Source organism: Indicator indicator, chromosome 19 (genome assembly GCF_027791375.1).
Source record: "Indicator indicator isolate 239-I01 chromosome 19, UM_Iind_1.1, whole genome shotgun sequence".
NCBI classification, from domain to species: Eukaryota; Metazoa; Chordata; class Aves; order Piciformes; family Indicatoridae; genus Indicator; species Indicator indicator.
The window spans coordinates 20,624,812-20,897,795 of record NC_072028.1 but is presented as its reverse complement, the minus strand read 5'-3'; the positions used below and the strand labels follow the sequence as shown (position 1 = coordinate 20,897,795).

General features: G+C 57.8%; 8 protein-coding genes across 9 annotated transcripts; 4 read left to right on the top strand and 4 right to left on the bottom strand.

Moving 5' to 3' along the window:
- Positions 1 to 5,475: 5,475 nt before the first annotated feature.
- FHOD1 (formin homology 2 domain containing 1) lies at positions 5,476 to 38,051 on the bottom strand. Its single transcript, XM_054389883.1, is given in 25 exon segments — positions 5,476 to 5,886; positions 6,977 to 7,153; positions 7,244 to 7,397; positions 9,808 to 10,000; positions 12,106 to 12,296; positions 12,401 to 12,562; positions 12,747 to 12,866; positions 13,086 to 13,268; positions 14,076 to 14,228; positions 16,109 to 16,452; positions 16,537 to 17,052; positions 17,250 to 17,416; positions 17,841 to 17,894; positions 18,400 to 18,423; positions 18,729 to 18,857; positions 19,338 to 19,534; positions 19,631 to 19,774; positions 19,859 to 19,953; positions 22,586 to 22,697; positions 23,091 to 23,185; positions 23,427 to 23,532; positions 23,641 to 23,708; positions 26,875 to 26,939; positions 27,081 to 27,187; positions 37,881 to 38,051. Coding segments are annotated over 25 exon segments (3,810 nt in total). The 3' UTR covers positions 5,476 to 5,803.
- A 3,859-nt stretch (positions 38,052 to 41,910) lies between these two features.
- SLC9A5 (solute carrier family 9 member A5) lies at positions 41,911 to 63,262 on the top strand. The gene is made up of 16 exons (XM_054389603.1): positions 41,911 to 42,043; positions 50,215 to 50,517; positions 53,328 to 53,491; positions 53,767 to 53,845; positions 54,130 to 54,307; positions 55,057 to 55,284; positions 55,439 to 55,652; positions 56,150 to 56,239; positions 56,356 to 56,426; positions 58,929 to 59,058; positions 59,225 to 59,313; positions 60,427 to 60,553; positions 60,664 to 60,834; positions 61,860 to 61,929; positions 62,100 to 62,231; positions 62,796 to 63,262. The coding sequence occupies exons 1-16, from the start codon at positions 41,911 to 41,913 to the stop codon at positions 63,260 to 63,262; spliced, it is 2,646 nt and encodes an 881-aa protein (XP_054245578.1).
- Positions 63,263 to 87,495: 24,233 nt separating this feature from the next.
- Positions 87,496 to 196,425, top strand: PLEKHG4 (pleckstrin homology and RhoGEF domain containing G4). The gene is made up of 23 exons (XM_054389666.1): positions 87,496 to 87,519; positions 105,065 to 105,262; positions 110,231 to 111,152; positions 120,345 to 120,560; positions 125,651 to 125,774; positions 127,839 to 127,932; positions 132,324 to 132,410; positions 134,634 to 134,750; positions 139,773 to 139,871; positions 141,992 to 142,140; positions 148,520 to 148,658; positions 152,295 to 152,417; positions 153,928 to 154,119; positions 181,903 to 182,768; positions 185,710 to 185,959; positions 187,032 to 187,121; positions 187,667 to 187,891; positions 189,042 to 189,212; positions 192,973 to 193,150; positions 194,191 to 194,307; positions 194,396 to 194,665; positions 195,642 to 195,838; positions 196,384 to 196,425. The coding sequence occupies exons 1-23, from the start codon at positions 87,517 to 87,519 to the stop codon at positions 196,423 to 196,425; spliced, it is 4,869 nt and encodes a 1,622-aa protein (XP_054245641.1). The 5' UTR covers positions 87,496 to 87,516.
- Positions 196,426 to 200,571: 4,146 nt separating this feature from the next.
- On the bottom strand, positions 200,572 to 213,637 carry CIAPIN1 (cytokine induced apoptosis inhibitor 1). The gene is made up of 9 exons (XM_054389622.1): positions 213,606 to 213,637; positions 210,351 to 210,526; positions 209,323 to 209,475; positions 207,592 to 207,668; positions 205,512 to 205,680; positions 204,139 to 204,212; positions 203,218 to 203,333; positions 202,562 to 202,631; positions 200,572 to 201,679 (listed from the first exon to the last, which is right to left on the bottom strand). The coding sequence occupies exons 2-9, from the start codon at positions 210,505 to 210,507 to the stop codon at positions 201,569 to 201,571; spliced, it is 927 nt and encodes a 308-aa protein (XP_054245597.1). The 5' UTR covers positions 210,508 to 210,526; positions 213,606 to 213,637; the 3' UTR covers positions 200,572 to 201,568.
- Positions 213,638 to 213,709: 72 nt separating this feature from the next.
- On the top strand, positions 213,710 to 227,663 carry COQ9 (coenzyme Q9). The gene is made up of 9 exons (XM_054389697.1): positions 213,710 to 213,767; positions 215,153 to 215,318; positions 215,895 to 216,030; positions 216,472 to 216,614; positions 217,236 to 217,320; positions 219,845 to 219,949; positions 223,652 to 223,807; positions 225,389 to 225,442; positions 227,559 to 227,663. The coding sequence occupies exons 1-9, from the start codon at positions 213,710 to 213,712 to the stop codon at positions 227,592 to 227,594; spliced, it is 939 nt and encodes a 312-aa protein (XP_054245672.1). The 3' UTR covers positions 227,595 to 227,663.
- Positions 227,664 to 227,982: 319 nt separating this feature from the next.
- POLR2C (RNA polymerase II subunit C) lies at positions 227,983 to 238,395 on the top strand. 2 transcript variants are annotated; one of them, XM_054389652.1, is made up of 10 exons: positions 227,983 to 228,092; positions 228,327 to 228,376; positions 229,179 to 229,247; positions 229,994 to 230,046; positions 230,933 to 231,061; positions 232,344 to 232,395; positions 233,958 to 234,126; positions 235,448 to 235,522; positions 236,251 to 236,422; positions 238,369 to 238,395. In XM_054389652.1, exons 1-9 carry the CDS (start codon positions 228,007 to 228,009, stop codon positions 236,393 to 236,395), a joined length of 828 nt encoding a protein of 275 aa, XP_054245627.1. In that variant the 5' UTR covers positions 227,983 to 228,006; the 3' UTR covers positions 236,396 to 236,422; positions 238,369 to 238,395. The 2 variants fall into 2 exon arrangements, with proteins under 2 accessions (XP_054245627.1, XP_054245626.1); XM_054389651.1 differs by lacking the exon at positions 238,369 to 238,395 and having other exon boundaries at positions 236,251 to 236,673.
- Positions 238,396 to 240,780: 2,385 nt separating this feature from the next.
- Positions 240,781 to 248,158, bottom strand: DOK4 (docking protein 4). The gene is made up of 8 exons (XM_054389549.1): positions 248,093 to 248,158; positions 246,846 to 246,953; positions 245,828 to 245,942; positions 245,588 to 245,707; positions 243,901 to 244,090; positions 241,983 to 242,121; positions 241,764 to 241,887; positions 240,781 to 240,905 (listed from the first exon to the last, which is right to left on the bottom strand). The coding sequence occupies exons 1-8, from the start codon at positions 248,156 to 248,158 to the stop codon at positions 240,781 to 240,783; spliced, it is 987 nt and encodes a 328-aa protein (XP_054245524.1).
- A 3,693-nt stretch (positions 248,159 to 251,851) lies between these two features.
- On the bottom strand, positions 251,852 to 259,927 carry CCDC102A (coiled-coil domain containing 102A). Its single transcript, XM_054389548.1, has 8 exons — positions 259,385 to 259,927; positions 256,901 to 257,103; positions 256,659 to 256,767; positions 256,008 to 256,124; positions 255,704 to 255,913; positions 254,802 to 254,972; positions 253,987 to 254,090; positions 251,852 to 251,981 (listed from the first exon to the last, which is right to left on the bottom strand). The coding sequence occupies exons 1-8, from the start codon at positions 259,925 to 259,927 to the stop codon at positions 251,852 to 251,854; spliced, it is 1,587 nt and encodes a 528-aa protein (XP_054245523.1).
- Positions 259,928 to 272,984: the final 13,057 nt, after the last annotated feature.

The window sequence follows — 272,984 nt, the reverse complement described above, 5'->3', positions numbered from 1 at the left end:
TTCCCCATGTACAAGGAGTTTCCACCTACCTTGGCCCCGTGGTGGGCACAACCCAAACTTCTCTCCAGCTTCTGGAAGGACTTTTTGGCTCCTGAGCCACTTCTCCCCAGGAAACCATTGCTGGCAGCATGCAGCTGAGTGCTGACCCTGGGTCTGGCTTGTTGCAGGTCCCCTTGGCTTGGCAAAATCCGTGTCCCTGACATGTCCTCCTTGGGGGCTGTGCAGGACCTCCAGGTGTTTACCAAACACAGCTCTGCTTCCAGCTGTGGTCATGGCTTCAGGAGACATTTCACCTGCTGGGAAGCTGCTCCCCAGCTTGCCCTCAAGGTTTTCCAGCCTGCTGAGGACCCCATGGCACTGTGCCCACTCACCCACCAGGCTTTCTTCACCACAGTTCTCCAAGTAGGTTGGTTTGGAGATGCAGGGAGTCCCTTGGTGTGGCTGGGAAGTGTTGGTGACACTCCAAAGTGCTCCACCAGTGCCTGGCACTCTGCATCCCTCATCTCCCAGGGCATGCATGGCACCTGTGCCAGGCTTGTTTGGCCAGCCCAGCATCACCCTCCCATCTCCTGGCTCTCCTGAGCTCATCCCAGGACATCCAACCTTGATATGATGGTCATGGGGACAGAGAAAAGGTGGCTTCCTCTTGGCCATGAGACAGATCCCAGAGGAATCCAGCTGGGTCACACTCCAAGTGACATCCTGCTGCCTCTGCCCCCAGGGAAGAGGGCAGTAGGTCACAGCAGCTGTGACCTGGTTCCCATCCCACGCCTCTGTCCTGCTGGGGAAGGCAGAGTGGAGAATGTTGCCAGCCCCATGTTGCTCAAGAGGGTTGTGGCTGGAAGGTAGTGGAGGAACTGGGGGGATGGGGGAGATGGTTGTGATGCTTGTGGAAGGTGGCCAAGGCACACTGGGGCTTGCAAGAAGCACCCTGGATGCCTCCCACCTGAGAACAAAAGTGAGGTTGTGCTCTCCCTGGTGGGGCTGGTGCTTCTTGGGTGGGCTAGAGGGGCTTTGTGGCAACCAGAAGCAGCCCAGGACTGTGACTAGTTCCACCCCTGAGCTTGGGGACAGTGGTGGGGACGTGTCTGTGCGGCACGGGGTTGGAGCCGACGCCAGAGTGTGGCATCAAAGAGGACCCTCTGCTGGGACGGAGCCGCGGGGGAAGGCTGGAGACTGAGATGCAGCAGGCAGCATGCAGGGCTGGCAGGGGACCTCCACCGCCAGGCTGCTGCAGAAGACGCTGGGTGTGACAACGAGCGGAGCCGGGCTCGTCCCTGCGGCTCTCCCTGTCTGGCGAGGGGTGGCCCTCGGGGGCAGGGAGCTGGCAGCCTGTCCCCCATGGCCGGCACCAAGGACACGGCTGGCACCCCACCAGAGACACGGCAGCAGGGGGACAGCTCGCTCGGGAGGTGGGGGTGCATCCTCGCCGGGGGTCCTAGGAAAGGGAGAAGAAGCGAAGGGAAGGCGGCAGGACAGGAGGTGCCGTCGCGGGTGGCCTCGCCGTGCGTGTGCCCACCGTGCCCCCTGGTGGCAGCAGGACACGGCTGGTGGCCCCGCGGGCAGGAGCCAGGCCGGTGCAGGCAGGGCTGGAAGTGCCAAGTGCTGTGGGGTGCCCTGGCACGGTCACCTCATCCCAGCCTCAGCATCACAGCCGCAGAGCCTGGGCTGCAGCAGGAGAAGTGTGGCCAGCAGGGCCAGGGAGGGGATTCTGCCCCTCTGCTCCACTCTGCTCAGACCACACCTGGAGCTCTGGGTCCAGTGCTGGAGCCTCTGTTACAAGAGGGATATGGACATGCTGGAAGGGCCACAGGGATGAGCAGAGGGTTGGAGCTGCTCTGCTCTGAGGACAGCCTGAGAGAGTTGGGGTTGTGCAGGCTGGAGAAGAGAAGGTTTCCAGGAGACCTTCTGGTGGCCTTGCAGGATCTGAAGGGGGCTCCAAGAAAGCTGGGGAGGGACTTTTGAGGGTGTCAGGGACTGATAGGACTGGGGGGGATGGAGCAAAAGTAGAAGTGGGGAGATTAAGATTGGATGTGAGGAAGAAATTCTTCCCCAGGAGGGTGGTGAGAGCCTGGCAGAGGTTGCCCAGGGAGGTGGTGGAAGCCTCCTGCCTGGAGGTTTTTGCAGCCAGGCTGGAGGTGGCTGTGAGCAACCTGCTGTGGTGTGAGGTGTCCCTGCCCATGGCAGGGGGTTGGAGCTGGCTGAGCTTTGAGCTCCCTTCCAACCCTGACAATTCCATGATCCTCCTGGGGCCGCAGCTCCCCAGCCCCAGCTCCGTGGCTACTGTGTCCCACCCAGGTCCCCACTAACCTCCCCTAGGCTGCCCACCGACCTGCCTCTGCTCCCAGAGGAGCCTCCAGCATCCCATGACCCCTTCTTCCTCCCGGGAAGGAGGGTCAGGGGGAGGGGAGTGGGATCTGCCTTCCTGTCTCTGCTTTGGCACCAGCCCTTGTACGGCAGCCAAGCCAAACGCTCCAAGCGCTGCTCAAGGGCAGCGGTGCCTGGGAGCCCCCGAGATAGCCCCAAGGCTGCAAAAACCCAGCTGGAGAAAAACAAACAGGGCTGGGCAGAGGCCTTCGGTGAGGACACGGCCACCAGACTGCTTGGGGTGGGCAGGGGCACTCCCTGGCACCTTGCCTCAGCTTTCCCCCCTGTGAGCCCCTGGGAGTGGCAGTCCTAGCGGTGTCGCTTTGGGTGCCTGGGGTGGGTGCAGAGGGGCAGGAAGATAATTTCTTTCTTTTTTTTCCTTTCTTTCTTTCCTTCTTTCTTTATCTTTCTTTTTCTTTCTTTTCTTTCTTTCTTTTTCTTTCTTTCTCTTTCTTTTTCCTTTTTCTTTTTCCTTTTTCTTTCTTTCATCTTTCTTTTTCTTTTTCCTTTTTCTTTTTCTTTCTGCTTTTTCTTTCTATTTTTCTTTTTCTTTTTCCTTTTTCTTTTTCTTTCTTTCTTTCTTTCTTTCTTTCTTTCTTTCTTTCTTTCTTTCTTTCTTTCTTTCTTTCTTTCTTTCTTTCTTTCTTTCTTTCTTTCTTTCTTTCTTTTTCTTTCTTTCTTTCTTTTTCTTCCATTTTCTCCTTCCTACCTTCCTTCCCTCCCTCCCTTCCTTCCCTCCCTCCCTTCCTTCCCTTCCCTTCCCCTTCCCTTCCCCTTCCTCCTTCCTGTTGTGCAGCTGACTGGTACAGTGTCACCTGGCATGGCCTCTTTGCCGTCTCTGTGGGACCCCAAGTCAAGCACTCAGAAGGGAGGAGAGCCAGGCCACATCTCAGGGCACCACTGAGACATCTGCAGCTCTTGGTGTGCCATTTGGTGTGAGCTGTCCCTGCCCATGGCAGAGGGATGGGACTAGATGATCCTGGAGGTCCCTTCCAACCCTGGCAAGTCTATGATTCTATGACCCCACTGTCCACAAAGCCACCTGGGATCCTCTCAGGCCTGTAGCAAGGTGGAGCAGGCTGGCACTGCCTGGCTCCTCTGAGGCCAGCAGCCTTGTGGCAGAGGGGCAGCCCTGGGTAGAGGTTAAGAGGGAAGCAGCAGCTGCCCTGCCCAGTGGAGTTTTTCTTCATTCCTTGGAAGCCTCAGAGACCTGCAGCACAGGATCCAGGGCTGCAGGCAGTGCTGGGGCAGCACTGAGGGGGAGCTGCCCTGATGGATGATGTGACACCACCCCCAAATGCCTTTACCATGGGTGGGGGTGCCCAAAGGGCTGCAGCTGGCATTAGGGGGATGCTCAGAAATGGTGCCCACCCACCATGGAATGGCATGGAGTGACAGGGCAAGGGGTGAGGGCTTCAAGCTGGCAGAAGCTGGATTGAGGTGAGGCATGAGGTGGAACTTCTTGCCCAGGAGGGTGGGAAGGCAATGGACCAGGCTGCCCAGAGAAGTTGTGGTGGCTCCAAGCCTGGAAGTCTTCAAGGCTAGGTTGGATGGGGCCTTGAACAAGCTGCTCCCAAGGCAGGGGGTTGGAACCAGGTGAGCTTTGAGGTCCTTCCCAACTCAAACCATTCTATGAAAACCCCAGGGTGTGGCCTTCCAGTGTCTGAAGGGGGCTGCAAGAAACCTGGGGAGGGACTTTGGAGGGTGTCAGGGAGTGATAGGGGGGTGGGGAAAAAATAGAAGTGGGGAGATTCAGATTAGATGTTAGGAAGAAGTTTTACACCAGGAGGGTGGTGAGAGCCTGGCAGAGGTTGCCCAGGGAGGTGGTGGAAGCCTCCTGCCTGGAGGTTTTTGCAGCCAGGCTGGAGGTGGCTGTGAGCAACCTGCTGTGGTGTGAGGTGTCCCTGCCCATGGCAGGGGGTTGGAGCTGGCTGAGCCTTGAGCTCCCTTCCAACCCTGACAATTCTGTGCGTCTATGAGGAGCTGATCAGGGACCTGATAGTGAGCCAGACCTGTGCACTGCCCATCCCCATTCCCCACCCCCCCCCTCTTCTCCATCCTCCTCTGCATCCCCAACCCCTCCCCATCCCCCTCCTCCTAACCCCAACCCCTCCCTCTCCCCATCCCATCCCGGCTCTGGGTGCCATCTAGCACGCAGGAGGAGCATCACAGCCAGTACCCAGCCTGGGTTTTAATCCGTGCCTGGGACCACCTGAGCAGTGCTGGATCACGAGGTGGCACCTTGCTGCCTGGGCATCTCCCACTGGTGGGCACAGGCAGACACTGCCCTGGCAGCGTTTACACCACGATGCAGCCCAGCTGCCAAGCACAGGAGGCTTTTGAGGCTTCCAGCTTGGCCAGGGGTGGCTGCTGTGCCCCAGACTCACCCTGGGAGAGGAACAACTTCCCTTGGACTCAGGTCATGGTCCCCTCAGGAGAGGTTTGGAAGGAGGGGGGAGGTGAGGTTTGGGCTGGGACACACACTTTGATCTCACTGCAGCATGCACAGCCTTGTGCTGGAGCCACTGCTCCTGCCCTTGAGTGTGCAGCCTTCAGACTGGCCATCAGTCATGGCTCCCCCTGGCAGGGTCCCCTCGGCTGGCAGAGTACAGAGAGGGACAGGGGTGCCCATGAGCCACAGGGCTTGGCTGCTGTGGGCTGTGAGCTTGCCCCAAGCTGGGGATGGAGCAGAGAGGACCACATCAGCCCAGCCTCTTGGGGCTCTGCAGGAGATGGGAACACCAGGCTCACCAGGACAGCTCTGCCACCACCCAAGTCCTGCTCAGCACCATGGTGAAAGCCTCCCCAGAGATCCAGGGAGCATCATCCCTTCCCTCCTGCCACCACCCAAGTCCTGCTCAGCACCATGGTGAAAGCTTCCCCAGAGATCCAGGGAGCATCATCCCTTCCCTCCTGCCACCACCCAAGTCCTGCTCAGCACCATGGTGAAAGCCTCCCCAGAGATCCAGGGAGCATCATCCCTTCCCTCCTGCCAGCATCCTTGGAACTGCCTGCTCCAGTTCATGGCATCAAGACCCTCCAGCAGCCCAGCCCAGCAGCAGGGTGACCTGGCACATGGGACAAGGGACACTGGCATCGTGTCAGCTCATTTTATTGCCACAGGCCAGACCCAGCTCCCAGAGGGGGTCTGGATCCAGCCCCTTGACCCCCTCTAATACTGTTGAGAAGATGAACCCTGAGCCTCCACAGCCACCCATGGGTGCTGGGCATCCTCCCTCCCAGCCACCAATGGAGCAGCTCTGGGGCATCGCTGCCATCCTGCTGCCCATAACCTCCAGGAGCTGGAGGCCAGCAGGGAAAAGCAAAGGGAGACCAAAGGTGCAGAGTGTGCCAGTCCTGGAGCAGCAGAAGCTGCCCCCAGGTCCTGCCCTGCTTGGGCTGGTGGTGGGGAGCAGCATGAGGCCCCTTGGCTCCCTCAAACCTCCATGCCAGGAGCCCGGCCCAGGCCCAGTGCCTGCACCAGGTCATCACTGAGGCCACTCTTCAGTGTCCGTCTCACTGCAGGGAGAGGAGAGCAGAGGAGAGGGTGGCACTGGCACCACCAGCAAGTGCTACCTGCCAGGCTGCCCAGGCACTGGGTTGCCTGCCCAGATGTGGTGGCCATGGCATTTTGGGGGTGCAGTGGCATGGTCTGGTCTCAGAAACCTCCTGCTGTGGCCTCAGCACAGGAGGTGAGGGATGGGCAGTGGGGAAGGAGCAAGGAGGGACATGGGGACAAGAGAAAGAGATGGGACAAGGACGGGGACAGGGGACACAGGAACAGAGGTACAGATGGGATAGGACATAGAGACAGGGACAGGAAAGAGCACCTGGGCAGGGAGACAGCACAGTGGACAGGGCCACAGAGGTGGGACAGGACACGGGGACCAGGGACACTCAGATGGGACAGGACATGGGGACAAGGGACAGAGATGGGACACAAAGATAGGATAAAGCATCAGGGCAGGGCCACAGGGCAGTCCAGGACCACAGAGCTGGGACAGGGACACTGACATCGAACAGTACAGGGACTGGGCAGGGCATGGGGACAGGGACACAAAGATGTGGGCAGGGGCAGAGGATGGGGACAGAGATGTGACAGAGGATGGGGACAGAGAGGTAGCAGGGGATGGGGTCAGAGCTGTGGTAGGGCATGGGGACAGAGGAAGAAGGGGACAGAGATATGACAGAGGATGGGGACAGAGGAGGGTGGGGACAGAGCTGTGGCAGGGCATGGAGCAGGAGGATGATGGGGACAGAGATGTGGCAGGGAGTGGGGACAGAGAATGATAGAGACAGAGATGTGGCAGGGAATGGGGACAGAAGAGGATGGGGACAGAGATGTGGCAGGGAATGGGGACAGAGAATGATAGAGACAGAGATGTGGCAGGGAATGGGGACAGAAGAGGATGGGGACAGAGATGTGGCAGGGAATGGGGACAGAGGAGGATGGGGACAGAGCTGTGGCAGGGAATGGGGACAGAGGAGGCTGGGGACAGAGCTGTGGCAGGGAATGGGGACAGAGGATGGGGCCAGAGCTGTGGCAGGGCATGGTGCCAGAGGATGGGGCCAGAGCCGTGGCAGGGCACGGGGCAGGGCTGGCACTCACAGGACTTCCTGTTGCCGCGGGCTCTCCGGCGCTCCTTGGCGGCGCAGGGCCGGGGCAGGGGGTTGTGGGTGACAGATTTCACCAGCCTGTCCATCATCTCATCCGAGGCATCGTCCGGGGAGCTGGGGACGTCCTCCTGGGCGGGAGAGCCCTGCCTGGGGGGGGTGGGTCCTGCCCCTGCGGGGGGAGGAGAAGGAGGACGCTGGCATCGGCCGTGCCCAGCTGAGCCCGGTGTGCCCAGAGCGCCCGCTGCCAGCCTGCCCCTACCCCGGCTGGCTCGGCTGCGGCGGGCAGGAGGCTCTGTGGGGGAGGTCAGCAGGAGCTTCATGCTCTCGTGGCCAGCTTCCATCTGCTCCTCAGGGCTGCTGGACACCACGGCAGGCGCCGCAGCCACCTCAGGGATTCCGGAGAACTTCTCCGTCTGCAGGAGGGGAAGAGGGCAACAGGGACACAGAAACACAGAATCAGAGAATTATAGGGGAATAGAATTATGGAATCATGGAATCATAGAATTATGGAATCATAGAATTATGGAATCATGGAATTATGGAATCATGGAATTACGGAATCATGGAATTCTGGAATCATGGAATCATAGAATCATAGAATTATGGAATCACAGAATTACAGAATCATAGAATTATAGAATCATAGAATCACGGAATAATGGAATCACAATTATGTAATCACAGAATTATGGATTCACAGAATCATGGAATCACAGAATTAGGAAATCATAGAATCATGGAATCATAGAATCATGGAATCACCGAATCATGGAATCATAGAATCTTAGAATCATGGGATTTTGGAATCATGGAATCATAGAATCACGGAATAATGGAATCACAATTATGGATTCACAGAATTACGGATTCACAGAATCATGGAATCACAGAATCATGGATTCACAGAATTAGGAAATCATAGAATCATGGAATCATAGAATCATGGAATCACTGAATCATGGAATCATAGAATCTTAGAATCATGGAATCTTGGAATCATGGAATCATAGAATCATGGAATCACAGAATTATGGAATCAGAATTATGGAATCATAGAATCATAGAATTATAGAATCATAGAATTATGGAATCATAGAATCACAGAATTATGGAATCACAGAATTATGGAATTATAGAATTATAGAATCATGGAATCACAGAATTATGGAATCACAGAATTATGGAATCATAGAATTATAAAATCATAGAATTATGGAATCATAGAATTATGGAATCATAGAATTATAGAATCATAGAATTACAAAATCATAGAATCCTAGAATCATAGAGTTATAGAATTATAAAATCATAGAATTATAGAATCACAGAATCATAGAATTACAAAATCATGGAATTATAGAATCATAGAGTCACAGAATAATAGAATTATAGAATCATAGATTCATTAATGTATAGAATCATAGAATCATAAAATCATAGAATCACAGAATCATAGAATCAGAATCACAGAATCATAGAATGATAAAATCATAGAATGATGTCAGGGGTTGGAAGGGACCTCTGGAGACCATCAAGTCCAACCCCCCCTGCCAGAGCAGGGTCACCCAGGGCAGGTCACATAGGAACATATCCAGGCGGGTCTTTGAAAGTGTCTGGAGAAGACTCCACAACCTCTCTGGGCAGCCTGCTCCAGACCTCCAGCACCCTCACACCAAACAACTTTCTCCTCCTGCTCAGATGGAGCCTCCTGGGTCCCAGCTTATCCCCACTGCTCCTTGTCCTATCACTGTGCACCACCCCAGAGAGTCTGGCACCTTCCTCCGGACCCCCACCCCTCAGATATTCATGGACATCTCTCAGATCCCCTCTCAGCCTTCTCTTCACCAGATTCAACACCCCTAGGGCTCTCAGCCTTTCTCTGCAGGAGAGATGTTCAGGTTCCCCAGCCACCCTTGTGGTAGCCTGGCCTGCATCAGGAATAGTGTGGCCAGCAGGAGCAGGGAAGTCATCCTGCCCTGTGCTCAGCACAGATTTGGCCACACCTTGTATTCTGTGTCCAGTGCTGAACTCCTCAGTTCAAGAAAGATGTTGAGATGCTGGAATGTGTCCAGAGAAGGGCAACAAGGCTGGGGAGGGGTCTGGAGCACAAGGCTGGGGAGGGGTCTGGAGCACAGCCCTGTGAGGAGAGGCTGAGGGAGCTGGGGGTGTTCAGCCTGGAGAAGAGGAGGCTCAGGGCAGACCTCATTGCTCTCTACAACTCCCTGAAGGGAGGCTGTAGCCAGGTGGGGGTTGGGCTCTTCTCCCAGGCAAGCAGTGACAGAAGGAGAGGACACAGTCTCAGGCTGTGCCAGGGGAAGTTTAGGCTCAAGTTGAGGAGAAAGTTCTTCCCAGAAAGAGTAATTGGCCATGGGATGTGCTGCCCAGGGAGGTGGTGGAGTCACCATCCCTGGAGGTGTTCATAAAAAGCTTGGCTGTGGCACTGGGAGCCAGGGTTTGGTTGTCAGGAGGGGTTGGGTATTAGGTGATAGGTTGGCTGGAGCGCAAGGCTGGGGAGGGAGCTGCAGCACAAGGCTGGGGAGGGAGCTGCAGCGCAAGGCTGGGGAGGGAGCTGCAGCGCAAGGCTGGGGAGGGAGCTGCAGCGCAAGGCTGGGGAGGGAGCTGCAGCGCAAGGCTGGGGAGGGAGCTGCAGCGCAAGGCTGGGGAGGGAGCTGCAGCACAAGGCTGGGGAGGGAGCTGCAGCGCAAGGCTGGGGAGGGAGCTGCAGCGCAAGGCTGGGGAGGGAGCTGCAGCACAGAGCTGGGGTTTCCTTGGCCACCTGACGGCGCTGCTGGCTCAGGTACAGCTGCCTGGGGAGGGCTGTACCTCGGTGATGAGCCGGCCGCGGGTCTTGCTGCGCTGGCGGTGGGCAGCTCGCTTCTGCTGCTGCTGCAGGACGCGCTCCCGGCAGGTGCGGTACTCCAGGGCGAACTCCCGCAGCAGCTTGCAGATGGGGGTCACCTTCACCTCCCTGGCCACGCTGGCAGGGTACCCCAGGTACAGCAGGAAGGAGTGGAACCTGCAAGCAGAGCAGTGTTGAGCTTAGGGATCCCCCCGCCCCCTCAAAAAAAAAACAAACAAAAACACAAAGTTTTTTTTGGGGGGAGTAGTTTTAGGGCTGTGCCTTTGCATTTTTCCCCCCCAAAATCTGTAGCAGAAAACCAGGTCAAATGGAAACGAATCACTGCTGGGTGTGAAAAGGAGAAGAATTGATTGTTCTGAGCAATTCCCTTAGAGAGAGATTTTTTTTTTCCCCAGAAGATTTGCTTCCCAAAACAATTTCTCTCTTCTCTTCTTGCTTGGTTGCTCTGGGAGAGACTCTAATTTGGTTCTGCTTGACCTTGGCTACATCACTTTGATTTTGGCTAAGTGTTTGAGACACTTGAGAGTGCCCAGAGAAAGGCAACCAGGCTGGGGAGAGCCTGGTCTGGAGCACAGCCCTGTGAAGAGAGACTGAGGGAGCTGGGGGTGTTCAGCCTGGAGAAGAGGAGGCTCAGGGCAGACCTCATTGCTCTCCACAACTCCCTGCAGGGAGGCTGCAGCCAGGTGGGGGTTGGGCTCTGCTCCCAGGCAAGCAGCACCAGAAGGAGAGGACACAGTCTCAAGATGCCCCAGGGGATGTTTAGGCTGGAGGTGAGGAGAAAGTTCTTCCCAGCAAGAGTAATTGGCCATGGGATGTGCTGCCCAGGGAGGTGGTGTAGTCACCATCCCTGGAGGGGTTCAAAAAAAGCTTGGCTGTGGCACTTGAAGCCAGGGTTCAGTTAGACCTGAGGTGCTGGGTGATAGGTTGGACTTGATGATCTCTGAGGTCTTTTCCAACCTTGTTTGATTCTATGATTCTAATATCTCTGCTTCTCTCTCTCTCCCCTTTTGTACAGGGGGGCAAGGGGGAGGCAGGGAAGGGAGAAGCTGTTGCAGCTCCCATGGTCTTTTGGCTGGGGAGGGGAGGGGTCCTTGTGCTGTTTGTTAATTGTAAATCCCTGTAAATCTTTTAAATGCTGTATATTTTGTACCTATTCCTTGCACTCCATTGTAGATTGTAGTCTTGCTTGTAACTACAGCTTCCATTTGCTTCCACTGAGCTGCTCTGGCAAAGTTAATGTTAGGGGAGGGGGGGGGAATTTTCAACCCACCACAACCTGGAAGCTCACCCAGGTTGCCAACCAGCTCCTGGACTCTGCCCAGCCCTCAGCACTGCAGCTCTGAGGCTCTGAAACCCCTCCAGGGATGGGTGTTCAGCCACCTCCCTGGGCAGCCTGGGGCAGGGAAGCCTTTCAGGGAAGAAGTTACTTTTGATGTCCAACCTGAACTTCTCCTGGTGCAACTTGAAGCCACCTCTTCTCACCCTGTAACTTGTTCCCTGGGAGCAGAGCCCAACCCCCACCTGGCTGCAGCCTCCTCTCAGGAGCTGTAGAGAGCAATGAGATCTCCCCTCAGCCTCCTCTTCTCCACACTCAACACCCCCAGCTCCCTCAGCTGCTCTTCCCCAGCCCTCTTCTCCAGACCCTTCCTCACATTTGTTGCCCTTCTCTGCACCTGCTCCAGCTCCTCAGTGTCCTTCTGGGAGTGAGGAGCCCAAAACCAAACCCAGGATTCAAGGCACGGCCTCACCAGTGCCCAGTCCAGGGGGACCCTGGTCCTGCTGGCCACACCATTCATGATCCAGACAGGGCAAAGTGGACCAACCACACAGCATTGCATCCCCACCACCCAGAGATGCCCCTTGCTGGTGAAAGCAGAGCCACCAGAGGGGCTGAGCTGTGCCAGCCCAGCAGCTCCTGGCTGTGCCAGGGGTGGGCATCACTCATGCTTCCTCCCTGGTGGGAGCCAGGCTGGGCTCATGCACCACCAGCTGAAGCTGCCCTTGCTGATGCAGTCCAAGATGCTGGTGGCTTCCTTGGCCACCTGAGGACACTGCTGGCTCATCTTCAGCTGCTTTCCATCAATCCCCTGCCCAGGGCTTTGCAGGGCAGTTCCCAGCCCCTCTACCTTGGGCTTGGGTTGCTCGCGGGGGGGTTGTGGTGACCTAAGCGCAGGGCTTAGCACTTGCCCTGGTCCATACCAGCCATGGCTGAGCCAGCAGTGGGGCTCCCCCTGTGCCCCCAGGGCTTTTGTGGCACTGACCTGTTGAGGACACGCCTGTGCACCACCTTCAGGACCACGATGCGCTGGGTGCTGTCCTTCAGGAAGTCTGTCAGCTTGCTCTTCAGCACAGGCTTGGCCTCGTGCTTGGCAATCACCTTCAGGTTGTCCCAGGAGGCTCTGCACCTCCGCTCCAGCTGCACCAGGCTGTTGGCCAGCTCGTCAAAGTCCACCTGGAAGGGCAGGACCAGGTCAGGCCTGGGCCAGGCTGGTGGAGAGGGGCAGAGGTGGAAGCCTGCCCCTTGCCCTCGGCTGGGTGTCCCCTGGCTGGCCTCACCTTGGCCGAGCGGGTGATGGAGGCGATCTCCGAGTAGAGGTCAGTGCTGTCTGGGAACTTCTCCACCACCATCTGGCAGAGATGGTGGAGCAGGGACTGCCTGTGCACCGTGTCCTTCACCTCTGAGACCTTCTCCAGGTAGCCCAACTCGAAGCCTCTGCTCTGAAACCCCAACAGACTCAGCAAAGCTTCTCCATCCCTCCTCCGGCAGACCTCCGGCTTGCAGACCCCCCCCAGGTACCATCCCAGGCTTCCCATGGTGCCTCTTGGGTACCCAGGCACCGTGGATGGTCCTGTGCACACAGCACTCAAGACAGGCCAGGTCCCTCCAGGCCCTGCTCCTCACCTGGGAGCCGTTCAGGAAGTTGCCCATGGCCAGCAGCGTGGCCAGGATGCACTTGAAGGTGTGATTTCTGGCCAGCTGCTCCATGCCCACCTTCAGATCAAAGAGTGGCTCTGCAATCTCCTGGGTGAGCAGAGGGACAGAGGTGAGACCCCCCCCCTTGGCCACCCTCTCCTCTGGGAGCTTGCCCACGAGGGCAACCACCTCATGGTCAACCCAAGCCCACGCCTTGGGGACCTGCAGCCTGTCCTCAGCCAGGAGAGCATCTGGTGCCCACCAGCAGCAGGCTTGACTCAGCACTGCTGGGAGGCTGGAGGGCAGGGGGGGTGCAGGGCTCTGTACCTGCTCCAGGCTCTCATAGTCCAGCTTGAAGGCCCAGAGCTGGAGCCTGGCTGTGAGGTCGCTGATGGAAGACAGGGCAAGCAGGAACTGCTCTGCAGAGCCCAGGGGCACATCAGGGTTGGCCAGCTGGGCCTCTTGGATCTTCTGCTTCTCCTCCTCAGTGGGGACCATGGTCAGGATTTTCTAGAGCAGGCAAAGAGGGAGGTGTCAGGCTCCACCTGGGGGTGCTGATGGAGGAGAAGCTCAACAGGAGCCAGCAGTCAGCACTTGCAGCCCAGAGAGCCAAGCAGAGCCTGGGCTGCAGCAGCAGAAGTGTGGCCAGCAGGGCCAGGGAGGGGATTCTGCCCCTCTGCTCCACTCTGCTCAGACCACACCTGGAGCTCTGGGTCCAGTGCTGGAGCCTCTATTACAAGAGGGATCTGGAGGTGCTGGAAGGTGTCCAGAGAAGGGCCAGGAGGAGGAGCAGAGGGCTGGAGCTGCTCTGCTCTGAGGACAGCCTGAGAGAGTTGGGGTTGTGCAGGCTGGAGAGGAGAAGGCTCCCAGGAGACCTTCTGGTGGCCTTGCAGGATCTGAAGGGGGCTCCAAGAAAGCTGGGGAGGGACTTTTTAGGCTATCAGGGAGTGATAGGACTGGGGGTGGGGGGGATGGAATAAAGCTGGAAGTGGGGAGATTCAGGCTGGAAGTGAGGAAGAATTTCTTCCCCATGAGAGTGGTGAGAGCCTGGAATGGGCTGTCCAGGGAGGTGGTTGAGGCTCCATCCCTGGAGGTGTTTAAGGCCAGGCTGGATGAGGCTCTGGTCAGCCTGATCCAGTGTGAGGTGTCCCTGCCCATAGCAGGGGGGTTGGAACTGGCTGAGCCTTGAGCTCCCTTCCAACCCTGGATTCTATGATTCCAGACATGTTGCTGTGGGACACATTCTGGAGGCCTCCTGAGCAGGGGAAGGGAACCTGCAGGAGGACCTCCAAGGGGCTGAGTTTCCCTTGTGCTCACCTCAATCCCTTCCTTGTTGACTGCAAACTCATCAAAGTTGAGCACAGCTGTCTTGATAATGTGCACAGGGGGCAGCACTGTCAGCCCAATGTTGATGGCATTGCTCCTCTTGGGATCCAGCACCACCACCACCTTCTTCCCATCGATGGCCTTCTGCAGAGAGGGAGAGGAGGGATGGATAGATGGAGGCAGCCCAAGCAAAGGCTGCCTGAAAACACCTTCGGAGGTGGCACAATGCCAACCTCACCAAGGGCAAGGTCAGAGCACCTGGGCCAGGGCAATCCCAAGCACAAAGGCAGAATCACAGAGTGTTAGGGGCTGGAAGGGACCTCCAAAGCTCATCCAGTCCAACCACCCCTGCCCAAGCAGGAGCACCCAGAGTAGGGCACACAGGAGCACAGCCAGGTGGGGTTTGAGTATCTCCACAGAGGGAGACTCCATAACCCCCCTGGGCAGCCTGTGCCAGGCCTCTGTCAGCCTCACAGGGAAATAATTCTTCCTCCTGTTCCCATGGAACTTCCTCTGCCTCAGCTTCCCCCACTGCCCCTTGTGCTGGCATTGGGCATCACCCAGCAGAGCCTGGCTCCAGCCTCTGGGCACTCCCCCTGCACATCTTTATCACCAGCAATGAGGTCACCCCCAGGCTCCTCCTCTCCAAGCTCCAGAGCCCTCAGCTCCCTCAGGCTCTCCTCCTGAGGAAGATCTTCCACTGCCTTCAGCATCTCTGTGAACTCTTTCAAGCAGTTCCCTGAGATCCCTCTTGAACTGAGCGGCCCAGAACTGGACACAATATTCCAGATGTGGCCTCACCAGGGCTGGGTGGAAAATGGATGGAGAGCAGTGCTGAGGAAGAGGACCTGGGGGTGAAGGTTGATGGGAAGCTCAACGTGAGCTGGCACTGAGTGCTGCCAGTCCAGCCCCAGCCATGCCCTGTGCTGATCCCCAGCAGTGTGGGCAGCAGGGGCAGGGAGGGGATTCTGCCCCTCTGCTGTGCTCTGCTGAGACCTCCCCTGCAGTGCTGGGGCAGCTCTGGAGCCCTCAGCACAGACAGGGACCTGGTGGAGCAGGGCCAGGGGAGGACACAGCAGTGCTGGCAGGGCTGGAAGGGCTCTGCTGTGAGGCCAGGATGAGAGAGTTGGGCTTGGGCAGCCTGGAGAAGAGAAGGCTCCAGGGAGACCTTCTGGTGGCCTTTCAGTGCTGAAAAGAGACTCCAGGAAACCTGGGGAGGGACTTCTGTCAAAGGCATGGAGTGACAGGGCAAGGGGTGAGGGCTTCAAGCTGGCAGAAGCTGGATTGAGGTGAGGCATGAGGTGGAACTTCTTGCCCAGGAGGGTGGGAAGGCAATGGACCAGGCTGCCCAGAGAAGTTGTGGTGGCTCCAAGCCTGGAAGTCTTCAAGGCTAGGTTGGATGGGGCCTTGAACAAGCTGCTCCCAAGGCAGGGGGTTGGAACCAGGTGAGCTTTGAGGTCCTTCCCAACTCAAACCATTCTATGAAAACCCCAGGGTGTGGCCTTCCAGTGTCTGAAGGGGGCTCCAGGAAAGCTGGGGAGGGACTTTGGAGGGTGTCAGGGAGTCATAGGACTGGGGGGAATGGAGCAAAAGTAGAAGTGGGGAGATTGAGATTGGATGTGAGGAAGAAGTTTTACACCAGGAGGGTGGTGAGAGCCTGGCAGAGGTTGCCCAGGGAGGTGGTGGAAGCCTCCTGCCTGGAGGTTTTTGCAGCCAGGCTGGAGGTGGCTGTGAGCAACCTGCTGTGGTGTGAGGTGTCCCTGCCCATGGCAGGGGGTTGGAGCTGGCTGAGCCTTGAGCTCCCTTCCAGCTCTGACAGTTCTGTGATTCTATGAGGAGCTGATCAGGGACCTGGCAGTGAGCCAGTCCTGTGCACTGCCCATCCCCATCCCGGCTCTGGGTGCCCACCCTCAGCACAGGGGAGGGGGTAAGAGTGCATGCCAAGAAGGGTCCCCATAGGGACTCCCAGCCTTCCTCCCACCCCCTCAAGCCCCCCTGGCTGATGGGTGCCAGCCTGCTGGTACCTTTGAAGTTGGTGCTTCCTTTGACCGTGACTCAAAGAGATGCTCCAGTTTGGCAGTATTGATCTCGACATTCTGCAGGGATGCCCACAGCGTGCCCTGCCCAAACCTGCTTGGCCCCACAGTGCCATCCAGCTGCTTCAGCTCCTTCCAGAAGAGTTTCACTGTCCTCTTCTTCTTGGCCTCAGAGGGGCCATCTGTTGCTGAGTGGCCTGGCAGCCCTGGGGGAGGTGGTGGGCAGCCAGGGATTGCAGGAGGTGGAGGGGGAGGTGGTGGGCAGCCAGGGATTGCAGGAGGTGGAGGGGGAGGTGGTGGGCAGCCAGGGATTGCAGGAGGTGGAGGGGGAGGTGGTGGGCAGCCAGGGATTGCAGGAGGTGGAGGGGGAGGTGGTGGGCAGCCAGGGATTGCAGGAGGTGGAGGGGGAGGGGGAACCATAAGAGCTCCAATGTTCGATGCTTTGATGCCAGGAGGACAAAAGGAGCCATTGGCCATGGGCCCTGAGTCCAGGATGTCAAAGTCTTCCTCTTCCCCCAGATCAGTGAAGTCCAGGTCCTTGATCCTCAGCTGCACAGGGCTGGCCTCCAGGCGCTCCCAGGTCAGCTCCATGTCCTTCTTGATGGGCATCATCCCAGTGTTCTCCAGCTTCTGCGTGTGGGTCTCGGCATCGATGCTGGACATGGCACGCACCAGCTTGGCATGGGCACTGGCCACTGGCCCGGCTGGAGCCCTGCCACGGTGACAGGCCCCCTCCTGTGCCTGGTTGCCAGCTCCCTTGGTGTCCATCTCTGCCTCACCCTGGTCTGGGGGTGGTGATGGGCCCTCCAGGAGGACCTGCTCCCTCCCTGGCTCCGAGGAGCCCTTGGCATAGAGCATGTCCAGCATGAACTTGGTGTCGCAGGAGATGGTGCTGCAGGAGTCGGTGATGTCTGGCTGAGCCACACCAGACCCTGCAAGGAGAAGGAGGAGAGGCTGGGGCAGAGCCTCCTGGGCAAGGTGTGCTTGGATGCCAGTGTTTGGAGGGAGATGGGCAGGCACCACCCAGCTTCTCCAGGGCTTTGGGCTGGGGAAAGAAGGGCCACAACCACCCAGCCCAGAGCCCTCGAGGAGCCCAGAGCTGAGAAGATCCACCCCTGGCAGAACCTACTGGTGCTGGGTGGCTCCATCCCGGGCTCAGGGGTGCTGCTGTCCTTGTCCCAGGTGAAGGCAGCAGGGTGCTCCAGCACAGCATCACTGAGGACATCCAGCCGGCCCTTGGCCATGGAAGAGAGCTTCTCCTTCTGGGCTGCAGCCAGGTTCTCCAGGAAGCGAGCTCTGGGAGGAGGAGGAGGAGGTGGGGATGGTGCTCAGGAGCAAGGCAGGATGGGCACCCCACTCCATGCCACACTGCACACACCAGAGCTGCCCACACACAAAGACCTGGAGGACTCCACCTCCTCCAAGCCCTGCAGGAGAGCTCAGCGATGCCACCACGGCTTGGGGGCAGGAATGCCACAGCCCCACGGGAGCTGAAGGCTTGTGCCATCATGGTGCCACCATCACACCTGGCTCCCAACAGACCTGGTGGTTCGCTAAGACCCTCACCCAAAAGCTGCCAAAGCTGGGAGGGTGCCCAGGTGAGAGAGCCCTGGGACCCTCCTGCCCCTCCGTGCCCAGCGTGGCTGCAGCTCAGACGCCTCTGGCTGGGCATCGGCCCGAGGAAGCACATGGCCTGAGACACACACATGCCTCTACTTACTCAAACCTCCTCAAAATGGGCTTGGCCCCACGCAGGGAGGGGGCATCCTCCCGCCTGAGGGAAAACAGGGGTCAGCCCCCACTGCTGGCAGCCCCCTGGGGCTCATGCTGCCAGCACGTGCCCGCCTGGCACCCCTCCAAACGTGGGGTCCTCATCCCGCCATCACCCCATGCCCCTGGGGGAGCTGGGAGAGCCCCAGCCAGTCCCCATCCTGCCCAGGCACCACATGGCATCAGGTGCTGTTAAGATGGGACACTGTCTCCCCCCCCCATCATCACCACAGCCTCCCAGTTTGCCACCAGCATGGAGACGACAGCCCTGGGGTGGGCTGTGCCACTCTGAGCAGGGGCATCTCACACCAGAACAGGGAAGGTCAAGGGGTGCCATCACCCCGTGGGGTGTGTGTGTGGGTGGGGCCTGCAGGCAGGGCTCAGAGGGGAGAGGCAAAGGATGGGGGCAGCAAGGTAGGTGCCAGGGGGGCAGGCAGCAAGTGGGGCAGGGCAGGGCAGTGCCCGCTCCTGCCAAGAGCGTCACGCACATGCAGAGCCTGGGCACTTACCAGCCAGGGGCAGTTTGGTGCAGCCTGCAAAAGGAAAGATAGAAAAAGTGGGCAGAGGAGAGGGCAAGCGTGGGCAGAGGAGAGGGCAAACAATGGGCAGAGAGAAGAGTGAGGAGGAGCTGGAGCAGAGCTGTGTGTGCCCAAAGGATGCCCTGGAGCCGCTGGCTTGGACCCTCTCGGATGCCCCCTGCCCCATCACTGCTGCTCTCTGGCCTGGAGGCCCACCCAGACCTCGTTTGCCCCTGGGGTGGGTGCAGACTGTGCTCTAGGGAGCCACCCTGGGGGCCACCCCCTGCTCCCCCTGCCCCAGAGCCCTGCTGGCTCCTCACTTGTAGACGCTGCGCTCGCCCAGGGCCGGGGACTGCTCCTTCTCCGCCTGGGGGGAGCCCAGGGCCAGCCGCAGGGCACTGCTGTAGGTGCTGGGACAGGAGCTGGGGGAGAGAGCAGAGCTCACAGGGCTGCCCTCCACCCTCCAGCTGGGGGCACACCTGGGCACTGCTTGTGCCACACCTCAGCATCACCAACACCCAACAGCATCCCCACCATCCAAGAACATTCCCACCATCCCAACAGCATCCCCACCATCCCAACAGCATTCCCACCATCCCAACAGCATCCCCACCATCCAACAGCATCCCCACCATCCCAACAGCATCCCCACCATCCAACAGCATCCCCACCATCCAACAGCATCCCCACCATCCCAACAGCATCCCCACCATCCAACAGCATCCCCACCATCCAACAGCATCCCCACGATCCAACAGCATCCCCACCATCCCAAGAGCATTCCAACCACCCCAGGAGCATCCCTGCCACTCCAAAAGCATTCCCACCATCCCAGGAGCATCCCTACCACTCCAAGAGCATTCCTCCCTGACCCCAGCAGCTTCCCCACCATCCCTGGCACACCCTGATCAGGGCCCACCCCCAGCCACACTCACTCTGCCAGGCTGCCCTCCATGGGGGGGTCCTTGGGGGTGCCAGGGGAGCCCAGCAGGGGCTGTGGCTCGGGGCTGGGCTCGGAGCAGCCCCCCTGGGCTCGCCACCCACGCCGGCCCTCCTCTGTCCTCCTCCGCTCCTTGCGTCCTCCCGCCGGAGGCTCCTCCACTCCATCCTCCAGCTTGAGGGCACTCTGCAGAGAGGCCAGGGGGGAGATGGCACCTGGGCACAGCACCCCCTGCTATCCCCCACGCTCTCCTCATGCCCCCCCCCTCCACCCTCTGCTGACCTCATAAAGTGTGAACTGCTGCTTCAGGTCGAGGTCGGTGCCCTTGCTGCCCAGGTACTCCTGCACCACCCGCTCCATGCCCTGCTGCTCCAGGCAGTCTGTCACATCATAGAAGCTGTCCTGGTCTGGGAGGGCTGCCAGTGTCTAAGCAGGACCAGAGGGACACTGGCTGGAACCAGTGTGACTCACACGGAGTGTGTCCCCCCGACCACTCCAAGACCCCCAGACCTTGTTGATCAGCGTCATGGTGAACACCAGCAGCTCCGTGTCACTGCCGTGGCGTTGCTCCAGGATGGCCATCAGGTTGGACCACGGGCATGCACCTGGGGAAAGGGCCACGTGGAGGTGATGGAGGGGGGAAGGTGATGGAGGCCAGGGACAAGTGGAGAACCTCAAGGATTAGTCCCAGGACCAGTCTGGTTCAAGATCTTGGTTGGTGACATGGAGAGTGGCATTGAGTGCACCCTCAGCAGGTTTGCTGATGACACCAAGCTGTGTGGTGCAGCAGACAGGCTGGAGGGAAGGGATCCATCCAGAGGGACCTGCGCAGGCTGGAGGGAAGGGATCCATCCAGAGGGACCTGCACAGGCTGGAGGGAAGGGATCCATCCAGAGGGACCTGCACAGGCTGGAGGGAAGGGATCCATCCAGAGGGACCTGCACAGGCTGGAGGGAAGGGATCCATCCAGAGGGACCTGCACAGGCTGGAGGGAAGGGATCCATCCAGAGGGACCTGCACAGGCTGGAGGGAAGGGATCCATCCAGAGGGACCTGCGCAGGCTGGAGGGAAGGGATCCATCCAGAGGGACCTGCACAGGCTGGAGGGAAGGGATCCATCCAGAGGGACCTGTGCAGGCTGGAGGGAAGGGATCCATCCAGAGGGACCTGCACAGGCTGGAGGGAAGGGATCCATCCAGAGGGACCTGCACAGGCTGCAGAGCTGGGGCCATGACAACCTCATGAGGTTCAACAAGGCCAAGGGCAAGGTCCTGCAGCTGGGTCCAGGGCAATCCCAAGCACTGCCAGGAGGTTTAGGCTGGAGGTGAGGAGAAAGTTCTTCACAGAGAGAGTGGTTGGCCATTGGAATGTGCTGCCCAGGGAGGTGGGGGAGTCACCATCCCTGGAGGTGTTCAAGAGGGGATTGGAGTGGCACTTGGTGCCATGGTTTAGATAGGCATGAGGTGTAGGGTGACAGGTTGGACTCGATGATCTTTGAGGTCTCTTCCAACCTTCTTGATTCTATGATTCTATGATTCTATAGGCTGGGCAGGGACTGGCTGGAGAGCAGCCCTGAAGGAAAGGCCTTGGGGGTGCTGGGGGAGGAGAAGCTCAGCAGGAGCCAGCAGTCAGCACTTGCAGCCCAGAGAGCCAAGCAGAGCCTGGGCTGCAGCAGCAGAAGTGTGGCCAGCAGGGCCAGGGAGGGGATTCTGCCCCTCTGCTCCACTCTGCTCAGACCACACCTGGAGCTCTGGGTCCAGTGCTGGAGCCTCTGTTCCAGGAAGGCTCTGGAGGGGCTGGAAGGTGTCCAGAGAAGGGCCAGGAGGAGGAGCAGAGGGCTGGAGCTGCTCTGCTCTGAGGACAGCCTGAGAGAGTTGGGGTTGTGCAGGCTGGAGAGGAGGAGGCTCCCAGGAGACCTTCTGGTGGCCTTGCAGGATCTGAAGGGGGCTCCAAGAAAGCTGGGGAGGGACTTTGGAGGGTGTCAGGGAGTGATAGGACTGGGGGGGATGGATCCAAGCTAGAGGAGGGGAGATTTAGATTACATATTAGGAAGTAATTCTTGGCCAGGAGGGTGGTGAGAGCCTGGCAGAGGTTGCCCAGGGAGGTGGTGGAAGCCTCCTGCCTGGAGGTTTTTGCAGCCAGGCTGGAGGTGGCTGTGAGCAACCTGCTGTGGTGTGAGGTGTCCCTGCCCATGGCAGGGGGGTTGGAGCTGGCTGAGCCTTGAGCTCCCTTCCAACCCTGACAGTTCTATGATTCTATGACACCATCCTCCAGCAGGGACCTTGCCAGGCTGGATAGATGGGTAGAGACCAACAGAATGAGATTTAACACAGCTAAGTGCCAGGTCCTACACTTTGGCCACAAAAACCCCATCCAAAGCTACAGGCTGGAGCCAGAGTGGCTGGAGAGCAGCCAGGCAGAGAGGGACCTGGGGGTGGTGGCTAACAGCAGCTGAACAGGAGCCAGCAGTGTGCCCAGGTGGCCAAGAAGGCCAATGGCATCCTGGCCTGTGTCAGGAAGAGTGTGGCCAGCAGGAGCAGGGAAGTCATCCTGCCCTGTGCTCAGCACTGGTTAGGCCACACCTGGAGTGCTGTGTCCAGTTCTGGAGCCCTCATTTCAAGAAAGATGTTGAGATGCTGGAAGGTGTCCAGAGAAGGGCAGGAAGGCTGGGGAGGGGTCTGGGGCACAAGGCTGGGGAGGGGTCTGGAGAACAAGGCTGGGGAGGGGGCTGGGGCACAAGGCTGGGGAGGGGTCTGGGGCACAAGGCTGGGGAGGGGGCTGGGGCACAAGGCTGGGGAGGGGGCTGGAGCACAGCCCTGTGAGGAGAGACTGAGGGAGCTGGGGGTGTTCAGCCTGGAGAAGAGGAGGCTCAGGGCAGACCTCATTGCTCTCCACAACTCCCTGCAGGGAGGCTGTAGCCAGGTGGGGGTTGGGCTCTGCTCCCAGGCAAGCAGTGACAGAAGGAGAGGACACAGTCTCAAGCTGCGCCAGGGGAGGTTTGGGCTGGATGAGAGGAAGAAATTCTTCCCAGACAGAGAGATTGGCCATGGGATGTGCTGCCCAGGGAGGTGGTGGAGTCACCATCCCTGGAAGTGTTCAAAACCAGCCTGGATGAGGCACTCAGTGCCAGGGTTGAGTTGATTGGATGGTGCTGGGTGAGAGGTTGGGCTGGATGATCTCAAAGGTCTGTTCCAAGCTGGGTGATTGAGTCTGTGCCTATCTGAGGGGTGGCACCAACCTCTGGCCCGGTCCACGGCGTTGACGGCGCGGATGAGGAGCAGGGCGTTGGGCTCTGCGTACTCCACGAACACCAACAGCAGCTTCAGAGCCATCTTCACCACCAAACGAAACTGGGACGAGGGCACAGCGGTTGGCACAGTGGCAGGGGGCTGCCAGGGCACTGGGGGATGGCTGTGCCTGCACCCTAGGGCTGGGGGCTTTGCTGTGGGGATGGCCAGGGACCAACCTCCAGCTGTGACACCGATGGCCAGAGGGTGCCAGGAAGGGACCTGGAGTGGGGCCCTCTGACACTCTGTGCCCAGGAGCATGGTCACACCAGGAAAAGGGAGCTCTGGGCACCCTGAATGACTGCCAGCTTGGAGGCAGCAGGAGCCAACACACCCAAAGGTAGTAGGACACCAAGCTCAGGGGCAGAAGGTAGGGTAAAGCCCCCAGGGGGTCAGTGCCAGGGCATGGCCACAGGCAGGGAAGGAGGCTGCAAGGTGGGGTCAGGGGGGGCTCACCAGGCTTCCTGACAGTGTGTAGAGCCACTGGATGGTCTCGTTGTGGTTGATGACTCCTTGCATCCCATCCACAAAGAGCATGATCTGGCTCAGGGCTGCAGGGCACAGAGAGGGCACCGTCAGGGCACAGAGCGGGCACTGGCAGGGCGCGGCAGGCAGGGGCAGGGTGCAGCAGGCAGGGGCAGGGCTTTCCCAGCCCTTCCAGCAGCACCACACCAAGGGCAAGGGACAGGCTTTGGGAAGGTCCAGCTAGCCCAGGCCAACTGGCTGGCTGTGCCCACCCTGAGTGCCAGCCTTTCTCCCTGGTGATGAGGTGCCCTGTGCCCAGATACCAACCCCGCAGGATGTAATTCTGGTAGTTCTGGTCAGCCTCTGCCCCCACTTTGATCAGGCAGCTCAGCCCGTCCAGGTTCACAAACTCAGGCACCAGGTCCTTGTCCTCCTGTGAGGGGAAGGCCAGGACCCACCAGGGTGTTACCCAGGCTGGGCTGGGCAGGCAGCCCTGGGGGGAACCCCCCAAAACCCCCTGACCAGGCTGCCACCACCGTACCTGAAAGAGCTGCTTGAGGGAGAAGAGGGAACGCCTCAGCTCCGGCCCCTGGCAGTTGTACAGCTTCTCTGGAAGGACAGAGAGACAAGGGAGTGAGGGGGGACCCTCAGGGGCCCACTGCCACCCCACAGCTCCAAAAGGCTCCTGGGGAACCCCTGCCTCCCACCTCAACCCCCTTCACCTTGGTACTGCCTGGCTGGGGGACATGCTGGGTGGAAGCAGCTGCAGCTCCACAGCAATTCATTCAGGCCCCACAACTCTTCATTCCAACTCCACAACTCTTCATTCCAACTCCACAGCTCTTTATTCCAGCCCCACAACTCTTCATTCCAACTCCACAACTCTTCATTCCAGCCCCACAACTCTTCATTCCAACTCCACAACTTTTATTCCAGCTCCACAACTCTTCATTCCAACTCCACAACTCTTCATTCCAGCCCCACAACTCTTCATTCCAACTCCACAACTCTTCATTCCAGCCCCACAACTTTTATTCCAGCCCCACAACTCTTTATTCCAGCCCCACAACTCTTCATTCCAGCCCCACAACTCTTCATTCCAACTCCACAACTCTTCATTCAGGCCCCACAACTCTTCATTCCAACTCCACAACTCTTTATTCCAGCCCCACAACTCTATTCCAGCTCCACAACTCTTCATTCAGGCCCCACAACTCTATTCCAGCTCCACAACTCTATTCCAGCCCCACAACTCTATTCCAGCTCCACAACTCTTCATTCCAGCCCCACTACTCTATTCCAGCTCCACAACTCTTTATTCCAGATCCACAACTCTTTATTCCAGCCCCACCACCTTCCCATATCCTTCTTCTGCCTCTTTTCTCTGCCCACCCATGACTCAAATATCCCTTCTGGTTTCCTGTGCAGCCCCAAAACAGGAACAGTGGCAGGAGGCTGAGCTCCTTTTAGCCATCCCTCCCCTGGGCACAGCCCTGGCATGCTCCCACATGCCCCCTGCCACCCCATGGCTTTGGGAAGAGCTGCAGGATGGGGATGGGAAGGATGCCAGTGTGTGGCTGGCTGCTTGGGGTCACCAGGCTGAAAGCTGGCTGGAGACTACCTGCTCCCAGGGATGGAACCTGCAGGCAGGATATCTGCTCCCAGGGATGGATCCTTACAGGCAGGATACCTGCTCCCAGGGATGGAACCTGCAGGCAGGATATCTGCTCCAAGGATGGATCCTTACAGGCAGGATATCTGCTCCCAGGGATGGATCCTTACAGGCAGGATATCTGCTCCCAGGGATGGAACCTGCAGGCAGGATATCTGCTCCCAGGGATGGATCCTTACAGGCAGGATACCTGCTCCCAGGGATGGAACCTGCAGGCAGGATATCTGCTCCCAGGGATCGATCCTTACAGGCAGGATATCTGCTCCCAGGGATGGATCCTTACAGGCAGGATATCTGCTCCCAAGGATGGATCCTTACAGGCAGGATATCTGCTCCCAGGGATGGAACCTGCAGGCAGGATATCTGCTCCCAGGGATGGATCCTTACAGGCAGGATATCTGCTCCCAAGGATGGATCCTTACAGGCAGGATATCTGCTCCAAGGATGGATCCTTACAGGCAGGATACCTGCTCCCAGGGATGGAACCTGCAGGCAGGATAGCTGCTCCCAGGGATGGATCCTTACAGGCAGGATATCTGCTCCAAGGATGGATCCTTACAGGCAGGAGCCAGCTGGGGCAATGGGAAGCTGGGAAAGCTCTGCTCCAAAAGGCAGCACCCAAAGGCATCAGCAGCCAGCACTTCCTGCATCCCAAACTCCACTCCTCCCAGCATCCCAAGTTTTCTGGGTCAGGCTTGGGGCCGTCAAAAGGGCTGAGCAGGGAAGTCCTCCTGACATGCCAACAAGGGCTCTGCAAACACCAGGCCCCAAGCAGCCTCTTCCACTCACTTAGCAGCTTCTCAAAGGGGAAAGAAACGCCAAGAGAGCAGCCTGGGGCTGAGCTGGAGCCTGGGAACCACCAGCAAAGAGCAGGACCCTGACCCCAGCCTTCCTGCACCGCTCGGCCACAGCCCTGCGTGGCCCAGCTGATGCCTGGCTGCTTCAGGGCTTGTTTTGCCCCTTCTTAAGGACAAATTTAGGCTTGAGGCTCCCAGATATTTCTCAGGAGCTTTGAGCAGGCTGCCACAAAGCCACAGCAGCACCTTCAGCAGCCCTCCAGCTGGTTGTTTGCATCTTGCTGTATTTAGAGCTCTCCCAAAGGGGATGACCTGGGATCTCTGCAGTGGGTGGTAGGCTCCTAAACCCAAGAGGCAAAGAAGTCCTGGTCACAGAGGATGGAGGGGAGATTACTCAGCAAGCCCCCACCAACCTCCTGGGGACCATGTCCCCTGCACCCTGGGAGGGGTTATGGGGGGCAGGAGAAGCCCTGTAGGTATCACTGCCCCTCTCCATCACCAAGACCAAATCCCCACCATCCATGTTCCAGCCACTGGGAGCAGAGCAGTGTGGAGTAGGGAGCAGGGCAGTGTGGAGCAGGGAGCAGCCCTGCACGGTGGAGTAGGGGGCAGAGCAGTGTGGAGCAGGAAGCAGCCCTGCAGGGGCAGAGCAGTGTGGAGCAGGGAGCAGCCCTGCAGGGGCAGAGCAGTGTGGAGCAGGGAGCAGCCCTGCAGGGTGGAGCAGGGAGAGAGCAGTGTGGAGCAGGGAAGGAGCAGTATGGAGCAGGGAAGGAGCAGTGTGGAGCAGGGAGCAGAGCAGTGTGGAGCAGGGAAGGAGCAGTGTGGAGCAGGGAGCAGTGTGGGGCAGGGAGAGAGCAGTGTGGAGCAGGGAGCAGAGCAGTGTGGAGCAGGGAGCAGCCCTGCAGGGGCAGAGCAGGGGCAGAGCAGTGTGGAGCAGGGAGCAGCCCTGCAGGGGCAGAGCAGGGGCAGAGCAGTGTGGAGCAGGGAGCAGCCCTGCAGTGTGGAGCAGGGAGAGAGCAGTGTGGGACAGGGAGCAGAGCAGTGTGGAGCAGAGAGCAGTGTGGAGCAGGGAGCAGTGTGGAGCAGGGAGCAGCCCTGCAGGGGCAGAGCAGGGGCAGAGCAGTGTGGAGCAGGGAGCAGCCCTGCAGTGTGGGGCAGGGAGCAGAGCAGTGTGGAGCAGGGAGAGAGCAGTGTGGGGCAGGGAGCAGAGCAGTGTGGAGCAGAGAGCAGTGTGGAGCAGGGAGCAGTGTGGAGCAGGGAGCAGCCCTGCAGGGTGGAGCCGGGAGCAGCCCTGCCCCTGACTCACCGATGATGGCGTGGACCCGGACAGAGAGCTGCGTGCGCAGGATCAGGGTCGGTCGTCTCCCCTTCCTAGAGGGGGGTGGGAACACCACATCAGCACCGGCAGCAGGACCACCCCAGCCCCTTTGCCCGTGCCCCCTGGCCCTGACACGCAGACAGGGTCCTCCTGTTCCATCCCTGGGGGTCTCAGGCACCCCCTGCATGCCTCACCTGACCTCCTCGTAGAAACCCTCCAGGTCATCTTTCTGCTCTAGCAGGGACAAGTCGAGGTCCAGGTAGTGTCCAGAGGGTGAGACCTGCAGTGTGCAGTCTTCCAGCTGGGGAAACACAGAGCTGGGCTGAGCCCCAGTGCTCAGCACCACTGTCCCAGCTCCCCCGAGGACACAGCATTCCTGCACCACCCTTCCAGCCGCTGCGAACCCATCGGGCAGCTGCATCCCAGAGCAGGGGGACAGGGCTCACCCTGCCCCCCTAAGGAGCTGCCCTGGCATCCTCCAGCCCAGCCCAGGGGCAGACTGGGCAGAAACATGGAGCCCCAGGCTGGGGAAAGGCAGAGCAGGGGCGGCCCCAGTGCCCGAAGGCTGCTCAGCAACCCCTTGGATGAGTGCCATGGCAAGAGGCTGATCCACTCCCTGGGGCTCCCCTTAGTCAGCCAGGGTGGAACCAGGGCAGGATCCATCTCCTCCCAGGGCTGCTGCCTTGGCTGGGCAGATGAATCCTCCCCATTCACAGGGACTGGGGCTGTGGGATCTGCCAAGGCATCCAGGCATGCCCCAATCCAGGGTGAATCACAATGGAATGTCACCTGGCTGACAGCCTGCAGCCACCTAGCACCTTCCAGTTGGACTGGGACAAGCACAGCCCAAGGCAAGACTGGGGTGACAGCATCTCCCCCCCTAAAATCCATGCACAGCACCCACAGAACACCCTAGCCAGCAGGCATGGCACCCAGGGGTGCTCTAGGCACTGCCCCCACAAAGCCTCTCAGTCACCTGGGACCCAGCAGCACCCTTGCAGCACCCAGGCAGCTTCTCTGGAGCAGATGGAGCAGGGCAATGACTGAGAGAGTTGGGACTGTTCAGTCTGGAGAAGAGAAGGCTGCCAGGAGACCACCTTGTGGCCTTCCAGGATCTGAAAGGGGCTGCAAGGAAGCTGGGGAGGGACTTTTTAGGGTGTCAGGGAGGGATAGGACTGGGGGGGATGGAAAAAACCTAGAAGTGGGGAGATTGAGATTGGATGTGAGGAAGAAATTCTTGCCCAGGAGGGTGGTGAGAGACTGGCAGAGGTTGCCCAGGGAGGTGGTGGAAGCCTCCTGCCTGGAGGTTTTTGCAGCCAGGCTGGAGGTGGCTGTGAGCAACCTGCTGTGGTGTGAGGTGTCCCTGCCCACGGCAGGGGGGTTGGAGCTGGCTGAGCCTTGAGCTCCCTTCCAGCCCTGACAGTTCTGTGGTTCTATGATTCTATGTGTGGGTAGGGGCAGAGGGAGGGCAATGCCTGCCTGCTTGTGCCAGCACCACAGCACCTCTGCCCCTACTCCTAAAGCATTTCCACCACCCCTCTCTGAGGAGCTGATGCTCCTTGCCCAAACCTGCACTGGGGAGCTAAGGACCAGGACCAAAGCCCTGGGATTGGGCTTTCTATAAAACTCTGCCCTGGGCACCCAGAGGGCAGGTTGGTGACCCACACAGCAATGTTGGCTGCAGCTCCTGCAGCTCCCTGGGGTGGCTTTCCATCAAAGCTCCATCTCCTTGAGACACAAAAAATCTTGGGGAGCCTGCCCAAGTGGCATCCCCAGGAGCCAGAGGGCAGAAGCCCCTGCCACGTGCCCCGTGGTGATTAACAACCCTGAGTAAGCCTCAACCATAAGGAGCAATTTGGCAGGGCTGCTGCTGCTGGGCTGGAGGCACTTATTGTGTTGTTTGTGTCCTGCCCCACCTCCCCTGCTGCCTGGCCACGCTAGCCAGCCATGGCAACAGTGCTGCTGGCACCAGGCAAGCGCTCCTTGGCTGCCAGCCCTGCCCCTGGCACAGGCGTTGTGAGCGCTGATGCCAGGCAGGGTTTGCTTGCTGGTGAAAGCTTTGATTGTTCTCCAGGGACAGGCTCTCCTAGGCATCCCTCTGGCCCAAATGGACATCCCTGCATCCTCCTGGGCATGGCAGACCCTTTTTGCATCCTCTGTGCATCCCTTCAAGTACCACTGCATCTGCTTGGGCACACCTCCTGAGTCTCACTGCACTCACCCAGGCACCTCCCTGGGCATTCCTGCCTGGGCATCTCCTCAGGCAACCCTGCATCTATAACCAGGCATCCCTTCAGGTATCCTCCTGGGTATCCCTGCATTCCCCTGGGCATCCCCTCAGGCATCCTTGCATTCATATCCTGTCAGGCATCCCCACATCTGCCTGCACCTCACTGCATTCCCTCCCCCACCTCCCCCCAACCCCAGGCCTCCTCTCAGGCATCCTTACATTCTCCCAGACATTCCTGCACCCTCCCAAGCATCCCCTCAGGGCATCCCAACACCCTGCCGGCCACTCAGACACAGCAATTTGCCACTCACAGCCCCAGCTTTGCCTTCTCTGGGCTGCCAGAGCCCCAGCAAGCCAGAGTCAGCCCCCCCTCCCCCCTCCCCAGTGACATGTCCCAGCTGTGACATGTCCCAGCTGGCGTGGAGGCCAAGCCCTGGGACTCAGCCCAGAGCATTTCCCGTGTGAGCCTGGCAGCATTCCCCACGAGGGATGCTCTGAGTGCTGGGCCTGGCTTTGCTTGTGACCCCCCCCCAGCAAGTACCCCTCCTGCCCCCCCAGAATGGAACTTGCACTGTCCCAGGCTCACCCTGCCCAGCCAAACCCCTTCCAAGGCAGGGAGCAGAGCCTGCCCCAGGTCAGGCTGGTTGTGGGGATGGAGGGGTCACACCCTGAGAGGAAATGGTCTGAAACTGTGCCAGGGGAGGCTTAGGGTGGAGAGGAGGAATAACTTCTCTGGTGCAAGAGTGGTGAGGGATTGGCAGAGGCTGCCCAGGGAGGTGGTGGAGTCCCCATGCCTGGAGGTGTTCAGGAAATGTGTGGCCATGGCACTTGTGGCCATGGTTTGATGGCCAGGGTGGGGTTGGGGTTGCTGCTTGGATGACCTTAGAGGTCTCCTCCAACCCAAACAATTCTGGGATTCCATGATTCTGTGTGGGAGCAGAGCTGGGACCTCAGGCCATGCTGCTAGGGACAGCAGTCTGGGGTCACAGGGTGCAGCTCCTGGTGCAGGGCAGCTCTGATCCCTTCCACAGAACCATGTTCACATGAGCTCAGCTTCCAGGCTCAGAGGGACTGGCAGGCAAAGCAGAGCTGGGGGAGGAGAGCATCCCACGCTCACACCTCTGGCTCCTGGGAGCTCCAGCTACCCCCACAGCATCACTGGTGTCCTTCAGCCAGCACACAGGGAGGAGCTGGGGTCTTGCTGAGGACATGAAGGTGGTGCCAGGACCAGTGGGACAAGGACAAGGACTCCATGGCCTGGAAAGGGTTTCCCTGGCTCCATTTAAAAAAACAACATTACCTACCCTGAAGCCTCAAGCCTGAGACATGGGAAGGTGGAAACACAGAGATCTCACTGAGGGATGGACCATTCAGTGGATGAAGAACTGGCTTCACAGCCCCACCCAAAGAGTGGCTGTCAATGAGTCCATGTCCCAGTGGAGGCCAGGGACAAGTGGAGTTCCTCGGGGATCAGTCCTGGGACCACTCTGGTTCAAAAATCTTTGTTGGTGGCATGGAGAGTGGCATTGAGTGCACCCTCAGCAAGTGTGCTGATGACACCAAGCTGTGTGGTGCAGCAGACAGGCTGGAGGGAAGGGATCCATCCAGAGGGACCTGTGCAGGCTGGAGGGAAGGGATCCATCCAGAGGGACCTGCACAGGCTGGAGGGAAGGGATCCATCCAGAGGGACCTGCAGAGGCTGGAGGGAAGGGATCCATCCAGAGGGACCTGCAGAGGCTGGAGGGAAGGGATCCATCCAGAGGGACCTGCACAGGCTGGAGGGAAGGGATCCATCCAGAGGGACCTGCACAGGCTGGAGGGAAGGGATCCATCCAGAGGGACCTGCACAGGCTGCAGAGCTGGGGCCATGACAACCTCCTGAGGTTCACCAAGGCCAAGGGCAAGGTCCTGCAGCTGGGGCAGGGCAATCCCAAGCACTGCTATAGGCTGGGCAGGGACTGGCTGGAGAGCAGCCCTGAAGGAAAGGCCTTGGGGGTGCTGGGGGAGGAGAAGCTCAGCAGGAGCCAGCAGTCAGCACTTGCAGCCCAGAGAGCCAAGCAGAGCCTGGGCTGCAGCAGCAGAAGTGTGGCCAGCAGGGCCAGGGAGGGGATTCTGCCCCTCTGCTCCACTCTGCTCAGACCACACCTGGAGCTCTGGGTCCAGTGCTGGAGCCTCTGTTCCAGGAAGGCTCTGGAGGGGCTGGAAGGTGTCCAGAGAAGGGCCAGGAGGAGGAGCAGAGGGCTGGAGCTGCTCTGCTCTGAGGACAGCCTGAGAGAGTTGGGGTTGTGCAGGCTGGAGAGGAGAAGGCTCCCAGGAGACCTTCTGGTGGCCTTGCAGGATCTGAAGGGGGCTCCAAGAAAGCTGGGGAGGGACTTTGGAGGGTGTCAGGGAGTGATAGGACTGGGGGGGATGGAGCAAAAGTAGAAGTGGGGAGATTGAGATTGGATGTGAGGAAGAAATTCTTGCCCAGGAGGGTGGTGAGAGCCTGGCAGAGGTTGCCCAGGGAGGTGGTGGAAGCCTCCTGCCTGGAGGTTTTTGCAGCCAGGCTGGAGGTGGCTGTGAGCAACCTGCTGTGGTGTGAGGTGTCCCTGCCCATGGCAGGGGGTTGGAGCTGGCTGAGCCCTGAGCTCCCTTCCAACCCTGACAATTCTGCCACCAAGTTGGAGGCAACCTCCATCCACAGCCAAGCTGCCACCAGCTAGCACAGTGCCACAGCTTCCTGCTCGCCCCTATCCAGCCATGCCCATGCAGGAGGGTGCCCCCAAAGCTGGGTAAGGAACACTCTCTCTATCTGCCAGCAGAGGAAACACTTTCCCTCCTCTCTGACCACTTTGTTTTTGCAGCAACCACAATTTCCCAGCCTTGCTGAGGCTCTTCTGGGAAGGCCATGGGTAAATTACAGGAAAATAAAATGAAATAAAATAAAGTAAAGTAAAATAAAATAAAATAAAATAAAATAAAAACTAAAATTAAATTAAGTAAAAATATAATAAAAATAATAAAGTAAAATAAAAGTAATAAAACTAAAATAAAATAAAATAAATAAAATAAAAGTAAAATAAAATAAAAATAATAAAATAAAGTAAAAATAAAATAAAATAAAGTAAAATAAAATAAAAGTAAAACTAAACTAAAATAAAGTAAAATAAAATAAAATGAATAAAATAAAATAGTAAAATAAAATAGAATAAAATAAAAAACATAAAATAAAATGTTAAAAAAAATTAAATGATAATAAAAATAAACAACGTAAAATAAAACAAAACAAATAAAATAAACCCCATAAAATAAAATAATAAAAATGAAATAAAATAAATTAAAAAAACCCATAAAATACAGCAAATGAAAACAAAATACCTTAAAAGAAAATAATAAAAAGTAAATAAAATAATAAAAAGTAAATAAAATAAAATAAAATAAAATAAAATAACATACAATAAAATACAATAAAATAAGAAAAAATAAAATGAAGTTAAATTAAATTAAAATAAAAATCCCATTTGCTGCGGCTTGGGTCAGAGTTAAACACAAGGGTCACAACCATCCAACATCACAAACCTCTGCCCACCCTCCTCACACACCTGGGGATTGATGCTTCAGGAGCAGCCTCTTGCCTGCAGCCTTCCCCAGTGCTTCAGTTTCAGGGCTAAGAGAGGTGCTTATTGTCCAGGGACTTGATCACTGCCTCCTGCCCGATGGATGGCAGCAAGTGGATGATGGGAGCAGTGCCACTGCCTTATCATGGGGTGGGGGAGAACAAAACAAAACCCCCCAAAACCCCAAGCCAGGCCAGGAGGGGTCCCTGGAGGACACCCGGAGCTGGCCCAGAACTGTTCTCCCTTGCGTGCGTCCCTCTCACTCAGAGCTCCTCGCTGTTAATTAACAGCTCCCTCGTTTGTCAGAGCAGCAGAGAGGACCCTGGGCCTGGCAAGCAGCTGGTGGCCTGGCACAGCCATGGCATGGATGCGTGACCACAGCCCCTGCCCCATGACCCAAGCAAGGACCATGCCAAGAGCCGGAGAGCAGCAGAGGCTGCTGAGCACCACCCACGCTAGAATCTGAGTGCTCAGCAAAGCAGCACTTCCAGGCTGGTTCCTCTGGGAGGCTGGCAGCACAGCCAGCAGCTCCATCTCACCACTTTCATACCTGCCAGAGGTTAAGTGGGGTGAAGACCTGTGGTGAATCATAGGATGTTAGGGGTTGGAAGGGACCTTCCAAGATCAGCAAGTCCAACCCCACCCCCTGTGCAGAGCAGGACCATAGAATCCAGCACAGGTGGCACAGGAACACATCCAGATGGGGCTTGAAAGGCTCCAGAAGAGGAGACTCCACAACGTCTCTGGGCAGCCCGTTCCAGTGTTCTGGGATCCTCACAGTGCAGAAGTTCCTCCTCATGGTGAGGTGGAACCTCCTGTGCTGGAGTTTCCAGCCATTGCCCCTTGTCCTATCCCAGGGTGCAACTGAGCAGAGGCTGTCCCCTCCCTCTTGACCTCCAGCCCTCAGATATTTATAAACATTTATTAAATCCCCTCTCAGTCTTCTCTTCTCCAGATGAAACAGCCCTAGGGCTCTCAGCCTCTGCCCAGAGGGCAGTGCTGCAGTCCCTTCAGCATCCTGCTAGCTCTCTGTTGGACTCCCTCCAGCAGATCCCTGTCCCTCCTGAACTGGGGAGCCCAAGCCTGGATGCAATATTCCAGAGGTGGCCTCACCAGGGCAGAGCAGAGGGGGAGAAGAACCTCCCTGGCCCTGCTGGCCACACTCTGCTGAATGCCCTCCAGGACCCCCTTGGCCTTCTTGGCCCTCAGGGCACATTGCTGTGCCATGCAGAACTTGCTGCCCAGCAGCACTGCCAGCTCCTTCTCCTTGGGGCTGCTCTCCAGCAGATCCCCTCCCAACCTGTCCTGCTGCAGTTTCTTCTTCCTCACTCAAGTCAGGTACCCCCCAAGCAGGGCTGGTGGGATGGGGCTCACACACTCTGAGGTTGCGCCAGCAGCTCTGCTCCACCAAGCCATAGCTCGTCTGCTCTGAGGACAGACTGAGAGAGTTGGGGTTGTGCAGGCTGGAGAAGGCTCTGAGGAGGCCTTCTTGTGGCCTTCCAGGATCTGAAGGAGGCTCCAAGAAAGCTGGGGAGGGACTTTTTAGAGTGTTAGGTAATGACAGGACTAGGGGGGAGGGAGCAAAACTAGAAATGGGGAGATTCAGGTTGGATGTTAGGAAGAAATTCTTCCCCAGAGGGTGGTGAGAGACTGGCAGAGGTTGCCCAGGGAGGTTGTGGAAGCCTCATGCCTGGAGGTTTTTGCAGCCAGGCTGGAGGTGGCTGTGAGCAAGCTGCTGTGGTGTGAGGTGTCCCTGCCCATGGCAGGGGGGTTGGCACTGGCTGAGCCTTGAGCTCCCTTCCAGCCCTGACAGTTCTCTGGTTCTATGATTCTATGTGTGGGTAGGGGCAGAGGGAGGGCAATGCCTGCCTGCTTGTGCCAGCACCACAGCACCTCTGCCCCTACTCCTAAAGCATTTCCACCACCCCTCTCTGAGGAGCTGATGCTCCTTGCCCAAACCTGCACTGGGGAGCTAAGGACCAGGACCAAAGCCCTGGGATTGGGCTTTCTATAAAACTCTGCCCTGGGCACCCAGAGGGCAGGTTGGTGACCCACACAGCAATGTTGGCTGCAGCTCCTGCAGCTCCCTGGGGTGGCTTTCCATCAAAGCTCCATCTCCTTGAGACACATCCCTGGAGGTTTTTGCAGCCAGGCTGGAGGTGGCTGTGAGCAACCTGCTGTGGTGTGAGGTGTCCCTGCCCATGGCAGGGGGGTTGGGACTGGCTGAGCCTTGAGCTCCCTTCCAGCCCTGACAATTCTGTGATTCTGAGCCTGAGAGCTAGCACTGAGCTGTTTGCTCCTCCCTAGGCTTCCAGGGCAGGAAGGGGAAAGTGAAGCTCCAGCCACTGGGTTTTGCAATCATTTGGAAGAATCCCCAGATTCCCAGGTGAGATAGCAGCAGGGGCAAGGCAGTGCAGTGGCCTTTGGGGACCACAGGGATAGCCAAACAAAAAACCCGACAAAAAATCTGCCCTGTCAAAGAATTTGCCTGTGGAGGGGTCAGCAATGCCCCACACCCAGTGCAAGCATCACCCAAGGGGAGCAGAAAATTTCTGGGAAGCAGGAGAAGATGGTATCAGCCTCCTGGAGCTGGACAATGCAGCAGCAAACAAAGCAGGAAGGTATTTGCAAGCACAATCAGACCTTCCGGAGAGCATGAAAAATCCATCAGCAGCCACTTGTGCGCGGGGTGAGGATGTTACAGGCCAGGACAGGCTGTTCAAGGCATGAGAAACCTTCCCTTCATCACCTCCAGACTTAGCCCAGCTCAGGAGCAGCTTTGCTGTGCTCAGGGAGGGTCCCCCCAGGCTGCAGCTCATCCCCTGGGTGCTGCAGTTCCAGTGAGGGTGAGGAGACACTGGCACAGGTTGCCCAGGGAGGTTGTGGCTGCCCCCTCCCTGGAGGTGTTCCAGGCCAGGCTGGATCAGGCCTTGAGCAACCTGGGCTGGTGGGAGGTGCCCCTGGAATTGGGTGATCTTTAAGGTGCCTTCCAACCCAAACCAGTCTAAAAACCAGGCCAGTTGGTCCTGCACCCTCACCCACACTGTGAGCAAGCAGGCCAGGGGTCCTGCTGCACAAATCCATCCTCTTGATCAGCAACCACGAGGGTTCTTTACCATGAGGGTAGTGAAACACTGCAACAGATTGCCCAGGGTGATGGTTGAGGCTCCATCCCTGGAGATATTCAAGGTGAGGCTGGACAGGGCTCGGGGCAACCTGATCTAGTCGGGGATGTCCCTGCTGAGTGCAGAGGGGGTTGGACTGGATGAGCTTTGGAGGTCCCTTCCAACCCAGACCACTCTGTGATTCTGTAAACATGGAGACACCCCCCAGGCCAGCTGCCTCCTGCCTGAGGCACCTTCCTCTCAGTGCTCTGTGGCTGCAGACACGCTGCCCAGCGAGACAAACCTGGCACCAGGCAGCCCCAGCTGACGATCTTTTTACAGCCAATTCCTTGGGAAAAATCCGACCTGTTCACTTCCTAATTTTAGGAGGGTGACTAATGGAGCTGAGCTCTACCTGGCACAGAGGGCACCAAGGGAGGGGTCAGCTGCTTGTGCCAGGGTAACGAAGTCTGCGTGGCTCAAGGATGCCAGCTCCAAACCTTGACTGAACCAGGTGGTGGAGGAGACCAAGCTCACTCCCCCAAGGTGTAAACCCCACTGCAGGAGGCTCACACAAATCCCAGCCAACATCCCAGGTCATGGGTGGAGCCTCAGGATGCTCCATGTGGTTTGCAAGCCGTTTAACTTAACCAAAACCCTGCCTTCTAAACCCAGAGCAGCAGCCCTGCCACTCACCCACAGCTTTACCAAGGGTCGTGCAGGGAAACATCAGACAAAAAAACCCACCCGGAGCTGGGCTGGGGCAGAAGAGAGCTCGAAATCCTAGGATCCACATGCCTCCGCCAGGCACAGGACCTCCTTGCAGTGCTCCTGCCCTCAGGAACGCTGTGTCCAGCCCCGGAGGAGCACCCGAGGCGATCGCGTTACAGCCAGCTCCTGCCCGGGGAGGAGAGCACACGCCTGAAACCCGAGGTTGCTCCATTCGTCATGGCCCGGGGCTGTTTGTTCCCAAACAAACTCCCTTTAGTCACCGCCTAAACATCCCATGACAGCCGCGACGACGCGGGACGCTGTTGCCTTGCTCCAAGAAAAACCAAAAAGGGGATAAAAAAGGAGAAGTTTTCTGGTCCAAGCAAAGGTTTCACGGCTATCTCACCTCCCCTGACGGGGCAGTGAGCTCAGCACCAGGCACATTGGCTGGTTTCCCTCTCCTGAGCTCAGGACCAGGCACACTGGGCTGGTTTTACCCCTCCTGAGCCCATCACCAGGCACACTGGGCTGATTTTACCCCTCCTGAGCTCAGGACCAGGCACACTGCGCTGGTTTCCCCCTCCTGCTGCCCCCAGCTCTCCCGCTGCTCTTCCCGGCACTCCTGTGGTGCTTCAGGACCAGAAGATGCTCAACCACTGCCAAAGCTCTGCTGGGTCTTGCATTCACACGGAGGACAACAGCCTCTGCCTACGCTATAAAGGATGCACTGAGAGCACCATGCCAACAGAAGACCCCCCCAGAAGAGAGAGTTCCCCATTCCCTCGCTCCGCAGGACACACAGAGGCAGGACGCGGTGCCTTGCTCCATGCTCCAGCCTCCCGCCTTCCTCCCGGCCGCAGGAAATGGCTCAGAAGGAGTTTCCGTGCCGATTTCCAAGGACGAGGGGCTGGTGCCCCCGGGCTCCATGTCATCCCCCTAGGGCTGCAGCCAGCGGGGACATCGGAGGCCGGTCCCCGCTGTGCTCCCGGCGAGCTCCCCGCAGCCGGCGCGGAAGGGGGATGCTGGGGTGGGCACATCGCTGCCTGCCTCAGAGGCGCGGGCACGGACGGACGGACGGACGGACGGACGGACAGACGGACAGACGTCTGGCTGCCTTCCTCCTCACTCCCCCTGCCCGGGTTCCTCCCGCCCCGGGCGATCACATCCTCTTCCTCTCGCCGACTCATCCGAGGCCGCCAGGGACCCGCCATCGCCCGGGTTCCGCCCTCACTCGTCCCGGGAAGCGCTGCCCGGGCTCCGGCGGGTTCCCGCCGTCCCGCTCCTTCCAGACGCATACTCCCCTCCCACACCCAGGCATTCTTGGTGCCCCCCTCCCGTCCCGATCGCTCTCACCGGCAGCGGCGCTCCGAGCAGGCGGTGCAGGGCGGGCAGCTGCAGCCCCAGCGGCAGCGCCTCTTCCACGGCGTACACCGGGGCTCGCCGCGGCTCCGGGAAGCTGCCGCAGCCGAAGGGGTCCGAGTCCTCCAGGTACTGCACCCGGCAAGGCACCGCCGCCTCCGCCATGGCAGCGCCACCGCTCCCGCCGCTACCGGGGCGGGGACGGAGAGGACACGGCCCTCGGACGGCCAGCCCCGGACCCGCCCCGGACCCGGCTGAGGCCCCCTCCGTGCTCGGCAGCGCCCTCCCGCGGACATCCCGGGATGGACGTTCCACCGGGATGCTCCACGAGGATGCTCCGGCCTCAGGGATGCTGCAGGCCATGGGGATGTCCCGGCGTCAGCAATGCTCCACCAGGATGTTCCATTGGGATGCTCTGCCAGGATGCTCCATTGGGATGCTTTGGCATCAGGGAGGCTCCACCAGGATGCTCCATTGGGATGCTCTGGCATCAGCGATGCTTCAGTGGGATTCTCCACCGGGATGCTCCATTGAGATTCTCCACCAGGATGCTCCAGTGTCAGGGGTACTTCATGCCTAGGGAATGATCCAGGCTGGCCCAGGGTACTCCAGGTGATCAGGAGCAGGAGTGGGCAGCTGGGCAGAACCTCCCCATGCTGGGGCAGAAGGGAAATCAAAGGAGTGCTCTGTCCTGGACATCCTGAGCCAGGGGTGCCACAGGTACCACCCCAGCAGCCTGTGAGCTGTCACATGTCACAGGATCACAGAATTGTTGAGGCTAGAAAAGACCTTTGAGACTGACAAGTCCAACCCTTAACTCAGCACTGGCAGGTCACCACTGACCCACATCCCTCAGCATCACATCTACACAGCTTTGAAATCCCTCCAGGGATGGGGACTCCCCCACTGCCCTGAGCAGCCTATTTCAGGGCTTGGCAATTCTTTCAGGGAAGAAATTGTTCCTCATATCCAACCTAAACCTGCCCTGGTGCAGCTTGAGGCTGTTTCCTCTTGTCCTGTCACTTAGGAGAAGAGACCAACCCTCACCTGGCTACAACCTCCTTTCACAGAGTTGTAGAGAGCCAGAAGATCTCCCCTGGATCTGGGTGTTGATGCACATGAAGGCGTCCCTGATGCCACATTGCCACCATGGCTGTGGCAGGCTTGGAAAGCAGCACACAGAGGAAGATCCAGAGGGGACCACGGCTGCACTGGGGATGGAGACTTCCCCTAGCTTCCAGCTCCAGACTGGGCTCCCAGCAGAAGCAAGGCAGGGGCAGTCTGGGGGGTGCTCAGCAGGAATCCCCAGGCAGCAGCATCCGAGTGCCAGGTTCTGCACTTTGGCCACACCAACCCCATGCAGTACTACAGGCTGGGGACAGAGTGGCTGGAGGGCAGCCAGGCAGAATGGAACCTGGGGGTGCTGGTTGATAGCAGCTGAACATGAGCCAGCAGTATGCCCAGGTGGCCAAGAAGGCCAAGGGCATCCTGGCCTGCATCAGGAAGAGTGTGGCCAGCAGGAGCAGGGAAGTCATCCTGCCCTGTGCTCAGCACTGGTCAGGCCACACCTGGAGTGCTGTGTCCAGCTCTGGGCTCCTCATCTAAGAAGGACATTGAGAGGCTGGAAGGTGTCCAGAGAAGGGGAACGAGGCTGGGGAGGAGTCTGGAGCACAAGGCTGGGGAGGGGGCTGGAGCACAAGGCTGGGGAGGGGGCTGGAGCACAAGGCTGGGGAGGGGGCTGGAGCACAGCCCTGTGAGGAGAGACTGAGGGAGCTGGGGGTGTTTAGCTTGGAGAAGAGGAGGCTCAGGGCAGACCTCATTGCTCTCTACAACTCCCTGAAGGGAGGCTGTAGCCAGGTGGGGCTGCAAGCAGTGGCAGAAGAAGAGGACACAGTCTCAAGCTGCCCCAGGGGAGGTTTGGGCTGGACGTGAGGAAGAAATTCTTCCCATGAAGAGGGCTTGGCCATTGGGATGTGCTGCCCAGGGAGGTGGTGGAGTCACCATCCCTGGAGTGTTCATAAAAAGCTTGGCTGTGGCACTGGGAGCCATGGTTTGGTTGTCAGGAGGTGTTAGGTATTAGGTAATAGGTTGGACTTGATGATCTTTTCCTACTTGGTTCATTTTGTTATTCTGTGGGCCAGCTCCATGGGGCAGCGGCGGCAGGGCACGGCCAGCCTGGGGAAGGTAAATGACGCCTGTAGGAAAGGGGAGCAGGAGGCAGCAGCTCCTCAAGCGGCAGCCCTGGGGGTGCCTTCTCCTCGCTGCCACTCCTGGCAGGTGGTGGCAGCAGCAGCAGCCTGCTTTCCCCGGGCGCTGTCTTCCGCTGCCAAACACTTGTGCCGGGTCGCAGCGCTGGGAAGACGCTGACACCACCGAGCTGTCCTGCAGCCCCTTGCCCCCTGGCCAGCAGGTCCCAAAGTGCCATCTGCAGTACCAGCCAGAGGGCACGGGATGGCCACGATGTCCTTCAGTCCTGGTTCCTTGGACATAAGGACACACAGTGGAGCTGGCTCTCCATGGAGCATTCTCTCAGTGGCCCTTCTTGTCCTCTGCCAGGTGGCATCCCTGATCCCGGAGCTGCCTGGGCATCTCTCACTGCCCACCCAGGATCTGGGAGCGGCAGGGACACGATGGGATGTGGGAGATGGGGCACCTCCTGGAGCAAGGAGGAGGTGGCCCAGGGTCAGTGGGCGAGTGGAAGTTTTTAGGGGTGTCTGAAAGGGGCTGGGGAGTGAGGAGGACCCAGGAAACACACAGACTACCTGGGGTGCTCCCAGGCTGTGTCTGGGGCAGGGCTGGGTGCCCCTAGTTGGCAGCAGAGGGGCTAGGAGGAGGATTGGGGGGGGGGGGAGGGGGGCGGAGATTTGGAATCTGGTGGGTGCAGGAGGACTGAGCCAGAGTAAAGGGACATGGGCAAAGCAGGGACACCAGGGGCCAGAGCAGGGGCCACAGGGCAGGAGCCAGGGGATTGGTATGGGGTGGGGTAGGGGGTGTGGGGCAGGTGCAAGGGGGTGGGGAAAGGGAGCAGGGGCAGGGTAGAGGCAGAGCAGCTGTTATGGGGCAAGGGCCACTGGAGCAGGAGCACTGGTGTGGGTCAAGGGGCAGAGGGGCAGGTGCAGGGACATCAGGGGGACACAGGGTTCTGGGGCAAGTGCAGGGAGGACTGGGACAGGGTTACTGGTGTGGGGCAGGGGGGACCAAGGCAGGTGCAAGAGCACCAGAGTGATGCAGGGGAGACCGAGCAAGTGCTAGAGGACTGGCATAGGGTAGGGGCAACCTGAACAGGGGCAAGGGGACAGCTGTTGGGCAAGGGCTCAGCTTGGGCAGTTGCCTCCTGGCACCAGGGCAGGGGGATGAAGGGGGATGCCAGTGGGTCAAGGTGCATAAGGGCACCAGAGTGACGCAAGGGGCACTGGGGCAGCTGCAGGGAGGACTGGGACAGGGGCAGGGGCACCAGAGTGAGGCAGAGGAGACTGGGGTGGCTGCAGGAGTCTGTTATAGGGCAGAAGGGACCAGGGCAGGGTCAGGGGGATTGCCACCGAGCAAGGGGCACTGGGGCCAACGTGTGGGGACCACGGTGGGGCAAGGGAGCCTGGGAGGGAACAGATGCCACCCCAGGTGGAAGGGGATGCAGCGGGTGAGCAGAGCAACGCAGGGCGACTGGGTAGGTGTGGGGACCCCGGGGCTGTGGCCGGGCGGTACCGGGAGGGGCCGGGACAGCACCGGGGCTGTCCAAGGGCAGTACTGGGAGGGGCCGGGGCAGCACCGGCATGGCAGGAGCAGTACCAGATGCTCCGGAGCAGTACCGGAGGCGGTGGGGTGGCACAGTACTGGCAGCCCTAGGGCAGCACCGGAGGCGGGAGAGGGTGAGGGGCGGGGGGAACCGGGGCGAGGCCGGGAGCGGCAGGCGGAGCCGGTGGCGTTGCCGGGGGTGGGTAGGGGCCGTCCCGGCGTTGCCCCACGTGTGTGTGACGCGGGCGGGGTCCGGGATCGCGGCACAGGAGCGGCCGGGAGCGGCGGGGCCATGCAGCCCCCGGCGGCCTCCCCCGGCCCCGCCGCCCCGGCGGGTACCGAGCTGCTGCGGTGGCAGTGGCGGGAGGTGCAGGGTCCCTGCTTGGTGGCCGCCTGGATTCTAGTGGCCAGCCTGGCCAAGATCGGTGAGTGTCACCATCCCCTCCATTCCCATCCCCGGCGCCCCCGGGCTCCGGGAGCGGTTGGAGCCCCCTCGGGGCTGGCAGCGCAGTCTGCGGCATCCCCCGGTGGGCGTTATCCCGGGCCAGGGGCGTCACCGCGCAGCGGGACACGGGGCATGGGGACAAACGGCCAGAGCTTGGCGGCTCACCGTCCTCAGCTGAGCTGTGGTGCTCATCGGTCCCCTTCTGTGGGCAGGTGACCAGCGACAAGGGGAAGGCGCAGCCCAAGGGACAAGGAGTGGGGCCGGAGCCCGTTTTCCGGGCCAGGGCTGGACGGGAGGGAGGGTTTGGGAGGAGAAGAGGAGATGCGCAGGGATGTCCAAAAGGATGCTCCGTGCCCCAAAAGCTGGCACAGCACCATGCCATCAGCTGGGGCTCGATCCCCTCCAGCTCCAGAAAGGGCTCTGCGGTGCCAGTGTCGGGCAAGATCTGACCCCAGCAGGGGGACCCTGTGGTCCCCTCTGATGGGTCACTAAAGATCCTCATGACCTCGAGCTGTAGTGCTCCTCAGCTCAGCACCAGGCAGATGGGGGAGGCTCTGCTGTGCGCAGCTGCGTGGGAAGGATGCGTGCGAGCTGCTGCAGGGCTGTGCCTGCCTCCCGCACCCTGGCTTCTGGGGAGGGGACACCCCTGCATGGGTGCTGAGCAGGGTTCCCACACAGAGGGCTGGCCCCCCTTGCCGTTCCCATACCTGTTGTGCTGGGCCCAGGGGACAATACTGTGACCTTGAGACAGGCTTCCTCCTGTGGGCACAGCTTTGGGGGGGAGGGCAGGAGGTGGGGAGAGGGCAGCACGGGCATCCTCTTAGTTTGGAGCTGGTTAAAGGAGTGTGGGTTTGGAGTTAGGCAGGGGAGTCTCCAAGCAGCCAGGAACCGGCAGCAGCTCTGGGTACACAGGGGACAGGGAGAGCTGTGACCACCAGCTGGGCTTGGTCTGTCTGAAACATCATCATAACCACATCCATGGACCTCCTCTCCTCTCCTCTCCTCTCCTCTCCTCTCCTCTCCTCTCCTCTCCTCTCCTCTCCTCTCCTCTCCTCTCCTCTCCTCTCCTCTCCTCTCCTCTCCTCTCCTCTCCTCTCCTCTCCTCTCCTCCTCTCCTCTCCTCTCCTCTCCTCTCCTCTCCCTCTCCTCTCCCTCTCCTCTCCCTCTCCTCTCCTCTCCTCTCCCTCTCCTCTCCTCTCCCTCTCCTCTCCCTCTCCTCTCCCTCTCCTCTCCCTCTCCTCTCCCTCTCCTCTCCCTCTCATCTCCCTCTCCTCTCCCTCTCCTCTCCCTCTCCTCTCTCCTCCCTTCTCACAAGGGAGCCCTAAAGCATCGCGAGGAGTAGATGAAAAGGTGCCATGAGCAGAAAACTCCAACCCTCTGCCAGCAGCTGTGCCACCTCCAGCTGCTGAGCACATCCCACCCACAAGAGAGCAGAGAGACTTTTCCTTTCCTGCCTCTTATTTCCTTCTCTCCCCAGAGCTGCTCTCTGGTTCCTCTGTGATGTGCTCCCCTCACCACTTTTGCCTTTGCCCTGGCAGTGCTGGTGGGTGTGGGGGGACCTGAGCTGAGGCCATCCCCAAGCCCCCAGCCCCACCATGCTCTTCCAGGCCTCAGGTGAGCTGATGGCCACTGCCCACCTGGGAGACACAACCTGGGTAGCTGCCTGGCTCAGCACATTTGATGTCTCCAAGTCAAGCTCAGAGCCGGGAGTGACACCCAGACCCGGAGACAGGCCAGCAGGCATCACCTGGGCACAGGGTGTCCTCTAGAGGTGGCACGTAGCTGGGTGGTCGCCCAGAGGAGATAGAGCCGCGGGGGGTGGAGGATGTCGGGGAGCAGAGGGGATGCTGGGTGTCGGCTGGTGTGGAGGAGCTGTTGAGGCGCGGGGCTGCCAGCTCACAGCCCTGTGACTGCAGGGGAGGAAGTGGCCCCACGCTGGGGCGCTGGGGAAGTGACACTGTGGGCTCTGTTCTCAGCGGCGGTCACGATGCCCGGTGCCCCGGGCCAGCAAACACATACCCGGGGCGGGGCGGGGCGGGACAGGGCTGCCCGGGGGGGTCGCCTTCCTGCACAGCCAAGCACCGGCTTTGCTGCCTATCCCATCCTAGCCCAGAGCGTGGAGCTGCTCGGGTGGGATGTGGGGGGAAAGGGAAGCGCTGAGCATGGCCCCAACGTGCTCCTCACCCCTGGCTGCCCCCTGGGCAGGGGTTTGCCCACAAAGGGATGTTTGCCCAGGCAGCAGGGTTGCAACACTCTCTCCTTGCACCACCAGCTCTGACCCCAGCTCCTTGTGTCTTGTTTTGGGTTCTTTGGCCATTTTCCAAGTGCTGGAGGAGCAGAGCAGCTCTTGGCCTTGAGAGCTCCCAGTCCAGGCAAAATCCTGTCATGGATGCTGGAATGTGGCTCTTGAAGTTAATTCACATGTGGCTGAGTTACTGTTGCTGTGGGAACCTTTCTTGCTGCAATCCTTGACTAGAGTCTGTAAAATTAGAGCTGGTTCCACCCGTCCCTGTTGGCTGCTCCTCATGGCACAGAGAAGGTGGCAGCAGCTCCCCTCAGCCAGGGCATTTTGGGACAAGCAGGGTCTTTTCCATCAATGCTGCTCCTTTCTTTGGCCAAGTTTTTGCCCCTGGGGAAAGAGTTGTAGAATCCTGGCATGGTGAGGGTTGGAAGGAACCTCTGGAGATCACCCAGCCCAACCCCCAGCTCCAGCAGGGCACCCACAGCAGCTTGCCCAGGGACACAATGGCCAGGGTGGGGTTGGAATCTCTCCAGAGAAGGAGACTCCACAATCTCTCTGGGCAGCCTGCTCCAGGCCTCCAGCACCCTCACGCCAAACAAATTTCTCTTCCTGTTCAGATGGAACCTCCTGGGTGCCAGTTTGTGCCCCTTGCCCCTTGTCCTGTCCCTGGGCACCACTGAGCAGAGTCTGGCCCCAGCCTCTTGCCCCCCACAGCTCCTTTAGCTCTTGCTGAGCATTGCTCAGCTCCCTTCTGGTGCTGCTCTTCTGCAGGCTCTCAGCCCCAGGGCTCTCAGCCTTTGCTCCTCACAGAACCTCCCCTGGACTCTCTCCAGCAGTTTCCTCTCTCTCTTGAACTGGGGCGCCCAGAACTGGACCCAGTCCTCCGTCTGTAGCTTCACCAGGGCAGAGGAAAGGGAGAGAAGAACCTCCCTTGCCCTGCTGACCACACTCTTCCTCATGTCCCACAGGAACCCACTGGCCTTCCTGGCCACAAGGGCACACTGCTGGCTGATGGACAGCTTGTTGTCCACCAGCACTGCCAGCTCCTTCTGCTCAGAGCTGCTTTCCAGCAGCCAGGGAGTGCTGACAGCCAGGAGCCATTTCCCCATGTCCCCACAGCATCTCCGTGTGCTCTCCAACCATCCAAGGCTTATCTCCACAGTACAGGGAGTGCAAGTGGGTTGCTGGAGCAGGAAGTGGGGCTCTTGGCAATGCTTCCACTGGACTCCTTGTTCCCTCCTTGCAAACTTCAGAGCTGTGTTCCCGTGGGCGGGCAGTGGCTTCGCAGCCTCCCGCAGGCACTGAGCAAGAGCTGCTCGCCCACTGGTGCTGCTTCTGCTGGGCCCTGGGCTGCTGTGGGGTGAGCAGGGCTGTGCTGCAGCTTCTGCCATCCTTCAGCAGCACCTGGGGCTCAGCCAGACCTTCTCCTGGCCAGGGCTTTGCCTGGTGGCCTGTACCCCTCCTGATCGCTCCTACCTTCGTGGCTTGATCCTAGAATCCTAGAACTGTTTTGGTTGGAAAAGACTTCTAAGATATTGGCAATGGATTGAAGCTCGAGGAGGGGAGACTGAGACTGGAGATGAGGAAGAAATCCTCACTCCTCCCCCCACCCTCCAACACCCAGCCCAGGGGTGGAGTGAGCATCCTCATGGCAAAGCACAGCACAGCTCCCTGGGGCATCTCTTTATCCCCAGCTGGCTGCAGCTGCTTGAAGAAATTGTTGGCAGTGAGGGTGGGGAGACACTGGCACAGGTTGCCCAGGGAGGCTGTGGCTGCTCCCTGCCTGGAGGTGTTCCAGGCCAGGCTGGATGAGGCCCTGAGCAAGTTGTGCTGGTGGGAGGTGTCCCTGCCCATGGCAGGGGAGTTGGAACTGGCTGATCTTGAAGGTCCCTTCCAACCCAACCTATTCTATGAATCTATGAATCCTCAGGTCCCACCATCAACCTAAGACCACCATGGCCACCCTAAGGCCCCAACAGCGAGCAGGGGTGGAGGTGGATGCTCTGGGCTCTCTAGCTGGGGCTTCTGGCTGCAGAGGCTTGGCCTTGGGTCATCTGTGGCTCTTTCCTTCTGAGCTGGTTGGTGGTGGAGCTACAGTTCAGCCCCCCTTCCCCCACCCTGCTTCTGGCCATTTTGCCTTTGCCAGCTGTGGCAGTGGTCCTGGTGGGGAGGAGACCAGTGCCAAGGCTCACCAGGATGGCACAGCCAGGGCTTACAGTGCCATGGGGCAGCATAGATTGCTGTGAAGGTCTCAGCAAGAGGGGAAGCCGCCCTTAGCCTTCAGGTTTGGTGGTGGGCTCAAAGAGGTGGCCTCTGGTTAGGAACCAGATCTTTGATGTTATCTCCTCTAATCCAGTGCTCTGCTGTGGCAAAGGAACCTGAATTGACTAAGAGGTGTCAGAAAGGAGAAAGGAAGAAGTTCAGTAAGCCATGACCTCAGTTCCAAAGTTGTCTGCAGCTCAGGGACGCTGGGATTCATGCCAGAAAGGATAGAGCAGGACTAGGACTACTCCAGAGGAGAAAGAGAAGGGCATAGAGCCATGGAAACCTACTGCTGAAGCACTGCTTGTTCCTTGGCTCCCCTCCAGGTCTATGCCCCTGGAGACAGGGCCCTGGGCTAGGCAGACATTATGATCTGTCCACGGGGGGGGTTCCTAATGAGGGAAGAAGCCAAGTGACAGCACAGCTGTCTTCAGGTGGGATGACTTGGCACAAGCAATGGACACCTTTAACTCAGCTTAAAGGACTTCAGGGATTGGAGTTTGGGTTGGCAGCAGGACTGGGCTGGCAGCCAGGTTGGATGGCTCAGAGGTTGCTGTGCTGTCCCTTTTCCCTGCTGGGTGCTCAAGGGCAGAAGGCTGGCTCTGGAAGTGCCTGGTGGAACCCACTGCCCAGGAGAAGGTTTCTTCATCTGGTGGCCAAGACATGGTGCAGAGCTGGGCTGGATGTCACCAGCCAGGGCAGAACTCAGTGATGGAGGCAAAATCTGCTGTGACCTCGGCAGCCATTCCCCAAGCCCTTTGGAAGGAGTAAAATAGCAGCAGCCTGTGCTAGGGAGGAGGAATCTGCAGGGAGGGGGGTGGTAGGGAAGCTGGAACGCTGTGGGATTCCACAGGGCTCTGGGGGCAGGGCTGTCTGGAAGAGCAAGTCCCCTGCGATGTCTTGGTGTGAGGTCCCTCTGAGCTGTTGCCTGACCTGCAGGTTCGCTGCCCTGGAGCTGCTGGAGGACTCCCAAGGTCTAGGCTGCTTGCTTTAGAAACGCATCCAGCTCCAGCACGGCTGGGGGAGAGCTGCTCCGACCCTGGCAGGGAATAAAAAGTGCTTTTATTCCGAGCATGCCCACCTCAGCAGCCGCCCGTGCCCGGCGCTGGCGTGCAGGCAGCTTCAGCCGTGGTGCCCGAAGGAGGTGGTGCCGAGCAGTGAGAAGCTGCAGGCTGCGCGCTGCTGCTGCAGTGCTTCGCATGCTGCTCCCTCCGAGCCTGCAAACAAGGTCACCTCCTACCGGGGCTCAGCCTCCCTCCGCCCGGAGTGGGGCAAAGCGTGCCGCGGAACCAGAGCGCTGCCCCCAGCGCTGCTGTGCCACTCCCGACCTGCAGGCACTGCCCCCTGCGCTGCTGTGCCACTGCCGACCTGCAGGCACTGCCCCCAGCGCTGCTGTGCCACTGCCGAACTGCCGGCACTGCCACCAACACTGCTGTGCCACTGCTGACCTGCAGGCACTGGCACCAGCACTGCTGTGGCACTGCTGACCTGCAGGCACTGCCCCCAGCGCTGCTGTGCCACTGCCGAACTGCAGGCACTGCCACCAACACTGCTGTGCCACTGCTGACCTGCAGGCACTGGCACCAGCACTGCTGTGGCACTGCTGACCTGCAGGCACTGCCCCCAGCGCTGCTTTGCCACTGCCGAACTGCCGGCACTGCCACCAACACTGCTGTGCCACTGCTGACCTGCAGGCACTGGCACCAGCACTGCTGTGGCACTGCTGACCTGCAGGCACTGCCCCCAGCGCTGCTGTGCCACTGCCGAACTGCAGGCACTGCCACCAACACTGCTGTGCCACTGCTGACCTGCAGGCACTGGCACCAGCACTGCTGTGGCACTGCTGACCTGCAGGCACTGCCCCCAGCGCTGCTGTGCCACTGCTGACCTGCAGGCACTGCCACCAACACTGCTGTGCCACTGCTGACCTGCAGGCACTGCCCCCAGCACTGCTGTGGCACTGCTGACCTGCAGGCACTGCCCCCAGCACTGCTGTGGCACTGCTGACCTGCAGGCTCTGCCACCAGCGCTGCTGTGCCACTGCTGACCTGCAGGCACTGCCACCAACACTGCTGTGGCACTGCTGACCTGCAGGCACTGCCCCCAGCACTGCTGTGGCACTGCTGACCTGCAGGCTCTGCCACCAGCGCTGCTGTGGCACTGCTGACCTGCAGGCACTGCCCCCAGCACTGCTGTGGCACTGCCAACCTGCAGGCACTGCCCCCAGCGCTGCTGTGCCACTGCTGACCTGCAGGCACTGACACCAGCACTGCTGTGGCACTGCCAACCTGCAGGCACTGCCCCCAGCGCTGCTGTGCCACTGCCAACCTGCAGGCACTGCCCCCAGCGCTGCTGTGCCACTGCTGACCTGCAGGCACTGCCACCAACACTGCTGTGCCACTGCTGACCTGCAGGCACTGCCCCCAGCGCTGCTGTGCCACTGCCGAACTGCCGGCACTGCCCCCAGCGCTGCTGTGCCACTGCTGACCTGCAGGCACTGCCACCAACACTGCTGTGCCACTGCTGACCTGCAGGCACTGCCCCCAGCGCTGCTGTGCCACTGCCGAACTGCCGGCACTGCCCCCAGCGCTGCTGTGCCACTGCTGACCTGCAGGCACTGACACCAGCACTGCTGTGGCACCGCCAACCTGCAGGCTCTGCCACCAGCGCTGCTGTGCCACTGCCAACCTGCAGGCTCTGCCACCAGCGCTGCTGTGGCACTGCTGTGGCACTGCCATCCTGGGGGCTGGCTGCTTTCAGCCTTTAGCAGCAGCCCCAGGAAAGCAAATTGCTTGGCTGCTTGGCTTAGGCAGTAGCTGAGGAGCAGAGGAGATCCCAAAGAATCAGGGACCTGAAATCCTGACCTGGGAGCTCTGTGGAAGGTCTTCTGAACACACACGGCCATGGAGCACCCTTAGGTGCTCCCTTGTGCTTCTTGGAGTACATCATGCATCAGCCGAGCTTCCTGTGGATCTTGTGGAGCTGGGATGCTCTGTCCATGTGCCTGGCTGGGTGATGTTCTCATCCTCATTGTGCCAGTAGAAGTGTGGCCAGCAGGACCAGGGCAGGGATTGTCCTCCAGTACCCTTGAGGCTGCACCTTGAATGCTGGGTTCAGTTTTGGGCTTCTCACTCCAAGAAGGACACTGAGGTGGGTGGAGTGGGTCCAGAGAAGGGCAACAAAGCTGAGGAAGGGTCTGGAGAACAGGGCTGGGAAGGAGCAGCTGAGGGACTTGGGGGTGTTTAGTGTGGAGAAAGAGAGGCTGAGGGGAGACCTCATTGCTCTCTACAGCTCTCTGAGAGGAGGTTGAAGCAAAGTGGGGGTTGAGCTCTTCTCCCAAGGAACAACTGATGGCAAAAGAGGAAATGGCCTTAAGTTGCACCAGCTTCAGGTTGGACATGAAGAACGATTTCTTCCCCAAAAGGGTTGTCAAGTCCTGGGCCAGGCTGCCCAGGCCAGTGGTGGAGTCCCCATCCCTGGAGGGGTTTTCAAAGCTGTGTAGATGTGGTGCTGAGAGCCATGGTTTGGTGGTGACCTGGCAGTGCTGGGTTTGAGGTCAGACTGGATCACCTTATAGATCTTTTCCAACCCAAATAATCCTGATTCTATGATTTTTTTTTCTTTTTTTTCCTTGCCTCCCCTTTCAGTTTTCCACCTCTCAAGGAAGGTGACATCCATCGTCCCGGAGAGCTGCCTGCTCATCCTGCTGGGCCTCGGTCTGGGTGGCATCGTGTTGGCTGTGGCGAAGAAAGCTGAGTACCAGCTGGAGCCCAACATGTTCTTCCTCTTCCTTCTGCCCCCCATCGTCCTGGACTCAGGCTACTTCATGCCCAGCCGGCTGTTCTTCAACAACATCGGTGCCATCCTCACCTACGCCGTCGTGGGCACCCTCTGGAACTCCTTCACCACCGGCACTGCGCTCTGGGGGCTGCACCGGGCTGGCCTCATGGGTGGGTGGCACAGAGCTGCCCAGCTCGGGCCACACGTCCCCAAAAGATGGCTTAGAGGTGCAAAGCACCCCCCAGGCTCTGAGCCCACTGAGGTGGATTCCCAGGAGATAAGAAAAGAAGGCTCCCAGGAGACCTTCTTGTAGCCTCCCACTCTGCTGAGACCACACCTGGAGCTCTGGGTCCAGTTCTGGAGCCTCTGTTCCAGGAAGGCTCTGGAGGGGCTGGAAGGTGTCCAGAGAAGGGCCAGGAGGAGGAGCAGAGGGCTGGAGCTGCTCTGCTCTGAGGACAGCCTGAGAGAGTTGGGGTTGTGCAGGCTGGAGAGGAGAAGGCTCCCAGGAGACCTTCTGGTGGCCTTGCAGGATCTGAAGGGGGCTCCAAGAAAGCTGGGGAGGGACTTTTTAGAGTGTTAGGTAATGACAGGACTAGGGGGGTAGAGAAAAGTAGAAGTGGGGAGATTGAGATTGGATGTGAGGGAGAAATTCTTGCCCAGGAGGGTGGTGAGAGCCTGGCAGAGGTTGCCCAGGGAGGTGGTGGAAGCCTCATCCCTGGAGGTTTTTGCAGCCAGGCTGGAGGTGGCTGTGAGCAAGCTGCTGTGGTGTGAGGTGTCCCTGCCCATGGCAGGGGGGTTGGGACTGGCTGAGCCTTGAGCTCTCTTCCAACCCTGACAGCTCTGTGATTCTATGATTCTATGAAATGTAGCAGGAGCAGGGTGCTGGCATCCTGGGAATGATGTTCTGGCAGGACCGTGGAGCGTGCAGGACGAGTGAGCACTTCCCAGTGCTGGGCTGACTCATGGCTTTGCTATTTCTGTCCAGACCTTGGCTAGCTTTGCTGGCTGCCTGCTATGTCCCCTGTCCTTGGCTGCAGCTGCTGGCCCTGGCTGGCCAAATCCATGTCAATGGATCAATGGATCCATGGCCAGCGTTCCCAGGATGAGCTTCAACAAGGCCAAGTGCCAGGTCCTGCACTTGGGTCACAGCAACCCCAAGCAATGCTCCAGGCTTGGGGCAGTGTGGCTGGAAAGCTGCTGGCAGCAAGGGACCTGGGGGTGCTGATGGCCAAGCAGCTGAACAGGAGCCAGCAGTGTGCCCAGGTGGCACAGAGAGCCAAAGGCCTCCTGGCTGGGAGCAGCAATGCTGTGCCCAGCAGGAGCAGGGAGGGGATTGTCCCCTGGCACTCAGCTCTGGGGAGGCCACACCTGGAGTGCTGTGTCCAGTTTGGGGCACTCAGCACAAGAGAGATGTGGAGGTGCTGGAGCCAGGGCAGAGGAGGGCAAGGAAGCTGGGAAGGGCCTGGAGAAGAAATCTGATGGAGAGAGACTGAAGGAGCTGGGGATGGGGAGTGTGAAACAGAGGAGGCTGAGGGGAGACCTCAGTGCTGGCTGCAGCTGCCTGAAAGGAGGTTGTGGAGAGGTTGGTGCTGGTCTCTGCTCCCAGGTGATGAGTGACAGAACAAGAGGGAATGGCCTCAAGCTGCCCCTGGGGAGGTTCAGACTGGACAGCAGGAAAGATTTTTTCCCAGCAAGAGAGGTCAGGGATTGGAAGGAGCTGCCCAGGGAGGTGGTGGAGTCATCAACCCTGGAGGTAGTGGAGTCCACAGCCCTGGCTGTGTTTGCAGGTGGTTTGGCTGTGGTGCTTGGGGCTATGGTTTAGGGGTGAGCCTTGTGGAGCAGGGTTCTGGGTTGGACTTGGTGATCCTGAGGCTCTTTTCCAACCTGAATGCTTCTGTGATTCTGTGATTCTGTGGTTCTATGTTTTGAGCTCTGGTGAGCCCTGAGGAACCACTCAATGCCTGCTCCTGAGGTGGGGCTGCTGAGTTTCATTTGATGCATTCTTGCTGGAAGGGCAGCAATGCACCTGGATGCAAAGGGGGCACATCCAAGCCCTGCTCACCTCATGTTGCAGCATGAGCCCAGCTTTGCCAGGGGGACTCTGGAACTCTGGGAGCATTGCTGGGCTCAGGTCACTGCTCTCCAGGATGGGATGCTGCAGCCAAGTCACTGAGAGCAAATAAGGGGCAGGCTTCTTTCTGCCTGGTGAAAGAGGGCTCTAGCAGCTGAGGGAGCTTAGCCTGGAGAAGAGGAGGCTCAGGGAAGACCTCATTGCTCTCTACAACTACCTGAAGGGAGGTTGTAGCCAGGTGGGGGTTGGGCTCTTCTCCCAGGCAACCAGCAACAGAATCATAGAATCATAGAATCAGTCAGGGTTGGAAGAGACCACAAGGCTCAGCCAGTTCCAACCCCCCTGCCATGGGCAGGGACACCTCACACTACATCAGGCTGGCCAGAGCCTCATCCAGCCTGGCCTTAAACACCTCCAGGGATGGAGCCTCAACCACCTCCCTGGGCAACCCATTCCAGGCTCTCACCACTTGCATGGTGAAGAACTTCTTCCTCGTGTCCAGCCTGAATCTCCCCACTTCCAGCTTTATTCCATTCCCCCCAGTCCTGTCACTACCTGATAGCCTAAAAAGTCCCTCCCCAGCTTTCTTGTAGGCCCCCTTCAGACACTGAAGAGGGGAACAAGAGGACACAGTCTCAAGCTGTGCAGGAGGAAGCTTAGGCTTGAAGTTCTTCCCAGAAAGAGAGATTTGCCATTGGGATAGGCTGCCCAGGGAGGTGGTGGGGTCGACATCCCTGGAGGTGTTTAAGAAAAGCCTGGATGAGGCACTTCGTGCCATGGTCTGGTTGATTAACTAGGGTTGGGTGATCAGTTGGCCTTGATGACCTTGGAGGTCTCTTCCAACCTGGTTGATTCTGTGCTTTTGTGATGATTCTGTGTCCCTGAGCTTGGTCCTTCTTGTCCTAGCAGATCCAGGCGTGGAAGCTGGGCTGATGGATTTCCTGCTCTTCGGCAGCCTCATCTCAGCCGTGGACCCAGTGGCAGTGCTGGCCGTCTTCGAAGAGGTCCACGTCAATGAGACCCTCTTCATCATCGTCTTTGGCGAGTCTCTCCTGAATGATGCTGTCACTGTGGTGAGCTGGGCCTTGGGGGGCTGGGAGAGGGCTTTAACGTGGAGCCCAGTGTGGGGCAGGGGGCTGGTGTCCCTCAGGATGGGCAGCAGTGGCACCCCCAAGCTGGAGGCAGACCCATGCCATACCCTCACGGTCTTTCTCCTGGCGCCGGGGGGACTTTGCCCACTGAGGTGACCTCTGCCACCTGGGGGCCAATCCTGCCTGTGAATGCTGCCCCTCTCAAAGCAGGCCAGTATCCTGCCCAGGGGATCCCAAGGGATTTGCCTTGCCTGCAGGTGCTGTACAAGGTCTTCAACTCCTTTGTGGAGCTGGGCCCAGCACACATTCGTGCCACGGACTACGTGAAGGGGGTAGGTGAGTATGTGCCCCACCAGCTCCTCCTCCTCCTCCTCTTCTGCCAGCATGGTTATCAGTTGGATTTGGTGATCCTGAGGGTCTTTTCCAACCTCAATGTTTCTGTGATGGTGTCAAGAGTCAGGGGCAAGCAGGGGTGGCTGCCACAGCGTGGGCTTGGGCACCAACAGCTCCGTCCCCTCCATCCTACTGCCAGTCACCGTGCAATGCTTTTGGCTGGGAGCATGGGGGCTCGGCCAGGCCACCTTCTGGTGCAAAGGAGTCTTCTCCTCCTGCCCCCCCAGCCTCCTTCTTCCTGGTGAGCCTTGGTGGCACGGCCGTGGGGCTGCTCTTCGCCTTCCTGCTGGCGCTGATCACGCGGTTCACCAAGCGGGTGCGCATCATCGAGCCGCTCTTCGTCTTCCTCCTGGCCTACGTTGCCTACCTGGCTGCTGAGATGGTCTCCCTCTCCTCCATCCTGGCGTGAGTCTTGGGCTGTCCCCCGTTGGAAGGGGTCCAGGAGAGCAGCTCCAGGGAGTCCTGGTGGACAGCAAGTTCCCCATGGGACAGCAATGTGTGACCTCAGGGACGAGAGGGTGAATGGGACCTTGGGGTGCAGCGAGGAAAGTGCGGCCAGCAGGGCCAGGGAGGTTCTTCTCCCACTCTGCTCTGCCCCTGCTGAGACCACACCTGGAATGCTGTGTCCAGTTTTGGGGCTCCCCAGTTCAAGAGGGACAGGGAAGTGCTGGAGATAGTGCAAGGGAGAGTCATGAGGATGATTAAGCATCTCCTCTGTAGAGAGAGACTGAGAGCCCTGGGGCTGTTTAGTCTGGAGAAGAGAAGGCTGAGAGGGGATCTGATCAATGTCTATCAATATCTGAGGGGTGGGGGGCAAGTGGAGAGGGCCAGGCTCTTTTGGATGGTGCACAGCAATAAGACAAGGACCTATGGACACAAACTTGAACACAGTAGGTTCCACCTCAACATGAGGAGAAACTTCTTTGCAGTGAGGCTGCTGGAGCCTTGGGGCAGGCTGCCCAGAGAGTCTCCTTCTCTGGATGCATTCCTGTGCAGACTACCCTGGGTGATCCTGCTCGGGCAGGGGGGGGTTGGGCTGGATGATCTCTGCAGGTCCCTTCCAACCTCTCAGATTCTGTGAGAGCAGGGGTGATGAGCAGAGCCACTCCTCATCCTGCTGTAGGGTCACACCAGCTCCTTCCGCCCCTCTGCAGGGTCACCTTCTGTGGGATCTGCTGCAAGAAGTATGTGGAAGCCAACATCTCCCAGAAGTCTCGCACCACCGTCAAGTACACCATGAAGACACTGGCCAGCAGCTCAGAGACCATCATCTTCATGTTTCTGGGCATCTCAGCTGTGGACACCTCCAAGTGGGCATGGGACACAGCACTGGTGCTGGGCACCTTGTTCTTCATCCTGCTCTTCAGAGCCGTGGGTCAGCATCCTGCCATGCTCCTGGCCAGCAGCACCCCTAGAAAGGCTGAGGGGTGACCACCAGCCACAGCTCCTGGCTGGGGTTTTGCCCAGCTTCCAGGAGCAGGCAGAGCTCTGCTGGCATCCCCAACCCCCCACCCCACCCCAGGCTCCCCTTCTCCTTCTGCCCCTAGGTGTTGTCCTCCAGACCTGCGTGCTCAACCGCTTCCGCCTCATCCCCCTCGACAGGATTGACCAGGTGGTCATGTCCTATGGTGGCCTCCGTGGGGCTGTGGCCTTTGCCCTGGTCATCCTGCTGGACAGGGCCAAAGTGAAAGCCAAGGACTACTTTGTGGCCACCACCATCGTGGTGGTGTTCTTCACTGTCATCGTGCAGGTGAGGACAGGCGCTCTGCCCTCCCCCCCAGTGCCTCCTTCGTGCCCCAGAGCTCACCTGGTGGGGCCAAGGTGTGCTTGGGGCCAGCATCTCTCCTTTCAAGTCAGCTTTGGACCTCTTGGCATCACCAAGGTGGATTTGACACAGGCTGCTGGGGCAGCCTGGCATGATGGTGAGGCCAATGGTCCACGTTGTTGTCCTGCCCACCTCCTGCCCTGGGACTGGCTGTAGGAGCAGCAACAAGTCCCTGTGCCCCCAGGAAGGGGAGGCAGGTGCTGAGTGGCACGGGGAGGGGATGCCCTGGTCTCTGCCTGCCAGGACACAGCACCACAGCCCAGGTGCTGGGAGCAGGGGGTTGGGTTGGTAGGAGCAACACTGTGTGACTGGCACGGCTGCAGTCCCTGGTCACTTGGCCCTGCTTCTGCTCCCCCCTGTGCCCCAGCTGTGCACCCTCCTGCCCTCCCAGTCTTTCCCCTTGCCTTCTCCTGCCGTTCCAGGGCCTCACCATCAAGCCCCTGGTGAAGTGGCTGAAGGTGAAGCGCAGTGACTACCACAAACCCACCCTGAACCAGGAGCTCCATGAGCATGTAGGTGCTGGTGCTCCCCACACCACTGGGGCTGGGCATGGGGGATGCATGGCCTGGCACCCCCGGGCACCCCCAAGCCTTGCCACTGCTCTCACCCTCTTCTCCCCTCACTCCAGGCTTTTGACCACATCCTGGCAGCAGTGGAAGACATCGTGGGGCATCATGGCTACCATTACTGGAGGGACAAGTGAGTCTTAGCCAGGATCCTCTGTGGCACATCAGGTGGGCAGGGGATGGGTGCCAGCCACAGGCATGAAGCTGGAGGACCCCTTAGGGCAGCAGGACCAGGAAGACCATCTGGCTGCTGTTGTGCAGATGACTGAGGTGCCAAAAGCACCCCAGAGAGGAGCTGCTGCCAGAGGTTGGCATCCCCACAGACTGGAAAAGGGGAAACATAACTCCCATTTTCAAAAAGGGTAAGAAGGAAGAACCAGAGAACTCCAGGCCAGGCAGTGTCACCTCTGTGCCTGGTAAGATCATGGAGCAGATTCTCCTGGAGGCACTGCTGAGACAGAAGAATAGTGAAGAGGTGATTGGGTACAGTCAGCATGGGTTCACCATGGGCAAATCCTGCCTGACAAACCTGGTGGCCTTCTAGGAACAGGTGACAACATTAATAGATGAGGGGAGAGCAACTGATGGCATTGACCTGGAGCTGAGCAAAGCCTTCAGCACTGTCCTACACCACAGCCTGCTCTCCAAACTGGTGACACGTGGGTTTGATGGGTGGGCCACGAGGTGGATACAGAACTGGCTTGATGGCCACACCCAAAGAGTGGCTGTCAATGGCTCCATGTCCCAGTGGAGGCCAGGGACAAGTGGAGTCCCTCAGGGGTCACTCCTGGGACCAGTCTTGTTCAACATCTTTGTTGGTGACATGGACAGAGGCATTGAGTGCACCCTCAGCAGGTTTGCTGATGACACCAAGCTGTGTGGTGCAGCAGACAGGCTGGAGGGAAGGGATCCATCCAGAGGGACCTGCACAGGCTGGAGGGAAGGGATCCATCCAGAGGGACCTGCAGAGGCTGGAGGGAAGGGATCCATCCAGAGGGACCTGCACAGGCTGGAGGGAAGGGATCCATCCAGAGGGACCTGCACAGGCTGGAGGGAAGGGATCCATCCAGAGGGACCTGCACAGGCTGGAGGGAAGGGATCCATCCAGAGGGACCTGCACAGGCTGGAGGGAAGGGATCCATCCAGAGGGACCTGCACAGGCTGGAGGGAAGGGATCCATCCAGAGGGACCTGCACAGGCTGGAGGGAAGGGATCCATCCAGAGGGACCTGCACAGGCTGCAGAGCTGGGGCCATGACAACCTCCTGAGGTTCACCAAGGCCAAGGGCAAGGTCCTGCAGCTGGGGCAGGGCAATCCCAAGCACTGCTATAGGCTGGGCAGGGACTGGCTGGAGAGCAGCCCTGAAGGAAAGGCCTTGGGGGTGCTGGGGGAGGAGAAGCTCAGCAGGAGCCAGCAGTCAGCACTTGCAGCCCAGAGAGCCAAGCAGAGCCTGGGCTGCAGCAGCAGAAGTGTGGCCAGCAGGGCCAGGGAGGGGATTCTGCCCCTCTGCTCCACTCTGCTCAGACCACACCTGGAGCTCTGGGTCCAGTTCTGGAGCCTCTGTTCCAGGAAGGCTCTGGAGGGGCTGGAAGGTGTCCAGAGAAGGGCCAGGAGGAGGAGCAGAGGGCTGGAGCTGCTCTGCTCTGAGGACAGCCTGAGAGAGTTGGGGTTGTGCAGGCTGGAGAGGAGAAGGCTCCCAGGAGACCTTCTGGTGGCCTTGCAGGATCTGAAGGGGGCTCCAAGAAAGCTGGGGAGGGACTTTGGAGGGTGTGAGGGAGTGATAGGACTGGGGGGGGATGGACCAAAGCTGGAAGTGGGGAGGTTCAGACTGGATGTGAGGGAGAAATTCTTCCCCATGCGAGTGGTGAGAGCCTGGAATGGGTTGTCCAGGGAGGTGGTTGAGGCCCCATCCCTGGAGGTGTTTAAGGCCAGGCTGGATGAGGCTCTGGCCAGCCTGATCCAGTGTGAGGTGTCCCTGCCCATGGCAGGGGGGTTGGCACTGGCTGAGCCTTGTGGTCCCTTCCAACCCTGACTGATTCTCTGATTCTGATCCTTTGCCCATGCTGCTGGGGGCTGGGTGGTGGTTGTGGCTCAGTTCCTCCTCACAGATGGAGCTGCCCTGGGCACTGGGGAGGGGACAGCCCTGTGGGAGCCTGGGCAGTGTTTATCTGCAGCACAGTGACAGGAAAGGATGGGGAAGTCTGCTTCCTGGAGGGGAAATTCTCCAGCAGGGTGGCCACCCCCGCCCCAGTCCCCATCCCATCACCTGCCACAGATCTGCTGGGCTCTGGGACAAAGGCTCAGGCTGTCCCCTCCCCTCCTGCTCTCCCTGGCAGCGTGCCCCTGGGCACAACCAGGTCCTGCATGCCCAGCCTGCTTTGGCCATGCTTTAGCCACAGAATTACAGAATATATCTGGTTGGAAGAGACCTCCAAGCTCATCCAGCCCAGCCCTTGATGCAGCACTTGAAGGCTCAACACCAAACCAGGAACCTAAGCACCAGCTCCACAGGCTGCTGGAACAACCCTCCCCCCCAGGGTTGGTGACTCCAGCACTGCCCTGGGCAGACCATGCCAGGTCCCTGGCTGTGGTAGCCCATGGGAGCTAAGCCATCTGTGTCTCCTTCTCCTGGCAGGTGGGAGCAGTTTGACAAGAAGTACCTGAGCCAGCTCCTGATGAGGAAATCTGCCTACAGGCTGCGGGATGAGATCTGGGATGTTTACTACAAGCTGAACATCCGGGATGCCATCAGCTTTGCTGACCAGGTAGGAGGCATGTGGGGGGCACCAGGCAGTGGCATAGCCCCAACAGGAGCTGGCAGGCCTGAGGTGGTGGTTTCCCCCATGTATGGCCAAGGAGTGGGCCCCCATCCCTGCCAGCCCAGCAGGGTCCTTGCTGCCCTGATGCCAGCCTTGCCCTCCCACCTGCCAGGGTGGCCATGTGCTTTCAGCTGCCAAGCTGGCTCTGCCCTCCATGCCCAGCCGCACGTCCATGTCAGAGTCGTCAGTCACAAACCTCCTGTGAGTATGAGAACCCCCCTGAGCCCCTGGGCAGACTTGCTGGATGCCTGCAGCTGCCTTCTTCCCTGGGCATGGGTTGTGCCAGGGCTGGCAGGGGGCTGGCAGGGTGTGGGCACGGAGCCCAGCCCTGCCATCCCCACCTGAATCTCCATCTGCATTTCCATCTTCCTCCATCTCCATCTCTCCCCATCTCCCTCTCTCTATCCCTCTCCCTCTTCTTCATCTCCACCCCACCTCCACCTCCACCTCCATCTCCATCTCCATCTCCATCTCCATCTCCATCTCCATCTCCATCTCCATCTCCATCTCCATCTCTATTGTCTTCTTCCCTCTCCTTTCCTCTCCCTCTCCCTCTCCTTCTCCCTCTCCTTCTCCCTCTTCTTCATCTCCACCTCCATCTCCACCTCTATCTCCATCTCCATCATCATCTCCATCTCCACCTCCACTTCCATCTCCATCTCCATCTCCACCTCCATCTCCATCTCCACCTCCATCTCCATCATCATCTCCATCTCCACCTCCACCTCCATCTCCATCTCCATCTCCATCTCCATCTTCGTCTCCATCATCTCCATCTCTATTGTCTTATTCCCTCTCCTTTCCTCTCCCTCTCTCCCTCTCCCTCTCCCTCTTCTTCTCCCTCTCCTTCTCCCTTTTCTTCATCTCCACCTCTATCTCCATCTCAATCTCCATCTCCACCTCTATCTCCATCTCCACTTCCATCTCCATCTCCACCTCTATCTCCATCTCAATCTCCATCTCAATCTCCATCTCCACCTCTATCTCCATCTCCACTTCCATCTCCATCTCCACCTCTATCTCCATCTCCACCTCCATCTCCACTTCCATCTCCACCTCCACCTCCATCTCCATCTCCATCTCCACCTCCACCTCCATCTCCACCTCCATCTCCATCTCCACCTCCATCTCCATCTCCATCTTCATCTTCATCTCCATCTTCGTCTCCATCATCTCCATCTCTATTGTCTTCTTCCATCTCCTTTCCTCTCTCCCTCTCCCTCTCCCTCTCCCTCATCTCCCCCTCCCCTGCTCCCTTTCCCCTTCCCCCTTCCCCCGCCCCTGCCGCTGCCGCTGCCGCTGCCGGCGCCGCAGGAGGGAGAGCGGGAGCGGGGCGTGCCTGGACCTGCAGGTGATCGATACGGTGCGGAGCCGCCGGGACAAGGAGGACGCCGCCATGCACCACGTGCTGCGGGGGAGCCTCTACAAGCCCCGCCGGCGGGTGAGCTCTCCTTGGCCCCCACCAGCAGAGGAGCAGGGCTGGGAGGGAGGAAGGACGCTGCGTGGGGGCAGCCGCTCACCCTTGTGTCTCTTTGCCTCTCCCTCGGCCAGTACAAGGCCAGCTACAGCCGTCACTTCATCTCTCCAGATAAACAAGAGCGCCAAGACAAAGAGATCTTCCGGCAGAACATGAAGAGGCGGCTGGAGACCTTCAAGTCCACCAAGCATAACGTCTGCTCCTCCAAGAGCAAGGCCAGGCTGAAGGAAAAGGGCAGGAAAAAGGCAAGCGGCCCCACGGCCTTCTCTGCCCTTCAGAGATTGGCAGAATGGGGTTGGGTCGGGAGGGACCCCGAAGACCATCCAGCTCCAACCCCCCTGCCAAGGGCAGGGACACCTCCCACCAGCCCGGGTTGCTCATCCTTCCACACCTCCACAGCCTCCCTGGGCAACCTATTCCAGTGTCTCCCCACCCTCACTTCCAAGAATTTCTTCTTCATCTCCAGTCTAGTATCTTAGCTCTCTCAGACTGCAAACAGTGAGGTCCTTCAGGCTGTAGGTGAGGTTTTACAGGGTATCAGCAGTGGCAGAGCTAGCAGAGAAAGTTCCTCTCCTCTCCTCTCCTCTCCTCTCCTCTCCTCTCCTCTCCTCTCCTCTCCTCTCCTCTCCTCTCCTCTCCTCTCCTCTCCTCTCCTCTCCTCTCCTCTCCTCTCCTCTCCTCTCCTCTCCTCTCCTCTCCTCTCCTCTCCTCTCCTCTCCTCTCCTCTCCTCTCCTCTCCTCTCCTCTCCTCTCCTCTCCTCTCCTCTCCTCTCCTCTCCTCTCCTCTCCTCTCCTCTCCTCTCCTCTCCTCTCCTCTCCTCTCCTCTCCTCTCCTCTCCTCTCCTCTTCTCCACTGCTGTGGGTTGGCTCATCCCTGTACAAAGCAGTGCCAAGCCCTGGAGAGCTCCACATTTGTTCTTCCAAGAGTATCTTGAATGTTGATGCAGACCCAGGCTCTGAGTGTGGCCCTGAGCCTTAGGCTGAGCCTTAGGCTGAGCCTTATTTGTCCTTCTCTCATGGGGAGGCTTTTGAAGCTGTAGAATCACAGAATGGGTTGGGTTGGAAGGGACCTCCAAAGGTCATTGCTGAGGTGTTTGTTGTAGGGCCATGAAAATCCAACACCCAAGGACCACAAAGCACTGAGTGCCAGATGCCATCTAGCCAGGGTGGGAATCTGTCTCCCTGGTGTCACCTTGGCTTGCAGGGCCACCTGGATGGGGGTTAAGGGTTTGCATGGGGCAGGTTCCAGCTGGTATCTCTTCCTTGGCAGAAGAACATCTCTCTGGGCAGCGAGGCATCCAATGGGAAGACCCACAGGAATGTGCCCTGGCAGGAGGCAGGTAAGGCCTGGGGAGGGGACCTGGTGGGGTGGGAGCAGCTTGCTGTGCCTCCGCCTGCTGCCAGCTGGGTGGCAGGAGGGCAACCTGGGATTGTCCCAGCACCAAGTCCTTCTCCCATGAGTGCAGTCCTTGCCCCATCCTCCCAAGCAACTCCCTCCATCTGGCTGCAGCCCCTGTCCTGGTGATGGTCAGCTCTGAGGAGGAGGAGAGCGACAGCTCGGAGACGGAGAAGGAGGATGATGAAGGAATTGTCTTCGTCGCTCGAGCCACGGATGAGGTCCTGCAGGGAAAGTCAACTGCTGGTAGGCACCCACGCTCCCATGCCCAGGCAGCTGCTCTTGGGCACTCTGTGCTTCCTTCACCTGAGGGGCAAAGTTGCCTTGGCCTGGCCTTTCTTCATCCCAGTGGGATGTGCTGCCCAGGGCGGTGGTGGAGTCACCATCCCTGGAGGGGTTCAAAAACAGCTTGGCTGTGGCACTTGGAGCCATGGTTTAGTCATCAGGAGGTGTTAGGTATTAGGTGACAGGTTGGACTTGATGATCTCTGAGGTCTCTTCCAAGCTGGTTGATGGATTCTGTGATCCTGTGCAAACCCCAGGCAGCAGAGGATGACCAGGAGCTTCCCTCTGGCTCTGGCTCTGGAGGCACAGCAGAGCCACGCTGGTGGCTCCTGCACCCCTGGGCCAGCTGCTGGGTTCTGCCATGTTTGTAGGGTACAGGGAGAGAGAAAGAACTGTGCAAAGGTCCCCTTCAGCCTCCTTCCTTCTGCAGCCCTTGGCCAGCTGCTGGGTTCTGCCATGTTTGTAGGGTCCAGGCAGAGAGAAAGAACTGTGCCAAGGTCCTCCTTCACTCCTTCTGCATCCCCAGGCAGCCTGGACGTCTGCCCCAGCCCCTGCATCATCCCCCCGTCGCCCACCCTGGCAGAGAAGGAGCTGCCATGGAAAGGGGACCAGGCTGACCTGGCTGTTTACATCTCCTCGGAGACCACCAAAATCGTGCCAGTGGACATGCAGAAGGCATGGAACCAAAGCATCTCCTCCCTGGAGAGCATCGCTTCCCCCCCAGGCATCGAGAGTGGACCTCAGCACAGGAGGTTGGCCTGCCCTGTGCTGGGGGAGCAGCCCCAGTCTGCCAGCCAGGTGACAGTGGAGCAGAGCTCCTGCTTCCAGTTCCCCAGCCACGTCCCCAGGAGCAGCAGGGCGCAGAGTGACAGCAGCCCAGAGGGTGCTGAGCAGCAGGAGCTGCAGCCTCTGATGGCCACTGAAGAGCAGGGCAAGGTGCTGCCTACCACGGAGTCCAGGTGGCTGATGTTCAACAGAGCAAGCCACCTCTGAGGCAGCCCAGGGAAGGGGGTAGGGGCTGGGGACTACAGACCCCTGACCCTCTGAACACTGCTGCCATGAGTTGTAAAGCTTGTGTGTGTCTCTGTGAACTCCAGGAGCAGCAGGAGAGCCTAGTACTCCTCCTGGAGCTGCACTCCAGGCCATGGCTTGTGTGTGTCTCCATGAAGTCCAGGAGCAGCAGGAGAGCCTGGTGTACTGCTTCTGGAGCTGCACTCCAAGCCATGGTTTGTGTGTGTCTCCATGAACTCCAAGAGCAGTAGAAGAGCCTGGTGTACTCCTCCTGGAGCTGCCCTCTCAGTTGGGCTCTGCCTAGGCACCTCCTGATTCAAAACTTGTCAATAATTGGGTGTCATGCTGCAGCAGCAGGCAGCAACTCATCCACCCAGGGAGGCATTGACCCCAAACCTCTTCCTTTTCTTCTGGTCCTGGTGGTGGGAGGCTGGAGATGCTCCTCCCAGAGCTGAGACTGCAGCTGGACTCCTTCCCATCATGGCTGTGCCACCTCGAAGTGCAGAGGTGCTGGCTTATGGGCCAAGGCTGCTCTTGGGTGTGGAAGCATGAGCTGATCTTCAGCCCCTGGCTGTGAGAAGAAGACCTCTGGAAAGAAGGCTGGGAGCATGATCACCCATCCACAGCCAGCACCCAAGCTGTTGGCTTCAAGGTGGCTCGAGCGCTGCTGGCCTCACAGCACAGCTGGTGGAGCTCAGGACAGAGGCCACAGGTGGGCTCCTTGCCACGGCAGCTCTGTGGTCCTCGAGTCACAGAGGCAAGGCCACGACCTTCTCAGGACTGGGAGCACTTCTCCTGGGGTTTGGCTGCCCCAGGAGCTGGACTCATGAACCTATACGCACAGGGACTCCTCCAGTGGCCATCCTGCGGTGCCAGCCTCGCGCCTCTTGCCTGGATGTGCTCCCGGCTTTGCCAGGAGGCAGCTGCCCTGCACACAGCATCCTTGGCATTGCCCCTGCCCACATCCCAGTCCCTCCAGTTGCCTGGGGCCAGTCAGCTGGGAGGGCTGGGGATGGTGCCAGGCAGCGAGGCGAGCGGCAGGTCTGAATGTACAGCAGGAACAGGGCTGGCAGCTGAGAGCTGCTCCCAGGGTCTGTCCCCACCACCTGCCTCTCAGCCACCCCTGCTCCCTCCTGAGGGGGTGCTGGGATCTGGTGGCAACAGCCCAGGCAGTGAATGATTCTTGGTGTGACCCCACATAAAGGGCAAGAACTGCTCCTCCAGGACTGCTCAGCACACAAAAGCTCAGCCTGCCAGCTGGGCTCTGGCAACCAGGGAGCTTCAGGCTCTGCGTGCCCCAAAGCACGTGGGCACAGTGGGGCAGCAGGTGCCAAGGGGACAGTGGGTGAGTGAGCCCAGGGAGGGGCTGGTGGGAGCATCAGCAAAGGCTGCAGTGCTCTGGAGCTGTCCCAGCAGGCAGGATGTGGTTTTTAACAGGTTTTTATATCCTTTTGCATTTCGGGTATGCCTTACTCTGGCTTTGGGTTCTGATCTTGGGCCATACTAAAGCTCCAGCTGGGGCAGGGTTTTCTGTAGCCATGGGCACCCCCAAGGACTCCAGCCTGGCTACCTTTTCTTTTGCAAGAGTGTAGTTTTGATGTGAAAATGGAGGTGAGGATTTTGTAACCTTCAATAAACAGGAGTTGGAGCCATCTGGTCTCTGCTGTCTGGGAACCTCTGCAGGTCATCATCACAGAGTCATCACAGAATGGCTCAGGTTGGAAGGGACCTCAGAGATCATCTGCTCCAACCCCCCTGCCAGGGGCAGAGACACTTCTCAACTAGACTTCATCCAGCCTGGCCTTGAACACTTCCAGGCAGGAGGCAGCCACAGCCTCCCTGGGCAGCCTGTGCCAGAGTCTCACCACCCTCACACTGAACAACTTCTTCCTCAGCTCCACTCTGCTCTGCCTCAGCTCCAAACCATTCCCCCTTGGCCTGGCTCTAGACACCCTCAGCAAAAGTTCCTCTGCAGCCTTCCTGCAGGATCCCTTCAGGTCCTGGCAGGCAGCTCTGAGGTCCCCCTGGAGCCTTCTCCTCTGCAGGCTGCACACCCCCAGCTCCCTCAGCCTGGCCTCACAGCAGAGCTGCTCCAGCCCTTGGAGCATCTTTGTGGCCTCCTCTGGCCTCACTCCACAGCTCTGTGTCCTTCTGCTGGGGACAGCAGAGCTGGAGGCAGGATTGGAGGTGAGGTGTGAGCAGAGCAGAGCCCAGGGGCAGAATCCCCTCTCCTGCCCTGCTGCCCACACTCCTCTGGCTGCAGCCAGCACACAGCTGCCTGCAGGGCTGCAGGAGGGCACTGCTGGCTCCTGGGGAGCTGCTCAGCACCCAACACCCCCAAGGCTTTTTTTTCCAGGGCTGCTCTCAACCCACTCTGCACCTGGGGTTAACCTGACCCAGCTGCAGGACCTGGGCACTTGGACTCATCCAAGTCCTGGTGCTCCTGCTTGGGCTCTCCCTCCCAAGCACAGCATCCCTGTGCCTCTCTGCTCCTCTCCATCCAAGCTCCCCCTCTGAGTGGATTTCCTTTTTGTTGTTGTTGTTTTTTTTTGGTGGGAAATGTGCCATTTTTTCCAAGGAGGAGCATTGCTGCAGCCATCAGGAGGCTGTGCTGCAGGGAGCAGCCAGCCAGAGGCCCCTGCCGTCCAGTGCTGTGGCTGCCTGCACAGCCCCAGAGCTGCTGGGAGCCCACAGCTTCCCATGGCTGTGCTCCCTCTATCTCTCTGCCAAAAAGATGGCTCAGAGGGGTTGGGTTCAAGCTATTCTGGCTCCCAGGAACCTCCCCTGCATTGGCCTGTGGTGGCTGTGCTCTGCCCTTGATCTGCTGGCTCCTAGCAGAGAGTAAATGTGGTTTGCTTGATCCACAAGATGTATTAGAATTATAGAATCATAGAACCATAGGGTCATGGAATCATGGAATCATGGAATCATAGAATTATAGAACCACGGAATCTTGGAATCATGGAATCATGGAAACATGAAAACATGGAATCATAGAGTCATGGAATCATAGAATTATAGAATCATGGAATCTTGGAATCATGGAATCATAGAATCAGGAATCATGGAGTCATAGTGTCATAGAAACAGAATCATGGAATCAAAGAATCATGGAATCATTGAATCTTGGAATCATAGAATCATGGAATTATGGAATCATGAAATCATAGAATCTTGGAATCATGGAATCATAGAATCAGAAATCATGGAATCATGGGGTCATAGAGTCATAGAATCATAGAATCATGGATCCATGGAATCACAGAATGGTCCAGGCTGGAAGGGACCTCCAAAGCTCATCCAGTCCAACCCCCCTGCAGTCAGCAAGGACATCCCCAACTGGATCAGGTTGCCCAGAGCCCTGTCCAGCCTCACCTTGAATATCTCCAGGGATGGAGCCTAGCAAGCAGCAGTGCTGCCCAAGCTGTGCCCTGCACTCTGGACCTCAGTGCCAACGTCACCACTTTGGCAGTGCACCAGGTTGTTCTCTTGGAAGCAGTGGGGCTGAAGCCTTCAGGTCCTCAGAAGAGGAAAAGCAGAGGGGTTGGCTTCAGGAAACACTGAGGCTGGTGGCTGCTGTCTCACAGGGTTAGCTGAGCCTAGCAGTCTGTGTGTGCAGGGTCTCCATGCCACCAGCCAGCAGCTGGTGGTCTTGGAGCTTCCTCTTCTCACCCTCAACCCCAGCTATGGTGTGACCAAGGATGGTAGCTCCCTACTCTACCCTTCCCCACAGGGTTTCATCAATGTTGATTCTCACAACTCCTGTATTTCACTTTACAGGGAGGGAGAGAGGGAGGGAGAGAGGGAGGGAGGGCAGGCAGCATCCTGCCAGGACAGGACGGCTCCAACCCTTCCCACACAGCACTGAGCCAGCCTGGAGTGCTGCAGTGGAAAAAACACTGCAGAGCCAGGCCAAACCACCAACACATGTGCCCAAACCTCTGCTTCTGCAGGACTGAGCTGCTTGTCAGGCTGTAGCCCACAACACCCAACCCTCAGACTATTCCCATAAGCAACCCCAGCCCTGCAGACCTCTCCTTCTGCAGGCAGGCTTCTGCTCGGAGCCTGCCATTAAAATCTGCACAAGTATTCCACTGCCTCCCCATGCTCAGTTTCTCAGTGCTACCAGAAGTGGTGAAGTCAGCAGAAGACATAAGGCAGCTCTGGTAACAAAGGCAGCAAGCAGCTGGATGGAAAATTCAAGTTGTGGCTGAGGGATTGGTGCTGGCCACATTCCAAGACAGCTAAGGAGCAGCACTGGGCAGTCGTCTTAGACCTTCACCTCCCCACTGCACAACCTGTGGCAGGTAGGTTTTAGGCTGGAAGGGGTTTGGGTGGTCTGTGAGCCAACCCTAGCTCCATGCAGGGCTGGTGGCAAAGCTTCACTGTCCAGATGGGCTTGGAAAATCCCTAAGGATGTGGGCAGCAGGGACAGAGAGGGGATCCTGCCCCTCTGTGTGCTCTGCTGAGACCTCCCCCACTTCCACTGCAGTGCTGGGGCAGCTCTGGAGTCCTCAGCACAGACAGGGACCTGGTGGAGCAGGGGCAGAGGAGTTCACAGCAATGCTGGCAGGGCTGGAAGGGCTCTGCTGTGAGGCCAGGCTGAGAGAGTTGGGCTTGGTCAGCCTGGAGAAAGCTCCAGGGAGACCTTCTGGTGGCTTTTCAGTGCTTAAAGGGGGCTCCAGGAAAGCTGGGGAGGGCCTTTTGACAAAGGAGTGTGGTGACAGGATGAGGGGTTAGAGTTTCAAATGGAAAGAGGACAGGTTTAGATTAGACATTAGGAAGAAATTCTTCACTGTGAGGGTGATGAAGCACTGGCACAGGTTGCCCAGCAAAGCTGTGGATGCCAGGCTGGACGTGGCTTTGGGCAACCTGATCTAGTTGAAGGTGTCCCTGCCCATGGCAGGGGAGTTGGAACCAGATGATCTCTAAGGTCCCTTTGAACCCAAACCATTCCATGATTCTGTGATGGAGAGGTCACCCTGTCCCAGAGCTACACCACACCAGAGGATTTTATCCTCATGCCCAGCAAGAATTTCCCCTGGTGCAGCTTGTCCCCGTGGGCTCTTGTCCCTCCAGGTGAATCTTTGAGAAGAGTTGGACTCTTGGTTCTCTGTGCCCACTCCCCAGTATGCAGCTCCCCCTTTTCCTTGTCTTCCTACATCTGGGTCTCTCTGCTGTGCCTACAGTGTTCTGGGGAGCCCCAGGCTGGAGCTGGTACCCAGCTGTGTCTCACAGGTCCCAAGGCAGGAGGAACAATCATCTCCTTAAACCCACCAGCTTCACCTTCTCCATTGCAGCAAGGATGCTGCTGGCTCCCAGGCAGCCCTGCGAGATGTCTCATCCTGCTCTATTTCTGGAGCACTCCTGACACCCTTGAGTGATGCTTTCCCAATGGCCTGTGCAGGCACAAGCAGTGGGAAGGCAGTGAACAGGAACCCAGCTTCCCACCTCCCACCTGGCCCCAAGCAAGCACAGAGCAGGGCAGAGGCTTTGGCCACAATCCTGCTTCCCTGGAGGACAGCAGGGAGGTGAAGGCAGCAGAATCCAGGAGTTCAGGCTGACTGTCTCTGCTACACACAGCTTGGAGACACCCCAAGGGCTCTCAGCCTCTCCTCCCCAGGCAGTGCTGCAGTCCCTTCAGCAGCCTTGGAGCCCTCCCTTGGACTCTCTCCAGCAGATCCCTGTCCCTCTGAAACTGGGGGGCCCAGGACTGGATGCAACATTCCAGGTGTGGTCTCATAGAATGTTAGGGGTTGGAAGGGACCTCTAAAAATCATCCAGTCCAACCCCCACTGCCAAAGCAGGATCACTTAGGGCAGGTCACACAGGAACACATCCAGATGGTTTTTGGAACACTGTCCTCTGAGGAGAGGCTGAGAGCCCTGGGTCTGGAGAAGAGAAGACTGAGAGGGGATTTAATAAATGTTTATAAATATCTGAGGGCTGAGTGGCAAGAGGGAGAGGACAGGCTCTGCTCAGCTGCACCCTGGGATAGGACAAGGGGCAATGGATATAAACTGCAGCACAGGAGGTTCCACATCAGAAGAGGAGGAACTTCTTCCTGGGAGGGTCCCAGAGCCCTGGAGCAGGCTGCCCAGAGAGGTTGTGGAGTCTCCTTCTCTGGAGCCTTTCCAGCCCTGTCTGGATGTGTTCCTGTGTGACCTGTGCTGGATTCTATGGTCCTCCTCTGGCAGGGGGCTTGGACTGGAGGATCTCCAGAGGTCCCTTCCTACCCCTAACACCCTGTGAGCCTATGATCCTATGAACCCCTCCAGAGAAGGAGACTCCACAACCTCTCTTGGGAGCCTGTGGAGAAAGTTGGTAAAAGCTCTGCAAAACTAACCCAGAAAGACCAAAGGGGGAAAAGAAAAAGGGGGGGCAAACAAATGAAAAACAACTCTGAAGGCTGAGAATTATTGTGATGTCTTGTCATGGTGTGGGGCTGGCTGCTGGCAGCCTGCAGGGGAAGCAGCAGGAGCTGGAGTTTGTCAGGCTGCAGAAGAGCAGCAGGTTGGATAGATAATTGGGTGACCCCTGCTAGGATCGTCCTGATCTTTGTTCTCTCCTCCTAGGGAACAGACGGAATTGTTATAAATGTTTATTTTATTTATTCTTAGCGAAAAATAGCTCTGGAAGCCAACAGGAAATTACAGAGCCTAGAGAGTGCAATAAAAAGCAGGTCCAGAGAAGGGCAAGGAAGCTGGGGAAGAGTCTGGAGAACAGGGCTGGGGAGGAGCAGCTAAGGGAGCTGAGGGTGATTAGTCTGGAGGGAAGAGGAGGCTGAGGGAGACCTCATTGCTTTCTACAGCTCCCTGAAAGGAGGTTGGAGCCAGGTGGGGGGGTCAGTCCCTTCCCTCAAGGCGAAAGAGTGAAACTAAATGGCCTCAGGGAAAGTTTGGGTTGGACATGAGAAGAAACTTCTTCACTGGAAGGGCTCTCAAACACTGGCAGGGACTGCCCAGGGAGGTGGTTGAATCCCCATCCCTGGAGGTGTTTAAAAGCCTCAGAGATGTGGTGCTGCAAGCCATGGTTTGGCAGCAGCCTTGGCAGAGTTAGGCAATGGTTGGGACTCGACCATCTTAAAAGGTCTTCTCCAACCCAAAGGATCCTGTGATTCTATTCTGCAATGAAAGCCTAGCAGCTGCCTCAGGGTGCTTGGATCTGCCATGAAATCCAGTGTCACCTGAGGTGGACAAGGCAAACCAAAGGCCATCAAAGGTTGTCCACAGGTGACCAAACTGCACCCAAAATGCTCCAAGAGGGCAGACCTGTGCCACGCTCAGCCCTGGGGAGCCAGAAGCCTTTTGATCTGTTGGAGGGTAGGAGGGTGCCCTGCAGAGGGACCTGGACAGGCTGGATGGGTGGGCAGAGGCCAATGGGATGAAATTTAACAAGGCTAAGTGCAGGGTTCTACACTTTGGCCACAACAACCCCATGCAGAGCTACAGGCCGGGGACAGAGTGGCTGAGAGCAGCCAGAGAGGGACCTGGGGGTGCTGGTTGATAGTAGAATCATAGAATCATAGAATCAGTCAGGGTTGGAAGGGACCACAAGGATCATCCAGTGCCAAACCCCTGCCATGGGCAGGGACACCTCACACCAGATCAGGCTGGCCAGAGCCTCATCCAGCCTGGCTGCAAACACCTCCAGGAATGGAGCCTCAACCACCTCCCTGGACAACCCATTCCAGGCTCTCACCACTCTCATGGGGAAGAACTTCTTCCTCATGTCCAGCCTGAATCTCCCCACTTCCAGCTTTATTCCAGTAGGCTGAACATGAGCCAGCAGTGTGCCCAGGTGGCCAGGAGAGCCAATGGCATCCTGGCCTGGATCAGGAATAGTGTGGCCAGCAGGACAAGGGAGGTTATTCTGCCCTGTGCTCAGCACTGGTCAGGCCACACCTGGAGTGCTGTGTCCAGTTCTGGGCTCCTCAGTTCATGAGAGGTGTTGAGAGGCTGGAAGGTGTCCAGAGAAGGCCAACAAGGCTGGGAGGGGTCTGGAGCACAAGGCTGGGGAGGGGGCTGGGGCACAAGGCTGGGGAGGGGGCTGGGGCACAAGGCTGGGGAGGGGGCTGGAGCACAGCCCTGTGAGGAGAGGCTGAGGGAGCTGGGGGTGTTCAGCCTGGAGAAGAGGAGGCTCAGGGCAGACCTCATTGCTCTCCACAACTCCCTGCAGGGAGGCTGTAGCCAGGTGGGGGTTGGGCTCTGCTCCCAGGCAACCAGCAGCAGAACAAGAGGACACAGTCTCAAGCTGCCCCAGGGGAGGTCTAGGCTGGGTGTTAGGAGGAAGTTCTTCACCGAGGCTGACTGCCCCTTGGGATGTGCTGCCCAGGGAGGTGGTGAAGTCACCATCCCTGCAGATGTTCAAGAGGAGCCTGGATGAGGCACTTGGTGCCATGGTCTGGTTGATTGCTTAGGGCTGGGGGATAGGTTGGACTCGATGAGCTTGGAGGTCTATTCCAACCTGCTTGATTCTATCATTCTATGATTCTACGCCTGAGGAGATAAGGGTGTGAAGGGAACTTCCTATCTAATGGGTGCTTAATGGGGGGCGGGAGAGATGTGCCGGGGACCGCCAGACCCTGCCGGGAGGTGCCGGCGGAAACCCCGCGGCGTGCCCTGGGCGGGGCCTGCCGCCGGCTCTGCCGGCAGGCGGCGGAGGCGAGGCCGCTGCGCAGCGCGGCCGCAAGGTGTCGCCCTGCGGCAGGTCTCGCCCCAGCCAAGATGGCGGCCGCAAGGTGTCGCCCTGCGGCAGGTCTCACCCCAGCCAAGATGGCGACCGCGCTCCCATAGGGGTCCCTCAGGAGCGTCCGGCGCCTTGGGGCGTGCTGAGCCCAGCGGGTTCAGCCCGGAGGTAGGCTGGAGGGAGAAGGATTGGGTAGCTTTGGGTCTCTTTCGGTTTGTGAGCGGGGGCAGCCTGCTGTGATGTGCAGCTCCCTGCCTCTGGAACTGGCCTCCAGGTCATCTCAGCTGCTCCTCAGGCGTCCTCATCCCAGGGGAGACCTCGTTGCTCTCTACAGCTCCCTGGAAGGAGGTTGGACCCAGGTGTCTCTTCTGCCAAGGAACAAGAGGACATAGCCTCAAGTTGCCCCGGGGCAGGTTTAGTTTGGCCATGAGGAACAATTTCTTCCCCCCCAAAGTGTTGTCCAGGCCTGGCCCAGGCTGCCCAGGGCAGTGGTGGAGCCTCCATCCCTGGAGGGGTTTCAGAGCCCTGCAGATGTGGTGCTGAGGGCCCTGGGTCAGTGGTGAGCTGGCAGTGCTGGGTAAAAAGGTTGGACTGGATGATCTTAAAGGTCTCTTCCAACCCAAAGTGTTCTATGGCAGGGCAAATTGCAACCCAACCCCCAAACCTGTTGTTAAACAAACAAGCAAAACAGCCCCAAAAAACCCAAACAAAACAACCAAAAAACCCCAAATACACACACACACACACACACACAAAAACAAACAAACAAAACACCACAACACCAAAAACCAGTCAGCAAACAACATGAAACGTGGACCTGACCTGTATGGACCCAACAGTGGTAAGGAAGCTGCTGGCTGGACTGAGAGAACCAAAGAGCGCTGGCTCCAAGCTGGGATGCTGAACCCCTTCTGCTTCCAGGAGTATCTGGAAGAGGGTATTGAGAGAGGATCATGGAATCAGACTGCTTTGGGTTGGGAAGGACCTTTCAAGGACATCCAGTCAAACCCCCCTGCACTCAGCAGGGACGTCTGCAGCCAGAGCAGGTTGCTCACAGCCACAAACAACCTCAGCTGCAATGGTTCCAGCCAGGGGGCAGCTCCCACCTCTCTGGGCAGCCTGGGCCAGGCTCTCCCCACACTCAGGGTCAAACATTTCCCCCTTCTCTCCACTCTCCATCCCCCTCTTTCAGTTCCAACCATCACCCCTTGGCCTGGTACAAGTGGCCCTGCTCCAAACTCTATTCCCAGCTTTCTTAGAGCCTCTTCCAGCACTGCAAGGCCACCAGAAGGTGTCCCTGGAGCCTTCTCCAGGCTGCCCAAGCCCAACTCTCTCAGCCTGGCCTCACAGCAGAGCCCTTCCAGCCCTGCCAGCATTGCTGTGGCCTCCTTTGGCTCTGCTCCACCAGGTCCCTGTCTGTGCTGAGGACTCCAGAGCTGCCCCAGCACTGTAGGGGGGTCTCATATTCTTCATATTTGGGCTATTCTAGGGACAGGCAGCACATCAGTCCCACAGATCTTCACCTGTTCCTCCCACTTACTGCTAAGCTCCTCTGGAGACACTTGGTCCCAGTCTAGCAAGAGGTCCTGGGTGGACACTAGAGAGGTCTAAGCCTCCTGGTCCTTTCCCATGGTTGCTCCATAGCTGGCCTTACCCTGCCTTGATCTGAGAGCAGAGATCCCTCTACAAAGAAGGAGAGAACAGCCATGGTAACAGAGGAAGGGTGAGAGGAAAGCAAGAGGGACCAGATGCCAGGAGGCACAAGCCCTTTCCTTTTGCCTGTCTGAAGAGGAAGCTACTCATCTTCTTCAGGGGACACTTTGTTATTGCTGCTGCTGGGATGAGCTCACCCTGCTTCCTGCTGCTGCTGCTCTCCAGCCCTGCTGCCATGGAGAGGAGGTGCCCACCCCAGCTGCATTCCTCCTGCCCACTGCACTGTCCTCTCCCTCCAACCCACACTGGGAAGGAAGAGTCCCTGGTGTAGGACCCTTGGTGCCCATCACCCCACCTCCTCCAGGAACCTGCTCTGTTCCATGTCCCATCTGCTTTGCCTTCCTGCCTGGCATCCTTGCTGCAGGCATTCCCCAAGGTTCACTCCTCTAATTGCCAGCTATGGATGCCTCATGGCACAGTGCTCCTCTCCACATCCAACCAGCCCTTCCCAGTGCCATCTCAGGAGCCTTCCCATCACCTCTGGAACTGCAGTCAGCAGAGCTGACTCCAGTCTTCCCTGGGGAGAAGACCCTGCCCCCAAACTGCTATTTGCCCTCAGCAGAGTGACTCAGAGCTCAGCCTGGAGCCTTGCAGAGCAGCTCTGTTGAGACTGAGATGGAGGAAACAGATCTTTCCCCTTTGGTACCAGCTGGGCAAGGCTGGAGGGGAGCAAAGCAGGTCTCTCCTGTACCAGGGCAGGCCATCACTTAGCTCTGAGCAGGTTGCCATTCCCTTGCTGGAAATACCAGCAGGGTTGGCAGTACTTTGGGAAGCAACCAAAGGACCCACAGTGGGCCTGAGTTCAGTGGGCAACAGCCCAGCTGTTACAGGCACTGGGAGGGCTGGTCCCAGGGCTTGCCCTTGGCACTCTGCAAGGCCCTGCCTGCATGCCCACAGCTTGGGCTGCACCTTGGGGCTCTTGCTCTGCCCCAGTCAGTGCTGAGCGAACCCAGCTGCTTCCCTCCCTGCTTGCTCTGGAGAAGCAAACTGCAGGCAGGTGAGAGCTTTCCTTCTCTCTGGAGAGGCTCTGCCATGGGAGAGTGGTTGGCAGGATCTGCTGGGATCTGCTGGGAGCAGGCTCTGCGAGTGCTGGCTGTAAGTGTGGGGTCTGCAAGGGGCTGGGGCAGGGGGGAGTGGGTGCCACATGGGGGGTTGGCAGAGCATGCACCCCAGGGAACAGCAGTCCTGGGGGGCAGGGCTCCTGGGGCAGAGTGAAGGAGGTGCTGTGGTCCCTGGCTGACACCCAGCCAGGCTCTGGGTGTTGGCCCTCACTCTGCAAAGTGGGACAGAGCTGCAGCCAGTGGTCAGAGGAGGGGTTCCCTGCACCCCTGGAGTGGGTGGTCAGAGCTGGCAGCCCTCCTAGCAGGGCATAGTTGGATTTAGGTTGCTTTGGGGATGAGAAGGGAAGGGTCTCCAGCCCTTGCCTGGTAGTGGTTGGTGCTCAGTACCCATGAGGTGTGCTCTGAGGGCTGTACCTGCTTCTCTTGGCACGGGTTGGGGAGGTGTCTAGGTGCTGGTTGCTGAGGTGTGAGCTGGGCACAGAGCAGGGACACAAGTGAGGGGCTGCTAATGGTGCAGTGGCATGGAGGGAAGTGTCTGTCTGTCCTGACAAGCCCTGCACTCTCAGGCAGACCTGGAAAGCAGAGCAGGCCCTGGCAGCTGCCATGGCATTAGCAGGAGCTGTGAGGGCCTGTGCTGCACATCTCCTGTGTCTGTGGGAGAGAGGCTGGGCAGGAAGGGTGGAGGTGCCTGCTGGCATGTCTAGCTGGGAGGTGAGCTTGTAGCCAGGAGCACAGCAAACACTCAGCAGCCTGGACAGCCCTGCCAGGGGGAAGGTAAACAGATGACTGTCCTGAGTTATTGAAGATGTGGGATCTGCAGAGACATGGCTCAGGTTTAGAATCATGACAGAATGGCTCAGGCTGGAAGGGACCTCAGAGGGCATCCACTCCAACCCCCCTGCTGTGGACAAGGACACCTCTCAACTAGATTTGGTTGCTCCAGGCCTCATCCAGCCTGGCCTTGAACACCTCCAGGCAGGAGGCAGCCACAGCCTCCCTGGGCAGCCTGTGCCAGAGTCTCACCTCCCTCCTACTGAAGAACTTCTTCCTCAGCTCCACTCTAACCCTGCTCTGCCTCAGCTCCAAACCATTCCCCCTGGGCCTGGCTCTAGACCCCCTCAGCAAAAGTTCCTCTGCAGCCTTCCTGCAGGATCGATGATCTTTGAGGTCTCTTCTTGATTCTATGATTCTATGATTCTATGATCCCTTCAGCTATTGGCAGGCAGCTCTAAGCTTCCCCCTGGAGTCTTCTCTTCTCCAGGCTGAACACCCCCAGCTCCCTCAACCTATCCTCATAGCAGAGGTGCTCCAGTGCCAGGTTTAGGCTGCTCTTCAGAGAAAGCCTAAATCTGTTCATTCTTCTGCTCAGAGGTGGTGCTGAGGTTGGAAGCAGCAGCCCTGAAACCACAGCTGGATGTCTAAGCCAAGAGCATTCTGTTCTCAGTGCCTGAGCTCCTCCTAGCTGGGTCTTGCATCCACAGAAGCCTGTCCCTGCCTGGCTCAGTGTCTGTCCTACAGCTTCTCAGGGAGTTTGGGGGTTTCCTCTCCAGGATGGGCACATCCTGCCAACCAGTGCAGCTGCCTACAGCTCAGAGACCCAGCCCCTAGTCAGGGGAGACCACCCCAGTGGGGAGACACCCAGGGGGGCTGTTCTGTCGAGCAAATGTGTGTGTGGGGAAGGTGCCTGACCAGGGCAGGAGGCCTGGGGTCAATCCAAGCCCAGTTCCTACCCCACACTGCATTCCTGGTGTCACGTGGGGAGAAGTCTCTGGAGGACACTGCTGTAGAGGTGTTGACTCAGGTGTCAAGGCCTGCAGCCCTCCCCCCCAACAAGAGCTGCCCAAGTTAAAGAAGTCCAAAACTGCTCAACCCGAGGCAGGTGTCTTGGGCAGGTGCACAAAGGTCCTGTGGGCTCTGGCACTGATCAGTGGTGGTGCTGAGCTGGTGCTGAGCCAAGACCCTGGGCACTTGGGGGTGCCTGGAGCATGCCTTACCTCAGCAAGTGTGGAGTCCAACAGGCTCATCTGGGGTGGCAGTGTGTGTCTTCAGGGTGTGCCTCCCCAGCTGCCCAGAGAGGCTGCAGGCCTGGCATTCCCAGGATCCCAGAATTAACCAGGTTGGAAAAGACCTTTGAGATCATCAAGTCCAACTTATCACCCAGCACCATCTAATCAACTCAACCTTCCAGAAGCAGGGGGTACCTCCCTTGGTGCAAGGCAGCAGCTGGCCTGGGCTGTGCTGGCAAGACTTTGCTTGCTCAGGCTTGCCAAGGAGCTGGGACCTGTGGGCAGCTGGCACACAGCTGGGCAAGCCTGCCCTGAGCACACAGCCAGGAAGCAGCTCTGCTGGGCAGGTGTTGCCCCCAGTCCCTGGTGCTGAACCCTGAGGCACAGCTAAAAGTGAGGAATCCCAGAAGCCCAGAATTAACCAGGTTGGAAAAGACCTTTGAGATCAAGTCCACCCAACACCATCTGATCAACTAACCCATGGCACTGAGTGCCTCACTGCCCCCTTGGATTGCTTCACAGAACTCTGGCATGGTTGGGGTTGGAAGGGAGCTCTGGAGCTCACCCAGTCCAACCCCCCTGCTCCAGCAGGGCACCCACAGCAGCTTGCCCAGGAGCACAACATCCAGCAGGGTTTTGGAAGCTCCCCAGAGAAGGAGACTCCACAACCTCTCTGGGCAGCCTGCTCCAGGCCTCCAGCACCCTCACACCAAACAACTTTCTCCTCCTGCTCAGATGGAACCTCCTGGCTGCCAGTCTGTGCCCTCTGCCCCTTGACCTGTCCCTGGGCACCACTGAGCAGAGCCTGGCCCCAGCCTCTTGCCCACCACAGGGCCTTTAGCTACTGAGCAGCATTGAGAAGATCCTCCTCAGGCTGCTCTTCTCCAGCCCCCAGGTCTCTCAGCCTATCTGAAGTCAGAAAGGTGCTGCAGTCCCCTCACCTTCACAGCCTCTGCTGGATTCTCTCCAGTACTTCCCTGCCTCCCTTGAACTGGAGAGCCCAGAGCTGGACACAGTTTCCTTGTGGGACTGCACACTCTGTGCTTCCTCCAAGTCCTGCTTTGTGTTCTCTGGCACACACATGAGTACCTGAGAGGCCAAAGTGGACCCTCCCTGACTTCTGCACTTACAGAACATCTCCTGGAAAGGCTCCTGCTTGCATGTGGCACTGAACAACAGCTTGAAGTGTGGCTGCAGCCCCAGCAGTTGAGTTGCTGCTGCTCCTTGCAGGAGGTGAGAGCATGACCAGCTGTTTGTTGTTGTGCAGTCTCTCCTCCAGCCCTTCTGGGAACTCACACCACGATTATATTTCTGGCTTAAGACATTTTTTTTTCCTCCCTTTACCCTTCCCCCCTCCCCCCCCAAATCAGGCAGGGCCTCACAAAAGAGGTTGCCACTTAGTGCTAATTACTTGCTTTAGAAGCTGAAATGTCTCCAGAGGACTGCAAATAGGGGATTATCAAATTAATTAGTTAAACCAAGATGTGCTTTTGTGAAACCAGGGCCTCTTTTCATTGTCATCTGCAATGAAGCTTTCAATGTTTTTAACCTGCCCACAGCCTGCTCTGGTCTGCCCCATGGGGAGGGAGCTGCTGCTTGCTGCTGCTTCTTGTTGGTACAAAGGGCTGCTTGAAGCTCTGCTTGGGGCTTTTCTTTGCCCAATCTATTTCAAGCAAACATCTACTGCTGGCCTTTAAGGCCCCCTGCTTGTGCTGAGAGGGGTCTCATGCTGCTTCTTGGTGAGGCTTGTCACGTTTTGTACATAGGGCATGGGTGGCTTGGTACCTTTCTTGAGCCTGAAAAGGGCACAGCTGAATCCATGGGGCATCTGCATAGCCATGCAGGAGGTGCTGGTGATGAGGAGAGGCCTGGAAGTGGATTCAGAGGCATCCACAGATGAGTGGGTAGGCAGGAGCCATAGGTCCTGCAGTGCTGCTCTGCCACAGCCTGCTCCTGGCAGTACTGATGTACCCACTCACTGCCTGGCTGCCAAGTGCTGGGCTGGGGCTGCTGCTGTTCTGGATGGCCCAGCTCAGAACTGGGTCCAGTTCTGGGCTACTGGGTCCAGTTCTGGGCTCCTCAATTCAAGAGGGACATTGAGATACTTGAATGTGTCCAGAGAAGGGCAACGAGGCTGGGGAGGGGGCTGGGGAGGGGTCTGGAGCACAAGGCTGGGGAGGGGTCTGGGGCACAGCCCTGTGAGGAGAGGCTGAGGGAGCTGGGGGTGTTCAGCCTGGAGAAGAGGAGGCTCAGGGCAGACCTCATTGCTCTCCACAACTCCCTGAAGGGAGGCTGTAGCCAGGTGGGGGTTGGGCTCTGCTCCCAGGCAAGCAGTGACAGAAGGAGAGGACACAGTCTCAAGATGCCCCAGGGGAAGTTTAGGCTCAAGGTGAAGAGAAAATTCTTCCCAGAAAGAGTAATTGGCCATGGGATGTGCTGCCCAGGGAGGTGGTGGAGTCACCATCCCTGGAGGGGTTCATAAAAAGCTTGGCTGTGGCACTGGGAGCCAGGGTTTGGTTGTCAGGAGGTGTTGGGTATTAGGTGATAGGTTGGACTTGATGAGCTCTGAGGTCTTTTCCAAGCTGGGTGATTCTGTGAAGAGTACTACATTCATGTGGCACTCAAGAAATACATTTGGATGCCATTGGATTGTTCATTTGCAGCGTGGTGAGAGACACAGCAGGATAGGTGGGGAGTCAATATTTAGCTGGTTAATTTCTGTGGACTGAGGATGACAACAGCTCAGTGGCCATGGTTTTTGTACTCAGAGGGTTGGCAAGGAAATCACCAAATACAAAAACACAAGGGAGCAAACTGAGTGCTGTTGCAGAGCTCTGCTTTTAATACTGTAGAGCTCAGTGACAGCTGCTTTTTTGTCTGGAGCAAAACTAGAAGTGGGGAGATTCAGATTGGATGTTAGGAAGAAGTTGTTCCCCATGAGGGTGGTGAGAGCCTGGCAGAGGTTGCCCAGGGAGGTGGTGGAAGCCTCCTGCCTGGAGGTTTTTGCAGCCAGGCTGGAGGTGGCTGTGAGCAACCTGCTGTGGTGTGAGGTGTCCCTGCCCATGGCAGGGGGGTTGGAGCTGGCTGAGCCTTGAGCTCCCTTCCAACCCTGACAATTCCATGATTCTATGGCTTCCCACTGATGTGGTCCTCAGCACTGGGAAGTCAGTAGGGACTTCTGACTTCATGCTGAGCTAGCCTGGAGGGCATGAGGATGTTTTCCCAAGAGCTGTTGGCTGCTGTAGTGCAGTCATCTAGCTGAGAGTGTGCATTGCACAACTTCCCTTAGGTCAGAAGATGTCCTTATCTGGCACCTCAAACATCTGCCCTGTGTCTCTTCCAGCACAGCTGAGTCCTGTTGTTGGGAAAAGCACTGAGCTTTTTCCTGATTTGCACAACTGAAGTCAAAGCACAGCTCTGCCAGTGTGCTGACTTTTGGGCAGAGGTCCTTTGCAGGCTCCTGCCTCTGCCTCTCCTCTTTGTCCCAGCTTTTAGAGGCTCTGAGTTGTGCTGCCACTTAAAGAGGCACTTGAGGAATTCTGCAGCTCCAGATACCACACTCAGTGAAGGGGGTGTGAGTGGGAAGAAAGATGAGGCTGAGGTTACAGCCCTGGAGTTTCAGAGCAGTTGGTGTACTGACCACACTCCCACTCCCTCCTCTTTCAGCCCTGGGGAGGTCCCACAGCCTTCAGGCTTTGGCCTCTCATCCTTCCTGATGCCTTTTGCCATGTATCACAGAATTACAGATTGCACTGGGTTGGAAGGGACCCTCTAAGGGCATCCTGTCCAACCCCCCTGCAGGCAGCCCAGGGACACCTCCAGCAAGCCTGACCTTGAATGTTTCCAGGGATGAGGCCTCCACCACCTCCCTGGGTAACCTCTTCCAGTGTCTCCTCACCCTCGTTGTGAAGAACTTTCTCCTAACAGCCAAAAATCTCCCCTCCTGCAGTTTCAAACCATTGCCCCTCCTCCTATCCCCACAGCCCCTTCTGAACAGTCTCCCCCCAGCCTGCCTGTAGGTCCCCTTCAGGTACTGGAAGGCTGTTCTAAGGTCTCCCTGCAGCCTTCTCTTCTCCCTCCAGGCTGTTCTAAGGTCTCCCTGCAGTGTTCTCTTCTCCCTCCAGGCTGTTCTAAGGTCTCCCTGCAGCATTCTCTTCTCCTCCAGGCTGTTCTAAGGTCTCCTGCAGCCTTCTCTCCCTCCAGGCTGTTCTAAGGTCTCCCTGCAGCCTTCTCTTCTCCCTCCAGGCTGTTCTAAGGTCTCCCTGCAGCCTTCTCTTCTCCCTCCAGGCTGTTCTAAGGTCTCCCTGCAGCCTTCTCTTCTCCCTCCAGGCTGTTCTAAGGTCTCCCTGCAGTGTTCTCTTCTGCCTCCAGGCTGTTCTAAGGTCTCCCTGCAGTGTTCTCTTCTCCCTCCAGGCTGTTCTAAGGTCTCCCTGCAGCCTTCTCTTCTCCCTCCAGGCTGTTCTAAGGTCTCCCTGCAGTGTTCTCTTCTGCCTCCAGGCTGTTCTAAGGTCTCCCTGCAGTGTTCTCTTCTCCCTCCAGGCTGTTCTAAGGTCTCCCTGCAGCCTTCTCTTCTCCCTCCAGGCTGTTCTAAGGTCTCTCTGCAGCCTTCTCTTCTCCCTCCAGGCTGTTCTAAGGTCTCCCTGCAGTGTTCTCTTCTGCCTCCAGGCTGTTCTAAGGTCTCCCTGCAGTGTTCTCTTCTCCCTCCAGGCTGTTCTAAGGTCTCTCTGCAGCCTTCTCTTCTCCCTCCAGGCTGTTCTAAGGTCTCCCTGCAGTGTTCTCTTCTGCCTCCAGGCTGTTCTAAGGTCTCCCTCCAGCATTCTCTTCTCCAGGCTGTTCTAAGGTCTCCCTGCAGTGTTCTCTTCTCCCTCCAGGCTGTTCTAAGGTCTCTCTGCAGCCTTCTCTTCTCCCTCCAGGCTGTTCTAAGGTCTCCCTGCAGTGTTCTCTTCTCCCTCCAGGCTGTTCTAAGGTCTCCCTCCAGCCTTCTCTTCTCCAGGCTGTTCTAAGGTCTCCCTGCAGTGTTCTCTTCTCCCTCCAGGCTGTTCTAAGGTCTCCCTGCAGTGTTCTCTTCTCCCTCCAGGCTGTTCTAAGGTCTCCCTTCAGCCTTCTCTTCTCCCTCCAGGCTGTTCTAAGGTCTCCCTGCAGTGTTCTCTTCTGCCTCCAGGCTGTTCTAAGGTCTCCCTGCAGTGTTCTCTTCTCCCTCCAGGCTGTTCTAAGGTCTCTCTGCAGCCTTCTCTTCTCCCTCCAGGCTGTTCTAAGGTCTCCCTGCAGTGTTCTCTTCTGCCTCCAGGCTGTTCTAAGGTCTCCCTCCAGCATTCTCTTCTCCAGGCTGTTCTAAGGTCTCCCTGCAGTGTTCTCTTCTCCCTCCAGGCTGTTCTAAGGTCTCTCTGCAGCCTTCTCTTCTCCCTCCAGGCTGTTCTAAGGTCTCCCTGCAGTGTTCTCTTCTCCCTCCAGGCTGTTCTAAGGTCTCCCTCCAGCCTTCTCTTCTCCAGGCTGTTCTAAGGTCTCCCTGCAGTGTTCTCTTCTCCCTCCAGGCTGTTCTAAGGTCTCCCTGCAGTGTTCTCTTCTCCCTCCAGGCTGTTCTAAGGTCTCCCTCCAGCCTTCTCTTCTCCAGGCTGTTCTAAGGTCTCCCTGCAGCCTTCTCTTCTCCCTCCAGGCTGTTCTAAGGTCTCCCTGCAGCCTTCTCTTCTCCATCCTGTACAGCCCCAACTCCTTCACCAAGCTGTGCTTAGCAGCCCCCAGCTGCTACCACCGCCAGGTACCAAGGTGCTTCCCCAGGGGTAGAACTGCCCATGGGACAGTAGCAAAGCAGCTGGGTCTGCTGGATGGGAAGCTGGAGCACCCAGAGGCCTGGTGGCAGAGCTGGATGGCAGAGCTGGGTGGCAGCAGCCTTCTGCTGTGGCTTCAGCAAGGAAACCAACCCAGAGGACAGCGCAGGCCTGGCGCAAAGAGCGAGGAGCTGCTCCTGCCAGGAGACAGTGAGGGCCTGTGTGGGGGAACAAGGAGGGCATTGTTGTCAGCCCCACTCAAGAGAGGCTTTCTAACACCCACTGAAGGGCTGCCTACAGCTGTCTCCCGTGTGCTGGGGCAGGAAATGGATCCAGGAAAGGGGCACTTTGCACTGAGCCAACCCCAGAAAGCTATGCTGGGATAGAGCCAGGAGTGAGCACTTGATGTTCCTCAGTGAGATATTCCTCAGCATGCAATGTGATGTTCCTTAGCAATCAGTGGGATGTTCCTCAGCACACAGTGTGATGTTCCTCTGATGTTCCTTTGCAATCAGTGAGATGTCCCTCAGCATGCAGTGTGATGCTAGAATCAGAGAATTGTCAAGGTTGGAAGGGAGCTCAAGGCTCAGCCAGCTCCAACCGCCCTGCCGTGGGCAGGGACACCTCACACCACAGCAGGTTGCTCACAGCCACCTCCAGCCTGGCTGCAAAAACCTCCAGGCAGGAGGCTTCCACCACCTCCCTGGGCAACCTCTGCCAGGCTCTCACCACCCTCCTGGGCAAGAATTTCTTCCTAACATCCAATCTCAATCTCCCTACTTCTAGTTTTATTCCATCCCCCCCCGAGTCCTATCACTCCCTGACACCCTCCAAAGTCCCTCCCCAGCTTTCTTGGAGCCCCCTTCAGATCCTGCAAGGCCACCAGAAGGTCTCCTGGGAGCCTTCTCCTCTCCAGCCTGCACAACCCCAACTCTCTCAGGCTGTCCTCAGAGCAGAGCAGCTCCAGCCCTCTGCTCCTCCTCCTGGCCCTTCTCTGGACACCTTCCAGCACCTCCAGAGCCTTCCTGGAACAGAGGCTCCAGAACTGGACCCAGAGCTCCAGGTGTGGTCTGAGCAGAGTGGAGCAGAGGGGCAGAATCCCCTCCCTGGCCCTGCTGGCCAAATTTTTCCTTATGCAGCCCAGCACTCAGTGTGAGTGTCAGTGTGCTGGAAGGTGTCCAGAGGAGGGCCACCAGGATGAGCAGAGGGCTGGAGCACCTCTGCTCTGAGGAGAGACTGAGAGAGTTGGGGCTGTTCAGTCTGGAGAAGAGAAGGCTCCGAGGAGACCTTCTTGTGGCCTTTCAATATCTGAAGGGGGCTCCAAGAAAGCTGGGGAGGGACTTTTTAGGCTATCAGGTAGTGATAGGACTGGGGGGAATGGAATAAAGCTGGAAGTGGGGAGGTTCAGGCTGGACATGAGGAAGAAGTTCTTCCCCATGAGAGTGGTGAGAGCTTGGAATGGGTTGTCCAGGGAGGTGGTTGAGGCTCCATCCCTGGAGGTGTTTAAGGCCAGGCTGGATGAGGCTCTGGCCAGCCTGATCCAGTGTGAGGTGTCCCTGCCCATGGCAGGGGAGTTGGAACTGGCTTGTGGTCCCTTCCAACCCTGACTGACTCTATGACTCTATGAGGTTCCTCAGCACTCAGTGTGATGTTCCTGTGATGTTCCTCAGCAAGCAGTGCCATGGCTTGGGAAACTGCATCACTGCCTCCAGCTGGCATGGGAGGTAGCTGAGCTCAGGCTCTGCAGCCTGCAAATCCTTGGTGGAGGGAGTGCTCCTGAGCTGTGTATGGAAAAGAGGGAAGGTGTGAGGCTGGGCCCTGAGCTGCTCAGAGCTCAAGCAGCTCATCCCCCCCCTGTATCCATAAGTGTATAGACCAGGTTGGGTAGGAAGGGACCATCCAAGGTCATCCAGTCCAACCCTGCAGCAGTCAGAAGGGACATGTGCAGCTAGTGCAGGTTGCTCAGAGCTCCAAACAACCTCACCTGGAATGGTTCCAGCCATGGGGCAGCTCCCACCTCTCTGGGCAGCCTGGGCCAGGCTCTCCCCACCCTCAGAGTCAAACATTTCTCCATTCTCTCCACTCTCAATCTCCCTCTTTCAGTTCAAACCATCCCCCCTTGGCCTGGTACAGCAGGCCCTGCTCCAAACTCTGTCCCCAGCTTTCTGAGAGGTCCTTCCAGCACTGCAAGGCCACCAGAAAGTGTCCTTGGAGCCTTCTGTTCTCCAGGCTGAACAACCTCAACTCTCTCAGCTTGGCCATTACAGCTTCATTGCTGTAATCTTTCAGTGCCAAGTTGCCCAGAGAGGTGGGAGATGCTCCATCCCTGGAACCATTCCAGGTGAGGTTGTTTGGGGCTCAGAGCAACCTGCTCTAATTGCAGACATCCCATCTGACTGCAGGGGTTGGGCTGGATGACCTTGAAAGGTCCCTTCCAACCCAAAGGGTTCTGTGGCATGTTTTGAGCCCCACCCCAGCAGGCAGGGCTCCCAGCAGTCCCAAAGCCAAGCACTCAACACTTCCAGCTGTGGTGTGCTGCTGCCATTGCTGGGGGCAGTGAGGGTGGCTGGACAGTCCTTGCAGGCTTGCAGTTTGCTCTCCTTCAGAGATGTGATCCTAAAAGGGGATGGGACACCAGCAGTGCACCAGAGCTCACTGGTCAGTGCTTGCCTTTCAGTCATTGCTTGCCAAGCCTTCCCCATCAACTCTGACAGCTCATCACTTTCTCCCCACAGCAGCACCACAGCTGTGAGGACCTCCAGCCCATGTCAGGTGAGGGCAGTGGATAATCCCAAGCAGGATGAAGGACAAGCCTCCCTACCAATGCACAGCCCCACACAGAAGCCTGGAGAAGAGGAGGCTCAGGGGAGACCTTATTGCTGTCTACAACTACCTGAAGGGAGGTTGTAGCCAGGTGGGGGTTGGGCTCTTCTCCTGGGCAACCAGCAACAGAACAAGAGGACACAGTCTCTAGCTGTGCCAGGGGGAGTTTAGGCTTGATCTTAGAAAAAAGTTCTTCACAGACAGAGAGATTGCCCTTTGGGATGGGCTGCCCAGGGAGGTGTGTGTGGGGATTGATGTCCCTGGTGGTGTTTAAGAAAATCCTGGATGAGGCACTTAGTGCATGGTCTGGTTGATTAGATAGTGTTGGGTGATCAGTTGAACTTGATGATCTTGGAGGTCTCTTCCAACCTGGGTGATTCTGTGATTCTACCTAGCTGTTATCCATGACAACTGAAGAGATTAGGGATCTTGAGCTTTTCTTTCCCCCATATTTAACAGCAGCAGGAGAAGGAACCCAGCAGGCTTCCCCCCTCAGAGTTCACCATCTGAGAATGAGCTGCTGGAGCTTATCCAGAGAAGGGCAACCCAGCTGGGGAAGGGTCTGGAGAACAGGGCTGGGGAGAAGCAGCTGAGGGAACTGGGGGTGTTTAGTGTGGAGGAGGCTGAGGGGAGACCTCATTGCTCTCTACAGCTCCCTATAAGGAGGCTGCAGTGAGGTTGGGGTTGGTCTCTTCTCCCTAGTCTCAAGTGGTAGAACGAGAGGAAATGGCCTGGAATTGTGCCAGGGGAGGCTTAGGTTGGAGATGAGGCAAAATTTCTTTGCTACAAGAGAGTGGTGAGGGATTTGCACAGGCTGCCCAGGGAGGTGGTAGAGTCCCCATGCCTGGAGGTGCTCAAGAAACCTGGGGCCATGGTTTGATGGCCATGGTGGGGTTGGAATGTGCTGCCCAGGGAGGTGGCCGAGTTGCTAACCCTGGATGTGTTTAAAGGTGGTTTGGATGTGGTTCTTGGGATGTGGTTTAAGTAGAGTAGGGTTGTTGGCCAGACTTGGTGATCCTGAGGGTCTTTTCCAGCCTGATGGTTAGACTCGATCAGATCTTAGAGGACTTTTCCAACCCAAAGCATTCTACGATTCTCTGTCAGTTCCCACTGAGGCTGAGAGGGGCAGCTCCTGCTCCCACGCACCTCATGCTCAGGGCTGGGAGGCTTCCCCCGTGTGTCACTTCCCACCCTGCTTCCCGTCGCACAAACCCTTTGTGTGTCCGCCGAGCCCGGGCTGGCTGCCCCCCGGCACCTGCCTGCCTCCCAGCGCCGCGGCTCAGCCCTTTCCCGTTGATCGCTCCCGTGCGCTGCCGCCTGCCTGCTCGGTGACCTCCCCCAGCGCTCGGGCAGCACTTTGGCCCCTGGCCACTGCAAACAATTAATGGTGGGGTGGAGAAGCTCGGCCCATGGCAAATTGCTTCCTCCTTGGGGAGGGGGTGAGGTCTCGTCCCGCCTGACCGCCGTGCAGTTTGTGGCCGCCGCCTGAAGCGGTCACTGCTTCCCTCTCCCTCTCTCCCTCTCCCTCTGTTTTCCTCCCAGAAGTTGGGAAAAACAATCTTCGAGCGCGCTCTTTTCCTCTTGTTTTGTGCGTATTTCGCAGCTTTTTGCTTAACCTCGGCATCTCAGGGCGTGGAGAAACTTCTCTGGACTTAAAAAAGCTCAGTCGAGAGGAGGCAAAGCGGGGAGGGGAGGGAGGAAGGAGAGGAGAGGGGGGGGAAAGATTTTGTTGGAAAACCTCTTTGGGAAGCTGGAAACCTTCTCGGGATGCCTGCCGTGGGTTTGTTCTCCTTTAGCAGCGCTTCAGCTCTCCTCAGGCCGAGGCAGTGTCGGCGCTGAAGGCTGCGGCGGGGCCGTGCCGAGCGCCTCGGGCTCGGCTCTGCGGCTGTCAGGTGCCGGCGGGGGCCGGGGGAAAGGCAGCGTCCTGCTATGCCCCCCGTGGAAGTTGGCTGTCAGAGAAACCTTGGAGGTCCCCTGCTCAGCCCCGGGTAGTGTCATGAGTTAGATTAGTTGGAAGCTGCGCTGGGGGCGGTGAGGCTTGGATTACAGACCGGGGCTCCAAAGTGCTGCGCGGGGAGAGCAGAGCAGAGGAGCCGCCCGCCCGGCCTGGCTGCACGCATGGAGGAGAAGGAGAAAAAGCGCTGCCCCTGGAAGTGAGGCCGGATAAGGAGTCCGGGAACATGGTAAGGAGACCTCTGCCGGGGCTTCTGGCGCTGGGGCGCGGGCTGGGCTGTGTGGATGGAGTTGCTCCCACTGCCTGCCTCTGTTCGGGTGGCAACGCTGCGCCCCTGGGTGCCAGCCCTGAGCGGCGACTGCAGGGACGCGGGGCTCCGGTTGGCACCGTGGGTGCAGCCCCGCGCTGAGGAGCTGGGATGGGGCAGGTCAGGCAGGGCCCGGTCCGTTGGGCTGCCTGGATGCTGAGCTCTTCTCCTGCCCTCGCTCTTTGCCGGCCTGGCGCTGGGGCTGTGGGCACTGTCCCCTCACAGGAGCCTGGGGAAGGCGACAGCGTCGGCTTTTCCCTTCCTTTTTTTTTTCAGGGTGGGCATCCAGGAGTTTGGAGAAAGCCCTGGAGCCCTGCAGGGATACTTCCCTCTCTGTGTTGAGCTCTGCACCTGGGAGCCCATGTTTGGGGAGGGAAGAGACTGGAGCAGAGACCCCATCTCACTGGGAGTGGCTGCAGTGCAGTGCCTTGCCCAGCCACACTGGCACTGCCCTGTAAACAGAGGTGGCAGAGTCTGGAGGGCATCACTAGCCCTGTGGTGAGAGCCCAGTGGGCACCAGTCTTGGCTTCTGATGGTTTGTGCCTGGGCTCAGGCTGGGATCTGTGTGCCCAGCAGCCCTAAATCTCCTGGATGTGTCCTGCTGTGTCCTGGGCTGCTTCTCCAGAGCATAAGGAACAAAGTCCAGGATAGGACAAGCAGCTTGTGTGGCTGCTGTGCCTTGGCAGGGACTTGGTAGTGCTTAAAGGTTCAGCTTCTGGGCTTGGAGAAGTTTGGCTTTGGTGAGGGATGAGTTGCTCAACTTCTGGCTTCTGCAGCCTGAGCCAGGCTCCTGGACCTGTGTCTCTTCTCCCTGCCACCTTCCATCTCCTCTGCCATGGAGCCCATGGCTCTCTGTACCCTCACATGGCTACGTCAGAGCCATGCTGTGCTCTGCTCTCCCATCCTGCTGTGGAGGCCTGCAGGCCTCTCACTTCCACTTCTCCACCCCAGGCAGGAGACCTCTTTCCCTCACTCTGTGTCTGGTGTGTTCCTGGCAGGTTTTGGTCCATGCTGGTTATGGTGGGAAGCTCAAAGCAGAGAGCACTGTGTGGGGCTGTGCAGGCTGGGGGCCATCCCTTCCAGGTCCATGGATTGCATTTTGCCACCTGTGAAGCTCTGCTGCAGGAGACCTGAGGCAGAGACTTGCTGCTGCTGCTCCTTTGCTCCTGCAAGCTGGAGCTGAATTGCTGATTCCCAAACGCTTCATCTTCAGCACCTTGTGCTAGTGTGTGATGTAAAAGCTGTCTGAAGCAGGGGCCTTTGTGTGGAGCAGTGCCATGGCCAGTGCAGGTGCCAGGGTGGCTTGTGGGTGTTCAGGGACCAGGCTGCTGAGGGCAGATGTGCCCTTTGGGTGCTGAGTTGGGAATTGGAAGCTGCAAGGAGAGGGAAGCTGCAGGAGCAGCCAAGCTGCTACAGACCCAGCAGTAGGTTCTGGCCACATCATGGACATCTGCAGTCTGTGGCAGGTGTCCTCAGCACTGTGGGGAACACTTTGGGAGGTGTGATCTGTGAGCAGCCCAGTTGTGACTGTAGCTCCAGGACGCTGTGTTGTTTGAGTTTGGTTTTTGGTGTCCCTGCAGGCAAGAGATTTGGACCTAAGTGGATGGAGGTCAGTGTGAGGCTTCCCTGTGGCCTCTGGAAGCCTGCAGGCCTCTTGTAGACTTGGCTTCTGCTGGAGGTCTGGCATGGGGAGAGTGCTGCCTGCCCTGTTCTGCATGAGGCAGGTGGTTCCTCTTCAGGCTGTGGTGGGGATGTGGTGGTGTGGGTGTGGGTGCAGCTGGGAGATGTCTAAACCACCAAGTGTGTTAGATGCCTTAGGGCAAAGTTCTGACTTCCATCAGAACTGACTTCTGCAGCTCTGCACACCCCACGGTGGGAGCAAGGCAGGAGCTCGCCTGGGCTGTGTCTACCCAACTTCCCATGCTGTGGCCCTCCTGGCTGGGAATCTGGTAGGGATTTCTCCTCCATGGGAGTGGGCTTCACCTTGCCTGGTGCCTGCTGCTGGATGGGGCTCAGGGGATAGTCAGGATGGCCAGGCCACACTGTGCCCAGCTTGAGGAACAGCTTCCACCCCAGCAGATGCTCTTGGGTGGGTTGGGTGGAGGCCAAGCAAGGAGCAGGCTCACTGCATGGTGCAGGAGTCTGATTGCCAGCCTCTTGTTCCCACATCCTGAGGGACAGCTTCCTCTCTAGGAAGTCACTCAAGCTGAGGTAGCTGAGCAGGGATCCCAGGGCTGCTCTTTCACCCTCTTTAGGGTGATTGCTTCTGACCTTCAGTGGTAGCTGCAGGTGAATTCAGTGAGTGCACCCCATAGACTTCCCTGGGCTTCTCCTCTCCTGGTGCCTTGTGTCACAAGATGTGTGACATCTTGTGTCTAGCACAAGATGTGCCAATGCTGGTGTCTTCCTGCAGAGTTTAGGTGGCACCTCAGTGCTGGTAGGGTGAGGTTCAGCAAGGGGAGAAAAAAAAAATGCAGCCTTACTTTTATCTTCTGCTTGGGTCTTCTCCCGGGGTGGGAAGGAAATGAGTCTGGGAATCACAAAGAGCTTTAAGCATTGGGGATCTTCTGTCTTTATTTCTGTGCCAAAGCCATGAGCAAGATGTTGGAACAGTGACAAAGCCCAGAGATGTAATCCTGAGCACATGGAAGTGGTTTGAGAGCATCTTCTCTAGGGGACAAGGATGAGAGCTGGTGCATACTGCCCAGCTGCTGGCCAGAAGCTCTGGCCAGGTGAGCATGCTGCCCACAGGGGCTAAATGCAGGGAGAGGCCAGCTCCATCCATGCACCTCCATCCAGCAATCCCTAAATGTGTCCTAGGACCAGGTGGGAATTCAGGACAGTCACATCTGGAATATTATGTCCAGTCCTGGGCCTCTCATCCAAGAAGGACCTCAGGGAACTGCTTGAAAGAGTCCAGCACAGAGCCCCAGAGCTGCTGCAGGCAGTGGAACATCTCCTGTGAGGCCAGGCTGAGGGTGCTGGGGCTTGGAGCTGGGAGCATGAGGGCTGCCTTCATGGCTGGGGATAAAGATGTGCAGGGCTGGAGCCAGGCTCTGCTCAGGGCTGGCCAAGGACAGCACAAGGGGCACTGGGGGCAAGCTGGAGCAGAGGAGGTGCCAGGGGAACAGGAGGCAAAACTTTGTGAGGGTGCTGGAGGCTTGGAGCAGGCTGCCCAGAGAGGTTGTGGAGTCTCCTGCTCTGGAGACTTTCCAAACCCACCTGGATGTGTTCTGTGTGACCTCCTCTAGGTAGTTGGGCTGGATGATCTCCAGAGGCCCCTTCCAACCCCTGTCACTCTTTGGATGTTCATGGTCAGATGCTGCAGCTGTCCCTGGAGGGCTGTGTGCTGACTGGAGCTGCTCATTTCTTAGTGTGGGGAGACTCTGGCACAGGTTGCCTGGGGAGGCTGTGGCTGCTCCCTCCCTGGAGGTGTTGAAGGCCAGGCTGGATGAGGCCCTGAGCAAGCTGTGCTGGTGGGAGGTGTCCCTGCCCATTGCTGGGTGCTCTGATATTGAGTGTGCTCAGGAGGGTTAAGTTTGAAGCTTCTACACCTTGACTGTTTTAACAGAGACTCTTCAGCACTTTGGTACTAAAGTGGGGTTACAGCTTGGGGTTGTTCAGCCTGGAGAGGAGAAGGCTGCAGGGACATCTTCTGGTGGCCTTGCAGTGCTGGAAGAGGCTCTAAGAAAGCTGGAGACAGAGTTTGGAGCAGGGCCACTTGTGCCAGGCCAAGGGGTGATGGTTGGAACTGAAAGAGGGAGATTGAGAGTGGAGAGAAGGGAGAAATGTTTGACCCTGAGTGTGGGGAGAGCCTGGCCCAGGCTGCCCAGAGAGGTGGGAGCTGCCCCCTGGCTGGAACCATTGCAGGTGAGGTTGTTTGTGGCTGTGAGCAACCTGCACTAGCTGCACATGTCCCTGCTGAGGGCAGGGGGTTGGACTGGATGACTTTCAAAAGGCACTTCCAGCCCAAACCATTCCATGATCCTACAGGGGCTGCAGCTCCTGTGTCTGTGAGTGCCAGGCACACCCAGCAGTGGTGCTGAGGCTCAGGCTCTGCTCACAGCTGTGGGGTGGTTCTGTTTTGCAGAGGGTTAGGTGTGAGTTGAAGCCAGAGAGCCCAGGCTGCAGGGGCTGAGCAGCCTTGCCTGTGCTCAGGCACTCAGCAGCAGGCTCCCTGGCTGCTCTGCTCAAGGGACCAGCAGCAAGACACACACAGTCCTGGAAAGGGTTGGGTTGGAAGGGACCTTGAAGATCAGGGAAGATCAGTTCCAGTGTCTCCCCACCCTCACTGCCAACAATTTCTTCCTCCTCTCCACTCTCACTCTCCCCTCTCCCAGCTCCAAGCCATTGTCCCTCATCCTGGCACAGCCAGCCCTTGGCCCAAGTCCCTCCCCAGCTCTCCTGGAGCCCCTTCAGGTCCTGGAAGGCTGCTCTGAGGTCTCCCTGGAGCCTTCTGCAGGCTGCACAGCCCCAGCTCTCCCAGTGGGTCCCCACAGGGGAGGTTATGAGTGTGGGACACCTTGCTGTGGCTGGCTGGTGGTGAGAAGAGCTGCAGGAGCTCAGCTGGTCTGAGCTAGGTGGCCACCTTGAGCTTTGCAGCCTGCCTTGGGTGTGGTTGCATTGGCAGGGGATGGAGTTGCCAAGCTTCCTGAGCAGGTTCCATCAGGAGGATTCCTTCCCTGAGGCTGCTTCTTGAACCTCCTTGGTTCCCAAGGAAATCCTCGAGCTGAGGAGCTTCCACCAGTGGTTCAAGGCTGTGGATTGTTTGCTGTCTGTTGTCATCTTTCTGAATACATTTACCTTTGGAACAAGGTCCTTCTCATGGGCTTGGGAGGCTGGTATGCAGCCCCATTAATGGATCAAGGGGAAAAATGCCTCTGGATGTGTTCTCCTTTGTGTCTGGGCTTACCACCACCCACGGGTTGGCATCCATCCCTTCCCTGCACAAAGATGTCTTTTAGCAATGGCTGGTGGAGTCCCCACCCTCCTTTGATATGTATGGAAATAATGGGACACGTGAGGCTCTTTGCTGGGGGAAGAGGAAAAGGAGCTCTGAAGGCAGCAGCTTTGGAAGCCCAGGATTGCTCCTTCCCAGTTTAGCCAAAGCCATGCCCTGGCTTCATGCCTGAGGTGCCCGGCTCTCCAGGACCCACGTGTTAGAGCTGCCTCTGAAGGCAGGGCAGCAGCAGCAGGAGTGTGACCAGCAGGAGGGAGGTGATTGTCTCCCTCTGCTCTGCTCTGGAGAGACCACACCTGCAGCACTGCCTCCAGTTCTGCTGCCCCCAGCACAAGAAGGACCTGGAGCTGCTGGAGAGGGGCCAGAGGAGGCCAGGAAGATGATCAGAGGGTTTTAGAACTTCCCCTGTGGGGACAGGCTGGTGGGGGAGTTGGGGCTGTTGAGCCTGGAGAAGAGAAGGCTCCAGGGAGACCTTAGAGCAGGCTCCCAGCACCTGAAGAGGCTCCAGGAGACCTGGGGAAAGACTTTGGACAAGGGCTGGGAGTGCCAGGATGAGGGACAATGGCTTGGAGCTGGGAGAGGGGAGAGTGAGAGTGGAGATGAGGAAGAAATTGTTGTCAGTGAGGGTGGGGAGCCACTGGCACAGGTTGCCCAGGGAGGCTGTGGCTGCCCCCTGCCTGGAGGTGTTCCAGGCCAGGCTGGATGAGGCCCTGAGCACCCTGTGCTGGTGGGAGGTGTCCCTGCCCATGGCAGGGGAGTTGGCACTGGCTGAGCTTTCAGGTCCCTTCCAACCCAACCCATTCTGTCAGTGAATGAATATGAAATGTTTTCATCCAACTCAAAGTTCCAGGCTTGGCTGCTTGGGGCCAGGGGAGCTACAGGCTCAGCTGTGTGGCTGCTGCTCAGGAGCTGGAGCTGAGCTGTGTGGCTGCTCCTCAGGGAGCTCCTTGTCTGGGAGCACACTTGGGTCTCCCTGACCAGGCTGCCCAGGGCAGTGGTGGATTCTCCATCCCTGGAGGCCTTTCAAAGCCATAGAGATGTGGTGCTGAGGGCCACGGTTTGGTGGTGACCTGGCAGTGCTGGGTTAAGGGTTGCGGTGGATGATCTGAAAGGTCCTTTCCAACCAGAATGAGTCTGTGGTGAGAGGAGCTGTGGCTGGGCTGTTACGGGCAACTGGGACCACAGAGTGATACCAGCTCCCAGCTGAGTCTAGGAGCTCTCCAACTGGAACAGGATCTTTTTTCAGTGCTGTCTACCCTCACTTAGGGAGGTTGCCTTGGGAGTGAACTCACCAGTCCCCATGGGAGTCTGTCCAGCAGGTCCTGCCCCTTGCAGAGGAAGGAGTGGGCTCTGAAGGTGGTCCAGTCCCAGCCTCAAGCTCTGGAGCTGGCCTGTCAGTAACAATCTTAAGTGCCCATCCTGTGCAGATCACTTCTGGCCCCTGTCAGCTGTCCTTTTGCAGGATTATCATCATCTGCTGCCCATCTGTTGGAAGATGCCCCCAGATGGGTGTCTGAACACAAGGTGTTGACTGTGGCCTCTTGCCTCTGACCCAAGTGTGCTAAAATGAGCTGAGCTGTTCGGCCATGAGCTAACCCAGGCTGCTTTCTAACTGGCATAAAGATATTGTTATCTGCCTGGAGCACCATGGTACTGGGGAGGTGTTGGGGCAAATGGTCAAGGGGACAAGGTCCTACTGCTCTGGTTGGTTTGTCAGATGGGTGCCAAGGCCTGAAGTTGAGAGTGGAGCAAATACTGTAGCTAGTAAAGAGCTCAAGCAGTTCTCTTGGGTAGCAGAGAGAAAGGATTTGGGGCATTTCCTAGCAAAGCCCTGTAAAGACAGGGAGTCTGCTGTCATGGCCCAGGATGGGGAGACCTTAGAGCAGCCTTCCAGCACTTGAAGGGGGCTGGGGAGGGACTTTGGACAAGGGCTGGCAGTGCCAGGATGAGGGACAATGGCTTGGAGCTGGGAGAGGGGAGAGTGAGAGTGGAGAGGAGGAAGAAATTGTTGTCAGTGAGGGTGGGGAGACACTGGCACAGGTTGCCCAGGGAGGCTGTGGCTGCCCCCTCCCTGGAGGTGTTCCAGGCCAGGCTGGATGAGGCCCTGAGCAAGCTGTGCTGGTGGGAGGTGTCCCTGCCCATGGCAGGGGGTTGGACATGGCTGAGCTTTAAGGTCCCTTCCAACACAAATCATTCTATGAATCTGTGACTTGTGTTGAAGTGTGCTGGGTGATTTTTTGACTCTCTCTGTGCTTCATAGAATGGTTTGGGTTGGCAGGGACCTGGGAGATCGTCTAGGTCCAACCCCCCTGTCGAAGCCTTCTGTAGGAACATGATGTATGGAAGGTGGAGAGCCTTGGCTGGACTGTGGCTTGTGGTGCCAGGATGAGGGACAATGGCTTTGAGCTAGCAGAGGGCAGATTGAGACTGGAGATGAGGCAGAAATTGTTGGCAGTGAGGGTGGGGAGACAGTGGAACAGGTTGCCCTGGGAAGTTGTGGCTGTCCCCTCTCTGGAGGTGTTCAAGGCCAGGCTGGATGAGGCCTTGAGCAGCCTGGGCTGGTGGGAGGTGTAGTGGAAGAGTAAGAGGGTTGAGGCTCTAGTGGAAGAGTGAGAGGGCTGCAGCTCTAGGGAGGTCTCCCAGGGGGCACAGCTCTGTCCCAGAGCATCTTGAGGAGGTGTTTACAGCTAACAGTGGGTGATGGAACCACAGCCACCACGTGCTGAAGCTCTCCCATCGCCAGGCTGTTTGAAATGCACCCAAAGCTTTGAGTGGCTGAGCAGAGCTTGGTTAATTAATTGCATGGTTAGAGCTGTCCCAGTGATGAGTAAAAACCAGCTCTGTGCTGAGACACTTCTTCCAGATTAAGAGGCTTAATCCCTTGATTAAAGCAGAGTAAGCTGCTCTCCAGCTGTAGGCTTGGTGTCTTCTCCTCCCTTCCCAGGCTCTCCTCTCAGCTGGAAGATGGCTGTTTAAGGACAGGCTTTGGGCTGCTCCCTCAGGTGCCCTCTCAGCACCTCTCTCATCTGGCAGATCTGTTGCTGGTAGAAAGTATAACAGGCCCTTGGGAGCAGGAGCTCTGGGTGAGATCTACCTTCTGCTCAGGTCACTGAGAGCTTGGCTGTGAGTAGGACATGGTCCTGCAAGGAGAGGCTTATCTCCATCTCCCACTTCTGTTCTTCTCTGCCTCTAAGACAATATCCTTGGGTTGTGGGTCAGTGTTTCATCCCCAGTTTGGCTTCTTTAAATCTGCTCAGCAGTTGGCAGTAGATTTTCTGATGTGTTCTGCTTCAGAGAACCTGGAGGATGAAAGGGTAGAGAGGAATAAGGTGTTTCTGGCAGGGATGAGTGTTGGGGTAGGCTGAGAGCAGGTTGGCTTCTTGTGTTGCTGTGTCAGACCTGGGTAACATCCAGGTGTTGGGGGCTGGAAGCCCTCAGCTGTGAGGCCAAGCTGAGAAAGTTAGGCTTGTTCAGCCTGGAGAAGGCTCCAGGGAGACCTTCTGGTGGCCTTTCAGTGCTGGAAGGAGCCCCTCAGAAAGCTGGAGCCAGAGTTTGGAGCAGGGCCTGCTGTACCAGGCCAAGGAGTGATGGTTTGAACAGAAATAGGGAGATTGAGAGTGGAGAGAAGGGAGAAATGTTTGAGGGTGGGGAGAGCCTGCCCTGGGTTGCTCAAAGAGGTGGGAGATGTCCCATGGCTGGAACCATTCCAGATGAGGCTTCTGTGAGCAACCTGCTGTAGCTGCAGATGTCCCTGCTGAGTGCAGGAGGGTTGGACTGGCTGAGCTTTAAAGGTCCCTTCCCACCCTAACCAGTCTGGGATTCTGTGACTATCTGCGTGCTAGCTCCAGAGCTGAGGCTTGCAGGAGGTCAAACTTCACCTTGAGAGCAGTCTGGGATGTTCCTCTCGAGTGAAAGGAGACCAACCCTGGGGGGATCCCCCAGCTTTGGGGCTGCCTGTCACTGGCTGAGCACCCCCAGCCCTACAGCCTGCGCGGAAGCAGGACCTCAGAGCTGGAAAGCAAGGCCCATTTTTTTCCCTTTGTTTAATTAAAGGAGAGATCATGAGTTAATCACTTCCAAGCTCTTGTTTTCCTGCAGAGCCTGGAATGATAATCCCAGCCGCTGCCCAGCAGGAGCTGCCTCGGCTGCTGCAGCTGCATCCAGCCAGGGAAGGGCTGGAGAAGAGAGGGAGGCATCTGGAAATGATTCTGGGAGCTCCTTCTGTGGAGCAACCACTCCCTGCAAGGCTGCAGGAGCTGCTTTGGCCCCAGGCTGGAGGCAGCTTGCTTCTGGGGGTGCAGCCCCTGAGGGATGCTGCAAACACTTTCACCAAGGCATAGAGTGCCAGGGTGGAAGGGACCCCAAGGACCATCTGGTCCAAGCTTTCTAGGTGATGGTGGAGTTGAGCTGGCCCAGGACCTTGGCAAGCTGAGCTTTAGAGCTGTCTGATGTAGGGGAATCCACTGCCTCTTGACACACTGGAACTGGTGAGACACTGGCACAGATTGCCCAGAGAGCTCATGGCTGTCTCCTCCCTGGAGGTGTTTCAGGCCAGGCTGGATGAGGCCTTGAGCAAGCTGTGCTGGTGGGAGGTGTCCCTGCCCATGGCAGGGGGTTGGACATGGATGATCTTGAAGGTTCCTTCCAACCCAACCCATTCCATGAATCTATGATTCCAGTGTCTGACTGTGCTCATTGGGAAACATTTTCTTCTGGAGTCCAGTGGGAATCTCCCCAGCAGTAACTTGGGGCTGCTCTCCAGCCAGGAGATCCCAGTCTGAGCTGCACTCCTGGGCTATGTGTTGCCTGCCAGATCCAAGAGCCTGCACTTGTCCCTGTTGAATTTCATAAGGTTCACAGTTTGCATTGGGTTAGAAGGGACCCTCCCAGGGCATCCTGTCCAACCCTCCAACCCCCTGCAGGCAGCAGGGACACCTCCAGCTGGAGCAGGCTGCCCAGGGACACAGCCAGGCTGAGCTTGAATGGCTCCAGGGATGGAGCCTCCAGCACCTCCCTGGGCAACCTGTGCCAGTGTCTGCCCAGCCTCCCTGGGCACAACTTCCTCCTGAGCTCCAACCTAACTCTGCCCTGCTCCACTTCCAAACCATTGCCCCTGGGCCTATCCCCACAGCCCCTTCTGAACAGTCCCTCCCCAGCCTGCCTGCAGCTCCCCTGCAGAGCTTCAGCTGCAGCTCTCAGCTCTCCCTGCAGCCTTCTCTTCTGCAGGCTGAAAGGTTCTTGCCAGCCCACTCCTTCAGCCTGTCCAGGTGGAGGGTGGTTCTCCCTTCAGCCTCCCCACTCATTTTGGTGTCACCTGCAAACTTCCTCAGGGTGCAGATTTCCTCTCAAGAGGAGCTGGCTGCTGTGCTTTTGACCCTGAAAGGCCTAAAGCAAGAGCTCAGAGAGCAGGTAGAGCCCTCCCTGCAGCAAGGGGAATGCCTCCCTCTGTAGCTGCTCCACTTCAGGCTTTGCTATTTGAGCAACACCTTCCAGAGGCAGGCAGGGTGCCGAGGGCAGGCTCCCTCCCTCTGAGCTCCCAGTTAGCAGCAGACAAGGGGGGGGGGAGCTGGCACTTGCTCTGGGAAGATTTTTCTCTCTTGAACTCATTGCTGTTGTGATTAGAACTGCTCAGGAAATGGGGCTGGGAGGGTTCTGCTCCCTGCAGAAACAGAGTGGGAAATCTCACATTGAAGCAGAAAAAAAAAAACAACAAACCTCCAAGGCTCCTTCTTAGCCAAAGACTTTGGGGTTTGGTTTTATTATTTTTATTTATTTTTTTTAATTGAATGGAGAAATGTCTGGGGTTTAAAGGCAAAGCAGCCTGGTTTTCAGCTTTGTGTCAGAAAGTGGAAAGCCCAGAGGGCTGTTTTTACTGGAAATGAGGTTTTTCACGTCAGCTGTGAGCCCAGCAGCCCCAGCCAGGCAGCAGAGCACAGCAGAGCAGAGCACACAGAGCCTGCTGCTGGTGCAGGGAGCAGCTAACCCCTGCTCAGCTCCCAGCTTGCTTCCCCCCCTGGCCCAACGCTGGCTGGGGGCCAGCACCAGGCACTGGGCTGTGATGCTTGGAGCTCTGCCTCTCCCCCCAGTCTCCCCTGTAATTCTGCTTTCCAGTCTGGGCCGTAGGAGAGCTGGGTTCTCTCTTCCCCTCACCTCTGCACTCTGATGGCTTCTGTCCTGCCTTGGCACTGCCTGTCAGGTGGGCAAAGAGGGGAGAAGGTGGGTGCCTGGAGGATGTGGCCAGGCTGTGGGCAGCCAGCAGATAGAGGGGCACGGGTTTGGGAGCTTCTGGCAAAGCCTCCCTGCTGAGCAGGAGCTGAGGTGCTGGGTGGTGACTCAGAGCTGGGTGTGCCGTGGGCACTGCTGGCTTCTCCTGGCAGCCTCTCTGGCTCTGCTCCACTGCCCAGCTCTGCTGCCAAGCCACAGCTAGCACTAGGTTGGACTGGGGCACTCTGGGGTGTGTAGTTTCATTCTTTGGCTGCTGAGATTCACAGTTTGCATCAGGTTGGAAGGGACCCTCCAAAGGCATCCTGCCCAACCCCTGCAGGCAGCAGGGACACCTCCAGCTGGAGCAGGCTGCCCAGGGACACAGCCAGGCTGAGCTTGAATGGCTCCAGGGATGGAGCCTCCAGCACCTCCCTGGGCAACCTGTGCCAGTGTCTGCCCAGCCTCCCTGGGCACAACTTCCTCCTGAGCTCCAACCTAACTCTGCCCTGCTCCACTTCCAAACCATTGCCCCTGGGCCTATCCCCACAGCCCCTCCTGAACAGTCCCTCCCCAGCCTGCCTGCAGCTCCCCTGCAGAGCTTCAACTGCAGCTCTCAGCTCTCCCTGGAGCATTCTCTTCTCCAGCCCCAATTCCTCCAGCTTGTCTTTGTAGGAGAGGTGCTCCAGCTGAGATACTTCAGCTAAATTCCTGCTGCAAGATGAATCCTCAGTGTGCTACAACATAGAATCATGGAATGGGTTGGGTTGGCAGAGACCTTCTAAAAGTCATCTAGTTCAACCTCCTTGCCATGGGACAGGTTGCTCAAAACCCTGTCCAGCCTGGCTTTGAACACTTCCAGGGATGGGGCATCTACAGCCTCTCTGGACAGCCTGTGTCTCACCACCCTCACAGTGAAGAACTTCTTCCTTCTACCTACTCTAAGTCTCTCTCAGCTTGAAGCCATTACCTTTTGTTCTATCACTACCCTCCCTGATGAAGAATCCTCAACTTTCCTGTAGGCCCCCTTGAAGGTCTCACTTCTTTGGGCTAGTCCAGCCAGCTAGGAAGGAAAGCTGTCTACTACAAGCCATGGGTTAGTCCAACACTCTGATCTCACCATATCAGGTCTTTAGGAGTCTTCAGACAGCATCTGGGTTGTCAGCAGGGAAGACTCTGCCTCTTCATGTTCTCCTTGACCAGGATTCACTCTTTTGTAGACCGTGGAGACAGATTGAGAGAGTTGATGCTGTTCAGTCTGGAGAGGAGAAGGCTCCCAGGAGACCTTTTTGTGGCCTTCCAGTACCTGAAGGGGGCTACAAGAAAGCTGGGGAGGACCTTTTAGGGTGTCAGGGAGTGATAGCACTGGGGGCGAATGGAAAAAAAACTAGAAATGGGAGATTCAGATTGGATGTTATGTAGAAATTCTTCCCCAGGAGGGTGGTGAGAGCCTGGCAGAGGTTGCCCAGGGAGGTGGTGGAAGCCTCCTGCCTGGAGGTTTTTGCAGCCAGGCTGGAGGTGGCTGTGAGCAACCTGCTGTGGTGTGAGGTGTCCCTGCCCATGGCAGGGGGGTTGGAGCTGGCTGAGCCTTGAGCTCCCTTCCAGCCCTGACAATTCTCTGATTCTATGATTTTAGGTTGTTCCCATCCCACCTCTCTGCCCAGGGAGCCTATTTTGTCCCCCTGTGCTGCTTTTCCTCTTCCCTTGCTGTGTCCAACCCCTGCTCTGGCAGCCAGCTCCCAGCTGAGGAGCGCTGCAAGCCGGCGTGGCCGGACGTGACCTTAACCTGGGCTTTATTTAGTGCCTTGGTTTCCAGAGGAGTTATTTTAAACGCCTGTTTCTGCCCTGGGAGGTGTGGTGAGAGTGTGGTGGAGTGGTGGCAGCAAGCTGGAGTTCATAGGTCCTGCTGTGCTTTGTGACAAAGAGGCATTTGAGTATGGAGCCATAGCTTGCGTGGGGAGATGCTCCCTGGCTTGGCTGGAAAGGGCTCCTGTTTGTGCTAGGGGCTGGAAAGGAGCAAGGGTCCAGGAGTTTTCCTGGGATAGGGATGTGGCAGTGCTCTTGGGAGCAAGGAAGTCTGAGATTTCCAGTCCCTGGAGGAGGAGGAGGAGGAGGAGGAGGTTGCTTTCTCCAGGAGGATCCTGTGCTGGGCTCTGCCAGCTCCTGGGGGCTGCTTTGGGCTGGCTGAAGTGGAACTGTTCCCAGCTTCACAGATTGCTTTGGGTTGGAAGGGACCCTCCAAGGGCACTTTGTCCAACCTCCCTGAAGGCAGCAGGGACACCTCCAACTAGAGCAGGCTGCCCAGGGACACATCAAATCTGATCTTGAATGTCTCCAGGGATGGGGTCTCAACCACAGAGGTGCCCCTGATAATTTTCATGGCCTCCTCTGGACCTGCTCCTTCGGGTCCATGTCTTCCTGTGATGAGGGCACCAGAGCTGGAATCAGTTCCTCACTGCTGGGCTCTGCTAGGGCTACAGGCTGTGGTTCTTCTGCCTTTACTGGAGGAAGGAGGCTTGGGGTTATTTTAACCATGTAAAGGATTTTTGACTGGGTGCCAAGGTTAATAATTGTCCTGTGAAGGCTGTGCTCAGGCAGCAGGAATGGTGTGAGAACCTCCTGCAGATGTTTTGATGTTGTTTTGTTTGCACTCCTGAACGTCACCAGGTTCATTGGGGGAGGGATGGGAGACCTGAAGTAATTCTGCTCAAGCATGGGAAGAGGTGCAGGGGTAGAAGACAGCACAGAACCCTCCCTGCTGGTTTGGACTGAGATTTTTGGCCCTGTGAAGGGTCAGAGAGAAGTGGTTGTGAAGTGGTGCCAGCAGAGATAGTATCCATGCTCTTGGCTGGGCTTCCTGCAGTGGCTGCTGCTGGGGTGGGAGAGCTCCTGTGTCAAGGCCAGGTTTGTCTGGCAAGGCCACAGACACTTGGTGGGACAGGATGGGGTCACCAGAGCTCACTGCAGCTGTGCTTGGCCTTGCTGTTGCTTCACAAGAGCACAGGAGTGATGTAAATGTTCAGTGTGCTGAGGGACCTGGGGTTGTTCAGCCTGGAGAAAAGGAGGCTGAAGGGAGACCTTCTGGCTCCCTACCTGAAAGGAGGTTGGAGTGAGGTGGAGGTTGGCATCTTCTCCCAAGGGACAAGTGATAGGATAAGAGGAAATGGCCTCAAATTGGATCATTAGGAGATCATTAGGAGAAACTTCTTCACTGAAAGGGTTCTTGACCCCTGGAACAGGACCCCCAGGGAGGTGGTTGAATCCCCATCCCTGGAGGTGTTTCAAAGGTGCAGAGGTGTGGTGCTGAGGGTCATGGTTTAGCACCAGACTTGGTAGTGATGGGTTAATGGTTGGACTTGATGGTCTTCAGAGCCTTTTCCAACCAAAACAATTCTCTGATTAACTCTGTGTCAATGTGTAGCAATATTTGGAACAGGTTGCTCAGGGAGGTTGTGGCTGGCCCGTTCCTGGAGGTGCTCAGGGCCAGGCTGGATGAGGCCTTGAGCAAGCTGGGCTGGTGGGAGGTGTCCCTGCTCATAGCAGGGGGTTGGAGATGGATGATCTTCAAGGACCCTTCTATCAAACCATTCTATCAATTCTATCAAACCATTCTATCATCTTCAAACCATTCTATCAATCTCTGACTATTAGGTGGGTGTCTAATTGTGAGAGGCTTCATGCTGGGCTTGGGACATACTTCCTTGCCCTACAGCCCCTCCATGCCTTTTTTAGCAGCTCCAGAGTGTAAAGGGAACATTTCCTACTGGAATTGTCAGGTACTCATCCCACAGTTCCCATGGGTCTGCTTTCTCCTCTTCTGGTTTCTGAACTCTGCTGTGTTCTCCCCTGGTACCCTGCATGGGGATGGGCTTGACCAGAGCTGTGCAGAGAGCTGCAGGCTGTCAGCCCTTGGCAGTTGTCTCTTGAGCTCAGTGGTCTCTAGAAGATGTTTCTTTGAAGAGCTATTCCTGCAGAGAAGGAACTTCCAGGCTCTTCGTTGCAGTTCATGGAGTGAAAATAGGGAACTGTCTCTGAGTGGAAGGAAGCTTGTTCCAGTCAGCCTTCTCCTCCTGTCTGGGACTGGGGTGTGCCCCTCTACTTGGCACTGCTGAGGCCACACCTCCCCTGAAGCCTTCATGGGGTTGTTGTGCCCCAAGAGCAGGACCCAGCCCTTGGCCTTGTTGAATCTCCTACATCTGGCCTAAGCCCAGCCAGCCAGCCTGGGCAGGTCCCTCTGCAGAGCCTTCCTATCCTTCAAGGCTTGTGTGAGGAGCATCATCTCTGCTCTGGCTGCTGGACAGTTCAGGCTTGCTCTGAACCTTGGTGTCTCAAGGCACTGGAGGTATCTGGAGCAATGCTCCCTTGGAGGGCAAGAAGCAAAACAGTTTCCTTTCTCCTGATGCCTTTACCCTGCTGTTCCCTGGTGAGGGCACAAGCTAGCTGCTGTGGCACTGCTTTGTTTAGTTTTCTCTCCCAGCCTTGCTGTGGCACTGAGCTATGTCTTCAGGCATGTCCATCTGGCCCTTCCTGTTCTGCAGGAGGCTGTAGGGCTACTGGGCCAGCCACTGAAATGCTTTTCTGGTCTTCAGTGAAGGTGGATTTCGATCAGGTGAGGACCTGGCCAGACACCTGAGTAAACTTTCACTTGGGTTTGTAGCAAAACTGCCTCCCACAGCTTGAAGGCTGGCCAGAGGGGTCCATTCTAAAGCAGAGTGATCCTGATCCTCTTTTTGATGGGTTGTTCTGATGATGATGATTGTTTGGTAAGGGCTTCTGATTTACATCTATGCAAACAAAGCAGAGTTTGGCCTCTAGCACTGGAGTTGCTTTTGACCCCCACAGGCAGACTATGGCTGACAAATGAAGGTGGAAATAGGGAAGCCTCTGATCCCAGGGCAGGAAATTTGGCATCCTCTGTATCAATGGCCATGCTCAGGCACCAAAGCCCACACAGGCTGGTTGTGGGGCAGAAAATCCCTGGCTCCCAAAGTCAGAAGCAACCAGCTTTGGCTAATGAGGAACTAGAGTGAGGAGCAGCTTCCTCCACTGCCAACCAGCTCCAGCAGCTAAATCTGTGCAGGGAGTGAGGTGCAGCTTTCCCCACTGCCAACCAGCTCCAGCAGCTAAATCTGTGCAGGGAGTGAGGAGCAGCTTCCTCCACTGCCAACCAGCTCCAGCAGCTAACCCTGTGCAGGGAGTGAGGAGCAGCTTCCTCACTGCCAACCAGCTCCAGCAGCTAAATCTGTGCAGGGGATGAAGAGCAGCTTCCTCCACTGCCAACCAGCTCCAGCAGCTAAATCTGTGCAGGGAGTGAGGAGCAGCTTTCCTCACTGCCAACCAGCTCCAGCAGCTAAATCTGTGCAGGGAGTGAGGAGCAGCTTCCTCCACTGCCAACCAGCTCCAGCAGCTAATCCTGTCCAGGGACAAGAGTTGAGCTGGAGCTTCTCAGCCATGTGGAGCTGCAGTGAGGAGCAGCTTTCCTCACTGCCAACCAGCTCCAGCAGCTAAATCTGTGCAGGAGATGAGGAGAAGCTTTCTCCACTGCCAACCAGCTCCAGCAGCTAATCCTGTCCAGGGACAAGAGTTGAGCTGGAGCTTCTCAGCCATGAGGAGCTGCAGTGAGGAGCAGCTTTCCTCACTGCCAACCAGCTCCAGCAGCTAACCCTGTGCAGGGGGTGAGGAGCAGCTTTCTCCACTGCCAACCAGCTCCAGCAGCTAATCCTGTGCAGGGGCAAGAGTTGAGCTGGAGCTCCTCAGCGTGCTGTAGCACGCTGAGGAGCTCCAGCTCAACTCTTGCCCCTGCAACTCCCCATAGCCCACTGAGGAGCTCAACACTGTCCGCTTTCCCGGCACCAAGTCCTAGGTGGCATCTCCAGCTCCAGGTAGCCCAAACCATGCCAGTCCCCATGGCACTGTGGCTGGCTTGCACGCACTCACGTGCTGTGGTAATGGTTTAACAGCAGCCCCACCCAGCACAGCCCAGGAGCAGGACTTGCTGCGTAAGCAAAAGCTGGAGAATCTCTGTACAAGAGCTCTGCCCTGCTTCGCCGCCGGTGCTCTGCGAGAGGGTTGGTTTGTTTGGTTTGGAGTCTGTTTGGGTTTTGTTTTTTGTTTTGGGGAGGGGGTGGGGTGTGTGTGCTTTTTGGGGGGGCTTCACCTGGAAGCCACCAAGCCCAAGAAGGACTTGGAAAGGACAGCAGCACGCTGCTTTTTGATCTCCCCTCCTTTCTGGCGGGCGCAGGGCTGGTCGGGGCAGCGGCGTGGGCAGCGGCGTTGGCAGCGCCTGACGCCTTCTCTCCTTGGCAGGACTCGGAGTCGCTGGACGGCTGCATTCAGAGCACGTTATCAGCTCTCTACCCTCCGTTTGAGGCCACGGCAGCCACTGTCCTGTGCCAAGTTTTTGATGTGGTGGAGAAGACGTACCGTGGGGATGGACTGCGCTACCTCATCGACTTCCTGATTCCAGCCAAGCACATCCTGCAGTGCATTCAGCAGGATGCCTGCGTGAGTACATGAGGCTCTCCTTAAGGCCCGCCAAAGGTTGGCTCCCAGGGTCGTTGCTTTCTCTTCTCGGCTTGTGCAAATGGCTGGCCAAAAAGTGCTTGCAAGTGCAGGGCTGCCTGAGCTGGGAGGGCAGGCAGGGAGGCAGGCAACTAGGAAACGGTTGGGAAGTTGTTATCGGAGCTTAACGGAGCGGGGCTCGGCTGCGGAGCGAGCGGTGCCTTCGCCTCCTGTAAGCAGGACCACCAAAGGCTTAAGGGGTTCAGAGGAAGAGGTCCTGCCGGAGGATTTGGATATGGCTGCCTCGGGTGGCTCCTGACCCCTGTGGCCGACGTGGGGCTCCTGCTGGTGGCAGGAGGATGCGTGGGGCTGAAGGCTGCCAGTCGGTGTTTTTCCCAGAACTCCGGCTCCCCTTTGATGGTTGCTGGAACACAGCGGCAAGGCTCAGTAGCCTGGAGGAGTCACGTTACACTTACTGCCAGAACCAGCCCGAGATTAACGTCTGCTTTGCTGCTCAGGAGTCGAAACGATGACTCAAATGCCTCCATCACAAACTTGCCTCAGAGTTTGCAAGATGGAAACAAGAGGGAAAAAAAAAAAACAAACCCAAACCAAATCCCAAAACTCAGCCAACCCCAGCAACGTAAATCTAGGGTTGCTTCTTGCCTTTTTCTCTCTGAACCTAGAGGGTGTGTGCAGCCAGGCTTTTGACAGATGTCCTCTTGGGGGAAGACAAGGGACTTCTAGAAGGAAAAATATTAAATAGGAGCTGAAATAGTCTGGTCCTCCTTTGTCTCGAGGAGGTGAAATGCTGGGGGGAAGCATCCATCACAAAGGATGGATCCATGGAACAACCCTTGGGAGCTGGTGACGTTGCTTTGGTGCAGCTTTTGTCCTACCAGGTTGTAGCCAGCTCCCAGCTTGGTGCCAGCTATGTGTTTGTGAGTCCTGGAAGACCCAAGGCTGTTCATGAGGATTCTGGGGAGCTGCTTTCTCTCTCTCTCTCACCCCAAAGGCATGAGTAAGGGATATGCCATTGGTGTTTACCATTGCTGCACTTTGATGGTGCACAGCTTGTTTCTTCTCTTTGAAGACACAAAAGGCTTTTTAGAGTTTGTGTCAGCTGGTGATTACGGCAAGAAGTTTCAGAGCTCTCCCCAAAACCACCTCCTTCACCCAGGCAGGGGAGGGAGAAACTTCCCTGCTCCCCCAGGCCTCGGCAGCTCCAGCAGCACCTGGGCAGATGAGGCGGTAGAGGGCGGGGAGGGAAGGAAAGCAGCCCAGCAAGGCAGCTGAGCAGCCTCTGCCTGCCATGGCTCAGTGGGAGCTGGGCCCACAGTGGTGGTGGCAGGGCACCAACAAGGGCTCTGTCGCCTGCCCGGGTGGCCAAGCAGGGGCCAGAGCCCAGGCACACACCGCAGGCCATGACTGCCCTAGGGCAGAGCCCCTGTGGCACAGGCCTGTGGCAGCAGGGAGGGCCCTGTGCTGCCCGGCAGCCAATGGGGGCACACCTGAGGCTGCGGCAGCCAATAGGAGCGCGAGTCTGCCTTGATGGGCATGGCGGCCTCGGCTGAGCTGAGGGCTGTGGGAGCAGGAGGTGCTGAGGCGGTGGGACCGAGGTGGGAGAGGGACAGGGTGGGGGGCTCTGAGTGGGAGAGGTGTGAGGGTGGTGGGTCTTGGGGGTCCCTGAGGTGAGAGAGGTATGAGGATGGTGGGTGTGGGGGTCCCTGAGGTGAAAGTTGTGTGAAGGTGATGGATCCTGGGGTCTCTGAGGTGAAAGTTGTGTGAGGGTGATGGATCCTGGGGTCTCTGAGGTGAAAGTTGTGTGGGGGTGGTGGGTCCTGGAGGTCCCTGAGGTGAGAGAGGTATGAGGATGGTGGGTCTGGGGGCCCCTGAAGTGAGAGAAGTGTGAGGGTGGTGAGTCCTGGGGGTCCCTGAGGTGGGAGAGGTGTGAGGGTGTTGGGTCCTGGGGTCACTGAGGTGGGAGAGGTGTGAGGGTGGTGGGTCCTGGGGTCCCTGAGGTGAGAGAGGTGTGAGGGTGGTGGGTCCTGGGGTTCCCTGAGGTGGGAGAGGTGTGAGGGTGGTGGGTCCTGGGGGTTCCCTGAGGTGGGAGAGGTGTGAGGGTGTTGGGTCTGGGGTTCCCTGAGGTGAGAGAGGTGTGAGGGTGGTGGGTCCTGGGGTTCCCTGAGGTGGGAGAGGTGTGAGGGTGTTGGGTCCTGGGGTTCCCTGAGGTGGGAGAGGTGTGAGGGTGGTGGGTCCTGGGGTCCCTGAGGTGAGAGAGGTGTGAGGGTGGTGGGTCCTGGGGTCCCTGAGGTGGGAGAGGTATGAGGGTGTTGGGTCCTGGGGTCCCTGAGGTGGGAGAGGTGTGAGGGTGGTGGGTCTTGGGGTCCCTGAGGTGGGAGAGGTGTGAGGGTGGTGGGTCCTGGGGTCCCTGAGGTGGGAGAGGTGTGAGGGTGGTGGGTCCTGGGGTCCCTGAGGTGAGAGAGGTGTGAGGGTGGTGGGTCTGGGGGTCCCTGAGGTGAGATAAGTGTGAGGGTGGTAAGTCCTGGGGTTCCCTGAGGTGAGAGAGGTGTGAGGGTGGTGGGTCCTGGGGTTCCCTGAGGTGAGAGAGGTGTGAGGGTGGTGGGTCTGGGGGTCCCTGAGGTGAGATAGGTGTGAGGGTGGTAGGTCCTGGGGTTCCCTGAGGTGGGAGAGGTGTGAGGGTGGTGGGTCCTGGGGGTTCTGAAGTGAGAGAGGTGTGAGGTTGATGTGCACTGGAGGAGCTCAGGGTGCTGGCATGAGCTTAGGTGACATGGAGGCAAGGGTGCTGGTGGTGGCCCAAGTGTCCCTTTGGAGAGGGTAACCAGCATGGTGGGTGTTACAGTAGTATGTTTCTTCCACTGCTTCCCAGTTATACTTATGTCAACCTCTGTCTTAAACAACTCTTGAGATCCATCAATGATTGTAATTCTGGTACTGGATGTTGTGCCAGCTGTACATGTGGATGTTATCCCCACAATTAGGGGTGCCCTGCCTTCTGCCAGGGGGAGGTAAGGGATAATGGAGATAACAGAATCTATTGGGATGCGTACATCCAGTGGCCTGGCACTTCAAAATTTCAGAAGTACAGGGCCTTGGCTGACACAGGAGCTTGGTGCACCATAATACCATCTTCGAGCTTGTTGGGAACAAGAAGGATGCCCATGAGCCAGCAATGTGCCCCTGGGATGAATTAGAAGAAGTGTGGTTAGTAGGTCGAGGGCAATTCTCCTTCCCCTCTACTCTGCCCTGAGACCGCATTTGGAATATTGTGTCCAGGTCTGGACCTCAGGGAGCTGCTTGAGAGAGTCCAGCACAGCTCCACAGAGCTGCTGCAGGCAGTGGAACATCTCCCTTTGAGGCCAGGCTGAGAGAGCTGGGGCTGAGGAGCCTGAGGGGGTGCCCTCATTGCTGGTGATAAAGCTGTGCAGGGCTGGAGCCAGGCTCTGCTCAGGGATGTCGTGGACAGGACAAGGGGCACTGGGGGCAAGCTGGAGCAGAGGAGGTGCCAGGGGAACAGAAGGGAAAACTTTGTCACTGTGAGGGTGCTTTGTCACTGGGAGGTCTGGAGCAGGCTGCCCAGAGAGGTTGTGGAGTTTCCTTCTCTGGAGACTTTCCAAACCCCACCTGGATGTGTTCCTGTGTGCCCTGCCCTGGGTGACCCTGCTCTGGCAGGGGGATTGGACTGGATGATCTCTGGGAGGTCCCTTCCAACCCCTACCATTCTGTGATTAGAATGGGGATGGAATAAGGTCTGGTGAGGAAAAGAGCCTGGCTGCTCTCCATCCCAGAACGTGGGAGAAGTTGCCATGGAATGCCAGAGCTCTGCTAAAAAGGATTTTTATTGAATCTGTTAAGTCAGGGCTAGCAACAAAGCAGAGAGAACAAGCTGAGTGCACAACAACCCACAGTGAGCAAGGCCTGAATTAACTGAGCCAGTGAAAAGGGGCTCACCCTTCCTCATGTGGTTTGCTCCACCACAGGTAGAGGCTTTTTCAGCTCTTTTTGCTGTCTAATCTCTCCCACAAAGGATTTGCTAGGGAGTCATATGGAAAAATGAATTACTGCATCAAAAGGCTGGAGGTTTGTGTGAGCACTGCAAGGTGGGTGACAAGCTCTGGTGGCAGGGGGTTTGAGCTGCACTGAGTTGGATGCAGGAATCACAGCTTCACAGCTTGCATGAGGATGAGCAGAGGGCTGGAGCACCTCTCCTGTGAGGACAGACTGAAAGAGTTGGAGCTTTTCAGTCTGGAGAGGAGAAGGCTCCCAGGAGACCTTCTTGTGGCCTTCCAGCATCTGAAGGGGGTTCCAAGAAAGCTGGGGAGGGACTTTTGAGGGTGTCAGGGAGTGATAGGGCTGGGGGGGATGGAGCAAGACTAGAAGTGGGGAGATTCAGATTGGATGTTAGGAAGAAATTCTTGCCCAGGAGGGTGGTGAGAGACTGGCAGAGGTTGCCCAGGGAGGTGGTGGAAGCCTCCTGCCTGGAGGTTTTTGCAGCCAGGCTGGAGGTGGCTGTGAGCAACCTGCTGTGGTGTGAGGTGTCCCTGCCCATGGCAGGGGGGTTGGAGCTGGCTGAGCCTTGAGCTCCCTTCCAACCCTGACAGTTCTGTGAGTGTGTGATTGGGTTGGAAGGGACCCTCAAAGGTTGTCTTCTCCACTGACCCTGCAGGAAGCAGGGACATCTCCAGTTAGAGCAGACTGCTTCATAGATTCATAGATGGTTTGGGTTGGAAGAGACCTTGAAGTTCACCTAGTTCCAAAGCCCCCTGCCATGAGCAGGGACACCTCCCACTAGCCCAGGTTGCTCAAGGCCTCATCCAAACTGGCCTTGAACACCTTGCCCAAACAGAGTCATGTTCAAAGCAGTGATTTTTCTTTTTTTTTTCCTTTTAAACCTACAAGCTGGAGCTGAGCTCAGTTCCTGGTGCTGAAGCCACTCTCTTGTCTCCACAGGTGCAGTACTGTGGCTTGCTGTTTCGCCACGAGGGCTGGCCCCTCTGCGTCCACGAGAAGGTCGTAGTCCAGCTGGCTTCCATTGACTGGCGGATCCTCAAGCCTGGTGACTTCTACCTGCAGGTTGTCCCCTACCTGAAGAAGTCTCCACGGATTGTCTTGAAATGCTTGGCCAAAGATGAGCATAACGTGGAGGAAGTGGTGATTCCAGAAGTTTCCTATACCTCCATTTTCACTCTGGAATGGTTGAGCGCTTTCAATGGCGAGCGGATGGGTATAGCACTGGAAAACTGTTTACTGACCACTGATGAGAAGATCTTTCGTGTCCCCTGGGACAGAGTGATTCACCCTGAGTTCATAAATAAGCCCAAAGTCGTTGCAGACAGCATCATCTCCCCACAAGCGACAGAGGAAGGCTCCCATTTGTGCCTCCCCATGGACCATGCTGAGTGCGGCTCACCAGATTTAGGATCTGGGGGGCTGCTGGAGGAAAGTCCAAGTGGAGGCAACCTGACCCTCAGCAGCACAGCCCCGCAGTTCAGCCAAGCTCTTGTCAATGGTGTCTCTCCAAGTTCTGCGCCTCAAGAGGACTTGAAAAGTGACCTTGAAGGGGAGTACGTTGAGCTGACAGAAGTTTTGCTGCCTAGGTTTGGGCCACAAGCAGGCTCCTTAACCCAGTCGCTGGCTTTAAGTTACCTAACCCAGCCACGAGCACGAGTGGATGTGTCTCCAGGCAAGCACAGCTTCCTTGTCACTCAAGACAGCACCAGCTCCAAGAACCTGACTCAGTCAGCACAGATGCAGAAGGAGCACTGTCAGGTGAACGCTCTCAGGCCTTCTTCCCCAGGAGTTCTCCAGAATGCAGTTCTGTTGGAAAGCAGCAAAATGATGGCACGTGGAGAGCCAGCTCAGCTGGTGCCAGGTGCTCCTGGAGACATGAGCAGTAGCTTTGCTGTGGGTAGATCTCCTGCCTGCAGGGCAGAAGGTCCATTTGCAGAGCAGGAGAGCTGCAGTGAACACTCCAGCAACTGGCAGTATGCTCTGTGCAGCTACGGTGATGGCTGTGCTGGAGATGCCATCAGCTGCAAAGCACAAGTACCTGGAGCTCCTGGAAAGGTGGGAGGAGAAAGTGATGGTCCTAGTTCAAGTCTTGGTGATGAAACAGCAGAGCAGAGCTCAGAAGCAATTCTGGAAGACGCTGCTGCTAGAGAGGAGGTGATGCTGGAAGGGTGTGGAGAACCACTGCCCAAGGGGCAAATCGAGGAGACACAGAGGGATGTCTCTCCTGTGTCTGTCCTTGGGCCTTTGGGACCACATTCCACACTGAAGGAAGGTTCTGGTGTTTCTTGCCAGAGTGCCAGTGATAATGTCACACCAGTCCAGGCCTCTGTGCCACTTACCTCTCCTGAGAGCTCAGGTGGAGATGTGGAGGAAAGGTCTCCTTCAAGGAACATGGCGCCTGTGGGAGCAGCCAGTGCTCACTGCAGTGATCAGGAAGCAAATCTTAGTTCTCCCTTAATTCCTCCAGAACAGAACGCAGGTGAAGTAGATGAGGTGGTGTTGGAAAGAAGGGACAGCGCAGAGGAAGAAAAAGAGATTGAACAAATACTGAGTTTAAATGAGAGGCAGGCTGGTCACAGTCACTGTTGTGCCAAAGCACCTGCGTATGGATTTGTGTCAGAAGGTGAAGAGCAAGAGGTCTCTGCCTGCCAGCATAAACCAGCTGAAGAAGCCCTACTGGTCCCAACTGCTCCATCAGTAGAGGGTGATCAGGCAGCAGAGCAACTGAACAGCAGTGGCTCTTTGGGCCCTGATGCACAAGCAGAAGGCTCCAGTCCATCTGGAGATCAGAGTTCTGGAGAGAGGTGTGAGGAACCACAAAGACAGGTGGAAAACCAGAGCTGTAAAAGTGAAGAAAACTCTCTGCTGAGCCCTGTTGCAGTACAGGCATTGCAGGGAGGGGAGGAGAACCAAGGAAGCTTTTCTTACTGGGAAAAGTCAAAGCCTGTAGCCTTAAAAACACTGGAATCCATTGAAGAGGAACTGGAGGTTGGCCAACTGGCCTCAGGACCTGCTGAGAGGCACACGGAGCCCACTGCTCTGCACCCCCACCAAGAGGCAGCTTCTGGGGCTTCAGCTTCTAAAGGTACAGTAGTGGGGTGTAGGTGTTCATCTGTTTGAGAGCCTGGGTCAAAAGCAAAGTCCTCTAGTACCTGCCAAGAACCTCTGCTGGGAGGCTCTGGGGTGGTAGCACAAATCACAGGAGAGTTGAGCCAGTTGCCATCATTTTGGTGGCTTCAAATCAGCTGTGGCCAGGCTGCTGGGCCTGGGGAGCTGGTGTTGGCTGTGGCCAGGCTGCTGAGCCTGGGGAGCTGGGGCTGGCTGTGGCCAGGCTGCTGAGCCTGGGGAGCTGGGGCTGGCTGTGGCCAGGCTGCTGAGCCTGGGGAGCTGGGGCTGGCTGTGGCCAGGCTGCTGAGGCTGGGGAGCTGGGGCTGGCTGTGGCCAGGCTGCTGAGCTGGGGAGCTGGGCTGGCTGTGGCCAGGCTGCTGAGGCTGGGGAGCTGGGGCTGGCTGTGGCCAGGCTGCTGAGGCTGGGGAGCTGGGGCTGGCTGTGGCCAGGCTGCTGAGGCTGGGGAGCTGGGGCTGGCTGTGGCCAGGCTGCTGAGGCTGGGGAGCTGGGGCTGGCTGTGGCCAGGCTGCTGAGGCTGGGGAGCTGGGGCTGGCAGTGGCCAGGCTGCTGAGGCTGGGGAGCTGGGGCTGGCAGTGGCCAGGCTGCTGAGCCTGGGGAGCTGGTGCTGGCTGTGCTGGGGCTGCTGAGGCTGGGGAGCTGGTGCTGGCAGTGGCCAGGCTGCTGAGGCTGGGGAGCTGGTGCTGGCTGTGCTGGGGCTGCTGAGGCTGGGGAGCTGATGCTGGCTGTGCTGGGGCTGCTGAGGCTGGGGAGCTGATGCTGGCTGTGCTGGGGCTGCTGAGGCTGGGGAGCTGATGCTGGCTGTGCTGGGGCTGCTGAGGCTGGGGAGCTGATGCTGGCTGTGCTGGGGCTGCTGAGGCTGGGGAGCTGGTGCTGGCTGTGCTGGGGCTGCTGAGGCTGGGGAGCTGATGCTGGCTGTGCTGGGGCTGCTGAGGCTGGGGAGCTGGTGCTGGCTGTGCTGGGGCTGCTGAGGCTGGGGAGCTGATGCTGGCTGTGCTGGGGCTGCTGAGGCTGGGGAGCTGATGCTGGCTGTGCTGGGGCTGCTGAGGCTGGGGAGCTGATGCTGGCTGTGCTGGGGCTGCTGAGGCTGGGGAGCTGGTGCTGGCTGTGCTGGGGCTGCTGAGGCTGGGGAGCTGATGCTGGCTGTGCTGGGGCTGCTGAGGCTGGGGAGCTGATGCTGGCTGTGCTGGGGCTGCTGAGCCTGGGGAGCTGCAGCTGGCTGTGCAGGTGGCACCGCGGGGCAGGCGTGCAGCGGGGGCGGCTGGAACGTGCCATTCCAGTTTAGCAGCTCCCATTCCCTGAGACCCCTGGCTAGGAAAACTACCTGGATTGGAACATCAGAGCAAGGGCTCCTGAGAGAGTGGGAGGTACAGAGCCACATTGCTAGGGCATGTTTGACCCTGTGGAGGAGCAGATCATGAGCTGGGATCCTTGGGACGGTGCAGTGCTTGCACAGGTCCTAAGTCAGCTAGGTAAGAGCTTGGGTCACTGCTGCAGCACTGCCCTGATGGGCTGCAGGTACAGCTACTGTCTGAAGTGTGCTTGGCAGTGAGGGTGGGGAGACATTGGAACAGGTTGCCCAGGGAGGTTGTGGCTGCCCCCTCCCTGGAGGTGTTCAGGGCCATGCTGGATGAGGCCCTGAGCACCCTGGGCTGGTGGGAGGTGTCCCTGCTCATGGCAGGGGGTTGGAACTGGATGATCTCTGAGATCCCTTCCAACCCAACCCATTCTGTGAATCTATGAGATGGTAACTGGGATGTTCTCACTTCTCTGCAGGACTGGTCTATGATGGACTCCTCTCGGGTTTGTGTGGAGTTTTTCTGAGGAAAGACAATTTAAATGGTTTTGGGGATTTGACTGAAATGTGTGATGCAGGCTGAGGGAGCTGGGGTTGTTCAGCCCGGAGAAGAGAAGGCTTCAGGGATACCTTAGAGCAGCCTGCCAGTACCTGAGGGGGGCTACAAGAAGGCTGCAGAGGGACTGTTTCCAAAGGCCTGCAGTGACAGGACCGGGGGCAATGGTTTGAAATGAGAGCAGAGCAGATTGAGATTGGATGTGAGGAAGTTCTGCACCATGGGGGTGCTGGAACACTGCAACAGGTTGCCCAAGGAGGTGGTTGAGGCCTCATCCCTGGAGATACTCAAGGTGAGTCTTGACAAGGCTCTGGGCAACCTGATCCCTGTGGAGGATCCCTGCTCAGTGCAGGGGGCTTGGACTGCATGACCTTTAGAGGTCACTTCCAATCCAACCCATTCTCTGATTCTGTGCTCCCCACCCAATTCTGATGATAAACTTCAGGCATTGCAGTTAAAACCCCCCAAACCATTATATGAGAGTTTGCAAAGCAGAAGAAAGATCCTGGAATCATCAGGAAAAACCTCCAAACCCACCATCCAACCTCCTAAGCCACAGGACAGCTCAAGTTTGTAAGTGCCAGGAGTATTTCTTAAACAGTGGAGCTGGGGCTGTAATGAGCTTCAGCCATTCAACTAGGTTTGATTGCTTTGAGCTCCAAACCAAGCCATCCCCTTGTCTGGCCTCATAAAGCCACACAGATACCATAAAAAGCTCATTCCCAGCTGAAATGACAACAAATACCTTGCACTCAGGCCTACAAATGGACCCTTCTCCTCCAGCCCATCATATAATGCCAGAATGGTTTAGATTGGAAATGACCTTAAAGATCATCCAGTTCCAACCTCCTTGCTATGGGCAGGGACACCTCCCACTAGGTCAGGCTTCTCAAGACCCCATCCAACCTTTTGTCCCCTTAACAGCAGGGTTGGACTGTATGACCTTGAAAGGTCCCTTCCAACCCAAATTACAGAGTCATACAATCCTAGAATGGGTTGGGTTGAAAGGGACCTTAAAGATCATCCAGTTCCAAACCCCTGTCATGGGCAGGGACACCTCCCACCAGCCCAGGTTGCTCAAAGCCTCATCCAACCTGACCTTGAACACCTCCAGAGAGGAGGCATTCAGAGCCTCAGTCCCCATGTGCAGTAAATTCTCTGTCCCTGGCTGTGGTTGGGATAATTCTGCTCCCTTGGGTGTTTTGTGCCTCAGTAACAGCAAAGTCTAATCTTCGCTGGGTCAGTTCAGCTCACACCTCAGCAGCAGTGGGTGAGCTGAAGGAGCTTGCTTGGTATGCAGGCACAAGATGATGTCAAAATAGACCTTCAGAACTGGGCCATCTCAGTTGGCTCTCTCTCTGGATTTTAACTTGCCCCTCAGCTCTCTCCCCTTCCTCCCATTCCCACTGAGCTTATTTTCTGCACAACTCTGATCTAACTGGGAAAGATTCTGAATAGAATCTGAGTTGGTTTTAGTTGATTGCTTAAAATTTAGAATCCTAGGTCAGAAAGTTGGAAAGGACCTCCAAGATCAAGTCCAACCCTTAACTCAGCACTGCCAGGACACCACTAAGCCATGGCCCTTGGCACCACATTTCCATGGCTTTGAAACCCCTCCAGGGATGGGGACTCCATCACTGCCCTGGGCAGCTTGGGCCAGGCCTTCGCAACCCTTTTTGGGAAGAAATTATTCTTCATGTCCAATCTAAACCTCCCCTAGAGCAACTTGGGATCGTTTCCTCTTATCCCACCCCTTGTTACTAGGGAGAAGAGACCAAACCCAACCTGGCTCCAACCTCCTTTCAGGGAGCTGTAGAGAGCAATGAGGTCTCCCCTCAGCCTCCTCTTCTCCACACCAAACACCCCCAGCTCCCTCAGCTGCTCCTCCCCAGCCCTCTTCTCCAGACCTTTCCCCAGCTTTGTCCCTTCTCTGGACCTGCTCCAGCTCCTCAATGTCCTTCTTGGAGTGAGGGGCCCAAAACTGATCCCAGGATTCAAGGTGTGGTCTCAGCAGTGCCCAGTACAGAGGCATCATCACTTCCCTACTCCTGCTGGCCACACCATTACTGATCCAGGCTAGGATGCTGGTGGCCTTCTTGGCCACCTGGGCACACTGCTAGCTTATCTTCAGCTGCTGTCAAGCAGCACCCCCAGCACCTTTTCCACTGGGCAGTTTCCAGCCACTCTGCCTCAAGCCTGGGCTATTCCTGGGGTGGTTGTGTCCCAAGTGCAGGACCCAGCGCTTAGCCTTGTTGAACCTCATCCTTCTGTCCTCATCACATTAATCCAGCCTGTCCAGATCCCTCTGTAGATCCTCCCTACCTTCCAGCAGATCCAAGACTTCCCTCCAACCTGGTGTTGTCTACACACTTCTTGAGGGTTCCCCTCACTCAGATCTTTGACAAAGATCTTAAAGAGAACTGTTCCCAGCACAGAGCCTGGGGGAAGCCCACTTGTCCCACTGCTTCCATTCCCAGCTCAGGGGACTGCTGCTTTTCCTCAAGAACTGTTTTAAGTGAGAGTCCATCTGGAACTTTTGCAGCTCTGGAAAGGATTTGTGTATTTTGGGGCGGGAAGATAACCTCAGTGGTGAAGCACTGGGCCCCACTGGGGCACATTCAGCAGCACCTGCCAGGGCGTTGCGTTCCCGCTGCCCGTTCCTGGGTGATGTTAGCATGGCTCATAGTGGTGCTGGGACAGGGAAAATGCTAATGCCTCTTTGAACTGCACACAAGCAAATCCTCCTCCACCACTTCCTTTGCCTGGGGGAAAGGTGGAACCTGCCAACACGGCAGATTCAGCTGGCCCGGCTCTCTAGTTGCTTTTTGATGTAACCCTCCCCATCTGCAGTCTCTGCTGGAGGAAGTGCCTCGGCCCCAAGACTGCAAGCAACAAACAGTGTGCTTGGGCCTGCCTGGGGAGAGGTGGGGCTGGCAGGTCTGAAGCTAGCCCCAGAGAATGTTTAGGCAAGGTGCACGTAGTCTGGAAGCTGTAAGACTCCAGGGAGGTTCCCAGTGCAAGGAATATTGTGTCCTTTTCTGGGCCCCTCATCCAAGAAGAACCTCAGGGAACTGCTTGAAAGGGTCCAGTGCAGAGCCACAGAGCTGCTGCAGGCAGTGGAACATCTCCCTGTGAGGCCAGGCAGAGGGAGCTGGGGCTTGGAGCTTGGAGCAGAGGAGCCTGAGGGTTGCCCTCATTGCTGGGGATAAAATGCACAGGGCTGAAGCCAGGCTTTGCTCAGGGAAGTCCAGTGACAGGAGAAGGAGCAGTGGGGGCAAGCTGGAGCAGAGGAGGTTCCACGGAAACAGAAGGAGAAACTTTTTTTCCTGTGCGGGTGCTGGAGGCCTGGAGCAGGCTGCCCAGAGATGTTGTGGAGTCTCCTTCTCTGGAGACTTTCCAAACCCACCTGGATGTGTCCTGTGTGGCCTGACCCCAAGGGGGTTGGACTGGGTGATCTCCAGAGGCCCCTTCTAGTCCCCACCATTCTGTGACTCTATCTTCCAACTTCTTCCAGCCTCTCTTCCAACTTCTGGGAGCTCATTCGTAAGAAAGATCTGAGGCAGGGCTACCATGGACACTTATCTCCTGCCCTCCTATGTTCCTTTTCTTGCCATCATTACATTGCACCTGTTGGTCCTCTTTGCAGGCTTTCTTCACTTAATTCTTCATACAAGGAAGAATTTTTTTTTTTTTAATGAGAGAGGTGAGACCCTGGCCCAGGTTGTTCAGGGAGGTGAGAGATGCCTCATCCCTGAAACCATTCTAGATAAGGTTGTTTGGGGAACTGAGCAACCTCTCTAGCTGTAGATTTCCCTACTGACTGCAGCAGGGTTGGACTGGATGACCTTGAAAGGTCACTTCCAACCCAAAATACAGATTCTTAGAATCCTAGAATGGGTTGGGTTGGAAGGAACATCAAAGACCATCCAGTTCCAACCCCCTGCCATGGGCAGAGACACCTCCCACCAGCACAGCTTGCTCAAGGCCTCATTCAGCCTGGCCCTGAACACCTCCAGGCAGGGGGCAGCCACAACCTCCCTGGGCAACCTGTGCCAGTGTCTCCTCACCCTCACTGCCAACAATTTCTTCCTCATCTCCAGTCTCAATCTCCCCTCTCTCCCAGCTCAAAGCCATTGTCCCTTGTCCTGTCACTCCCAGCCCTTGTCACAAGTCCCTCCCCAGCTCTCCTGGAGCCCCTTCAGGCCCTGGAAGGCTACTCTAAGGTCTCCCTGGAGCCTTCTGCAGGCTGAAGAGCCCCAACTCTCCCAGCCTGTCTGCATAGGAGAGGTTCTTCAGCCCTCTGATCATCATCTTGGCCTCCTCTGGCCCCGCTCCAGCAATTCTGTGTCCTTCTGGCAGCACTTTGGGCTGAGCCTCAACTAATAAATCTCTTTTGCTGCTGAAACCTTGTGTTGAGAAGCCACTTCAAGGAGGGCTTTGTTCCTGCTCCTGCTCTTTAATGAAGTATTGGAAGCTGTTGGTAAATAAACTGAGTCAGGTGGCAGCGTTGCTGGTGCCAGCAGGAGGGCAGGATGCTGGGAGTCAATTTGAAGCAGCAATTACAAGGTCTGACTTGACAGTGAGCAAACAAACCCTCTGCTTTTCTGTTTACCTGGAGAAAGGTGGTGGTTGGTGGTAGGTGTTGAAGTATCAGGATTCTGCTCTGCCCTGGGGAGACCACACCTGCAACACTGTGTCCAGTTTTGGGCTTCCCAGTTCAGGAGAGACGGAATTGCTGCAGAGAGTCCAACAGAGCTGGATGATGAAGGGCCTGGAACATCTCTGCCATGGAGAAAGGCTGAGAGCCCTGGGGATGTTTAGTCTGGAGAGGAGAAGACTGAGAGGGGATCTGATCAATGTCTGTAAATATCTGAGTGGTAGGCATCAGGATGAGGGTGCCAGGCTGCTTTTGGTGGTGCCCAGTGACAGGACAAGGAGCATTGGGTACAAACTGGAACCCAGGAGGTTCCACCTCAAGATGAGGAGAAACTTCTTCGGTGTGAAGATGCTGGAGCCCGGGAGCAGGCTGCCCAGAGGGATTGTGGAGTCTCCTTCTCTGGAGGCTTTCAAAACCCACCTGGATGCACCCCTGTGTGACCTGCCCTAAGTGACATTGCTCTGGCAGGAGGGTTGGGCTGGATGACCTCCAGAGGTCCCTTCCAATCTCTGACATTCTGTGATTCTGTGTTTTTCAGCCAAGCAGAACCTCTTCTGGAGTATATTTTTCTGTCATGCAGTGGGATAGCCTGGCTGTGTGCTCAGGATGCTGAAGTAGTGTGGCTGAAGACAGATTGTTGGCCTCTAACTCTTGAAACATTGGGAAGTGGGAAGTAAGACTTGTCCCCAGGGCTGGACCTTGATGGAAGCAGCTTTGGTGTGTGTGTAGCAGCTGAGATGCTTAATTGTAGACCTCCCTGGTAACTCCCATTGCAGAGCTGAGGAGCCAGGGAAAAGAAGCCTTTTTTCCAGTTCTCCAGCAGAGCTGCTTGGTGTCATCATCCTCTTCTTCAGGGGTTTACAATAAGCTTCTGCCTTTCCCATGAAGTGGTAATTAAAAAAGCCTGGACCATCAGAACAAGGTCCCTTTGGCTAATTTCCAGCTGATTTCTCAGCCTTCAGCTGACTTCATCTTTTTCAGGACCTAATCTGAAAGTAGTGTCGGGGGAGGAATTGTGCTCTGGTGGAGCAGTTCTCTTTGTCAGGAGCTGCTTTATCACTTCACACTGGAGCTGTTGGGAGCTTGGCCAGGGACCTGAGCCATGCCAGGCTTGAGGCTGTGAGCAGAGATGGGCTGCTTGGTGGCTTACCTTGAGAAATGACTCTGCCTGCAGCAGTCCTGACCCCAGCCAGGGGTTGGTGTTGGTACCTTGTGACCATCACAATAAAGGGGTTGGTTTGGTTAGTGACAGGAGTATGGATCCTATAACCAGTGTGGGAACCTTGCATGCTGCTGGCACAAGAACCAGAGGAGCTGCAGAGTGCTGGGGCCATGTCCCCTCCCCAGCCTGGTACTTAGCTTGGGCCTTTTTTGGGTGGAGCTCTGCTCCAGCTCCTGACTGCTGCTTGTCTTACAGGGATGGTGTCAGAAGGGGCAGAGGCGCTAGAAGAAGCAAGTGGCCCAGAGGTGTTGAAACCAGTGAGCAAAGGCAGTGCCCTGGAGGAAACCTCACCAGCTGCTTCTCCCCCAGCGTCCCCAGTGCCTGGCTTTGCCTGGGGTGGTCGCTGTGCCCCTGCCATTGGCAGGGATGTCAACCCCGAAGTGCTCCGCAGCGGCGTCGCCTGCCTGCCCGGTGAGTACCTCAGCCAGCACCTGGCTGGCAGCCTGCCTGGGAGGAGGGCAAGGGAGTTGAGCCTCACTGTGAAGCTGCCAGCTCAGTTTCTTTCACCCCAGACTTCTCCAGTAGTGAGGGTCAGGGCTGGAGCACGAGCAGCCCTGGAGGTGAGTGCCAGAGGCTCTGCACTAAAGGGAGCAGGGGAGAGAGACTGCTGGGGTGGGAGAGAAACTGAGCCAGCTGGCATGGAAATAAGAACAGTAACACGAAATAGAGACAGAGAGACACAAACCAATATGGAACCCAACCCCTGATGGTGGTGGTGGCACCACTGATGCAGTGGCAGGCACTGGGAGGGTCCCAGCCTGGACAGGAACCAGATTCAGGAGCTGGGTTGTGGAGCTGGATCCAGGAACACATGGATCAGGATGGAAGGCAGAACAGGCAGAGTCCTCCTGGGACACCAGCCAGTGGAGAAGAGGCTTGACCTTGGTGCTCCCTCAGCTTGCTGCAATCCCTTGGTGGGCAGTTGAGGGTTCCGTGTCTGCTCCTCCCCACAAGTGCCCCCTAAGGTGGGGCACAAGATGTGGTAGTGTCTTTGGTCTGCAGAGGAGCAAGTCTCAGGCAAAGCCTTTCTGCAGCCCAGCCCTTGGCAGGAGCTGTTCCCATCAGCTTCTCCCTGCTAGCAGCAGCCTCTGGCTGTGCAAAGCTGCCCTGAGCTGCAGAAAATGCCTCAATGAGCAGAGCCTGAGCTGGGAACAGGCAGCACTGACCAGAACTAGTTCTGGTCTAGCCAGGACATTCAGAAGCAACACCTCTTGAATCCTCTGAAGCTTCTGGCTGGGAAGGACAGGAAGCAGAACTTCCCTCTCATGAAAGCCACATTAACTCCCCTCCCAGGAGTCTCAAAACGTTAACCAAGCACCTGTGAGTCAGACATGCCAACTCTGTGGGCTCATACCTGGAGTTCAAAAAGAGGAGAGTGAGGGTGCAGCTAATGATGGGCTGGTGGGTCTGCCATCAGACCTGGGCCAAACAGTAGGAACTGGATTCACTTGGTAGCTAATTAAAGGACAGGGGTGTAGGAGATGCTGCTGGACAGCCCTCTGTGAAACCAGTTTGGTTCTTGGCTGATTAACTGTGGATGCCTCCATAGAAGAGATTTCTGGAAACCTGTAGTTCAGGGCAGGTTTGTCAGGGACCTGGACACAGGGATTGAGGCACCCTCAGCAAGTCTGCAGGTGACACCAAGCTGTGTGGTGTGGTTGACACACTGGAGGGAAGGATCCATTCAGAGGGGCCTGGGCAAGCTGCAGAGCTGGGGCCAAGCCAACCTTATGAAGTTCAACAAGGCCAAGGGCAAGGTCCTGCAGATGGGTTGGGGCAATCCCAAGCACAGATCCAGGCTGGGTGAGGAGTGGCTGAGAGCAGCCTGCAGGAGAAGGCCTTGGGGGGTCAGGGGGTGACAAAGTGCCCAGGAGCCAGCAGTGGTCCCTGGCAGCCCAGCAGGCAGCTGTGTGCTGAGCTGCATCCAGAGCAGGGAGAGCAGCAGCACAGGGAGGGGATTCTGCCCTCTGCTCTGCTCTGCTCAGAGCCCACCTGCAGCACTGCCTCCAGCTCTGGGGCCCCCAGCACAAGAAGGACCTGGAGCTGCTGGAGAGGCTCCAGAGGAGGCCACAGAGATGATCAAAGGGCTGCAGAACCTCCCCTGTGGGGCCAGGCTGGGAGAGTTGGGGCTGTTGAGCTTGGAAAAGAGAAGGCTGCAGGGAGACCTCAGAGCAGCCTTCCAGTACCTGAAGGGGCTCCAGGAGAGCTGGGGAGGGACTTTGGACAAGGGCTGAGAGTGACAGGATGAGGGACAATGGCTTGGAGCTGGGAGAGAGCAGATTGAGACTGGAGATGAGGAAGGAATTGTTGTCAGTGAGGGTGGGGAGACACTGGCACAGGTTGCCCAGGGAGGCTGTGGCTGTCCCCTCCCTGGAGGTGTTCCAGGCCAGGCTGGATGAGGCCTTGAGCAAGCTGGGCTGGTGGGAGGTGTCCCTGCCCATGGCAAGGGAGTTGGAGCTGGATGATCTTTAAAGTCCCTTCCAACCCAACCCATTCCATGGCAGAGTGTGGCAAGGGATGTCCCAGTGCAGTGTGGTGAGGGCTGGTGAGCAGATGAGCAAATCAGCTGTGAAGGAAGGACCTCCAGAATCATTCTGCTGAGCTCAGTCCTAGGTCAGACATTAATTCTGTGTTCGCATCTGAGCTGCCAGCAAGCCCCCAGCTGCTGCAGGTGAAACCATCTGCTCAGGACAAGTGTTGGTAGAGTGGTGAACAAAGCTGAGGATGATGGAGGGAGCAGCCAGCATGGCTTGGAGTGCAAGGCCCAACACCAGGCCTCTGTGTTTCACCGAGTGGGAGGTGAACCAAAGGAAGTGGGATCTACCTTGCCTGTATGAAGCAGCCCTTTGGTAGTCTCTGTGTGAGCATTCATAGGTCACAGGATCATTAAGGTTGGAGAAGACCTTTAAGATCATCAAGTCCAACCACAACCATGACCACTCTGCTACAAGGACAGGCTGAGGGAGCTGGGGTTGTTCAGCCTGGAGAGGAGAAGGCTCCAGGGAAACCTAATCGCAGCCTTCCAGTACTTGAAGGGGCTTCAAGAGGGCTGTAGAGAGACTGTTCCCAAAGGCCTGCAGGGACAGGCCCAGGGGCAATGGCTTCAGACTAGAGCAGAGCAGATTTAGGTTGGATGTGAGGAAGAAGTTCTGCACCACGAGGGTGCTGGAACACTGCAACAGGTTGCCCAGGGAGGGAGTTGAGGTCTCATCCCTGGAGATACTCAAGGTGAGTCTTGACAAGGCTCTGGGCAACCTGATCTAGTGGAGGATGTCCCTGCTCAGTGCAGGGGGGTTGGACTGGATGACCTTTGGAGGTCCCTTCCAATTCAGAGGATTCTGTGATTCTATATCCTTGAAGCACCACATCTACAGCTTCTTGAACACCTCCAGGCATGGGGACTCTACCACCTCCCTGGGCAGCCTGTTCCAATCCCTGACTACTCTTGCAGGAAAGAAATTGTTCCTGATACCCAACCTAAATCTGCCCTGGCACAATTTTAGGCCATTTCCTCTCATCCTATCTCTGCTTACTGGGAGAAGAGACCAACACCAGCCTCACTCCAGACTTATGTCAGGTAGCTGTAGGGAGCAGTAAGTTCCTGTGGGCTTGCTTCCCTCCGTGGCCAGTGAGAGGGTTGTCCAGTGCCTGACAGGAAAGCTGTGTTCCACCAGCTCAGGAGCCACATGTCAGCTCAAAATTGGTCAGGGAGCAGAGAAGAGGTCAGGTGGACTTAGGTGGTGTGGAGAGCTGCAAAAGGGCACCTCAGTGACTTCTCATTCCATGCTGGAGCCGCAGGGTAGATGTTGATCTCAGCTGTGTGAAGGGGAGAGGATGGCTGGCCAGGGAAGAATGGGATTGTACCTCTGGGTCCTTGGTGGTGATGCCTCTCAGGTAAGTCAGGCTGTTCAGATGCCTTAGTTGTAAAAGGTTCCTCCTGTACTGGGCACTCCAAGAAGGACATTGAGGAGCTGGAGCAGGTCCAGAGAAGGGACAAAGGTGAGGAAGGGTCTGGAGAAGAGGGCTGGGGAGGAGCAGCTGAGGGAGCTGGGGGTGTTTGGTGTGGAGAAGAGGAGGCTGAGGGAGACCTCATTGCTCTCTACAGCTCCCTGAAAGGAGGTTGGAGCCAGGTTGGGTTTGGTCTCTTCTCCCTAGTAACAAGTGGTGGGATAAGAGGAAATGATCTCAAGATGCTCTGGGGGAGGTTTAGTTGGACATGAGAAACAAATTCATCCCCAAAAGGGTTGTCAAGGCCTGGCCCAAGCTACCCAGGGCAGTGGTGGATTCCTCATCCCTGGAAGGGTTTCAGAGCTGTTTAGATGCAGTCCTTGAGGGCAACAGTCAAGTCAATGAGCTCTTCCTAATTTCTCTCCCCCTCTTTCATGATCCAGCATGTCAGGAGTAAACAAAGCCTCCTCCTGAAGCACACAGACAATGAGAGGTTTTGTCCCTGCTGTTGGCACGAGGAGGGCTGTGGCACAGCTCTGGGGGGAAGAAAGCTCTGCTCTCACTCATGATGCCCATCTGTGCTTGGAGCCCTTCCTCAGCTCATGTCCTGGGAACAGATTGGGGTCACATGAGGGCACTTCTCTGTGCTTGGGGCTGTCCATCTGGGTCTGTTTCACCTAGCAACTCGCAGGCTTGTCCCTGGGATGGGGACAGAGGTGGTCCCAGGACATCAAGTTCAGAAGAGTGGGGGAGAGAGCTTCCTCCAAGGCTCTGGTTTTGTGTTGTGCTTGGGATTTCCCCTCCCTCTGGGTTTGTATGGCAGGAAATGGCTCCTGTTGGCTGGGAGCTGCTTTTCACACAATAGAGGTGCAGTCCCTCCTGCTTTGGGTCACCTTCCTGCTGATGTGCTGAGGGCTGGAGCAGGCTCACACCAAGGCCCTGCCTGCTTTGGAATGGTGGAGGCAGCACTGGGTCTCCAAAGGGTGTGCACCTGCTCTCTGCCTCTCCTGCTGCATTTCTGGAGAGGAGGCTGGGTGTGATTCCAGAAATGGCTCTGGTAGGGAATCCCAGAATCATTTAGGCTGGAAAAGACCTTTGAGATCATTCCAATAGCTGAAGGGATCCTGCAGGAAGGCTACAGAGGGACTTTTGCTGAGGGTGTCTAGAGACAGGCCAAGGGGGAATGGTTTGAAGCTGAGGCAGAGCAGGGTTAGAGTGGAGCTGAGGAAGAAGTTCTTCAGTAGGAGGGTGTTGAGACTCTGGAATAGGTTGCCCAGAGTGGCTGTGGACACCTCCTGCTTGGACTTGTTCAATGCCAGGTTGGATGAGGCCTCAAGCAACCAAATCTAGTTGAGAGGTGTCCCTCCCATGGCAGGGGCTTGGAGTAGATGATCTCTGAGGTCCCTTCCAACCTGAGCCATTCTGTGATTTCCAAGAAGGTCTTCTGGGGGTGGTGGTAGAATATGAGGCAGTCACAGCTGGACCTACGCTCTCTGTGACTTTTTTGCTTATTTCCTTGTGTGACTCTTTACTTTCCCCTCCTGTTTTCACAGGTACCAGAGATAAGTCAGGGCGTGCAGTGGCCATCATAACAACCAGGAGCACAGCCTGGCTCAACCCCCACTGCAACACCACTGAGCTGGTGAGACTTCTTCTGTACCTGCACAGCATCCCAAGGTTTGTGACCTCCTGCTGTTGTCTCCTCCTTGCCTTCTGAGCAGGTGAAAGCTGAAGCAGGGAATGGGACAAGTTGACTTTCTTCACCTAGGAACCTGGTGCAGACAGTCCCCAAACTTCCCAGATGGGGATCTCCTCCTAGGGAGTGCTCTCTGGGCTCTGCTCTCTGTGCCTTGGGCACATGGTGAGGTGGAATTAGGTACAGACTGCTGGAGCAGGTCCAGAGGAGGCCACCAAGATAATCAGAGGGCTGCAGAACCACTCCTTTGGATGCACAGGCTGGGAGAGTTGGGGCTGTTGAGCCTGGAGAAGAGAAGGCTTCAGTGAGACCTTAGAGTACCTGAAGGGACTCCAGGAGAGCTGGGGAAGGACTTTGGGCAGGGGTTTGTGGTGATAGGATGAGAGACAACAGCTTTGAGCTGGGGGTGGGCAGACTGAGACTGGAGATGAGGAGGAAATTGTTGGCAGTGGGCATTGGGAGACACTGGCACAGGTTGCCCAGGGAGGCTGTGGCTGTCCCCTCCCTGGAGGTGTTCCAGGCCAGGCTGGATGAGGCCCTGAGCAAGCTGTGCTGGTGGGAGGTGTCCCTGCCCATGGCAGGGGGGTTGGAACTGGATGATCTTTAAAGTCCCTTCTGAACAAATCCATTCCATGACTCTATGAATCTATTTGCTGAATAGTTTCCATGCCTTGCACTCAGTCCTGGCCATTCTTGCCACCCTTCATTAGCTCAGGAAATGGAAGTGGGGAGTTGTCATGGGGCAGTCATGCAGCAGCTCCACCACAGAGTGTTGTCACCTGGTACTTTAGAGCCAGGACTCCCAAGCTAAGAAGGAGGGAGAGTCTGGAAGGCTGGAGAAAATCTTTGCCTTGCTGGCTGACTGACAACCGGGTTTGGAGGCTGTGGGGCTGCAGTTTGCTGCTCTTCCTTTCACTTTACACTCTTCTCCTTTAGCTCATCTGGGGCTCCGGACCTCTGGAAATCTTCCAGTCCAACTCCCTGCCAGAGCAGGACCAGAGAATGCAGCACAGGTCACACAGGAACACATCCAGACAGGGCTGGAAAGGCTCCAGAGCAGGAGACTCCACAACCTCTCTGGGCAGCCTGCTCCAGGGCACTGTCCCCCTCCCAGTGCAGAAGTTCCTCCTCCTGCTGAGGTGGAACCTCCTGTGCTGCAGTTTCCATCCATTGCCTCTTGTGCTATGCCAGGGCACAGTGAGCAGAGGCTGTCCCTGTCCCTTCCTTCCTGCCCCCCAGCCCTCAGCTCTGGATAGACATTGAGCAGATCCCTCTCAGCCTTCTCCTCTGCAGACTCAGCACCCCCAGGGCTCTCAGCCTCTCCTCCCCAGGCAGTGCTGCAGTCCCTTCAGCAGCCTTGGAGCCCTCCCTTGGACTCTCTCCAGCAGATCCCTGTCCCTCTGGAACTGGGGAGCCCAGAGCTGGATGCAATATTCCAGCTGTGGCCTCCCCAGGGCAGAGCAGAGGGGGAGAAGAACCTCCCTGGCCCTGCTGGCCGCACTTGTAGATGATTAAACCAACCAGAGGTCAAGTGAACTCTCTGTCAGTTATTTCTGGATTGGTTTGAGGCTTTTGAAGCATTGTCAAAGGGAGCAGGCTTGACCCATGAGAAAGCTTCTGCAGTTCCTGCTTTGTGTCTGATGCTTCTCCCTTCACCTCATGTATGGAGCAGGACAGATGTTGGGTCTGGCCCAGAATGATGAAGCAGTGTGGTAGGACCACTCTTGTCCCTGTCCACAGCTGGGAAGGCCTGGTTTTCTTGTCTGCATCACCCAGAGCAGCTACCAGCTGCTTTGCCATCAGTGAGATGTGTCCTAGGAAGTGGAGATTTGGAAAGCTGAGGTGGAAATAGCAAAGGTCCACCTGGGCAGTCCAGCTGGTGGTCTCAAGGTGGCTGTTTTGGTTAAGAGAAGGTGGCCACTCAGTCCCTTGTCCTTACATGATGCATTGGGCTTTCCACCCTGTGCCAGCTGTGGCTTCTGTTTCCAGAGTCCTGTTGATGCTGAGTGGTGACAACTGTGACCTCTTTTCCTGTGTCCTTGCAGAGCAGAATGTCAGGCCCTGGGCCTGACTGTCCTTGTGGATGCTCGCCGCTGCTCACCAGTTCCTGCTCTCTTCAAGGCCTTCAGCATATTGCAGGTGAGCCTTGAGCTTGGCCAAAGGACCACCACTTGGCTCCTGGCCAGGTGCCAGGTCCAGGTCCACCACCTCCTGGCTGGATGTTACCTCTCCATCTGCTCCCTGGCTTTGGGAAGTGGAGGGTATGCAGCCAGGCCTGGCTGAGGAGGGTGGCTTGGACCTGCAGCACTGCACACAAAGCACAAAACTGAAGTGAGGATGAGCTTGGGGGAGAAGACTGGAGCACCTCTCCTGTGAGGACAGCCTGAGAGTTGGGGTTGTTCAGTGTGGAGAAGAGAAGGCTCCCAGGAGACCTTCTTGTGGCCTTCCAGGATCTGAAGGGGGCTCCAAGAAAGCTGGGGAGGGACTTTGGAGGGTGTCAGGGAGTGATAGGACTGGGGGGGATGGAGCAAAAGTAGAAGTGGGGAGATTGAGATTGGATGTGAGGAAGAAATTCTTGCCCAGAGGGTGGTGAGAGCCTGGCAGAGGTTGCCCAGGGAGGTGGTGGAAGCCTCCTGCCTGGAGGTTTTTGCAGCCAGGCTGGAGGTGGCTGTGAGCAACCTGCTGTGGTGTGAGGTGTCCCTGCCCATGGCAGGGGGGTTGGAGCTGGCTGAGCCTTGAGCTCCCTTCCAACCCTGACAATTCCATGATTCTATGACTCCCCTCAGCCCTTCAGATTTGCTTCCATCTCTGTGCTGAGAACAGCCTGTGCCCAAATCTGGGCAGTGTTAGGACATAGCATGCCTGGAGGTGGCCTCTGCAGGGGGGCTGTGTGAAATGTGCAGGGATTTTTATCCCCCCCAGAGCCCTGCTCCTCCTGCCTGCTGGGAGAGCACCAGTGGTGGTGTGGCTGTGAGTGAGAGGTGGAATCAGAGGTGCTGTGACTCTGTCCTGCTCCAGGCCTGAGACTTTCAGGGCAATGCCTGGGCGAGCAGGTGGGATGTGTTGTCCCCCTTCTCTGCAGAGAAGCTGCTGAAGCTGTGGGAGAGCCCAGGAGGGGCTGGGCTGTGGCTGTGCCTCACCCAGCTGCAGCAGGTGCTCCTTGGGACTCAGAGCCCAGGTCCTGCAGGGCTCCAGCTCTGCCAGCTGCAGCAGGGCCATGCTTTCCTGCAGCTGGTGTTGCTGTGGCTGGTGTGCTTCAGTGCCACATCTGAGAGCTGGGGCTGACTCACAGCTCTGTCCTCCTGCTTCCCGGGCTGGGTGGAGCTGGCAGCTCTACCAGGGTGCTCCTTGGTGGTGGAGGAGTGATCTGGAGTCCTGGCTCCTTTCTCCAGCAGTAACAAGCAAATACCTTCTGGTTTATGTGGGGCCTGCATGGCAGGAGGCTTGCTGAAGCTGGCCAGCATTTCCTTGCCAGTAGAATCTGAGAATGTTAGGTCTTGGAAGGGACCTCTGGAGAGCATCCAGCCCAAGGCCTGCCAAAGCAGGATCACCTAGGGCAGGGCACACAGGAATGCAGTGGTCATACCTTCTCAATGCTGGTGCCTGGAGAAGTACAGAGGACCTTGGGGTGAGGTGGAAGACCAGGGACCAGTCCCTTTGAGACTGAGGGTGGTATCTGGGAACTGTCACCTCTGCACAGATGTTCCTGGCAGCCTGGGCTTCACACTGTGCCAGTGCTGTTTGTGTCTGGCCATGGCCTTCCATATGGGGCAGGAAGCCAGAAGACTGCTTGAACCTCAGCCTGAGAAGGGTGGAAGAAAGTATCAAATTCTCTCTTGAAAGGAGATGAGTGTCTACCCTGCTGCTTCCTGAGCTCCTGTTGATGGAATCATGGAGTCATTTGGGTTGGGAAAGCCCTGGATCATCAAGCCCAACCATCCTCTAACTCTACCAAGCCTGGTGCTAACCCATGGCCCTCAGCACCACACCTCTGCCCCTCTCTTCAATCCCCACACTCTCTTCTGTGCTGTGCCTGCTTTAGGAGGTGAGGAGTGCACTTACAAACGTGGGGCTCGTTCTTTGCTTCCAGATGTAGCTGGGTTAGTTAGCAGAGAGCTGCAGGAGAGCTTCCTCAAGCAGCACCCTGCTGCTTCCAGTTTGGATTGCTCCATCAGTGCTGGATCAGACTGCTCCTCAGCTGCTGAAAGGAAAAAAATATGGTGAAACCCACTGGAATTCTTTGGAAATTGGATGACTTCTTGAGTTGGAAGCCCCTGAACTTCTCCCCAGACAGGTTTCTTTTTGAGTGTTTCTTCAGCTTCTATTTTCAGAAGCCATAAACAAGTGAAGTGAGGCTTTTGGCTGCTGTTGGAACCATGTTGCACCATCAACTACCTTTAGCCCCCACTCAGATCACACATCTCATGACTGCTGGAGGAGAAGAGAGGGGGTGTGAAAGAATAGATTGATTGATTTAGTCTCTTGAAACTCTCCAGCTGCCAGTACTTCCTAGCAGACAAATTCAGAGCTGCTGGTCCAGCTGGGATACCTCCACATCTGCTGTGCAGATCAGCTTCAGCATTTCCCTCCTGCAGGCTCATTGTGCAATGGATCCTTGCTGGCCTTTGGAGCACTGCTCACACAACAGGGAATGCTTCAGGCAAGTGGGAAGGACTTGCTCAGGAGAAGGAGATTTGAGAAGGCTCAGAAAGCTTCTTACAGTTTTGGAAGGTGTGGCAGTTGGGATTTTTTTTTTCCTGCCTGCTCAAAAGGATCCTGGGTTTGGACTAGATGAGAGAGAGAAAGGAAGGAAGGAAAGGAGGGAGGAATGAAAAAAAGGAGGAAAGGAAAGGAGGCAGGAAAGGGGAGGAAAGGAGGGAGGAAGGAAAAGAAAGGAGGAAAGGAAAGGAGGCAGGAAAGGGGAGGAAAGGAGGGAGGAAGGAAAAGAAAGGAGAAAAGGAAAGGAGGCACGAAAGGGGAGGAAAGGAGGTAGGAAAGGGGAAGAAAAAAGGCAGGAAAGGAGGCAGGAAAGAGGGGAGGGAAGGAGGAGGGTGTCACTCCCTGACACCCTCCAAAGTCCCTCCCCAGCTTTCTTGGAGCCCCCTTCAGATCCTGCAAGGCCACCAGAAGGTCTCCTGGGAGCCTTCTCCTCTCCAGCCTGCACAACCCCAACTCTCTCAGGCTGTCCTCAGAGCAGAGCAGCTCCAGCCCTCTGCTCCTCCTCCTGGCCCTTCTCTGGACACCTTCCAGCCCCTCCAGAGCCTTCCTGGAACAGAGGCTCCAGAACTGGACCCAGAGCTCCAGGTGTGGTCTGAGCAGAGTGGAGTAGAGGAGGAGAATCACTTCCCTTGACCTGCTGGCCACACTTCTCCTGCTGCAGGGAGACCTTTGAGCTGCAGTTCAATATCTGCAGGGGAGCTGCAGGCAGGCTGGGGAGGGACTGTTCAGAAGGGGCTGTGGGGATAGGCCCAGGGGCAATGGTTTGGAAGTGGAGCAGGGCAGAGTCAGGTTGGAGCTAAGGAGGAAGTTGTGCCCAGGGAGGCTGGGCAGACACTGGCACAGGTTGCCCAGGGAGGTGCTGGAGGCTCCATCCCTGGAGCCATTCAAGCTCAGCCTGGCTGTGTCCCTGGGCAGCCTGCTCCAGCTGGAGCTGTCCTTGCTGCCTGCAAGGGGTTGGATAGGATGCCCTTGGAGGATCTCTTCTAACCCAATGCCCTCTGTGAATCTGTGATCCTTAACCCCAACCTCTGCTAGAGCCATGGATTAGAGCCATGCTGTATGGCAGGTTCCTTACAGCTCCAACAATACCAGAAGGGATTTGGTGCTGGCAGTTGGAGGTGTTTGCAGAGGCAGGGACTTTCTGGGAGCCATTTGGGTGGGAATGGCAGCTTCAAGGGCTGCCTTTGCCATCCTACTCCAAGCATCATGGATCCAGTGGGCCCTGGTTTCATGTTCTGGATCTTTCTGTTACCTTCCTGCTGTCACTCTTTGTCTCTTCCCTCCTCTAACAGGAGAGCTGCTCCTGGCTCCCAGTTTGAAGCCCAGCTGCCAGCTGTGCCCTGGTGCTTGGAATTTCTGTTGGTTTAAAGAGGAGTAACAGGATGTCAGGCTGTTTTTTTTGTGAGCTGGCAGCAGGGAGAGACTCCACCACAATTTTGGCACTGGGAGGGTGGGAAAACACCCAACTTCCTTTCAGCTGGGAGAAGTGACCAGGGAAGTGGTCAAGAAAACACTTGGACATTGAACATGGGTCTGGGTTTTTTGTTTTGTTTTGTTTTTTCTTCCTCCCCTGACACATTTCCTTGTGTAGAAGGTGGAGGGTTTGTTTAGTACAGTCAAGACCTGACCTCTCTCATTGCTTCCTTAGATACTGCAAGACAGCTTGATCTGAAGCAAGCTGCTCTGTGGAGTGGCCTTCTTTGTGCCTGGTGACCACCTTCCAGGCTTCCTAAACACCTCTGAAGGATAAGCTGGTGTCCTTGGCATGCCAGGCAGGTTGGCTAATGGATTTGTGCTCTGTTGTCTTGCAGGACATGGATCCTCACTGCATCCATGGAGTGCTGCTGCTGGTGGAGAGGGATGTGACTTTTCGGATGGAGAAGCCACCAGCAGGACAGGTACTGGCACCAGTCCTCCAGCAGGGCTTGCTGGGGAGCTCTTTGTCCTTGCTTTAACCCTCTGCCCTCCAAGGGCATCCTGTCCAACCCCCTGCAGGCAGCAGGGACACCTCCAGCTGGAGCAGGCTGCCCAGGGACACAGCCAGGCTGAGCTTGAATGACTCCAGGGATGGAGCCTCCAGCACCTCCCTGGGCAACCTGTGCCAGTGTCTGCCCAGCCTCCCTGGGCACAACTTCCTCCTGAGCTCCAACCTAACTCTGCCCTGCTCCACTTCCAAACCATTGCCCCTGGGCCTATCCCCACAGCCCCTTCTGAACAGTCCCTCCCCAGCCTGCCTGCAGCTCCCCTGCAGAGCTTCAGCTGCAGCTCTCAGCTCTCCCTGCAGCCTTCTTTTCTCCAGGCTCAACAGAATCACAGAATTTCAGGGGCTGGAAGGGACCTTGAAAGATCTAGTCCAACCCCCCTGCCAGAGGAGCTCCAGCACAACTCCAACTCTCTCAGCCTGTCCCCATAGCAGAGGTTCTCTAACCCTCTGATCATCTTGGTGGCCTCATCTGGCCCTGTTCCAACAGGTTGCTGTCTGTGCTGAGGGCTCCAGAGCTGCCCCAGCACTCCAGGGGAGGTCTCAGCAGGGCAGAGCAGAGGAGCAGAATCCCCTCCCTGCCCTTGCTGCCCACACTGCTGGGGATCAGCCCAGGGCATGGCTGGGGCTGTGCTGGCAGCACTGGGTGCCAGCTCATGTCCAGCTTCTCACCCGCCAGCACCAAGTCCTCCTGAGGCCTGCTCTCCAGCCCTTCATCCTCAGCCTGGATTGACCCAAAGTGAAGTGGGAAAGCAGGCTGCATGGAGGGAGAGCTGCAGAAGCCATGAACACATTGAGTTGAGGCAGAGTGTGTGGGAGGAAGCAGAGCAAAGGCTCCCAAGGACACAGGCAGCAGCAGGAGGAATTGGAAGCATGATCACTATTTTGTAAGGAGGTGGAAACTTCACAATGTGTGTGGGGGTTAAAGACCTGCACCTGAGTTCCTGGTGTCTGGGCTGCCTTCCATGTACCTGCAGGAGCTCTCCTCTCTTGTCTCTGGCAGAAGGCAAATTCTGGGTCGAGATCCAGGAAGCCCTTAGAGCAAATGGCTGCTGTGAGAGTGGGGAGCTGAGGGTGGGGTCAGGGCCTCCTCTCTTAGGCTGTTTTTCCAGGAAGTGAGGTGAGGAAGCTGGGGCTGGATTTAATCTCTTGGACCCACCAAACAACTGCAAATTGCAGCACGATGTGGGAAAGGGTGAGGGAGTTGCTCTGTTGAAGCTGGAGGTGCTGGCTCTGGACAAGGCTGCCTGCTGCCAGACTTCCACCCCAGCTGTTCTGCTCACTGAAGCAGCGTGTTGGGGCCTGCAACCCCACAGGCTCTGCCTGCTAAGCTGCACAGCAAGCTGCTCTGGGATGGGATTGTGGAGCTTTGTCTCCTTCAGAGTGTAGAGACAGTGCAGATCCATGCTGTGTGCATCACTTCTGTGCCACAGAGATCACAGGGCTGCAGAACCTGCCCTATGGGGACAGGCTGGGAGAGTTGGGGCTCTGCAGCCTGGAGAAGAGAAGGCTCCAGGGAGACCTCAGAGCAGCCTTCCAGGACCTGAAGGGGCTCCAGGAGAGCTGGGGAGGGACTTTGGACAAGGGCTGGGAATGTCAGGATGAGGGACAATGACTTTGAGCTAGGAGATGAGACTAGAGATGAGGAAGAAATTCTTGGTAGGGAGGGTGGGGAGACACTGGCACAGGTTGCCCAGGGAGGCTGTGGCTGGCCCCTCCCTGGAGGTGTTCCAGGCCAGGCTGGATGAGGCCTTGAGCAAGCTGTGCTGGTGGGAGGTGTCCCTGCCCATGGCAGGGAGGTTGGAACTGGAAGAGCTTTCAGGTCCAAACCAAACCATTCCATGGATCTTTGAACTCAGCCCAGCCCTTCTGCTCAAGGAGGGCACCCACAGCAGCTTGCCCAGGATCACAATGGCCAAGGGGGGGTTAGGAATCTCTCCAGAGAAGGAGACTCCACAGCCTCTCTGGGCAGCCTGCTCCAGAGCTCCAGCACCCTCACACCAAACAAGTTTCTCCTACCCTTCTGATGGAACCTTTCTATGAAGCTATGAATTGAAGGATGCTGTCATTAACCTCCCCTCCTCCTCCAGGGCTCACACCCTCACACCAGTGTGCTTTTATTTCTTCTATTCCTCTGCAGTTTGAAGTCCTCACCTCCATGAAGTCCCTCCACAAGCACATAGACAGCTCCCAGCTGCCTCTGGAGCTGGATGGGACCTTCCCGTACTGCCACCGGGACTGGTTAAGCTTCCGCATGGTGAGTAGGATGCCAGCTGTCCTCTGGGGTCTGAGAGAGGTGGCATGGGGGCAGAGGAGAAGCAAGAGGAGTCTGTTAATAGCTGAACCTAGGAGTGTTAAAGGTTCCTGTAAGAGCTGGGTAGGCAAATCTTTGGTATCAAAACAACCTCCCCTGGAGCAAGGCAACAGGAGGCCACCAAGATGATCAGAGAGCTGCAGAACCTCTGCTGTGGGGCCAGGCTGGGAGAGTTGGGGCTGTTGAACCAGGAGAAGAGAAGGCTGCAGGGAGAGCTGAGAGCTGCAGCTGAAGCTCTGCAGGGGAGCTGCAGACAGGCTGGGGAGGGACTGTTCAGGAGGGGCTGTGGGGATAGGCCCAGGGGCAATGGTTTGGAAGTGGAGCAGGGCAGAGTAAGTTTGGAGCTCAGGAGGAAGTTGTGCCCAGGGAGGCTGGGCAGACACTGGCACAGGTTGCCCAGGGAGGTGCCCTGGAGCCATTCAAGCTCAGCCTGGCTGTGTCCCTGGGCAGCCTGCTGCAGCTGGAGGTGTCCCTGCTGCCTGCAGGGGGTTGGACAGGATGCCCTTGGAGGGTCCCTTCCAGCCTGATGCCCTCTGTGAATCTGTGATCCTTAACCACAACCTCTGCTAGAGCCATAGACTTCTGTGACTCCTTGAATACTGAGGCTGTATTCATCAAATGGATGCACACCACTGGCAGGGCTGCAGGAGCTCCAGTTTGAACTGCTTGAACTGCATCAATTTTTCCTTTCCTTCAAATGTGGTCAAACCTGAGACACATTCCTGCCTCACTGAGCAGAGCACAGGGGCACTGCTCTTCAGTTAGAGATTCACAGATTGGGGTTGGAAAGGACCCTCAAAGGTCATCCTGTCCCCAGTTCAAGAGAGACAGGGAAGTACTGGAGAGAGTCCAGCAGAAGCTGCAAAGCTGCTGAGGGGCCTGGAGCAGCTCTGTGAGGAGCAAAGGCTGAGAGCCCTGGGGGCTGAGAGCCTGCAGAAGAGCAGCCCCAGAGGGGAGCTGAGCAATGCTCAGCAAGAGCTAAAGGAGCTGTGGGGGCAAGAGGCTGGGGCCAGGCTCTGCTCAGTGGTGCCCAGGGACAGGCCAAGGGGCAGAGGGCACAGACTGGCACCCAGGAGGCTCCAGCTGAGCAGGAGGAGAAAGTTGTTTGGTGTGAGGGTGCTGGAGGCCTGGAGCAGGCTGCCCAGAGAGGTTGTGGAGTGTCCTTGTGTGGAGAGCTTCCAACCCCCCCTGGGCATTGTGCTGCTGGGCAAGCTGCTGTGGGTGCCCTGCTTGATAAGGGAGGGTTGGACTGGGTGAGCTCCAGAGATCCCTTCCAACCCTCACCATGCTGGGGTTCTGGGATTCTGTGATCAAGAGATCACAGGGAACCATAGCCAGGTGCAGACTGGAGCCAGCCCATGGTGGGGGAAGCTCAGGGCTCTGTCAACATGTTTGAGCTGCCCCATGTTGAGTTTCAGAGCTGGAAGGGCTCAGGCTGCAGCACCCTGAGACAGTTTATGAAGCAGGTAGCCCTGCAAAGGGTGCTGCAGGCACCAGTGCAGCACTGGTGGGCTGTGGCCTGCCAGAAGTCTGCCCCTGTAGCATTTGTAGCCACAGTGCCAATCTCTGTGCATCCATGTTCATGGACTCACAGAATGGGTTGGGTTGGAAGGGACCTCAGAGGTCATCCAGTTCCAACCCCCTGCCATGGGCAGGGACACCTCCCCCCAGCCCGGGGTGCTCAAGGCCTCATCCAGCCTGGTCCTGAACACCTCCAGGCAGGGGACATCCACAACCTCCCTGGGCAACCTCTGCCAGTGTCTCTCCACCCTCACTGGCAAGAATTTCTTCCTCATCTCCAGCCTACATTTTTCTAGTATCTAACGTTTTCTCTAATATCTTGTCCAATGTTGTGGAAGGGACATCAGCCCCTGTGGGGAGGGGGCATCAGCCCCTGTGGGGAGGGGGCATCAGCCCTGTGGCTCATGGGTTTGGTCAGTGTGTAGGAGCTGTGCTAAGAGACATTTGGCACACTGAGACTGGGCAAGGGCAAACCTCTCTCCATCTGCACTCACAATGGCTGGGCAGGGGCAAACCTCTCTCCATCTGCACTCACAGTGGCTGGGCAGGGGCAAACCTCTCTCCATCTGCACTCACAATGGCTGGGCAGGGGCAAACCTCTCTCCATCTGCACTCACAGTGGCTGCCTGCACATTGAGTTTGCCTTGCTCTCCCCAGTGGATCTCCTCTTCAGTGGCCTCTTGGCTCTGCCCTGCTTGCCCAGAGTGCTGTGTGGCTCCCTGCTCTCTGGCAGGTTCAGATGCCATTGATCATTGAATCCTAGAATGGCTCAGGGTGGAAGGGACCTTAGAGATCATTGACTCCAACCTCCCAACCATGGGCAGGGACACCTCACAACCAGGCTGCTCAAGGCCTCATCCAACCTGGCCTTGAACACCTCCAGGGAGGGGACAGCCACAACCTCCCTGGGCAACCTGTGCCAGTGTCTGCCCTCCCTCATGACTTCATTGGTGCCACCACTGCCTTGCTGGGGGCAAGCTGCAGCAGTTAAGCTCTGTGGGTGCCCAACACCAACTTGATCTTTTCCAACTTCTTTTAGAAGCCATCTGTTAAAGTCAAATCCAACAGTGTGAGTGTGAACCAGTGCTGATGCAGCAAAGGTACAGAAACCATCTTCAGGGGAGACCTTCTCACTCTCTACAACTCCTGGAAGAGCTGGAGCCACCTGGGGCTTGGTCTCTTCTCCCAAGGAACAAGTGATAGGATGAGAGGAGATGGCCTCAAGCTGCACCAGGGGGAGGTTTAGGTTGGGCATCAGAACAAAGTTCTTCACTGAAAGGGTTCTCAGGTGTTCGAAGACACTGCCCAGAGAGGTGCTGCCCATCCTTGGAGGTGTTTCAAAGCCATGGGGATGTGGTGCTGAGGACCTTGGTTTGGAAGCAGACTTGGTAGAGAGTGGTTTGACCAAAACCATTCTATGGTTCTGTCTCGGTGCCTGGGATTGAATTTGAGGTCTGAAGCTGGATGAGAGCAGGGTTAGACTGGATCTTAGGAAGAAGTTCTTCAGTAGGAGGGTGGTGAGACTCTAGAACAGGTTGTCCTTGGAGGTTGTGGGCACCCTGGAGGTGTTCAAGGCCAGGCTGGACAGAACCTTGAGCAACCAAGTCTAGTTGAGAGCTGTCCCTGCCTGTGGCAGGGGGGTTGGAGCAGATGATCTCTGAGGTCCCCTTCTATGATTCCATGGCTGGGCAGTGGGGAAGCAGAGGAGTGTTGCCAGAGGCTCTGGACTGGTTTTCTTGGCAGAGCTGAGGAGAGCTGAGGTGCTCTGTGCAGAGGAGTGGCTGTGGAAGGAAGGAGCCTGATGGCAGAGCAGCTCTGTCTGTCCTTGCATGGAAAATGCTGCTGAGGGGAGTCGGGGTGGGAGTAGCTCTGGGTGGGAGTAGCTCTGGGTGGGCTGTGCTGGTCACCCTGCAGCTCTGCAGCTGTGTGGCAACAGCTTTGATTTCCCATCCCAGTGACCTCACCTGCATCCTGCCTGCCCCTGTGTGTCACCCCTGGAGCTGTTCCAGCAGGGAGCTGGGTCCAGTAAAGATTCCAGCAGCTGCTCTTTTGGCTTGTTTTCAGGGTGGCTGGCTTGGAACAGAGGCTTCCTACCTTCTCTGGCTTCAGTGGCTAGAAGGTGGCATCTGCCAGTGGTTAAGTTTGATATCTCTGACCTCCTGCTGACCACTCTCAGCAACACCTGGGAAAGGTTTATGGGGTGGGTTGTGGCTGGTCCAAGAGAGGAAGGATTGCAGGCTGGTCAGTAGTTGGAGGTGCTTCATTGTTGAAGCTTTCCAGCATCCTCATCTCTGATTTGCCCTGCTTTTAGTATCATGAAATCATGAGGAATGGAGAAGACTTCCAAGATCAGATCCAAGTCTTAACCCAGCACTGCCAGGGCACCACCAAACCCATGGCCCTCAGTACCAGATCTCCAGGCATGGGGACTCCACCACTGTCTTGGGCAGCCTTGACAACCCTTTTTGGGAAGAAATTGTTCTTCATGTCCAACCTAAACCTCCCCTGGCAGAAATGAAAGCCATTTCCTATTGCTTACTCCTTGGGAGCAGAGACCAATCCCACCTTGCTCCAGCCTCCTTTTAGGGAGCTGTAAAGAGCAATGAGGTCTCCCCTCAGGTTGCTCTTCTCCAGGCTGAACAACCCCAGTTCCTTCTCCAGACCCTTCCCCAGCTTTGTTGCCCTTCTCTGGACCTGCTCCAGCTCCTCAATGTCCTTCTTGGAGTGAGGAGCCCAAAAGTGAGCCCAGGATTTGAGGTGTGGCCTCCCCAGGGCCCATTCCAGGGGCACAATCCCTGCCCTGCTCCTGCTGCCCACACCATTGCTGCTCCAGGCCAGGCTGCTGGTGCCCTTCTTGCCCACCTGGGCACACTGTTGGCTCATCTTCAGCTGCTGCCAACCAGCACCCCCAGGTCTTTCTTTGCTGGGCAATTTCCAACCACTCTGCCCCAGTCCTGGAGCATTCCTGGGGTTGCTGTGACCCAAGAGCAGGAGCCAGCACTTGGCCTTGCTGACCATGGAAGAATATCTGAACACATGAAGAGAAATGATTTGCAGCAGAGAATTTTCAAGGACTTGTTCTATGTTTTTTTTCCCTCCCAAATCCATGCAGAGTGCTAGACCTTAGTGGGGAGTTACAGAAGGTGCCAGTGGTGGAAGATCCGGGGACTGAAGGGGACTCATTCTCTTTTCTGTAGAGCAGCCCCCAAAGCAGCCATCAGCATGCAAGTTTCCAAGGCCTTCCTGGGGGCCTTGGTCCAGCATCTGAAGCCTCTGGTGGGCTGGAGGCTGCTCCAGCCTCACCAGCTGCTGTCACTGAACTGTTGGGTTCAGGTGTTTGATCCTCCCTTGGTTTCTGTGCTTGCAGTGTTCTTGCAAGCTGCAAAGACACTGTTCCTGTCAGCTTCAGGCAGTCAGCTCTGCCTTGGTGTTTTCTTCTTGCAGAAGCTGGAACATTTGCTGCAAGGATGCCAAGGTGCTTGTGCCTTCCTCCAGGGAGCCATTCAGAAAGTGGAGACTGGAAATTTACCAGCCAGAGCTGAGGTAAGAGTGCCACAGAAGCACAGACCTGGTTTGGGTGGGAAGGGACCTTGAAAGCTCAGCCAGTCCAACCTCCTGCACTCAGCAGGGACATCTGCAGCTAGAGCAGGTCCTTCAGGGCCACAACCAACCTCACCTGCAATGGTTCCAGCCTTGGGGCAGCTCCCACCTCTCTAGGCAGCCTGGGCCAGGCTCTCCCCACACTCAGGGTCAAACATTTCTCCCTTCTCTCCACTCTCCATCTCCCTCTTTCACTTCAAACCATCACCCCTTGGCCTGGCACAACAGACCCTGCTCCAGAGTCTGTCCCCAGCTTTCTTAGAGGCCCTTTGAGGACTGAAAGCCTACCAGAAGGTCTCCTTGGAGCCTTCTCTTCTCCAGGCTGAACATCCCCAACTTTCTCAGCCTGGCCTAGAAGAAGTCAATCAGCTTTGATCAGAGGTGGGCCAGGGACAGAAGAGAGCAGGAGGCTGGGGAGCTGCAGCAGAGCTGTTGCTGTGAATTTGCAAGCTGTGGCAGCAGGGTGTCCTGAGTGCTCCCTGGCACTGCAGGGCTAGCAGCACAGAAGGACCAGTGGGAGCTAACCCAAATTAAGCACAAACTGGAAAAATAGGCACAAACTGGCAGCCAGGAGGTTCCATCTGGAGATGAGGAGAAAGTTGTTTGGGGTGAGGGTGCTGGAGGCCTGGAGCAGGCTGCCCAGAGAGGTCGTGGAGTCTCCTTCTCTGGAGAGATTCCAAACCCCCGCTGGGCATTGTGCTCCTGGGCAAGCTGCTGTGGGTGCCCTGCTGGAGCAGGGGCTTGGGCTGTGGCCTGCCAGAAGTCTGCCTCAGTAGCATTTGTAGCCACAATGCCAGTCTCTGTGCATCCATGTTCATGGAGCCACATGAGGCTTTGCTGCCTCCAGAATAGAATCACTCAGAATCACAGAGTGTTAGGGGCTGGAAGGGACTTGCAGAGCTCATCCAGTCCAAGCCCCCTGCCCGAGCAGGGGCAGGGCACACAGGAACAGATCCAGGCAGGTCTTGAACATCTCCACAGAGGGAGACTTCCACAACCCCCCTGGGCAGCCTGTTCCAGTGTTCTGTCAGCCTCACAGGGAAATAATTCTTCCTCCTGTTCCCATGGAACTTCCTCTGCCTCAGCTTCCCCCACTGCCCCTTGTGCTGGCATTGGGCATCACCCAGCAGAGCCTGGCTCCAGCCTCTGGGCACTCCCCCTGCACATCTTTATCACCAGCAATGAGGTCACCCCCAGGATCCTCCTCTCCAAGCTCCAGAGCCCTCAGCTCCCTCAGGCTCTCCTCATGAGGAAGATCTTCCCCTCCCCTAATCATTTTTGTGGCTCTGTGCTGGATTCTTTCAAGCAGCTCCCTGAGGTCCTTCCTGACCTGAGGGGCCCAGAACTGGACACAATATTCCAGATGTGGCCTCAGCAGGGCAGAGTAGAGAGGGAGAGGAGAACCTCTCTCAACCTACTGCCCACAGCCCTTCTAACCCACCCCAGGCTGCCCTTGGCCTTCTTGGCCTCAAGAGCACATAGAAAGTTTGGAGGTGGGCAAGAAGAGGAGGGTCCAAACCCCCTCTTGCTGTGTGGTGGCAAGTGGCATCCCCCCCATCCTGGGAAGCTGCTGTGCCCCTTCCAGGGGAAGGCTCTGCACTGAGGCTCCCAAGAGTGAAAGATCTCAGAGTGGCCTCCCTGGGCCTTTCCTCTGTACCTGTGCCCTATTCCTGGGCACTTTTTCCCACAGCTTGGAGCTGTGCAGGTTTCAGGCTCTAAGAGCAGGAGAGGAGCCAGCTGGGAGTGGAAAACAAGGCTGGAGAAGTTCATTCTGTGTCCTGCAAAGGGAATGTGGAGAGTGATAAGAACTGGGCTTTGACTGTAGCTTGGTGGGGAGCATATCAAGAGCATCAGGAGCTGTTTATCACTGTGGGCTTGGCAGGCTTGAGAGAAGCAGCTGTGGGAACCATCCTCCCCCTCTCCTAGGGTGGGCCAAGGTGAGATGTGGTTTGTGTGTCCGTGTGTGTGGAGGGGTTTGTGCTGGGTGCTGGTTTTTCCCTTGCTCTCCCTCCTTTGCCTGTGGGTTGCAGTAACCTCTCCCCCTGCTGCTGTGCTCCCTGCAGGAGGCAGCTGTGCTGCTGAGGAGCTACAGGCAGCTGATGAAGAACGTTCTGGAGGACTCAAGGCTGGTGAGGCTGCAGCTGGAAGGGGGAGCACTCCTGGCCAGGCTGAGGAAGGAGGAGTCTTGTGTCACCCTCACCCAGGACTACAGGTGAGCCCCAAGAGTGGGAGAAAAGATGAGCAAAAAAAAAAAAAAAGGCAGCACTGGAAGGGTCTCTGTGAGGTCACAGAGTCACAATGCCAGGTTGGAAAGGGACCCCAAGGACCCTCTGGGCCAAGCTTTCTCGGTGATGGTGGAGTTGTAATGAGCTGGCACAGCAGCCTGGCAAGCTGGGGCTGAGAAGTGCCCAGTGGAGGGCACTCCACTGCTTCCCCTGGGAGGTGATTCCAGTGTCTGGCTGTGCTCATGTGGGGAAACATTTCCTTCTGGAGCCCAATGGGAATCTCCCCAGCAGGAACTTGTCCCCAGCACCCCTTGAATCCTCCATGTGGTACAGGCCAGAGAGCAGCTTCCTGTAGTGAGGAGTTGTGTTGGAAACAGCAAAGATGAAAAGAAGGATGAGTTTGATCTTTACTGCTGCTTCCTCAGCCCAAAAACTTGTCTGGCTGGATTCACTCAGCTGCTGAAAATTCCCTCTGCCAGCCAAATCAGCCCTGTGCAGCAGATGTTTGCTGGCTCTTTCCTGTGCTGCCTCTTTTGTGCCCCTCTGCCACACAAGCTCTGTGGTGATGTGGGGGTGTGATGAGTGCTTGGTTCAGGGCATTATCCCCGGGCATTCCTTAACACAAAGGGGATTTCCAGGGATCTTCTCAGTGAGGAATGCTGCCTGGCTGGAGTGTGCCACAGAGCTCCTCTCCCCTTGCTACAGTTTGCACAAAGCAAGCCTGGCAGAGCTGGCACAGGCAGTGGGGCCCACGAGAGGGCAGCTGTTGGCAGTGCCCAGGGCATTGCACAACTCCTCTTTGGCTCTGCTGAAGCCACCTGAAGCCTCTCAGCCCAGGAAGGCCTCTGTGCTGTGCAAGCATCCAGGCAGAGGACAGCTCTGGCACCCAGCAGCTTTCAGCCCCAACAAGAGAGAAGCACTGGGGGGTGGGTGCAGGTGAGGATGTGGTGGGTGGCAGGGAGGGGGGCAATGGCTCTACAAAGCTCAGCCTTGCTCTGCTGGACCTCCCTGGTGCTGTTGCAAGTTGGGAGGGTTGTGAGGCCAGGCTGGGAGAGTTGGGGCTGTGCAGCCTGGAGAAGAGAAGGCTGCAAGGAGACCTCAGAGCAACCTTCCAGGACCTGAAGAGGCTCCAGGAGAGCTGGGGAGGGACTTGGGACAAGGGCTGGGGGTGCCAGGATGAGGGACAATGGCTTGGAGCTGGGAGAGGGGAGACTGAGAGTGGAGAGGAGGAAGAAATTGTTGGCAGTGAGAGTGGAGAGATACTGGCACAGTGAGGAGACACTGAACAGGTTGCCCAGGGAGGCTGTGGCTGTCCCCTCCCTGGAGGTGTTCCAGGCCAGGCTGGCTGAGGCCTTGAGCAGCCTGGGCTGGTGGGAGGTGTCCCTGCCCATGGTAGAAGGTTGGCACTGGCTGAGCCTTCAGGTCCCTTCCAACCCAGCCCATTCCATGAAACTCAGGTGGTGATGGACCAAGCAGCTTGGGTGCTGTGCTCTGTGCAACCTGGCACCAAACAAACTCTAATCTCTTCCCCAGGCTCCATCTGAGAAGAATTTGTGCTTGCAAGCTGTGAATAAGCAGCTTATAAATAGATGGAGGAGTGAATTCTTGGTCTGTCTGCAGCAGGCTCTGCACTCAGAGGGTGGAGTGGCTGGAGCCCAGAGCTGCCTTTGTCTGCTGCCTATTTTTAGTGTGCTTGGGGATCTGGTTGGAAGCCCTGGGTGGGGACCTGAGCTGAGCAGAGGCAAGAGGCAGTGTAGGGCAGACTTCCTGAGCCACAGCTGCCCACAGAGGTTGTGGAGTCTCCTTCTCTGGAGACTTTCCAAACCCATCTGGATGTGTTCCACTGTGACCTGCCCTAGGTGATCCTCCTCTGGCAGGGGGGGTAGGCTGGATGATCTCCAGAGGTCCCTTCCAACCCCTACCATTCTGTGGTTCTCTGAGGCATTTCAGGAGCTGATCCTCCTCAGTTCCCTTTCTGCAGCTTCCTGACATATCTCCTGCTGTCTGTTATCTCTGGCAGGTTCTTGGCCATGAAGTTGGTCAGAGGGTTGGAGCATCTCTGCTCCTGGGGGACATTGAGAAGTAGTGTGGCCAGCAGGTCAAAGGAGGTTCTCCTGTCCCTCTCCTCTGCACTAGTGAGGCCACATCTGGAGGCCTGGGTCCAGTTCAAGCTCCCCAGCTCAGGAGGGACAGGGAAGTACTGGAGAGAGCCCAGGGGAGGCTGCAAAGCTGCTGAGGGGCCTGGAGCAGCTCTGTGAGGAGCAAAGGCTGAGAGCCCTGGGGCTGAGAGCCTACAGAAGAGCAGCCCCAGAGGGGAGCTGAGCAATGCTCAGCAAGAGCTGAAGGAGCTGTGGGGGCAAGAGGCTGGGGCCAGACTCTGCTCAGTGGTGCCAAGGGGCAGAGGGCACAGACTGGCACCCAGGAGGCTCTATCTGAGCAGGAGGAGAAAGTTGTTTGGTGTGAGGGTGCTGGAGGCCTGGAGCAGGCTGCCCAGAGAGGTTGTGGAGTGTCCTTGTGTGGAGAGCTTCCAACCCCCCCTGGGCATTGTGCTCCTGGACAAGCTGCTGTGGGTGCCCTGCTTGATAAGGGAGGGTTGGACTGGGTGAGCTCCAGAGGTTTCTTCCAATCTCCACTATGCTGGGGTTCTGGGATGGATGCTGAGAGAGTGCAAAATGAGGCTATCTCCTGGAAGTAGGTTTGTGCTTTAACTGACAGTGGGTATGGATCTGAGCTGAGTATCTTGAAACCTTGCTGATCCCACCTGCAGGAGCTCAGCTGCTGGACTAGCAGAGTCAGCCTAAGCAACAAGAAGAACCTTAACCAGGTCAGCAGGGGTAGGATGAGGTTTGGAGGTAGGAGCTCCAAAAGCCAGCCCACAGCTTGATGCTTGGTGTGCTCCCAGTGGTGTTTCCAGCCTAGCTCTGAGTCCCCTGCAGGGTCAGCTTTCCCCAGAAGCAGGACTGCTTCTCACTTGAGGGTGGCTTTAGAATGTTTGGTTTCCAGTCAGGTTTGTGGATCTTACTGGCATTAAAATCAGCCAGAGACTGAACACAAGCTGGATGCAGGCCAGGCTGGGGAGAGGATCATGGCCCTGTACTGGGCACTGGAGAGGGATTCAGTTTTGGGTCCTTCACTCCAAGAAGGACACTGAGGATCTGGAGCAGGTCCAGAGAAGGGCAACAAAGCTGGGGAAGGGTCTGGAGAAGAGGGCTGGGGAGGAGCAGCTGAGGGAGCTGGGGGTGTTGAGTGTGGAGGAGACTGGGAAGAGACTCTCTGGCTCTCTACATCTCCCTGAAAGGAGGCTGCAGTGAGGTGGGGTTGGGCTCTGCTCCTTAGTGTCAAGTGACAGGAATGAGAGCTGCAGAAGGGCAGGTTTAGGTTGGACATTAGAAGAAACTTCTTCACTGGAAGGATTCTCAAACCCTGCAACAGGCTGCCCAGGGAGGTGCTTGGCTCCCCACCCCTGGAGGTGTGTCAGAGCTGCAGGGATGTGGTGTTGAGGGCCATGGTTTAGCAGCAGTCTTGGCAGAGTTGGAGAGTGCTAGGCTTTGATGATCCTAAAGGGCTTTTCCAGCCAAAACAGCTCTCTGATTCCATGATTCCTTTTGCAAGCCTGCTCTGGCCAGTTCTTTCCTAAACCCAGTCAGGTATTTTGCTTTGAAAACTGAGGAGCAACTCTCTGAGCCCAGCTTTGGGGCTTCAGGGAAGGCTTCAGACAGAAGTGGTTTTCCTAAAGGCTAGCTTTAAAATTTCCCTGCCCTTACACAAGAGCTTGGCCCTGCTCCAGCAAACTGGAATCTTTTCCATGGAAAGGATGAAAACAGAACCTGACACCAAGCTGCTCCTTTCTGCTGTGAATTACAGCAGCTCTGCTCTGTGGCTAAAGCACTGGGGATGATCTGACCACGGAAGAATGCAGTGAAAGGCTCTTAATGACCACACTGCCATGTGCAGGGGAGCTGTGAGCAGCCAAACACAGCTCAGCTTGGCTGGAACTTTCCACCCACTTCAAACAGTTCCTCCTTGGAGCAGCACAGAGCTCTCTTCAATCATCCTTAAAGGTGCTTAACAGCCAGCTGCTTCCCATTGTGTGCCAGGGTGGAAGTCAGTCCTGCTACCACGTTTTCAAGGCTTGGTTTGTTTACTCCAAGCTGTCTTGAAGGGCAGGGTCAAGAGTCAGGGCTGGGCAGGCCACCAGGTTCATAGAATAGTTTGGAGTTGGAAGGGACCTTCAAGATCATCCAGTTCCAACCCCCCTGCCATGGGCAGGGACACCTCCCACCAGCCCAGGGTGCTCAGGGCCTCATCCAGCCTGGCCTGGAACACCTCCAGGCAGGGGGCAGCCACAGCCTCCCTGGGCAACCTGTGCCAGTGGCTCCTCACCCTCACTGACAACAATTTCTTCCTCATCTCCAGTCTCAGTCTCCCCTCTCCCAGCTCCAAGCCATTCTCCCTCATCCTGGCACTCCCAGCCCTTGTCCAAAGTCCCTCCCCAGCTCTCCTGGAGCCCCTTAAGGTAGTGGGAGGCTGCTTTGAGGTCTCCCTGGAGCCTTCTCCAGGTCCTGGCAGGTCCCTTCCAACCCAACCCATTCCATGAATCTGTGCTCACCTGATTCCTGGCAAGAAAAACTGCTCAGATTGAGTCCTGTTTCCTGCATCAGGTATGGAAAGGAGTGGAGTTGGCCTCTGTGGTGAGCAGAACCCACTCTGTGCTGGAAATTCTGTGATTCTGTTGAGCCTGGAGAAAAGAAGGCTGCAGGGAGAGCTGAGAGCTGCAGCTGAAGCTCTGCAGGGGAGCTGCAGGCAGGCTGGGGAGGGACTGTTCAGAAGGGGCTGTGGGGATAGGCCCAGGGGCAATGGTTTGGAAGTGGAGCAGGGCAGAGTTAGGTTGGAGCTCAGGAGGAAGTTGTGCCCAGGGAGGCTGGGCAGACACTGGCACAGGTTGCCCAGGGAGGTGCTGGAGGCTCCATCCCTGGAGCCAGTCAAGCTCAGCCTGGCTGTGTCCCTGGGCAGCCTGCTCCAGCTGGAGGTGTCCCTGCTGCCTGCAGGGGGTTGGACAGGATGCCCTTGGAGGGTCCCTTCCAGCCCAGTGCACTGTGTGAAGCTGTGAGGACCATGCTTTAGCCCCAGCCTTGGTAGAGCTGGAGAATGGTTGGACTGGAGGAACTTAAAGGTCTTTTCTAAATGAAATCCTTCTATGAAATGTTCCTCTCCAGCTGCACTTCAGGGGTTCAAGGTCACCTGTGACCCAAGACAGGGCTGACCACGTGTGCTGAGTGGCTTGGTGTGAATGTCCATTAGCAGGGCTTTCAGTTTTATTAGCTGCCTCTTTCACAACTGCTTGGGCTTCTTTTAATGCTATGATTAAAAGCCAGAAGGTTGTAAATCAGTTGCAAAATGAGGTCTGGTTTGGGCTGAGCACAGGACATGCTCAGGAAGCTGAAGGTGCAGCTGTGGAGCACAGCTGGAGGAGGCTGGAGGTCTTCTGTGGTGAGTGTCTGTTGGGTCTGTGCTTGTAAAAGGAAGAACACATCTGGGGGACTGGGCCCAGGCTCTGGGCTCCCCAGTTCAGGTGGGACAGGGAACTGCTGGAGAGAGTCCAGCAGAGGCTGCAAAGCTGCTGAGGGGCCTGGAGCAGCTCTGTGGGGAGTCTTCTGCTGTCTGTTATCTCTGGCCATGAAGTTGGTCAGAGGGTTGGAGCATCTCTGCTCCTGGGGGGACATTAAGAATTAATGTGGCCAGCAGGTCAATGGAGGTTCTCCTGTCCCTCTCCTCTGCACTAGTGAGGCCACATCTGGAGGCCTGGGTCCAGTTCAAGCTCCCCAGTTCAGGAGGGACAGGGAACTGCTGGAGAGAGCCCAGGGGAGGCTGCAAAGCTGCTGAGGGGCCTGGAGCAGCTCTGTGAGGAGCAAAGGCTGAGAGCCCTGGGGCTGAGAGCCTGCAGAAGAGCAGCCCCAGAGGGGAGCTGAGCAATGCTCAGCAAGAGCTAAAGGAGCTGTGGGGGGCAAGAGGCTGGGGCCAGACTCTGCTCAGTGGTGCCCAGGGACAGGCCAAGGGGCAGAGGGCACAGACTGGCACCCAGGAGGCTCTATCTGAGCAGGAGGAGAAAGTTGTTTGGTGTGAGGGTGCTGGAGGCCTGGAGCAGGCTGCCCAGAGAGGTTGTGGAGTGTCCTTGTGTGGAGAGCTTCCAACCCCCCCTGGGCATTGTGCTGCTGGGCAAGCTGCTGTGGGTGCCCTGCTGGAGCAGGGAAGACTGGGTGAGCTGCCAGGGGTTTCAGCATGCTGGGGTTCTGGGATTGTGTGTCCATGAAGTGGTGGTGGTGTGACCTGCTGCCAGGCCCTGAGCCAGCCCTGTGCCCCTTGCAGGGACGCCCTGGCCGCGGCTGCCCTGCTGTACAACGGGGTGGACGAGGGCGTGCACCGCCTCGTCATGCTCTCCAACAAACGCCTCCAGGAGCTGGAGCTGCTGATGGACTTCCAGAAGGTGGAGGAGTGTCTGAAGGAGGTAAGGGCCAGCTGTCCACTGCCTGCTGCCACGCTCTGACTCTTGCCTCCCACAGCAGCTCCTGGGTTGCTCTCTCATGTGAAGGTGTAGGATGCTGCCTGTAGAGCCTTAAACAACACCCGACTGAAGCTGGGGGAGGAGAAGCTCCAACAGGAGCCAGCAGTGTGCACTTGCAGCCCAGAGAGCCAATTGTGCATCAGGAGAAGTGTGGCCAGCAGGTCAAGAGAGGGGATTCTCCCCCTCTGCCCTGCTCTGCTCAGACCACACCTGGAGCTCTGTGTCCAGTTCTGCAGCCTCTGTTCCAGGAAGGCTCTGGAGGGGCTAGAAGGTGTCCAGAGAAGGGCCAGGAGGAGGAGCAGAGGGCTGGAGCTGCTCTGCTCTGAGGCCAGCCTGAGAGAGTTGGGGTTGTGCAGGCTGGAGAGAAGGCTCCCAGGAGACCTTCTGGTGGCCTTGCAGGATCTGAAGGGGGCTCCAAGAAAGCTGGGGAGGGACTTTGGAGGGTGTGAGGGAGTGATAGGACTGTGGGGGGATGGATCCAAGCTAGAGGAGGGGAGATTTAGGTCAGACATTAGAAAGGAGTTCTTTCTCATGAGTGTGGTGAGAGGCTGGCAGAGGTTGCCCAGGGAGGTGGTGGAAGCCTCCTGCCTGGAGGTTTTTGCAGCCAGGCTGGAGGTGGCTGTGAGCAACCTGCTGTGGTGTGAGGTGTCCCTGCCCATGGCAGGAGGGTTGGAACTGGCTGAGCCTTGAGCTCCCTTCCAGCCCTGACAATTCTGTGACTCTGTGATTCTGTGATTCTAGTATGAGACACAGTGGCCAGGCATGCTATGAACCAAGCCACTCTTTGGCCTGGTTCCTCCTGCTGCTGGATAAAATTCCCCTGGCTGCTCTCTAGGGGTGGATCAATCAAGCCCCATAAAGCCCTCTGATGTTTTTGCATGCTTAGACCACACTGTGGTGGCCCTTTGGTGAAGAGGACACTTGGAAGTGGAGCATCTCCATGTTGCTCAGCAAAAGCATCCTGCCAGCAGGGCTGGTGAGGAGAGCTTCATGCTCTGCCTCCAGAAGCTGCAGTGATGCCAGCAAGCTGCTGAGGAGTTTGCCTTTCCCCTCTGGCCTGTAGATCCTGCAGGTTTGTCAACATCCTGCTGCTGGATGAGCTCCACCTCCTCTACCCCATCACTGGGGTGTATCTGTTGTTTGGATTCCTGGTCCCTGCTATCTGATAAGCTCCAAGCTGTCTCCTTCCCCTCTGGGTGCAGCCCTGGGTGTGCTTCTTTCCCCCTGGGTGCAGCCCCAGGCACATCTCCTCCTCCCCTCTGTGTTCAGCCCTGTGTGAAGTCTCCAGACTGGGCCACAGCCCCTTGGCCTTACCCAAGAGCCATTCTCAACCCCAGCACTCCCCTGCCCTTGTGTGGAGCTGAGACTTCCCTTCATGTGGTGCTCCTTGAAGCTCTCTACAGCTGTGGGCTAGCTGAGGCAAACAGGAACCTGCTTCCAGAAAGACCTTTGGAACCTGGACAGTGGAGAGAACTTCAGAAAGTCCTAAGTGCTTGATGGGTCCTACAGGATCTGCTCATTCCTTGTAGCATTGCAGATCCCAGATGTGCTGCCTGAGCCTGAGCTCATCCTGGAGGTTTTGAAGTCCCACAGTCTGCTTTGCTGCAAGTCATCAGCCAAGAGAGAGGCTTTGGGGGTCAGTGGCTGTGTGAAGGGTTCTGCACCACCTGAAGCTCACCTTAGGAACCTTCACCCTTCAGGCTCAGTAGCAGGGCCAGTTTCAGCACTGCTCTTCCAGGTCTCTGGGCTCTTCTCCTCTGGGGAGGACTGGATTTGCAAAGGAGGCTGGAGGCTTGCCTGGTTGTTTTGCCAGGCCAAGGTGGATCCAAGAGGTCTAATGACCTCCCATTTGGAGGCAGACACTGGGCCGCCCTATGCTGTGTGTGCAGGGCATGAAATGTGATGCAAGAACCTAGGGGAGACTCCCTTGAGCACACAGGCATGAAAAGGACACCAGGACAGGCTCTGCCACCTGCCCCTGCTTTCAGCTGGACTTTCTCTGATGGAATTGAGCCAAACTTGGCTGTTGGCAGCTTGCTCCGCTTGCAGGTCGCCAGTGCTGTAGCCTGCAGGAGCTCCAGGCAGCAGCAGTGTGTTCCCTCTGCAGTCTAGGTCACAACTTGAGAACCCACCTCCAGCTTCTGCTCTTGCTGGGTTTGTTCCAGTCAAGCCCAGGTGCTGTTCACAGAATCACAGGATGGCTCAGGTTGGGGGGGACCTCAGAGATCATCTACTCCAACCCCCTGCCATGGGAGGGACACCTCTCAGCTAGACTTGGTCCAGCCTGGCCTTAAACCCCTCCAGGCAGGAGGCAGCCACAACCTCCCTGGGCAGCCTGTGCCAGAGTCTCACCTCCCTCACACTGAACAACTTCTTCCTCAGCTCCACTCTAACCCTGCTCTGCCTCAGCTCCAAACCATTCCTCCTTGGCCTGTCTCTAGACACCCTCAGCAAAAGTTCCTCTGCAGCCTTCCTGCAGGATCCCTTCAGGTCCTGGCAGGCAGCTCTGAGGTCCCCCTGGAGTCTTCTCTCCAGGCTGAACACCCCCAGCTCCCTCAGCCTGGCCTCTATAGAGGTGCTGCAGCCCTTGGATCATCCTTGTGGCCTCCTCTGGTCTCCCTCCAACAGCTCCATGTCCTCTCAGTCAAGCCCAGGTGTTTTCCCTTGGCTGTGGGGCTGAGCTGGGCCTGGACTGCAGGTGGCACAGGAAAGCAGGACACATGGTTGCTGGGAAACATGGAGCTGGTCCCCTCCCCCAGCTGCAGCTGTGCTTGAAGCAGGTGATTTGGCTGGCCTGCTTTGCAAGCCAGGTGGTGGAGGTGCTGACTTGTCCTGCCTGGCCTGCTCTGTCTGCTCTGCTTTTAGGACACACTGGTGCCCAATTCCCTCCCAGTGTCTGTGGCTAGAGCTGCAGCACTGGCTGGGCTCTGCCAGGAACCTGCAGTTGCTCCATGGCTTTGTCATCAGCTGCCTTCAGAAACCCCAGAGGACCAGAGAACTGGGTTGGAAGGGACCTCCAAAGGTCATCTAGTCCAACAGCCCTGCAGTGAGCAAGGACACCTCCACTAGATCAGGTTGCTCAGAGCCTGGTTGAGCTTGACCTTGAACATCTCCAGGCATGGAATCTCAAGCACCTCCCTGGGAGCTCTGCAGATGGGGATAAGCCCTCAGAGCACTCCCACTGATGGAGCTCCTGTCCTGCCAGCCAGGAAAGGGAAGTGGTGTAGGAAATGTGGCAGCAGGGAGATCTTATCCCAGTGGAGGGTAACAGTCATGGGAATATCAGGCCAGCAGAGCTCTCCTTAGACTATGGCTCAGCCCAGGCAGAGCCCAAGCAGCTGCTTAGCCCTGTTTATGCCCCAGGCTAGTGAGCAACAGCAGAGGTTTGCAGTGACTCAAGGAGCTGAAGTGGAAAGCCTCCTGGCAGGAGGCTGGGGCAGAGCACTGCACACACACATTCTTCCCCCTGATGAAGTGACCAACGTCAGGAGAGCACTTCCTTGCCCTTGCCACATGAAGGCCTTACCTTGGTGAGTAGCACAGGGTGACTAATCTTGAAGCTTTCTCCTTTTCTCCTAGGTCAGCAGTTGGATTGAGAATGTTGGCAGAAAAAGGCTGAAGGAAACCATCAACCTGGACGATTCTCTGGAGATGCTGCTCCAAACACAAAAGCAGTTCAGGGAGTTTGATCTTGTTGCCAGTGTAAGTGTTGCCTGGTGGGAAGAATGTGTCCTCCAGAGGCTGTGTGCCTGAGATGTGCTCAGCCAGACCTGTGGGCCTGAGATGGCACTGGAAGAAGATCATCACCAAGGGCAGCAATGGCCACTGGCAGCACAGAAGGCCAGGAGCAGCCTGGGCTGCATCCAAAGCAGTGTGGCCAGAGCTGGAGAGAGAGGATCCTGCCCCTCTGCTCTGCTCTGGGGAGACCTCACCTGCAGGGTGGGGCCAGATATGGGACCCCAACACAAGAGAGACCTGGAGCTGTTGGAGAGGGTCCAGAGGAGGCCACAGAGATGATCAGAGGCTGCAGAACCTCCCTGTGGGGCCAGGCTGGGAGAGTTGGGGCTGTGCAGCCTGCAGAAGAGAAGGCTGCAGGGAGAGCTGAGAGCTGCAGCTGAAGCTCTGCAGGGGAGCTGCAGGCAGGCTGGGGAGGGACTGTTCAGAAGGGGCTGTGGGGATAGGCCCAGGGGCAATGGTTTGGAAGTGGAGCAGGGCAGAGTTAGGTTGGAGCTCAGGAGGAAGTTGTGCCCAGGGAGGCTGGGCAGACACTGGCACAGGTTGCCCAGGGAGGTGCTGGAGGCTCCATCCCTGGAGCCATTCAAGCTCAGCCTGGCTGTGTCCCTGGGCAGCCTGCTCCAGCTGGAGCTGTCCCTGCTGCCTGCAGGGGGTTGGGCAGGATGCCCTTGGAGGGTCCCTTCCAGCCCAGTGCAATCTGTGAAGTTGTTCCTTCACACTGCTTAGTTTCCCTGCTCTCCTCTTGCAGCCAAAGCCATCAGCTCAGATGATGTTTGCCAGCCTTGAGGAAAATCACAGCTGTGATGCAACAACTTTTTAGTTACCCCCTTGATGTGCTTGTAACACTGGGGGGTTTGTCACAGAATCACAGAGGGCTTGGAAGGGACCTTAGAGGTCATCTAGTTCCAAACCCCCTGCAGTGAGCAGGGACACCTCCCACTAGACCAGATGGCTCAAAGCCTCCTTTTCCAACCTGGCCTTCAGCACTGTTCCAAATTTCAGTCCTTGCTGACCTCTGACCAGGCTGAGGAGGTCTTTACAAGCTGCTGTGTGCCTACCATAAATCATCCTAGAAGTCAGGGCTCCAGAATTCTCCTGGCAGTCAGTGCAGCCCTGCAGAGCAGGAGGAGGAACTTCTTTCATTTAATGGTGATGGAGCACTGGAGCAGGCTGCCCAGAGAGGTGGGAAGTGTCCTTCTCAGGGCACATTCCAAACCCTCCTGGACATGTTCCTGTGTGACCTTCTCTAGGTGACCCTGCCTTGGCTAAGGGGGGTTGGGCTGGATGATCTCCAGAGGTCTCTTCCAACCCCCACCAGTCTAATTAGCCCAAGCTGGTGATGACCTTGAAGGCTATCTAGGTGGGGGTTGGACTAGATGACCTTTAAAGCCCCCTTGCAACCCAAACCATCCTCTGATCCCATCTCCTGTCCATGCCAGGTCTCCATCCTCACAGACAATCCCATTTTTCCTTTCAGGAATACTGCAGAAGGGGGCAGGAGGCGCTGAAGAAGATGGAGCGCTGGGAAGACTTCTCCTCTGTGGATGTGGATTCTTACAGGGGCAAGCTGCAGAGCCACAGGGATCAGCTGGAGGAGTTCTGCACTCAGCTGGATGAGAGCAGGCACCGGATCTGTGAGACAGTCAGGCTCTATGAGTTCTTTGACAAGGTAAGGGAAGGCAGCTGCTGCACAAGGGGAGGCTGTAAAAACCCTGCCTGGGCTTGCTCCAGAGCCTGCTTGTTTGTGGAAGGTAGGAAGTGTGCTGTGTGCCTCAACACAGAGCTGCAGCTGTGCTCTGCAGAAGGCCCCAGCTGCTCACCTGCCTGCAGGGGTGTTTGCAAGTCAGTCAGTGGGGGCAGGGCTGGGTGGTGTCTGTTCAGAGAGTCACAGAATGGGTTGGGTTGGAAGGGAACTTAAAGATCATCCAGTTCCAACTCCCTGCCATGGGCAGGGACACCTCCCACCAGCACAGCTTGCTCAAGGCCTCATCCAGCCTGGCCTTAATCACTTCCAGGCTTGAAGCCTCCACAGCTTCTTAAGGTTTCAGGTAGAGATAGGGCTGGGGGGGATGGAGCAAAAGTAGAAGTGGGGAGATTGAGACTGGATGTGAGGGAGAAATTCTTGCCCAGGAGGGTGGTGAGAGACTGGCAGAGGTTGCCCAGGGAGGTGGTGGAAGCCTCATGCCTGGAGGTTTTTGCAGCCAGGCTGGAGGTGGCTGTGAGCAACCTGCTGTGGTGTGAGGTGTCCCTGCCCATGGCAGGGGGTTGGAGCTGGCTGAGCCTTGAGCTCCCTTCCAACCCTGACAATTCTGTGATTCTCAGAGCAACCTGTTCCAAGGGCCTCACCACCCTCCTGGGGAAGAATTTCCTCCTAATGTCTCATCTCAATCCAGCTTCTTCCACTTGGAAGCTGTTGCCCCTCATGCTGTCACTACCTCCTTTGTCAAAAGTCCCTCTCCAGCTCTCCTGGAACCCCCTCTCAAGAGGATGTCCACATCAGTGAACCTTGCAGAGCAGGGCTGTTGGTTGGGCTTGGTGATCCTGAGGGTCTCTTCCAACATGAATGTTTCTGTGATTCTGTTAAGAACAGAGGTCTCAGAAGACCTCTGTAGCTTCTAGGGCCCTCTCATGGCCACAGGAGACTCATGGCAGGGCTGGCTCTGACACCAAAGGTCAGGGGGCTTGTATCCAGTCTTGGCCATCATGCCAGGGCTGGCTGCCTGTGTGCTGCTCATGTTCTGTCCTCACAGGCTGGGTGGATCCAGCCTGCTGCCATCAGGAGCAGCCTCCTGCTGCTCAGCCCTAAAGAGAGGCCAGCCCCTGCCTCGTGGAGAGCTGCCCAAGCAAAGAGAGCACCAGAACAGGGTGCTGGGAGCTGTGGCTGAGGGAACAAGGCTGTTGGCTTGACCCGGGCATGTGGGAAGCAGGGGAAAGAGGGATGGGTGAGTGTGCTGAGGGCCTGCTTTAGTTCAGATCCAGCCATTCAGCAGCTGAAGGAACAGCAGGATTGCTCAGTGCCTTTTAAAATCCCCCTTTGGCAAGCACAGGAGGCTGGGGAGCCTGGGTTCCTTTTCTTCCACACTTGTACAAACATTGGGGGATTGAAGTTCTCAAATTGCAGGAAGAGCAGACACTCAGAGTTAAGCTGTACCAGATGGAGGTGCCACTTAGCTGCTGCCCCTGAGCTGCCTTGGCAGCCAGAAGTGCTCAGGGAGGAGATTCAGCTAAACACAAAACCATGCAGGGAGAGAGAGGAGAGTGGAGAGGGCAGCCCAGAACGTGGCTGGCAGGGCATGTGAGGAGGGGGCTGGGGTGGGGGATGCTCTGCAGGTCCACTCCAGCTCATCTGTGGAGGATCCTCTTGCTGTGGGACTGTGTCATTGTGTTTGGAGAGGAAAGTGCCTCCTGTGCTGTAGGAGAGCAGCAAGAAGCTGTGTCCTGCTCACTCACTCAGCACAGATGCCCAGGTCCCTGGCCACCCTTTGCCATGATGGTTTGGACTGGGGGATTGTCAGGATTCTTAGAGCAGCCTTCCAGTATTTGAAGGGAGCTACAGGAGGGCTGGGGAGGGACATTGTACAAAGGCATGGAGTGACAGGACAAGGGGTGATGGCTTCAGACTGGAGGAAGCTGGGTTGAGATGAGACATCAGGAAGAAATTCTTCCCCATGAGGGTGGTGAGGCACTGGAACAGGTTGTCCAGAGAAGCTGTAGAGGTTCCAAGCCTGGAAGTGTTGAAAGCCAGGTTGGATGGGGCCTTGAGCAAGCTGCTCTAGTAGGACCCCCCATGGCATGGGGGTTGGACCTAGATGACCTTTAAGGTCCCTTCCAGGACCTCCCCAAGGCATCCCAACCCCTTCTGTGGTTCTGTGATTCTCCTGCTGAAACCAAGGCACACAAAGGTGCCAGCCTTGCTGGGCAGGTGGGCAGTTCTGTGCCCAAGCATGGGGCATGGCTCTGGGACTGAGTCTTGTCCAAAGCTGGAGATCCATGGAGCCCAGCCTGGCCTGTGGCACACAGTGGCTGCTCCCTTCTCCATTCAGGCATGGAAATGACATCACAGTAGCAGCTTTTGGGTGAGCCAACATCAAAGGACCTTCTTCCACAGCTTCAGAAGCTTCAGAGCCTGGGCACAGATGTTACCCAGAGCCCAGTGCTGGCCCATGGGCTCAGGCAGCAGCTCTCCTACAGCTCCTTTCAGAGGATTCCAAGCAGAGGATGCAGCTTGTTGGTGCCTCCCACGCTGCAGAGCTGCAGGGAGAGCAGAGTGCTTGTGGCACAAAGGGTGTTTGCTTTGCTGTGGAGGAGAGGTGGCTCCCTTCTGAGGGAGGAGGCTTTGGACCTCCCTGGTGTCAGCTGAACTATAAACAGTGCTGCTGGTGTAGATCCAAGGTGTGTGTGGTGAGCTGGAGGCCAACCCAAAGCAGGGGTGTTGGGGGAAGACATCCTGCAGCTGCAGGCTGAGAGCAGGAATCACCACAGTGGGGAAGTTGTCAGTGGTGGCTGGTTTGATCTTCAGCTCCAGACTGTCTTCTGCCCTCCCAAAGCAAAGCCTGGGCTGGGAGGTGAGGGGAAGGCAGGAGATGTTATCTACAGTGATCTCACACTCCTGATGCTGAGCTGCTTGGACCTTCCTGCAGTGAGCTTGTCAGTGCCTGCCTGGCTCCTTCTCTCTTCCCTAACATCTGAGAGGACAGCAGTAGCAGGAGCCTACACTGAGCCATGTCCTTGATGTTCCTTTCACTGCCTCACAGATTGCACTGGGCTGGAAGGGACCCTCCAAGGGCATCCTGTCCAACCCCCTGCAGGCAGCAGGGACACCTCCAGCTGCAGCAGGCTGCCCAGGGACACAGCCAGGCTGAGCTTGAATGGCTCCAGGGATGGAGCCTCCAGCACCTCCCTGGGCAACCTGTGCCAGTGTCTGCCCAGCCTCCCTGGGCACAACTTCCTCCTGAGCTCCAACCTAACTCTGCCCTGCTCCAGTTTACCCTGCTCTGTAAAAAAGACAAGAGGGGATGGATTGAAGCTTGAGAAAGGCAGATTGAGACTGGAGATTAGGAAGAAATTCTTGCCAGTGAGAGTAGGGAGATACTGGAACAGGTTGCACAGGGAGGTTGTGGATGTCCCCTCCCTTGAGGTGTTCCAGGCCAGGCTGGATGAGGCCCTGAGCACCCTGGGCTGGTGGGAGATGTCCCTGCCCATGGCAGGGGGTTGGAACTGGCTGAGCTTGAAGCTCCCTTCCAACCCAACCCATTCTGTGACTCCATGAATGAAGAGCCTGCAGCATGCTAGTCCCCAGGGTCTGGGGAAGAAGCCTGAGGACAGCTAAGCAGTGAGTGCTGTGGGAATGGGCTGGCAGGCTCAGAGCCCTCCAGCCAGGGAGGGGAGGACCCCACCATGGAGCTCATCCCTCACTGCCTGCTCGAGTGGGAGGCTTTGTTCTGCTGCCTCTTCTTCTCCATGTGCTGGGCCAGCGTTTGGTAGGGCTGTGGTTGCTGGGCAGCCCCTGGCACAGGGCAGCATAAGCTCATGTGGTCCTTCAGGATGCTCCTCTGTGTTCTTCACTGCTTGCCAGAGCTGAAAGGCAGGCTGTGCTGGGCCAGAACACATGCAGTTTGCACATGGGCTGGCAGGGTTCCCTCCCCAGAGCCTCCCTCCCCAGAGCCACCACTGGTGCCAAGCTGGAGGTTTCCATTTGTCCCCCACTTCCTTTGCAGCCTGAGCTCTTGGTGCTGGCTGGGCTGGGGCAGGAGGAACAGAGAAGGGAGCTGCCTTCCCCTCCTCTGGCTGATTGTTTCTCATGACCACAAACTCAGCGTGGCCATCCTGGGGACCTGCCATCTTCCTGTGGCTTCAGGCCTGCTTGGCTGCTCTCCCTTGTTCCCTGGATTCCAGGCTTGTGTTGGGATCTGGCAGCACACGGTGCTGGGGGACAGAGCAGGCAGGGGGGTTGTGTTCTGCCAGCAGCACTGAGCTCTGCTGTGTGCTGAGCTGCCTGCAGGGACTGTGTTCCCCCACTGCCTGTCCTGCCTCCACAGTGACACTGTCACAGGGACACCAGCATTGCCAGGAGACCCCAGAGCACAGCTCCCTCTCCTTGCCTACCTTGGCAGCATTCCTGTTTTGTCCTATCTCAGGCTTCCTTTGGGTGAAATTGTTTATCAGATCACTCTTTGATTCCAGCTCTCTGCATGCTCTTGACTTGCCCATAAGGATCTTCCCAATGAGCATTTTCTCAGTACCTATCAATAACATGCAGGGAGCAGCATCCTCCTTCTGTTCTCCACATGGAGGTGGCCATTGTGGGTCTCATGGGAAGGATGAGTGAGGTGCTGCTGTTAGCCAGGTCATGTTTGTCCCTCTGCTCTGCTGAGGACACATCTGGGGGGCTGGGTCCAGGTTCTGGGCTCCCCAGTTCAAGAGAAACAGGGAACTGATGTAGAGAGTCCTGGGGAGGCTAAAAAAATGAGGTCTGGTTTGGGCTGAGCACAGGACATGCTCAGGAAGCTGAAGGTGCTGCTGTGGAGCACAGCTGGAGGAGGCTGGGGGTCTTCTGTGGTGTCTGTTGAGTCTGTGCTTGTAAAAAGAACACATCTGGGGGATTGAGCCCAGGCTCTGGGCTCCCCAGTTCAGGAGGGACAGGGAACTGCTGGAGAGGGTCCAGGGGAGGCTGCAAAGCTGCTGAGGGGCCTGGAGCAGCTCTGTGAGGAGCAAAGGCTGAGAGCCCTGGGGCTGAGAGCCTGCAGAAGAGCAGCCCCAGAGGGGAGCTGAGCAATGCTCAGCAAGAGCTGAAGGAGCTGTGGGGGGCAAGAGGCTGGGGCCAGACTCTGCTCAGTGGTGCCCAGGAACAGGCCAAGGGGCAGAGGGCACAAACTGGAACTCTCAGCTGAAGATGAGGAGAAACTTCTTTGGTGTGAGGGTGCTGGAGCAGGCTGCCCAGAGAGGTTGTGGAGTCTCCTCTGCAGAGCTTCCAACCCCCCCTGGGCATTGTGCTCCTGAGCAAGCTGCTGTGGGTGCCCAGATGGAGCAGGGGGGGTTGGACTGGGTGATCTCCAGAGGTCCCTTCCAACCCCAGCATGCTGGGGTTCCATGTGACAAGCAGTGTCTGGCTGTGTGGACTGCACAGGCTCGAAGCCCCCTGTGAGAGCTGTGTGCCCTGTCAGGCCCACAGGCACCTAACTCCTAACGCTGTGTGGAGAGCTGGAGCAGCAGCACGGCCTCCATCAGCGCTGGGATGACAACCAGGCCTGCAAATACTTGCTGGTAAAAGTCACCCTGGAAGAAAGGAGTGACCCAACCAGTAAGGGCAGAGTCCCATCACCACAGCTCAGCACCTGCATGCCCCGAGGTGCTGTGCTGCCTGGAGCCTTGCAGCTCTGCCTCCTGTATCATTACAGGAGAGCCTGGGGCAGCTCCAGGGGCTTCTCCCTGCTCTTCAGGATGTTGTGCAAGATGCTGCCTCGTTTGGTGCTCAGGGAGGGTGTTGGCTGGGCCCTGGGAGCCTCTCACAGTTTGGGCTCTTGCCTTGTGTTTGCTTTCTGAGGGAAGCTGTTCAGAGTCCCCCTGCTTGGGGCTGGGCAGGGAGAGGTAACATTGCCCTGGGTGGGGTTGCTTTGGGCTCTGCTCCATCAGTGGTTCCTTCAGTGGCATTCTCTGTCTGCCACCTTTGACATCCTTTGAGGAATATCAAAGGACCCCAGCCTGTGCTGGTTCCTCAGTGATCATCTCCAGCCATTCCCAGCTTCTCCAGGGAGGTGGTTATCTCCCTTGAGATGCTTAAGGTGAGGCTGGAGAGGGCTCTGGGCAGCCTGATCTAGTGGAGGTTGTCCCTGCTGACTGCAGAGGGGGTCGGACTTGGGAGCTCCCTTCCAACCCAGACCATTCTATGGCTCTGTGCTTCTTTCTGCTGCTTCTGAGCTGTGCTGGGAGCGGGCAGAGCACTGCCCAACCCCTCTCCACCTGTGTTGACATCTCTGCTGGAGCCACTTTACCTGTGCTCACCGAGGCTCTGCCCCCACAGTGGCTTCTCCTCCTCCTCAGCCTCTCCTCCTCAGCCACTTTGTTCTTTGTGGCTTAGAAAACAAAGCCTTTGGCAAGTGAAGGAGGTGCCTGCCCTTCCTGGGGGAGGGCCAGCTGGCCTGCATTTGATTATGGCAGCGCCTCCCCAGCCCTCCCCATTGTCCCTGCCGCCTAGGAATGCCAGCCCCTCTGCGCTCCAGCCCCTGAACAAGTGCTGCTGGCTCTGGGGCCCAAGGAGAGGGGCTCGGGGCCCTTCTTCCCACCGCTCCCAGCCCTTCTCCACACCTCTCCATGCACCTACCCTCCCGCTGGCTTCCCCTCCACCGGCGCGGCTCCGGCAGCGGACGGCTCGGCAAAGCCTCCTGGAAGCGGCCGGCTGGCCCCGGCTGACCTGCCAGGTGGGTTGGGCCGGTTGGGAAACGATGTGAGGAGGCTTCTCAGGCGCTGCTGGGGCGTCCAGCACGGATCAGAGTGCTCCGTGTGCCTCCTTTGTGCGCCGGGACCGAGCCCCGGCAGCATCTCTGCCTGCTCCTCCTTTGCTCTCTTTCAGAGGTTCCTGCGTGGTGCTTTAGGAGGCTCCAGCCAAAAGCTGCTGCTGGGGCTGTGCGCCTCCAGGTGCGCCCCATGGGGCTGGTGGGACCTTGTTAGCTGCTCAGGCTTCTCTGAGAGCTTGTGGACAGCACAAAAAGGAGGCTGCTGTCCTCCACTGCTTATGGGGCTGCTGGGCTCCTGTCTTCTGAGTGAGTGAAAGCCTGCTGGCTGGCACAGTGTTCCCATCCTTGAGAGATGGATCTGATCTGAGGTGTGACAGCAGAACTCCAGAGAATGAGAAGTGATGAGAGGGAAGGGATTAAAGCTTGAGGAGGGCAGATTGAGACTAGAGATGAGGAAGACATTGAGGGTAGGGAGATACTGGAACAGGTTGCACAGGGAGGTTGTGGATGTCCCCTCCTTTGAGGTGTTGGAGGCCAGGTTGGATGAGGTCTTGAGCACCCTGGGCTGGTGGGAGGTGTCCCTGCCCATGGCAGGGGATTGGAACTGAATGATCTTGGAGGTTCCTTCCAGCCCAACCCATTCCATGAGTCTTTGAGACTGTTTCAGTGATGTTCTAAGCTTTGCTGGCTGCAGCAGCTGTGTCTCCTTTGCTGTGAGCCAGCCTCATCTTGCTCTCCAAAGTCACTGCTGAAGTTAAGGACACTTAAGAGTGAGCCCAGTGGTGGCAAGAGCAGGTCTTGTGCCCCAGGTTCCTTGCCCCAGAAACATGCTGAGCTGTGCCTCAGGAGCTGAGTGGAGCACTCAGCTCCAACCCAAACCATTCTATGAATCTCTGAACTGAGCTGACTTCTGCCTTTGCCTCTCACTGCTGACCCAAAGCTGCAGAGCAGTGACCATGCTGATGCCTTGTTTTCTGCTGGGCTGTGTTTCAGGTGAGGTACCAGACAGGATGTGATTTGGGGGGTGGGGGGAACAGGAAACATCAAATCTCCTTCAGGCAAGAAATTCTTGCTGGTTTTGCTGAAGCCTTGAGGTGAGGAGAGGAGAGTTTGCCACTGAGTGCTGCTCTGTGGGAAGCTGGGAAGGATGCTTGGGGGGCTGGGACCTAGAAGTGTGGTTTGATTTTGTTTCTCTTACAGGCTGCTTTGGCACAGTTTGGGAGTTAATTTTGCCCCAAAGGGTGTTGTGATTCCCTGCTCTGGGAATGTGCTTGGGGGAGTGGAGAGCAGAACAGGAGAAATTAGGCCCAAAGTGGAAAACAAGGTGCTTGCTGTATCATGCTGTAGTGTGATTGTGTGTCCAGTTCTGGGGCTCCCAGCACAAGAAGGACCTGGAGCTGCTGGAGAGGCTCCAGAGGAGGCCATAAAGATGATCAGAGGGCTGCAAAACCTCCCCTGTGGGGACAGACTGGGAGAGTTGGGGCTCTTCAACCTGCAGAAGGCTCCAGGGAGACCTCAGAGCAGCCTTCCAGTACCTGAAGAGGCTCCAGGAGAGCTGGGGAGGGACTTTTGACAAGGGCTGGGAGTGCCAGGATGAGGGAGAATGGCTTGGAGCTGGGAGAGGGGAGACTGAGAGTGGAGATGAGGAAGAAATTGTTGGCAGTGAGGGCTGGGAGACACTGGCACAGGTTGCCCAGGGAGGCTGTGGCCAGGCTGGATGAGGCCCTGAGCAAGCTGGGCTGGTGGGAGGTGTCCCTGCCCACGGCAGAAGGTTGGAGTTGGATGAGCTTTCAGGTCCCAACCCATTGCATGGATCTCTGAACTTAGCCCCACAGTGGAAGGTGGAGGTGTTTGTGCCATCCTGCAGTGGGGCCATGAGCAGGGCACTGTGTCACCACACTGGTGTCCTGCTGACAGCCCTGCAGCTCAGAAGGTGGCTTTAGCAGCCCTGAAGTGTAATGAAGTAATGAAGTGTCTGGGAGAGGCTTGGCACCTCTGCCTCCTCCAGGGACTGGCTCTTCTGGGGACAGGCTGCACAGCATTCCCCACTAACAGCTTCCAGCAGCCAGCTACTGGGCAAGTGCTCAAGGTGAGGAAGATCATCATGATGAAGATCATCTTGAGGGGTGAGGGACTTTTTAGGGTGTCAGGGAGGGAGTTGGTCTCTTCTCCCAGGCAAGCAGTGACAGAAGGAGAGGACACAGCCTCAAGATACCCCAGGGGAGGTTTAGGCTGTAGATGTTAGGAAGAAATTCTTCCCAGGAAGAGAGATTGGCCATTGGGATGTGCTGCCCAGGGAGGTGGTGGTGGAGTCACCATCCCTGGAGGTGTTTAAACCCAGCCTGGATGAGGCACTCAGTGCCAGGGTGAGTTGATTGGATGGTGCTGGGTGATAGGCTGGGCTGGATGATCTCAAAGGTCTGTTCCAACCTGATTAATTCTTTGTGATTCTGTAGTGATAGGACTGGGGGAGATAGAGCAAAACTAGAAACAGGTAGGTCTGAAGGGGGCTACAAGAAAGTTGGGGAAGGACTTTTTAGGGTGTTGGGTAGTGATAGGACTGTGGGGAATGGATCCAAGCTAGAGGAGGGGAGGTTTAGGTCAGACATCAGGAAGAAGTTTTACACCAGGAGGGTGGTGAGAGCCTGGCAGAGGTTGCCCAGGGAGGTGGTGGAAGCCTCCTGCCTGGAGGTTTTTGCAGCCAGGCTGGAGGTGGCTGTGAGCAACCTGCTGTGGTGTGAGGTGTCCCTGCCCATGGCAAGGGGTTGGAGCTGGCTGAGCCTTGAGGTCCCTTCCAACACTGACAATTCTCTGATAAGATGCCAGCAGCATGCAGAGAGGGCTGGCTGCTGAGCCTCCCTGCTGCTGGGAGATTGTTTTCCAGAACCAAGGAAGGGCCCAGATTGGCAAGACCTTTAAGATCATGGACTCCAAGCCTCAGCCTAACACTGACAGATCCTCAACACCAGTCCCTCAGCCCCACATCTACACCACCCCAAAACCTCTCCAGGGATGGGGGCTCCACCACCTCCCTGGGCAAGCTGTGTGGGTTCAGCACTGTCTGACTGACAGCAGCTGTCTCAGCTCTCTTTCTCCTCTCTCCCTCCTCACTCACCCTTGTCAAGTGGTGCCCTGGGCAGCCTGATTTGCTCTCCCATTTCAAGGGTGTCCTTTTTCAGTCCCAGCCTGCAGCACTTGGGGGGGGAAACAGAGCCTCGAGGTTAGAAAATCCATCTTCTGTCTGAGTTCATGCAAGGTTAATGCCTGAAATCCTTCCCTTCTCCTTCCTGCCAGGTTTTGACTGGAGAAGCCTTCTGTCAAGGTTAATAAGTCCCTGATGTTTATTTTCCCATCAAAGGGTGTTTATGGATCAGGAAGTTTCTGCTTTCCCTTGCAGTCTGAGATGGTTCCCTCCACACAAAGATCTAAATCTGACCTGCTGCAGCTCTCCCATGTTCTCCTGTCTTGCCAAAGACAGTGGTTTGCAAACTGGTTTGGGAATTCTCCAGTGATTCACTGCTGGATCACAGAATGGCTCAGGTTGAAAGGGACCTCAGAGATCATCTATTCCAACCCCCCTGCCACCTCTCAACTACATTTGGTTGCCCAAGGCCTTGAACTGGGCCTTGAACACCTCCAGGCAGGAGGCAGCCACAACCTCCCTGGGCAGCCTGTGCCAGAGTCTCACCTCCCTCACACTGAACAACTTCTTCCTCAGCTCCACTCTAACCCTGCTCTGCCTCAGCTCCAAACCATTCCCCCTGGGCCTGGCTCTAGACACCCTCAGCAAAAGTTCCTCTGCAGCCTTCCTGCAGGATCCCTTCAGGTCCTGGCAGGCAGCTCTGAGGTCCCCCTGGAGCCTTCTCCTCTGCAGGCTGCACACCCCCAGCTCCCTCAGCCTGGCCTCCCAGCAGAGCTGCTCCAGCCCTTGCAGCATCTTTGTGGCCTCCTCTGGCCTCACTCCACAGCTCTGTGTCCTCCTTCTGTTGGGGACACCTGACCTGAAGGCAGGATTGGAGGTGAGGTGTGAGCAGAGCAAGGCCAAGGGGCACAATCCCCTCTCTAGATCCACTGGTGCCCAGGCTGTTTCCTCCTGTTGTTTCATCAGTGCCTTCCTTGGCACTCCAGCAGTGCCCTTGGCTGCCCCAGGCTGTGTGGCAGGAGGTGAATGCACTTGGTGCCTCCTCTCTGGTTGCACAACAGGGTGCAGAAGTCTGTCCCTCAGTGTTGCAGGGCAGCAGGGAATTAATTAGGGGTTTTCACCTGCTAAACCCAAGCACAATTTGCAGTCAAAGGTGAGGGGTTCATGGGGTGAGATGCTTTTGAGCACCTGTCCCACCACCTCAGGCTCCACTTGAGTGCAGTTTGAGGTCTGTGGGATGTGTCTGGGGCTTGTGCAGGGAGGCAAAGCCTTGATCTGTCTGTCTGGGCACCTTCTTCTCCCTTCTGGCTGAATCCTCCCCCTTGCTGGAGGGCACAGCAGGAAGAAGAGGCCTGGAGAGCCAGGGTAGCATCTTTTAGGAGCCAGGCTGCCCACCCCTCAAGCACCTTCCCTGATCCCTGTGTTGTGCCACTGCCTGGTGTGCTGAGAGCAGCGTCTGCCTTCACCCTTACAGGGGGTGAGTGCTCCTGGGTGGCCCTGGCTGCCTGTCAGCATGCACTGACAGCTGCCTGGGGGTCCCCTTCTCCAGGTGGGGTGGGATCAGGGCCCTGGCAGGCAGGCAGGCAGGCAGCAGTGCCAGAGAAGCAGCTTTGCCTGCCACCAGCTTTAGGATTCCCCAGCTGAGCTGCACTTGGGCTCTAAGACCTGATGCTGGCAGAGCTCCTTCCTCAGCTGCCCCCAGCCTGGTGCCTGTCTGCAGGACGTTGGCTTTGGGTTTGCCTTTCCCACGCCGGTGCTGGGCTGGGAGCTGCAGAGGGTGACAGATTTTTTCGGCCTGCTCCTGTGTTGGCATCCATCTGGCTGCTGAGATCCCCCTGCAGGCTGGAATTCCCTTTAGTCACGGCACTTAAAGGGATCTGCAGGAGCAGTCGGGATGTGGAGCTCCCCCTGGGTGCACAGATGGGGCTGGGGCTCACAATGGCTCCCATCTGCATATCAAAGCCCTGCACAGATGGACAGAGCTCTGCCGAGCACCCCCTGCCTCTGCCTGGGCTCTTGGGGCTGCTCCTGCACTGGGGGTTGTATCCTCTGAGTATATTCCTGTGTGCTCCTGCACTGGGGGTTGTATCCTCTGAGTATATTCCTGTGTGCTCCTGCACTGGGGGTTGTATCCTCTGAGTATATTCCTGTGTGCTCCTGCACTGGGGGTTGTATCCTCTGAGTATATTCCTGTGTGCTCCTGCACTGCTGGTTGTATGCTCTGAGTATATTCCTGTGTGCTCCTGCACTGGGGGTTGTATCCTCTGAGTATATTCCTGTGTGCTCCTGCACTGGGGGTTGTATCCTCTGAGTCCATCCTTGTGTGCTCCTGCACTGGGGGTTGTATCCTCTGAGTCCATCCTTGTGTGCTCCTGCACTGGGGGTTGTATCCTCTGAGTATATTCCTGTGTGCTCCTGCACTGGGGGTTGTATCCTCTGAGTATATTCCTGTGTGCTCCTGCACAGGGGGTTGTATCCTCTGAGTATATTCCTGTGTGCTCCTGCACTGGGGGTTGTATCCTCTGAGTATATTCCTGTGTGCTCCTGCACTGGGGGTTGTATCCTCTGAGTATATTCCTGTGTGCTCCTGCACTGCTGGTTGTATGCTCTGAGTATATTCCTGTGTGCTCCTGCACTGGGGGTTGTATCCTCTGAGTATATTCCTGTGTGCTCCTGCACTGGGGGTTGTATCCTCTGAGTATATTCCTGTGTGTTCCTGCACTGGGGGTTGTATCCTCTGAGTCCATCCTTGTGTGCTCCTGCACTGGGGGTTGTATCCTCTGAGTATATTCCTGTGTGCTCCTGCACTGGGGGTTGTATCCTCTGAGTCCATCCTTGTGTGCTCCTGCACTGGGGGTTGTATCCTCTGAGTATATTCCTGTGTGCTCCTGCACTGGGGGTTGTATCCTCTGAGTATATTCCTGTGTGCTCCTGCACTGGGGGTTGTATCCTCTGAGTATATTCCTGTGTGCTCCTGCACTGGGGGTTGTATCCTCTGAGTATATTCCTGTGTGCTCCTGCACTGGGGGTTGTATCCTCTGAGTATATTCCTGTGTGCTCCTGCACTGGGGGTTGTATCCTCTGAGTATATTCCTGTGTGCTCCTGCACTGGGGGTTGTATCCTCTGAGTCCATCCTTGTGTGCTCCTGCACTGGGGGTTGTATCCTCTGAGTACATCCTTGTGTGCTCCTGCACTGGGGGTTGTATCCTCTGAGTATATTCCTGTGTGCTCCTGCACTGGGGGTTGTATCCTCTGAGTCCATCCTTGTGTGCTCCTGCACTGGGGGTTGTATCCTCTGAGTCATCCTGTGTGCTCCTGCACTGGGGGTTGTATCCTCTGAGTCCATCCTTGTGTGCTCCTGCACTGGGGGTTGTATCCTCTGAGTATATTCCTGTGTGCTCCTGCACTGGGGGTTGTATCCTCTGAGTATATTCCTGTGTGCTCCTGCACTGGGGGTTGTATCCTCTGAGTATGTTCCTGTGTGCTCCTGCACTGGGGGTTGTATCCTCTGAGTATATTCCTGTGTGCTCCTGCACTGGGGGTTGTATCCTCTGAGTATATTCCTGTGTGCTCCTGCACTGGGGGTTGTATCCTCTGAGTATATTCCTGTGTGCTCCTGCACTGGGGGTTGTATCCTCTGAGTATATTCCTGTGTGCTCCTGCACTGGGGGTTGTATCCTCTGAGTTTTGAGCTTGCTTTTGAGCTCCAGCCCTGCAGGGTGTCTGGGTTCAGTTTCAAGGCACTCAGGATCCCAGCTCCTCACTGAATTATTAAGTGGCCTTTGGCTCAGCCTGTCCCAGGGGAAAGGGCACAGAGAAGGCAGCCCCGCTGCCAGCCCCAGGCCCTGGGCTTTACACAACCCCCAGCTGGGCTTGGAGGACCTCGTTAGAAGGGAGCCAGAGCCAACAGGAGCCACCTCGCTGTCCTTAGGAGCCACCTCACTGTCCCCAGGAGCCACCTCGCTGTCCCCAGGAGCCACCTCGCTGTCCCCAGGAGCCACCTCACTGTCCCCAGGAGCCACCTCGCTGTCCCCAGGAGCCACCTCACTGTCCCCAGGAGCCACCTCTCTGTCCCCAGGAGCCACCTCGCTGTCCTTAGGAGCCACCTCGCTGTCCTTAGGAGCCACCTCTCTGTCCCCAAGAGCCACCTCACTGTCCTTAGGAGCCTCCTCGCTGTCCTTAGGAGCCTCCTCACTGTCCTCAGGAGCCACCTCGCTGTCTCCAGGAGCCACCTCACTGTCCTCAGGAGCCACCTCGCTGTCCCCAGGAGCCACCTCGCTGTCCCCAGGAGCCACCTCACTGTCCCCAGGAGCCACCTCGCTGTCCCCAGGAGCCACCTCGCTGTCCTCAGGAGCCACCTCACTGTCCCCAGGAGCCACCTCGCTGTCCCCAGGAGCCACCTCGCTGTCCCCAGGAGCCACCTCACTGTCCCCAGGAGCCACCTCGCTGTCCTCAGGAGCCACCTCACTGTCCCCAGGAGCCACCTCGCTGTCCTCAGGAGCCACCTCACTGTCCCCAGGAGCCACCTCAGCCCAGCCCAGCCTGTCCAAGGGAGATGCCTGCCCCAGCCCCGCCTGTCCTGGCTGGCCTGAGGTGTCAGCAGAGTGTTTGTGCAGTGCAGGGCTGTGGCTGTCAGGACAGATGTGAAGGTGGAGCATGCAAAACCCCCACCCCTGGACTTGCCATGAAGTCTCCAAGCCCAAGTGATTCGGTGCTGTGGGGCAGGGTGCCAGCTTTGGTGACTCACTCACCTGGCTGGGGCTTGAGCCTGGAGCTGGTAACCTGAGGCTCTTGGCTCTGTCCAGAGGGGAGATTTCTCCCTTTCACTAAGAGAAGCCTGAAAATGTGCTGCCCTTTCCCTCCTCCTCCTCCTTCTCTTCCTCTTCCTCTTCCCAGGCTGTGTGGTGTTGTCAATACCCCAGAGGGACAGGCTGGAGAGGGGGTGCCCAGGTGAACCTCATGAAGTTCAACAAGAGCAAGTGCAGGGTTCTGCACCTGTCCTCACTGTCAGTACAGGCTGGGGGAGGAGGGGATAGAAAGCAGCCCTGAGGAAAAGGATTTGGGGGTGCTGAGGGATGAGAAGCTGGACAGGAGCAGGCAGGGGGAGCTGGCAGCACAGAAGGCAAAGCACAGCCTGGGCTGCATCCAAAGCAGCATTGCCAGAGAGGTGATTCTGCCTCTTTGCTCTGCTCTGCTGAGACCTCACCTGCAGTGCTGTGTGCAGGGCTGGAGCCCTCAGCACAGGAAGGACGTGGAGCTGATGGAGAGGGGCCAGAGGAGGGCCACAGAAATGCTCAGGGGGTTGGAGCAGCTCTGCTCTGAGGACAGACTGAGGGAGCTGAGGGTGTTCAGCCTGGAGAAGAGAAGGCTCTGGGGAGACCTCAGAGCAGCCTTCCAGTACCTGAAGGGGGCTACAGGAAGGATGGAGAGAGACTGATCCCAAAGGCCTGCAGGGACAGGACCAAGGGCAATGGCTTCAAACTAGAGCAGAGCAGATTGAGATTGGATGTGAAGAGCAAATTCTTCACTATGAGGGTGGTGGAACACTGCAACAGATTGCTCAGGGAGGTGGTTGAGGCTCCATCCCTGGAGATATTCACAGTGAGGCTTGATGAGGCTCTGGGCAACCTGCTCTAGTTGGGGATGTCCCTGCTGAGTGCAGGGAGGTTGGACTGGATGAGCTTTGGAGGTCCCTTCCAGCATGGACCATTCTATGATTCTACTTCTCCCCCTCCTCTTCCTCTTCCTTCTCCTCTTCCTCTAGCAGTGGTTGTGCATCTACAAATCCACCCCTTCCCACCTGCTTCCTCAGCCAGCAGTGAGTTACTCCCCATGTGTTTCCCTTCTTTTGAGTCAATCTTCAGGTGGTGACATCACTCTGTGACGGCCCAGAGGACCAGAAGTGTCCAGAGATGGGAGTTAGAGAATGCCCAAAGCAAGACTTGAGGATGCAGTTTGGGGTTGTAACTGGTGAAGCATCAGGAAGGAGTGAGGCGGGGAAGCAACATATGGATATGGACGTGCTGGAAGGTGTCCAGAGAAGGGCCAGGAGGAGGAGCAGAGGGCTGGAGCTGCTCTGCTCTGAGGACAGCCTGAGAGAGTTGGGGTTGTGCAGGCTGGAGAGGAGAAGGCTCCCATGAGACCTTCTGGTGGCCTTGCAGGATCTGAAGGGGGCTCCAAGAAAGCTGGGGAGGGACTTTGGAGGGTGTCAGGGAGTGACAGGATTTGAGGGGGGTGAATGGAATAAAGCTGGAAGTGAGGAGATTCAGGCTGGATGTAAGGAAGAAGTTCTTCCCCATGAGAGTGGTGAGAGCCTGGAATGGGTTGTCCAGGGAGGTGGTTGAGGCTCCATCCCTGGAGGTGTTTGCAGCCAGGCTGGATGAGGCTCTGGCCAGCCTGATCTGGTGTGAGGTGTCCCTGCCCATGGCAGGGGGGTTGGCACTGGCTGAGCCTTGTGGTCCCTTCCAACCCTGCCTGATTCTCTGATTCTGTAACATCTGCTCCATGAGCACACAGAGCTGGTGGGAAAGATGGGCAGTGCCCCAAGCTGTGGGCTTGCAATGAAGGCAAACTTGAAAGGTTCTGATTTCTATGCTGGGAGCAAACTCAGCCCAATCCTCTGGCTTCAGAAGCTTTTAAACACAGAGGGAAACCCCCAAGGTGGGGTCCCTGAAAAGGGGCCTCTGGCCTCCAAGGGGCACCCTGGGGATGTGCAGGCAGCTTTATACTGAGGGGTTCTGGGCTCCCAGCCTTCAAAACCCTCCCTGCCCCCCCCAAAACCAGCCTTGGAGGGTACCTCCAAGGGCCTGCTGATGGCCTCCTCCAGCAGTGCCTCACTGGCAGCCAGGCCTGCAGGTAATAGTCCAGGAGGGCCAGGAACTCACCCCCCACCAGCTCTGTGGCCTGTTAGAAACACTCCTGGGGACACGAAGCAGGCTCAGGAGTCACCCCCAAATAATGGGGTGGCCCCAAAAGGGGTCTATGTCCCTCCACCAGGCTGTCCCCATTCCCACAGACAGACAGAGAGTTGCTTGGGTTGAAGAGCTCTGAGATCACTGAGTCCAAGCAGCAACCCAGCCCTACCATGGCCACCAAACCATGGCCCCAAGTGCCATGGGCACAGGTTCCTGGAACACCTCCAGGCATGGGGACTCCACCACTGCCCTGGGCAGGCTGGGCCAGGCTTGCAGAACCCTTCCAGTGGAGAAGTTTCTCCTTGTGGCCACCCTGACCCTCCCCTGGAGCAACTTGAGGACAAGCCTCTACAGAATCTACCCAAAGGAGCAAAGTCCTGAGGGACAGTGGAGCAAAATGGAAAAAGTGAGGGAAAGCTGCACACTGGTGGCTGCTGGGAGGAGTCCTGCAGCTGCAGTGGGGAGGGAAGCTCTGAGCTGTAGCAAAGTAGGGGCTGTGGTGGCTCTGTGTGGAAAAGCCTGGGGGGTGGTGGGTGCTGAGCAGGCAGCTGTGTGCTGGCTGCAGCCAGAGGAGTGTGGGCAGCAGGGCAGGAGAGGGGATTCTGCCCCTGGGCTCTGCTCTGCTCACACCTCACCTCCAATCCTGCCTCCAGCTCTGCTGTCCCCAGCAGAAGGAGGACACAGAGCTGTGGAGTGAGGCCAGAGGAGGCCACAAAGATGCTGCAAGGGCTGGAGCAGCTCTGCTGGGAGGCCAGGCTGAGGGAGCTGGGGGTGTGCAGCCTGCAGAGGAGAAGGCTCCAGGGGGACCTCAGAGCTGCCTGCCAGGACCTGAAGGGATCCTGCAGGAAGGCTGCAGAGGAACTTTTGCTGAGGGTGTCTAGAGCCAGGCCAAGGGGGAATGGTTTGGAGCTGAGGCAGAGCAGGGTTAGAGTGGAGCTGAGGAAGAAGTTGTTCAGTGTGAGGGAGGTGAGACTCTGGCACAGGCTGCCCAGGGAGGCTGTGGCTGCCTTTTCCTTTGAGGTGTTCAAAGCCAGGCTGGATGAGCAGCCAGGTCTGGTGGAGAAGACTCCCTGCCCATGGCAGGGGGGTTGGAGCAGATGATTTCTGAGGTCCCTTCCAACCTGAGCCATTCTGTGATTCACCACTGGAGTCAAGTGGTTGCTGCTGGAGCTGCCCCAGGGGTTGCCTGTAGAGAAGAGAGGGACAGGCACAGCGTCCTGCACGCTGAGCCACCACTGCCCCCTGGCTCCTCGTGGCTGTCATCAGGAGGGCAGCAATGAGGTGCAAATCCCTTTTCATCCAATTATCTTCTCCTGTAATTAGACTCTCCCAGACTTGTCCAGCCTGGCTGCCCCCAGGGGGAAACAAAGGGACTGTTGGGCTCTGCTGGTGCTCACCCAGACTGCTGCTGCAGAAGGCTTTCCAAGCAGATTGAATCATAGAATCAGTCAGGGTTGGAAGGGAGCTCAAGGCTCATCCAGTGCCAACCCCCCTGCCATGGGCAGGGACACCTCACACTAGATCAGGCTGGCCAGAGCCTCATCCAGTCTGGCTGCAAACACCTCCAGGGATGGAGCCTCAACCACCTCCCTGCACAACCCATTCCAGGCTCTCACCACTCTCATGGGGAAGAACTTCTTCCTCACATCCAGCCTGAACCTCCCCACTTCCAGCTTCCTTCCATTGCCCCCAGTCCTGTCACTACCTGACACCCTCCAAAGTCCCTCCCCAGCTTTCTTGGAGCCCCCTTCAGATCCTGCAAGGCCACCAGAAGGTCTCCTGGGAGCCTTCTCCTCTCCAGCCTGCACAACCCCAACTCTCTCAGGCTGTCCTCAGAGCAGAGCAGCTCCAGCCCTCTGCTCCTCCTCCTGGCCCTTCTCTGGACACCTTCCAGCCCCTCCAGAGCCTTCCTGGAACAGAGGCTCCAGCACTGGACCCAGAGCTCCAGGTGTGGTCTGAGCAGAGTGGAGCAGAGGGGCAGAATCCCCTCCCTGGCCCTGCTGGCCACACTTCTGCTGCAGCCCAGGCTCTGCTTGGCTCTCTGGGCTGCAAGTGCTGACTGCTGGCTCCTGCTGAGCTTCTCCTCCCCCAGCACCCCCAAGGCCTTTCCTTCAGGGCTGCTCTCCAGCCAGTCCCTGCCCAGCCTATAGCAGTGCTTGGGATTGCCCTGCCCCAGCTGCAGGACCTTGCTGGTCTTGTTGAACCTCATGAGGTTGGCTTGTGCCCAGCTCTGCAGCCTGTGCAGGTCCCTCTGGATGGATCCCTTCCCTCCAGCCTGTGCAGGTCCCTCTGGATGGATCCCTTCCCTCCAGCCTGTGCAGGTCCCTCTGGATGGATCCCTTCCCTCCAGCCTGTGCAGGTCCCTCTGGATGGATCCCTTCCCTCCAGCCTGTCTGCTGCACCAATTGCTCTAATGAGTGTCCTTCAGTGGTGGCTGTAGTGTGCTGAGACCAAGCCTGACCAGGGCTGCTTCCCTTACCCCTTAGAATCACAGAGTCACAGCATGGTAGGGGTTTGTCCACTCATCTTGACTGGGACAAACCCAACAGCACCTGGCTCCACAGCTTGGGTTCCTCCAGGGCTAACATCATCCCCCCAGCATCCACAGTCACCAGGCTGACTGACTCCTCCTCACAGAACTTCTGATTTCTGCTCTCCTCTTCTTTCAGGAGTGCAGCCTTCTGTGGGACAACCTTTTGTGTGATGAACAGGGGCTGGGGGGGCTCAGAGGTGTGTGTCCTGCTGAGCTTGGGTCAGGACCACAGCCAGCCTGGCTTGCTGAACAAAAAGCCTAACAAAGTCCTTGGATCAGCTGTGAGCTTTATCAGTGCTCATAGAATCAAAGAAGAGTAAGGGTTGGAGGGGATCTCCAGAGATCATCCAGAGCAGGGTCACCCAGGGCAGGTCACACAGGAATGCATCCAGGTGGCTTTGAAAGTCTCCAGAGGAGACTCCACAACCTCCTTGGACAGCTTGCTCCAGGGCTCTGCACCTTTGTTCTTCTTTTTGCCCTGCTGTGGCCATCTCAGTGTTGCCCTTTCCTTGTCCTGAAATGCAGGCAGCTTGCAGTCTGCTCCTGTCCCTCCTCCTTGGGCCTCCTGCAGTGTTTGCACAGCCTCTGGCCCTTGAGGACAGGCAGGAGTGCAAATACAGGACCTGAAGTTTGTTTTCCTTAGCAACTCCTTCTGGGCAAGCTGCTGATCTGAGTGGCCTGGCCTCCCTGGGGGACAGGAGGGGAGGCTCTGGGAGCTGCACAGCCCCTCAGAAATGGTTCAGCTCTTCATTCCAGGAGGGTTGAGTCCTTCTCTTGGTGTGTAAAGCCAAGCTTCTCCCAGCTGCATCCCATGTAGGAGACATTTTGGATGAGTTTGGTTTCTGCTGCTAATGGATCCCAGGCAGGGCTGTCTTCAGTTTTGGGTCCCTCACCTCCAAAAGGGCACTGAGGAGCTGGAGCAGATCCAGAGAAGGGCAACAGAGCTGGGGAAGGGTCTGGAGAACAGGGCTGGGGAGGATCAGCTCAGGGAGCTGAGGGTGTTTAGTCTGAAGAACAGGAGGCTGAGGGAGACCTCACTGCTCCCTACAGCTCCTGAGAGGAGGCTGCAGGGAGGTTGGGGTTGGGCTCTGCTCCCCAGTCTCAGGTGACAGAAGAGGAACTGGCCTGGAATTGTGCCAGGGGAGGCTTAGGTTGGAGAGGAAGCAAAATGTCTTTGGTGCAAAAGTGGTGAGGGATTGGCAGAGGCTGCCCAGGGAGGTGGTGGAGTCCCCATGCCTGGAGGGGTTCCAGAACCCTGTGGCCATGGCACTTGTGGCCATGGTGGGGTTGGGTTGGACTGGATGCCCTGGGAGGGCTTTTCCAATCCAAACAATTGTCTGATCCAAATGAAGTTTGGGAAAGTCAAATGGTGCAGACTGAGGGAGGAGGCTACCAGCATAGAGGGGAGGTTGCCTCTGGCTCTGTGGTGTTGCTGAAGGCCTCCTGCTCTGAAGTGATGTCCCTGCCTCTGCTGCTTCTCTGCTAGAGAGGAGCAGGAGCTTTGGCTTTCAGAGGTGTGGGGAAAGCAGCAGAGTGTCAAGGAGGAGTCTGTGTTCTCTGTGAGGTGGTGCCTTGCTTTCAGTGTTGCTTGGATTTGGCCTTGGTTGGGATGTTTGCTTCCCCTGTTTTTGCACTGTGAGAGAAAAGGGATCTGGCCTGTGCCCAGCAATGCTGTTGTCCACCAGTTTTGGGCTTCCACCCACAAAAGAAGGAAGGGGTAGGGAAGAGCAAGACCACCAGATGTGTCCCTGGTAAGCTGATTGCTCTGGTGAGATTCCACCTGCAGCACTGCATCCAGGTCTGGTGTCTCCAGAACAAGGCCATGGAGCTGCTGGAGAGGGGCCAGGGGAGGCCCCCAAGATGCTCAGAGGGCTGCAGAACCTCCCCTGTGGGGACAGGCTGGGAGAGTTGGGGCTGTTGAGCTTGGTAAAGAGAAGGCTTAGAGCAGCCTTCCAGTACCTGAAGAGGCTCCAGGAGAGCTGGGGAGGGACTTTGGCCAAGGGCTGGCAGTGCCAGGATGAGGGACAATGGCTTGGAGCTGGGAGAGGGGAGAGTGAGACTGGAGATGAGGAAGGAATTGTTGTCGGTGAGGGTGGGGAGACACTGGCACAGGTTGCCCAGGGAGGCTGTGGCTGCCCCCTGCTTGGAGGTGTTCCAGGCCAGGTTGGATGAGGTCTTGAGCACCCTGGGCTGGTGGGAGGTGTCCCTGCCCATGGCAGGGGATTGGAACTGAATGATCTTGGAGGTTCCTTCCAGCCCAACCCATTCCATGAGTCTTTGAGACTGTTTCAGTGATGTTCTAAGCTTTGCTGGCTGCAGCAGCTGTGTCTCCTTTGCTGTGAGCCAGCCTCATCTTGCTCTCCAAAGTCACTGCTGAAGTTAAGAGTGAGCCCAGTGGTGGCAAGAGCAGGTCTTGTGCCCCAGGTTCCTTGCCCCAGAAACATGCTGAGCTGTGCCTCAGGAGCTGGGTGGAGCACAGGAGCTGCACACAGGCTGGATCAGGGCTTGTTGGGTTGTGTTGTTTTCTTCCTTGGTGTCCTCACTGTTGTGTTGCTTCCCTCCCCCTGGGCAGTAGAAAGCAGGAAAGTGGAGGGCTTGCAGGCCTGGGACATGGCCACGGAAGGGTGAAGGACTTGGTCTGTGCTGTTGCTGTGCCTCAGCCATCACCCCCAGAGCAGTGTTCATCCCTGCCTGCCTGGCTGCTGCCAGCAGGATCAGCTTTGGCTTTTTACCAGCCCTTTGGAATCAGCAGGAAACCTTCTCCCAGCTCACTTTAGTCACCCACCCAGGGACATTTTTCTTCTGCAGCAAGCTGGAGGCTTTGTGATCTGCCTACTCCACCTACCTCTGCCTATTCACACATCCACTTTCCTATGTGACAAGAAAAATACAGTTACCATCATCATCATCTCCCCCCAGAAAGGGGAGGAGAAGCTTTGGATGATCCCTTCTGGCCTCTGCCTGCAGCTGCACAGTGACTGTCTCCTGTCTTGGCCATGCAGAAGGTGTCCTAGAGATCACTGGAGCTTGACTGTGAGAGGAACCTGCTGGGCTTGTGATAGGTTTGGGCTGAGGAGTTGGTGATGTGGTGTCTCAGGCAAGGAGCCAGGACCCTTGCAAGGTTTTCTGTGCCCTGCTGACAATGTGCCCTGAGCCAAGCCTGAGCAGCTTCTCCTGGCCCAGGTTTGCAGGTCATAGAATTGTTTGGGTTGGAAAAGACCTCAGAGATGATCATCAACCCAACACAACCATGGCCTTTAAACCATGTCCCAAAGTGTGGTGGCCACAAGTTTCTGTTTCTGGAGGCCTACAAGAAAGCTGGGGAGGGACTTTTGAGGGTGTCAGGGAGTGATAGCACTGGGGGGGATGGAGCAAAAGTAGAAGTGGGGAGATTGAGATTGGATGTGAGGAAGAAATTCCTGCCCAGGAGGGTGGTGAGAGCCTGGCAGAGGTTGCCCAGGGAGGTGGTGGAAGCCTCCTGCCTGGAGGTTTTTGCAGCCAGGCTGGAGGTGGCTGTGAGCAACCTGCTGTGGTGTGAGGTGTCCCTGCCCATGGCAGGGGGTTGGAGCTGGCTGAGCCTTGAGCTCCCTTCCAGCCCTGACAATTCTCTGATTCTCTTACTTCAGTGGTGCCAAAGACAACAGACTGCAGGAGCTTCTGGCCTCCCTGCACTGCAAGCCTCGCCCATGGCACAATCAGGGACTGACACAAGGTCACACAGAACCCCAGCGTGGTGGGTGGTGGGGCTTGGAAGGGACCTCTGGGATCATGCAGTCCAACCCCCCTGCTCTAGCAGGGCACCCACAGCAGTTTGCCCAACAGCACAATGCCCAGGGGGGGTTGGAAGCTCTCCACACAAGGACACTCCACAACCTCCCTGGGCAGCCTGCTCCAGGCCTCCAGCACCCTCACACCCAACAAGATTTTCCTTGATTAGGGTGATGGGCTTGGGGGTTGCACCATGCTCCAGTGAAGTTCCTGGCTCTGCCTTAGGGCACAGCAGGTCCCCAGAGGCCCTGGCTCCCTGGGGCAGCCTGGCAGGACCGACCTGTTGCTGACTCCTCACTCACAGCTGCTGGATGGGTCAGCCCTGGGTATGCAGGAAGCAGATTTGTCTTTAAGCCTCTAATTGAGAGCTTCAGTAACTGCTTGGCTGTAAAGATCAAAAGCTGAGGTGCAGGCTCCTTGCTGCCTGCATCCAGATCCAGCTTCCCAGCACACAGTCACCTCCTCTTGTTTCCCAGCAGCTTTCCAGGGCTGCCTGCTCCTCAGAAGCCCCACAGCTGGAGGAGAGCATCCTGGCTTGGCTGAGCATGGTTGGGAAGCTCACCAGGACAGAGGTGACAGCAACACCCCAGTCTGCATGAGGATGTTCCCTCCTGGGTGTCCCATGCCTGATCCTGGAGGGAGTTGCTATGCCATGTGCTAAAAGGAGCAGTGTCCTGGATCCAGAGAGTCACAGAATAGGTTGGCTTGGAAGGGAACTTAAAGATCCTCCAGCTCCAACCCCCTGCCATGGGCAGGGACACCTCCCACCAGCACAGCTTGCTCAAGGCCTCATCCAGCCTGGCCTTGAACACCTCCAGGGAGGAGGCATTCCCAACCTGTTCCAGGTGGGCCCACATTGATCTGCAGAGTTTCCTAGAAGGAAAAGAAGCCTCTCTTCTCCTTCTCCCATCTGTGCATGGAAGGGAGGTCCCCAGCCTCAGAAGAGGCCTTCCCAGGGTGCCTGCCTTCCCAACTGGCTGCTGTGAAGGCCAGGCTGGGCTGCAGGGCTGTGCCTCTCTTCACATTGCTCTCAGCACCCTCCTTCAGGATCCTGTCTGCCTTTTAAGCTCAGCTTTTCCTGTCAGTGAGCAAAAGGGAGCCAGGATGCAGCCTTGGCTTGGGATCCCCCATCCATCTCTGCAGCCTGAGAGGTGAGATCAGAGAACCAGAGAATGGTTTGGGTTGGAAGGGATCTTAAACATCATCCAGTTTCAACCCTCTTGCATGGGCAGGGACACCTCCCACTCAACCAGGTTGCTCAAGACCCCCTCCAACCTTTTGTCCCCTCAGCCCATGCTGCTGGCCAGCCCTTGCTCTGGGCAGAGCTGGAAGGGGCTGCTCTTGGTTTGGAGGGGGCAGCTCCACACTCACAGCAGAACAGACCCATCTGTCACTGCTCTGCTGGGCTCTGCTGCATCTCACCCTGATGGGCTTCTGCCTCAGCAGACCCTCTTCATCAGGATCCTCATGTGGATTCCTCCCAGGTCTGCCATGTCCTCTGCCCACCCCTTCCCACCCCAGCAGTGCCCAGGGCTCGGGAGAGGCAGGTCAGGGGCCTAGTGCCATGCTTGGCAGGGCAATGGGAGGAGAGGGAGCTGCTGCTCCTTCCCTGGGCTGCTGCAGAAGCCTTTCCCCTCAGCAGCTGCTGTGCTTTCTGAGCAGCTCCTCTCACCCTGCATGAGTAATGCTGCTGGCTGCACGTGCCCTGCAGCTGCAGCTCCAAGCAGCGATGTGGCTGTGGGAGCCGTGCTGGAATCTGGCCCTGGAGTGACTCTGCTCAGTCTGCAGGCTGCTGCCCCTCGTGTGCTGGCATTCAGCTCCCACACAACCAGCAGTGTTGGCTCTCCTGACTGTCCCCAGCCCACCAGCTGGGCCCCACGTGGATGAAGCATCTCCTCCTCCTCTGCCTACCTCTGTCACCAGCAGAGAATGAAGCTGGCACCTGGACCTGCTTGAGCACCACATCCCTGAGGGGGGTGCAGTGTCTGCTCCACCTCTGCAGAAAGCTTGGGTGGACTTTCCTGGTGCTTAAGGCTCTGTTCTGCTCAAAGCCAAATGCTCTCAGAGCTCTTGAGTGAAGGCTGTCAAAGAAAGGTCACCCAGCAGGTGGAGGATGGTCTGAGGCTGCTCACTTCCTTCCTGCTACTAAGCACCTGCAGAAACACAGCAGGTACCCAGTGAAGGTTTGCTTCACTGTGGAAGGGCAGCCCTTGGGCAGCTGGTGGAAGGTGCCAGCTGATCCTGACTTGGATTTTTTTTTTCACCCTGCCTTTTGCATCTGATTTTGAGCAAGCAACTCTGTGGTGTTTCCCCTGCTGAGCTGGAAAAGTTCCCTGGCCAGGCCTGCTGGCAGCTGGTCACATCTTAGTCACTTTTGGGTTACACCTTAGTCACTCTGGAGCTGAACCTTGTCCATCACCCCTGCTTTCCAGAGCAACCAGTGGCTTGGGAGCCTGACTAGCTCAGGAGTCTGCTTTTCCTCTTGAATTGACCATGTTTGATCCTCTTGCTTTGGTCTTGTCAGGTCTCAGTGCCCAGTGTGGCACCACTGCTGTGGTGCAAGTCACTCTTACCTTGCTCTGCTCACACTGGACCACATTTTGCTTCACTCCTCTTTGTTCAGCAGAGTAAGGCCAGCACATGGAGTTTGAGTTAAGCCCCATGGAACTACTTCCAGCATTCCTGGAGCATTAGAAAGGAACTGCTGAGCTTGGTGTTTACCAGCAGGAGCACACAGGGCAGCAGCAAGCAAGGCCAGGCAGCTGGGGAGGGCACAGCACAGTGCCAGCAGGCACAGAAATCCACAGCCTGCATCTGGGATTGTGTGGGCTCTGGTTCCTGCTTGCTGCAAGGATGGCTCACAGCAATCAGGGTGGGCTGCAGAGCCCAGCTCTGATGGAGCTCCAGACCTCTGGGTGCCATCTGCTCTGGGATAACAGCATGGGGAGCAGGAATCCCATTCACTGCAGCTTGCTGGTGGTCCCTGGATCTTGTCCTGTGTGGCAGGGGGAGGAATTTCACCCAGAGCTGGGCATTGGTGAGGTCACACCTTGAGTATTGGGTTGAGTTTTGGGTCTCTCACCCCAAGGAGGACATTGAGGGGCTGGAGCAGGTCCAGAGAAGGGCAACCAAGCTGGGGAAGAGTCTGGAGAACAGGGCTGGGGAGAAGCAGCTGAGGGAAGTGGGGGTGTTCAGCCTGGAGAAAAGGATGCTGAGGGGAGACCTTCTGGTTCTCTACAACTCCCTGAAAGGAGATTGGAGTGAGGTGGGGTTGGTCTCTTCCCCCAAGGAAACCTTGAGAGGAAATGGCCTCAAGTTGCACCAGGGAAGGTTTAAGTTGGATCTCAGAAGAAACTTCTTCACTGAAAGGGTTCTCAGCCTCTGGAAGGGGACTCCCCAGGAAGGTGGTTGAATCCCCATCCCTGGAGGGCTTTCAAAGCCATGGAGATGTGGTGCTGAGGGACATGGTTAGACCTGGCATTGCTGGTTAATTGTTGGTCTCAGTGGTCTCAAAGGTCTTTTTCAGCATAAACAATTCCCTGGTTCTATGGTGGGCAAAGGAAGAGGACGAGTTCCAGGTTTTCTTTGGAGCTGAACCACACTGAGGTGTGAACTACAGTGGCCTTCCAGCACCTGAAGAGGCTCCAGGAGAGCTGGGGAGGGACTTTGGACAAGGGCTGGCAGTGCCAGGACGAGGGACAATGGCTTGGAGCTGGGAGAGGGGAGACTGAGACTGGAGAGGAAGAAGAAATTGTTGGCAGTGAGGGTGGGGAGACACTGGCACAGGTTGCCCAGGGTGGCTGCCCCCTGCCTGGAGGTGTTCCAGGCCAGGCTGGATGAGGCCTTGAGCAAGCTGTGCTGGTGGGAGGTGTCCCTGCCCATGGCAGGGGGGTTGGAACTGGAGGATCTTTAGGGTCCCTTCCAACCCAAACTGTTCTCTGCATTCCTGCAGCCTGGATAGCAGCTTCCCTTGGGCCTTCCTGCCCAGAGGGGCAAACATGCCCAGTGTCACAGGGACCTGGTGGGGGGTGGTGGAGCAGGCAGGGTGATGGTGATTGTGATGGAGGAGGCAGGGTGGTGATGGTGAAGCAAGCAGGATGATGGTGGTGGAGCAAGCAGGGTGGTGATGGAGCAGGCGGGAGGTTGATGGTGGAGTAAGCAGGGTGGTGGTGGAGGAGGCAGGAGGGTGATGGAGGAGCACACAGGAGGGTGGTGGAGGAGCAGGCAGGGTGGTGGTGGAGGAGCAGGCACGAGGATGGAGGAGCAGGCAGGGTAGTGGTGGAGCAGGCAGGAGGATGGAGGAGCAGGCAGGGGGGTGGTGGTGGAGCAGGCAAGGTGGTGGTGGAGCAGGCAGGAGGGTGGTGGAGCAGGCAAGGTGGTGGTGGAGCAGGCAGGAGGGTGGAGGAGCAGGCAGGGTGGTGGTGGAGCAGGCAGCCCAGCTGAAGCCCTGTGCAATAAGGAGCTGTTTGTTCTGCTGAATTGTTAGAGCCCCATTGACAATGGCCACCCCCCCGCCCCGGCTCCTCTCGCACTCGAGGAGCTGCACACTGCTCCTTTCTCTTGCCTCCGAGTGCCCAGCTGGGCTTCCTCCTGGGTGAGGCCCCCTCTTGAGTGGCCGCTGCCCTCTTGCTGTCCTTGCAGGCCTACGAGTGGGCCCTGGAAGGGATGCGGCACCTGGCCTGCGTCAGCATGGAGGAGTGCAGCTCGGCACAGCACTGCGCCGCCGTCGTCCACTGCCTGGAGAGCTACAAGGGGCAGCACCCCGACATCAGCGACGCCCGCTTCCAGGAGATGAAGGAGCTGGCCTGTGAGCTCAAGAGCGACAAGGGCCTCAAGCAGTGGAAGTTCGCCTGGTCCAAGTGCCAGGAGACCAAGCTGGTTTTTGAGAAGAAGCTGGAAGCAGCCCTGAGAACCAGGAGGTCGCTGCTGCCGGAGCGCAGGGCGGCGGCAGGGGAGCAGCCCGGGGCTGCCGGCGAGCCCTGCGGCCCGGCCCACCGCAGGCACTCGGAAGGAGCCGCCCCTGCCTCCCACTGGGACAGGACTTCCAGCGCTGGGGGATCTCCGTGCTACAACAGGCCCGGCTGCTCTGCAGGGTGGGCCAAAGAGAAAGCTCCCTCCTCCTCCCACAGCTGCCCCGGAGATGTCACTGCTGGGGAAGAGTTCCCCTGCCAAGCTGCTCTCAGCCCTGGCCCTCACTCCGGCAGGGTCCCTTTTGCCAGGGAGGCCTCCAAGTCTCCGAAGCTGCCTGAAGAAAAGCCAAACCTGGAGAATATATTAGAAACCCTGGAGATGAAGCCATCCTGTGTGTCTACTCCAGCCCCTGGCAAGCTGCCTCCCAGGAGGATGCTGAGGAAGGCCCAAAGCTTTGACCTGCCCTGCGGCGAGAGCCTGTGGTCAGGCTGCCAGAGGACACTGAGCGAGCCGGCCAGGTACGGCAACACCGGAGTCTTCATCAAGGGGCTGGAGGTGAGCAGCACCGAGCTGGTGGACAGAACCTTCGCCCTGAGGCAGCCAGCTGCTCACAGCTGGGCTGCAGACTGCCTGCTGGAGGGGCAGAGGGGCTGCCTCGCTGCTGCCGAAGCCAAGAGCTGGGGCAGGTAAGTGGCCGGCACGCTCTGCGCTCCCTCTGGACCTCAGAGCAGGGGAGATGGAGCTCTTGGTCTTCCTCCACAGCATGGGGCCTCTGGAAGAAAGGAAAGAGCAGATCTGAGGCAGATGAAGGGAGTCTCTGAGCACAGAATCACAGAATGTTACAGGGTTAGAAGGGACCTTGAAAGATCATCATAGAATCATTGTCAGGGTTGGAAGGGACCTCAAGGATCATCCAGTTCCAACCCCACTGCCATGGCCAGGGACACCTCACACTAGATCAGGTTGCTCAGAGCCACATCCAGCCTGACCTTCAAAACCTCCAGGGATGAGGCTTCCACCACCTCCCTGGGCAACCTGTGCCAGTGTCTCACCACCCTCCTGGGGAAGAGTCCACCCCACTGCCAGAGCTGGATCACCTACAGTAGGTCACACAGGAATGCATCCAGGTGGGTTTTGAGTGTCTCCAGAGAAGGAGATGTCTCCAGAACATTGCTGGCATTGGAGGACAAGGGTTTGGGGACCTAGCAGACCAGTGGTACAAGTGCAATGGGAGAGCAGAAGCACAGAGCACCATCCTGCACGACTCTGGGGGGGCTCTGGTTGGGAGGCACATTTCCAAGCAGCAGGGTGATTGTGTTTCCCTTTGGGACTGAAAGCTTGCTTTGAGTTCTCCTCTTTTCCTTCTGTGTCCTTTTGAGAATCTCAGCTTCATTGTTGATCACAACTGCAATATAGCCTAGGCTAGGGACAGCCCAGGGCTGGGAGGTGTTCCTGAAAGGGGGTCACAAGGCAGGTCTTTGAGCTGCTGTGATTGGAAAAGGTAACCAAGAATAAAAAAATCAATGGCAGAGATAAGAAATGGATGCTGGATTTGGGGGGGAACCACAAAACTCTTCCACTGCTTCTGCTCTGAGTAGGATGGCTGGGGACAGGGAAATCCTCTGGTAGCCCAGCATGTGGATGAGAAGCTGGACAGAAGCAGGCAGTGGGAGCTGGCAGCAAATCACAGCCTGGCTGCTGGGTTGCCAGCAGAGCCAGAGAGGTGATTCTGCCTCTTTGCTCTGCTCTGCTGAGACCTCACCTGCAGTGCTGTGTGCAGGGCTGGAGCCCTCAGTATAGGAAGGACATGGAGAGGGGCCAGAGGAGGGCCACAGAAATGATCAGGGGTTTGGAACAGCTCTGCTCTGAGGACAGGCTGAGGGAGCTGGGGGTGTTCAGCCTGGAGAAGAGAAGGCTCCAGGGAGACCTAATAGCAGCCTGTCAGTACCTAAAAGGGGCCACAGGAAGGATGGAGAGAGACTGTTTGCAAAGGCCTGCAGGGACAGGACCAGGGCCAATGGCTTCAAACTAGAGCAGAGCAGATTGAGATTGGATGTGAGGAACAAGTTCTGTACTCTGAGGGTGGTGGAACACTGCAACAGGTTGCCCAGGGAGGTGGTTGAGGCTCTATCCCTGGAGATACTCAAGGTGAGGCTGGACAGGGCTCTCGACAACCTGCTCTAGTTGGGGATGTCCCTGCTGAGTGCAGGGAGGTGGAACTGGGTGAGCTTTGGAGGTCCCTCCCTGCCCATTCTATGATTCTATGTGACAGGGACCTCATGGCAAGGGATGAAGCTCAGAAGACAGGAGGATGACTGCTTTGGGAGCCAAGGCTGCCTTGAGAAGCACAGCAGTCATCCTCCTGTCTTCTGAGCTTCATCCCTTGCCACGAGGTAGGAACAGCCATGGACACTGAGGCAGTCCTGCTGCTGGATCTTCTGGCCAGCTGGCCTGGGGGAAGCTGAGAGGCAGGGCAGGCAGCAACACCTCAGAGTGGTTCATGTTTGGTGCTGCACTGCCTCGCAGTGGAAAGCTTGAGTGGATCTGAGTGATCCATTCAGAGGAGCTGCTGGGTGCTGAGGAAGCCACACCAGGTCTGGTTCCCCACTCATCTTGACTGGGACAAACCCAACAGCACCTGGCTCCACAGCTTGGGTTCCTCCAGGGCTAACATCATCCCCCCAGCATCCACAGTCACCAGGCTGACTGACTCCTCCTCACAGAACTTCTGATTTCTGCTCTCCTCTTCTTTCAGGAGTGCAGCCTTCTGTGGGATAACCTTTTGTGTGATGAACAGGGGCTGGGGGGGCTCAGAGGTGTGTGTCCTGCTGAGCTTGGGTCAGGACCATAGCCAGCCTGGCTTGCTGAACAAAAAGCCTAACAAAGTCCTTGGATCAGCTGTGAGCTTTATCAGTGCTCATAGAATCAAAGAAGAGTAAGGGTTGGAGGGGATCTCCAGAGATCATCCAGAGCAGGGTCACCCAGGGCAGGTCACACAGGAATGCATCCAGGTGGCCTTGAAAGTCTCCAGAGAAGGAGACTCCACAGTCTCTCTGGGCAGCTTGCTCCAGGCCTCCAGCACCCTCACACCAAACAAGTTTCTTCTCCTGTTGTTGTGGAACCTCCTGGGTTCCAGCTCATACTCATTGTTCCTTGTCCTGTCACTGGGCACCACCCAAAAGGAGCCTGGCACCTTCATCCTGACACTCATCCCTCAAGACATTTACAGACATTGATCAGATCCCCTCTCAGCCTTCTCCTCTCCAGACTAAACACCCCCAGGGCTCTCAGCCTAACAGGGATGTTCCTGTCCCTTCATCATCCTCATAGCCTCCATTGGACTCTCTCCAGCAGTTCCCTGTCCCTCTTGAACTGGGGAGCCCAGAACTGTACAGGGTACTCCAGGGGCAGACAGCTGGGCTGAGGGATCACCTCCTCCTCCGTGCTGGGCCTCCGGGAGCACTTCCCCAGGAGCTGTGGCTTTGCAGGCAGCGCTGTCCTGCCACAGCCCCACGCTGGCTTTGTCTCCCCTTGCAGCAAGCTGCGGCACATCATCGACGAGATGGTGACCACGGAGCGGGAGTACGTCCGCTCCCTCTGCTACATCATCGACAGCTACTTCCCCGAGATGGAGCGACCGGACCTGCCCCAGGATCTGCGCGGCAAGCGCAGCGTCATCTTCGGCAACCTGGAGAAGCTCTACGACTTCCACAGCCAATACTTCCTGCGGGAGCTGGAGAGCTGCTGCAACCACCCCCTGCGCGTCAGCCACTGCTTCCTGCGCCACGTAAGCCCCGCGGCTGGGCTGGGGCTGGGCTCCGCCGGGCTGGGCTGCGCTGGGCTCCGCCGGGCTGGGCTGGGCTGGGCTTGCTGTGGACCTTTGCCCAGCCCTCCCCAAACACTGGGCTGCAGCTCAGCACTGCGCGGTTCTTTGGGAAGCAGAATCCCAGAGTGCCAGCTTGGGAGGGACCCCAAGGATCATCTTGGCCAAGCTTTCTCGGTGATGGTGGAGTTGCAGTGAGCTGGCCCCAGCAGCCTGGCAAGCTGAGCATTAAAAGTGCCCAGTGCAGGGGACTCCAATGCTTCCCCTGGGAGGTGATTTCAGTGTCTGGCAGTGCTTAGGAGGAAACATTTCCTTCTGGAGTCCAATGGGAATCTCCCCAGCAGGAACTTGTCCCCAGCACCCTTTGTCTTTTCCATGGGACTCCTTGTACCAGGGGAGTCTCCATCCTTGCAGCCACCCTTTATGCACTGCTCCACAGTGATAAGGTCTCCCCTAAGCCTTTTCCTCTCAAGGCTGGACAAACCCAGCTCTCTCAGCCTGAGTGGGGTCAGTTTGTCCCCTGGCAGCTCAAATGCTTGGTGGGACTGGGATGGCTTTGCAAGGCTCTTTGCCTTTCCTGTTGCTGTTTGCTACCAAAGAGACACTGCCAGGGAGGCCAAATGTCTGCTCCTTAAAGCCCACCTGCCTCTGCAGGGACATCCTCACCCTGGCTTCTCTCTGTGATGTCCATGTGGAATGACTTTGAGCGGAGAGGTGCAGACCTGCTGCCCTCACTGCAAAGGGCTGCTGGGGAGAAGCATGGAGCACTGGTCTTGAGCTCACCTGCTCCATGCATTTGCTGCTACCAGCTGAACAGTTTCTGTTGGGCTATTGAGGGAGCAACAGGACAGTGGGATGAAAAAATCCTAACTACTGCAGGAGCAGGAGGAGAAGAACATTCCCAGGAGAAAAGTCACTCCTGGTATCTCCCAGGAGCAGCCTGTCCAGGACTACTAGAGTGAGGCAGCCAAGGGCATGGCTGTCACTGTGAGCAGACTGTGGCTCACAGGGTGCTGGGGGTGGCTGTGTCTTGCAGAAGGACCAGTTTGGGATGTATGCTCTGTACAGCAAGAACAAGCCCAAGTCGGACGCGCTGCTGGCCAGCCACGGCAACACCTTCTTCAAGGTAGGTCCCAGCACCTGCACCACCCTTGGGCTTCCTGATCTTCCCAGCTGGAGGCCCAGCACAGCCTCTTCTCCTGGCACAGCTCTCTGCTGGCATTGGGGGGTGGAGTGGGGAGGGTAGTGAGTGGAAGGGAGCCCAGCACACAGAGTCACAGAACCACAGAATCACCCAGGCTGGAAAAGAGCTCAGAGATCATCAAGTCCAACCTATCACCCAACACCTCCTGACAGCTGAACCCTGGCTCCAAGTGCCACATCCAAGCTTTTTTTGAACACCTCCAGGGGTGGTGACTCTACCACCTCCCTGGGCAGCACATCCCAGTGGCCAATTACTCTTTCTGGGAAGAACTTTCTCCTCACCTTGAGCCTAAACTTCCTCTGGCACAGCTTGAGGCTGTCCACAGCAGGACTGCTCCTGCTTCCCTCTTCCTTGTGGAGCAAACAGCACATCCCAGGCAGGAAAGCTCAGGGGGGGGGCAGGAGGGAGGGAGTTCACCACAGGGCTCTGCACAGGAACTGCTGCCCTCACTCCGCTGCCTTTCTCAGTTCAAGCAGGTGCAGCTTGGGGATAAGATGGACCTGGCCTCCTACCTGCTGAAACCCATCCAGAGGATGAGCAAATACGCCCTGCTCCTGAAGGACCTCATCAAGGAGTGCAGCGAGGCGCAGGAGCAGGAGCTGGGCTACCTCCGCGCCGCGGAGGAGATGGTGAAGTTCCAGCTCCGCCATGGCAACGACCTGCTGGCCATGGATGCCATCCGGGACTGTGATGTAAGTCCTGGTGTCCTCCCCCTCTCTAGACCTGGGGTCTTTGGATGGGATGGTGAGCACCACCACGCTCCCCCCACTCAGATTCCCACAGCAGCCAGGGTGCTGACGGCCAGCACAGGGAAAAGGGAACAGGAGAGTTTGGAGGTCTCCTTGGTCACAGGCAGCCTGCATGGTGGGACTTGAGCTGGGTGAGCTGCTTGTCACGCTCCCAGATGCTTGCTGGTGAGGTGAGGCAGACTGACAGCCCTTGCAGGTGGTGTCCTGCAGGCTGCTGTGAGCCCTTTCATCTCTTCTGAGCTGGTGAGAAGACTCTCAGGCAGATTCTTAGAGTCACAGGCTGGTTTGGGAAGGGACCTTTCAAGGTCATCAAATCCAACCTTGCTGCACTCAGCAGGGACATTTGCAGCCAAAGCAGGTTGCTAACAGCCCCCAGACAACCTCACCTGGAATGGTTCCAGCCATGAGGCAGCTCCCACCTCTCTGGGCAACCTGGGCCAGGCTCTCCCCACCCTCAGTGTCAAACATTCCTCCTTTCTCTCCACCTTGAATCTCCCTCTTCCATTTCAAATCCATCATCCCTACCCTGACACAAAAGGCCCTGCTCCAAAGACTCTCTCAATCTGACAAGTCCCCTTTTCCAAGATGGAATTCAAACTGATGGTGATGTCCCAGGGCTAGGCCAAAATCAGCTAGGTGGGACTTCATGGAGAGGCATGAGGAATGCAGCACTGGAGCAGGAGAAACCCCACAGCTCAGGCTGGAGGAAGATGGACCTGAGGCAGGGAGAACTGCCTGCCTGCCCCTGCCAGTTTGACAGAACTCCTTTCCTCTTCAGCTCTCCCTTTCCCCTTGTGGGAGTGCTCTGCCTAGTGCCTGCAGTTGCCACCCCACAGGTTTGTCCCAGATCTGCAGAGGGTGACAGCAGAGGGCCACGTGTGGGCTGTGCCTGGGGGAGAGGTGCAGCTGTCCCCTGAGCTCTGGGCCCCTTCCAGCCTGGCACCGTGGCCTCTAGCAGTGCCACCTGGCCCTGCCTCTTCAGGAGCCCTTCTAACGTGGCAGAGAGCTGCTAGGCCACAGCCCTGTAGTCCCCCTGCTCTCTAGCCTGGCCCTGGTGCTGCTGGGGTCTTAGCAGGCTTCCCCCTGTGTGCAGGTGAACCTGAAGGAGCAGGGGCAGCTGGTGAGGCAGGACGAGTTCACCATCTGGCTGGGCCGCAGGAAGTGCCAGCGACACGTCTTCCTCTTTGAGGACCTCATCCTCTTCAGCAAGCCCAAGAGGATCGAGGGTGGCTTTGATGTGTACATCTACAAGCGTTCCATCAAGGTAAGGGCAGCCCTGCAGCTCCCCCTTGTGCACCAGGGAGGTTCCCCCACGGATGCAGGGCTCTGGACAAGGCAGCAGGAGGACCTTCAGCAGCAGAGCTGCTCCCACCAGTGCTAAGCCTTCTCCAAGCCACGCTGTGAAGCCAGAAGTGAATACTGCTTCCACCAGGTAGTGCTGGGAAATGTGGGGCCAGGATCCTCTGGGGGAGGAAGGGCAGTGTGTGTGTGGCAGGCAGGTGGTGCTGGCTCTGGTGAAGCACTGGGAGTTAGGTGCCTGCAGTGTTACTGCTCAGCTGTGGCCACCCCTGCGCCTGTCCAGACCCTCAGGCTCCATCCTGTTGGGGCTGCTGAGCTGGGGACAGCTCTGACACAGGGCACAACCAGAGTTTTCCCTTTCTGCTCCTGCTGGAGCCCCACTTCATAGAAACACAGAATGGTAGGGACTGCAAGGGAGTTCTGGAGAATGAGTCCAACCCCCCTGCCAGAGCAGGGGCACCCAGGGCAGGTCACACAGGAACACAGCCAGGTGGGTCTTGGAAGTCTCCAGAGAAGGAGACTCCACAACCTCCTTGGACAGCTTGCTCCAGGCCTTCAGCACCCTCACACCAAACAAGTTTCTTCTCCTGTTGTGGTGGAACCTCCTGGGTTCCAGCTCATACTCATTGTTCCTTGTCCTGTCACTGGGCACCACTGAGAGGAGCTTGGCACCTTCATCCTGACCCCCACTCCTCAGCTATTGACAGACATTGATCAGATCCCCTCTCAGCCTTCTCCTCTCCAGACTAAACACACCCAGGGCTCTCAGCCTTTCTCCACCTCAGAGCTGTTCCAGTCCCTTCATCATCCTCATAGCCTCCACTGGACTCTCTCCAGCAAGTCTCTGTCTCTCTTGACCTGGGGAACCCTGAAGTGGACACAGCATTGCAGCTGTGGTCTCAGCAGGAGCAGAGCAGAGAGGGAGGAGAACCTTCCTTAGCCCTGCTGGCCACACTTTCCTTGCTGCTTTCTGAGTTGATTCTCCTGAAGGCCTGGAGAAAGTCATATGAGGAAAGGCTGAGGGAGCTGGGGGTGTTCAGCCTGGAGAAGAGGAGGCTTGGAGGGGACTTTATCACTCTCTACAACTACTTAAAGGAAGTTGTAGTCAGGTGGGGGTCAGGCTCTTCTCCCAGGCAGCTAGGGACAGGACAAGAGGGTATGGTATGAAGCTGTGCCAGGGGAGGCTTAGGTTAGATATTAGGAAGCAATTCCTCCCAGCAAGGCTGATTAGGCCCTGGGATAGACTGCCCAGGGAGGTGGTGGAGTTGCCATCCCTGGAGGTCTTTAAGAAAGGATGGGATGTGGCACTGTGGTGGGTTGAAAATTGCCCCCAGCTCCCTCAGCATTAAATTTGCCAGCCCAGCCCAGCTGGAAGGAAATGAAGCTGTGTTGACCAGCAGAACTCCAATCTACAATGAAATGCCATGGATATGGAGAGAACACACAGAATTTACAATACATACAGGGATTTACAGTTGAAAAACCAGCACAAGAACCCCCTCCTGGCCAAAAACCAGGGGAGCTGCTAACAGCTTCCCACTCCCTGCCCCCTCTCCTTACCTCCCCTCTGAACACAAAGGGCCAAGAGGAAAGAGCAGAGGGTTGGTAGAACTTAGCCAAAAGAATGCAGCCAAGGTCAAGCTGAAGCACAAAGTTAAGGTTTCCCAGAGTGAAGAAGCCAAAAAAAAAAAAAGGAAGATTTTTTTTTACCAAACTAATTCCTATGGGAGATATCTCTCCAATGGGATTGTTTAGAACTTCTCTCTCCAATCTGAATCTCCCCACTTCTACTTTTGCTCCATCCCCCCCAGTCCTATCACTCCCTGACACCCTCCAAAGTCCCTCCCCAGCTTTCTTGGAGCCCCCTTCAGATCCTGCAAGGCCACCAGAAGGTCTCCTGGGAGCCTTCTCCTCTCCAGCCTGCACAACCCCAACTCTCTCAGGCTGTCCTCAGAGCAGAGCAGCTCCAGCCCTCTGCTCCTCCTCCTGGCCCTTCTCTGGACACCTTCCAGCCCCTCCAGAGCCTTCCTGGAACAGAGGCTCCAGCACTGGACCCAGAGCTCCAGGTGTGGTCTGAGCAGAGTGGAGCAGAGGGGCAGAATCCCCTCCCTGGCCCTGCTGGCCACACTTCTGCTGCTGCAGCCCAGGCTCTGCTTGGCTCTCTGGGCTGCAAGTGCTGACTGCTGGCTCCTGCTGAGCTTCTCCTCCCCCAGCACCCCCAAGGCCTTTCCTTCAGGGCTGCTCTCCAGCCAGTCCCTGCCCAGCCTAGGGCAGTGCTTGGGATTGCCCTGACCCAAGTTGCACTTGGCCTTGTTGAACTTCATGAGGTTGGCTTGTGCCCAGCTCTGCAGCCTGTGCAGGTCCCTCTGGATGGATCCCTTCCCTCCAGCCTGTGCAGGTCCCTCTGGATGGATCCCTTCCCTCCAGCCTGTGCAGGTCCCTCTGGATGGATGCCTTCCCTCCAGCCTGCGCAGGTCCCTCTGGATGGATCCCTTCCCTCCAGCCTGTGCAGGTCCCTCTGGCTGGATCCCTTCCCTCCAGCCTGTGCAGGTCCCTCTGGATGGATCCCTTCCCTCGAGCCTGTGCAGGTCCCTCTGGCAGGATCCCTTCCCTCCAGCCTGTCTGCTGCACCATACAGCTTGGTGTCATCAGCAAAGGGTGCACTCAATGCCAGTGCCCAAGTCACCAGCCACGATGTTGAACCAGACTGGTCCCAGTACTGATCCCTGAGGGACTCCCCTTGTCCCTGGCCTCCACTTGGACAGTGACTCATTGTCAGCCACTCCTTGGGTGCAGCCATCACAAGGGTCTTAAACTAGTTGTACCAAAACAATCTCTCTTCTCACTTCCTCGGGCTGGAGATACTTCTGCTGGCTTCTGCTTGACCTTGGCTGCATTGTTTTGGCTATCAGAGGGCTGGAGCTGCTCTGCTCTGAGGACAGCCTGAGAGAGTTGGGGTTGTGCAGGCTGGAGAGGAGAAGGCTCCCAGGAGACCTTCTGGTGGCCTTGCAGGATCTGAAGGGGGCTCCAAGAAAGCTGGGGAGGGACTTTCTTAGGGTGTCAGGGAGTGATAGGACTGGGGGAGTGGAACAAAGCTGGAAGTGGGGAGATTCAGACTGGATGTGAGGAAGAAGTTCTTCCCCATGAGAGTGGTGAGAGCCTGGAATGGGTTGCCCAGGGAGGTGGTTGAGGTCCCATCCCTGGAGGTGTTTGCAGCCAGGCTGGATGAGGCTCTGGCCAGCCTGATGCAGTGTGAGGTGTCCCTGCCCATGGCAGGGGGGTTGGCACTGGATGAGCCTTGAGGTCCCTTCCAACCCTGACTGATGCTATGATTCTAACAACTCTTTCTCTTGACCCTTTTGTGTGCAAAGGGATAAGCGGGGACAGGGAGGGAGAAGCTATTAGCAGCTCCTGGAGGCTTTGACTTGGGGGGGGGGGGGTGTGTGTCCTTGTGCTGTTTATCAATTGTAAATCCCTGTAAATATTGTAAATATTGCATCTTTGGTCCATATTCATTGCATTCCACTGTAGGTTGTAGTTTTGCTTATAGACAGCTTCCATTTGCTTCCACCTGAGCTGCTCTGGCGAATTTAATGCTGGGGGGGTGGTGGGGAATTTCCAACCCAGCACATTACGTAGGTCACAGGCTGGACTGGGTGATCTCAAGAGGTCTTTTCCAGCCGCAATGATTGATTCTGTGGTGGCTCTCTCCCCCCTGCTGGCAGACTGCAGACATTGGGCTGACGGAGAGCTGCGGGGACAGCGGGCTGCGCTTCGAGATCTGGTTCCGGCGCCGCAAGTCCAGCGACACCTACATCCTCCAGGCCAGCTCAGCTGACACTAAGCAGGCCTGGACCAGTGACATTGCCAAGATCCTGTGGCAGCAGGCAGCCCGCAATAAAGGTGTGGCTCCTTCCCGGGGCGTCTCTGCCGCCCAAGGTGCGGGAGCCCTCCGGAGGTTTGGAGCCTGCGCAGCGAGCAGCTCTCTCTGCTGGCATGCAGCCCCCTGCTGGCCTGCAGCCCCAGGAGCATGCGCTGGGCTTGGCTGGCCATGGCCCTCTCCTGCCCCTCAGCCTTGCCCCTCAGGAGCTTACAGTCACAGAAGGGTTTGGGTTGGAAGAGACCTTTAAGATCGTCAGGTCCAACCCAGCGCTGCCAGGGCACCACCAAACCCTGGCCCTCAGCACCACGTCTCCACGGCTTGGAAACCCCTCCAGGGATGGAGACTCTAACACTGCCCTGGGCAGCCTGGGCCAGGCCTTGACAACCCTTTTGGGGGAAGAAATTGTTCCTCATGGCCAATCTAAACTCCCCCTGGTGCAACTTGAGGGCATTTCCTTGCTCCTGTCTTGTTGCCTGGGAGAAGAGTCTGACCCCCCACCTCACCCCAGCCTCCTTTCAGGGAGCTGTAGAGAGCCAGAAGGTCTCCCCTCAGCCTCCTTTTCTCCAGGCTGAACAACCCCAGGCCCCTCAGCTGCTCCTCACGAGAGTTGTGCTCTAGACTCCTCACTGCCCTTCTCTGGGCACGCTTCAATGTGCCCGGTCCAAGCTCTGTGTGGCCATAGACACCCACCTGGATTCCATGAGAGAATCAGGAGATGCCAATCCTGTGAGCTTGGGCTGTGCTCCTGAGAGGCTCCCTGCTCTCCTAGGCTGCTGCTGGAGTAGCATCTGCCTGAGTCAGGCTGGCTGGGTCCCTCCTCTCCACCCCAGGCTTCCCGCTTGGCAGGACTCTCGCAGGTGGCATGGCACCGAGCTGCTTGCTTGGCCAGAGCAGGGCATGACTGCTTGTCCCTGGAGCCCCCTCAGGGCAGGGGAGCAAGGAGGGGACAGAGCTAAGCTCAGTGGGTCAGAAGCAGCCCGGCCCAGAGGCTCTGTGGCCTGGGGCTGCAGGGAGGGTTGGGCCAAGCTGACGCCGTGGCTGTGGGTTTCCTCCCCTCCAGAGATCCGCATGCAGGAGATGGTCTCCATGGGGGTGGGCAACAAGCCCTTCCTGGACATCAAACCCAGCGAGGCAGCCATCAATGACCGTGCTATCGATTACATCATGAAGGGCAGAGGTAGGTGCCAGCCCTGCCTGCCCCCTTTGCCCGCCCTCAGCTGGCCAGGCCTGGTGCTGAGGACGCTCTCGGGGCTGTTTCCCGGCAGGTGCCAGGACCAGGGCGTCCATCGCGGTGTCCCTCTTCGACCATTCCAACCCCTACAAGAGGACGCAGGCACAGCTCTCCGCCGGCAGCACCCCTGCTGCCTACAGCCCTTCCTCCTCCTCTTCCTCCTTGCTGGGACCCCTCAACCTCCACATGTACCTGGACCAGGCTCTGCTGCCAAGCGTCCTGGCCCCCAGCCGCCCCTTCGATGTCGGCGCCTGCATCGAGGAGGATGAGCTGGAGCATGAGACCAGCAGCCAGCCCTCGCTGAGTACGTGTGCCACGGGGTGGGAGGCCTGGCCCTGCACCACACCAGCCTCACAGCAGGCCCTGGCTCGTGCCCATGCCCCTTCCTGTGCCAGCTCTGTCTTTGGCTTTCACGGAGGGAGCTCCCTGGGGATGCAGGGGTTGGGTGGATGCCCACAGATTTGCAGCATCCCCGCGGCGGAGGCTTGGTGCCACATACTGGCCTTGGAGACAGCTGCTCCTGGCTCTGCCCCTCTGCTGTGAGGTGCTCTGCCCCTTGCCCTCACCAGCTTGGTCCACTGACCCCTTGTCTTCTCCTCTCTGGCCTTCCCTGCCCAGTCTATACCCATCTTCAGCCTCCCTTGGTGCCCGTCCCTGGGTTATCTCATTGCCTGCAGCTTTGAGAGAGGCCTAGGCCAGGAGCATGGCTTATCTGTGGGCTACTGTGGCCAGCACCTCTGCAAGCAGATCCATTAGGATCTGGATGATTAGAGGATGAGCAGAGGGCTGAAGCACCTCTCCTATGAGGACAGCCTGAGAGAGTTGGGGTTGTGCAGGCTGGAGAGGAGAAGGCTCCCAGGAGACCTTCTGGTGGCCTTGCAGGATCTGAAGGGGGCTCCAAGAAAGCTGGGGAGGGACTTTAGAGGGTGTCAGGGAGTGATAGGACTGGGGGGGATGGAGCAAAAGTAGAAGTGGGGAGATTGAGATTGGATGTGAGGAAGAAATTCCTGCCCAGGAGGGTGGTGAGAGCCTGGCAGAGGTTGCCCAGGGAGGTGGTGGAAGCCTCCTGCCTGGAGGTGTTTGCAGCTGGGCTGGAGGTGGCTGTGAGCAACCTGCTGTGGTGTGAGGTGTCCCTGCCCATGGCAGGGGGGTTGGAGCTGGCTGAGCCTTGAGCTCCCTTCCAGCCCTGACAGTTCTATGATATCAGAGGTCATGGTGGGCACAGAATGGGTTGGGAGGAGCCCTTTAAAGAGCAGAGCCCCCTCCCTCTCTCCCCCCAGCCACGGAGAGCTCCGAGTCCTCGCACTGCCTGTCGGGCAGCGGCTCCAGCGGCTCCGACAGTGGCTGCGTCTCCAGCATCCCTCAGGAAAGCTTCTGCGAAGACCTGGGCTCTCCACCCTACATCCCCCTGGGCCCCCAGCACCGTTCTGCCATGGAGGAGAAGCCCAGGTTCCCCAACAGCCAGTACATCTCTGCAGTAAGTGCTGCTGCTGCTGCTGGCCACAGCTCTCTCTTCGCTCTGCCTGGTCCTGTCTCCCCGGCTCCGGCTGCTGCCGCTCGCAGGGGAGCTGAAGATGCTGCTCTGGGGCTCGGGGTGATGGTGGGGAAGTGACCTCTCCCCTCTCACAGAGACTCAGCTCCTCTGGGGCAGGTGAAGGCCCCTCTCTTGTGAGAGCCCTCCCCCTGCCGTGGCCAGGATCCTTGAGGAGAGGCACTGGAAGGGACCTGCAGTGCTGGAGGCTGCGGACAGGAGCTTTAGTGCACAGAGCCCCTGCAGGGAGCGTGGAGCAGCCCCTCCCGGGATGGTTGGGGCTCTGCTACAAGTGCTGCTGAGCTCCTTTCCTGGCAGCAGGGCTGGGGCCTCTTCTGGGGGAGCAATGAGCTGGAGGAGCAGGAACCTGTCGCTCTGAGATGTCAGCAATGTCTCCTCTTTAGGTTCCTGGCAGCTCTCAGCCTCTTCCCCCTGGGTTGTGTGCTGCTGTGCTCTAACCCTGTACTAATGCTGGCTTCTCTCCTCTGCAGAAAGCAGGCCAGGTCACCATAAGCCCCTCGACAATGGTGTGAGCCCCTCTGCACACCTTGCCCGCCTCAGGAAGCGCAGTTGTTGTAAGTAGCCCCCAGCAGGGGATTTTCCAGCAGCTCTTGAGTGCTGCTCAGGTTTGTCAGGAGGACCTCACCCTCTCTGCTTCTCCGTGAGAAGTTTTGCCACACTCAGTCCCTGACCCTGTCTCTGAGGCTCTGGTTTAATCTGCTTAGAGGAGAGCAGCTCCCATGGAGATGGCTTCCACAGAGCCCTCGTCTTAAACAGGCTTCTGCTGCTTCAAGCAGGAGCAAACTGAGCAAAAACCCTTTCAGGTAGCAGAGGCTCAAGCACCTCCCAGTCCTCAGTGCCCAGACAAGCTGCTTCCCTCTGTGTGCTGCCCACCTCTCTAACCACTAATCTGTTTCTCATGGCTGGTGGCCAAAATCCTGCTCTTCCTTTCCCCCCTCTGAAGTGCCCTGGGGACTCCCTGGTGTTCTCCCCAAGCTGGGTTGATCCTGCAGCTTCCTCTCAACCTCTGGGGGAAGCTGCACATCACAGGCAGAGGAACCTCCTAGGTCATGCTCAGTGTGTGTCCCAGGGGAGCTGGCAGATGTTGCTCCTGCTCTCTGGAGCATGCCTCACCTGCAAGGAGATCACTGCTGAGAGCTGAGCCCTGGTCACCCCTGCCTGCACATGTGGGTGGCAGCCCTTGGGCAGCTGTCCTGGGGCCCACTCAGACTGACCTGCTTCTGGCTCAGCTTTTCCCTCTCTCTCCTAGGTCTGAGGAGCAGCAGAGGGGTTTGAAGATGAGGCAGGCAGGGCTAGGGGTGCTCAAGGCATGGGGTGGCAGCTTTGGCACTCTGGGGGTGGCCTGTGACCTCCAAGTGCCAGGGCTCAGATAAACCCAACCAGCTGTGGTTAACATTTGAGACCCAGACCTTTCCTAGGAGGGAGGGGACACAGGCAAAGCTTTTGCAGGGGCCACAGAGGCAGTGGGGTTGGTGGCTCAAGCACACAGCCCAGGGGCCAGACCTGAGGGGCAGCTGTGGGGCAGAGCCAGGCTGCTCCTGCCAGGCTGCTCCTGCCAGGCTGCTCCTGCCAGGCTGCTCCTGCCAGGCTCTCCTCCTTTCCCCATCAAAGCACAGCTCTGACCTGGCTGCTTCCCAGGTGTTTTGCTGGATCCCTGCTGGCCAGGACTTAGAGTGGCTGGGGGGAACCTGCTCCACCCTGGGAGTCCAGCTGGTCTAACCCCATTGCACACTGCTGTCTTCCAGGTTTGAGTGCCATTTCAAACCCCCCCCCACCTGAAGACCCCAAGCCTCTGACCAGCAGGAGGGGAGAATCTTCACCAGGAAGATAAATCCTTTCACACATAACCCTGCAGACAGCCCCAAACCTGACCTCTGGCTGTAGGGAGCAGGTGGGGAAGCCCCAGGAAGATTCCTGGTGGCCACATGTAATAGCTTTGGGTGTTGGATGGGACCTGAGGCAGCCAAAAGTCATTAGCTCAATATTTATGAGTAATAAATAACATAGAGGCTTGGACACAGACACAAAACCCCCCAACCAACCAACCCACCCCAACTCCTGGATTATTTGGACATCTCTGAGCTGTACAGATTTTTGTCCTGAGTGTCTCTGGTCCTGTTTTGTTCTGTGAGCTGTTTTGGGTTTGTTTTGGTTTTTGTGGGTTTTTTTTTTTGTTGTTTTTTTTTTTTGGGGGGTGGGGGGAAGGGCTTGAAGAGACCCTGAGGTATTTAAGAGAAGTAGTATGAAATGTTTCATACTTGAGCTGGAGCCTGGAGATTTAACAGCCTCCCTGTCTTCTAAAGATGTCTATGATAGCAATAATTTATTTTCTTGGCTTTAACACTTCTGGTTTAATAAAAGCAGTTTCATTGTGACATTGAACTCTTCCTTCAGGTGGTGCCTCCAGTGCCTCAGGGCTGAGCTTAGCTCTGGCTTAACTCCCTCTCAGCTCTTGGCTCTCTCTCCCTCTGCCATTCCTGCACTAACCAACTGCAGCTAAACTCTCAGCCTGTTCCCCTGGAGAGGGGGAAGAAGCCCAGGAGGAGGCTTCCCCCCCTGCCACACCCTGCTGGGAAGGCAGAGGTGGAGCAGGGAGTCCAAAGCAGCCAGCAGAGACCTTGCTGGGAGCTGCCTGCCCCAAGGCCCTGGCTCTAGTTGGAGCCACTTAGCTGCAGAGCTGCTGCCTTGTGTCTCTCTGTCTCCAGGGGGTCAGGTTCCAGCTGCAGGAGGTGCAAGGGGCCAAGGCCAAGCTCCAGGGTGGGCCTTGTGACTGCAGCCAGGCTCTTCCCCTCCCAGCTTTTGTGGGGGGCAGAGCTGGCTGCTTGCTTCCCCTCTCCAGGTACTTCACCCTTCCCCTTGGGGCTTGTTTGAGGAGCTTTGGCTGGGGGTGGCACCTGAGCCCAACAGGTTTTGAGCATCCCAGGTGGATGATCAATGCCCTTGGGCTGCAGTGGCACAGGGTCAGGGGAGGTTGGAGGTGCCCTGTGGTCCCAGGTGCCTGCCCTTGAGTAACAGCAGAGCTCCCAGTGTGGCCATGAGACCCCATGAAAAAAATCAGCATTTTTTTGGAACCCAGAGCTCCCTGCTGCCAAGCTCCCCCCTGGCTGCTGCTGCTGCTTTGTGCTGTGGCCATCATCACCTCCCTGAGCTGTGAATGCAGTGCTGCCACCTTTAAGCTGAGGAAGAAGATGGAGCAGGAACAGCTTCAGCTGCCAGTTTGCTTGCTCCTGGCAGAGCCCTGCTGTGACCTGGGCTTGCCCAACCTCACAGCCACCTGAGCTGCCCTTCACCTGACCACCTTCTGGGGTTTTCCTCTTTGACTTTGATACCCTGGGGTCGTTTTTTTTCCCCCCATCTAGTTTGTTCTTTCTTCAGGCAGCAGAGAGAGGCCAACTTGGCACCTCTCTGCCAAACCCCCTGGAGGAGGCTTGGTGCCACATACTGGCCTTGGAGACAGCTGCTCCTGGCTTTGCCCCTCTGCTATGAGGTGCTCTGCCCCTTGCCCTCACCAGCTTGGGCCAGTGACCCCTTGTCTGCTCCTCTCTGTGGGCACCAGGGCCAGGTGGAGATAGATGGCACTGGTTGAAAACACTCTGCTCATGCCAGTGCACCATGGCTCATGTGAAAAGAGGGAGAGAGAGATGGAGATGCAGGGAGAGAGAAAATTCATTCATGCAACAGGAGAGACAGGAAAACTCCTTGCAGTTCTCAAGTTCCAAAGGTTTCTGCATTGCTGGAAAAAAAAAAACCTTTTCAGTAAAAATGTTTACCTGACACTGTGTTGGTTTTGTTTGTTTGCTTGTTTTTTTTTCCCCAAGGTTTGATGGATTTGTCTAATAAAGGATATTTTCTTTATATGAACCTTGTTTGCATGCTGCTGAGATCTCACAGGCTGGGCTGCAGCAGAGCTGGGCACTGAGGTGGACTCTGGAAGTGGCTGAAAGAGCTCAGAGGGTTGTGAATAGTGCTGCAGGGTCTAGTTGGGAGGCCTTGGAGCTAGGTGGTGGTCTGCAGGGCTCAGGACTGCAGCCAGTCCTGTTCAACATCTTCAGAAATGACCTGCAGCTAGACCTGTAGGGCTCCAGGGCTGTTCTGCCTGGAGAAGAGAAGGCTCCAGGGAGACCTCAGAGCAGCCTTCCAGGACTTGAAGGGGCTCCAGGAGAGCAGGGGAGGGACTTTGAACAAGGGCTGGGAGTGCCAGGATGAGGGACAATGGCTTGGAGCTGGGAGATTGAGACTGGAGAGGAGGAAGAAATTGTTGGCAGTGAGGGTGGGGAGACACTGGCACAGGTTGCCCAGGGAGGCTGTGGCTGCCCCCTGCCTGGAGCTGTTCAGGACCAGGCTGGATGAGGCCCTGAGGACCCTGTGCTGGTGGGAGGTGTCCCTGCCCATGGCAGGGGTTGGCAGTGGCTGAGCTTTGAGCTCCCTTCCAACCCAACCCACTCAATGATTCTTTGTGAAATCCTGCATGGAGAAGTTCATTCACATGCAGCTTGATTCTGTTCTGTGCCCAGCACATCACAGACCTGAGCCCTGTTCTTCAGTGGAACAATTCAGGGAGAAGCCCAAGACACAACCCAGCCTAGAACTGGTTCCAGCAATCCCTGTCAGGCACACTGAGAACCACTTCAGTATTGGTCACTTTATTTCCAGAACAACCTTCAGCCCCAGCTCCCTCCCTCCCTTCAGTGCAGCACAGCAAGCAGCAGTCAGATCCTGCAGAGCAAGAGGCTCCAAACCCTGCTCAGATGCTGGCTTTGGGTTTTCTTCCTCTCCCTCCCCCAGGTGAGAAGCAAGCCTGGCACAGAGATCAAGAGCTCCCTCAAGCCACAGCCAGGTGGCTGCTTCCCTAGCAGTGACCAAAGTCCCAGCTGGCACACAGGGTGACCACACCTCAGCCAGAAGTGAAGTCATTGCTCTGTTCTGACTGCTAGGACACTGCAGGTAAGCACCAAGGGAGATGACAGCCTCAGCTTGCCCTTGTGGGCAGCAAGGTGTGGGAGGCCCAGGCAGCCCAGGCTTGATCTGAGGCTTTGTCCTTTTGATGGCACCAGGTGGGACCAAGGGATGCCAGGGGCAAGGCTCCCACAGCCCTTGGAAACTCACCGTGGCTGCCAGCCTTGGCCAAGGCCTTCACTGCAAAGTGTCCTCCCTGTGCTGCTGCCTCCAGCAGAGGCTGCTGAGCTGCCTCCAGGGGGTTAGGAACTGCAGCTTGACATTGCCAAGAGAGCAGGAGCCTGGTGAGGTCACCTTGAAAGCTGAGCCAGAGCTGCTGAGTCACCAATCAAAGCTGTCCACAGGGAAGCAGCAGTCCAGGTCCTGCCACACCAACAGGAGGGCAACCTGGCCCTTGGTTCTGCTTCCCTCTGCTGGTGGCACCTGCTGTGCTGTGCCACTATCAAGTTCAAGCTAAAATAAGGTCTAAGGTGAAGCAGAAGAGAGAGAAGACCACTTCCCACCAAAGATGAGCAGCTACAGCCCATGGCTGGTGGCAAGTGGTGAGCTCACAGCAGTGCCTGTACCCACAGTGTCCCTTGCCCACAAGGAGCAGGGGCTGGAGAGGATGAAGTTGAGAGATGAGGAGGACTGCAGGAAGGACCTCAGAGTGATGGGAAAGCAGAGGAGGCCTTCAGAGGACATCCAGAGAGGCTTTCATTAGGCATCATGCAGCTGGTTCTCCTTCAGGAGGATCTTCTCCCCAGGCTTGAAGGCAGGCATGCCCAGGTAGGGGCAGCTGGCACAGCGGAAGGCATCCCCCAGGTAGCACTGACAAGAGAAAGAGAAGCATCTCCTGTAGGCAGGGGCAGCTGGCAGCCCTCTGCCCAGCTTCAGAGAGGGCAATGCTGATGGTCCTCAGCAGGGGGCATCAGCACAGACACCTGTGCAGAGCCCTGCCCCTGGGGAGGAAGAACAGCAGGCACCAGCACAGCCCAGGGCTTGCCCTGCTGGGAAGCAGCTCCATGGAGAAGGACCTTGGAGTGCTGGTGGGCAGCAAGTTCTGTGTGGGACAGCAAAGTGCCCTTGTGGCATCCTGGGGGCATTCAGAACAGTGTGGCCAGCACTAGGGAGGTTCTCCTGCCCCTCTAATCTGCCTTGGTGAGACCTCCCCTGGAATATTGTGTCCAGTTTTGGGCTCCTCAGTTCCTGAGAAGACAGGGATCTGCTGGAGAGAGTCCAAGGGAAGCTGTGAGGATGATGAAGGGAGTGGAACATCTCTGCTGTGGAGAAAGGCTGAGAGCCCTGGGGGTGTTTAGTCTGGAGAGGAGAAGGCTGAGAGGGGACCTGATCAATGCTTACAAGTATCTGAGGGGTGGGTGGCAACAAAGAGGTGCCAGGCCCTTGTCAGTGGTGCCCAGTGACAGGCCAAGGACCAACAGGTACAAGCTGGAACCCAGGAGGTTCCACCCCACCATGAGGAGAAAACTTCTTGTGTGTGAGGGTGCTGGAGGCCTGGAGCAGGCTGCCCAGAGAGGTTGTGGAGTTTCCTTCCCTGGAGAGCTTCCAACCCCCCCTGGATGTGTTCTGTGTGCCCTGCCCTGGCAGGGGAGGTTGGGCTGGACAGCTTAGGGAGCAGTCACTAGAGAACAGACTTGTTAGGCACAACTCATGGCCTGCAAAGCACAGATAGGAACCAGGAGGACTATTTACATTTCCACAGGCAGACTTGGGCTGGGAGCTCCTCTTCTCCTGCTCCAGCTCTTCAGCCAGGCCACAGGTGCTGCAGAAAAGAACAAAAGAAGTCCACTGCACCTTGCTGCTTAGAGGTTGGGAGCCATCAGCACTGGGCCCACAGGCAATAAACCCTCCCCTGTCACACCACAGCTCACCCCAGGGCCTCCAAGCTCTACACTGAGCTCTCCCACACCATGGTTGGCACAGGAAGTGCTGAAGCACTCCTCCAGCTCAGGCTGGGTGGGAAATGACTCTGCAGCACTTGTTGTGTGCTGCCTGCCAGGGCCTGAAAGGATCCTGCAGGAAGGCTGCAGAGGAACTTTCTCTGAGGGTGTCTAGAGCCAGGCCAAGGGGGAATGGTTTGAGGCTGAGGCAGGGCAGGGTAAGACTGGAGCTGAGGAAGAAGTTGTTCAGTGTGAGGGAGGTGAGACTCTGGCACAGGTTGCCCAGGGAGGCTGTGGATGGCTCCTGCCTGCAGGTGTTCAAGGCCAGGCTGGATGAGGCCTGGAGCAGCCTGGGCTGGTGGGAGGTGTCCCTGCCCATGGCAGGGGGGTTGGAGTAGATGATCTCTGAGGTCCTTTCCAGCCCTGAGCCATGTCCTGAGTCTGTGGTGTGCCACTCCCAGCACTGACCAGTTCTTGCAGGCTTTCTTTTTGCCCAGTTCTTTGCAGGATGGAGCTCTGAGGGAGGATGGATCTGGCTTCTTCAAATCCTCTGAATCCAGCAGCTCGTCAGAGTCTAGAAGATCCTGGAACATAGCATGGAAGAGAACACAGGAAGGGAGCTGGCACCTGCCACTGCTCTGGTATGGCCACAGACATTTTCTTTGGGCATTGGAAAAAATCTGTAGCCCTTTGTTAAGGGCTCCAAAGCTGCTGAGGGGCCTGGCACAGCTCTGCTGTGAGCAAAGGCTGAGAGAATTGAGGCTTTTAGCCTGCAGAAGAGCAGCCTGAGGGAGATCTCCTCAGTGCTCAGCAATACTGCAAGGGTGGCTGGCAGGAGGGTGGCACCAGGCTTTTTGCAGTGGTGCCCAGTGACAGGACAAGGGCTGAGGGGCACAGAGCTGACCAGCAGAAGTGCCACCTAAACATGAGGAGGAACTGCTGGGATGTAAGGCTGGCAGAGCCCTGGAGCAGGCTGCCCAGAGAGGTGCTGGAGCCTCCATCTCTGGAGACATTCCAAACCTGCTTGGACCTGTTCCTGTGTGACCTTCCCTAAGTGACCCTGCCTTGGCAGGGGGTTGGACTGGATCATCTCCAGAGGTCCTTTCCAAGGCCTGGCACTCTGTGGTTCTGTGAAATGCCATCTGTAGCACTGGCACTGAAGTGCTGCAGCTCTGCCCTCCTCTCCAGGTGTCCTCCTCCACACTTCACCTCTGGGCTCTCAAAACCTCACATAGCAGATGAGATTTTTTTTTTTTTTTTTTGCCCTGGGGGATTCTTTTCTACCTTTCAGAAGAAGTTGTAAAGCTTCCCAAAGGGCAAGGACTGAACTGATTTGGAGGAAGAAAGGAGAAGGAAGAACAGCAAAGCCTCCCAAATAAAACCAGATACCATCTCTTCATCATTCATATCATTGGCAGAGAGAGTCCACAGCTTGGCAGCAGCTGGGTCCACAGAGGGTTTTCCTGGAGCCAAAAAAAAAAAAAAAAAAAAGGAAGAACAGCTGTGACTCCTGCCTTTGCCCCAGCTACCCCCTCCAAGTGGAGTTCCTACAGCTTTGGAAAGCCTCCCTTCCCAGGTTTCACCACAGCACTCCCCAGCCCAGAGCTGTCTCCATGGTCAAGGGATGGATGAGAAGCTGGCCAGGAGCAGGCAGGGGGAGCTGGCAGCACAGAAGGCAAAGCACAGCCTGGGCTGCATCCAGAGCAGCATTGCCAGAGAGGTGATTCTGCCTCTTTGCTCTGCTCTGCTGAGACCTCAGCTGCAGTGCTGTGTGCAGGGCTGGAGCCCTCAGCACAGGAAGGACATGGAGCTGATGGAGAGGGGCCAGAGGAGGGGGTTGGAGCAGCTCTGCTGTGAGGAGAGGCTGAGGGAGCTGGGGGTGTTCAGCCTGGAGAAGAGAAGGCTGTGGGGAGGCCTCAGAGCTGCCTGCCAGGACCTGAAGGGGGCTACAGGGAGGATGGAGAGAGACTGATCCTGCTCTAGTTGGGGATGTCCCTGCTGAGTGCAGGGAGGTGGAACTGGGTGAGCTTTGGAGGTCCCTCCCTGCCCATTCTATGATTCTATGTGACAGGGACCTCATGGCAAGGGATGAAGCTCAGAAGACAGGAGGATGACTGCTTTGGGAGCCAAGGCTGCCTTGAGAAGCACAGCAGTCATCCTCCTGTCTTCTGAGCTTCATCCCTTGCCACGAGGTAGGAACAGCCATGGACACTGAGGCAGTCCTGCTGCTGGATCTTCTGGCCAGCTGGCCTGGGGGAAGCTGAGAGGCAGGGCAGGCAGCAACACCTCAGAGTGGTTCATGTTTGGTGCTGCACTGCCTCGCAGTGGAAAGCTTGAGTGGATCTGAGTGATCCATTCAGAGGAGCTGCTGGGTGCTGAGGAAGCCACACCAGGTCTGGTTCCCCACTCATCTTGACTGGGACAAACCCAACAGCACCTGGCTCCACAGCTTGGGTTCCTCCAGGGCTAACATCATCCCCCCAGCATCCACAGTCACCAGGCTGACTGACTCCTCCTCACAGAACTTCTGATTTCTGCTCTCCTCTTCTTTCAGGAGTGCAGCCTTCTGTGGGATAACCTTTTGTGTGATGAACAGGGGCTGGGGGGGCTCAGAGGTGTGTGTCCTGCTGAGCTTGGGTCAGGACCACAGCCAGCCCATTCAGAGGAGCTGCTGGGTGGAGGTCCCTTCCAGCTGCACCATTCTATGACTCTCTGACTCTCTGCTGCCCACCCAGGAGCCAGGCCCCCCAGGCCCTCCTCACCTGAGGGAGCTGCTTTCTTGGCAAAGGAAAGTTTGAGCTGACTTGAGGATCCCACCTCAAAGTTGGGCTTCCTGCCTTCCAGCTGAACAAGGAGCAGGTCACTGCCTTGGTAACCCAGGTGCTCTTGGACTGCCTGCACCTCCTCTGGCCTCAAGGCTTCCTTTTGCACCTGCAGTGTAAAGCACCAGCTTAGAATCATAGAATAGAATGAATCATAGAATCAAGAAGGTTGGAAGAGACCTCAAGGATCATCGAGTCCAACCTGTCACCCTAAACCTCATGACTGTCTAAACCATGGCACCAAGTGCCACTCCAATCCCCTCTTGAACACCTCCAGGGATGGTGACTCCCCCACCTCCCTGGGCAGCACATTCCAATGGCCAACCACTCTCTCTGTGAAGAACTTTCTCCTCACCTCCAGCCTAAACCTCCCCTGGTGCAGCTTGAGACTGTGTCCTCTTGTTCTGCTGCTGGTTGCCTGGGAGCAGAGCCCAACCCCCACCTGGCTACAGCCTCCCTGCAGGGAGTTGTGGAGAGCAATGAGGTCTGCCCTGAGCCTCCTCTTCTCCAGGCTGAACACCCCCAGCTCCCTCAGCCTCTCCTCATAGGGCTTGTGCTCAAGGCCTCTCACCAGCCTCAGACTCAGGCAGAAGGCCCTTATTCCAGCACCCAGCCCTCCACTGAGCACAGGCAGTGGCTCTGTTCCACCCTGAACCCCCTGAAACCTCCCCACTGCTGCTGCAGCTCAAGAGGTGGACTCTATCTCCTCATCCAGATGTCTTCAGTGATGATCTGGATGAGGAGATAAGAGTTCACCATCAGTAAGGTTGCAGATGACAGCAAGCTGGGGGCAGGAGTTGATCTGTTGGAGCCTAGGAGGGCTCTGCAGAGGGACCTTGGCAGGCTGGACAGATGGGCAGAGCCCAACAGGATGGCATTCAATAAGTCCAAGTGCCAGGTGCTGCACTTTGGTCACACCAACCCCATGCAGAGCTACAGGCTGGGGACAGAGTGGCTGAGAGCAGCCAGAGAGGGACCTGGGGGTGCTGGTGGGCAGCAGCTGAACAGGAGCCAGCAGTGTGCCCAGGTGGCCAAGAAGGCCAATGGCATCCTGGCCTGCATCAGGAAGAGTGTGGCCAGCAGGAGCAGGGAAGTCATCCTGCCCTGTGCTCAGCACTGGTCAGGCCACACCTGGAGTGCTGTGTCCAGTTCTGGGCTCCTCAGGTTAAGAAGGAGATTGAGAGGCTGGAAGGTGTCCAGAGAAGGGCAACGAGGCTGGGGAGGGGGCTGGGGCACAGGGCTGGGGAGGGGGCTGGGGCACAAGGCTGGGGAGGGGGCTGGGGCACAGGGCTGGGGAGGGGGCTGGGGCACAGGGCTGGGGAGGGGGCTGGAGCACAAGGCTGGGGAGGGGGCTGGAGCACAAGGCTGGGGAGGGGGCTGGAGCACAAGGCTGGGGAGGGGTCTGGGGCACAGGACTGGGGAGGGGGCTGGAGCACAAGGCTGGGGAGGGGGCTGGGGCACAAGGCTGGGGAGGGGGCTGGAGCACAGCCCTGTGAGGAGAGGCTGAGGGAGCTGGGGGTGTTCAGCCTGGAGAAGAGGAGGCTCAGGGCAGACCTCATTGCTCTCCACAACTCCCTGAAGGGAGGCTGTAGCCAGGTGGGGGTTGGGCTCTGCTCCCAGGCAAGCAGTGGCAGAAGGAGAGGACACAGTCTCAAGCTGTGCCAGGGGAGGTTTAGGCTCGAGGTGAGGAGAAAGTTCTTCCCAGCAAGAGTAATTGGCCATGGGATGTGCTGCCCAGGGAGGTGGTGGAGTCACCATCCCTGGAGGGGTTCATAAAAAGCTTGGCTGTGGCACTGGGAGCCAGGGTTTGGTTGTCAGGAGGGGTTGGGTATTAGGTTGGACTTGATGAGCTCTGAGGTCTTTTCCAAGCTGGGTGATTCTGTGATTCAGGGTGCAGGCAGCACCCAGACACATCCACAGCAAACCAGGGGAACCAAACTCAAGTTTGTCACCCAGCAAGGCCCCAGGAGGCTCCATCTCCCCTGGCAGCTCTTCCTGGAGGTACTTAGGGCACACTCACCTCCTTCACTTCCACCAGCCCAGAGAGTGTCAGAGCTGTGGGCAGGCTGGCTGCTGTCTTCAAGCTGCTGCTGTTTGCTGGAAGACACAAAAGCAGGAGGAGGGAAGAAGAAAATGAGAGGTCAGGGAGAAACCTGGAAGAGTTAAGAGCTTTAGGAGGCAGTGTTTAGAAGCCAAAACTCTCTTTCTGCTGCCACTTCCACCCCCAGTTTCAGCACTGCAGATTGTGCCCCAGAACCACCACCAGCACAGACACTTGATCTTCTTAGCAAGTGGCTTCTTGTTTCCCACTTCCATCCTGAACCACCTCCCTCTGCCAGCAAGGGATGAATGCAGGACAGTAAGACAGAGAAATAATCTTGGGCTCAGCTCCTTGGGAAGTGTTCCAAGGCAGGAGTTCTGCTTTCCTCTTCAAATCCAGCCCTGACACTTCTGCCTTCCCTGGATCACAGGATGCTAGGGGTTGGAAGGGACCTCTGGAGATCTTCCAGTCCAAGCCCCCTGCCAGAGCAGGACCAGAGAATGCAGCACAGGAACACATCCAGCCAGGGCTGGAAAGGCTCCAGAGCAGGAGACTCCACAACCTCTCTGGGCAGCCTGCTCCAGGGCTCTGTCCCCCTCCCAGTGCAGAAGTTCCTCCTCCTGCTGAGGTGGAACCTCCTGTGCTGCAGTTTCCATCCATTGCCTCTTGTGCTATGCCAGGGCACAGTGAGCAGAGGCTGACCCTGTCCCTTCCTTCCTGCCCCCCAGCCCTCAGCTCTGGATAGACATAGAGCAGATCCCTCTCAGCCTTCTCCCTCTCCAGACTATTTCTCAGCTGGCATCTCTCACAGGCTTTTAAAATCACTTCAGAAGCTCCTCAGAAACACACCATGGAATTGTTTGGGTTGGAAAAGGCCTCTGAGATCACCCAGTCCAAGCAGCAACCCAACCCCACCATGGCCAGCAAAGCATGGCCCCAAGTGCCACATCCAAGTTTCTGGAACACCTCCAGGCATGGGGACTCCACCACTTCCCTGGGCAGCCTGTTCCTGACCACTCTTTCTATATCTGCAGCTACTGAACATGACATGCCCTAGGAGAAGACCAGTGCCCATCCACTGAGCTTTTGGATGCAGTTTTAGGAACAGCACTTTTGATAGGAGAGTGACTGCAAAGCCATCTGACAGCTCCCAGGTGAGACACAGGATTCCAAACTTGGGATCCAGGTCAGTGTGTCAGGAAAATGAAGAGCACAGAATGGCTCAGGTTGGAAGGGACCTGAGAGATCATCTACTCCAACCCCCCTGCCATGGGCAGGGACACCTCCCACTAGCACAGCTTGCTCAAGGCCTCATCCAGCCTGGCCTTGAACACCCCCAGGGAGGGAGCTGTCCACAGCCTCCCTGAGCAGCCTGTGCCAGAGTCTCACCTCCCTCACACTGAAGAACTTCTTCCTCAGCCCCACTCTAACCCTGCTCTGCCTCAGCTCCAAACCATTCCCCCTGGGCCTGCCTCTAGACACCCTCAGGAATCTCTGAACATTGCTCAGGGTTCCTGTCCTTCTCATTTCAGCCCCATCTGAAATGGAAAGGGAGGAGGCTTGGTGGAGGTGGTGGCACTGGGAGCTCCGGGTGAGCAGCTGGGACTTGCTGATCTCCAAGGTCTCTTCTAACCTCCACAGCTCTATGACTGATCCTCAGCTGCCCTGCTCTGTGGCCACCAAAAGCAAGGCTGCTGTGGACTGCCTCACCTGAGTCTGTCAGCACAGGTTCCTTCAGGAGGACTCTGCCCCCTGGCTTCAGGATCCGAGCGATTTCTGCCAGCACCTCGGCGCTGTGCTGCGCCGCACTGCCCGGCACCAGGCCAGACAGCACCACGTCAAAACTGGACTCCCTGTGGGATGCTGGCAAGGGAGGGAGAGGAAGGAGAGTCAGTTCTACACACACACAGCGCCTGCTTCAGCCCTCACTTCCACCTCCCTCCTCCCCTCTGCTGCTAGCTGACAACAGCAGTAAGTGGTGAGACACAGCAGGTGCTCTGCTGTACCAGCTGAGCTGACTTACAGAGCAGGACCTGCCCCTGCACCCAGTCCCTGCCTCTGCCAACACCTCCAACTGCCAGCACCAAACCCCTCTGGTACTGCTGGAGCTGCAAGGAACCTGCCACACAGCATGGCTCTAGTGCATGGCTCTAGCAGAGGTTGGGGTTAAGGATCACAGATTCACAGATGGCATCAGGTTGGAAGGGACCCTCCAAGGGCATCCTGTCCAACCCCCTGCAGGCAGCAAGGACAGCTCCAGCTGGAGCAGGCTGCCCAGGGACACAGCCAGGCTGAGCTTGAATAGCTCCAGGGATGGAGCCTCCAGCACCTCCCTGGGCAACCTGTGCCAGTGTCTGCCCAGCCTCCCTGGGCACAACTTCCTCCTGAGCTCCAACCTAACTCTGCCCTGCTCCACTTCCAAACCATTGCCCCTGGGCCTGTCCCCACAGCCCCTTCTGAACAGTCCCTCCCCAGCCTGCCTGCAGCTCCCCTGCAGAGCTTCAGCTGCAGCTCTCAGCTCTCCCTGCAGCCTTCTCTTCTGCAGGCTGCACAGCCCCAACTCTCCCAGCCTGGCCCCACAGCAGAGGTTCTGCAGCCTCTGCTCATCTCTGTGGCCTCCTCTGAACCCCTTGCAGCAGGTCCATGCCACCGAGGTGTCACTGGTGAGACGCCAGCTCACACCACAGAAACACCCTCAGCCTTCCAACAAAATGATGAAACCCAAAGCTCATCCTCACACTGGCACAGCTGGTTGACATTCTCCACAGAGACTTGGTTATCAGCTCCCACCAGAGCCTGGATTTTATCCACCAAGGCCTTCAGTGCTTCCACTGGTGAGGAGCTGTCCCAGATGATGGCCACGCGCTGGCCTGGCACGATGCCGAACTCGCCCATGCCCACTGCTGCACCAAACCTGCAGGGGCAGGGAGAGGAAGAGGTCAGGGCAGAGAGACAGACAGGAGAAAGGATAAGAGCCAAGGGCAGCAGGAACTTCTGTGTGCTGTGCCCTAACCACAGGGCATCCACTTGTGTTCCTCTGCTCTGCCCTGGGGAGGCCTCAGCTGGAATATTGCATCCAGCTCTGGGCTCCCCAGCTGCAGAGGGACAGGGATCTGCTGGAGAGAGTCCAAGGGAGGGCTCCAAGGCTGCTGAAGGGACTGCAGCACTGCCTGGGGAGGAGAGGCTGAGAGCCCTGGGGGTGCTGAGTCTGCAGAGGAGAAGGCTGAGAGGGATCTGCTCAATGTCTATCCAGAGCTGAGGGCTGGGGGGCAGGAAGGAAGGGACAGGGACAGCCTCTGCTCACTGTGCCCTGGCATAGCACAAGAGGCAGTGGATGGAAACTGCAGCACAGGAGGTTCCACCTCAACGTGAGGAAGAACTTCTTGACTGTAAGGGTCACAGAGCCCTGGAGCAGGCTGCCCAGAGAGGTTGTGGAGTCTCCTGCTCTGGAGCCTTTCAAACTCCATCTGGATGTGTTCCTGTGTCACCTGTGCTGGATTTTAAGGTCTTGCTCTGGCAGGGGGCTTGGACTGGAAGCTCTCCAGAGGTCCCTTCCAACCCCTAACACCCTGTGAGCAAATGGGGATGATCTTCTGGAGATGGGCAGCACAGAGCCATCACAGACTGACATTTACAGGGCATGAAGGATCACAGAGCTGGCGAGGTTGGAAGAGACCTTGGAGACCATCAAGTCCCAACCACTCCCTCAGAGCTCACAGTGCCACCAGTACTGCTGAGCCACTGTCACTAAACCACCTCCCTCAGCACCACATCCAGGCAGCTGTGAAACCCCTCCAGGCATGGAGACTCCACCACCTCCCTGGGCAGCCTGGGCCAGGGCCTGAGAACCCTTTCTGGGAAGAGGTTCTTTCTAATCTCCAACCTGAACCTCTCCTGGCACAACTTGTGGCTGTTTCCTCTGCTTCTATCACCTGATACTAGGGAGAAGAGACCAACCCCCACTCACTCCAATCTCCTTTCAAGGAGCTGTAGAGGGCAATGAAGTCTCCTCCCAGCCTTCTCTCCTCCAGACTAAACAATCCCAGTTCCCTCAGCTGCTCCTCACAAGAGTTGTGTTTAAGGCCCTTCCCCAGCTTGGTTGCCCTTCTCTGGACTGCTCCAGCCCCTCACTGTCCTTCTGGGAGTGAGGAGCTCAAATCTGGACCCAGCACTCAAGGTGTGGCCTCACCAGTGCTGAGGACACAGGGACAATCACATGCCTAGACTTGCTGGCCACACTCTGGATGATCCAAGCCAGGCTGCTGGTGGCCTTCTTGGCCACCTGGGCACACTGCTGGCTCATCTTCAGCTGCTGTCAACCAGCACCCCGAGGTCCTTCTCCAGAGAGCAGCTCTCCAGCCAGTCTGCCCCAAGCCTGCAGCATTGCCTGGGGCTGTCACGGCCCAGGTGCAGCACTCAGCCCTTGGCCTTTGTTGGATCTCATACAGCTGACCTTGGCTGATCCATCAGACCCACCCAACCTGGTGCCATCTGCAAACTTCCTGAGGCTGCTCTCCATTCCCTCATCCTGATCACTGACAAAGACATTAAAGACAACTGCCCCCAGCACTTTTGGCATTCCCAGCACAAGCAGCCCCTCTGCAGCCTTCCTGTAGGATCCTGGCAGGCAGTTCTGAGGTCCCCCTGGAGCCTTCTCCTCTGCAGGCTGCACACCCCCAGCTCCCTCAGCCTGGCCTCCCAGCAGAGCTGCTCCAGCCCTTGCAGCATCTTTGTGGCCTCCTCTGGCCTCACTCCACAGCTCTGTGTCCTCCTTCTGCTGGGGACAGCAGAGCTGGAGGCAGGACTGGAGGTGAGGTCTGAGCAGAGCAGAGCCCAGGGGCAGAATCCCCTCTCTTGACCTCCAGCTCCAGACTGCCACGACCTGGCTGGCTCCACCACCCCCAGGCTTGTCTGGCCAGGGGGCACCGAGGAACCAAGGAGTCCTTCTCCTCTGCCACACCAGCAGCATCCCCACCACGCCAGGGAGGAGGCTCCGTGGCTGGATCCATGCTGGGCTGTGGGGGCAGAGCCCTTATCTTCCCTCCACATGCTTCTAACAGCCCTCGAGGAACACCCCTGCCCAAAACAGGGCGAGGAGGGTGCCTGAGACCCTGCTGGAGGGTTTTTTTTTTCAGCTTCGACGGATGGAAGAGCTACAGTGCACAGCAGGAAAGCCTCCAGAGCCTTCCCTACCTTGTGATGCTCAAGGGGCATTCCAGCGGCCCGGGACGCAGCCCCAGCCTGAGGGCAACAACCGCCCCGGGCCCCGCGGCAGCTCAGGAGTCTAAACACATCCCCCAGCCCCCGAATCACCCAGCAGGGACCGGCTCACAGGGACAAGGAGCAACGGGGAGCAATGTCCCACCCGCCACGGCGGCCGCCTCGGACCAGGCCCCGAGAAAGGCTTTTTGAGAGGACAAAAGGGGACAAGGGCCTGGGCAAGAAGCAGCCCTGTCCCGCTGCCTGCCCTCGGCTCCGGTCTCTGCCCCTCGCCCACAGCGTGCCCCCGGTTCCGGTCCCTACCTCTCGCCCACAGCGTGCCCCCGGTTCCGGTCCCTACCTCTCGCCCCCTGCCTGCCCCCGGTTCCGGTCACTACCTCTCGCCCCCTGCCCGCCCTCGGCTCCGATCCCTACCTCTCGCCCCCTGCCCGCCCTCGGCTCCGATCCCTACCTCTCGCCCCCTGCCCGCCCTCGGCTCCGATCCCTACCTCTCGCCCCCTGCCCGCCCTCGGCTCCGGTCCCCACCTCTCGCCCCCTGCCTACCCTCGGCTCCGGTCCCCACCTCTCGCCCCCTGCCTGCCCTCGGCTCCGGAGCCTGCCCCCTCCCCCGCTTTCACGCCGCTGCCTACCCTGGGCTCCGGTCCCTGCCCGTCGGCTCCAGTCCTTGCCCCCCGCTCCCTGCCTGCCCTCGGCTCTGGTCTCTGCCCCTCGCCCCCTTGCCTGCCCTCAGCTCTACCTCGGGCACAGCCCCGACCGCCCCCAGCCCCACTCACCTCCGGCCGCTCTCCGCTCCGCTCCTCTCCCCTCGTCCCGGTCTGACGCCGTCACCACCACGTTCCGCCCCCGGAGACGTCATCGCCCTCTGCCCGCTTCCAAGATGGCGGCGGCGGGCAGCCTGCGGCGGGCGGGCTGGAGGCTGTGGCGAGGCCGTGCGGGTGAGGGGGCGAAGGGGGCGCGGCTGGACCGGGACGGGAGTGCGCTCATGCTCGTGCCCGTGCCCCTGTCAGGGGCGCGGCGGGCAGGGCAGGGCGGGGACCGGCGAGGCGGGGGAAGGTGAGGTGAAGGGCAGAGGCAGGACGCCACCAGGGGGCGCTCTGGGGCCGCGGGGCCGGTTCCAGGCTCAGGCCCCGTCGCAGTCCTAGGCTTGAGGCCGGCTCCAGGCCATGATTCTATGATGCTGTGAAGCCGGATTGAGGCCTGGCTGCCAGCAGCGGACGTGGGCCCCAGGTGGCCTGGGAGGTTCAAGGGGCACAGCCTGGCCTGTGAGGGTCCCTTTCTAGAGTGCAGTGCAGGGTGCAGTGGGAGGAGATCCCCCTCCAGCGGGCTTGGTGCCTGCCTGGCCCCTAGCACCTCCTTGGCCCTGAAGCTGCCCCAGGCAGCGTTGTGAGGGAACTGGAGCAGGGGGGGTTTGAGGGGAGGGTGTTGAGGGGGAGGTGGGTTTGAAGGGGAGGTGGGTTGGAGGGGGGGGGTGGGTTTGAAGAGGAGGTGGGCTTGGGGGGGTGGGTTGGAGGGGGGGGGGTGGGTTTGAAGAGGAGGTGGGCTTGGGGGGGTGGGTTGGAGGGAGGTTTGAAGGGGAGGTGGGTTTGAGGGGGAGGTGGCTTTGAAGAGGGAGGTGGCTTTGGGGGGGGGTGGGTTAGAGGTTAGGGGAGGTGGGTTTGAAGAGGGAGGTGGGCTTGAGGAGGGGTGGGTTAGGGGAGGTGGGTTTGGGCAGGTGGGTTTGAGGAGGAGGTGGGTTTGAGGAGGAGGTAGGTTTGAGGAGGAGGTGGGTTTGCGGGGGTGCTTTGGTCGTGTGGGGTTTTTTTTTCAGTGTGGGCCGTGCCAGCCAAGCCTATTAACAAAAACTCCAAACCTCACTGCAGTTAAATGAGAAATTCTTAGAGAGCAACTGTGGCCAGATGCTGGGTTGCCCTTGAGAAACTCACATCTACTAGCACTCCTCCAGGGTGTTACTCACCTCTTGCTCCAGGCTCAGGGCTCAGCACCTTCCCTCTAACTCCCCTCCTTCATCAGGGAGTAAAAAAGGAGAGGGGCTGTGCTCCAGGGGAGGCAGTGCATGTTTTGTTTCCAGTCCAGGATTGGGAAACTCCTTTTTACTTGCAGCCTGTGCCAGCTGCCTGCTTCTTTCCCTCACGGGGGATTTCCTCTTTATTTTCATCCAGTACATGTGAGCCCGGCTGAGAGGAACACTTCTTGGAAGTGTAAAAACAGGCTGGCTCTAGGAATGTCTTGTTCTCTTCAGCTGTGTTTACTGCAGCTCTCTCCTCTTCACCTTTCTTTTCTGTGCTTCCTCGCTGCCTGACTCTCTTGGTTTCCCTTTCAGTGGTCAGGTGGCAGCTGTGCCCCCCTCAGCGTGCTCTCCAGGCCTCAGCTGTGCTGAGGAGAAGCTCTGATGAGCAGAAGAAGGAACCCTTTGGGCCTTCCTCTCAGTTTGATTTGCATCCAAACGATTACCAGCCGGAACAGGAACCTCAGGGCCCTCACCCCAGGTAACTCAGTAGCTATTTCTAGGGAGATTGAGAGGCTTTGCTTTCCTGGAACTCGCACCTGAAACATAGAGACAACAAAAGCCAGAGGTAGTAGAGCCTCAGACTGCAGCAGCTGGAGAGCAGCTTGCTGTGACAGTGCAAATTCCATTGCCCAACATGGAGACAGGATGGGACTTGCATTCAAGAGGGAACCTCTGTGGCCTGCAAAGCACAAGCCTTCACTTCTGGATTTTGATGTCAGTCCACACCACATCTGGGCATAAATTTGTCCACAAACTATAAAACAGCCCTTGGAAATTCTTAACAGTTTAGGGTTTGGTTGGTTTGTTTTTTTTTTTTTTTAAAGGAAGGGGAATCTGAGGCTGGTTGGTCTCCAGGACTGAGCCCTCTCTTATTTTTTTTCTCTTCTCCTTTCATGGCAAAGGTTCCTTAAGAATCCTTTTTCTTGAAAGGGAAGGAGAAGGCGAAGTTTTTACTGAGCAGCTCTCCAGGCGTGGCAGCGAGTGAGTGGCAGAGCCCAGGTTGCTGGTGGCTGGTGGTGACCTTCCCCTCACTTCTACCAATACCTTCTCATAGTTACACTGGCCAGGGGGGCCAGGAGTCTGAGGACTATGAGAGCGAGGAGCAGCTGCAGCACCGAATCCTCACAGCAGCGCTGGACTTTGTGCCCGAACGTGGCTGGACTGCAGAAGCCATTGCAGAGGGAGCCAAGGTATGTGGGGAGAGAAGCAAGGAACCAGTTGCAAACTGGATGGAGCTGAAGGCCAAAGACAGCCAGGCCTGCATGCTTCCCCCACATACTCTTGGGTGATGCAAATGGTACTGGGCAGGAATGTGTCCAGGATAACCCTGCCAGAGTTAGCTGAGGCAGGGTGTAGTGAGGTAGTGCAGACCCTGATGGTGGTGATGAGGAGGATGTAATGATCCTAAAGAGAGGAAAACATGCCCAGGAAGCACTTTGGAGTGCAGTGTTGCTTTGTTTAACTTCTTATACCTTTAGTTGATTGGATGGTGTTAGGTCAGAGGTTGGACTTGGTGAGGTCTTTTCCAGCCTGGTTAATTCTGTGAGCTGTGCAATCAGTGCAGGGTTGTTTCCTAGCAGGATCCTGCTTAGCAGTGTCTGACCTGCTCTGTGCTTCTCCCTTCCCTGCAGACCCTGGGTCTCTCAGTAGCTGCTGCAGGGATGTTCCACAGTGATGGGAGTGAACTGGTCCTGCACTTCGTGTCTCAGTGCAACACCAAACTGTCTGAGCTGCTGAAGCAGGAACAGAAGCAAGTGCAGCTGGGTGAAGCAGAGTGAGTATTGGGTATGAAAGACATCTTCTTTGGCAGGCTTTGGGGGCTGGATAAACAAGAGGCCACTGGGGACACAGATACTTGAAGTCAAAGGTGTCATTTCCCCACATAAAATGGCCTTACCAGGTGCAGAGTTGGACCAGAAGCCTGAAGGTGACATAATACCCAGCTGGGGCAGGCAAGAGATTGATCTTTCAAGTTCAACTTGAGTTTAACTTGGATGTTCTTCATCTCATGCAGTCAGAGAAGGGCAGGGTTTGGAAGGGGCCTCTGGAGATCAATTGAGTCCAACCCTCCTGCCAAAGCAGGATCACCCAGGCCAGGTCACACAGGAACATGTCCAGGTGGTTCTTGAAGGTCTCCAGAGAAGGAGATTCCACAACCTCTCTGGGCAGCCTGCTCCAGGGCTCTGTCATGATTAGAGTAAAAGTTTTGCCTCAAATTGAGGTGAAACTTGCTGTGTTCCACACTGTGCCTTTTGCCTCTTGTCCTGTCACACAACACCATTGTAGTTTCCCTTTTGTGTGGTGTGGTTTCCCTTTTGTGTGGTGTGGTTTCCCTTTTGTGTGGTGTAGTTTCTTGTTTGTTGGAGTTTCCTACTTTTTTGTTTTCTTCACCCAGGAGGAAGCCTATAGATCAGTTCCTGAGAGATGCTCTGGAAGCCAGGCTGAGGATGCTGATCCCATATATTGAGAAGTGGCCCCAGGTATAACATCAATGTCAAAATTGTCTTCTTTTTTTGTGCTTGTGTCTGTCTGAAACACTGTGAGACACTGGCACAGGTTGCCCAGGGAGGTTGTGGCTGCCTCCTCCCTGGAGGTGTTGAAAGCCAGGCTGGATGAGACCTTGAGCAAGCTGAGCTGGTGGGAGGTGTCCCTGCCCATGGCAGGGGGTTGGGAACTGGATGATCTTGAAGGTCTCTTCCAGCCCAACCCATCCTATGAATCTGTAGTCTCTACACCAGAGCAGTTCAAGGTTGTAAATTAAACCCTTAGTGGCTTCAGATGATTTGTAGCCCTCAAAAGGAGAGCAAGCTTGGAAGGAGGCAGTTAAAAGGTGTCCTTAGAACAGCTGTTTCTTGCAGTTCTGGAAAGGCAAACCTCTCCATGGTTCACCCCACCCATCTGGGATCCTCAGGGGATGACCTGTGCCCTCTGCTCAGCCCTGTTTGCAGGGTCACAGGATCACACAGAATGCCAGGCTGGAAGAGACCCCAAGGGTCCAGAGGAGGCCACAAAGTTGCTCAGAGGGCTGGAACACCTTCCCTGTGTGGACAGGCTGAGAGAGGTGAGGCTGTTCAACCTGGAGGAGGCTCCAGGGGGACCTCAGAGCAGCCTTCCAGTACCTGAAGAGGCTCCAGGAGAGCTGGGGAAAGACTTTGGACAAGGGCTGGGAGTGCCAGGATGAGGGACAATGGCTTGGAGCTGGGAGAGGGGAGACTGAGACTGGAGATGAGGAAGGAATTGTTGTCAGTGAGAGTGGGGAGACACTGGCACAGGTTGCCCAGGGAGGCTGTGGCTGCCCCCTGCCTGGAGGTGTTCCAGGCCAGGCTGGATGAGGCCCTGAGCACCCTGTGCTGGTGGGAGGTGTCCCTGGGGTTGGAACTGGCTGATCTCTGAGGTCCCTTCCTACCCAAACCATTCTATGAATCTATGATCATCTGGTCCAGTCTGCAGGCAGGCTCCTTGCAGCCTTGTGCTGGCTGCACTGGAACCTTGTTGTGCCAAACCCTCAGCAGCCTGAGGCTGGATCTGTGATTTCAGAGGGCTCAGTGCTTCAAAGTCCAGAATTCAGTCTCATGTCACTTGTCCCAGGGTGGGAAGGGAATTGAGTTGTAGCCACAGGAACAAGCAGAGTTCCAAACCTTGGGCTGCAAGGGTGGTGGTGGTTACAGAGTCAGCCTCTGCTGCCCAGAGTCACTGCTGCTCTCTGGACAGCTGAATCCAGGGCTCCTCACAGAGAGAGGAGAGAGGATTCCTGGGTTTGTTCCAGATTACCATAGTTTGTCTTGGGCAGGGTGGTTTGTGTGTGGCAGTGTGTTGCTATGTTCAAAGGCTGCAGGATCCCCCAGCAGGCCTTTATGGGTGGTTGTTCTGCCCCTGGTGACTGCTTTGGGTTCAAAGAGAAGTGAGAGCTTTGACTGCCTGCCTGCAGGGGCACAGCACAAGTGGGAGGCAGCTCAGCCTGTGCTGTGTTTAGGTGCCTGGAAAGGCAGCTCAGAGGGGGCAAAGCACAGAGCTGTTGGAGCTGAGTGGGATGCTGTGGGCTCCACCTCCACAGGAGGAGAAACTTCTTTGGTGGGAGGGAGCCCTGGAGCAGGCTGCCCAGAGAGGTTATGGAGTCTCCTCTGGAAGCTTTCAAAACTCAGCTGAGCTCAGCTGCCAGACTGAAACTAACCTACAAATGCTGCAGCTTGGGCATGAGCCAGCAATGGACACTTGCAGCCCAGAGAGCCAACCACATCCTGGGCTGCATCCAAAGCAGCCAGGCCAGCAGTGGAGAGAGGGGATCCTGCCCCTCTGCCCTCCTCTGCCCTCCTCTGCCCTCCTCAGACCCCACCTGGAGTACTGCATCCAGTTCTGGTGTCCCCAGCAGAAAAGGGACATGGAGCTAATGGAGCCAGTCCAGAGGAAGCCACAAAGATAATCAGAGGGCTGGAGCAGCTTTGCTATGGGGCCAGGCTGGGAGAGTTGGGGCTGTGCAGCCTGGAGAAGGCTCCAGGGACACCTCAGAGCTGCAGTTCAATATCTGCAGGGGAGCTGCAGGCAGGCTGGGGAGGGACTGTTCAGAAGGGGCTGTGGGGATAGGCCCAGGGGCAATGGTTTGGAAGTGGAGCAGGGCAGAGTTAGGTTGGAGCTCAGGAGGAAGTTGTGCCCAGGGAGGCTGGGCAGACACTGGCACAGGTTGCCCAGGGAGGTGCTGGAGGCTCCATCCCTGGAGCCATTCAAGCTCTGCCTGGCTGTGTCCCTGGGCAGCCTGCTCCAGCTGGAGGTGTCCCTGCTGCCTGCAGGGGGGTTGGACAGGATGCCCTTGGAGGGTCCCTTCCAACATGATGCCCTCTGTGAATCTGTGGAAGGACCTGTGCCAGCTGAAAAAGAGCTGGGAGGACTTCTCAGTGGGAGCTGGAGACAAGTCAACAGCAGCAGGGACAAGAGAGCAGAGCTGGCCTGCTTTACTGCTGTGACCTCCTCTCCCCAGCTCCCCCATTGATCTGTGTGTTCCCTTTGCAGGCTCTGAGCATCTTGCTGCTCCCTCATAACATCCCTTCCAGCCTCAACCTCCTCACCAGCATGATTGATGACATACTGCACTATGCTGGAGACCAGGCCACAGATGTAAGTCTTTGTGCTTTACAGGCTGCCTGCTTCCAAGCTGGAACCCAGGAGGCTCCACCTCAACAGGAGGAGAAACTTCTTTGGTTTGAGAGAGCCCTGGAGCAGGCTGCCCAGAGAGGTTGTGGAGTCTCCTTCTCTGGAGGCTTTCAAACCCCAGCTGGATGTGTTCCTGTGTGCCCTGCCCTGGGTGATCCTGCTTGGGCAGGGGGGTTGGACTGGATGATCTCCTTTGGCAGGGGGGGTTGGACTGGATGATCTGTGGACTTGATAATTCCAGCCCTGTGATTCCCCCAGCACAACGAACAGAATTGTGCACTTGAACAAAGCTCTGGGTTGAAACAACCTAATTGTGGAGCAAAGAAGTTTTTCTCCAGAAGCACCCAAGGGCCCTTATGGGCTGTAGCCTGAATTTCCAAAAGACATTCAGGAACCCCATAGGACTGAGTGCAAATTAGTGCCAATGGGATTAATGCAAATCAAAAGGATCTGATTTCCAGGGCTGTTTGAAATGCTTTTTTGAAGACAAAATTGTGGGGATTTTGGGTTCAGAAGTTGGGGTAGTGTTGAGTGAGGGATTTTGGGTTCAGAAGTTGGTTTAGTATTGAGTGAGGGATTTTGGGTTCAGAAGTTGGTTTAGTATTGAGTGAGGGATTTTGGGTTCAGAAGTTGGGGTAGTGTTGAGTGAGGGATTTTGGGTTCAAAAGTTGGTTTAGTATTGAGTGAGGGATTTTGGGTTCAGAAGTTGGGGTAGTGTTGAGTGAGGGATTTTGGGTTCAGAAGTTGGGGTAGTGTTGAGTGAGGGATTTTGGGTTCAGAAGTTGGGGTAGTGTTGAGTGAGGGATTTTGGGTTCAGAAGTTGGGGTAGTGTTGAGTGAGGGATTTTGGGTTCAGAAGTTGGGGTAGTGTTGAGTGAGGGATTTTGGGTTCAGAAGTTGGGGTAGTGTTGAGTGAGGGATTTTGGGTTCAGAAGTTGGTTTAGTATTGAGTGAGGGATTTTGGATTCAGAATTTGGTTTAGTATTAAGTGAGGGATTTTGAGTTCAGATGATTAAAGCTTTCATCTTTCCTGGCAGGAAAGGAAAGGAAATTCTAACCTTAATTAAAGTAATTAATAAAATGACTTTTAATTCATAGAGATGTAGGGGGAGGGGGGGAATCTGAATGAACAACTCCCAGCAAACTACTTTTAATAAGCTGCTTTTATCTGTACATAAAAGAGGAGCTGCTGCAGTGAAAAAGAAAGGAGAGGACAGGAAAATTAAGGGAATAAAAGCAGAAGAGGATTGCAGGACTCTGAGTTCCTTGGGAACTAGGAAAGTCAACTGGAGTCACTGTCTGCCCTGAGCTGCTTCTAGAGTCTCCTCAGCACTGCAGGGGTTAGGAAAGGTTCTCCAGTTTTCCTTTTTGCTCCTTCTGACCACCTAGGGGAGATTCCTTGGGAAGCTGTGCTGGTGAGCTCACTATGGGGGTTAGGAGCTAACTGTAGGGGTTAGGAGAGGCTCTCCAGTTTGTCTTCTGGTTGCACCTTCTGACCACTTAGAGGAATTTTGTTGGGAAGCCACCATGGTGGTCAGGAAAGGTTCTCCAGTTTGTCTTCCCTTTGCACCTTCTGACCACTTAGGGGAGATTCCTTGGGAAGCTGTGATAGGGAGTCCACTGTGGGGGTTAGGAGCTAACTGTGGAGGTTAGGAGAGGTTCTCCAGTTTGTCCTCCCTTTGCACCTTCTGACCACTTATAATCATAGAACTGTCAGGGTTGTAAGGGAGCTCAAGGCTCAGCCAGCTCCAACCCCCCTGCCATGGGCAGGGACACCTCACACCACAGCAGGTTGCTCACAGCCACCTCCAGCCTGGCTGCAAAAACCTCCAGGCAGGAGGCTTCCACCACCTCCCTGGGCAACCTCTGCCAGGCTCTCACCACCCTCTGGGGAAGAATTTCTTCCTCACATCCAATCTCAATCTCCCCACTTCTACTTTTGCTCCATCCCCCCCAGTCCTATCACTCCCTCACACCCTCCAAAGTCCCTCCCCAGCTTTCTTGGAGCCCCCTTCAGATCCTGCAAGGCCACCAGAAGGTCTCCTGGGAGCCTTCTCCTCTCCAGCCTGCACAACCCCAACTCTCTCAGGCTGTCCTCAGAGCAGAGCAGCTCCAGCCCTCTGCTCCTCCTCCTGGCCCTTCTCTGGACACCTTCCAGCCCCTCCAGAGCCTTCCTGGAACAGAGGCTCCAGCACTGGACCCAGAGCTCCAGGTGTGGTCTGAGCAGAGTGGAGCAGAGGGGCAGAATCCCCTCCCTGGCCCTGCTGGCCACACTTCTCCTGCTGCAGCCCAGGCTCTGCTTGGCTCTCTGGGCTGCAAGTGCTGACTGCTGGCTCCTGCTGAGCTTCTCCTCCCCCAGCACCCCCAAGGCCTTTCCTTCAGGGCTGCTCTCAAGCCCTGCAGCCCAAGTGCAGGACTGGATGCAGCCATTTCTCAGCTGCTCAGACCTGGAACCTCAGCTGCCTGGAGAGCAGAGCTGCTCCCCCCCATACACACACACAGACTGGCTGCACATGAGAGAATTCCTTGTGTCCTGCTGCAGGCTCCTGCTTTCAGCCAAAAGCAGGTGGCTGGGGGGAGGTTGTTCAGCTTTAGACCTGTGACTTTTGCCTGGTGCCATGGGAGCAGCTGTGCTGTCAGGTGTTGGTGTTGGCTGGTGGCCCACTGCATCAGCAGAGCTGAGTTCCAGAGCTGAAGAGAGGAAGGAATGTGCAGGGTGCCTGCTGCTTTGCCTTTCTCTGCTCTGCTTGCCTGAGCAGTGTCACAGAATCACAGCAAACCCCCAGCTGGAAGAGGCCTCCAAGCTCATCCAGTCCAACCTTCAACCCAGTTTAAGGTCAATCCTAAACCATGTCCCTAAGCACCAGGTCCACAGCTGCTTAACCACCCCCAGGGATGGTGACTCCAAGACTGCCCTGGGCAGCCTGTTCCAATCTCTGAGAAGCCTCTCCTGGAAGAAATATTTCCTAGCATCCAGTTTGAACCTCCCCTGGTGCAGCTTGGAACCGTTTCCTCTGCTCCTGTCCCTTGCCACCAAGGAGCAGAGACTGCCCCCTCCTCACTCCAACCTCCCTTCAGGCAGCTGCACAGAGCCATGAGGTCTTCCTCAGCTTCCTCTTCATCACCCTCAGCCCCTCCTCTAGCCCAGGGGCTCCAGGCCCTTCTCCAGCCTCCTTGCCCTGCTCTGGACAGGCTCCCGCCCCTCAATGTCCTTCCTGGAGTGAGGAGCCCAGAGCTGAGCACAGCACTTGAGCTGTGGCCTCCCCAGAGCTGAGCACAGGGGGATGGGCACCTCCTGGCCCTGCTGCCCACCCTGTTGCTAACCCAAGCCAGGATGCCTTTGGCTTTCTTGGCCACCTGGGCACTGCTGCCTCATGTTCAGTCAACTATCAAACAGTACCCCCAGGCCCCTCTCCAAGCTGCAGCTTTCCAACCACAGATCCCCAGGGCTGGAGTTGTTGTGACCTAGGTGCAGGCCCTGGCCCTAGGCCTTGTTGAACTTCATACAATCAGCCTTAGCCCCTGGCTCTGACCTGTCCAGATCCCAGTGCAAAGCTTCCCTACGCTTTAGCAGATGGACACAGCCACCCAGCTGGGTGCCATCTGGTGTCCTTGCTGTGCATTCAGGTCAGCCCTTGCCCCCCTCTCTGCTGTCTTGCCCCTGCAGTTCAACTGGTACACACGGCGGGCTGTGCTCACTGCCATCTACAACACCTCGGAGCTGGTGATGATGCAGGATTCATCCCAGGACTTCGAGGACACTTGGCACTTCCTGGAGAACAGAGTAGCTGATGCTATGAACATGAGCAACACAGCTGAGCAGGTAATGCCAGGGGCAGGGCACACAGAGTCACACAGGGCTTGGAAGGCACCTCTGGAGATGATCCAATCCCACCCCCGCCTTTGCCAAGGCAGGGTCACCAAGAGGAGGTCACACAGGAATGCATCCAGGTGGGTTTGGGAGCTTTACAACTTCTGAAAGGTAGAAAAGAATCCCCCAGGGCAAAAAAAAAAAAAATCTCATCTGCTATGTGAGGTTTTGAGAGCCCAGAGGTGAAGTGTGGAGGAGGACACCTGGAGAGGAGGGCAGAGCTGCAGCACTTCAGTGCCAGTGCTACAGATGGCATTTCACAGAACCACAGAGTGCCAGGCCTTGGAAAGGACCTCTGGAGATGATCCAGTCCAACCCCCTGCCAAGGCAGGGTCACCAAGAGGAGGTCACACACAGGAACAGCTCCAGGCAGGTGTGGAATGTCTCCAGAGATGGAGGCTCCAGCACCTCTCTGGGCAGCCTGCTCCAGGGCTCTGCCAGCCTTACATCCCAGCAGTTCCTCCTCATGTTTAGGTGGCACTTCTGCTGGTCAGCTCTGTGCCCCTCAGCCCTTGTCCTGTCACTGGGCACCACTGCAAAAAGCCTGGTGCCACCCTCCTGCCAGCCACCCTTGCAGTATTGCTGAGCACTGAGGAGATCTCCCTCAGGCTGCTCTTCTGCAGGCTAAAAGCCTCAATTCTCTCAGCCTTTGCTCACAGCAGAGCTGTGCCAGGCCCCTCAGCAGCTTTGGAGCCCTTTGCTGTCCCCTCTCCAGCAAGTCTCTGCCATCCTGGAACTGAGGAGCCTAGAACTGACCCCAGGACTCCAGATGTGGCCTCACCAGGGGAAAGTAGAAGGGCAGGGGAACCTCCCTGCATCTGCTGGCCACCCTCTTCATGATGCACCCCTGGAAGCTATTGGCTTTCTTGGGCATATTGCTCCCTCATGGGCATCCTGTTGCCTCCCAAGACTCCCAGGTCCCTTTCCCCAGAGCTGCTCTCCAACAGATTGCTCCCCAGGCTGTACTGATCCATGCTGTTCCCCAGATGCAGGACTTTCCACTTGCCCTTGTTGGATTTCATTTGATTTCTCCCCACCCAGCTCTTCAGCCTGTCCAGGTCACACTGCACATGCAGCATTCCCCCTCTTGCCAGCTGCCCCTGCAGGCAGACCTGGCCCCATCCCTGGAGATATTCAAGGTGAAGCTCAACAATGCTCCTGATCTAGTGGAGGATGTCCCTGCTGACTGCAGGGGGGTTGGACTGGATGACCTTGGGAAGTCCTTTCCAACCCAAACCATTCTATGATTGTATTCCCAGTCCTGCAGGCCACACATCTGCTGAGGGAGCTCCTTGTAGTGCTGGGAGCTGACATGAATGCTGTTGGTTCAATACCAAGAAGTGTTCTCTGGTTAAGTGACCATAGGTGCCCTCTGCACCAGCCTAACCCATGCTCAGGGATGTTCCCCAGGGAATCTCTTCCATGATTCTGTCTCTGGCCATTGCTTGTCTGCAGTGCTTGGCTTCTGGCACCACCTTTCTCCATCAGATATGTCCAGAAGAAAGCCAAAGGTCATGTTCTTGTGTCTCCTAGGTACAGTCAACTGGAGAAGCAGTTGTGCAGGGCCTGATGGGAGCTGCAGTGACTGTAAGTAGTGCTGAGAGCAGCAGAGTTCTGTCTCTCCATGCAGAGGGCCAGCAGGTTTTCCCTCCCAAGTCTAGAGGACAGCAGGACAAAGAGTTGTCTTCCAGAACTTGTGAGGATGCTTTCCTGGGTACTTTGGGGTTACTTCACAGATTCACAGAATGGTTTGGGTTGGAAGGGACCTTCAAGATCAGCCAGTTCCAACCCTACTGCCATGGGCAGGGACATCTCCCACCAGCCCAGCTTGCTCAAGGCCTCATCCAGCCTGGCCTGGAACACCTCCAGGGAGGGGACAGCCACAGCCTCCCTGGGCAACCTGTGCCAGTGTCTCCCCCACACTCACTGCCAACAATTTCTTCCTCATCTCGAGTCTCAATCTGCCCTCCTCAAGCTTCAATCCATTCCCTCTCATCCTACCACTGCAAGCCCTTGTAAAAAGTCCCTTCCCAGCTTTCTTGTAGAGGCCTTTCAAGGGAGGACTGGAAGTTCACTGGTTTGTGGTGAAAGAGGTTGGAAGAGAGCATAAAAAAATGAAGCCTGAAGCAGCAGGGTGATCTTCAGGGATGAGAGGTGATCTGAGTAAATACAGCTGCCCTCCACTGCTTGTCACAAGATCTCTAACTCTGCCAGTCCCTTCACTGGAGATTGTGACAGAAGGTTAGGGTGGGAAGACATGTAGGAGGTGGCACCTGTCCCTGAGCCACAGCATGGTGACTCCCTCAAGCTGTTCCAGTTGCCTGCAGTGCCCTTCCAAGAATTCATCCTCTTCCTGGTAGCATCCTGGTACAGAGGGAACTGCACTTCCTCTGGGATACAGAATCACAGAACTGTCAGGGCTGGAAGGGAGCTCAAGGCTCAGCCAGTCCCAACCCCCCTGCCATGGCCAGGGACACCTCACACCACAGCAGGTTGCTCACAGCCACCTCCAGCCTGGCTGCAAAAACCTCCAGGCAGGAGGCTTCCACCACCTCCCTGGGCAACCTCTGCCAGGCTCTCACCACCCTCCTGGGCAAGAATTTCTTCCTCACATCCAATCTCAATCTCCCCACTTCTACTTTTGCTCCATCCCCCCCAGTGCTATCACTTCCTGACACCCTCCAAAGTCCCTCCCCAGCTTTCTTGTAGCCTCCTTCAGATACTGGAAAGCCATAAGAAGACAGAGAAATAATCTTGGGCTCAGCTCCTTGGGAAGTGTTCCAAGGCAGGAGTTCTGCTTTCCTCTTCAAATCCAGCCCTGACACTTCTGCCTTCCCTGGATCACAGGATGCTAGGGGTTGGAAGGGACCTCTGGAGATCTTCCAGTCCAAGCCCCCTGCCAGAGCAGGACCAGAGAATCCAGCACAGGAACACATCCAGCCAGGGCTGGAAAGGCTCCAGAGCAGGAGACTCCACAACCTCTCTGGGCAGCCTGCTCCAGGGCTCTGTCCCCCTCCCAGTGCAGAAGTTCCTCCTCCTGCTGAGGTGGAACCTCCTGTGCTGCAGTTTCCATCCATTGCCTCTTGTGCTATGCCAGGGCACAGTGAGCAGAGGCTGTCCCTGTCCCTTCCTTCCTGCCCCCCAGCCCTCAGCTCTGGATAGACATAGAGCAGATCCCTCTCAGCCTTCTCCCTCTCCAGACTATTTCTCAGCTGGCATCTCTCACAGGCTTTTAAAATCACTTCAGAAGCTCCTCAGAAACACACCATGGAATTGTTTGGGTTGGAAAAGGCCTCTGAGATCAGGCAGTCCAAGCAGCAACCGAACCCCACCATGGCCAGCAAACCATGGCCCCAAGTGCCATGGCCACACCTTCCTTGAGCACCTCCAGGCATGGGGACTCCACCACTTCCCTGGGCAGCCTGTGCCAATCCCTCACCACTCCTGCACCAAAGACATTTTGCCTCCTCTCCAACCTAACCCTCCCCTGGCACAATTTCAGGTCAGTTCCTCTCCTATCACCTGAGACTGGGGAGAAGAGCCCAACCCCAACCTCCCTGCAGCCTCCTCTCAGGGAGTTGTAGAGAGCAATGAAGCCTGGATCCAGACGTGTAACCAGCAGGGCTGGGCAGAGGCCATCGCGTCCCGGGGAGCGCTGCCTCTCCGCCGGCCTCATCGCTCTTTAACGCCTTCTGTCCCGCAGATCCGCAACCTGGTGGGGCTGAACCAGCGCCGGTGATGAGTGAGCCGAGGGCGCGGAGCCAGGGCTGGCCGCATCCGACCCTTCCCCGGCACCAATAAAACCTCACTCCAGCCACGCACGGACTTCTTTTGGGGGCGCACCGCTGGCGGATGGGGCGGAGCAGGACGGGGACACGGACAGGAACAGGGACGGACCGGGCGGGGCGGGGCCGAGCCTCCAGCGCCTCTGGGAGGCGGCGGCGGGCCGGGAGCGGGGCCGGGCCGGGCCTCAACGGAGCGTCTCCAGGAGGCGGCGAGCCGGGAGCGGGGTCGGGCCTCAAGGGAGCGTCTCCGGGAGGCGGCGGTGGGCAGGGAGCGGGGCCGGGCCTCAAGGAAGCGTTTCCGGGAGGCGGTGGCGAGCCGGGAGCGGGGCCGGGCCTCAAGGGAGCGCCTCCGGGAGCGGGGCGGCCATGCCGTACGCCAACCAGCCCACGGTGCGCATCACCGAGCTGACGGACGAGAACGTCAAGTTCATCATTGAGAACACCGACCTGGCGTGAGCACCGCGGTGGGGACGGGAACGGGGACCAGGCGGGTGGTACCGACGGGCCCAGCCGCCTCGGGGCATCCCCACCTCGGCCGTGCCGCGGCTGTTTCGGCGGCGGGACAGCCCCGGTGCTGCCTGCGCAAGGCCTCCGGAGGCAGACGCGGGGCTCCGTCCCGGTCAGGCGGGTTCGTGGCGAAGCTCCCCGTTCCCTCCCGGGTAACCAGGGTTGTTTCCCTCCCGCAGGGTGGCGAATTCCATCCGAAGAGTGTTCATCGCAGAAGTGCCCATCATAGGTACTGCAGTCGCTCACCTCGGGTCACGGTCGCCGGGGCTGCTGTCTCTCGATGCCCAGCACCCCCCTCTGCTTCTGCTCTCCCTCTGCTCTGCCCTGCTGAGACCACAGCTGCAATGCTGTGTCCAGTTCTGGGCTCCCCAGGTCAAGAGGGACAGGGAACTGCTGGAGAGAGTCCAACAGAGCCTATGAGGATGATGAAGGGACTGGAACAGCTCTGCTGTGGAGAAAGGCTGAGAGCCCTGGGGGTGTTTAGGCTGGAGAGGAGAAGGCTGAGAGGGGATCTGATCAATGTCTGTCAATAGCTGAGGGGTGGGGGTCAGGATGAAGGTGCCAGGCTCCTTTGGGTGGTGCCCAGTGACAGGACAAGGACCAGTGGGTATGAGCTGGAACCAAGAAAGTTCCACCTCAACTGGAGGATAAACTTCTTTGGTATGAGGATGCTGGAGCCCTGGAGCAGGCTGCCCAGGCAGGTTGTGGAGTTTCCTTCTCTGTAGGCTTTCCAAACCCACCTGGATGTGTTCCTGTGTGACCTGCCCTGGGTGACCCTGCTCTGGCAGGGGAGTTGGACTGGATGATCTCCAGAGGTCCCTTCCAACCCCTGACTTTCTATCATTCTATGATTCCTCCTCTGTCTCCAAGCTGCCTTCTGCTCACCTCACCCATTTCCAGCCCATCCTGTGTATTACCAGATCTTGTCTCAGCTTCACTGTAGTCTCCTTAATGCTTTTGTGCCCTCCTGAGCTGCTCCACTTTTTTCCCCACAGAAATGTTTCTCACTTGTGACATTTTCCCCTCTGCAGCCATCGACTGGGTTCAGATAGATGCCAACTCCTCCGTGCTCCATGATGAATTCATTGCACACAGGCTGGGTAAGTGCCAGGATTTGGAGGTGCTGCTTGACAGCAGCTGATGATGAGCCAGCAGTGTGCTCAGGTGGCCAAGAAGGCCACCAGCAGCCTGGCCTGGATCAGCAATGGTGTGGCCAGCAGGGGACTGGGGCAGTGATGGTGCCCCTGTGCTGGGCACTGGTGAGGACACACCTTGAGTGCTGTGTCCAGTTTGGGACACTGCAGGATAAGAAAGCCATGGAGGTGCCTGCCCAGAGAAGGGCAGCAAAGCTGATGAGGGGTTTGGAGAGCAGCTCTGGTGAGGAGAGGCTGAAGGAACTGGGATTGTTTAGCTTGAAGAGGAGGAGGCTGAGAAGAGACTTCATTGCTCCCTTACAGCTGCCTGAAAAGAGGTTGGAGTAAGGTTGGGGTTGGACTCCCAAGTAACTAAGAACAGCACAAAAGTAAATGGCCTGAAATTGTGCCAGGGGAGGGTTAGGTTGGAGATGAGGCAAAGTTTCTTTGCTGCAGATGTAGTCAGGCATTGGAATAGGCTGCCCAGGGAGGTGCTGGAGTGACCATCCATGGAGGTGCTCAGGAAAATGAGTAGATGTAGCACCTGGGGACATGGAGGTGTTGGGTGGAAGATTGGACTTGATCTTAAAAGTCTTTTCCAACCATAATGATCATCTTTGCCAGGTGGCTGCTGCCCCCCTGCTCAGATGGCAGGAGGCTCAGTGCTGCTCTGGCCTCACTCAGATGTTCCTCTCATTTCCTTCTTCCCACAGGTCTCATCCCGCTCACCAGCGATGACATCGTGGATAAGATGCAGTACTCCAGAGTGAGTCAAGCCAAACCTTCTGGGTGCTTCTCTGGTGCTGCTGGGTGATCTTTGTCACACAATTGTCAGGGTTGGAAGGGAACTCAAGGCTCAGCCAGTCCCAACCCCCCTGCCATGGCCACACCACAGCAGGTTGCTCACAGCCACCTCCAGCCTGGCTGCAAAAACCTCCAGGCAGGAGGCTTCCACCACCTCCCTGGGCAACCTCTGCCAGGCTCTCACCACCTTCATGGTGTAAAACTTCTTCCTCACATCCACTCGGAATCTCCCCACTTCTACTTTTGCTCCATCCCTCCAGTCCTGTCACTCCCTGACACCCTCCAAAGTCCCTCCCCAGCTTTCTTGGAGCCCCCTTCAGATGCCTGCAAGGCCACCAGAAGGTCCCCTGGGAGCCTTCTCCTCTCCAGCCTGCACAACCCCAACTCTCTCAGGCTGTCCTCAGAGCAGAGCAGCTCCAGCCCTCTGCTCCTCCTCCTGGCCCTTCTCTGGACACCTTCCAGCCCCTCCAGAGCCTTCCTGGAACAGAGGCTCCAGCACTGGACCCAGAGCTCCAGGTGTGGTCTGAGCAGAGTGGAGCAGAGGGGCAGAATCCCCTCCCTGGCCCTGCTGGCCACACTTCTCCTGTTGCAGCCCAGGCTCTGCTTGGCTCTCTGGGCTGCAAGTGCTGACTGCTGGCTCCTGCTGAGCTTCTCCTCCCCCAGCACCCCCAAGGCCTTTCCTTCAGGGCTGCTTTCAAGCCCTGCACCCCAACTGCAGGACCGTGTACAGCCATTTCTCAGTTGCCTTTCTGGGCAGCAAGTATCCACTGTATCTTGCTAGGAAACTCTAACTGCTTGCTGGGAGAGGTTTGGTGTGAAAGTCTTTGCCCTCTGTGTGTGTGTCCCAGGACTGCACTTGTGATGAGTTCTGCCCAGAGTGCTCTGTGGAGTTCACCCTGGACGTGAGGTGCAACGAGGACCAGACTCGGCACGTCACCTCCCGCGACCTCATCTCCAACAACCCCCGAGTCATTCCGGTCAGTGCCAGCCCTCTGCTTGGCAGCACCTCCCCTCTCTCTGCTCTTCTTCAGGCCAGCATATTGTGGTGGTTGAAATTGCCACCCTAACCCTACCCCTCCCTTCCAAACTTGGAGAAAACTAAACCCTCCCGAAATAAATGGTTCAGACTTAGCTCGGTTTGGGGTTGGAAGCAAATGAAGCTCTTCTTTTCCAGGCAGACTGAAAGCTGAAAGATAGGAAGTGTGTACAAAATATACAACAGGTGTACAATAGAGAGAGAGATTTACAATTTATGAGCAGCACAGAAACTCCTCAGACTCCCCCTCTGGATGGATCCAGGGGGACCGTTCTCCTCCTTCCCCACTGCCTCCCTCCTTCCTGTTGTCAAAATAGAGATTTCCCCAGCAAGGCCATGGAAGAGAGGGAGCAAGGAGGGAGGAGAGGGCAGAAAAGAGGGAGCAAGAAGAGAAGAGGGGAGAAAAGAGGGAGCAAGAAGAGAAGAGGGGAGAAAAGAGGGAGCAAGAAGAGAAGAGGGCAGAAAAGAGGGAGCAAGAAGAGAAGAGGGCAGAAAAGAGGGAGCAAGAAGAGAAGAGGGGAGAAAAGAGGGAGCAAGAAGAGAAGAGGGCAGAAAAGAGCAAAAGGACTTCACAGGGAGTGTTGTAAAATGCTGTTGAGGCCACAGCTGGTTGTCAGCACCATGTGGAGGCTGCTGCTGGGGGCTGCTGTCAGTCTCTGCCTAGGCAAAGCCCAGCTGTAGGCTGCTGGCCTTGCTTAGCTCAGCTGAGGTGCTGAGAGTGCTGCATGTCAGCTGGCAGCAGCCCTGGGGGGACTCTGGGCTGTGTCACAGAACCAGGCAGTGGCACTGGGCTGGGCTGGAAGGCTCTCAGTCCTGTGGGGGTGAGCAGTGAGCAGCCCCTGCCTAGCTGCAGCTTCCTCAACAGCCTCTAAAGAGGGTGGGCTGGGTCTGTTCCCAGAAGCCAAGCCAGCTGGGCTAGGGGGAGAGGTGTCCCTGCCCATGGCAGGGGGCTTGGAGCTGGATGGTCTTGAAGGTGCCTTCCAACCTAAACCATTCTGTGGTGCCATGATTCTATGAGGTGAGCACAGCCTGCACAGCTGGGGAGGTGTCCCCCAGGGGGGGTTGGAGCTGGATGATCTTGAAGGTGCCTTCCAACCTAAACCATTCTATGAATCTATGGCATAAAATCAGGCTTCAGAGTGGCTGTCTGCAGGCTCTTCGTTTCTGTAGGCAGCTGAAAAGCTGAGCTGGGCCTGAATGCTGTTGCCTCTGTTGTGCTGCAGGTGACATCTCGGAGCAGGGACAACGACCCCAACGACTACGTGGAGCAGGATGGTAGGTGGTGCTTCACTGCTGTTAGCAGCCTCACAGGCTCACAGTATCTCAGAGGTGGGAAGGGACCTCAAGGAGATCACCAGCTCCAACCCCCCTGCCAGAGCAGGATCACCCAGGGTAGTCTGCACAGGAATGCAGCCAGGTGGGTTTGGAAAGTCTCCAGAGAAGGAGACTCCACAACCCCCCTGGGCAGCCTGCTCCAGGGCTCTGTCACCCTCACTTAAAGAAGTTTCTCCTCATGTTGAGCTGAAATCTTCTGTGTTCAAGTTTGAACTCATTGTTCCTTGGCTTATCACTGTGCACCACACAAAAGAGCCTGGCCCCCTCCTCCTGACCCCCACCCCTCACATATTGATAGACATTGATCAGATCCCTCTCAGCCTTCTCCTCTCCAGACTAAACAGCCCCAGGGCTCTCAGTCTCTCTTCCCAGGGGAGATGCTCAAGTCCCCTAAGCATCCTCCTGGCTCTCCCTTGGGCTCTCTCCAGCAGGTCTCTGTCTCTCTTGAACTGGGGAGCCCAGAACTGGAGACAGGATTGCAGCTGTGGTCTCAGCAGGGCAGAGTAGAGAGGTAGAAGGACTTCCCTAGCCCTGCTGGACACCTTTCTTGAGACATTCCAGGATCCCAGGAACTTCAGTGAGGCTGGGGAGGCACTGGAACAGGTTGCCCAGGGAGGCTGTGGATGCTCCTTCCCTGGTGGTGTTCAAGGCTTGGCTGGATGAGGCCTTGAGCAACCTGGGCTGCTGGGAGGTTGGAAGGGACCCTCCAAGGGCATCCTGCCCAACCCCCTGCAGGCAGCAAGGACAGCTCCAGCTGGAGCAGGCTGCCCAGGGACACAGCCAGGCTGAGCTTGAATGACTCCAGGGATGGAGCCTCCAGCACCTCCCTGGGCAACCTGTGCCAGTGTCTGCCCAGCCTCACTCTGCACAGCTTAGGACAAGGGGCAATGGATGTAAGCTGCAGCACAGGAGGTTCCACCTCAGCAGGAGGAGGAACTTCTTCACTGTGAGGGTCCCAGAGGCCTGGAGCAGGCTGCCCAGAGAGGTTGTGGAGTCTCCTTCTCTGGAGACTTTCCAGCCCTGGCTGGATGTGTTCCTGTGTGACCTGTGCTGGATTCTATGACCCTGCTCTGGCAGGGGGCTTGGACTTGATGATCTCTTTGGGTCCCTTCCAACCCCTGGCATCCTGTGATCCTGGGCACAACTTCCTCCTGAGCTCCAACCTAACTCTGCCCTGCTCCACTTCCAAACCATTGCCCCTGGGCCTATCCCCACAGTCCCTTCTGAACAGTCCCTCCCCAGCCTGCCTGCAGCTCCCCTGCAGATACTGAAATAAGTTCTCCTTGGATCCTTCTGCAGGCTGCACAGCCCCAACTCTCCCAGCCTGCCCCACAGGGGAGATTCTCCAGCCCTCTGCTCACCTCTGTGGCCTCCTCTGGACCCTCTCCCCCAGCTCCATGTCTCTCTCTCATGCTGGGCTCCCTGCAGCTTCAGCTGAGCTCTCTCCAGTGCTGCTCAGAGTCTCCTGCAGCTGTCTGTGACCAGCCTGTGCTTCCCTGCAGACATCCTGATCGTGAAGCTGAGGAAGGGGCAGGAGCTGAGGCTCAGAGCCTATGCCAAGAAGGGCTTTGGCAAGGAGCATGCCAAGTGGAACCCCACGGCCGGAGTGGCCTTCGAGTACGACCCTGACAACGCGCTGAGGCACACCGTGTACCCCAAGCCAGAGGAGTGGTATGGCCTCATCTTTCTCTGGGGTGGGCACTGCAGAAAGCCTGCCAGCAGCCATCTGGACTGCTTGGTGGTCACCTGATGGCCTCCCCTCAAGTCCTGTCACCACTGCTCTGCCTCCTGTTCCTCCTCGCCGCTGTTGTTTCCTCCCTGCGCAAGTGTAGGGCAGGGGGTAGAAGGAGAGGGAATTGGCCTGAAGGTGTGCCAGGGGAGGGTGAGGTTGGGGTTGAGGGAGCATTTCCTTGCTGCAAGGGTTGCCAGGCATTGGAACAGCCTGGTTTGGGTTGGAAGGGACCTCCAAAGGGCATCCAGTCCAACCCTCCTGCAGTCAGCAGGGGCATTGTCCTCTGGATCAGGTTGCTCACAGCCTTCCCAAGCCTGCCCTTGAACATCTCCAGGGATGAGGCCTCAGCCACCTTCCTGGTGCAGAACTTGTTCCTCACATCCCATCTAAATCTGCTCTGCTCTCATTGCAAACCATTGCCCTTGGTCCTATCACTGCAGGCCTTTGCAAACAGGCCCTCTGCAGCCTTCTTGTAGCCCCCCCTTCAAGTACTGGCAGGCTGCTCTGAGGTCTCCCTGGAGCCTCCTCTCCTCCAGGCTGAGCACCCCCAGCCCCCTCTGCCTGTCCTTGTAGCAGAGCTGTTCCAGCCCCCTGATCATCTTTGTGGTACTGATGGGTTTAGAGCAGTGGAGGTGCAGAACATCAGGACAGGACTCACTGGGACAGCTGTGGGGAGACACTGGCACAGGTTGCCCAGGGAGGCTGTGGCTGCCCCCTCCCTGGAGGTGTTCCAGGCCAGGCTGGATGAGGCCCTGAGCAAGCTGTGCTGGTGGGAGGTGTCCCTGCCCATGGCAGGGGGGCTGGAACTGGAGGATCTTGAAGGTCCCTCCCAACCCAAACCCTTCTGTGAACCTCTGATCCCCATCCCTTTGCTGTTAAGGACCTGCCAGCCTGTGTGCCAGTGTGGGTGGATGGAGCCACAGTACCCTGCAGAGGGCTCTCCCAGGTTGGGCAGAGTGGGGCTGATGCTCTTCCTCCTGCACTGCTGGGTGACTGTGCCATTACTGGGGGAGCTAGGAATGGCCTTTTTGTTTTCCCTGTGACTCCATGCAGGAGGTCTGCTCCTGTGTCTCCTGGCCATGAGCCTCAGTGCTTGGTGCTGCAGCCATGCCTGGGGGCTGTGGGGCTCAGCTGCAGCCATGCCTGGGGTCTGGGGGCTCAGCTGCAGCCATGCCTGGGGGCTGGGGGCTCAGCTGCAGCCTGCCTGGGGGCTGGGGGGCCATGGGCTCTGTGCTGCCCTTCCCTGCTCTTTGCTTCCAGGCCCAAGAGTGAGTACTCAGAGATCGACGAGGAGGATGCTCAGGCTCCCTACGACCCCAATGGGAAGCCAGAGAGGTAGGTAGGAAGCTGGAGGTGCTGCTGCAGCTGCAAAATGCTGGACACCAGCTGGGTGCATCCCAGCAGCTTTCCAGCCATGGAATTATGGGAATGGTAGAGGTTGGAAAGGACCTCCTGAGGTCATCTAATCCTGCCTCCCTGTGCTGGCTGTGGCCTGGCTGGGAGGGGAATGATGCTGATGGTGTCCAGAGGAGGGCCATGGGAATGAGGAGAGAACTGGCAGCCCTCTGCCAGGTGAGGACAGGCTGGGAGGAGCTGGGTTAGTTCAGCCTGGAGAAGAGGAGAAGGCCTGGGGGAGACCTCACCATGGAGCAGTGCAAGGATGGAGACTCCCTTGGTACAAGGAGGAGACAAGGGGTGAGGAGGGCAAGGTCCTGCTGGGGAGATTCCCATTGGGCTCCAGAAGGAAATGTTTCCCCCTGAGCACAGCCAGAGACTGGAATCCTCTCCCAGGGGAAGCAGTGGTTTGCCCTCCACTGGGCAGGTTTCAGCCCCAGCTTGCCAGGCTGCTGGAGCCAGCTCACTGCAACTCCACCAAAGCTCAGCCCAGATGGTCCTTGGGCTGCCTTCCATGCTGGCACATCTGGGACTCTATGGCTGAGCATGCCCCAGCAGTCAGGGTGGGATTGCCCCAGCAGTCAGGAGGTGCTGGGGGGGTGCTGTGTGGGTTGGCAGAGCACCTTGCAGGGCAGGTGGTGGCTCAGGCCCTGGCCTTGTCACCTCAGGTTTTACTACAACGTGGAGTCCTGCGGCTCCCTGCGCCCGGAGACCATCGTCCTCTCCGCCCTCTCCGGCCTCAAGAAGAAGCTGAGCGACCTCCAGACCCAGCTGAGCCATGAGATTCAGAGTGATGTCCTCACCATAAACTGAGGTGGCCTCCTGTGAGACACTGCTGAGGTGGGAGTGGTGGAGAAGCCCCGGAGTGCCTCCCCCACCTCCCTCTGCCTCGCCCCAGCCAGGCTGCTGCCCAGGGCAAGCCTTCGTGATGTGGGGGGTGGAGCAGGGAGGGAATTGGTGAACATCTTCTGGGCTTTGTCTCTGAGTGATCCCAGAGTTTTGGATTCTGGCCACGTGGCCTTTGGGGGTGTGGGGAGTGTGTTCCTCAGTTAACACAACCCCACCTGATTTGCATGGCTGAATAAAACCTTTCCCCCTCTCCCCCTCACCTTCTGTCATCCCTGAAAGCTCCTCCAGGGCTGCAGGAGGAGAGGTCACATCCTTTACCTTTCTCTCCAGCAGCCATGAACTTAACAAGCTCCCTCCTACTGCTTGCTGCTCTTGACATCATCCCCTGAGGGGAGCAGAACCCCCTCCAGCACCCACCCAGCACTGTGCTCCAAGCAGCTGTTGGAGGCTGGGCGTGGGGGAGATGCTGCAGGGGAACCCAGCTGGGGCCAGTCAGGCTTAGCTGTGATTAAAGACTGCTTTGAAGCAGGCTCTGCCCATGCCCTGCATAATCTTTATGTTAGGAGCTGGGAGGGGAGGGAGTCTGTCATTAGTAACCTTGACTGGCAGCTGCCACTGTGCCCACAGAGCAGGGCTGGGCAGGAGCTTGGTGCAGGTCACAGAGGCATAGAAGTGGTTGGGTTGGAAAAGCCCTCCCAGATCAGCCAGTCCAAGCAGCAACCCAACCCCACCATGGCCAGCAGACCATGGCCACAAGTGCCACATCCAAGTTTCTGGAACCCCTCTAGGCATGGGGACTCCACCACCTCCCTGGGCAGCCTCTGCCAATCCCTCACCACTCTTGTAGCAAAGAAATTTTGCCTCCTCTCCAACCTAAGCCTCCCCTGGCACAATTCCAGGCCAGTTCCTCTCCTTCTATCACCTGAGACTGGGGAGCAGAGCCCAACCCCAACCTCCTCTCAGGGAGCTGTAGAGAGCAATGAGGTCTCCCTCAGCCTCCTCTTCCTCAGCTCCCTCAGCTGCTCCTCCCCAGCCCTCTTCTCTAGACCCTTCCCCACCTTGGTTGCCCTTCTCTGGACCTGTTCCAGCTCCTCAATGTCCTCCTTGGAGTGAGGGACCCAAAACTGACCCCAGGATTTGAGGTGTGGCCTCAGCAGTGCCCAGGCCAGAGGGGCAATCACTTCCCTGAAGTGCTCCCAAACTGTGCCCACTGTGGCAGCAGGTGAAGGGCTCCATCCTGCTGGAGTTGTCCAGCTCACCCTTTCTCCTCCCCTCTGGCAGGACTTGGGATGAGCTTCTCTGTGGCACTTCCCTGTGGAAATCTCCTGCTTCCTTCCCTTGGTGGCTGGGAGGGAGGGAGGAAGGGAGGGAAGGAGAGGGGGAGAGGAGTGAATGTGTGCCACTGTGCTCATCCTAGCATGGCTGTGGGGCTTGGGGAGCAGGCCTGGGTGCTCCTGCTGGGAAGAGCAGCCCCAGGGAGCTCCAGGGAGGAGCCAGGCTGCTGCTTTGCTGTCCTCAAGCCTGGCACAGCTCCCAGGGCCTGGCCCTGGAGGGAGCTCTGCCCAGGCTGGGGTGGCTGTTTCCCTGCTGCTCTGCCAGCCAGTCAGGGCACAGACAACTGAAGTGGCACCACTCTGGAAGAGCTGGGAGGCAAGAGTGCCTCAAAACTCCTTTGCCTGGGTACTTGGAGCCACTACTGCCCTGGCACAGCCACAGGGCAGTGCCAGTGCTGTGCTGGCATCATTTCCCTGGGGGTTGCTTCAACTCACTCCACCCTTCTCCCCTCTCCAGCTATTTTCTGCCCTTCACTTGAAGTGTCCTGGTGGTGGCTGGAGGCAGAACAAAGCTGTGAGGAGCCACAGTGGCTGCCAAGAGCTGTAGGAAACCTTCCCCCCTCCGCCCTGCTCCTCCTCCATCAGCATTTTTCTCCCTGGCAGGCACTTCCCCAGCACCTTGGGATGGAGCAGACCAAGAGGAAGAGGGTGGGTAAGGGTTGTTTATTCACTCAGCAACTCCTTCAAAAACACACACAGAAAAAAGAAGACAACCCAAACTGTTTTTTTTTTTTTGGTAATAAATAGGAAATTTTCTTTTTCTTTTTTTTTTTTTTTTCTTTTCTTTTTTTTTTTTTTTTTATTCCCAGCTGAGGTGTGTGGAGAGCCAGGAAAAGAGCAGCAGCTTAACACCTCAGTGCTACCAAAGGTGCTCAGGGAGCTTCCCTCCCTCCCCCAACTCCATACCCCCAGGGGCAGTGTGCTGCAGGGAGCCATCCCTCCTCCAATGCCACCCCCCCCTCTCCAATGCCACCCCCCCTCCTCCAATGCCACCCACCCCTCCTCCAATGCCACCCACCCCTCCTCCAATGCCACCCATCCCTCTCCAATGCCACCCACCCCTCTCCAATGCCACCCATCCCTCCTCCAATGCCACCCACCCCTCCTCCAATGCCACCCCCCCCTCCTCCAATGCCACCCACCCCTCCTCCAATGCCACCCCCCTCTCCAATGCCACCCACCCTCTCCAATGCCACCCACCCTCTCCAATGCCACCCCCCCTCTCCAATGCCACCCACCCTCTCCAATGCCACCCACCCCTCTCCAATGCCACCCACCCCTCTCCAGTGCCACCCACCCTCCTCCAATGCCACCCACCCCTCCCCAATGCCACCCACCCCTCCTCCAATGCCACCCACCCCTCCTCCAATGCCACCCACCCCTCCTCCAATGCCACCCACCTCTCCTCCAATGCCACCCACCCCTCCTCCAATGCCACCCACCTCTTCTCCAATGCCACCCATCCCTCCTCCAGTGCCACCACCCCCTCCTCCAGTGCCACCATCCCCCCCCACTCAAGCCACCAGCTATACACCAAGCCAAGACACTATTTACAGACCACAGGTTCCCACCACACTCCTTGTGTCCCCCCCCTCCCCCAAAAACATGGACCTGGAGCAGAAAGAAAGCCACCACCAAGCACCCAACCAAACCCAGCCCAAAAGAAAGACTCCCAAGGTTTTGCAACAGCAAGAAGAAGTTAGCCCTTCAAAAAAGGAGGTCAATAAATAAGGAGAACTTAGGAAACCAAACCAATTGGAGTCCAGCAGGTGGAGTCCAGCTCCCCACCCCCTTGGGCACCCTGGTGGGTGAGAAGGGAGAGCAAGGACTGAGAATGCACAGAGGAAACAGAGCTCTGCCCCCCACCACTGGCACAGCTTCTGCCCAGGGACTTCTGTATCTGCAAAGCTGCCCCTGGAGGGACAGCTGCCACTGGCCAAAACCAGGCCCTAGGTTGCCCAGCAGCAGATTAAAAGCAGAGGCCTGGCCAGAGGAGCAGCTGTGAGTGGAGGAGCAAAGGGGTCCCTGGGGTGGGGGGCAGCCTAGGAAAGTCAGGGGGGTTGGTGGGGAGAGAGGGGGTTCAGCTCTGCCTGGCTGCTCACCCCCAGCCAGCTCCTCTGGAAGCAAACTCAGTTTCTCCTGAGACATCTCAATTCTACAGCAAGAGTTCTGAATAGCTTGGAGAAGTGCAACAAACAAACAAACAACAAACAAATCAGCTCAGGGGTGCTGGGGTGGCCCCAGGAGCAACCCCCACTCTTCAGAGGGAGCCTGCACCTCCAGCCTGGCACAGCAGCACCCCCAGGGAGCCTGCACCTCCAACCTGGCACAGCAGCACCCCCAGGGAGCCTGCACCTCCAACCTGGCACAGCAGCACCCCCAGGGAGCCTGCACCTCCAACCTGGCACAGCAGCACCCCCAAGGAGCCTGCACCTCCAACCTGGCACAGCAGCACCCCCAAGGAGCCTGCACCTCCAGCCTGGCACAGCAGCACCCCCAAGGAGCCTGCACCTCCAACCTGGCACAGCAGCACCCCCAGGGAGCCTGCACCTCCAACCTGGCACAGCATCCTCCTCCTCCAGTGCTGGCAGGGTGGTGCTCCAGCCTTGCCTGACCCCCTTGCAGAACAAACCCCAAATTTCTTCATTCCCCCCCTCCTTCCTTGCCCCATCTCTGCCTCCCAGCTGGCTCCACGAGAGTCAAAACCAAAAATCCTCTGGGCATGGCTCTGCAGCAGCCACCAGGTCTGCACTTTGTGTGAGAAGGGGAAAACAGAACAAAAAAATCTCTTCTGATTAATTCAGTAGATTCCAAGTCTCAAGTCAGGGCTGAGCAGCCCTCACCTCCACCACTGGCAGGCCAGGGCACCACCTTGGCACGGAGGATGCCCCAGCGTGGTCCCTCCTGGCGGGGCGGGGAGGGGGCAGCTGCCTGCATCCTTGCCCCTCCTCAGGGAAGAAATAAGGAACCCTCCTTGTGGTTCCTGCTTCCTCCCCAGCCCCTCCAGCTGGCAGCTCATGGGGTTGCTGTGGGCTCCCTGCTTGCAGGTTGGTCACTTGTGGAGGACTTTGGCTTCAGCAAGATGAACCTGTTGAGGAGGTCGGTGTCCGAGCTGGCCTGGGCACCTGGGTAGGCTTCCCCTGGGGATGGAGCAGAGGGTGGGCTGGGGGCAGCTGGTGGGGAGGAGTGACCCAGGGGGCTTGCAGGGCAGGGGGCATAAGTGTAGAGTCCTGCAGCTGTGCAGGAAGAAGAAACTGCAGCAGGACAGGTTGGGAGGGGATCTGCTGGAGAGCAGCCCCAAGGAGAAGGAGCTGGCAGTGCTGCTGGGCAGCAAGTTCTGCATGGCACAGCAATGTGCCCTGGGGGCCAAGAAGGCCAAGGGGGTCCTGGGGGGCATTCAGCAGAGGGTGGCCAGCAGGGCCAGGGAGGTTCTCCTCCCCCTCTGCTCTGCCCTGGGGAGGCCACAGCTGGAATATTGCATCCAGCTCTGGGCTCCCCAGCTGCAGAGGGACAGGGATCTGCTGGAGAGAGTCCAAGGGAGGGCTCCAAGGCTGCTGAAGGGACTGCAGCACTGCCTGGGGAGGAGAGGCTGAGAGCCCTGGGGGTGCTGAGTCTGCAGAGGAGAAGGCTGAGAGGGATCTGCTCAATGTCTATCCAGAGCTGAGGGCTGGGGGGCAGGAAGGAAGGGACAGGGACAGCCTCTGCTCACTGTGCCCTGGCATAGCACAAGAGGCAATGGATGGAAACTGCAGCACAGGAGGTTCCACCTCAGCAGGAGGAGGAACTTCTGCACTGGGAGGGGGACAGAGCCCTGGAGCAGGCTGCCCAGAGAGGTTGTGGAGTCTCCTGCTCTGGAGCCTTTCCAGCCCTGGCTGGATGTGTTCCTGTGTCACCTGTGCTGGATTCCATGGTCCTGCTCTGGCAGGGGGTTGGACTGGAAGCTCTCCAGAGGTTCCCTTCCAGCCCTAGCATCCTGGCTGGGGCACAAGGACACTCACCAGCATAGGTGGAGGACTCAGCCATGTTCTGGGAGCCGGTGATGTGGTGCCAGTAGGCGCTGCGGGGCAGCATGGTGGTGGGGGTGCAGGGGTAGGAGAAGTGCTCAGTGCCCTTGTTCAGCAGCTGCAGCAGAGGAGAGGAGGTTGAGGGGGCACACAGGGCACCCTCAATCCCCCCTCCACCCCCCCACCATGTTCCCAGGGTGGTCTGGAGCTCACCCTGACGTTCTTCTCCATCTCCAGCAGGACCCTCTTGTGCTGCTCGGCGATGGCCAAGGTGGCACTGTGCACCCGCTGGTAGATCTGCTCCCCCTCCTGTGTCTGGAAGGTGTAGAGACCTTCCCCTGCATCACACATCCTGCAGGGATGGCACATGGGGGTGTCAGCAGGCTCCCCAAGAAGGGACATGGTAAAAAAAAACCAAAACAAAACACAAAAAACCCTCAGGGTGGGATCCTGGGGGTGGGTTAGAAGGGCTGTGGGCAGTAGGTCCAGAGAGGTTCTCCTCTCCCTCTCTGCTCTGCCCTGCTGAGGCCACATCTGGAATATTGTGTCCAGTTCTGGCCCCTCAGGTCAGGAAGGACCTCAGGGAACTGCTTGAGAGAGTCCAGCACAGAGCCATGAAAATGCTGAAGGGAGAGGAAGATCTTCCTCAGGAGGAGAGCCTGAGGGAGCTGAGGGCTCTGGAGCTTGGAGAGGAGGAGCCTGGGGGTGACCTCATTGCTGGTGATAAAGATGTGCAGGGGGAGTGCCCAGAGGCTGGAGCCAGGCTCTGCTGGGTGATGCCCAATGCCAGCACAAGGGGCAGTGGGGGAAGCTGAGGCAGAGGAAGTTCCATGGGAACAGGAGGAAGAATTATTTCCCTGTGAGGCTGACAGAGGCCTGGCACAGGCTGCCCAGGGGGGCTGGGGAGTCTCCCTCTGTGGAGATGTTCAAGACCTGCCTGGCTGTGTTCCTGTGTGACCTGCCCTGGGTGCTCCTGCTCTGGCAGGGGGCTTGGACTGGATGATCTCTGGGGGTCCCTTCCAGCCCCTAACACTCTGTGATTCTGTGGTAGCCAGGCCCAGCTTCCCTTTCTTCAAGTGCTGTCCCCATGTCCCTTCCATGGTACCAGCACCAGACCCAACCCTCCCCAGCTGTGGGGGGTCCTGTGCAGGCTGTGCTCACCTCATAGAATCATGGTACCACAGAATGGTTTAGGTTGGAAGGCACCTTCAAGACCATCCAGCTCCAAGCCCCCTGCCATGGGCAGGGACTCCTCTCCCCCTAGCCCAGCTGGCTTGACCTCTTTAGAGGCTGTTGAGGAAGCTGCAGCTAGGCAGGGGCTGCTCACTGCTCACCCCCACAGGACTGAGAGCCTTCCAGCCCAGCCCAGTGCCACTGCCTGGTTCTGTGACACAGCCCAGAGTCCCCCCAGGGCTGCTGCCAGCTGACATGCAGCACTCTCAGCACCTCAGCTGAGCTAAGCAAGGCCAGCAGCCTACAGCTGGGCTTTGCCTAGGCAGAGACTGACAGCAGCCCCCAGCAGCAGCCTCCACATGGTGCTGACAACCAGATGTGGCCTCAACAGCATTTTACAACACTCCCTGTGAAGTCCCTTTGCACTCTTTTTGCTTTGGCTCCACCAACCCTGCCCAGGACAACCAGGCAAGAGCTGCTCTGGGCAGCCTGATCCAGTGGAGGATGTCCCTGCTGACTGCAGAGGGAGTTGGACTGGGTGAGCTTTGGAGCTCCCTTCCAACCCAGACCATTCTGTGACTCTGGGATTCTGATTCTATGATTTTGTGATTCTGTGGTTCTCTGATTCTGTGATTTTCTGAATCTATGATTCTGATTCTGTGGTTCTCTGATTCTGCGATTCTGATTCTGTGATTCTATGATTTTGTGACTCTGTGACTCTGTGACTCTACACTTGCCATAGCAGTCACCTGCCCTGGCATCGTCACACCCCCCTGCCAGCTGTGCCCTCAACAGCATTTCCAACCGCTCCCTTGCGAAGCCCCCCTTGGCACCCATCCAAACCAGGCCTCCAACACCTGCAGGGAGAGGACATCTTCCACACTCAGGCCAGCACCTGGGACGACAGCATCGGGGTGGTCCCCGTGCCCATGCCAGGGTTGCGGGGGTGGCACCTCACCGTCCAGCCTCAAAGGTGAAGCGGGTGGCATCGCGGCCGTAGCGGCGCAGGGAGCAGAGGGGCCAGGAGACCAGCTTGAGGCGGGGGTTGTGCCTGTCCCAGAGGTAGATGTTCTCCTGGGTGATCTGCAGCTTGCACTCGCCGTAAACATCCAGGTTGGGGCAAGGGAGGAGGAAGACGTTGAAGCGGTCTGGAGAGGGGGAAGGGAAAGCAAAGCAAAGCAAAGCAACAAACTAATTAATTCGTTTCTAAAACCAACCAACGAAACAACAACCAAACAGCCACTAACCAACCAACAACCAACCAAGAAACAACAAACCAACCAACAAACCACCTACAACAGCCAAGCAACCACCACCAGCCAAGCAACCACCACCAGCCAAGCAACCTACAACAGCCAAGCAACCACCACCAGCCAAGCAACCTACAACAGCCAAGCAACCACCACCAGCCAAGCAACCTACAACAGCCAAGCAACCACCACCAGCCAAGCAACCTACAACAGCCAAGCAACCACCACCAGCCAAGCAACCTACAACAGCCAAGCAACCACCACCAGCCAAGCAACCTACAACAGCCAAGCAACCACCACCAGCCAAGCAACCTACAACAGCCAAGCAACCACCACCAGCCAACCAACCTACAACAGCCAAGCAACCACCACCAGACAACCAACCTACAACAGCCAAGCAACCAACAGACAACCAACCTACAACAGCCAAGCAACCAACAACCAACCAACCTACAACAGCCAAGCAACCAACAAGCAACCAACAAGCAAACCACAAACAAAGACCAACGAACAAACAAGCAACCAACAGACCAGCAACCAACAACCAAGCAACAACCAAGCAACAAACCAGCAACCAACAAACAAGCAACAAACAACAAACAAGCAAACCACAAAAACCCAAACCAAACAAAAAACCCCAAAACCCAACAAAAACAAAAAAACAAAAAACCAACCAAACAACCAACAAAACCAAACGAAAACCCAAAAGCCAACCAACAAAAACCAACCAAAGAAAAAATAACCAAAAAAAACCCCAAACACAAACCAACCAACAAAACCACAAAACCCACAAAAAACAACCAACAAACAAAGCCAAGCAAACAAAACCAACAAAACCCAACCAACCAACCAACCAACAGAAACAAACAAATAAAACCAAGCAACCAAACCAAAACCCCCAACACCAAACACAGCATTAAAAAAAATAATCCACCCCATTAAAAAAAAAAAAATTTCAAATGCTTCATTTGGGGCCCAGCAGCTGTGGCAGGCACCACCCAGCAGTCCCAGTGGGCAACCCAGCAGTCCCGGTCACAACCCAGCAGTCCTGGCGGGAACCCTGCCCCAGCAGGCACCCAGCAGCCCTGGTCGGCACTCAGCAGCCCTGGTGGGCACCCAGTTCTGGCAGGCACTCAGCCCTGGCAGGCACCCAACAGTCCCAACAGGCACCCAGCAGTCCCAGCAGGTACCCAACCCCTGTGGGCACCCAGCAGTCCTGGTGCGCACCCAGCCCATACAAGGAACTCAGCCCCAGCAGGCACCCAGCAGCCCCGGCAGGCACCCAGCCCCAGTGGGCAACCAGCAGCCCTGGTGGGCACCCAGCTCTGGCAGGCACCCAGAAGCCCCAGCAGGCACCCAGCAGCCCCGGTGGGCACTCTGCTGCCAGGCTCTCACCCGTCTGCTCACTCTGCACGCCAGGTGCCAGCAGGTCTGGCTCCCCCAGGCTGATGTCGTTGAGGCGGGCACCCAGGCACTCCAGTGACAGAGTCTTGTACCACTCCTCTGCCTCCAGCTCTGCAAGGCACCAACACAGCCCCTTGGGCGACCCTGGCCACAACCAGAGTGTCCCACCCAGCACCAACCCCCTCCTGTCCACTCAGCCTGGCTCCCCCCAAGGGTGCTGCCTACCCCTACCTGAGTCGCAGGTGAAGGTCCTGGCGGAGTCATCAGTGAAGACGATGGCCACGGCCTGCCTCTTGGTCTCCTTGGGCAGCCTGGTGATGCACTTCACATTGCTGACCTCAGTGACCTGCAGGGCAGGGGAGGGGGCACTGAGGGCTGCACTCAGACCCAGCCCCACTGCACCCAGCCCCCAGCTGCTGCGAGGCACCCGGAGCCCAGGGACACCCAGAGCCCAAATACCACTGCACCCAGAGCCCAGGGACACCCAGAGCCCAGGGACGACACCCAGAGCCCAGGGACGACACCCAGAGCCCAGGGACGACACCCAGAGCCCAGGGACGACACCCAGAGCCCAAATACCACTGCACCCAGAGCCCAGGGACAATACCCAGAACCCAGGGACAATACCCAGAGCCCAACCAGCACTGCACCCAGAGCCCAACCAGCACTGCACCCAGAGCCCAGGGACACCCACACTCCAACCAGCACTGTGCCCAGCCCCTATTGCACCCAAACCTGGCCCCTGCTGCACTGAAACCCCAACTGCTGCATCCAGACCCTGGCCCCTGCAGCACTCAGCCCCAGGCTGCTGCACCCTGACCCAGCTGCCATGGCACTCAGACCCCAGCTGCTGCACTCAGAGCCTGGTGGCACCCAGAGCTCCAACCACTGCTTCACCCAGAGCCTGGCAGCACCCAGAGCCCAGCCACTGCTGTACCCAGAGCCTGGTGGCACTCAGCCCCAAAGTTCTGCACCCTGACCCAGCTGCCATGGCACTCAAATCCCAACTGCAGCACCCAGAGCTGTACCCAGAGCCTGGCAGCACCCAGAGGCCAGCTCCTGCTTCTTCACCCATTCCATGCCTGCTGCACCCAAACCTGGCCCCCCCACTGCCCCTCCAGATGCCAGCTGCTGCATCCAGTCCCAGCTGGATGCCATGGGAGTGCAGGGGGAAGCAGCCACCCAGCTCCACCCCGGCAGGTTTGGGGTGGGGACGCCCGCTCTGGCACCCCGGCAAGCCCTCCCTCACCTTAGGGCACCCACGCAGGCAGGCAGACTTCTCATCCGGGTACTTCTCCAGGCGCTGGGGCCCTTTGCTGGACGATTTGCGGAAGACCAACCAGCAGCGCCGGTAGATCTGCGGAGCACGGCGGGATGGAGAGCACGGCGGGATGGATGGAGAGCGCAGCAGAAGGGAGAACGGAGGGATGGAGGCACGGGGGGATGGGGCACGGCAGGAGGGGGGGCACGGCAGGAGGGGGGGCACGGCAGGAGCGGGGAGCGGAGAGATGGGGGCACGGCGGGATGGGTGGGGGCACGGCGGGATGGGGCCGGGCTCCACGGCCCCCGCTGGCCCCTCTCTGTCTCTTCTCTGTCCCCACCACCCCTGTGCCTTCCTGCTGACCCAGCCCCGCTGGCCTGGCGATAAGAGGGAACGCTGGGGGTAGGCATAATTCCAGCGCTGCCATCACCCCCCTTCCCCCCCAGTCCTACCAATGCTAATTAGCAAGACATGGATAAGGCTACCAAGGGGACCACCCCCCTCAGACCCCGACCCCCAATCTCGGTGTCTCCCCATCCCCTTTCCCACAGCCCCAGGTTCTGGGGGTGGCAGGGCTGTGGTCTCCAAGCATGTGTGTGTGTCCCCCCCCGCCCCCTCCAGCCTGCTCCCTCTTTGTTCTCCCTAATTAGCGTGAAATTACCCAGCATGCTCCTTGCTGCCGGCTCCCAGAGATGGGGGGCAGGCGACCACCAAACCTTCTGACACCCCCCCCCTCCAAAGGGTACTGCATTCCAACACCCCAACCCCTCATTTGCACCCTGGAGCTCCCCCCACACCCTCCCCCTGCAGCGTGAGGCATTCCCAGTACCAAAACTGGGTGTGGAGGGAAACTGAGGCACGGGGAAATGGGCTCAGGAGATCCTCCCCCCCCCCCGAAAAAAATCCTAGCTATGACCAATCTGCAAGGGTGGTGGTGGTGAGGGTCCACCCACCCAGCCAGCCAGCCCCCCACCCAGGCAGTGGAGGATCCAGCCCCCTGGGGCTGATGGATGATTTGGGTACCAACAAGTGGTCTGTCCCCCCCCTCCCTTCGCTACCACAGCCCCCAAAATACTGCTTATTCAACCCAAAATCAGCAACACCGGTTGCTGGGAGGGGGGAGGGGAGGAGGAAGACGACACTCAGCCTCTCACAGCAACCGGTGCCCCAAATCCATGAGTGCCCCCCCCCGCCAAGATTCCGACAGCCCCCTCCCCTCCCGGCGCCTGACTCACCCCCAGCTTCTTGCTCTTCATCCTCACGTAGCCTTGCTTGATGATGTCGTTAAAATTGGTCGCCATGGTGATCGCCCGAGGAGGGGGGGTGGGAATATTCTGGGAGGGGGGGGGGGCTGCCTTCACCTTCGCCTCCCCCCCCTCTCCATCCTCTTGCTCCACACCCTCCTCGCCTCACCGCTGGCCCAGCTTGGTGCTAGCAGTGTCGCCCATCCTGGCTGGAAAAGAGAAATGACAGATCGACGGGTGACATCTTCCTCCTCCTCCTTCCTCTCCTCCTCCTCCTCTTCCTCCTCCCTTCGCTGCCTGAACCATTCCGAGTGGAACAGTCCAGCGTTAACCCCTGCCAGCGCGGCAGTGCCAGGCCGGCACACAGGGGTGGTCCCCTGCCACCAGCCCCGACGCGTGTCCCAGGGCACACCACCGGCTGGACCTCCCCTCTCACACTGCTCCTCCTTCCTCCCAGGCTGCTCGCTGGCGCCAGCAGCACAGCCCCGGCCACGGGCATCAGTAGGGCTCCTGCCAGGCCAGACCAGCTCTACCCGTGGCGGGGGGGGGGGGGGGCGGATCAGCCCCAGCACCAGATGCCAAAGGGACCCCAGCTCCCAACCTCACCACCCCCCCAGCACACCCCAGCCTCCCTCCAACGCCGCTGCAAGCTCAGCCTCGCTCAGCCTGGTCCCCACCTGGTCCTGCTGCCTGGGGGTCCCCACCCAGCCCCAGGTGGTGGAACCAAATAGGGGCCAGGTTCTTTTCCGAGCACCCAAGGGGGGATCCAGACCTATCCGTTCCAGCAGGGCCGGCCCAGCGGGGCCATCCCCCAGTGCCCACACCCCAGTGTCCCCCTCCTGCCACTGCAACCACCATGGCCTGCCCAGGTGCCACCAGGCTGGCTTGTGTCCCCCACAATGGCCCTCGCCTGGTCCTAGGGCGACTGGGGAGTGGGGGTGATGGGAGATGGGAAAGCACCCTGGGGACCCCCGGCTCTGCCGAAGAGGGTCGGGAGCCAGCGCTTGCTATCCTTCCCCCCACCCCCACCCCATCCTATCAGCACCCAAAAGAGTTTAGAGATGCTGGTATGTCCCCCGCCTCCCACCAGCCCCATCGTATGCCCCTCCTGTCCCTTCCACCCCAGTGTGCCCCCAGATCTGTCACCTCAGCCATCCCCAAACCCAGCCCTCCCCGAGCCTCCATCGTCCCCACGCCTCTGTCACTCCCACCGGCATCCCCCCAACACTTCTCACTCCGAACCTCAGCCGAGCCCCGTCCTGTGTCACCCCCACAGCCTTACCAGGTCCCCCCCACACCGCTGCAGGCGGCAGCTCTAGCGGCCGGCTCCGCGTCGCTGCGAGCCCCGGGGCCACACCACCCCTCCCGCTCCGGCCCCGCCCTGACCACGCCCCTCCAGGCTCCGCCCCCGGGCCCCGGTCTTCCTTCCCCAGCACCCGCCCCGGCATCCTCCCTCCCTCCGGGCCCGGCTCGGCCAAACCCAGCCCAGCCCGAGCCCAAACCGGCCGCCCTGGAAAGAGTTTTCCTGCGTGACCATCATTAGGCTTCAGAGTGAACGCCCCGCGGCGACTGCCGCCTCTCGCCGAGCTGCCGTCCTGGGCCATCCCTAAGCTCAGGCAGATGCCTCCTTGTCCCCATCCACCCTTCCGTGCCCCCCACAACTCTTGCTTTTTTGGCCCCCCATCCCCCTCCCCCCAGCTGAAACCACTTGAGGGCACCTCCACCCCCCGTAGCCTGATTTGTTGGGCCATAAAAAAGATGAATAATGGCTGGGAGTAAATAAAAGAGCATTAAACAACGAAGCAGGAGCAGCAAAGAGCTGTCCCTGCTTTTAGCCAATCAATTAAAAGGCAGCATGAGAGAGTTAGCTCACCCAAACATTCATTTTTAATAAGGTTGTGCCTGAGCCTCTCCAAAGCCCCTCCAAAAGCTCTGCTCTGTAGGGGGCTGGGCTGCAAGGATCCAGGCTGGGGTGGTCAGCACCTATGGGTGAGCATCCCTGTACCCCACGGCTGAGTGCCTGGACAGGCTGGAGAAGAGGGCTGAGGAGAATCTTGTGAGGTTCAAGAATGCCAAGTGCAAGCTCCTGCACCTGGGTTGGAGCAATCCTCATTATCAAACCAGGCTGGGGGTGAGGAGCTTGAGAGCAGCCCTGCAGAGAAGGACTTGGGGGTGCTGGTGGGGGAGAAGCTGGCCAGGAGCCAGCAATGGGCACTGGCAGCACAGAAGGCCAAGGGCAGCCTGGGCTGCATCCAAAGCAGTGTGGCCAGAGCTGGAGAGAGAGGATCCTGCCCCTCTGCTCTGCTCTGGGGAGACCTCACCTGCAGGGCTGGGGCCAGATATGGGACCCCATCACAGGAGAAACCTGGAGGTGATGGAGAGGGTCCAGAGGAGGCCACAGAGATGATCAGAGTGCTGGAGAACCTCTGCTGTAGGGACAGGTTGGGAGAGTTGGGGCTGTGCAGCCTGCAGAAGAGAAGGCTGCAGGGAGAGCTGAGAGCTGCAGCTGAAGCTCTGCAGGGGAGCTGCAGGCAGGCTGGGGAGGGACTGTTCAGAAGGGGCTGTGGGGACAGGCCCAGGGGCAATGGTTTGGAAGTGGAGCAGGGCAGAGTCAGGTTGGAGCTCAGGAGGAAGTTGTGCCCAGGGAGGCTGGGCAGACACTGGCACAGGTTGCCCAGGGAGGTGCTGGAGGCTCCATCCCTGGAGCCATTCAAGCTCAGCCTGGCTGTGTCCCTGGGCAGCCTGCTCCAGCTGGAGGTGTCCCTGCTGCCTGCAGGGGGGTGGACAGGATGCCCTTGGAGGGTCCCTTCCTACCTGATGCATTCTGTGATTCTACCTCTGCACCTCCCCAAGGTGAGCACCCCTGCCCCCACGAACACCCCTGCATCCACAGGTGAGCACCCAGACATGAGCAGCTCTGCACCTCCTACTGCGGGGAACCCCTGCACCTCCCCAGGGCAAGCACCCCTGCACCCATGGGTGCAGCTGCTGTGACCATGTGTGTTACCAGCTGCCTCCTCCACAGTTCCCAGGCACAGGGATGGGATTTACCCAAGAGCTGGGCTCATAGTGAATCACAGAACGGGTTGGGTTGAAAATCATCCAGTTCCAACCCCCCCAGCCATGGGCAGGGACACCTCCCACCAGCCCAGCTTGCTCAGGGCCTCATCCAACCTGGCCTTGAACACCTCCAGGGAGGGGGCATAAAAGTTTGGAATGCTTTACCAATTTGTGTGGGGCAGTGATGGCAGCAGGGTGACACCAGCAGTGTTTTTCCCCAGCAGTGTCCCTCCCACCCTCCCTCCGGCATGGGGACAGAGCAGCACAAGCCACCAGCAGAGCCTGGGCCCCTCTGGGCTCTGTATTTATAGTAACCCCCCCGCCCCCCTATACAAATAGATACATATATATATAATATATAAAAGAAGGGGCAGGAGAGCAGGGCTGGCTGCAGGGCTCGGTGCTCCCCACCCCCAGGCTCTGCCCTGCATGTCCTCCCCTTGGGCTGCTCGGTGACGCTGGCTTGGGTGGCCACATCCATGCCCTCGGAGATGCTGGTGGCAGAGGGGACCATCGAGGCACACCTGAGAGGCAGCAGGCTGGGAGCGTCCCCGGGAAGCTTCCTCTCCGCCGCTCCCCGCGCCTCGGTTTCTCCACCCATCGCCAGGTCACGGCACGGCCCAGCCCCGCAGTCGCCGGCAGCGGATCACCAGCAGAGGTCCCCGCAGCGGTGGCAGCCGGCCCGGGGCTCTAGGGCACCTGGAGCTGCAGGTCCTCGTCCTCGTCGGGGTCGCTGGTGCCGTCGCCGGCGTCGTCGTCGGGGCCGAAACGGGAGCTGCGCATCTTGCCGAAGAGCGGAGTGCTCTGCTGCCGCCGCAGCCTGCCAGCAGGGCACAAGCTGCTGCCGAGGGTGCCCTGGGCACAGCCCCGGGGGGCTGCCCGAGCCAGCACCCTGCCCTCCCACCCCTCCAGCATGGCTGCATCCCGGCGGGACCTCACCTCTGTGGCTACCGCTGGGCTCGGGGTACAGGATCAGCCCCCCACACCCACTCCCAGGGTTTGGCACTGACCCTCTGCTGTGAGGCTGGGGAGCTTGGCACAAGGTGGGCACTGACTGGAACCCTCTGGGGTTGGACACCTCCATATTGGGCTGGGGATGATGGATGGCACAAGGTGGGCACTGACTGGAACCCTCTGAGGCTGGACACCTCCATATTGGGCTGGGGATGATGGATGGCACAAGGTGGGCACTGACTGGAACCCTCTGGGGTTGGCCACTTCCATACTGGGCATCTCAGACCCAGCTGTGAGTACAGAGCAGGGAGGAATCACCTCCCTTAAAATGGGGTTCCCCCCCATTAAAAAAAACCCAAACCCAAGAGTCCCTCTTCCAGGGGTGGTTTTTAGCTCCTCGCTCACCTTTCTACCCAAAACTTCATCCCCCAACACTGCTGAAGCAAACTCAAACCCAAAAGGCCCAGGACCAGCTCAGGTCCCACCAGTCTTGCTGCCTTCTACTGGAAATGATGAATTATTTAAGGGTGAGCACGTGGGGAGGCTGGGAGGCTGGTAGGAGGAGGGGGAGTGGGAAGGTGAAGCTTCCATTATCCCTCCATGATTTAATGAAGATGTCCCAATAAAAGAAAGGAGGATGATAAACACAACCTCCCCCTTCCCAGCTCCCCCAGTGCCTCCTGGAGCCACCACATCGATCTCCCACCACTGTGGAAGCTCTTTGCTGCTGGGGAGGCAAACTGGGGCCAGGGAGAGTTTTTAAGGGCAATCAAACTGCAGGGGATGCAGCTGGGGCAGGGCAATCCCAAGCACTGCTATAGGCTGGGCAGGGACTGGCTGGAGAGCAGCCCTGAAGGAAAGGCCTTGGGGGTGCTGGGGGAGGAGAAGCTCAGCAGGAGCCAGCAGTCAGCACTTGCAGCCCAGAGAGCCAAGCAGAGCCTGGGCTGCAGCAGCAGAAGTGTGGCCAGCAGGGCCAGGGAGGGGATTCTGCCCCTCTGCTCCACTCTGCTCAGACCACACCTGGAGCTCTGGGTCCAGTGCTGGAGCCTCTGTTCCAGGAAGGCTCTGGAGGGGCTGGAAGGTGTCCAGAGAAGGGCCAGGAGGAGGAGCAGAGGGCTGGAGCTGCTCTGCTCTGAGGACAGCCTGAGAGAGTTGGGGTTGTGCAGGCTGGAGAGGAGAAGGCTCCCAGGAGACCTTCTGGTGGCCTTGCAGGATCTGAAGGGGGCTCCAAGAAAGCTGGGGAGGGACTTTGGAGGGTGTCAGGGAGTGATAGGAGTGGGGGGGATGGAGCAAAAGTAGAAGTGGGGAGATTGAGATTGGATGTGAGGAAGAAATTCTTGCCCAGGAGGGTGGTGAGAGCCTGGCAGAGGTTGCCCAGGGAGGTGGTGGAAGCCTCCTGCCTGGAGGTTTTTGCAGCCAGGCTGGAGGTGGCTGTGAGCAACCTGCTGTGGTGTGAGGTGTCCCTGCCCATGGCAGGGGGGTTGGAGCTGGCTGAGCCTTGAGCTCCCTTCCAACCCTCACAATTCTCTGATTCTATGAAACTCATTTCCCCCCTGCAAAATCTGGGGAGGGTTGCTCAGAACCTGCCCTGGCCCTGGGTACTGCCAGGTGGAACCTCAAGCTGGGCTCTAGCAGTCTGTGGGCAGCCTTATGCTGGTTTGACTGGCAGGTGAATGGCACCCAGCTGGCAGTAGGGCGAAGATTGCTCCCCAGGGTGGCTGCACAGCCTCCCGAGGGTGCTGCGAGGTGCTTCTGGCCATGCTTTGCCCAGAAGTCAAGCAGGGAGGTGCTGGTTGAGGGGGATGGTGGCAAAGGAAGCACTGCTGCCACCCTCGGGTGTTTGCTGGTGCCCCCCCTGGTGCTGTGCTCACCGGGACTGCAGATGCTCCAGCTGCACCTGGAAGCTCTCACTCTGCTCCGTCTGCTCGTCCAGAGACCGCTGCAGCTTCCGCGTCTGGTTGTGGGCCTCATCCAGCTGTGGGATGGGATGGGATGGCAAGGGATGGGATGGCAAGGGATGGGATGGGATGGGACAAGATGAGACAGGATGGGATGGAATAGGATAGGTGGAATGGCATGGGATGGGATGGGACGGGATGGGACGGGATGGGATAGGTGGAATGGCAAGGGATGGGATGAGATGAGTGGGATAGGATGGGAGGGGAGGAGAGGGGATGGCATGGGATGGGATGGGACGAGACAAGATGGTATGGGAGAGGATGGGAGGGGACAAGATGGGACAGGATAGGATGGGATGGAAGGAGTTTGGATGGATAAGTTGGGATGGGATGGGACAGGATGGGATGGATAGGTTGGATGGGATGCGATAGGACGGGATGGGATGGTACAGGATGGGATGGGACAGGATGAGATGGGATGGCATGGGATGGGATAGGATAGGATGGGATGGGATGAGTGGGATGCGATGGGATGGGGTAGGATGGGGTGGGATGGGATGGCATGGCATGGGATAGGTTGGGATGGGATGGGACAGGATGGGATGGAATGGCATGGGACGGGATGGGATAGGTTGGGATGTGACAGGACGGGATGGGATAGATTGAAGACAGGATGGGATGGCATGGAATTTCATGGGACGGGATGGGATGGGATAGGGCTGTTAGCAGCTGCGAAGGGAGCAGAGCTTCCCACCCCTGTCCCCTCCCCCAGCACGGAGCTTCCCTACCTCGTCCTCGGCTTGGGCCAGCTCCTTCTTCAGCTCCTCCACCCTCAGGCGCAGCTTCTTCACCTCGCCCTCATGCTGCTCCACACGGCGGTTGGCATGGGCCAGCTCTGCCATCTTCTCCTGGTACTGCTTCTTCAGCTTGGTGTGGACATGCTTCAGGTCAGCCAGCTCCTGCAGGAGGCATGGGGTGGGTGGGTGGGGGGTCCTGAGCACACAACAGCCACCCCACACCCCCCCACTGCTGGGTGCTCCCTGCTCCCTTCCCAGGGACTTCTCCCACCAGCTCTTCTCCATTGCACCCTGGGATAGGACAAGGGACAAAGGAGAGAAACTCCAGCACAGGAGGTTCCACCTCAACAGGAGGAGGAACTTCTTGACTAGGAGGATCACAGAGCCCTGGAACAGGCTGTCCAGAGAGGTTGTGGAGTCTCTTTCTCTGGAGCCTTTCAAGACCCATCTGGATGTGTTCCTGTGTGACCTGTGCTGGACTCTATGGTCCTGCTCTGGCAGGGGGGTTGGACTGGAAGTTCTCCAGAGGTCCCTTCCAAACCCGAGCCTATGATCTGATGGAGCAAGGACAAGGTCACCACCACCCCTTAACGAAGGCTTCCAGCAAGTCTGGACTTGAGAAGGTCCTGGGGAATGCTGAGCCACTGCTGAAGTGGCAAGAGTCAACCAGGGGGGATGAGACCCCAGGGTTCAACCAGGGGAGATGGCACCCTAGCGTCAACTGGGGGGGGGCACGAGACCCCAGGGTCAACCAGGGTGACAGGACCCCAGGGTCAACCAGGGGGGGATGGAACCCTAGGGTCAACCAGGGGGGGGACAGGAGCATAGCATCAACCAGGGAAGATGGGATCCCACCATCAACCAGGGGGGATGGGAGCACCCCCCAGGGGCACCTTGTTCTTCTCGAAGAGCTCGGCCTGGATGGCTTTGAGGTCGGTGTCCAGGGCGCTGGCCGTCTGGCGCCGCTTGCGCGCCAGCACCTCCTCCAGGTCCTCGATCTGCGCCCGCAGCTTCTTGTTCTCCCGCTCCAGGTTGAGCTTCTCCGTCTCCAGCCGCTCCCGCCGGCCCCACTCGGCTGCATTCTCTGCCTGCAGCCTCTCCATCTGGGACAGGGACAGGCCAGAGGGCAGCAGGAGACCACCCTCCCTCCTCCTCCCCCTCCATGGCTGCTCCCTTCGCCTTGGGGTCTGGCCTCACCTCCGCACGCAGCTCCGCCAGCTTCTTGTCCATGCTGGAGCGAGCACCCAGCTCGTCCTCCAGGTCCTCAGAGATGCGTCCCAGCTCATCCTGGTGGATCTCCTTCAGGATGTTGAGCTGCAAGGGGTGGCAGGGAAAAAGCAAACCACATAGCAGCCAATACCCCAAAAAGTCCCTCCCCAGCTTTCATGTAGCCTCCTTCAGATAGTGGAAGGCCACAAGAAGGTCTCCTTGGAGCCTTCTCCTCTCCAGACTGAATATTCCCAACTCTCTCAGTCTGTCCCTCTGGGGAGGGACTTTTTAGGGTGTCAGGGAGTGATAGGACTGGAGGGAATGGAGCAAAACTAGAAATGGGTAGATTCAGATTGGATGTTAAGAAGAAGTTCTTCCCCAGGAGGGTGGTGAGAGACTGGCAGAGGTTGCCCAGGGAGGTGGTGGAAGCCTCCTGCCTGGAGGTTTTTGCAGCCAGGCTGGAGGTGGCTGTGAGCAACCTGCTGTGGTGTGAGGTGTCCCTGCCCATGGCAGGGGGGTTGGAATTGGATGATCCTTCAGGTCCCTTCCAGCCCTGACAATTCTCTATGATTCAACCAGGACATGTTCTCCCTCCCTGCCCTCCCCAGGGCACTCCTGATCCCCAGGCGCTTTGCTCACCTGCTTCATCACCTCCTGCTTGTTCTTGTTGAGCTCCTCATACTTGATCTTCCACTGGCTGAGCTCGCCCTCCAGCTTCTCGATGCTCTTGCTGAGCGCCAGCTTGTCCCTGGGGAGGAGACAACACTGATGACAGCTGGCCAGACCCCAGCAGATATCCCACCCTGGTGGCGACCTGGCTGGATTCACCTGGCACCCAGCAAGGATGCTGATGCCCCCCACACCCCTTCTGAAGCACTCACTCCCTCTCCTTGAGCAGCACTTTCTGGGACTCATCCAGCCTCAGCTTCAGGGCAGTGACTTTGGTGGCGTCCTCCTCCATGACGCTGACGTCCTCCCAGAGCAGGCGGCTGCGCTCCTGGCGGCCGAAGGAGGCGCGGGGGCCCCGCTGCTCCCAGCTCTCCTCCTGCTTGCTCGTCAAGATGTTTTCCATCAGCTCCAGCTCCTGCTGCCCCCGTGGGTGGCCCAGCACAGGGGACAAGGGTGAGGGGCCAGCCGTGGCTTCCCACCCCCTGCCAGCACCCAGCTTTCACTCCATCACCAAGAGCATAGAATCAGAGAATTGTCAGGGTTGGAAGGGAGCTCAAGGCTCAGCCAGTTCCAAACCCTCTGCCACAAGCACAGACAACTGGATCAAGTTGCTCACAGCCATATCCAGCCTGACTGCAAAAACCTCCAGGGATGAGGCTCCCACCACCTCCCTGGGCAACCTGTTCTAGTGTTTCACCACCCTCATGGTGAAAAACTTCTTCCTCACATCCAATCTCAATCTCCCCACTTCTACTTTTGCTCCATCCCCTCCAGTCCTATCACTCCCTGACACCCTCCAAAGTCCCTCCCCAGCTTTCTTGGAGCCCCCTTCAGATCCTGCAAGGCCACCAGAAGGTCTCCTGGGAGCCTTCTCCTCTCCAGCCTGCACAACCCCAACTCTCTCAGGCTGTCCTCAGAGCAGAGCAGCTCCAGCCCTCTGCTCCTCCTCCTGGCCCTTCTCTGGACACCTTCCAGCCCCTCCAGATCCTTCCTGGAACAGAGGCTCCATTCCCCCTAGTCCTGTCATTACTTGACACCCTAAAAAGTCCCTCCCCAGCTTTCTTGTAGGCCCCCTCCAGCCACCTCCCTCCAGTCCCTAGGGAGGGACCCCTGAGGGTGACCAGAGAGGAACCAATCCTCCATGGAGGGGGCTCCCACATACCACCAGACTCTGCTGCCAGCTCCCTACCATGCTGGAAATTTGGGATGAGCATCCCCATTTCTGACACGTGGGCAAGCTTCTGCCAAGCTCCAAAAGCTCAGAGGTTTTCTGGGGTGGGTACATCCCCAGGGACCAAGTGGGGAGCCCAAAGGGAATGCTCAGATTAGGCTCAGGTCTGCTGCTCAGCAGTCGTGGAAGGAACTGGCACGGACGACTTCAGTATCGTGACAGCAGCAGAGAGGAGAGGGTTGGAACAGCTGGGAGCATTCCTGTGGTGACTCTGTGGTCCCCTCCTTCCTTCCCTTCCTCCTGTCTTCAGCACAGAGCTCTCCTGGAAACTCTCATGGGCACCATAGCATTCCAGCTGTCACTGGGAGATGCCTATGGCACAGCCAAAGCTGCTGGCCCCTTTACCAGCACACCAATTAATGCTGAATGCCCAAGAGAGTGATCAGAGCAGGTGCTGCACAGGGCTGTGGAGGTACTGGACCCCCCAATGACACTGCTCTGAGAGGGGTCTGCCCCCATGATACTTCTCTGAGAGAGGTCTGACCCCCTCAATGCTGTTCCAAGAGGGGTCTGACCCCATGATACTACTCTGAGAGGGGTCTGAGCCCTTTATACTGCTGAGAGGGGTCTGAGCCTTTTATACTGCTCTGAGAGGGGTCTGCCCCCATGATACTGCTCTGAGAGAGGTCTGAGCCCTTTATACTGCTCTGAGAGAGGTCTGATCCCATGATACTGCTCTGAGAGGGGTCAGACCCCTTTATACTGCTGAGAGATCTGAGCCTTTTATACTGCTCTGAGAGGGGTCTGCCCCCATGATACTGCTCTGAGAGGGGTCTGAGCCCTTTATACTGCTCTGAGAGGTCTGAGCCTTTTATACTGCTCTGAGAGGGGTCTGAGCCCTTTATACTGCTCTGAGAGGGGTCTGAGCCTTTTATACTGCTCTGAGAGAAGTCTGATCCCATGATACTGCTCTGAGAGGGGTCTGAGCCCTTTATACTGCTCTGAGAGGGGTCTGACCCCATGATACTGCTCTGAGAGAAGTCTGATCCCATGATACTGCTCTGAGAGAGGTCTAACCCCATGGTACTCCTCTGAGAGAGGTCTGACCTCCACAACACTGTTCCAGGAGGAGGGGTCTGCCCTCATGATACTGCTCTGAGAGGGGTCTAACCCCAGAACACTGTTCCAGGAGGAGTCTGACCCCATGATACTGCTCTGAGAGGTCTTTGACCCACCCAGTGCTGTTCCAAGGGCAGGGGTCTGTCACTGCCCTCGTGCTGCTCCAGGAGGGTTCTGTGCCTCCTACACTGCTCTGAGGTGTCTGACCCCATCTGTACTGCTCCATGAGGGCTCTGCCCTCTCACACTGCTGCAAGAGGGGTCTGCCCCCACTGCTGCCCACTTTTGCATGGCAAGGAGTAATCTCGTGGGCACCCACAGGCAGTGGTGCTTTGGGGTGAGGAGACTGCCACAGCACCCCTCCAGCCCTTCCCAGGCTGGGCAACGCCCCTCCCCCCTCCCCTCACCTTGGCTTTTGGGGGAGTCTCAGCCCCCACATCCCGCACAGGCTCATGCTCAGGGTCAGCCTCTCCCTCTGCCCCATCGCTGTCGGGCGGGCAGGCGGTGCCAGGCTGGCCGTGAAGCCGCGGCGGCGGCGGGCGGGCAGCCGGGGGCCGCTCGTCCGGCCGGTCCCGGTCGCGGTCGCGGCGGAGGCCGGCCAGCTCCTTGGTAAGGGCTTCCAGGCGGTGCCGTAGCTGCCGCACCTCCTCCCGGGCGCGGTTGCGCTCGGCCCGCACCTTGCTCCACTTCTCACGCCAGTTGGCAGTGCAGTCCGACCACCACCGCATCGTCTTCTCCATCTGTGCCGCCCGCGCCCGAGCCTCCTCCAGCTCCCGCAGCCGCAGCTCCTCGCGCCCTTCCCAGTCCCCTTCCAGCAGCGCCGGCGGTGGCCCCGGCGAGGGGGTCCCGCTAGGAGGGGACGGGGAAGGCTCGGAGGCCAGCAGGGCCAGCAGCGAGCCCCCCGGCAGCGGCGGGGAGCCGGCCAGGCGTGAGGCACTGCTTTGGCTCATGATGGGTCTCCCCTAGGACGTGGCCATCACCGCTGGGGCAGTGCCTCTGCCCGGGCACCTACGGGAGACAAGGAGGGGTCAGGAGGGTCCTGGGGGGATGCAGGAGGTGGCTGGAAGGAAGCAGGGGTGCAGCCCTTGGGTTGGGAGGGTGGCACAGTGAGTGATGAGGTCGCTGGCATGGACTCCGGTCAGGTCTCTGGTGATGGCCCCAGCCAGGCCCCCATGGTGACCCCAGTGAGGAGCCAAGTGATGGCTGGCCCCAGCCAGGTCTCCAACAAAGACCCTAATGGCCCCAGCCAGGTCCCTATCATAACCCCAGTGAGGAGCCAAGTGATGGCCCCAGCCAGGTCCCTGTTGTGACCCTAGTGAGGAGCCAAGAGATGGCCCCAGCTAGGTCCCTATCATGACCCTAGAGGGCAGCCAAGCGATGGCCCCAGCCAGGTCCCTACCATGACCCCAGTGAGGTCCTCAACAAGGAGCCCTAAGCAGGGTACCCACTGAGAGCTCCTGGTGAGGTCTCTGGTAATGGTTCCAGCAACGTCCCCACAGAACAGCCTGGCAAGGTCCTGTGTGAGGACCACAAGCCCACTGCCAGGCCAGGCCACTGGCACCTTGCCCCTCTTTGCAGCCAGCACCAGCCTGGCCAAGGCCACCTCAGCCAATGCACTGGAGCCAACATCTGCATGCCATGTGGATGATGTCATCTCCATGATGTCATCTGCATGACATTATCTCCAGGCCTCCAACACCATCCTAGGTGCTGCGGCAGGGGGACCTGGCTGCACCCCAACAGCTCCAGTGAGGCTTGAAGCCCAGACCCAGTGCCAGCAAGGGAAGAACAGCTCCAGAAGACTGGCCCGACTGTGGTGGCAAGGATGCAGGCCCAGGCAGCCGGGCAAGGTGGCTCTCTGGTGATGCCACAACAAAGGGCTGGTGCTGATGGCCTGCGTCCTGGCATGGACCTCCCACCTGGGCCGGGCCGGGCGGGTAAACCGCTCCAGGAAACCTTAATGGGAGGCTGCTGGGAGCCCCTAATGGGATAAGTATAGAGGCCGGCCGCGGCCAGCCCGCAGCCTCCCGGCGGCTTTCCGGCACGGTGCAGCCTGCAGCTCCTGCCAAACCCGGCCGTGCCGTGCGAGCCGGTGCTGGGGCAGCGGCCGATGGCAGCCGTGGGCTCTGCCCTGGGGAAAACACGGATTTCTCTGACGGAATTTGCTGAAATGGTGAAGTTTTGGTCAAACCCGGGGCGGCGGAGGGGAGGGGTGCGAGCGCCGGCCAGCGCTCTCCTGATGCCCCGGAGAGAAAACCTCGGACCCAGCTGGGCACAGCACCGGCAGCCTGCCAGCTGTGGCATGATGCCCACGAGTGCACGGTCATCCGTGCAACAGCCTCCGGAGTCCCTGCAGAGCACCGGCACACACGCAGTGCCCACGGGAGCACTGGTACTGGCCCAACACCCATGGAAGTCCCAATAGAGCACTGGCACCTCGGCGTAGTGCCCACAGGACTCTCCCCACGGAGCACGGGCACCGGTGCAGCACCCCCGGATGCACAGACAGAGCACCGGCACCCATGTAGCACCCACAGGAGTCCCCGTGGAGCACCGGCACCCACGCAGCACCCACGGGAGTTCCAGTGGAGCACGGGGATCCACGCAGCGCCCACGAGAGCACCGGCACCCGTGCAACGCCCACGGGAGTCCCCACGGAGCACCGGCACCGCTGACGCCTTCATGGGAGCACAGACGGAGCACCGGCCCGGGTGCAACACCCACAGGAGTCCTCGTGGAGCACCGGCACCCACGGGAGTTCCCATGGAGCACGGGGATCCACGCAGTGGCCACGAGCGCGCCGGCACCCGTGCAACGCCCACGGGGAGTCCCCACGCAGCACCGGCACCGGTGAAGCCTCCACGGGAGCTCCCACGGAGCGCTGGCACTCGTGCAACACCGACGGCAGCACCCTGCAGCCGGCCGTACCCCGCGCCGCGCCCCCCCTCAACCAAGGCAGGCGGCGTGGCGCGCGCCCCCAGCCCCGTCCCGCGCTCCCGGTGGGGGCGGGACCTCTCTCCCCCGGCGCCTTCCCATTGGCCACGGGAGCTGACACTCAGCTTGCGGGCGGTGACGCGCCCCGGCCCGCGGGACCCGCCGCATTCCTCCGCCGCCCGCCCCGCCCCGTCCCGTCCCGCACGGCCCGGTATGGCCGGTACCGCACGGCATGGCTCGGCTCGGCTCGGCTCGGCCCGGCTCGGCCCGGCTTCGCCCAGCTCGGCTCGGTACCGCCCGTCCCGCCACGTCCTGGCGTGGCCGCCCCCGCTCCCCGGCCAAAGTTTCCCGCAACTTTCGCCGTCGCTCTGCCGCCGCCGCCGCCGGTGCCGTGAGGCATCCCCCCACCCGCCGGCCCGACCCGACCCGACCCGCTCCCCTCTCCTCCCCTCGCCTCCCTCACCGGTGCCGGTGCGGCAGCGGAGCGGGCAGCCCGGGGCGCTGCCGGCCGAGTCTCCTCCTCCTCCCCCTTCCTCCTCCTCCTCCTCCTCCTCCCGCCGCCGCTCCCGCCCCCCGCCCGCGCCCATGGCGGGGTCGGTCCCGCCGCCGGGGCCCATCCCGGGGCCACGGGTGTGTGTCCCGCCTGCGCGGGGGCTTCCGCCGGGCTTTTGGCACCGGGAACGAGCGAATCCCTCCCTTCATCCTGCCGCGGTTTAGTTGGGGGGGTCCCAGGGTGGCTTTGCTCCTGGCGAGGTTCCCACGCGTGTTCGCACAGGGGGACTGTGCACGGCGATGCACACGCATGTGGATTGTGTGTGTGGGCACCCTGGCATCCTGCACACGCGCGGGGGGTGGAGTGTAGGTGCACGCATGTGGTGTGGCCTATGGGTGCCCACTGGCATTATGCAAGTGTGTGGTGTGGGTGCCCACTGGCACCTTGCACACAGGTAGTGTGGGTGCCCACTGGCGTCTAGCACATGTGTGGTGTGGGGTCTAGGTGCCCACTGGCATCTTGCACACGTGTGGGGTATGGGTGCCCACTGGCATCTTGCACATGTGTGTGGTGTGGGTGCCCACTGGCATCTTGCACATGTGTGTGGTGTGTGGTGTGGGTGCCCACTGGCATCTTGCACACGTGTGGTGTGTGGTGTGGGTGCCCACTGGCATCTTGCACACGTGGTGTGGGGTATGGGTGCCCACTGGCATCTTGCACATGTGTGGTATGGGCTATGAGTGCCCACTGGCATCTTGCACATGTGTGGTGTGTGGTGTGGGTGCCCACTGGCATCTTGCACATGTGTGGTGTGGGTGCCCACTGGCATCTTGCACACGTGGTGTGGGGTATGGGTGCCCACTGGCATCTTGCACATGTGTGGTATGGGCTATGAGTGCCCACTGGCATCTTGCACATGTGTGGTGTGTGGTGTGGGTGCCCACTGGCATCTTGCACATGTGTGGTGTGGGTGCCCACTGGCATCTTGCACACGTGGTGTGGGGTATGGGTGCCCACTGGCATCTTGCACATGTGTGGTATGGGCTATGAGTGCCCACTGGCATCTTGCACATGTGTGGTGTGTGGTGTGGGTGCCCACTGGCATCTTGCACATGTGTGGTGTGGGTGCCCACTGGCATCTTGCACACGTGGTGTGGGGTATGGGTGCCCACTGGCATCTTGCACATGTGTGGTATGGGCTATGAGTGCCCACTGGCATCTTGCACATGTGTGGTGTGTGGTGTGGGTGCCCACTGGCATCTTGCACACGTGTGGGGTATGGGTGCACACTTGCATCTTGCACACATGTGTGGGGTGTGTGGGTGCCCACTGGCATCTTGCACACACGTGGGGTGTGGTGCTGGCCCCATCCTGCCCCTGCCCTTGCCCCAGCAGCAAAGCCCCAAACCTCCCTTTTCCTCCAACATTTTCCCCTTTCCAGCCAAACCCTCGGGAAGCACAAGCGTCCCAAGAGGCTTTGTGTCCCTCACGGTGTGGAAACGCTGCCGTGGGGGCACCCCCACCCCATTTCTCCACCACCCCACCACCCCCTCCCGCATCAAGCGAAGCAGGGGGGGAAAAAGAAACCAAATTCCAGCAAAACTGCAGATGCCTGCAGATGTCTCCAAACTCTGTGTTTTTCCGGAGGAAAAAGGGGAAAAAAAAAACCAAACAAGCCAAACAACAACAAAAAACCCCCAACGAGAAGCCGGCGCTGGAGGCTGCTTTGCTCTTCTTCCACGCCCCCATCCCTGCCTTTCGTGCCAGGGAAGCCTGAGCAGAGAGCTTGCAGGCAGTGAAGTGATTCTGCAGGCAGCTTGGCAAGAGCTGCTGCTGCGTGCTGGAGGCTGGGAGGGAAGGTTTTCACCGAAGCACAGAATCGACCAGGTTGGCAAAGGTGCCAAGCACCCTGTCACCCAGCACCTGGCTGCTGTTGGCATCCTGTTGGAGAAGCAGAGGAAATCGTCACAGAACCACAGAATCAAGCAGGGTGGAAAAGACCTCAGGGATCATCCAGTCCAAAAGATCTCAGAGACAATCCAGTCCAAAAGACCTCAGGGATCATCCAGTCCAAAAGACCTCAGGGATCATCCAGTCCAACCTATCACCTAATACCCAACACCTCCTGACAACAAAACCCTGGCTCCCAGTGCCACAGCCAAGCTTTTTTGAAGACCTCCAGGGATGGTGACTCCACCACCTCCCTGGGCAGCACATCCCATGGCCAATTACTCTTGCTGGGAAGAACTTTCTCCTCACCTCCAGCCTAAACTCCCCCTGCACACGTTGAGACTGAGTCCTCTCCTTCTGTCACTGCTTGCCTGGGAGCAGAGCCCAACCCCCACCTGGCTACAGCCTCCCTTCAGGGAGTTGTAGAGAGCAATGAGGTCTGCCCTGAGCCTCCTCTTCTCCAGGCTGAACACCCCCAGCTCCCTCAGCCTCTCCTCACAGGGCTGTGCTCCAGACCCCTCCCCAGCCTTGTGCTCCAGACCCCCTCCCCAGCCTTGTGCTCCAGACCCCTCCCCAGCCTTGTGCCCCAGCCCCCTCCCCAGCCTTGTGCTCCAGACCCCTCCCCAGCCTCGTTGCCCTTCTCTGGACACCTTCAAGCCTCTCAATCTCCTTCTTAAATGAGGAGCCCAGAACTGGACACAGCACTCAAGGTGTGACCTAACCAGTGCTGAGCACAGGGCAGGATGACTTCCCTGCTCCTGTTTGCCACACTATTCCTGATCCATGCCAGGATGCCCTTGACCACCTGGGCACACTGCTGGCTCTTGTTCAGCTGCAGTCCACCAGTCCCTCCAGGTCTCTCTCAGACTGGCTGCTCTCCAGCCACTCCGACCCCAGGTTTTGATTTGCTCCCAGCGCTGAAACTGGGCTTGGAAAGGCAGCTGGGGGCTGGGGCAGGCAGCTGGGGGCTGGGGCTTCTTCCCAGCCTGCCTTTGGCGTTGCCTTGGCCGTGCCCGTCTGGGTGACACCAGCAGGTTCGTGGATGAATTGCAGCGCCCTGAGATCAGTGCCCAGATAGAACCTCCCTCAGCCCAGGGCATAGAATCAAATCACAGAATCGCAGAATTAACCAGGTTGGAAAAGACCTTTGAGATCATCCAGCCCAGCCTATCACCCAGCACCATCCAATCAACTCAACCCTGGCACTGAGTGCCTCATCCAGGCTTGTTTGAAATACTTCTAGGGACAGTGACTCCACCACCTCCCTGGGCAGCACATTCCAGTGGCTAAGGAGGGGCATGGGGCAGGTTGGAAGTGACCTTCAAGATCATCCAGTTCCAAACCACCTGCCATGGGCCAGGGACACCTCCCACCAGCCCAGGTTGCTCAAGACCCCATCCAACCTTTTGTCCCCTTAGCAGGGGCGTTGGAACTGGATGACTTTGAAAGGTCCCTTCCAACCCAAATTATAGCTTCATAGAAGCCTAAAATGGGTTGGAAGAGACCTTCAAGATCATCCAGTTCCAACCCCCCTGCTGAGGGGACAAAAGGTTGGATGGGGTCTTGAGCAACCTGGGCTCAAAGCCTCATCCAGCCTGGCCTTGAACCCCTCCAGGGATGAGGTGTCCTCAACTTCAATGTCCTTACACTTTCCTTTTCCACCTGAGCCCTAGCAGTAGATCCCTGCTCAGCCCTGCCCCACTTACCACACTGATGCTCCACTTGGAGCCCAGCTCCTGACTTGGTGCCACCACCCTGGTGCTGGTCCTGCCTCAGCAGCTGGCTGGGGCTCTTCAGCATGGGAGAAGAAGGTTTGCTCATGAGCTGGTGGTGGGCAGAAGCTCATTAGGGACAGAAGATTAATGATACCAACCCTACCCATGGGCAGGTTGCCTTTGGGCCATGCCAAACTGCAGCAGTTCGCCACGGCGTTGGAGTTTGGCAGTGCCAAGGGATGCCTCCCCCTGTCTTGGTCCCTCACCAGGCTGCCAAAAGAGAGGAAAAAAAAAAAGAGTTAGGCAAAGGAAATGTCAAAGCTCTCTGGATTTAATCTTGCTCATCTGCATACAAACACTTCCTTTTCTGCAGCCCCACAAGCAGCGCAGGCACAGCCCCAGTGACAGACCCTCACTGCGGTGCCACTGATGCCCAGAGAGCTGCCCTGTGCCCAAAGTAGGAGCTTGGCTGGAGGGAGGGCAGATGTGTGGGAGGGTGTTGTGGGGCTGGGGCTCCCTGGTGTGCTGAGCTGCTCCCCAGGAAGGCAAAACCCACCCGAGGTGACAGCTGTGCCCTGCCATCCCCACAAGACACAGCGACGGAGCGATGCTCTCTCTGGCTTGGCAGCAGTGGCATCGCTGGGCTGTGCCAGGTGAGCCAGGAAGTGGGGTAAACCTCCTGCATCAGGCACCCTGGGGATCTGAGGGGGACACTGGTGAGAAGAAAAAGGGCTGTTTGCTGCCAAACATGCCCTGGAACTGGAGCAGGGCAGAGTTAGGTTGGAGCTCAGGAGGAAGTTGTGCCCAGGGAGGCTGGGCAGACACTGGCACAGGTTGCCCAGGGAGGTGCTGGAGGCTCCATCCCTGGAGCCATTCAAGCTCAGCCTGGCTGTGTCCCTGGGCAGCCTGCTCCAGCTGGAGGTGTCCCTGCTGCCTGCAGGGGGTTGGACAGGATGCCCTTGGAGGGTCCCTTCCAACCCAGTGCCATCTGGGAAGCTGTTGGGGAAAGAGGAATTGCCCTCTCTGCACTGAGACCAGAAGATTCCTGGAGATCCCAGGGTGCAGAGAGAGTTCTCAGCTCTCCCCTTCTGTTCCCTTCCCATCAGGTCTCCTCCAATGTCACCTATGCCTTCTGGAAGCCCGGGGCTGGTAAGTGTGGCCGTGGCCAAGACAGGGGCGATGCCAGCGTGGTGCCACCCTGAAGGCATCACCCACCTGCCTCTCGCGCAGCCCTGGCAGGGCTCAATGTCTCCTGGCTGTCCCCACCCCCTGACCACTGGCCACCCTCCCCCGACGGCTCTCTGGCAGGTGTGGGCAGTACAGGCAGCTGGAGCAGGGAGGGCTGCAGGACCACTCACAGCCAGGGCACCGTCACCTGCCGCTGCGGCCACCTCACCTCGCAGTCCTGCTGGTCCACAGCCCTCCTGCCCTCTCCTTCCACCTCCCTCCCTCTCCCTCCTCCCCTCTCCTTCCTCCCCTCTCCTTCCTCCCCTCTCCCTCCCTCTTCCTCTTCCTCCTCCCCTCTTCCTCATGCCCTCTTCCTTCTCTCCTCTCCCTCCTTTCCCCTCCCTTATTCCCCCTCCCTCCTGACCCCTTCCTCCTCCCCTCTCTCCCCCCACCCCTCTCTCCCTCCCTCTCCTCTCTCCCCTCTCCTCTCTCCCCTCTCTCCCCCCTCCCCTCCTCTCCCTCCCCTCCTCTGCCTCCCCCCCCTTCCTACTCCCCCCCTTCTCCCCCATTCTCTCCCTCCCTCTGCCCCTCTCCCTCCTCCCCTCATTCCCCTCCTCTCCCTCTTCCCCTCCTCCCCTCTTCCTCCCTGGGCACCCTGGGCACACCTGGCACACCATACATCCCAGGCACTGCAAGCACCCTGGGCACCCTGGGCACACCTGGAACACCATACACCCCAGGCACTGCAAGCACCCTGGGCACACCTGGCACACCTGACACATCCCAGGCCCTGCAAGCACTCTGCATGCCCTGGGCTCACCTGGGCACCCTGGGCACACCTGGCACACCATACATCCCAGGCACAGCAAGCACTCTGGACGCCCTGGGCACACCTGGCACCCTGGGCATTCCAAGCACCCCATGCAGCCTGGGCACACCAGGACCCCCCCAGATACCCGCTGGGTGCTGCCCCCTGCTGGCTGCGCAGCTCCATTTCCCTTGTGTTGGGGCACCCATCTCCGTGCCCCTCCCGTGCCCACCTCCTTCTCTGGGCTGTTTGACACCACGGGCACCAGGGTGGGCTGCAAAGCCAAATTTGCAGGTAGCCAGGAGCTACCCACTGCCGGGGGGCCCTGCGGGTGATGCCCTTCCCCGGGCACTGCGGCTGCCCCAGTGCCACCCAGGGCAGCCCTGCCAGCTGGCAGCCTTGCCAATGGCTTCTGCTGGAGGCAGAGACTCCTCATTAAAAGCATCACTGAACTGCCAGCGCAGCTCTCCTTCACCCCTGGAGAAGTGGTGTGGCCTCTAACCAGGGTCCCACTGCCACCCAGTGCCACCCGGGCACCCCCCAGCCCTCGGCGGGCAGAGCCAGCAGCCAGGCTCCGCCTTGCCATGAGGGAAGGTCCCACTAGATGGCACAAGGCTTTCGATCATGGTACCAGCTCTGGACTGTGCCCACAGCAGGGCCAGACTGTGGCGCTGCGGGACCGCGGCCGTACTGGTGGGCAGTGCCCAGAGTGTGGTGGTGGTGGGCAGTGCCCAGGGAGTTGTGGTGGTGAGTTATGGCAGTGAGTGGTGCTGGGAAAAGATGCCAGTTAGTGGGTGCCATTGAGTGGTGCTGGTTAGTGGTGCCAGTGAGTGGTGCCAGTTAGTGGTGCTGGTGAGCAGCGCCCAGGGAGTAGTCTTGGTGAGTGGTGCCAGGGAGTGGTGCTGATGAGTGGTGCCGGTGAGTGGTGCTGGTGAACAGTGCCCAGGGAGTGTGTTGGTGAGTGGTGCCAGTGAGTGGTGCTAGTGAGTGGTGCTAATGAGTGGTGCCAGTGAGTGGTGCTAGTGAGTGGTGCCAGTGAGTGGTGCTAGTGAGTGGTGCTAATGAGTGGTGCTAATGAGTGGTGCCAGTGAGTGGTGCTGGTGGGTGGTGGCAGTGGGTGGTGCTGGTGAGTGGTGGCAGTGAGTGGGACCAGGGAGCAGTGCCCAGGGAGTGGTGGCAGTGAGTGGTGTCCCTCGCTGCTGCTTCCCGCAGCCTGGCTCCGGGCAGCGCAGGGCGGCCGCCGGCTCTTGTTCTTTGTTCCGCGCACAAAGGGCAGCCAGCGCCGCCGCTCAGCTTCCCTCCCTCCCTCCCTCCCTCCCGCGGATGCTCAGGACAAAAGAGGGCCGTATGCCCTGCCAGCCCGCCGGGCACCAGGGTGCCCACATCTCGCAGCCACGTGGGGATGAGCTGTGAGTGTCTCACCCCTCCTCCGACTGCCTTCCTTTCGTCAATAAGAAGCTTGGGGGCTTGGTGAGGTGCCAAGCGCCCAGCTTGTGCCCCCCCCCGCCTCCATCGGCCCCACCGCGGGAGATTCACATCCCGGCTGAGGCAGCTCCAGCCCTCTGGCTGCTTTTGGGATGTGTTTTCCACCTCCCTTTCCCCCACGGCAAGGTTCTGGGGCTTGCCCTGTGACTGATGCTGGCTGTTGGTGCCAAGCATCAGTGTCGGTCTCTGGCTCTGCCTTGAGCTGGTCCCTGGGGGCAGGTGGGGGGGGAGGGGTGGAAATCTCTCGGTGGTTGCCCCATGGCAACAGGAGCACAGCATCTGGAGGATGTGGGGGTGCCTGGGGAGGTGAGGCTGCTGGGGGGACTGGTGGGACATGGTGGTGGTCCCTGGGGAGCTGAGCCCATTAGGGACCAGTGGGATGTGGTGATCCCTGGAGAACTGAGTCTGTTGGGGACCAGTGGGATGTGGTGGTCCCTGGAGAGCTGAGTCCACTAGGGACCAGTGGAATGTGGTGGTCCTTGTGGAATTGAGCCTGATGGGGACAGTGGGACATGTTGGTCTCTGGAGAACTGAGTTCATTGGGGTCCAGTGGGATGTGGTGGTCCCTGGGGAACTGAGTCTCTTGGGGACTGGTGGGACATGGTGTTCCCTGGGGAGCTGAGCCCCTTGGGGACTGGTGGGATGTGGTGGTCCTCAGGAAGCTGAGCCTGTTGCTGGTGACTGGGCACAGAAGAGGCACATTTCCCCCTCTGTTACACCAGGAGTGGAGTTAAAACACTTCCCCAAGGTCGCCTGGGAACTCAGTGTGGGATCCAACCTTCCATTCCCCGGGGGCACGGCAGGCAGCAGGAGGAGGAGGAGTAGGGGGAGGAGGAGGAGCCAGCCCATCTCACCTCCCCGAGCAGAAATCACCCTGTTTGCCTTTTTCTCTGCCTTATTGGGCAGGAGGCCCTTGCTGACCTGCCCGAGGGAGCTGTGCCCTCCTTTTATCCCTAGGAAAGGAGGCTTGGCATCAGCATGGTGCCTTCAGGCTTCCAAATGCCAGCTTTTGCCCCAGAGGCAAACCTCTGGAATTCCTGCACACCCTCCAATTTGGGGGTGGGGGGAACAAGCAGCCAGGGAAGAGATTAATCCCTGTGAGAATGGGAGGTTGGGGGCAGACCTTGGCTCCAGTTTGGGATCCAGCTTTGGGACTTGATGATCTCCAGAGGTGCCCTCCACCCCCTGGCACACTTCAGGGAAGATGTGGTGCCCTTGTACTTAGCACTTCTGGGGCTGCACCTCGAATTTAGTGGTCAGTTTTGGGTCCTTCACTCCAAGAAGGACATTGAGGGGCTGGAGAAGGTTCAGAGAAAGGCAACCAAGGTGGGGAAGGGTCTGGAGAAGAGGGCTGGGGCGGAGCAGCTGAGGGAGCTGGGGAAGAGGAGGTTGAGGGAGACCTCATTGCTCTCTACAGCTCCCTGAAAGGAGGTTGCAATGAGCTGGGGTTGGTCTCTTCTGCCTAGTCTCAGGTGATAGGAGAGGAAATGGCCTGGAATTGTGCCAGGGGAGGCTTAGGTTGGAGAGGAGGAAAAAATTCCTTTGCTGCAAGAGTGGTGAGGGATCGGCAGAGGCTGCCCAGGGAGGTGGTGGAGTCTCCATGCCTGGAGGTGCTCAAGAACCTCAGTGCTGTGGTTTGGTGGCCATGGTGGGGTTGGGCTGCTGCAGGTTGGACTGGATGATCTGGGAGGGCTTTTCCAACCCAAACAATTCCATGCCTTGGCTTTTGTGGAGCAGACAAGCCTGGGAGCCTCCCATGGCATCCTCCTTGTCCTGTTTTCCCCCAGCCTTCCCTGACGTCATGGTGGGTTTGTTTGCCAAGCCAAGGCTGGGCACCCAGGCAGGTTTATTGCCCTCTCTACAGTTGGGTTTTACAGCCCTGGCATCTGCTGCCTCCCTGGGTTTGTTGCTGCCCAACAGAGGAACCCCAGGGTGGGGTTGGGGGGCACATCCCCATTTAAGGGAGCAAGGCTGAGGGAGGTGGAGTGATAACGAAGTGGGGCAGTGGAGCTTCCTTGGGCTCTCCTGGGATGAGCATCCTGAGGTTGCTCAGCAGATTTGGATGGGGGGAAACTGTGGGCACCTCCTCCCACCAGCACAGAACCACAGAATGAACCAGGCTGGAAGAGACCTTTGAGATCATCCAGCCCAGCCTATCACCCAGCAGCATCCAATCAACTCACTCTGGCACTGAGTGCCTCATCCAGGCTGGGTTTAAACACTTCCAGGGATGGTGACTCCACCACCACCTCCCTGGGCAGCACATCCCATGGCCAATATCTCTTCCTGGGAAGAATTTCTTCCTCTCATCCAGCCCAAACCTCCCCTGGCACAGCTTGAGACTGTGTCCTCTCCTTCTGTCACTGCTTGCCTGGGAGCAGAGCCCAACCCCCACCTGGCTACAGCCTCCCTGCAGGGAGTTGTGGAGAGCAATGAGGTCTGCCCTGAGCCTCCTCTTCTCCAGGCTGAACACCCCCAGCTCCCTCAGCCTCTCCTCACAGGGCTGTGCCCCAGCCCCCTCCCCAGCCTTGTGCCCCAGCCCCCTCCCCAGCCTTGTGCTCCAGACCCCTCCCCAGCCTTGTGCCCCAGACCCCTCCCCAGCCTTGTGCTCCAGTCCCCTCTCCAGCCTTGTGCCCCAGACCCCTCCCCAGCCTTGTCTTCCAGTCCCCTCCCCAGCCTTGGGCTCCAGACCCTTCCCCAGCCCTGTGCTCCAGCCCCCTCCCCAGCCTTGTCTTCCAGCCCCCTCCCCAGCCTTGTCTTCCAGACCCCTCCCCAGCCTTGTGCTCCAGACCCCTCCCCAGCCTTGTGCTCCAGACCCTTCCCCAGCCTTGTGCCCCAGACCCCTCCCCAGCCTTGTGCTCCAGACCCCTCCCCAGCCTTGTGCCCCAGCCCCCTCCCCAGCCTCATTGCCCTTCTCTGGACACCTTCCAGCCTCTCAATCTCCTTCTTAACCTGAGGAGCCCAGAACTGGACACAGCACTCCAGGTGTGACCTGAGCACCGGGCAGGATGACTTCCCTGCCCCTGCTGGCCACACTCTTCTTGATCCATGCCAGGATGCCCTTCTTGGCCACCTGGGCACACTGCTGGCTCATCTTCAGCCTACTGTCCACCAGTCCCCCCCAGTCCCTCTCTACCAGGCTGAGCCCCTGGAGAGCACCCAAAGAGGTTTTAGGGGTGGTGAAGGTTCTCAGCACCCTAGGCTGGCACCGGCACCGCTTGGCAGTGAGCCTGGCACTACCTCTGCCCCTCCTTGCCTCACCTTGGCTGCCAGCTGCCTGGCAGGATGTGCCCACACTCGCCAGAGCCTTGCCCAGCCCACCACGGTGCCAGCACTCTCCTCTGTGTGCCTGATGCCAGCCTGGAAGGCTCTCAGGAAGTTTTAAACTTTGGGGGTTTTTGGGGGTCTTTTTTGTTTGGTTTTTTTTTAGCTTTTAGGGCTTGTAGGAAATTTTT

Excerpts from the sequence above, each read along its gene's own strand:
- SLC9A5 (XM_054389603.1), top strand. The coding sequence starts at position 41,911 with ATGCAGCCCCCGGCGGCCTCCCCCGGCCCCGCCGCCCCGGCGGGTACC. Across the intron at positions 54,308-55,056 it reads TCCCTCTCCTCCATCCTGGC|GGTCACCTTCTGTGGGATCT; the intron begins GTGAGTCTTGGG and ends GCCCCTCTGCAG. Across the intron at positions 59,059-59,224 it reads CCATCAGCTTTGCTGACCAG|GGTGGCCATGTGCTTTCAGC; the intron begins GTAGGAGGCATG and ends CCCACCTGCCAG.
- PLEKHG4 (XM_054389666.1), top strand. Across the intron at positions 194,666-195,641 it reads CAGCAGCCAGCCCTCGCTGA|CCACGGAGAGCTCCGAGTCC; the intron begins GTACGTGTGCCA and ends CTCTCCCCCCAG. Across the intron at positions 195,839-196,383 it reads ACAGCCAGTACATCTCTGCA|AAAGCAGGCCAGGTCACCAT; the intron begins GTAAGTGCTGCT and ends TCTCCTCTGCAG.
- CIAPIN1 (XM_054389622.1), bottom strand. The coding sequence starts at position 210,507 with ATGGGCGAGTTCGGCATCGTGCCAGGCCAGCGCGTGGCCATCATCTGG. Across the intron at positions 207,669-209,322 it reads ACCTGTGCTGACAGACTCAG|CAAACAGCAGCAGCTTGAAG; the intron begins GTGAGGCAGTCC and ends TGTGTCTTCCAG. Across the intron at positions 201,680-202,561 it reads CCAAGTCTGCCTGTGGAAAT|TGCTACCTGGGGGATGCCTT; the intron begins GTAAATAGTCCT and ends TTCTCTTGTCAG.
- COQ9 (XM_054389697.1), top strand. The coding sequence starts at position 213,710 with ATGGCGGCGGCGGGCAGCCTGCGGCGGGCGGGCTGGAGGCTGTGGCGA. Across the intron at positions 215,319-215,894 it reads CCTCAGGGCCCTCACCCCAG|TTACACTGGCCAGGGGGGCC; the intron begins GTAACTCAGTAG and ends ACCTTCTCATAG. Across the intron at positions 217,321-219,844 it reads ATATTGAGAAGTGGCCCCAG|GCTCTGAGCATCTTGCTGCT; the intron begins GTATAACATCAA and ends TTCCCTTTGCAG.
- POLR2C (XM_054389652.1), top strand. The coding sequence starts at position 228,007 with ATGCCGTACGCCAACCAGCCCACGGTGCGCATCACCGAGCTGACGGAC. Across the intron at positions 230,047-230,932 it reads ATAAGATGCAGTACTCCAGA|GACTGCACTTGTGATGAGTT; the intron begins GTGAGTCAAGCC and ends TGTGTGTCCCAG. Across the intron at positions 234,127-235,447 it reads TACCCCAAGCCAGAGGAGTG|GCCCAAGAGTGAGTACTCAG; the intron begins GTATGGCCTCAT and ends CTTTGCTTCCAG.
- DOK4 (XM_054389549.1), bottom strand. The coding sequence starts at position 248,158 with ATGGCGACCAATTTTAACGACATCATCAAGCAAGGCTACGTGAGGATG. Across the intron at positions 242,122-243,900 it reads TTCACCTTTGAGGCTGGACG|GATGTGTGATGCAGGGGAAG; the intron begins GTGAGGTGCCAC and ends CCATCCCTGCAG. Across the intron at positions 241,888-241,982 it reads AGATGGAGAAGAACGTCAGG|CTGCTGAACAAGGGCACTGA; the intron begins GTGAGCTCCAGA and ends CCTCTGCTGCAG.
- CCDC102A (XM_054389548.1), bottom strand. The coding sequence starts at position 259,927 with ATGAGCCAAAGCAGTGCCTCACGCCTGGCCGGCTCCCCGCCGCTGCCG. Across the intron at positions 254,973-255,703 it reads AGCTCTTCGAGAAGAACAAG|GAGCTGGCTGACCTGAAGCA; the intron begins GTGCCCCTGGGG and ends TGCCTCCTGCAG. Across the intron at positions 251,982-253,986 it reads CTGGAGCATCTGCAGTCCCG|GCTGCGGCGGCAGCAGAGCA; the intron begins GTGAGCACAGCA and ends CCCTGCTGGCAG.